This window comes from Pygocentrus nattereri, chromosome 2 (genome assembly GCF_015220715.1).
Source record: "Pygocentrus nattereri isolate fPygNat1 chromosome 2, fPygNat1.pri, whole genome shotgun sequence".
Taxonomy (NCBI): Eukaryota; Metazoa; Chordata; class Actinopteri; order Characiformes; family Serrasalmidae; genus Pygocentrus; species Pygocentrus nattereri.
This window is the reverse complement of record NC_051212.1, coordinates 16,796,814-17,085,171: the sequence shown is the minus strand read 5'-3', so window position 1 is coordinate 17,085,171 and position 288,358 is coordinate 16,796,814. Positions and strand designations below refer to the sequence as shown.

The 288,358-nt window shown below is 39.5% G+C and overlaps 2 protein-coding genes across 6 annotated transcripts; both read left to right on the top strand.

The window, feature by feature from the left end:
- Positions 1-16,209: 16,209 nt before the first annotated feature.
- Positions 16,210-42,097, top strand: LOC108413933. 5 transcript variants are annotated; one of them, XM_037534983.1, is made up of 23 exons: positions 16,213-16,972; positions 19,394-21,053; positions 22,447-22,722; positions 23,076-23,489; positions 23,677-24,132; positions 24,420-24,854; positions 25,763-26,194; positions 27,946-28,215; positions 29,552-29,803; positions 30,661-30,906; positions 32,625-32,882; positions 33,314-33,616; positions 35,735-35,986; positions 36,089-36,163; positions 36,254-36,312; positions 36,411-36,526; positions 36,784-36,848; positions 38,623-38,834; positions 39,048-39,298; positions 39,379-39,495; positions 39,756-39,915; positions 40,492-40,539; positions 41,017-42,097. In XM_037534983.1, the coding sequence occupies exons 1-23, from the start codon at positions 16,471-16,473 to the stop codon at positions 41,340-41,342; spliced, it is 7,185 nt and encodes a 2,394-aa protein (XP_037390880.1). In that variant the 5' UTR covers positions 16,213-16,470; the 3' UTR covers positions 41,343-42,097. The 5 variants fall into 5 exon arrangements, with proteins under 5 accessions (XP_037390892.1, XP_037390891.1, XP_037390880.1 ...); XM_037534986.1 differs by lacking the exon at positions 29,552-29,803; XM_037534988.1 differs by lacking the exons at positions 29,552-29,803; positions 30,661-30,906.
- An 11,352-nt stretch (positions 42,098-53,449) lies between these two features.
- Positions 53,450-281,634, top strand: LOC108414290 (titin-like). The gene is made up of 42 exons (XM_037534976.1): positions 53,450-53,598; positions 67,707-67,796; positions 76,610-76,681; positions 78,462-78,698; positions 80,080-80,148; positions 84,550-84,819; positions 85,808-86,080; positions 92,776-93,045; positions 97,620-97,889; positions 100,045-100,317; positions 100,597-100,866; positions 102,927-103,196; positions 103,649-103,918; positions 105,903-106,175; positions 204,116-204,388; positions 204,918-205,187; positions 205,500-205,772; positions 206,298-206,567; positions 206,877-207,149; positions 215,193-215,465; positions 219,314-219,589; positions 222,568-222,840; positions 223,071-223,358; positions 237,049-237,339; positions 253,729-254,001; positions 257,827-258,102; positions 259,012-259,287; positions 261,074-261,322; positions 261,404-261,505; positions 261,737-261,805; positions 261,889-261,939; positions 262,044-262,118; positions 263,001-263,075; positions 263,204-263,278; positions 264,153-264,227; positions 264,341-264,430; positions 264,510-264,584; positions 266,125-266,211; positions 269,302-269,382; positions 269,573-269,622; positions 277,872-278,112; positions 280,967-281,634. The coding sequence occupies exons 2-42, from the start codon at positions 67,766-67,768 to the stop codon at positions 281,332-281,334; spliced, it is 8,196 nt and encodes a 2,731-aa protein (XP_037390873.1). The 5' UTR covers positions 53,450-53,598; positions 67,707-67,765; the 3' UTR covers positions 281,335-281,634.
- Positions 281,635-288,358: the final 6,724 nt, after the last annotated feature.

The window sequence follows — 288,358 nt, the reverse complement described above, 5'->3', positions numbered from 1 at the left end:
GGTTGTGTGCTTGTGTGTGATTTCAGGTTCCTAGAGGTAGGCGTGAGAAGGGTTGAAGCAGTGCCAGATTCAACAACCTGGTGGTATTATCTCCTTGTTGGAGGAAAAAAGGGGTGCAGCCAGTATACCTGACTTCTTTTCTGTTTCCTTTTTTTAATTTTGTTTTGTTTAAATTGAACATTTACGTGCCCTCTACCTTCTTTTTTTTTATGTGCGCCCACATGCTTATTTAGATTTTAATTGATGTATTAATAAAGTTGCAATTTTTATCTTGAATCAAAGTGCAAGGTTTATTACATGTTTATTACATGTTTATTAAATGTTGAAAATCCTACTCAGTCCACGTCTCTGAATTTCTCTAAGGGTTTCTTATTGAATGATTCCAAATGAACCTGTGTGATGTTTCGAGTAACACTAAATATTTCCTGGGGTGAAATTCCTCAGGTGGCGTAGTAGGCTACCTCATACACTGCAAAGGGCCACATAAGTGCCTTCATGTCAACGAGGCGCCGACACAAAACGGTGGGGTAGAATGTAACCAGTAGAGTTTGCTGCCTGGAAGTACCGTATGGGCGTAGACGGCCACCGTAGTTGAGGTGCTGCTGTGACTTCCGGTATTTTGCTTCTCAGGTGAAACGCATTATTTCCACTAGTATAAAGGTAAGGCAGTGCACGTCAAGCCTGGGTTTCTCATAGTTGCTGTGTCTGTGCTGTGGGGCTTTGCTGCTGGGAGGTGTCGCTTGGAGGGTTGCTAGGCTTTCTGGGGTAGAGCCAATACTGTCCCCTTCCAATGTGTGGCTCTGCACGCCGGAGGGAGCTAGTTTTCCGGTAGTCGGGAACGAGGGGCAGCACGACCCAAATGTGAACTACCCACAGGACGCACTGGCACACGTTCATTATCACATTCCCGAGCATAATGCCCTGATTGTTGGCATCGCCTACAAATTACATTAGATTGACTAGGCCCCACAGGGCGTGAGGGAGCTTGTAGCCTAGCAATACTCTGTGTTAACTGATTAATCTGTTCTTGCTGTTTAAGTAGAATTGCTTTCAGTTCTACCAACTCTGAAGAACTAACAGCAGACTGCTGAGGCCCTGGTAGCTCCCTAGATGTCTGCAATGCACACATGGAGGGGACAGAATAACTCCTACCTCTACTGCTGTCCTCGGGTCTACCCTCCCGTTCCCACCGAATAGCCTCTGCCCACACCTGCAACATGGATAGTCCTGGTGTCTGCCGAACCAACCGCTTTAGTTCTCTGCGAAGAGTAGAATCTAAAACATGTTCCACAAACTGATCACGAACAAGTACATCAGAATTAAGAACAATATTAGGTGCAGACTGCTTAACTTTATCTATCAGGGCTAAAAGGGCATGGGAAAATTCTTGCAAAAATTCTCCTTCCAACTGCTTACGACCAAAGAAACTCTCCTGGAGGGCAACATAAGACTTAGAGCAACCATACAGCTCTTTAAGAACAGATAAAATCTTCTGTGGATCTTCCCTTTCTGCTCTTGACCTGTACCGGATCTCATCTTTTGCCTCCCCCTCTAGGTGATCCAGCATAAAATAAGCCTGGTCTAGAGGCCCTAAATGGCATGCACGTATGCTAGCCTGTACCTCCTCACTCCAGTCATCAATACTAATACCAACTCTGCCTCGAAATACTGGGCACTTGCGCTCACGAGGAATGTACAACAACCTTTCAGCAGGTGTTGAATTACTCACAGACTGTTGTGGGTCGGAGACATTACTCGCAGCTTCTGGTGGCTGGGCTGTGGCTTGTTCATGTAGGAGGCATTCATTATCTGCCTGGAGCTGTCGCACAAGATCTCGCAATTCTTGGAGTTCAGTTGCCATAATGAAGGAGAACACAAATTTACTAACAAAGAAAACCTTTACTAGGGCACCCAGTTAAAGTTCTTGGGACCCTAAAACACCAACTGCTGTTTTGCCAACTGAACACCAATTATTTCTACTAATACATAAACAGAAAGAGAACCAAATTAGAAAAAAAACCCAACTCAAATACACGTCTCTATTCACTTATCCTGCCGACTACGCCACAAATGTGGCCCTTTGCAGTGTATGAGGTAGCCTACTACGCCACCTGAGGAATTTCACCCCAGGAAATATTTAGTGTTACTCGAAACATCACACAGGTTCATTTGGAATCATTCAATAAGAAACCCTTAGAGAAATTCAGAGACGTGGACTGAGTAGGATTTTCAACATTTAATAAACATGTAATAAACCTTGCACTTTGATTCAAGATAAAAATTGCAACTTTATTAATACATCAATTAAAATCTAAATAAGCATGTGGGCGCACATAAAAAAAGAAGGTAGAGGGCACGTAAATGTTCAATTTAAACAAAACAAAATTAAAAAAAGGAAACAGAAAAGAAGTCAGGTATACTGGCTGCACCCCTTTTTTCCTCCAACAAGGAGATAATACCACCAGGTTGTTGAATCTGGCACTGCTTCAACCCTTCTCACGCCTACCTCTAGGAACCTGAAATCACACACAAGCACACAACCACACAAGTACCAGGCTTTAAGAGAAAAGTGCACGTGACCAACACATTAACATTACCACAGCACGCAAAGTGTGAAAAGAGGTGTGCCCAAGAAGAGAGGAAGCCTTCCGAAGGTAACCGACTGCGGAACTGCCGCAGACACAGGTACACTCTAAAAGGAACAAGAGACAGCTGTTAACATCACAGCACTATAAAACAACCTGGGCTATAAACAACCCTCGAAACTGCAGCCAATATACCGAAAAGTAAAAAAAAAAGAGAAAAAAACCAAACAAGACAACCTATTACAATAAACCAAAGACACAACAAATCCAACAATAATTCAGTTGGTCCACTAAAAGTGGATCAACAGAAAAAAATTTAAAATCCACACCAGAACCTTCAGATAAAAGTTACCATTCATACGGGTGTATGTTTACCTAAATCAGTATAGGGCAGTGAGGGCTTCACCAGGACCTGTATTCCGGTACGCCAACGCTCAAACACCCGTATTCTGGCATGCAGACTCAAACCCACCCGTATTCTGGCACGCCCAATTCTGCACACCTTCAGGAGTGTATTCATCTGCCCAAAACACTCTATGCTGGTGCTCATACAGCCCGTGGCTGCAATGAGAGAGAGAGAAGAGGAGGGGTACAGACCGTACCCGTAGCCTAGCAACCCTCCAAGCGACACCTCCCAGCAGCAAAGCCCCACAGCACAGACACAGCAACTATGAGAAACCCAGGCTTGACATGCACTGCCTTACCTTTATACTAGTGGAAATAATGCGTTTCACCTGAGAAGCAAAATACCAGAAGTCACAGCAGCACCTCAACTACGGTGGCCGTCCAGTGTTCTACTTTTGCTTTTCCCTCTTGTAGCTCTACAGAGTTACAGGGCTTGCAAAAAGCTGACCCAAGTATTAATGCTTTGCTGCCTTTTTGGCAGGAGCAGAAGCTGCCTGGTCGGAGTGTGAGGGAAGGTTTCCTGCATCAGTGGGATCGGTTAGTGTTGGACAGAGGGCTGCTGTATCGTAAAATACTAAAGCCAGAAGGTGGGGAGGAAGTTTTGCAACTTTTACTTCCTGAAAGTTTACAAGAGGAAGTGTTGCGGCAGTTGCATGACCTGCATGGTCATCAAGGTATAGAGCGTACAACAGCCCTGGTGAGAGAGAGGTGTTACTGGCCAGGTATGGCCCATGATATTAAGCAGTGGTGCCAGCAATGTGAACGGTGCACTCTTGCTAAGCCTCCACAGATGCGCCCTCGTGCCCCTATGGGACACCTCTTTGCCTCAAGGCTGAATTAAATAGTGGCTATTGACTTCTCCTTCCTTGAGCCTGCTAGAGATGGCACAGAACAAGTTTTAGTCATAACAGATGTTTTTTCAAAATTTACCCAGGTAATACCTACTCGAGACCAGAGGGCACCTACGGTGGCCAATGTACTAATTAAGGACTGGTTTTATCGTTATGGTGTTCCGGCCCGTCTACATTCGGACTGTGGCCGAAGTTTTGAAAGTGCCCTTGTCCGTCAGCTTTGTGATTTGTATGGTGTCCAGAAGACTCGCACCACACCTTACCATCCACAAGGAAATGGTCAATGCAAACGGTTCAATCGTACTATGCATAATCTTTTGCGTACTTTGTCCGAGGAACAGATAGGGCGTTGGCCAGATTATTTGGCACAATTGGTCTTTAATTATAACTCTGCTATCCATCAGTCTACTGGGGAATCTCCCCATTTTCTTATGTTTGGGCAAGAGCCTCAACTTCCAGTTCTTGCTGGGTCGAGTTCAAGAAGGGGAAGGTAGAGCAGTTTGTGACTGGGTTCAGGAGCATCAGCGTCGACTTCAGGTAGCATTTGAAGGGGCAAGGGAAAGGATGCAGGCGGCCGCACAGCGACGGAAGGGGCGTCATGACCAGTTGGTGCAGCTTCCTCAGTTGCAGCTAGGTCAGCTGGTTTACCTTAGGGATTATTCAGTGCGGGGACGTAATAAGATCCAGGATGCCTGGAGTGCTGTGATCCATAAGGTAGTGAGAATACCTGAGTCTGGTGGGGTGGTATACTCTGTGGTCCCCTTTCAAGGTACATCGGGTGATGCTAAAACCAGTTCCCAGAAACCTTTCTTTAGCTACTCCCCAGGTGGAGAATTCTAGTTTTGGAAGTAGTCACGAGGAGGAAGATGTGGGTCAGTGGGTTGTTGTCAGAGCACCTCAGGTTCAGTCTAGGTTGCCTTCTCCTACAGGTTCTAATTCTTTGGAGGGGGGGGGGGTCACAGCAGAAGCCAGTGGTCTGGAGCCACCTGTGTTAGAAACTGAGGTTGTTGGACCCAGTTCTGAGAGCAAGCGCCGCACAGTTCGAGCAACAGCAGGTCAGCATAGCAATCCACACCACTTACCAGTATCTGCAGTAAGCATGGGCAGTGGGACTGCATCCTCCCGGGTACTTGGTTCAAACAATTTGGCAACTGCATACTTTAGACCTTGGCATTAGCTTTTCTCATGCAGAGGTCCGGAAGTGCCTTCATGTCGACGAGGCGCCGACACAAAACGGGGGGGTAGAATGTAACCAGTAGAGTTTGCTGGCTGGAAGTACCGTATGGGCGTAGACGGCCACCGTAGTTGAGGTGCTGCTGTGACTTCCGGTATTTTGCTTCTCAGGTGAAACGCATTATTTCCACTAGTATAAAGGTAAGGCAGTGCACGTCAAGCCTGGGTTTCTCATAGTTGCTGTGTCTGTGCTGTGGGGCTTTGCTGCAGGGAGGTGTCGCTTGGAGGGTTGCTAGGCTACGGGTACGCTCTGTACCCCTCCTCTTCTCTCTCTCTCTCTCTCTCTCTCTCTCTCTCTCTCTCTCTCTCTCTCTCTCTCTCTCTCTCTCATTGCAGCCACGGGCTGTATGAGCACCAGTATAGAGTGTTTTGGGCAGACGAATACACTCCTGAAGGTGTGCGGAATTGGGCGTGCCAGAATACGGGTGTGTTTGAGCATTGGCGTACCGGAATACAGGTCCTGGTGAAGCCCTCACTGCCCTATACTGATTTAGGTAAACATACACCCGTATGAATGGTAACTTTTATCTGAAGGTTCTGGTGTGGATTTTAAATTTTTTTCTGTTGATCCACTTTTAGTGGACCAACTGAATTATTGTTGGATTTGTTGTGTCTTTGGTTTATTGTAATAGGTTGTCTTGTTTGGTTTTTTTCTCTTTTTTTTTTTACTTTTCGGTATATTGGCTGCAGTTTCGAGGGTTGTTTATAGCCCAGGTTGTTTTATAGTGCTGTGATGTTAACAGCTGTCTCTTGTTCCTTTTAGAGCGTACCTGTGTCTGCGGCAGTTCCGCAGTCGGTTACCTTCGGAAGGCTTCCTCTCTTCTTGGGCACACCTCTTTTCACACTTTGCGTGCTGTGGTAATGTTAATGTGTTGGTCACGTGCACTTTTCTCTTAAAGCCTGGTACTTGTGTGGTTGTGTGCTTGTGTGTGATTTCAGGTTCCTAGAGGTAGGCGTGAGAAGGGTTGAAGCAGTGCCAGATTCAACAACCTGGTGGTATTATCTCCTTGTTGGAGGAAAAAAGGGGTGCAGCCAGTATACCTGACTTCTTTTCTGTTTCCTTTTTTTAATTTTGTTTTGTTTAAATTGAACATTTACGTGCCCTCTACCTTCTTTTTTTTATGTGCGCCCACATGCTTATTTAGATTTTAATTGATGTATTAATAAAGTTGCAATTTTTATCTTGAATCAAAGTGCAAGGTTTATTACATGTTTATTACATGTTTATTACATGTTGAAAATCCTACTCAGTCCACGTCTCTGAATTTCTCTAAGGGTTTCTTATTGAATGATTCCAAATGAACCTGTGTGATGTTTCGAGTAACACTAAATATTTCCTGGGGTGAAATTCCTCAGGTGGCGTAGTAGGCTACCTCATACACTGCAAAGGGCCACATTTACTGGGTTTCAGTGCTGACAGCGAGTTTTCCGCGTTCAAACAGTGACTGACACTATCTCAACCACGAGTCAGCGCAGAGGGTCTGTCAGGGGCCAGATGGGTTCAGGAAATGCAGCCCAGTCCAGGTCGAACTTCAATTTACATAGAATTACATTTAAGGTGGAACTGCTATTAACAAAATTTAAGGCAGAACTCTCTTTAAAATAGCGCTAAAATTAAGATTTAAGGTGAAACTTCAATTAACACTGCAATAAAATTAACCTCTTTACGTGCTTTGAAATGTGTCATAATTAATGTTTGCCAGTGTTTATGAATAATTATAGGGTCAATATAGACACCCAATATGTCATATGAAAGCTTAGAACCTCTGCTTGCCAGCTATCTAGCCAGTTTAGCTGTATTTCCTTTCAGAAAATAACCATTGTGGGCGAAATGTACCTTGTTAGCAAAAGTTTTATTAAAAAATAAGCTTAATATTTTTTATATTTGTGGTTTTTATAAATCCATATTTGATCCAATGTGGGCATGTTATACATCATTCAAACCGTCTGGCTCTCCGGATTACGACGCGACGATCCGTTTTACTGTACGACGTAGGGTTTCCGAATTAGAGCCAAAAGAGTGTGGCGTTTCAAACAGGAGATTTTTTTTTTTCCGAAAACTCAGCAGCCGTGCGTAACGACTCCTGGCGGTCGGCGGAACGCATCACACGCAATCCGCTCACAGCTCCGGTTACTTCTCCTTGTTGGCTTCAAAATGACACCACACCCGTGTATTTCCGGTAACGCGTTCGGTAGTAATCCTCTTTTTTGTGCAAAGAGTGCTTGAAAAAAACAGAAGGCAAAAATCTTTTATGTCTAATTTAAACCCAAATTAAAATATGTTCTCCTTGGGCTATCGCTTTCAAACACACGTGCTCGTAAAGCTGAGATTCTCCCCTTTCAACGACACGTCAATCAAACCTGTCGACCAACCAGGTGTCACGTTAGGCGGACGCGCAACAGGGGAGGCGGGATATAACCCGGAAGATTAGCGCCTTGAGCGCAGCAGGCACGGTAAACACAGCTTATTTGGCTTTTATAATACAGTTGAAATTGTTGTTATAACAAAATAATAATTTAAAGAAATACACCATAGGATGTTGCCATCAAGAGTAGGTAATACATAAACACTTTTTTTCCTGCAAAAATTGTTAGAAAATTAGTTTTTTTCAATTTGGAGAGGTTGTGGTCCTTTGGAGATTTCCAAAGGGACACTTGGAGAAATGTACACAGACATGTATGTACACTGTCTACTTTAGACTCAATAACTTCTGATCAGTGAGGGTAATCAGTTTAAAATTATACATGGTAAAAATTTGACCCCAAGGGGCAAAATATGGAGCTGCAAAAACATTTCATGGTCCCTAAAATCTAAAACAAAAAAAGAAATTTTGAAAAGCGCCTTGTTTTTTTTCCTATTTTTACCATATTTTGGCCATTATAGTTTAATTTCAATAATTTCAAGTGTTTTCAATTAATTTAGTAAAGGCTTTTGAGTAATAATACTTCTTAAAATTGCCTCTGGATTATATAATATTTGAGTAAAAAGCATTAATATTTGGGTATGCCATTTCAGGTGAAAATTGGCAAAAATAGGCTTGGAGTTTAAGAGGTTAAAACTGAAATTAAGGTGGAACTGCATTCATGTTAGCGCAGTATATAAACAGAAGTAGTTAAACGGCTGTACCAAATAATATACAATAAACAAGATCTAGAAAGAATAGAAATATGTAGCTATGTTCTCTTGTTAAGGTAGACATAAAAATATGTACCATAACAATTCCATGTCCTGGGCTCCAATTGTTTTGTTTTTCCCCAAAGAATCATACAGTCTGATTTCAGATGTCAGACCATCAAAGACCTAAAAACAATAAAAGTAAAAATTATTTTTGTTATCAGGGCCAAGACTTCTGTTAAAAACACATAATACCACTTCTATTTTTCCAAACAACTATACTCACCCACAAAATAAAGTGGTTTCCAGATTCTGGGGTTTTGTGTCCAACAACACGGGGAATGAGCACTTTTGAGTTTTCCTTTACTTCCTACTATTAAAATGAAGTATGGATTTCTTGGAAAATGCAGTACAGAACTTCACAGGGTATGCAGTCAATATTGACACTTTTAGGTAATCAGAGAATACCTTTAAGCATTTTAAATGCACATCTTGAATGGCTTTGTTCTTTTGCCAGTCTCTCCACCAGAGTATAAAATTAAATCTTGGAATAAGGATGACCTGGAATAAAATCACATTTAGCATCATTTAAAAAATTTTTGAAATTATTAACTTTAGCAGTAATATTTAAATAAGAACAATTTACATTCTCTGTTCCTTCCACCAACTGAGAAAGTCTTGTGTTGTTTTCTGTTGTCATATAATGTGCTTGTGAGATTAATGCTCATTCTATCTGTCAGCCAAGACATTCGGACTTTTCCAGTTGACCATTGCTCAGTGCACATTATTTCAGGGGGGCACAAACTTTTCAGATCATGAAGGTTGGCTGTTGAGTTTGCAATCCTTATTGTGGTCAGTTGCTCCTCTTTTTCTTCAGCAAAAAGGACTGCTCATTTTTCCTAAACATTATAAATATTACAACATTTTAACAGACAGTTACATAGTTATACATTCTGTTTTGCTTACTTTTTAAATTTATTTAACAAAAAGTTAATGTACCTCATTTGATTGGTTAATTGGAAAAAGACCAACTGAAAAAAGCTGCCAGCTCTTGCTGTTTTCTTCTTCTAGGGGCAATCCTTTAATTTCCATACCTTCTTTTACCCCTTCTTTCTTGATTGCTGCCAATTATAATTTAAACAATACTTCAGTATTTCCTCACCTTTTTATTGATTCAAATTATGAAATGCAAATAACAGTTACACAAACCTGTTCCAGAAATACCAAGTCTTCCACTGCTGTCTACTTCTAATGGGTCCAATGCAATTCTCATCATGTCTTCTTTGAATTTCTGATTTACCTTCTGATTATGTAGGTGGAACATGAGTCTCAAGGAAAACATGAAATGCCTGTCCTTCATAATGCAAAGAAAGTACCGACTTGAGGCCAGTTCTCGATTAAGTTGCTCTGCCACTGCTGTGTTTACAGTGGAGCGAAGCTCTGGAACAAGATCTAGACTTCTCAATCTCTCTTCTGGGCGTTTTTGATTTTTCTGGTGAAATCGATCATAGAGGCTGTAGCATTCATTAGTTCCTGTCACTGGATGGGGTCTTGAATGCACAGCAGTACAGTCCATCTCTTTGATGCCTTTAAACTGACTAACAGTAAGCTATGGAAGTGAAATCTGTAATGTTTTCTTTAATGCCTTTTCAATATTCTCTTCTGTAGCTTCACAAAGTTTTCCATCGTATGGCTGAAAAAAAACTTGATCTGTCATGTTATTGAGGTGTCTTGCTACACGGCCTGCTACATCACAAATGTAAACATTTGGGTGGTGCTGAAAGCTCAGGAGGGCATCAGCATGGTCCCTTGCAGACTCTTGCCACCACAAAGGGGAGCAGTAATAAACAATTGAATGTTGACAAGAGACATGTAAAACGCCACCTAAAAAAAAAGACACGGATCCATACAATACTTACTAAAACATTTTGTGTATAAAGACATATTTATTGATTTTATATTACACTTACCCCCAGCTTTCTGCAATTTCACAAACTTTTTTGGATAAATGTCTTTGTAGAGTAGGAGTTCTTGTAGCCGGTTCAGGATGTCCTCTCTTGTTCCCTCTGTTGAAACACCCAGTGCTTCGCAAGCTGAGACAAGTTCTGCTTTCTGTACCTATGGAAAGATGGAGCACACATTTCTTAATCATATACTTTCATTATCATAATCTAGATATTTAAATGAGTATTGTTTAAATATTTATACTCAACCTTTTTTTCAATCAAATCTAGAATGTAATCTTCATTAATCTCTGTGTTGGCCACCTTGCCTTTTTTATCCATATTACTTTTCTGCCATAGTCCCTTCAGTATTTCTGTTTTGGGAACTGTATCTCCAGCTCTAGTATTCTCTCCAATCCAAGGTGCCAACTCAGAATATGTCAATATGCTTGAAAAGGGATTGTGTGTTCTTCCACCTAAATCAAATAAAGAAAACAACAATAAATAAAAGACAGTAAAATATAATGCTCTAACATTAGCATTTCAAGATTTCACATATTCCCTGACCAGACACTCCTGATTTTTCTCATCAACTGATTTTAAAGCCGATAAGGAGCTGAATTGGTGTCCTGAGTCAAGAAATACTTGAAAGAATGCAGTACAGTGGGGTCACCACCAGCAGAATTAAAAAACACTGCCTCATTGCAAACATTATACTGCATTATATTTTAATTACCAGTGCAAAATCCAGAAGCAAACATCTCATTTTCCAAGTTCTGCCACTTTGCTTTCATATTTACACAAAGGTCTTCAGCTCTCACTGTGTCAGGATCAGGTTTCTTCAATGCTAAAACATGGAGTAGGCACATATATCAATGATTCCAAACACTTTAAGGCTCCATGCTCAGTACATTTTAGTTCTCCCTGCTCCTAACACACCTCATCTGACTGCGCAATAAATTACCAAGACTTAGTTGAAGAGGATGTGTTAGAGCAGGGAAAACACTAAAATGTTCAGGGCAGAGGGGCCTCCAGGTCCAAGGTTTATGAGCCACAGACATGGAAGAAAAACACACACACACTTTTCTTAATTTCTTATTCACTAGGATGTATTTTGGTTATTCCATCTGAATTTGCGTTACCGAATCATAAGACAAATAATTCAGTAACTGCATGAAATAAATGCAATTTATTTATTTATTTATTTTGTAAAACCTTTCCTCAAATAAACAGAAAATGTGTTTTATGATCACACATATTGCTATATGCTTACAATTTGCTGCTGAAAGCCAAAAATCTCTCTTTGTATTACTTTATAAAAATAATTTTTGCAGTTTATCACTGAAGAGACCGTTTATAGCCCAGATTTGTAAGATTTTTTCAGTAGAAAAAAACTGAATTCAGCTTCTTTTATTATAAGGGTTTAAAATTACATTGTCTATTAGACTGGAAAGAAGTGTTACAGCCTCATACAACACCCAACTTCTGAATGTAGCTTATGAAATATTTGAATATGAAATACCGTTTAATCATTGCTCTATAAAGAATCATCCAAACGTGTTTTTATCAGCTGTCATCAGTCAAAGAAGCATTTTCAGTGCTACAGAACTCCTTTTGCTTAGAGTGTATATATACCTGGAATGTCAAATGCGACCTTCCAGTTTGCATCAGCAACAGCGATAACAAAAGAACCCATAACTGTAATCCCTCAATGCAGAGAAATGGAAAAAGGCTTTTCTTATTGTATCATGGGGGACTTTGCAGCCACTTAAATCTTCCATGATTGAAAGAGTCTAACCGTTGCTGTGTGGTTCTGTAAATTAAGAGTAAAACTTTCACAATTAGGTCAGTCTAATCACTTTAAAGGACAAACTAACTAGATGCAAAATACAGTCTATTATCTAGTTTCATTAAACTCCTACCTTAAGTGCAGCTGTTAAAGTAAGGCAAAGCTGGGTGGTCAGGAAGACTTGGTTGTTGTAATTGTAAAATCCAGATGTATACTCTTGAAATCTAACTGTTGTTTTGCAGACTGGACAGTCCTTGATGTAGACATGAACTCCTAAAAGGTTACATTTCTTTGTTAGTTTTCATATAATACTAGCAGCACTGTAAATTCTAGCAACTAAAGATAATTAAATCTAATAATACAAACCTTTGGTAAAAGAACAAAGTCCATATACAACTGCTTCTTTGGTAAAGAGTTTTGGAGGTGGGAGCTCAGGTGGTGTAGGTCCAGGGCAGTAAGGACAGATGGATTCTAGTGTTTCAAACTTCTTGGGCACCTCCCTAACCACACAGAAATTGTCAGAAAGTTCTTCAGGAATCCATTTATGCTTCATCAAGTAACTTATCATCTTTATAATGTCTGCTGAGTCTAGATGCCCTTTAGTTTCTTTTGAAGTTGTCTCAGAGTTTTCATCCACTTCCATGTCACTGTCTGTGTCATCAAAGTGCATAAGTAAGTCTTGCCGTTCTTGAAAAATCCACCACATGCATAGGTAACGATGAACACATCGGGTGGCATTACTTCTGCCTTTGCACCGGCAACTCCATTGCCCAGTTTCAGTGTCAAAAGTGACCCGGGTTCTACCAAATTTGCACCAATTGTCACTTTCTCCAGTGTACACAGAAAAGTGCACATACCTTTTCGAAAAATCCGAAGTCACCATAAAATACAGGATAGACACAGCAGGATTTTTCTTTGCAGGCATGATTTTTCAGTTTGGTGCATTCATTGACCCTGGATAAAGACATCAAGCCTTTATCCATCATGTTTTGTTTCACAGCTGGAGGAATATGAAGTGATACTGTCTGTACTCTGCTGAGATGAAGGCATTCTCTCCCTGGTCTTCCACTTCTTTCTGCTATATCCATGTATTGCTTACAATTATCAACTTCACATGCAATTATTAGATTTTTTATGGATTTCATGACATGGATGGGAACATGAATTCCAGTTTTATCCTTGGCAGTGAAGAAAATCCCCCTCTTCTCATCAATGCAAAATATGGGTTCTGTCACACTTGCATGGATTACACTTTGGTGCCTTCTGAAATTGTATTCACTTGAAAATGTGACGTGGCATGTGTGACATTTCACTTCACTGTCAGGTTCTTTTTTTACAGCCTCTTCTTGTAGTTTTGATGTTTGCTCCAATGGCTCTAATAAAGAATGAATCACACATTATGGATTAATTAAAGGTATTTATGTCGCATAGCTTTGAAAGTCACACTTAATTGTAAATGTGGCATAAGAAATAGAGAACATATTACCACTCAAGGAATTATATAGGCTTTCTGGAGCATTATATAGGCTTTTCTTTTGCTTGGTTACAGATATTTTATAATATTCTATAATGTTGCTAGGTAGGCCCTAGGTCAGATTATTGTTTTTTTCTTTGTATATTGTTATATGCAGAGAAGAACACTTACCTGTTTTTTCTACCTTTTTGGTGAAACAGCCTGCAATGTATATGAAAGGTCTAATGTAGCAGTTAATTATTATTAAACATTGAATTATTTTTGCCAGCAGTAAGTAACATGTTTTTATAAGGAATTAGTAACGATCCTTATACGTACCATGAGAATTTAAATGAACTTCAAAGTTTGAACGTTTAAGAGTAATTTTCCCACACTGGGGGCAATGCCAGTGACTTCTTATTGAATACTTAACCTCTGCACACATGCATGGTATTGTGAATCTGTCTGAAAAGAAATTATATTTTAGTAGTTATAGTCTATTAGACTATTATATGAGAGGTCTAATAGGCCAATATTCAAACTTCTCTTATCCTATTCTCTTACACATCTTATCTAGTCTCTTACACATACAACCCAAACCTCCTACACACATAAAATGCTCTTCACAAACTCACGCTTTATTGAGTGTGAGAGAGCTTGGTAGTTTGTGTGACAGTGCATGCTTAGCATGCCAGAGAGTATAGAGCTTGTGAGACTTTGACAATGTGTGTGAGACAGTTTTATAATCATGGTTTCTGATTGACTTACACAGAAAATTTGCAGACAACTTCAAGACCACAGTAGGACTATTCGTCCACCATGAAGCAGTCTAAAGAAGCAAGGGAATGACTAATAGTGTAACTGAAGCATTGGTCATCTTTCTTCTTCAGACTGCAGCATGATGTTAAAATTAAAGAAGTTGACCTTTTTGTGGTCAAAAACGTGGCTGCAACTTCTCTTAAGCTTAAACTAAACACACTATAGCTGTCATAATCCCAATAACAGAGTTAAATATCACTGTCAGAGAGTTTGGCAGTGTGTGTACTAGTTTTGGTGATGTGTGTGAAAGTGTGTTAATGAGTGTAAGAGGTTCTATAGTGTATGTGACAGCTAATTGTGTTTGAATGTTAGTTTAAAGGGCCTCACATATTCTTTTGGAATTTACCTGCTTAGGCAATTGTAATGTAACCTCTGATTTTTTATTTTAATAACACTTTAGTTTGAGTGGCCCCTTGTAGATGATTAATAAACTCTTAAAAGTGTAACAGCAACATATTCACAGAAGCTGTATCCTAATCCTAATCCTAACCTGAAGCTCAAACCAAAACCTAAAAACTCTTTCCCTGGCCCTAATCATAAAATAAACCAAAAGCTAATCCAGTTAAGATTCAGTTACAGAATGGTGTCAGTGGTGTGTCTGTAACTGCTTGTTTAGGATGTTGAGATGGTGTGTATTAGATCTGTTACATGTTCAGTGAGTTTTCAGGTTAACATCTACAAATATAAACTTTGTCACTTAAAGTGAGAAACAACTGAATTTGACAAATTAAAAAAAAACATTATGTAGTTCATTTAAATGTCAATAATCTACTGAAAGTATTGGGATGATTCACTTGTGCTACATCATTGATATCGTGTTGATGTTACGGAGAGTCCGTTTAATAATTAATCTGAAAAACACCGCTCAAAATAAAGTATTAACACATAAACCAATCAAATTTACACAAACGTAAACATGAAATGTAAAACGGTTTACATGTTTGGAGATCCTCTCTAATGTAACTCTCATAGCAAACAACATAAAGGTAAATATTACAAAAAACGTGATTCAATGCTTACCTTCATTTTTATCTGCATAATATATGGCAAATCTCAAATGTTTAGACCAAAGATGTCTTTCCGAGCAGTCGTCTTCTTGCAGTAGGGGCATTGTGAAGTGTTTGCTTTTTTTCAGTTCTGTCACTGATGCAAATTCGGTACTTTTTCCTGTTTCCCTGATAATCAATGTCAGTATAGTCTAATTATACAAACATGACATATACATAAAAATATATTTCCAAATCTTTTATTCTTTCTGCTATCAAGCTGTTAAATGTGGATAATAGTGTTTTTAAATGATAGTTATATAGTGTTTGTGTGTATATGTGTATATGTGTATATATGTATAGTTGTGTGTGTGTGGACGAGAAGGCTGCAAATGAATTGCCCTCTGGGGACTAATAAAGTACTGTGAACTGTGAACTATACATAACAATATAGTCTAACAGGCTAAACAGATTAGTTACGCTGGACTACGCCTTACCTGACATGATCACAAAACTGACATAGCCTGTACAATCATGTGACTCAACTCAGTTTAAACTTCGGTGTAAACCTTTTTATGTTTCATTAAACACTTAATATATATATACATTTACATCCGACATACAGTACAGCGCCTGGTTCATGCTTTACAATGAGAAAAATCACGTGGTGTTTGTTGGTCTTGCAGAGCATCATGACTGTGACGTCAAGGATGGTTTATTAACGACAAGTTATGGCTGTAAAGCAAACATTATCTTTACCAGCAAACGGCGTTCAGCAGAGTCATGCACGGTTTCCCAGAGAGGGATTAAGAGTAGGTTTGGACTGTAATTCCCTTTAAATGGAAAACAGGAGTCTAGAACTAGACTCAATCCCTGTACAGGGAAACTGACCACAACTGTAAGAAAAGCATGCTGTGAGATGAAAAAAGGCACATCTAAGGCTTTTTAATAGATGTGTGGGCAGAACTGTTATATAAATGCATTTAATATACTTTTCATGTGTTAAAACCTTTTAAACTAGCTTAAATCTCCGTTTATATTTGGGGGGAAAACAGAGACAAATACCCACTTCACTTTCTGTAACTGCATTTAAACCCATATTTCACATAGTAAAATGTAAAAATACAACATATACAGTCTAAAATATAACTGGTACAACGTGACATGGCTGGTGAATTGATGTGAATTGACAGCAACATCTCGGCTACAACTCCTACTGCAGTCTCGCCCAGTCTGGCGGCTCTGACGACATGTCTGCACCATCTCCTCTAACGCTGGCTTCGGCACGGCTATGCATTTGTTTCCGCAAGCGAGTTTCGCTTCCTCAGTCGTCGCTGGCCGTAAATCTACTGTGACCCGAGACGTAGAGACTGAGCGAAAGCTCCGGTCTCGTTTTCTTCCGCGGATTTCTTCAGACCTTCTGAAGTCGTGTGGGATGGCCAGCACTGAGCGGTCAGCGGTGGATTATATCAGAAACGGCCGAGCCGCGCTAGTGAGGGGCCTTCGGAACCTGCAGCTGATCGAGCGAACTCTGAGAGAGCGCGCACTTCTCCCAGGCTCGGAGATAGACCTGATCTTCAGCCACGACGCCGCCCCGGCGGACCAGGTCACACAGCTGCTGGATGCCGCAGCCGAGAAAGGCGAGGATGTGTGTTACGAGCTGCTGCGGGTCTTTGACGACACCAGGGACCAAACCTTCCCGATGCCGGGCGGAGAACACCCCGAGCTTCACCAGTGGATCAGCTGCTTCTCCTTCGGACACGACCCCCAGCACCAGAGCGACGACATGGCGGGTAACGTGGTCGCTAACATGCATACATACATACATACATACATGTATACATACATACGGCCATTCACTCTCCCCGCTGCTGTCGGAACAAAACCCGTTATCTCCAAAATGCTGACTTTACAGGAGAAAGAAAAACGTCCTTTACTTAGAAAGTAAGTCAGAGGAACCAGACTTTTTTCCAAGCCATTTTGAGCTGTTTCTTTTAGTCCATTCACCGCGGAATTTATAAACCGTGTAAAGGGTAACAGGCGTTTTCAAATGACGTCAAAAACGGAAAAAATGTCTGTTAGCAGTCTGAGGTTTGAGCGGTGAATGCTTGGCTGCCCTACATGTGTTTGTCCTGCTGTTCATGCGCAGAATTTCGTTAAAGACACCAAAATAACCCCCGTTACTTTCCCAGTTAAACAAATCAAATTAGAAATATTTTATTGTACACGCACAGCACCTTCCTAAAAAGATACTTACAGTTTAAAACTGAAACTCTGATTCTAATTATTAGAGAATGCATTACACTGCTGCATCCTACACACATACATACATTTATGTTTTATATATATATATATATATATAAATATATGTATGTATGTATATATCTCAAATCATTTAATTCAGGTGTTCCAATCACTTCCGTGACCACAGGTGTGTAAGACCAAGCCCCTAGGCCTGCAGACTGCTTCTACAAACATCTGTGAAAGAATGGGTCGCTCTCAGGAGCTCAGTGAATTCCAGCACGCTACCGTGATAGTACCACCTGTGCAACAAGTCCAGGCGTGTAATATTCTTGCTACTAAATATTCCACAGTCAACTGTCAGTGGTATTATAACAAAGTGGAAATGATTGGGAACGACTGCAACTCAGCCACAAAGTGGTCGGCCGTGTAAAATGAGAGAGCGGGATCAGCGAATACTGAAGTGCATAGTGTGTAGAGGTCACCAACGTTCTGTAGAGTCAAACACTACAGACCTCCAAACTTCATATGGCCTTCAGATCAGCTAAAGATCAGTGTAGAGAGCTTCATCCAAGCCCTTACATCACCAAGTGCCAAGTGTAAAGCTTGGTGGAGGGGGATTATATTTCAGGAGATGGGCTCAGCGTTTAGTTGCAGTGAAAGGAACTCTTAATGCTTCAGCAGAGTCCTGACCTCAACCTGATAGAACACCTTTGGGATAAATTAGAGTGGAGACTGTGAGCCAGGCCTTCTCATCCAACATGGTCAAAATATTTCTTTCACGAATAATAAATAGATGGATACTTTATTGATCCTGAAAGCAATTTAGCAGCCAGTTGCAGTCACACCACACAGCAGTTATAACAATAAGGGTGGTACAATATGAAAAGAACAATGTACAGGCTCAGCAAAATCATCAACTATAAATAATACTGTCAACTACAAATAAATCTATCTCACCTATTACAAAAACGCAGCAATATATACAAAAAATCGATTTACCAGCATATATACATCTAGAAATATACAAAAATATGCAGTAATATCTATCTTGAGATAAAAAAGGCAGTGCATTAATAAATGTGCAGGGAGGCACAGGTAACAGCATTTAATGACAATATTGAATAAATATGTGCATATATTGGTGATGAAAAAAGGGTCTAGGTGTGGAGTAGTTTCCAGATGCGTGATAAGGTGTGAAGATGTGCAAGATATACAGTAAGGTGTTCATATGTGCAGATAGATAAAACAAACCTATGATTTAGCATAACTTAGCATATTACTTTACAGTGTTGTATTAAACGCCCGCTCACTGTTAAACCCTAGCCCTTTGATTGTGTGTAGGATAGAAGAAGACAACTCATTTTATGATTACGTAACACTACAGTTACTTGTAACATAGTTTACACTGAAGTTTGAAACCTGCAGCATAAGCATTCCCAGTAACACAGAGTACAAAGATTGCCACATAATATAGAGTAATATAGTGCTTGATTCAAATACATAAATACCCTATTACTTTACATGGCAATGTGTAATAGACAGTACAAAGCAAAAAATATGTGCAATATTGAATGCTTTGTTTTTTTCACATTTTTGAATGTTCCGTCATATATTTAATATTCTAATATTTCATAATTAAAACACATCAGTTTGTAACCTGACATGGGAGAAAAATGCTCAGTTCTCTGATCATTTAGTTTTTAAAAGCTGTTTGTTGCTAACTTTCCTTATGTAACAAACTATGCTATGTCTTTATAATTCGGGAGTAAATGGGGAGTAAAAATGGATTTTCTGCATTTCAGTGCTTATTTAGTTCTTACAGCTTAATAATGATCTGTCCATGTTCTCCGTTGTTTCTTAATCGATGAATTTCTTGTTAATTGCCTTTATTTCAGTTTTGGATTGGTGCAGCTACTTGAAAATGCTTTTAGTGGCCAGATCTGATTCTTTTTCCCCTCCTTCGTTTTCAGATTCAGGACCTTGTGCAAAATATCAGAAACAACTTAAAATAAGAGCCATGCAGATTCTTCGTGAAAAGTGGATGCAAAGCATGACATTTCTAAAATACAAGGCAAAGGAGAAAAGTTTCAGGTATATACCACTTGTTCTGGACACCGATGGAAGTGCAGTACATCATACTAAAACCAAAGTGTACAAGAAAACCAGAACGAAAAAGCTGAAGAAAAGCATCCCTACAGACAAGAGGAAACTGTCACCTTATCAGTTACTTACAAGCAACGAGAAGAAAATCCTCCTTGTTGGAAAACCAGGCATTGGGAAAACGACAGTGGTTCAGGAGATGTTGAGAATGTGGACAGATGGAGAAGACAGTCAAGTGAGCTACATGTTTTATTTTGATGAGCCATTAATGAAGCTTATGTCAAAGTCTGCGGAAAATGAAAGTTTGAGCTCCTTTCTTTTTAACAAGTATCTCATGCCTGTTGAGAGCCCTGACATTGTTTGGAAAGACGTGGAAGACAATTCTGAAAATGTTGTAATCATTTTTGATGGCTTCATGGACATTGTTAGTGACTCTGTAATTGCGAGAATATTGAAGAAAGAGATCTTAAATGATGCAAAGGTTTTGATCACTTGCAGACCAGAAGCGGACGTTGCAGGTGATCTGTCTGACTGGGCCTCTTTCAGAGTGGAGGTCCAGGGCTTCAGTGAGACCTCTATTCGGGAGTACTTTAAGTTGATGCTTGGAATAAATGATGACACTAATATCAGTGTGTTGAACAACCTAGAGCTGTTCAGTCTGTGTCACGTCCCGATGTACGCCTTCATTGTTACTGCCTGCATCTTGTTCAGTCCTTCGGAAGCAGATAATCAACCCTGCACCATCACTGAAATGTATGTACGGATCTTCCGTTATTGCATCGCCCTCCACCATGAAAATATAGACAATTTGGATAAATACATCGAAGAGAAGATGAATAATATCATGTTTTTGGCATCAACGTCCTATCAAGCAATTCTTTCTAAAACAGTCAACTTGGCAGACATCTGTCTAAAAGACACAGTGCAGCATGCTTTTTTGACTCCAGTGACATTTGACAGAACCTCTGTGTTCTGCCAAACGGCCTTTGTGTTTCTACACAACACAATGCAGGAGTTTTGGGCAGCACTTTTTTTGCTCATGACTCCTGATAAGATAGGACACATCCTCAAACAAAGCCAGACAGAGGAGGGGAAATACCTGAAATACGTTATCACATTTCTTTGTGGACTCTTGTCTGAGAAAATGGGAACATATTTGAAGTGCCTGGTCTCACATGACCAGGTAAAATCAATCTCTGCCAAATACTTTAAAGACATCATGAACATGTTCCTCTATTCAGTAGAAGAGGATGAGCCAGAACCATATGTGGAGCCTGAGAATATCCTCTATGTGTGTCAGTGTCTTTATGAATATCAGGCACCCGAAGCATGTTTGTTTATTCTGAAAAAAATAGACAACAGGGTAGACCTGAATGAGCAGTCTCTGGACCCACATCAGTGCTGTGCTGTCTCCTATGTGATAAGTCAATCCACTGCTCAGACTGTCCAGCTTGACCTGACGAACTGTGCCATCTCAGACCCTGGGGTAAAGCTGATCCTTGGTTTGATGACAAATCTCAAGAGTCTCAGGTACAAATCTATATATCTGATCATGAACAAGAAAACCATTGAATAAAATTCATTGCTGAGATGTTGTTTTCTTGCTTAATACTTCTGTAAGAAAGATCACCTTTTTATATCCATTCAACTTTTGGCAGTTCAAGGGATATTCAACCTTTGCTTCTGCCACATTACTTTGGTATTTACTGCCATATTTTCTAAGTAAGCAACAGTTTATTTTGAACAAATACTAATGTCCTTTATCAACAGACTATCCATCATTCTGATTCTGTTTTTACACTGGAGAGTTGAGGTTGGGCTATGAATAAGCAATGGCATGTGGTCTGCAAGATCACAAGCTTTTCTCACATGATGTGAGATTGCAAAGCACCTGTCTTCAGTTCTAAGCTTCAACTGCTAGTGGGGTTCAGTTCTTCCTCTGGCAGCCAGGACATGAGATGTTACAAAGTGACATGTAGCTGGAAGGCACTGAAAGCTTCATATTGCATTCATCCTTAAAGTAGTCAAAGTAGTCACTTGATTTAATGAGTCCCAGGAAATGACTTACAATACCATCATATTTAACAGTTCCCAGTAGACAGTGTGGGATGGAGGCATGTTTACATTATATTCAGATGTAAGCATGACCAAACATAGAGAAAAAAGTAATACAAACATACACATTAATGTTATAGTAGATACAAAATGATTCACTGAGTAAGACCAGTAGTATACGAATATTGCGCATTAGCATTTTGAAGCAATTCAATTAAATTCATGTAAATTCAATTCAGGCTTGACACAGCTTTAAAAAATGAGCATTTTATTACAGACAAACTTTAAATCTGAAGGACAGATATGAAGGGCTGCATGCAGTAAATGCCATACTGTAAATAATGAAGCAAAACAACTTAAAATCAGTTAAAAACAGTTTGTACATATAGCTAGCATACTAGTGAATTCAGCTGATGTTTGGTAAATTTTAGTAGAATATGATCTGTAACTTACTAAAACTTTGGTTGCATTAGCAAACAACAAAATATAAAAGTATATATATATATATATAAGTTCACTAAAAAAACAAGGCACTAACGAGGAAAAAAAACGTCCTAAAGAGGAAATCCAGTATCACTAGAACATAGTAACTACCAACTAGATATAATATTTATGGGTAATTGAACAATTATTATTCACTATAATCATTGCTACAATTTCTAGCAGATACAAGTTTCACTGTGGTTCCCTTTGATGTGGGGAACATCCAGGTTCACTCTGTTAAGCTGAGCAGCTGCAGACAACATGACGTATTTTACTATGTCAGAGCTCCAGTTTGACAACTGTAGAGTAACATTATTTCATAGTTGGACTAAAGCATTGTATTTTCATGAACTGTATTAATTGTCAGATTTGATCTGTTTCATAGTTTATCCTCTGGTCCAATGCAATGTCAGATATGGAGGGTGGCACTACAAGAATCGAGTACTGATTTTGACAACTTGCTGAGACTGTTTGGATTTGAGATGCATCTTTCAGTCCAAGAACAGCAAAACAGCAAAATGTTTCAAAACACAAAAGATGTGTTGACTGCAAAAAGGCAAAACAAGGTCAAACTATACTTGCACCTGGATACACAGCAATTCGCAGCAAAATCACTTTTGGAAAACATCTATGGAAGCTTACACAACATTGCAGACCTCAGGTGAGAACATTCTATAGCACACATCTTTACCATTTGTTTAACTGTAGTGAATTAGAAGGAGTAATCTGTAGAAATATCCCCATATAAAGCCCAATAAGGTGTATGTGATAGTGTAGAGATTTGTGACAGTAGCAGCCTTCAGATTTCAAGTCAGTTTTATCTGCATAGCAGTCATATAATTTGGTTAGTGATGGCCTTATACTCCATGTATGCTTACTTAGCGGATTAAGGTAAAAGAATGTGAACACTAGTCGGGAAATTGTTAATGATGATATTTTATGTGACTTATGTGAGTTTACAATTTGAATTGGCTTTTACAAACACTGTTACAAACACTTTTTGACATTTATTAGGGTTATCTCAACTGGAAGGTCCTCTGAAGTACTTTCATTTCAGATGGATCTCTTCTTGCAAGGAGCCCTCTACGAAATGGAAACAGGCCAAACATGTGTTCCCCAGCTGCTGTCACTGAATAGCCATTTTTCCCTACATTCCCCTTCTGAGCAAAGCAATTTTATATGTACGCTGTACCTTCGTGCCAAACAGATGGGAGTTTTGGCAGTGTTGCAGCCAGTGTTCCAAGCATGGCCTTCTTATTGGGTTGTAGACCTCGCAGAAAGGAAGACCTCTCTTTTTTTCCTTGTGGAGTTACTGAAATTTCATACTAAAATTTCAAAGATGAAAAAGCCAGTTGAAATTTGGGGGTCAGCTGAAGAGCATGAACTCAGGATTTTTCTCCAGTGTCTACCCTATGTATCACAAGTGAGGTAAGAGATAAAGTGCAACAAAGTGATACATAACTACACTGTGATGCTACAAAACTACATAATCTACAAAGAACCCATATATACACACACACACACACACACGTATATAGATAGACATAAACACACTTTTGTGTATGTTCAGGAGTTCATAGTAGCTCTTGCCTAACCATTTTGCCTTTGCTGACAGGTTCAGTGATTACATCCATAACAAGGCAGATGACACAAAGGCAGCTATAAAGGTCCTTGTGGATCTTTTCATTTGTGCATCAGAGATTGACAAAGATAACTACCTAAAAATGCTGTCTTCAGTTTGCTCCTACTCATCATTTCCTTTTGCTGATGACACAGGAGAGAACCAGAGTACCTTCTTGTTGGAGTTATACTCCTATGTTATAGAGTATGAGTCTCGGACAGGAAGAAGTGTCCTGTCTGCATTACTGCCCATTTACCAGTCTGCTCCTACTGTTTGGGTCATAGACCTTTCAAAAAGTGTGACATCTTTGCTTTATCAAACCATGCAACTCCAAGGGACAAAGAGACCAGTGGAGTTAAAAGGCTGGTCAACTGATGAGACTGAACCAAGAAACATGCTTACCTGTATAGGTAACTTTCTGCAGTGCCTACCATTGCTGTCCCAACTCAGGTGACAATTGTGTACTTTGGACTTTTAATTTATTACTTGTGGAATTATTATTGTAATTTCTTCTTCTTCTTCTTCTTCTTCTTCTTCTTCTTCTTGTTATTGTTATTATTATTATTATTATTATTATTATTATTATTAGTAGTAGTAGTAGTAGTAGTAGTAGTAGTATTGAATGGCATTGTTAAGGAATAATCTATCACTTCACTACAATCATCAAAAAAGCACTATGAAGATTTGAGTTGGATAAAAAATGCCTGACTTGTTGCTTTCATTTTTCCCCAATCCAGATTAGAGCTTCTGTCAGGTGATGAAAACAAATCTGTCAGAAAAACAGTCATTGATGTCATTTTGGGACTTTTCATTTCTGCTTCAGACAAAGGAGACGATACACTAAAAATACTGTACTCACTGTGCTCCTACTCATCATTTCCCTTTGCTGATGACACAGGAGAGATTCAGAGTATCTTCTTGGTGGAATTATACTTTTTTGTGAAAGAGTATGAGACTCAAACAGGAAGAAATGTCCTGCCTGCATTGCTGCCAATTTACCAGTCTGCTCCTAGTGTCTGGGTATTAGACCTTTCCAAAGGAGTCACTTCTTTTTTGTATCAAACTATGCAGCTCCAAGCAACAAAGAAACCAGTGGAGCTGAGAGGCTGGACAAATAATGAGAAGGATCTGAAGTGCTTTCTACACTGCCTGAGCTTCGTGTCACAACTCAGGTAAGAGTGTTTGACTGGATGTAATGTTACATTTAGGCCCAATCCCATTTCTTCTTTTTACCTCTACCCCTTGTTTTAAAGTGTCAGCCTAATCCATTGAAACTGAGTTACTTTGCCCTAAATTAAATGGGACAATCCCCCCCCAAAAAAAAAAAAAAAAAAAAAAAATTGCTTCATTAACAGCTACTAGCGGTGCTCTGTAAGTGACTCAGCCCGTCTTCAGTGATGGCAGAGAAGGGAAAAGTTCAGAAACTTCACTGCTGGGTTTTAGTACCATTTAGGGCATCATGTTTTCAAAGAGGGGGATACGACAATTATTTATTATCACCCACTCCTAATTCTTTGGTGATATGAAGCTGAAGTCAGCTCTTCACCAGCTTCTGCTTCAGATTTTCCTGGTCCACCTCAAAAGGTGCAGCATTTACATTCTGGTGCTTTGGGTGTTGATACTGCTGGACTATTTAAGGTGGAACGGAAAAGTTAGCTAGCTAGCTACCGTGACATTAGCATGCTATTAGTGATTTTTATGCGTGTTATTAAGAAAATGACCATAATACATTGAATTGCCATTAAACTAAGATAATACTACTGTTATCTCAACAAAAATCGGGACACCTTACCCCTAGATGTGAATATGCAAAACAGAGGGCTAAAGGCTAAGTGACAGGGGCAAGGGGTGAATTGGGCTTGGGCCTTCATGTAATAACCTACTTGCAACATTACTCTCAGCGATAGATCTTCAAATAAATACAAATATGTATGCCACATCAAAACCGAATGCGACGACACCATTGTTGTGTTGTTGTTTTACTATATTCAGAAATATCATTACTAAATGATAATAATATGAAATTGAACCTGAAACGGAATAAGAATCAGAACTGAAATGTCTTTTTATGATAATGCAGATTCAGTGATTTGGGCCTCATCTTAAATGATGACATAAGCGGAGCAGTAAAACTTGTAGTGCATCTTTTCATTTCTGCATCAGAAAGTGGAGCAGAGACCTTGAACATCCTGTCTTCAGTTTGCTCCTACTCGACCTTTCCCTTTGCTGATGACACAGGGGAGGTTCAGAGTACCTTCTTGTTGGAGTTATACTCCTATGTGAGAGAGTTTGAGTCTCAGACAGGAAGATGTGTTCTTCCTGCATTAAAGCCCATTTATCAGTCGGCTCCTGCTACATGGGTCATACATCTTTCAAAAGGTGTGACACCTTTGCTGTGTGAAACAATGCAAGTCCAGGCAATGAAGAGACCAGTGGAGATAAGGGGCTTGACAACTGATGAAAGTGAACTGAGGACCATTCTTCACTGTGTGCCTTACATGCTGGAGCTCAAGTAAGAATTCTTTCATTACTTTTCAAGCCTAACTATGTATGTAAAATGAACAGCTATCTGTACAGATCTACCATTAGAGCCACTTCTGTGAGCATCCTGGGACCCTGCATGCCAAAGGGCTTTAGAATGTAAAATCATGCATTTTATTCAAAATCACTCAAAGCCTCACTTGCAAAATGATTCCTTGCCTCTCAGGGCTGTTACCATGGATGTACTCAGATTTATGCCTACTCAATCAAATGGAGACCAACATTTTTAGCGGCATAAATGGTATTTGATTTGTTTTCAGTGAGTGTTGTTGTTTTGTTCAAAATCTTGAAGCTCTCTGTCATTCCTGAATTTGCCAGGTAAACCTGTCATATTATTTTCTTAGCCCTTAACACCTGTTGCTATGAGGCAGTAGAAGATGTTGCTTTCTGCCCATTTTCAAATCTAAACATTTTAAAAAACATCAGCTTATGTTAAAAACTGTATTTTTTGCCAGTGGTTTACAGACTTAATACTTTACAGTACTCTTTTACTAAAGTCACTAAGTAGTCAATGTCAAAATGAGAAAGCAAACCTGTCCTTCGCCACAAAAAATCAAAGGTGAGATAAAGGTCCATAAATATTTTTCATACCTATTATAGCAATATGCTTTATTCTAGAGTGAGTAACGGTCTAGGTTTTAAGTTTCTGCTATTCTTTTTCCTAAACATTGTTTTATACATACCTTCTACCCGATGACAGCTGGGATAAGCTCCAGCACCACCCGTGACCCAGAGGGAGGAAGCAGCTTAGTGTGTGTGTGTGTGTGTGTGTGTGTGTGTGCGTGTGTGTCTGTGTCTGTGTGTCTGTGTGTCTGTGCATTTTTATACATTTCAGTTAACTTAAGTTGTTGTGTTAAGTGCTGATAAGAGAAGTAATGTGAGGCCAGCCTTATCTTGGGTCCCCCAGCCTTTTGCAAGGCCACCAGGTCATGCTTCTTGCAGCACTTGCCAGCCCTTGCAGGGCTCCAAACAAAAAAAATTAACTCAAAAAGCCATTGGCTCTTAAAAGAAAAAAAAAATCAGTAAAAACAAAAAAGCTTTTTAATGTGCCTCGGGTCATCTCTGTGATTCCTTCCACAATGCCTGATTCTTGTCATACATAGTATCATACGTCTTCGACACTTCTAGTCGCAGTCAGCCCTGCCTTTGGAGTTCGGCTGCCAGCCTCACACTACTTCCCGTGGCTCTTGTTGCCACCTGGCACAGTCGTAGGAAGGATAAGAAGGGATGTTGTTGGTTTAGCCTGCATTGTCATCAGTGTGTATGTAGTCTTGCTATTGTCTTGTTTATTCTTGTGAAACAAGAATTGCATTGTTTTTTGCAGTACAGTGACAAGGACCAAAAACGTGGAATTTATGTTGTCTGGACAATTTAGCTCCAGCTCTTGTTATGTTATCTGTCAGATCAGATGAAAATTCATGTGTTGTAGATGTGGTGCAGAATTCATCAGTTACATTACTTTTATTATAATACATTCATGAAAAGTTATCAACTTATCAAATTAACCTGATGTTTTAGTAAGGATTTATTTTCGTTTGTCCCCTAGTTTACTTTAATATCAGTGGTTGTTCATAATGAGTGTATGTGTGGCTGGTGGGGGTGACTCTAGTGAGAATAGGCACTTAGAAGAGGCCTTAGTGCACCAACATCCAGGGGCCTATGGCAGTTACAATCCAGCCTTGTTTTAGGTTATGTATTTTCTTTTGGTTCTGTTCTGTCTAGATGCAGTGGCCGTTTTTTTCAGTCTGTGTGTGAGGTCCTCTCCACAGGCCAGAACTGGAACCCTGTAGAGGTCGCCACTCTACTAAGACCTCTAAACTTCACTGTGACATTAATGGAAATGCTACCCAGGCGCATTTGCAGTGCTGTAGGAAGAGTACTCAGCCAGGCTGATCCCAAAGAACACCTCTGTCTGAGTCTATTTCCACAAAGCATCTCATGGCAAGGAATGAATGCTCTATTCTCGGCAATAAGCAGGCTTCAAAAGCTAAGGTATGATACTTGACATAAACATCTTTATTGACTGAGTTTGTGACTGAAGTGAGACTCATGGCTATGTGCTGATTGACTGATAATAACCATCTAATCATGTAAGAAGTTTAGCTATGACTTGTTTGGTTTGTTGGTTAGGGCAAAAAATGGATTTTGCTGAGGAACAGTAAAAAAAAAAAAAAAATTCTGTGCCATGTGCACATCCCCCGGGCCCCGATGATGGCCATAACAGCTGGCAGGAAGGCGAGGCCCGAACACTGAGAAAGGACTGTGTGGAAGAGAAGGAGAACTGTGAGGGAATGTTGGACGGACCAGATCGGTCTAGACCGAAGGTGGTGTGCTTCCTGCAAAGCTGTCATCGGGGACCAGGGTATCAGCACAGGGCGCAGTGTTGTAATTGCAGTTTATTTTTGATTGAACGTTTGTTTTTTTTTCTGTTGGTTGTTTGGACTAGTGTCCTTTTTTGGAGGTACACTTTTTGCAAAGGATGAAAATATTGAAAATAAAATTTTTATTTAAAGCTGTATATATAAACAGGTGAGAAATTAGAAGAAAAAACAACAAAGCTTTTTCATAGATGTTGCAGCCAAAGCAGCTTCAGTGCTTCCTGACAAATTATACCAGTCTCTGCACTGTTTTGATGATAATAGTGGAGATCATCAGATTACAGATTCATACAGATCATCTTACATAAGTGTTCAACTGGCTGAGACCTGTTCAGTGTGAAGGCCGCCACCTTACACCTTAAACAAACCATTCAGTGACTGTCTCGTGCCCTGTGGCAACATCCTTCCAGTAGTGTCCATCATGACAGTAGTGTTTCATCTTAGGATAAAGATGATATTTGGATTGACTGGCATTGAACCTTCCTTCTATGGGAACAAGTAAACAAAAACCAAAAACCACAGTTTGATCACATCCTGCGTCAGCAGTTACCTGAGGAACAGTTTTTCCTTACATATCACACGAATGCATGAGCATCACTCTCAGTAAATGTGTGCTTTCAACCACATATTCCAACCTTATTTACTGACGTCTTTTCTATAGATCTAGGTAGTCACTGTTCCTTTAAAAAACTCTAACCATTTGACTAAATAAAGAAACCTCTTTCAACCAGTCTGAAGCTCCTGATAACTGCGTAGTTGTGTCATGCAGTACATCTGTCTGGTAGTATCTGTACTCGTTCTGTTTCTGGACAGCTTTGTTCAAATATTTCCTTTTATTTGCCACCCATCTATATCTACCTCAGTATACTTTACAGTTTATTTTTAAAAAGTATGGACCATATTCACTCACTTTAATGTGTAAACATGTTGATTATTTGGTTATATTACAGAATGAATGAATATGCAACACTGAAAATTTCAAAGATGGCAAAAGCGATGAGTCAAAGATCAGTAACCATTGAGGAGATCTCTTTGGTGTCAACCATTCCAAATCCCACTGAAAGAACAATGTATAAGCTGATCAGCAATTTGGCATCAATTATGAGAGTTTGGACAGTAAGAAGCTTGGATCTTACTAAATTTCATGTAGAGGGTCATGTCCTCATTTTGCTGTTGTGCTTGGATGGATCTGTCTCTGTCAGGTCAGTCTGCAAATTCATGCTACTCAAAAGACTCAAATAAGTTTAATTCTAACTTTAAATTTTAAACCAGAACAATGGTAACAATGGTGACAGAACAAATGCCCATATCATTTCTGAAGCTCCAGCTGCTGTTAATAAAGGCAGAGTAGCAATGAAACAGTAGAAAAGTGTTTGATTTTTGCTCTTGGATTGCATTTTTGTCAAAACATAAGCAATTTGATTGTTTACATAAACATTGGTAAACCAATCATAAAGAGGCTGATTTCAAGTGAAGTTTATTGCTACTACCGATTGTAGACGATACCCAACTTTTTTTTTTGTGTGCCATTTTTATGGTGGCAAATATGAGAGTAACAGAGCATTTGCTTTCCTGCAACATTGGTGCATTAGACAATTAGACATTAGACAATGAGCTGGATATGTAAACAGCCTGATGTTCTTCAGATTCTTCAGAGATGGTAGCTAGAATTTGCTATCCAAGGCTGCACCCAATCAAGGTTCAGGGTCAAAATAAACACCCTGTTCATCAAACTGATTAATAGAGATAGGTTTTTAGCATGACATTACTGACTAAAACTACCTTTAGTCTGATTGCTTTGTCACTAAACCAGCCGCATTTTCAAATTTCTTTTTGTAATAATAAGTTTGGCCCCACCAAACCTAAAATTATTGTGTAGGTATGGCGCCACCCCTGGTTTAAACCATGGAAACTGTCTCAATACTTGATGTTGCTTTTCAAATTTTGTTACCTGTCTTATATTTCCATCATTGCTTGCAGTATAAAACATAGTATATGACAGTTACATATATTTTGTTTTATACAATTTGTAATAATGTACTTTTCTATATTATTTCAGATTGTCTGATAGAAATGTACAGCAAATAGCTGAGATTGTTTATAAAACCCAGGATGACCATGTAACTCGGTTCTTTCTGGAAAAGATTGGTGGAGACCTTAGCTCTTCCAGCTTGCCCTGGAACATTTTACACTATCTGCTCCAAAAGGCCAATTTGCCTTTGATGGTTGACCCTAAGAAAAACAGATTTGGCACTCTGAACATTCAGCATCTTCTTCCACTTCTGCAAAGTATTTGTTTCAATGGGTATGTACAATTGAAGGAAATTGTGTAAAAGGTTTACCAACTGCCAAGTAAAGTCTATAAAGGACAACCAACAATATTTCTGTAATCACACTTCCTCCTAAATAGAAGTGCACATATTAGTTACGCCATGCTGTGAAATGACAGTTACACTTGCTGGTAGTAGCTGGTGAACACACTTCAAAAGGAGCACTGCTTCATAACTTGGTAACTTCATTATAAACACTCTGTGGTCAATCAGTCCCATCCTATCACAACAATAATTTAACCTATTCTGAGAATGTATTAACATAAACTACTGACCTTTAAGTTTCGGATGAGATTTAGAATGGAGTAAACTTTTGTAATTCATATCTAAAAATCTATTTTGAGAGTTTTGCATGAAAGTACACTTTTTTTTTTCACAGAACTCTATGATTTGAATCCTAAGAGTTCAGATGTTATAACTCTACTGTGCTTATCATGATAATAAGACTTCTTTTCAAGTTGATACGTGAATAGGAATGAGTCGTTCTCCTTTAAGAATTTGAAGAGTTAATTTGCAAAAACGATAAACACCATCATTTAAAAAAATGAGCTGACTGTCATGAGTTATTCATAACATACAGTACATTCTTGTAAGGGGGAGCGAGGAGGCGGACGCATACGCGGAGATAAGCGAGATTTATTAGGGGCAAATCCAGGGTCGTGGTCAGAACAGTCCAGGTTCATATAGCCGATGCGGACGGAACGGGAAGTAGACATGACAAAAACCAGAGCGACCAGCAAACAACCTTAAACAAAGACCGATACAGGGATACAGGGATACAAAGATACAAAAGGTACAAAGACTGGCAAACGGAAGGGGCAAACACAGGGCTTAAATACACGGAACAATGAGGGACAGGTGATAACAATCAGGGGCGGAGTTACAAGACCAAAACATGAGCACATGGACAGGACTGGGAGGAGCCAACCGTGACAATTCTGAACCCTAAATATGTTTAGTCACAAAAGCCATTGTTCATTAATTTTAGCTATTGTTATATTTTAAAGGGCATTAAATATTGCACTTAAAAGAAAATTGTTTACATTTATTTAACTCTGAAATGACCACTGGAGTTGTCTGTTTAAGTTTAGTTTAGTAAGTTATCTATATTTTCTTAAATTATTTTTACTTATTCAAAACAACCCAACAGCAATTTGATATTATTGACGATAAAAAGAAAAAAAGGGGGATTTTTTGAAAATTCATTAACATGAAGATTTTAGAAGTACTCTATAATTGTGGGAAGCAATGAGGCAGACGCATACGCTGAGATAAGCAACTTTTATTGAGGGCAAATCCAGGGTCATGGTCATGACGGTCCAGGTTCAGGTAGCCAGGAGGGACAGACATAACAAACACTGAAATCCAAACTATACAAACAGCATGTCAGAACAGGCTTACAAACAATTCAAACATCAAACAAAGACCAGCAAAGACAAGGGGCAAACACAGGGCTTAAATAAGACAGGGATGATGAGGGACAGGTGGAAACAATCAGGGGCAGATTCACAAAACAAGGGGCCGGACTGGACGAAAAACAAATGCACTTGTACGATCAAAAAGTAAACAGAAAAAACACATGGAGTAGTGGGAGGAGCCAACCATGACCTACTCATACAATAGCACTTTTATGGATGAGAAACAAACACTGTGATTTGTGTACTTGTTATAACTAAGCTGTTTGTATTTACAGAACCGACTCCCAGTTTGTGAGGAATGCTCTAAACGAGATCTATGCAAGCCATGCTGGACACTTGGTGACAAATTTAGTTAGGAGTTCAGATAACTGGATCAACCTGAGCGAGCAAGAGCTGGAAAGTTATGACTGTGCTGCTCTGCGCTTTGCACTCCATTACAGTGATGATGTGAAGCTCAACCTCTTAGGAACAGTTATTCCAAAGGAAGAAGCTGAAAACATCCTCCAACTTCTGCACAGAGTGTCTGAGCTCAGGTTGTTCTTTTATCTGTAATTAAATCAAAATGCTGCTTTTAAAACTGGATCAGAATCCAATATTAAGCACTGTTGAAAGCTAACACATTGGTGAAGCTGTGCCCCTCCCAAGTTTTTTGGAATGTGTTACAGGCCTTATGTTTGTAAAGGGCATATATTTACAAAAAAAAAAGTTGCTAAGGGAAAATATCAAATATGCTGTTTTGTACTTTTTCTGGTATTTTAACATACTGGCCTATTTTTTTTTAACTGAGTTTGTAAAAAAATAATGGTCACATAGTAATTCACTGTTTACAAATGAGCAAATATTTGTTTTGACAGGTGAGCTTTAGTGATCGTGTCTTACCAATGGTATTAGAGAAATGTTTTTTTGTGATCTGCTTGTTTACATGCATTACATTATCTGTCATAATTGTGTTCGTTTGGTGCAGAGTTGACAGACATTTGCTGTTGAATCTTCTCGATGCCTGTTCTCGTTCCCGGGAGCAGAAGAAGGTTACCACAAGTCTCTTGATGGCTCTGCATAACAAACTGGATTTCTCTCAGTCTTCGACAGCCAATCTATTTGGGCAGGAAAGCAGGAAAACACTGAGCCTTAGTGATGTGGACTGTCGTTCCATCTCAACAGCCATTCAGTTATCAGCTTGTGATACAGAGTTGATTATGTTTGATTGTGAGGCCAGTGACGGTACATTGCTTGAACTGTTTCCAGCTTTACGTCACATACATCTCAGGTAAGATCTCCTTCTTTTAAAAGATATTGCTTAATGTTTTCCTACAAGTCACAGCTTTGTGGATACACATCACTCATGAAATACATGAGCATTGTGTTTGTATTTAATTCCAGTAAAAAAAAATAGATTATATAAGTTATGCACACTGTCACTGGTACAAAGCACATACAAATCATATCCACAATCTAGCTAAAGTATCATTACTCTGTAAGCATTACTGAGTCAAGTGAAGAAACATGCTAAAATGTGTGTGCTGCTGCTAGTCGATCTGTAAAGCCTGAAGTAATCATTTAAAAGTCAGAGGTAGTGGGTCAGATTTGGCAGACGTTTCTCTGACCACATCTTACATCTTTAGTGGCACACACACGAGCACAAAAAAAAGGTCTGGCTTGACCTTTAGGCCTCAAACACAAAATCAACATTATACTGATGGAGATATGACAGTAGTAGTCAATTTGCTCACATCCTCAGAAGACTCATCCTTCAACTGAGGTTTTACTAAGTTCTTTACTCTCTCAACACGCAATCAGCAGGTTCATCTGCAGAGGTCCCAAAAAATTGTAATGGAAGTAAATATTTCAAAATTTGAAAGTTTTTTTCCAAGTAATTTTTGACAAATTTTAACACAATCCAAAGGAAACTGGAGTTTTTGCATGGCAGTGCAAGCAAACTATGCAAACTTCATTACACAAAAAAAAAAAAAAAAAAGTTCAGCCTGATTTGCTAACAGGATCTGCTTAGGACTGTGTCCTTTAAATGAACAAAATAACACATTCTATCCATTTTGTGTGTTTGCCATAATGTGCAGTTTGGGCCATTTCTTCTAAAACCTGCAAAAAGCAGATTGGTGTCAATCAGTAGCATAAAGACTTACATTTTTGGATAGGTCTATGAAAAGTATGTAGGCCAACTTGGTAGATACGTCTTCCAAACATGCTAATGTCCCACAATGTAATTACATCAGGCTGTAGCTTATTTGTGACAACCATACAGTCATCATGTATTCAACACAGACTACAGCCTTACATTGAAAGAGAACTGTCGGATGTGCAAACAGGATTCAAGAAAAGCCGAGAAACAAGAGATAGTGTTGTTGTATTGCTGGATCTTTGAAAAAGCCAACATGTGTTTCATTGACTAAAGCAAAGCCTTCAACTGTGTCGACCATGAAAATTACAGAATGCCCACAGGAAAATGGGAATTCCAGCACATCTCATTATTCCAGTAAGGAACCTCAGGACAGAAAATAAATAAACACTAAAAAAAATGGGCAATAGGTCAGTAACATGATTGGGTATAAAATTAGCTTCCCACAGAGTTTTTCAGAAATAAAGATGCACAGCCATTCAAATGGGCATTTATTTTTCAAAAACAATAAAATTTCTCTTTCAAAATTTTATATGATGTGTTTGTAGAATTTTCATTTGAAGATAGGGTTTACATAATTGGCATTTCATTGCATTCTGTTTTTATCTACATTCTGCATAGCATCCCAACCTTTTTGGGAATGGAATTGTAAAAAATACAAAGATAAATCAGATTAAAAATTTAAAAGATGTGGGATTATAGAAATTAAAACCTGGTTAAAACATGATTAAAACAATAGATTACATGAGAAAAAAAAGCTAACATTGAATTAAAATGTTAGAAAAAAGTTTTGTACACAGTCAAACAGAATTTTTTTCTGCTCGGATTTAAAAATGTGCAGTTGGTTCAATTATTCAAAACTGTCAAAACTGACTTCACAGTACTTCCAGCTATGTGAGGTTTGAAGATGGTGGAATGGTGGAAATGTGTAGATGTGTAATTTGATGGGAATGTGTAATTGCATGCAATGTGTGGAAGAACATTTTGTAATGAGGATGAATCTGAAAATCTGACCTGATGACTCTGACTTTTATTATTATTATTACCATGGCACATAATATTATTTATAAATGTTATTTACAGGGTGACGCAGCGTAATTTGCAGCTAAATTAATTTTATTTTAAGATGGTAATTCTTTGGATTAGGTTACAGATCAAACTTTTTACAGGTAATTACTAATCTGTAACACAATACACGTTTAAAATACTGCTCTGTTCAAAACATGGGTTCTGTGTTTGTTTTTCATGCAGCCTTGACAAACCCGAACTCCTTCGGCTCATGTTGCTGACTCAGTATGTTGGGGAAGCAAGAGCTCTCGCCAGATCCCTGGGAAAAGAAATAGATCTCAGTCACACCACTTTGAACTCTTGTGCCTGCGAGGTATTAGGGTTGGTCTTGGAGCATTCTGAACACCTTAGTCACCTCAACCTCAGTCACTGCAAACTCACTGATTCATGCTTGAACTTGTTGCTCCCACATCTTCACAAAGTGCAGGAACTGGAGTAAGTTTATTACAGCAGATACAAGGCAAAAGTGTTCTGGTCACACACAAAATGTAGGTGTATGCTACATTTTCACAACACTTTTTTGATATTTTTAAACAGTCTAAGCAACAATGACATCACTGACACAGGGGCACAGAAACTACAGAAGTTCTTAGTCAGGACGCAGACTGTGCAGTGAGTATCTTCTCCTCCACTGGTGAGTAAATGGTGGTTATGACCTCTCAAACATCAGATACTGAATGCTGGTGCTTTCTTTCTCCACAGCATTTTCAACAACCACATCACAGATATGAGTTTTTTTATGAACAACCAGTACAATCCAGGTAAGCAAAAAAATCACCAATATCACACTTTAACCATAGTGAGAGCATAATGAGAGCATAAACTTGGCCATGCTTACTTTTCTTAATTCTCTCCATAGTTGTCTCCATAGAAATTGACCACAACTGGCCTACAGAAAAAGGAGATCATTCAAAGTTTCTGGTTACAGATGATCCTGTATTTATGATGAAACAAACAATTGGGATCTTGACTAAGGTATAGAAAAAGAAAATGCTAAGACTTCTCCATTTAACAGAGAATATATATCGAAAATGATATTTTCAATAATAAAATTATTGCTTTTAACTGTATTAGCTTCCCCACAACCCAGAAGGATAAGCAGTTTAGAAAATGTGTGTGTGTGTGTGTGTGTGTGTGTGTGTGTGTGTGTGTGTGTGTGTGTGTGTGTGTGTGTGTGTGTGCGTAGTAGCTGATGATTTCACTTCACAAACTCATGGTTTTATCCTTCACAGAAAATAACTACTGTAACCGTTTTTGACCCTGAGATATCTGTTCATGATGATGTAATAGTCTACAGGTAAGAAATTAATGTTTTATCACAGCATACATGTAATATTTTCTAACAACCTATTTTTCTGTTTATTTTACTTTAGAGGAATGCTTTATGTTAAGAATCCTTGACCTAACATTTTTTACTGCATTACCTAACATTACAATCCATGAACCACTGGATAAATAACTATATGTAATGCTAACAAAGAATTATATATTGATGGTACACTGTAGATGCTTTGTTGCCTTGCTTTGACTTACATCGAACTAAGTATCTATCCCTGAACCAAAACACTCACTGTACCTCCATACCCTGTCTTAGCCTTAACCTCAACTCAAAAGCCAACCTTAACCTTTCCCTCAACCCAAAATTTAATCCCTACCAGAACATGAACCTAAAGCCTAGTCTTAAAATAAATCTCAACCTAAAACCTAATTCTACCTTAACCTCAACCCAAAACTTTGTCTTAACTTTTATCTCAACTCAAAGTCAAATCCTGACCCTAACATGAATCCAAAATCTAATCCTAAAATTAACTCAACCCAAAATGTATTCCCAATCTTAACATCAATGCGAAACCTAGTCTTAACCTTAGTTTCAACCCAAGACCTAATCCTAAACACAACCTTAACCCAAAATTTAGTTGTAACCATTATCCCAACCCAAAACCTAATCCTGACCTTAACCTCAATCTAAAACCTACTCCTAACCTTAACCTCAACTCGAAACTTAACCCTAATCTTAAAATCAACCCAAAACTTATTCTCAACCTTAACCTCAACCCAAAACCTAACTATAACCTTAATCTCAACCCAAAGCCAAATCCTGGTCTTAACATCAACCCAAAATCTAATACTAAAATTAACTCAACCCAAAACTTAATCACAATCTCAACATCAACCCAAAACCTAGTCTTAACCCTAGTTTCATCCAAAACCTAACCTTGACTTCAACCCAAAACATGCCTCTAACCTTAACCTCAACCCAAAATTTATTCCCAACCTTAACCACAACCCAAAACACTGTCATGAACCTTAATCTCAACCCTAACTGTAATCTCAACCCTGCACTTTTTCCCAACCTTAATCTCAATTTAAATCATCGTTTTGAAACAATCTCAATCCAAAACCTAATCCTCACCTTAATCTCAACCCAAAATATACCCTTATCTTTAAACTTAACCTTAATTCAAAACCTAGCTCTAACCTCAACCCAAACTTATTCCAAACCTATCTCAACCCATATCTTAACCCTAACTTTAACCTCAACACAAAACCTAGTATTAACCTTTTATCTCAACTCAAAACCAGACCTTAACCTTAACCCAAAACCTAACCCTAACATTAACCTCAACCTACATTGTTCCCCAACACTAATCAGAACCATGTCTTAATCCAGAACCTAGTCCTAACCCCAACCTTAACCCAAAATGGAACCCTGACCTTAACCTCAAGTCAAAACCTAGTCCTAACATTTACCACCCAACCCAAAACCAGCACTAACTCTTATCCTGAACCTAACACCCTAATTCTAACCATTCTATGTTTATTAAACTTGTTGTTTGATACAAAGAATATTACTAACATACATTTTATATTTGTACTTTGTTAATGTAATCTTATGTACCAAATAATATTCATTAAGGTAATCTCTATGTAAATTGTGACAACTGGAGGCAACCCTGAACCTGCTGCTGTTTTTTTTTTTTTTTTTCTTAAATTAATGATGCAATTCAGAATCAAAAATTGATGGCCATATTCATGGCATACAGTAGTTTAATTTTTCCTCTTTTTTTCAGATTTGAATGCGAAATGGGGGGAGAGTTCCAGTGCAGAGCAACAGAACTTGTATTTGGCATGAAGGATAGAGGATGTGTAGAGTACAGAGTGATTCACTGGGACATTGGCTGTTTTTCAAACAACAACTATGAACCTGCTGGACCCCTGTATGATATAAAAACTACTATAGGGGAAATCTACCTACTCCATCTCCCACACTGTGAAGCAGAGGGTGAGAAACCAGACAACACTAGCTGTACATTTAACATGGTCATAGTCTGTAGTATTTAAGCATACATATATGGTGACATAGTAGTGGAAATGAATACCTGGGAAAATGACTTGTTCTGATGCATCTGCTCATCTTGTAGTTACACATATAAAATGCCAAATCCAGTTGATATTGTTTACTTACATTTATGTTCATTTACTCCTTTCATAACAGCTGATGCATTAGGAGATATTTCTGTGGCTCATATGCATGATGGTGTTACGGAGATCCTGACCCCAGTACAGATAACATCCAGTCATGTAACTGTTCGCATCAGTGGTCTTTCTAGTTTTCTGGTAGTTCGCAGAAGAGGATGTATGACCCGTTTTGTCCGGGGCCAAGTTCTGCTTTTCCTTGACCAGATAAACAGAGTTGAGCAGAGACTCTGGGTGTTCCTTCTGGCCCGAAATGTCTCAGCTACTGAGGTGATTTAATTCTGACCCAATATGTGGACATATTTTTTGTTAGTGTGTCTTCAGCTTCACTTCTTTTTATATCTTTACAGATAAAGAAGGAGCATCAAGAGTTCACACCCATCAAAACCAGTTCAGACTGTATTCTGAGACAAAAGGGAAAGTATTGCTTGAGTTCCAGTCTCAAGAAATATAAGGTTCAGCCCAAGGTGAACCTAAAACTTTGATTCAAGTGAAAAATTCAGTAATTTTGTACTAAATTATAATTATATAATGAATGTGTAAGGTATTAGTTTTCTATTTGCATAAACATATGTTGCAAAATTAATATTTTTTAATGAATTTAACACATTTACCTTATCATGACCTTTGCAGCATTGTTAGACTGCACCTGTAAGTCCATTCAAAAAGGGGGTTTTCATAAACTCAAAAGCATATCTGCTGCTGTTTTGACTCTTTGACTTTCTAGACCTATGTTTTCCATAATACAAGGGATCCAGACCATCACTCTGCATTTGAGCTCTTCTTTGGCAGTGAAGTGTCTGAACTCCGAGTGAGGATTCATGAGAAACGGAGCCCTAAAAGAGAAACAACCAAGTGGAACCGCCGAGTGATTCTCAAATGTAACGGTAAGATGTAATGGGGCCTCATTATTAAAGTAGTTACAAATCAGCCTAAGAGTGTCATATATATCATCTCTGTTGGAACAAAACCTTGTATGCCCTGAAAGGTGGATTTGCAGAAGAAGGAATAACATACTCTTAAGTTTTAATGGAGAAATTTTTATAAGTAATTCTAGGCCGTTTCTATCTAAATATGTAGCTTGAACAGTTAACTATATAAGTGAAAGTTTCATTCATTTAACATAGGTGCTCCAGCTATTCTCTAAATATCTTGTAATTTATCATATATATATATATATATAATCTGAATCCTTTATTGATCCCAGAGGGAAATGGCAGTTGTTACAGTTGCAAGAATTTTTGTAAAAGAATAAACACTAATAATTAAAAACAAAAGATAAAGAGAAATTTGCAATATGTACACAAGATTTTAGTTCTTATGAATACAGTAAAGTGCCAGGTTTCTGTGTCTTTTCTGTTAATGTTACTGGGTTAGAAAAATAAATATATGCTATGAAATTACACCAATTTACAATACATGACCAAATGTATTTCATATTCTTCTACTTTGTGTCACTTTAGATAATCGTGCATATAAAATCAAAACTGAGGGTGGAACCAATGGAAAAGGTAAGCAGGAAATGGGTTGTGGTGCGAGATTTAGGGTAAAAGTAGGATAGTCAGTGTTCGCTGTGTTTCATCTTGTGTAATAAAAAGCAATGGTACCCCTATTAATCACGCATACATACAAACATACATACACACTGAAATTTTTGCAACTCATTTAAAATGAATCTTCATAATATATTACAAATTATTACATATAAAAAGTGACAAATAAATTGAACCTGAAGGTTTATGGCCTCAAATGCCTTTCCCTGTCCCTATCTGTAGTGGAATATACAATGCAGCTGCAAATGTGTTTGTGAATGTTGTTATAAACATTACAGGAGTACTGTCAGCACTGTAAGGTAAACAAGATTGAACTGGAAATACACTAACTTGTATATTTGACAACAGTAGAAACAAAAAACATTTTTTGGCTGGAAAATCGATATGTAACCTATACTTTTTTGCATAAGCATAATGCAAATCTTTTATTCCCAGGAAATTGCTTGCTAACAGAGAAGAAATGGAGGTCATCTTTATCTGATTTGCTTGATGAGCTACATGAAGATGAACTGAAGAAAATGAAGGCTTATATGAGGGATTACACAGATTTTGCTCCCATACCTAAAGGTAAACTGGAGAAAAAGGAGAGACATGAACTTGTGGATCTGATCGTAGAAACATGGGGCTTCCAGACATCCGTCCAGGCTGTTGCGTACATTATGAGGAAGCTACCTCGCAATGACTATGCTGTGACCTCAATACTGAAGCCTTACCAGATACAGTTTGGCTTGATCACAGAGCAAGAAAACACAGACTTCTGACAAGCAACTCAGAAACAAGTCAAAAGTCAAGAATGGGTTTATAATTTGTATTTATTGTAAAACACTGTAAAATAGATTTTTTCAGGACAACAGACAAAGCAAAAAAGGCACGGAGTACTGCACCTCAAAGCTGTGTGTAAATGAAATACCACAGACCAGATCAATGTCATTTTTTCAGGTGCCTAAAACTTTAAGAAGGGAATGACTTTCTATATAATATTTATTAGCAGTTTTGATTAGAAATTGAATAAGTTAAGGGTGGTCTCTGACTTTTGCACAGTACTGTACAGTTACTCATAAATACCTTGACTAGAAACACAATAATATAAACTACAGAATGACTGGTGAAGTGACACACACATCTGTGCCCCCTGCCTGATTAGCATTGTCTATATTCATTGCTGGAAAATAACATTAACTCTGTATTTAAGTACTTTTTTTTCCATGTGATAATACTTTGTGAAGTAGATTTAAACCACAGTAGTTTAGTTCATTTTAATTAAGCACTTTTATTTCACTACTAATTTTTAATAATGTTACGAAATAGATATAAACTACGAAAGTAACATCTCATGAAACAAATAGAAAAATGTCTGGTTAAATGTAGAAGATTCAATTCTGAAAGCCAAGCAAAACAGAGAAGCTCCTAAAGGGCCCTGGTGAGTTCGGACTCTGCCTAAATAATTCTAGCTGTACTATATTCTTCTAACATTGTTGTTGTAAAATAAAACATCAGCTATTTATTAACATTAAAAGTTTTGTGTCTTTTCTTACAAGTGTCTACAAGCTGGCTTCTTTAGTTAACATTGGTGTCAACTCATAGGGTTTACCTGTATAAAATACAGTTTTTACAGGCTGTGATACAGTAAATCTAGTATAAAAATATATTTACTCCTCAATCTTACCTTACAGATGATACATCATCATCCAAAACGTTTGATTTGTTCATCACAGAACACAGCCTAATGTTTATTTTTAAATATCTATTAAACTTCATTTTTAAGATAATGTTTGATTGGTTTTCTCTGGACACTGACACTCGAAATCATCACAATCTTCAACTTATTTTCTTACCTCTCCAATCACTGCTTAACAAGTGTTATCTGCTAAGGCCTCAAGCATTAGCAGAAGTTCAAAGTGGAAACAATGATAAAATGACCAATCAGCAGTGACAGGTTCTTAGCTGACCTCAGAACAGTTGTGGTTTGAGCATAGACCTGACTGCCTGCTACGTTTAGGTCTGGACAACATGCTACACTAATGTTACTCTGTGACTCTGACTTTTTGAGATGTATAGGGATGCAACTCACATACTATATGCCAACATACAATGTAGCTATTTTGACCCTAGTTACGGCCTTTTTGAGTTCCAGCTGCTGTGACATGTACCTAGGGACATGTAAAAGTGAGTCCATCTCTGATAGAGTGAAGGGTGTAATTTGGCATTTACCTGGGCTGAGCTCTTGTGTCCCACACTTAAAGAGAGCTGCACAGCTGTTCAACGTTAATACTGCGCACTGCTTAGCATTCTTTTTCGTGTTGGGGTGGGGAAAATAAAGCATAAATATTTGCTGAGATTAAATTTCCCTTTGAAGTTAGTGAACACAGGGCATTGTTAGCTTCTCTGAAAAGAAGAACGCTTCTGCTAGTTGTGTATGTCAGTGTGTTTTTTAAACAATATAACTTTAAATTTAGGTATGAATCCCACATAACATTGTTACGGAAGGTACCTGGGCATAGGTATGGAATATTAAAATATCTGAGCTGAAAATAATCCCATGTCCCTAGAAGGTTTAAGATAACCATTAGTAAAACTTGAGATATGGCACCCTCTAGTTGCAGATGTGGGATTTTTAAAAGACACACGCATATTATTAAATCAGTTGTACTGACAGGGATGTTTAAAGTCTTTGCCAGGGGTCTGTAGCTTTTCCCATTTTAGTGTGATGTAATAAAGTCAACTTTTTGGTTTATAATTTTTATATTTTACGGAGTCAAAAGATATTATGTGTGTAACTGTGGAAGCAAAGTGAGCAACAACATCAAAGTAGCAGAGGGAGCAAGACAGGAAATGAGAAGTTCAACATCTCTGATAAAAATATACACTCTCACTCAGGAAGTGATGCGTGTTGAACACAGAGCATTTTTCAGTCAGTCAGTCATCACAGGGACAGTATGGAGTTCAGGTCACTCTCAGTAATACTGAGTAAATTCTCTTTATGTCCTCAGCAGTGTAAGCTGCTGTATGAAGACACTAATGTTTAATCTGAGTGGCAGTAACCCATGTTTGTGCAGAATATTAAAGTAGATGCTCTATGTTTTAACTTTATACTGTTCAGACTGGTATGCTCTCTCTGAAGCCACAATTCAACAGTAATATTTGCTGTTTCCTATTTGGCTGCTTAGTGGGCGTTCACCTTTTCAAGTGTGAAGCAACATGCATTGTGACTGGAAAGCGCTGCTATTTACTGGAGACCAGACTGTATGTACTGTGCATACTTCATTTGTAATTCATTGTACGTTCAGTATCATTCTTTATACATGATACTACATAATAATACTACATAATACTTTGACCACCAGAGCACCTGTTTCATAAGAGGGAAATTCGGTCATTTTTGGTACGGCTAACTTCAACATATACTGTAAATAACAACATTTTTTTTGCCCTTGCTGATTCTAAAAAGAATTTTTTTCCCAGTATTAACCATGTTCATTGTTTCTCATCTGTTGTTTAGTGTTGATTTCAGTCCACCAAGCTGGACGTACTAATGGTGATTTCTATACTGTGTACATGTTTGTTTTATGTGAGCTGAAATATTGTCTTGCTGAATTTGAGGTCTGTATAGTGACAGATGTGTGTTTTTACAGTGGGGCATAAACCATTTCTAGGCGTGGAGCCTGATTGGTCACAAATATTCATTGGAAAGACCGTCACACTCACACACGTACCATTCCAGAATGGACTCTAACTGACTGGTACAGAGATACCACTCAAATTGACCAAAACTATTACATCATAAGAGACATAAATGTCCATCACAGTTCAAAATACCAGTTGTTGTTGTTTTCAGAAAAGTGGCCAGGAATCGCTTCAATGTACTGATGAAGTAACTGTCAAAGTGATAGTTGTGATGTGATGATTTCTGGTTCATCCATCCATCCATCCATTTTATAAGCTGCTTCTCTGTCAGGGTCGTGGGGGGGTGCTGGAGCCTATCCCAGCAGTCTTCGGGCGGAAGGCAGGATACACCCTGGACAGGTCGCCAGTCTATTGCAGGGCAGACAGACAGACACAGACAGTCACTCACACCTAGGGGCAATTTAGCATGTCCAATTGGCCTGACTGCATGTCTTTGGACTGTGGGAGGAAACTGGAGAACCCGGAGGAAACTTACGCAGACACGGGGAGAACCCCGGTCACAAGGCAGGGGAATCGAACCCAGGCCCTCCTCCTGGTGACTTGAGAGCTGAAGAGAAATTCTTAATGTATTAACTACCAAAATAATAATGGTGTGACAGAGGAATCTATCAATCAGGTTTTGATTTCCAATAGCTATGGCCAATTTCATGAGGAAATATGACACCCAGGCCTTCTGGAACTCGTAGATACATTACTGACTGAATATGAAAGACAGTCTTATCAGTAGGTTGTTAGAAATGTAAATGAACAGCAGCTTTGTTCCAGGCCTCTCTACTGGAAGTCACCTAAAGTACAGCACAAATGTGTGTTTTAGAGGCTTTAGTTTAGTGCTAGCAAGCTGTAACAATCCCACAGGGATGCTACCAGAGATTAGCATTATTGTAGAGATGCGGTTTTCCCTCATACTTTGACAGAGTTTTCAAAATCAAGGCCATAACTCTAATAGTCACAGTGCACCATTAGTACTTAAATTTGTATAGACTGCTCTTTGTTCAGCAAGGCTTATTTGTAACAGACAGTGTGCAAAGTACATTATGAATGTACTTGCACTGCATCTGCACATGAAAAACAAATTTCCTTATGTTTAATTAGCTATGGTACCATGCTTGTTGAAAAAAATCAGTCCATCATATTACACATGTATTTATTCATTACACGAGTATATATTTATGTGATGTAATCGCACAGAGAGACTAAAAGCTTCACTGATCCTGGTGCCTATTGGACAGATGTTTATTGGAGTCACTTATTAAAGTGACTCTCAGATGTGACATACAAGGACACACAGACACTGAGTGGAGCTACAGCTGGTATAAAAGTGGTGACAGTAACCGTCCAGTTCATTCCTCTGATAATAAAACAGAATATTCCTTCAGCGTTGTAGAGTCTAACAGTGGTAAATACACCTGTAGAGGAGAGAGGAGGAGTGACTCTCAGAGGTCAGAGATCAGTGATGCTGTTATACTGAATGTATCAGGTGAGTGTATTAATCTCTTATTCACACAAATATTCAGCAGCATATCATTATATGTAATGAAGCCTTTATTGTCACATAGTCACCAAAGTAACCAGCGAAATTTTGATCAACCCGTCCGAGCACATACAATATGACAAAGGGGAGACAGGACAGGAAGACAGGAATAATGGAAAAACTACAGAGAAACAGAATACATTGGGGGGATAAGTACCTGAAGAAGGCGCCCTGCTCGGCATCCCAGTCCAGGTATCTCAGTTCGCAGGGTGGTATGGCGATAACATAGCAAAATTGCCATGGAGACATCCTTGATCGGGCCCAGCCACAGTCAGCAATCAGCAGATCCAGGGAAGTGGAGGAGGATGAAGAGCGTCTCGCAGCAGTGTTCCTCAGGGGGGGATGTGATTTACCAGCCAAGGTCAAGGCCCGCACTGATACGGGGAGCCGAAAGCAGATAAGAAGGTGTTGCAGGCTTTGAGCGAGTAGCCGTAGTTTTTACGGTAGCTCACCAAGTCCATTATGGTCACTCCAACGATCCATTTTCCTTTGCAAAGCCGCCAACTTCTCCACGATGTTATCCAGGGTACGACTTACAGTCAAAGTCTGAGTGTTGACAGCTCTGCCCACCACGTCAATCATGTCGGGCATGTCGGTTAATGCAGATATTTAAGCTATATAAGGTCACATTGACTCTACATAACTGAAAAATTCACTGTTCTACATCTCTTCTCACAGCTTTACCCAGAGCTACACTGACTGTAGAACCAGAGAGTCCTGTGTTCACTGGAGAGTCTGAGAGAGATAACAGACCCTCATCATCACAGTACAGTAACAGAGTGGATCTCTCTGTTGAAGGTGAGTGATCACTGTGGTAAAGCAGTGTGTCAACCCTGCAAGTAAATTGATCTCATTTAAAGGCAGTGCTTCACAAGGCACTGCGAGTTTTACATTCATTTTCACTCACCTACAAAAGTGAACTTATTTTAAATTATTTTTGCTACAAATCAAGTACAAAATTTCATGATAATTGTGTTGATTGTTATGATATAAAACCAGGGCTTTTTCACTTGTTTCAAGAAGAAGCAGTATTTCTTTGTAGCACTGAATTTAAGTTACGTACAGGGAGAGATGAATTATTCTGGTTTTCTGTTCTGCCTCATTTAGTAAGGAGATTTAGGTCATGTTGGCTTAAGGTGAGTATAACGTAACAATTTGTGTCTCAGATTACTAGAAATATAGTTTTACCAACAGACCTGGATCAGTACAGATCTAATGTATATTAATCTGTATATTATTATTGTGCATGTAAACAAAATTTCTGATGCTCCAAAAAAGGTGGGATGCTGTCAAAAATGTAAAAATGTCTTTTGTAAAATATATGCCCATTTTGAATTTGTTGCCAGCAACACATTACAAAAAAGTTGGGACAAGGGCAACAAGACGGGTAAAGTTATGTAATGCTAAAAACACCTGGTGGTAAATTGACAATAGGTCAGTAATGAGCATCCCAGAGAGGCTGAGCCTTTCAGAAGTAAAGATGGGGAGGGGTTCATCACTCAGTGAAAGACTGCACAAGCAAATAGTGCAACAATTCAAGACTATCATTCTCAACATAAAATAGCGAAGCACTTTTGCTTTTCATCTGTGGTACCTGATATCATTAAAAAGATTCAGAGAATCTGGAGAAATCTCTGTATGCAAGGGAGAAGCCAAAAACCAGTATTTGCTGGCTGTGACCTTTGGGCCTTTAGCACTGCATTAAAACAGACATGATTCTGTAGTGGAAATCAACACTGTCTGGGAAAAGAGTTCTTCACTACATGCACAAATGCTAACTGAAATTCTTTTTGGAAATCATGGACACTGTGTCCTCCGGGCTAAAGACCATTCAGCTTGTTATCATTGCACAGTTCAAATTCCAGTATTCATGATCATTTAGTAGTGCATTAGTGCAAATGGCATGGGTGGTGTACAGGTAGCAATTTACTTTACAGATCAGTAATAAGTGGGTAATATTATGGTAGTATCTTGGTAACGAGTTGTATTTACAAGGAACATGTAATGTCACATTTTCCAGCCCTGATTCTGTGCAATCTCAGTACATTTATCTATCATTACTCATCTATTCCTGTGTAAGTACACTTGTAAAGTAGTAGAACAACCATGAAAGATTATGATGCAGTCAGTTAGTCACTGTTTCGGTGCAGTTACCCAGACTATTGTGGAGAGCTGATGGTATTACATGATGTGAGATGTAGTAAGTGGGAAAAAAGATGTAAAGAAGCAAGCTTACATTTCACAGCTCTGATACCCTTTAGTTTCACTCTAATTATAGTGTGTAACATCATCCTGCCCCTGACCACATAACAGCTGAGAAACAAAGTAGAAACAAGTGAATTAGTATTTTACAGCACTAAAACCAGATAATTTCAGCAAAACTATTGCTTTGTTTTTGAGCTAATAACCCTAATATTATTGCCCTTTTGATTGATGGCCAATTAAAGTTTGTTACCATTATTTTTCCACTTTATTATGAACTAGTCATCACTACAGTTACTGACTTATTATTTGCTAACAACAGGAAAATTTGCTTGAATTTTCTAGGTAACAATCCATGTTCAATCCATTGTTTTACTATTTTATTACTAGTCACCACTACAATGACTAACTTCTTAATTTTTAATCACTAACAAATGTGCATGTAATTTTTAGGTAAATACAACTTGTTACCTTTTTTATCTAATTACAAATTTGTTGTCACTACAAACACCAGTTTATTATACATTATGAACGGGAAAGTATGTAAGTAATATTTTGGTAAGTACAACTTGTTACCTTGATTTTATCATTTTATTACTGACTTGTTACCGCTACAATTATCATTTTATTATTTCAACAACAACGACAGTTGCGTTTGCTCTCAGTAGGTGTAGTGTTAATAAAGTCAGCTGTGATGCTTTTCAGTTCCAGACTGAACCTTCACTTCCAAATAGTTATCAAAATGCTGCCTTTTGTTTGAATAAATTAAATTTCATTTTTTAAAATGTTTTTTCAGTGTCTTCAATTGTTTTTTCAATGTTGTTTTTTAACAATCTTTTTCATTTATTTTAAAGTTAAAAGATTTATCTTATTCATTTTAATGAGTTTAATCATTTTAAATAAAATAACTTTTTATGTATACATTTTTGTCTGGCCACATGGTGAGCATTTAAATCCCATTGTTTTGAAGGAAATGTGTCCCAGAGTCTGAAAATCTGTGTGAAATATTAAAAATTGTCACCACTGAAACAAATATTTTCTGCAATTAACAAAGCTTTTTTGTGTTTTAATGAAAAATATTGTAATATTATGTGCGTGCAACTATTCAGAGCTTTGTTTGCTAATCGAGGACTAGCTAGCATTTTTGAAGTATGCTTAAAATGAGCTAAAATTGTCACTACTGAAACAGTACATACACGTTTCAGAAGTATTTATACTGTTTTTCTAGTGACAATTTTAGCCAATTGTTTGTACAATCAACTATATTTGGTCAATTTTTGGTAGTGTTATGATTGTTTTGGCAGTGACACACTGGAATGTGCAATCATTAATTTTAATAAAATAAACCAAATTAAAGTATAAGGATTTTAGTCTAAAGTCCAGATCAGTCAGTCCAAAATGTGTTTTCAGTGAATGTTCATGTAAATAAATGTAAAAGTTTCTCATTTTATGTGTCTAATTTGAATGCATGACTGATTTACTATAAATAGTTTTAGTGTCATTTTTAGTCTGATTATTAAACTACCATTCAGAACCTGGAGCGGCTTTTCAGCACAACGCACTCTCCAGCAGTGTTGCCAGCTATTTCACCCTCACATGGGAAAACTAGTCTTTAGCATTATCCTAATTTTTAAATTTTAGTTTTAATTTTAATTTAAGTTTTTTTATTTTCAATAATCCAGTTCATGACATATAGCACTTTGTCAGATGTTACTCTGATATATTTGTGATTAGTAGGCCCAGAAACTTAGTTTAGATTCAGATTTCGATGTTTCAGCCTGTTTGTTCATTTCAATTGTTTACTATGTAGGCTATTACTTTTCTTGCAAATTGGAGGTGCTTTTCATATGAATTTGATTGCAAATGAAAATAAAATAAAATGTGTGTGGGATATTTTGATGTGTGAAGATTTAAGATGTATATATGGCTTGAATTGGGCTGCACAAAAAGCAGAGAGATTGGCACTCCTGCCTGGTCTCCTACAAACCTGATACCAAACTCAGGAAACCACAGCTACAGCCTACAATAAATACCGCCGCTACAGAAAGTAGCATGAAGTACATCCACGACTGGAAATAACCACCAAAACTAACTAAAACTAAACATAAGCTGATGAGAGTTGGAGAATACACACATAGAAAAAAACTGGTGGAAGCACAGCATCTGGTTTACAGTGGCTAATACTTTAAATGGATAATAAACACATACTTGTCTATTTGTCTAACCAGGAAAAAGCAAAATACCTGCTTACTTTGGTGAAGTTGATCAATATTTGCTTCACAGCTAAAACAACCTACTAACGAGAGAGTGATGTGTCTGATTTATTTATTCCAGTCTAACACTAAAGTGCCTGATGTAACTTACTGTTAGCGTATTTTTATCTGGAATGTTAGAATAAGATTGCACTTGATCTTGAAAGCTGGATATCATTAGCAGCAGCATGGAAAGCATTTAGGTCAGTCGTTCTCTTAATCGAGCTGCTCATCCAGCATTCCAGACCTGGAACATGTTCAAGCTCAAAGTCAAATAAGCTGACTTTTGTGTTCTTCAGTGAAATTATATATACAGATTGATCATACCTGATTTACACCACTAGGTGTCAGTAGTTCAGATTAACAAGAAGTGGGGATTGTGTTTAAGTTCAGTGGCTGAGTGAGTAAAAGAGTATTTTCTGTGGTTGTGTGTGTTTCTTTCATCCTAATATACTGCATTAATTTTTAAATTATTAACAAAACGTGATTATCTGAAAATAAGAATGCAGGAGGTTACCATAAATCAGAATACTCTGATTTTATTTCTTCTAGCTGAATGTAGCCATAAAGCTAAATGTTATGTGCTTGGTTAGACGCGTGTGGAGTGGAGCTAATTAAGAGTGCAGTCTAATTTGACTGATGTGATACACAGAATACTGTCTATTGATATTTACCTACATAAATGGAAAGGTATATAGAACTTATTTAGGTGTTTTAAATAAAGTGACGAGACAGTGTAATTTGAATTTGTGGTACAAGGATAGTTGATCCAGTCTACTGGGCTGGACTGGTGACAGAATGCTGCTCTAAGTATGGAACTTCAGCAGAGCATGAAAGTAAGACTGAGTAGTTTAAAAATCACAACAGAAGACATTTTTGAATGAATTTCTGAAGGAGACATTTTTCACCTCTATTCAACAATCACATTTATTGAAGTGCTGCCATCACATCACACTGGGGCAGCATCAAGATCAACAGTTATGCTGCTAGAATTTCTCCAGTTCACTGACTGACCGATATCTAGTTCTGAAGGCTGTTTGGGCCTCGTGCTGCATTCACATGTTGCAGTTAGACATGCCATCACTCCATGAGTTTTCCATGACAGATTCAAACATGTCCACATTTAGTGTGTTTAAACTGCATAGTGCCATGACCCTGATTACTGACAAAAACTGGCTGATGGCAGTCATGTCCAATGATTTCCACAATGTGTTTATTTGCATAAAATTATGAGATTGGACTGTGAAAATAAGTGAGAGTTGTGCACACCGTCAGCCTACAAAATAGACAGTGCCTCAAAAAACGACCATAATTGACTATAGTTAACATTTTAGAAGGGCTGTACAATAAATAATGATAAGTAATATTTAATAGTATTTCAGAACAAACAGCCAGATTCTCAAAACCTTAAAGTCTTTTTAGTTGTCTGTCAGACAGAACAGATGTGTTTCTGTTTTAATCAATGTCTCAGTCCACACTGCCTTTACTAGACAGCTTCTACACTGTACTGCACTAGGGTGGATTAAAGCAGTGGCACTTAAGCTATACTTACAAAGTGCTGATGTTTTGTGTCTGACATGAATTTGGGGAAATACCTACTTAGATGTACACACAAGCAGCAAAATACAGGGGGTGATGAGAAGTCCAGGATTCCCTACTTAACCCTTTGGATGCCCTGAAATCCAAAGGGAATTGGTCTCGCTCTTGTTTTTTGCTGTTGTTTCTTGTGTGAACATAAATGTTTCTGCTCTGCACCATTTAGCTCCCCTCCATAATGGAACAAAGCCAAGCAGTGAGAGAGAACAGAGAGAGTTCACAGCAGTGCAGAGTCAAGCTATCTCTATGGGAAGAAGACTTTCCATAAATATCCATAAGTATGTAAAGCCTATACATTCTTCTGTTATCATTTTGGAGATACAGTATATATATATATATATATATATATATATATATATATATATATATATATATATATATATATATATATATATATAGTATCTCACAAAAGTGAGTACACCTCTCACATTTCCACAAATATTTTCTTATATCTTTCCATGGGACAACACTATAGAAATAAATCTTTGACAGAACTTAAAGCAGTCAGTGTGCAGCTTGTATAGCAGTGTAGATTTACTGTCCTCTGAAAATAACTCAACACACAGCCTTTAATGTATAAATTGCCTATAAAAATCATCTCAGCGTTTATTGGACTGAAGACTCTTCCAAACGTACGTTTTGTCCCGCCTGGGAGCTCAGATTATGTACATGATGATTGGTGGAGCTCTCAAAGGGGTGAGAACATGGCACAACTACCAATACAGTGACTGTAAAGCTCCTGACCCACATCAACTCAAAATTTAAAATAGTCTGCCATTTGTAAAATGTTGTGAATAAACTGTAAATTAAGGCCATATTTGAAACAGCATACTGCGCACTGTACACTGCGTACTGCATCAGTACATCACACTGAATACTGCATGCTACTCTTCATCAGTAGTTTACAGTTCAGTATCCAGTGTACAGCACAGGCCATGTACTACAGAAAAGAGGTGCAAGAGGGCTGCATACATCCAGGACTGAGACAATCAGACCATCTCAAGACTCGTCCATTTTCCTCAGCCATCCACTCACAGCTTAGCAATCGTTGCTAACTACTTTTGATTGTGTATGTTAATGTATTGGTCGATTGATGTGATTGTGTGACTTTCCATTAACAAAGCTACATAAATCATTTTAAATGTGATCCTTGAGGTTCATCTATGGTACACACTCCTATAATAGCTGTGTGGTATTTTGGGATGCAGTATATCACCAATAGCTCTAGCAGCACACTGGAAAAAGTTTGCCAGAGCAGTGTGTTATCTGAGTGTTGTTGAGTTCATGTTGGTCACACAGCGCATACTACTCACTACTCACTACTCACTACTCTTGAGCAGAATTAGCACACGAGCAGTTTGTAACAGGGTATTTCAGACACAGCCATAGAGCCCTGAGTTCAGTCATGTTCTTTTACTCGGTCAGGTAGCTGTAACTGTGTTACCTTACAGAGTCTGTGTTCTGTCTCTGGCTGAACACATCAGTGTGCTCAGTTGAATAAGAGAATATTTCTATACCTAGTTATGGGTAACACAATTTTGGGGTTCTTTTAACACAGAACGTGTTAAATCAGAAAACAAAATGCTCCTTCGCTTCTCCCAGATATTGTGTAATGTTTCTTTCTATCTGTCTCGGTTTCGACATCGACCTGTTTCTGCACAGCTTTTCTGGAAAATGCTGCAGCTGTTAAACTCAAGTCCATCATTTTTATCTCGGAGCGTCTGACTAGTGTTACATCAGCAAGTCTCTGAGGTATGTCAGTGTGTAGAGCTGCCATCAGTTCATACATGATGACTGAATGTGTGAAGTTCGGTTAAAATGATGGAAACACACCATTTAAAATCTTGAAGGGTTCTTTAGTAAAGAAAATGGCTCTATATAGAACCACGAACACTCAAAGAACCCCTTTGCATCGTGAAGGGGCTCCTCACATAGAAGGAGAATATGCTGTGTAGAGCTGAGACGGTATGGATTCTATCTTAACCGCAACCCCCCCGCCCCGAGTCCGTCTTCATGTTTCTTGGTTTGTCTGGCAACATGTTCACTTCGTCCGGTTTAAGGGAGGATCTAAACGGAGTGACAGTGTTGCCTGCCGCGCTGAATACAGGAGGGAGTGCTCGTGGCGCATAGGGTCATACATTTTCTGGCAACCTTCGACAGAAGAGGGAATCCAGCTTGATTTTCCCGCCACCACGCAAGCGGGTCCAAGTGCGAATCAAGGACTTCCTCCCGCACGGATTCTCCTGGGGACTGGAGTGAAGGTCTTTTCTTTTCTTTTTCCAAGCAGGTCTGCGAGATTCATTTTTTAGGAGCTGGAGCTGGTGCTTAACCTGAGGAGGCTGGAGGAGGAGTCCACACATAGGACAACCATTAACCCAAACTAGAGGAAGGAAAACCACATTATATGAGCATTCAGAGAGTGAGAGACTGCAGTATGGAAGCAAATCAGTATGAAAGTAAAATGGAAATGGAAATATGTAAATTGGTAATATATTTGAATGTTTACAGTTAAATTTTGCACTCATTTATGCAACGTTGAGCTCAAAATGAAGTATAAAGTTCACTACTGTGATTTTAATTTGGCTTTTGGTGTAACGGTATTGACTTTTCATTTACACAAAGATTTAGAGGATTTATGAGATGCTTTATTTAAGCTGTATGTGTGTGACACAGTGAGCTGGGTCATTTAGCCAGGTCAGCGAATGCTTTGAGATTATAGCGTTAGCCAGCGTTAACATTGGCTTTTCCAGCTTAATTCTGCACTCCTACACAAAATGAATGTGGTGTATTAGCAGGTGAGGAGATGACAGAGCAACACATCCACCTCTGAAGCTCACTCTGTAGAAGTTATCTCTGGCATCGACTGAAATCTGTATGATATGACGTTCACCTGGTTATAAAGGCTTTCAGCCACTGTTTATGAAGCTAGGCTGAAATTAGTTTCAATTCCACCTTAAACTGTATTTCTGTAACATCTGGGTGCATTGAGGCACCACAATGTGATTGCTGCTCTATTTAAGGTAGACCAAAATTAGAAAAAGGAGCTGTTCAACTGGACACAAGTAGATCAACCAAACTGATAAACCAGAAAACTTGGCCACATGTTCAGTTAAACTGGTGTCATCAGTAAAAAGTAAGCATCAAAAGTGGATATATTACTCTGCTTCACCACATCTGCTAACATCAGCATAGCTGTAAACCTTTTGCGCGTCATGTTTTCAAGCCTTTTCGCTTTACTTTAGGTGTTACATGAGGTTAGATACACAATTACAATAAAGCTAAACCGCCTCATCTGTAAAACAGTCCCCCAATAAGCCAGTATACCCTGTAAAGTGATGTGTTGAATGACAACGCATCATATTTTTTTATTTAACACATTCTGTGAAAATAACAAAATGTTATCACAAGTGGGCACAAAAATATTTCAGTGCATTGTGTTAAAACTAACTCAGTGTGTGTCTCCAACTGAATTGTCTGATGAATCTTACTGTTAGATGCCTGGTGGGCAAGCCAGGGGCGACAGTGGCAGGGAAAACTCCCTCAGATCTGAAGAAGAAACCTTGGGAGGAACCGGGCTCACCAGGGGTGACCCATCCTCCTCTGGTCAAACTACCTACAAGTGATTATACTACCAATATTAATAGCAGTAGTATTGTTATTAGGAATAGCTAGGAGTCTATGAGAACATCAGCGTAGGGTGGGCAGCTAGTCCAAGGCAGGTGGTGGCAACAGGGGCGTGGGCAGGTGGTCTGAAGTGGGTAGCAGGAGGGCTCGGCAGTCAGTCGTCCTTCAGTGTCCGGCCGGATATGTGGACGGTCATACACTCTGAAAAAAGGCAGGGAGAGGGAATTAGTTTTATTCTGTCTGTTTGTACATAAAACAGGAAATGTGAACATTTCCAGAGTGTGGCTAACGACTCCAGCAGGTCTGACTATAACAGCTAAACTAAAAGGAGAGAACCAGAAGGACACACAGACACGGCAGCACTCTGAAACAGTTCGGCATCCCTCCAATCCATTGGCCACAAACCTGAGTGACCGCGTGCGAGCAGCAGGACGACAGCACCAGCGTCTCAGTTTACTATAATTCCCTGTGTCCATGGACCCCTGGATCTGCTGCCTTTATCTAGGGGGGAACATTAGCTACCAAAAGCTAAACTGAACAAGTGAGTTTTCAGCCTAGTTTTAAAGATTGAGACTGTGTCTGAGTCCCGAACCTTTTCTGGAAGATCATTCCAGAGTTTGGGGGCTTTATAAGAAAAGCTCTTCCCTGCGCTGCGGCGTTTTGGACTAGTTGAAGTTTGCTTAGATTCCTGCTCGTACATCCTGACAGTGTATTACAGTAGTCTAGCCTGGAAGTGATAAAGGCATGTACTAGTGTTTCTGCATCACGCAGGGACAGGGCATTTCTGATCTTGGCAATGTTGCGAAGATGTAAAGCTGTCCTAGTGATGCTGCCTGTGTGTTGATCAAATGATAAATCTGAATCAATTATGACACCAAGATTTTTTGCTGCTGGACCAGGTGTAACTGGAAAGTCGGCGAGATTTAAAATTAAATCTGTTCATTTATTTCTTGCAAATTTTGGACCCAGAAGGAGAACCTCTGTTTTGTTACTGTTTAGTAGCAGGAAGTTACGTGACATCCAGCCTTTCACGTCTTTTACACAGTCCTCTATTTTCTTTAATCTGTATTGGTCATCAGGCTTGGCTGATATGTACAATTGCGTATCATCTGCGTAATAATGAACAATGGTTACTTATAACTGTGCCTAACGGTAACATGTATAGTGTAAATAATAACGGTCCTAAAATAGGACCAAATCTTACCTTTGAATAATTGGAATATAAATTGTTTACCCTAACGAACTGATAACGTCCTGATAGGTAAGATCTGAACCATGATAGGGCCGTCCCTGTGACTCCAACCGTGTTTTCTAACCTTTCTAGGAGACTATTGTGATCTATTGTATCAAAAGCCGCGCTGAGGTCAAGTAGCACTAAGAGAGATATGTAGCCTTGATCAGAGGCAAGAAGAAGATCATCAGTTATCTTAACTAGAGCCGTCTCAGTGCTGTGATGTGGCTTGAATCCAGATTGTAATTTTTCATATATATGGTTCTTATGCAGATATGAACTAAGTTGTTGGGCCACAGCTTTTTCTAAGATCTTTGATATAAACGGTAAGTTAGAAACAGGCCTGTAATTTGACAAAAACGCTAACATCAAGATTTGGTTTCTTTTATCGTTGTACCACAGGGCTTTTTTTTGCCTTATTCTTTTTATTTGTGAAGTGAAAGTGTCACATTGTTTCTGACTAATATCGAGAGTATTTTGATTGCACATACTCCGCCACTCATGCCTGATAATCTTGGCCTATGTACATAATTATAGCCTAAAGGCGTGGCTTCATTTAAAGCTGTATATTCATCTGGTCTAATCCACGTTTCAGTAAGACAGAAAACGTCAAATTTATGATCACTTATAATTTCATTTACGATGACTGCGTTTGAGTTTAGTGATCTTATATTGAGTAGTCCAAATTTTAGAACTAAGGTGTTAGTGCTGTCATCTGAATACAGATGTATGTTGATTAGGCTGTTTAGTTTTAATTTGGGGTAAAGACACAGTCTCTATAAAGCAGATCTTGGGTGACGCCTCAAGGCGGATCGGTTTAGCCTGTCTGTCTGCGGCCTGGTCCCGGCTCTGGATTGTCAGCAGCTGTTTACACTACTCTGCCGACTAACTAAAAGACTAAGAGCTATGCTGCAAGAAAGTAAGGCAGCACCCTCCCACGTGGGGTGGACACCATCCCTACCTATAAGACCAGGCTTGCCCACGAAACGCAACCAGTTGTCTACAAAGCCCACTTGATTTTCGGAACACCACTTGGACATCTGTCTTAAACATTAACAGTAACTTAGAAAACACTTCAGTCAGTTATTATGTGTATAACCATTAATCCAGCATTCTAGAACAGAAAACTGTGCAGTTAGATATTTGAAACTGAGAAACTGTGTAGCTCACAGTCAAATCAGCTGACCTTTGTGCTCTTTAGTGTAATTATGCATCCCGAGTGGTCATACCAGATTTCTACCACTAGGCGTCAGTAGTCATTTTGGTGTGAAAATGTCAGAGTTCTGTCTGTACCTCTTAGCAGTTCGCAACTGATGGTGGCATATTCGCTTGGTAAGATGTGATGTATCAGCATTACGTCCAGGTCCAAGCCTCTATTGTGTTGGCTCAACTAGCTAACATCAGCATCCACTGGCAAAAGCAAAACCGGACCTTTGTGGACACCCTTAATATAAGCTATTTCTGTGAATCCACATCTTTTTTGTTTTGGTCAGAGGTGGACGAAGTACACAAATCATGTACTTGAGTTAAAGTAGAGACACCCAAGGTAAAATATTTCTCCAGTAAAAGTAGAAGTCCTTACTTTAGACCTCAACTTGAGTAAAAGTACAAAAGTATTTGCCTTCAAATGTACTTAAGTATCAAAAGTAAAAGTACTAAAAGATTAATTATGCCTCTGATGTCCTGTTATCATTTTTAAGACTTTAAGACTCGCTTCATGAACTCATTTCAGGTGAAAATCCTCCAGTGTCCCTCTTGGTAAACCAGTCTTTTAATAGAATGTCATTAATTAGTGGCGCTGACGTCTATTAAAATGATCATAAGCACAAAACACTGAAGGTAAACATCAGGGAGAACTGAGTGGCTCTGAAATCACTTTTACACACAAGCAAAGTTTCAGTTTAAGATTACTTTGTAAATAAGTTGAATAAAAACTGGTTTCCTTTACTATGTTGATCTGTGGGTCTCTGTTCATAACCATAAACTGACCATAACTAATTTACTATAAAATGAAAGTGTTTGTATGAATTCAGAAAAAAAGAAACACACCAGTCACGACTGCATATGTGTACATATTTCTATATTGTGGTCTATTTACCCAAAGTTAGGTTAGTTCATCATTTAGGTGACGCATGTGCTCCCAAATTTTTACGCTGCTGCACAGATGTTGAGCCGTGTGCTGCACTGGGTCGGTATGACCAACAGATCAAAACAAGCTCAGAACAAAGTGACCGCTGTGCCCTGATTGGTGGTCTGGTTTTGCACTTCTTTTGTTTTGATATATTTTTATACCCACAAAAACCAAAAGGAACGACAGATTTCTCAAAATGTAGTGGAGTAAAAAGTCAGATAATTGACTTTGAAATGTAGTGGAGTGGAAGTAGAAAGTCGCCCAAATACTTAAGTAAAGTACAGATACACGAAAAACTACTTAAGTACAGTAACGAATTACATTTACTTAGTTACTGTCCGCCACTGGTTTTTGTTGATGGGCTTGTTGGTCAGACAAGGCCTGATGAAAATAGCCAGCTAGATAAGGCAAAGATAGGTAGCCAAGGCCTTAACTGGGTGGCACAGATAAAGAACTATTAACTGAAACATAAAGATGTGGATTCATAACAATAAACAACCTGCAAAGCCCATCTGGTGTCCACAGAGGGCCAGTTTGGCTTCTGCCAGTGGGTGCTTACGTTAGCTAGACCAGCTTGCCCACTGGCGGCAGACTTTGCTTTTCTTAGTTTGTTTATGAATTTTAACTTATCAACTGCAGCCATTTCCTCCTTCTTATTGCAAGGAAAGCTGTAGAATTACTATTGAGTAGTTTTAGTTCAAACAATAAGGGACACAGTATGGCAGCATATTGAAAAGGAGAGCCTCAGCCAGTGCAGTAGAGGATTGGACCCAGACATCTTAACAAGATTGGGGTTGGAAGAATTTGTATTTTTTTTTAACCCTCGCTGGTGCCTCATTGATCACGAAAAGGCTCAGAAGTTCCATCATTGTTTTTACTTTGGGATCTGAAGGTGAGGTTGGAAATGGCTATCATGTCATGTGTGGTGTCAGACTTAATAAGCAGATAGAGCTGGAAATGGTGACAGCATTATCAGTGAGTTCAACACCAGCCCTTATTGGGCCCCCCAGTTCTACAGCAGTCACTTGTTTTGTTATTCTCAGAGTGCACCATGATGCTTTGGAGATATTTTGAAATAATTATGAAGCTCTTTGACATTGAAGCCATTCATTTGCCTCATTTGAACAGGAACTGTGGCCCCATTGTAGCTCCCTAAAAAAAATTAATGAATGAATGTGGAGAATCATGAATCAGAAGAGATACCAGAAAAAATCTCCTGTTTTCTTTTTATTGATAAGAGCATCTTGGTAGCACCAATCTACAAGCCTTTTAACACCCTGTTTAAATGGATTAATGTCATAATCATCTGTCAAAAGAAATAATAATGTAGAGTCTGTATATTTAAAAATAGAGTTATTTAGTTCCTGTGCTTTACAATTATTCATCTGCAGTGTAAACAGAAGTGGAGAAATGACACATTCTTGTGGTGCTCCAACATTAGAGATGATGGGCAATGATAGTGTTTACTTTCACTTGCTGTGTTCTCTTAGTAAGGAAATCCTTAGAATATGTTAAGGATTAAAATCTAATTAAACCATTTATTGACTGTAAATGTCAGGTAGAATAGTGTTAAGTTTATGAAAAATCCCTAAAAGTGCTTTGGCATATATGCATGGTTTGTCCAGATCAGGGGTGTCCAAACTACGGCCCATTTTTAATTGGCCCGCAAGACATTTTATAAATAGATAGAATATGTTCTGCACTTTGGAGTTACAGAGGAGCTGCTCGATCTTAAGAGTCTAAAAGGCACAATGACGGGTATGGATATTTTTGAAGCTGTGTCAGACACAATGGGACTTAAATGGGACAAGCTGTGTGGAGTTACAACAGACGGGGCTCCAGCTATGGCTGGTGCACACAAAGGAATGGCCTCTATGATGTGCTCTAAGGTGAAAGAGACTGGAGGTGAGGCTTTTAAAATGCACTGCATTGTTCACCAAGAAGCCCTTTGTGCCAAGACAGTCAATCTTGGAGATGTAATGAACAAAGTTGTGAAAACTGTCAACATAATTCGAACAAGGGGACTGTACCACAGAGAATGTTTAATGTTCTTAATGTACGTCTTCTTATCTGGATAAGCCTTCATATTTTTGTAGGAATGATGGTCTGTACTCAAAAGCTTATGTAATGACTTGTAACTGTGGTAATTTCATCTAATGTACCCTAATGGAGTGCGCTCCAATCTGTACATTCAAGGCAAGCCTTCAGCTCATGCGTACTGTCCGGGGTCCTAACCTTGACCTCTTTTTCCCGAGCCTTACTGCTTTTTATTTCTGGCTTCTATTTTGGAATTAAGTACACCACAACATGACCAGGCTTTGAAGCTGTCTCAGCGTTATGCTCAAGAATAGAGAAAGTTCTTTATTGCGGATTTGAAGGGATCCAGTAAAACACACTCCCACGTTCTCTGGAGTTCTAACGTAGATTTAAACTAGACATTTACTAAAATGTAATGAGCTTGTTGGGGTGCTATTTGCAGAGCAGCTCCTGCACTGTGCTAATGGTGTGTGGAGGAGGCACTGATACCAACAGGGGTAAAAAAAAAACAAAACAAAACTCTGATCTTCCTGTTTGAGCTGTCAGTGTTTTAACCAGTTTAATTACAAAAGAGAGGGAAGCTGATGTCTAGCTGATGTCTGGAGCTGTTATATGAGAGAGATGGAGGCAGTGTAGACTGAAGGAATGGCCCTTACAGTTACGATGTGCTGATGTATTGCGTGAATTTGGGAATTGCCTACTGAGTGGTACTTGTATAATACATATTCACTACATATTTGAGATGACTTATCAGTCTAATCTTATCAGTCTGCAAAATTTGCACAGAACATTTAATTTCTAAAGCCAAGTTCTAATCGGTGCAGTTTGTTGCACTTTTAGGTGAGGTTACATGGGTACATTTATGATGCACTCCACTAAACCTGCTTTAATATATTTTTAACACATATTCCATATATTAAATGACACTGTTGTGTCTAAAGGTATTTACTGCTGAAATGCGTTACGGGTAAGACTACAATTTTTGTGGCTTAAAACATACAAAGTCTCACACACACACACACACACACATCCTCTAAGTCGCTTCTCCCTCAGGGGGGGTGCTGGAGCCCATCCCAGCGGTCATTGGGCGGAAGGCAGGATACACCCTGGACAGGTCACCAGTCCATACAAAGTCTCTCAATACGAAATAGAGAAATAAATTCCAAAATAACGAAGTCCTTAAGTATTTATATTATTTGGGTCAGACCTACATTATAGCAAACATCTTCAGTTTTTCCTTTCTGTCAGACAGTTAGTTGTGTCCGTGTCAGTGGAAACGACCTAGAATGGCTGCTTAAATGGTCATTGTCGTTCTGCCTCTGGCCTTCAGCTTGTGGCTTTAACAAGTGGGGGAGGGGATGAGGTGCTATAAAGCTTTATGCTCTGTTTGTCACTTTAGATTGTCAGATAAGAGCAAGAAGTACAGTTGTGCACACATTCAAATCAAGCCTTCTGTGGCATATCAGTGAGAATACAGCACTCAGTGGAGCCAAACAGCTGAAATGACAGTAAAGCCTGATTTTAGTTTTATGCAGATTGTAGACTGAGATGTGTGTACAGCTCGGCTACCCTTTACTTTCAATGAGGCTATAAGTGTACAAAGGAAAGTTGAAGGGCACTGTGGGAAACATTGTGTCTGGATTTAGTTCATATGGTCATCATGTTTGTGTGACAGTTTAAAACTGATAGGTTTAAATAAAAAACTTTATAGCTTACGTATTTACATATTTCCCCCTATGATTATAGTGGCCATGGCAATGTGCTGGTGGCTGTAAAGCTTAAAATAAAGGATGTTATAAGTGTAACTTTTCTCAGTACAGACTGAACCAGTTCCACTGACAGCAGTTCATATGAATGTTCCACTTGGTCTAATTTTATCACTAAAGACGCAAGTGATAAAGTGCGGCAGCAGCCAGAGTTTAGCTCTGTGCTCAGTGGTCCAAGGTGGTTGCTATGGTGTTGCTAGGTGGTTGCTAAGGTAGCGCAGGTGTTTGCTACAGTGTTGCTAGGGGTTTGGCATTGTGTTCCAGGTGGTTGCTAGGCGGTTGCTGTGGTATCCAAGGTGGTTGCCAGTGTTGCTAGGTGGTTGTTATGGTGTCCCTTGTGGTTGGTAATGTGTTGCTAGGTGATTGCTGTGGTGTTCCAGGTGGTTGCTAAGATGTTGCAAGACAGTCGTTATGGTATCTGATGTGGCTGCTACATTGTTGCTAGGCAATTGCCGTGATGTATGAGGTGTTTAAGTCATTCATAGGTAGTTGCTAAGTGGTAGCTACGTGTTGTTTAAAATGAATGGGAGTCTATGTGAAGAACAAGTAATGAAAAAACAACACATGCAACCTTAATAATAATGTTTGATACTGTCATCAACAATATATTGTGCCTTATTACAACAGTGAGTTAAAACTGTGGCAGTGGGGGCATCAGTGGCTTTTATTGGTGTGTTGTTTTAGTAGGAAAGGAGACCAGAGAGAGTCCACAGCAGTGCAGAGCCAAGATGCTAGAACGGGCAGAAGACTTTCTAAAAGAAATAGGCTGAATGCCTATAGAGGCTGAATACATGCGTCTGTGTGCAGGAAGCATGGTTGACTCTTGAGTTAAATAATAAAGAAAGAGTCCTGCACTTATTTGCCTAATATTTTGAATCAGCATCAAATTCTCTGTTTGTTAGAACATCAGCTAAAGCTGACCGTACACTAGACAACTTTTAAAATCAACAGATACCCAAAAGATTTCTGAAATGGAGAGCATTACAAACTTAACATTGGTTTTTCACAAAGTTTCTTGTCTGTTTGTTATGAAGATGTAGACTAGACAATAAGGCAAAGGGCGAGTTGTTGTATGTTTTCAGCTAAACCCTTACACATACCTAACATCTGAGGTCTGAGAGCTGAGAATAGCTTCTCTTAGTGGTTTACTGGTCTGACTTCTATTCTAGTCCAATAGTTCCAGTGATTAGGAACGGAAACCTTCATGCAAAGATTACTGCTGAACCCACAAAGTCACACTATACAGTAAATCACACCTATGCATCGTTCAGCTTGTGGTGAGTATATATACACTCAAAATGGGTTTTGGCTACAAAAAGTAACTCAAAATTCCAGATCTCCAGCGTTATCATGTGACACAAACAAAGCCAAAAAAGCTGACTTGAAATTGTAAAGAGTACATTCAAGGCAAGCCTTCAGCTCATGCGTACTGTCCGGGGTCACTGAATGTGAAATGCGTTACGGGTAAGACTACAATTTTTGTGGCTTAAAACATACAAAGTCTCACACACACACACACACACACACATCCTCTAAGTCGCTTCTCCCTCAGGGGGGGTGCTGGAGCCCATCCCAGCGGTCATTGGGCGGAAGGCAGGATACACCCTGGACAGGTCACCAGTCCATACAAAGTCTCTCAATACGAAATAGAGAAATAAATTCCAAAATAACGAAGTCCTTAAGTATTTATATTATTTGGGTCAGACCTACATTATAGCAAACATCTTCAGTTTTTCCTTTCTGTCAGACAGTTAGTTGTGTCTGTGTCAGTGGAAACGACCTAGAATGGCTGCTAACATGGTCATTGTCGTTCTGCCTCTGGCCTTCAGCTTGTGGCTTTAACAAGTGGGGGAGGGGATGAGGTGCTATAAAGCTTTATGCTCTGTTTGTCACTTTAGATTGTCAGATAAGAGCAAGAAGTACAGTTGTGCACACATTCAAATCAAGCCTTCTGTGGCATATCAGTGAGAATACAGCACTCAGTGGAGCCAAACAGCTGAAATGACAGTAAAGCCTGACTTGAAGAGTCATTTTAGTTTTATGCAGATTGTAGACTGAGATGTGTGTACAGCTCGGCTTTACTTTCAATGAGGCTATAAGTGTACAAAGGAAAGTTGAAGGGGCACTGTGGGAAACATTGTGTCTGGATTTAGTTCATATGGTCATCATGTTTGTGTGACAGTTTAAAACTGATAGGTTTAAATAAAAAACTTTATAGCTTACGTATTTACATATTTCCCCCTATGATTATAGTGGCCATGGCAATGTGCTGGTGGCTGTAAAGCTTAAAATAAAGGATGTTATAAGTGTAACTTTTCTCAGTACAGACTGAACCAGTTCCACTGACAGCAGTTCATATGAATGTTCCACTTGGTCTAATTTTATCACTAAAGACGCAAGTGATAAAGTGCGGCAGCAGCCAGAGTTTAGCTCTGTGCTCAGTGGTCCAGATCATTACAGTACAAATTCTGCACTCTCAAGGACTTGCGCCATATCACACAGTAAAAGAACCAGCAGCAGCCCAGCACAGACTGTATGAACAACACAAATTATACAATAAGTAGTCAGTTAGCACAAAACTAAGCAACACAGCAGCTAGAGCAGAGAATAAAGCCCAGAAGGAAACACAATGTTTGCGCAGGTTAAATGGTTTCCACTTCCTGCTAGGTTGCAATGTGGTTGCTTTGATATCCAAGGTGGTTTCTATGGTGTTGCTAGGTGGTTGCTAAGGTAACGCAGGTGTTTGCTATGGTGTTGCTAGGGGTTTGGCATTGTGTTCCAGGTGGTTAATAGGCGGTTGCTGTGGTGTACCAGGTGGTTGCTGTGGTATCCAAGGTGGTTGCCAGTGTTGCTAGGTGGTTGTTATGGTGTCCCTTGTGGTTGGTAATGTGTTGCTAGGTGATTGCTGTGGTGTTCCAGGTGGTTGCTAAGATGTTGCAAGACAGTCGTTATGGTATCTGATGTGGCTGCTACATTGTTGCTAGGCAATTGCCGTGATGTATGAGGTAGTTGCTAAGTGGTAGCTACATGTTGTTTAAAATGAATGGGAGTCTAAGTGAAGAATAAGGAATGAAAAAACAAAAATCAAATAAAGAGAGCACCTTAATGTCTGGATCCAAACGCTGTAAACATAATAAAGGCTCTTTATTTGATGTTTTACAAGCATCTCCTCTGTCTTCACCATCTGCAGCGCAATGGCTGTTACTTAAATCTCTGGTTGAGTCACATCTTTGACCATCTCACACTACAGAACTTGAGGTTTTTGAGTTGTAAAAATCAAATGTCTGAAAATATCAGAAGGCCTCCAGTCCCTCTGGAGCTCAACTGGAAGGATAAAGATTGACTCAGTTCTCTTCTCACACTACCTGATCGTCTGCTCTGTCAGTCTCTTCTGACCTGGAAAATCACTGAAGATTGTGAAATTTTTTAGAAAGGGGCATATCAGGCTAGTGCAGGCCCAAATTAAAGAGAAATTCCAGTGATTTTTCAAAATTTCTGTGATTCAATCGATGAGATGTAAACAAAGTCATTCGGCGTAGTTTGATGTGAAGAGGTCAATTGTAGGGTCACTATACCTACAACACAAACATAACCATTTTATTGCTTTCTAAAATGAGCGGTGAACCTGTCTTTGGAGTTTGTACACAGTGCCCTCCACAAAAATAAATTAATTAATTAAATTAATTTAAATAATATTCTTTAATGTTAATCCTTTTGATCTTTTATTTAAAAAATGAAAAAAATCGAATGTTTTATAATAATAATAATAATAATAATAATAATAATAATAATAAAAATAATAATAAAATGAGTAGAAAATAAAATAGCATGACGGCACGGTGGCGTGGTGGGTAGCGCTGTCGCCTCACAACAAGGAGGGCCTGGGTTTGATTCCCCGTCCGGGTGACCAGTGTCCTCTCTGTGTGGAGTTTGCATGTTCTCCCCGTGTCTGTGTGGGTTTCCTTCGGGTTCTCCGGTTTCCTCCCACAGTCCAAAGACATGCAGTCAGGCAGATTGGACATGCTAAACTGCCCCTAGGTGTGAGTGACTGTCTGTCTGTCTGCCCTGCGATGGACTGGCGACCTGTCCAGGGTGTATCCTGCCTTCCGCCTGAAGACTGCTGGGATAGGCTCCAGCACCCCCCCACGACCCTGACAGAGAAGCGGCTTAGAAAATGGATGGATGGATGGATAGAAAATAACATTTCAGAAAATAAATATTTTTGTAAAGTCTGTGTGTGCCACAATTGTTTGCACCCCTTCATTTAATACTGTGGGCGGCCTCACTTCAACTCATCCAACAGGTTTTCTATGGGTTTAGGTCAGGGGACTTGGGTGGCCATGGAAAAACCTTAATCCTATGGTCAGTGCTGTGTTAATTTTGAGACGTGCTTTGGATCATTGTTCTGTTAAAATATCCAAGATATGGTTTTGTTCAAGCTTCCTGGCTGGTGCAGTCAGGTTTTGATCTGCCAGCAATTGTTTGAATCTGTGATACTATGTATCAGAACAAGTTGTCCCGGGCCTTTGGGGAAAAACAAATAGAAGCCTCACAGTATCACAGATCCACCACCATACTTCACACTGGGGATGAGATACTTTTCTACATGGCTATCTTTTGTGTCCATGCCAAACTCAACTCTGGTGTTTTTTGCCAAAAACCTCTATTTTGGTCTCATCTGACCATAGAATATAGTCCCACTGAAAGTTCAAGGTCTGGCAAACTGTACGTGCTTGAGCTACTTCAGTTTCAGGATTCTAGATCTGCTGCACAAGAAGACCTTCATTAAACAACTGCTGTTTAATGCAAAATATCTGTGTCAGTGCAGATTATGAAGAGTCTATGATATGTTGCACAGCATGTGATGACACTCTAATGTGAAGGTCCAGTTTCTTTCAGTGGTCATACTGTGGTAGTTAAGTAGTAATCATTCAGTGCTTTCTTTTATTTAAATGACTAATTCAGTAATTAATAATTTATTAATACAAATGCAGTGCAGGGCACAGGAGCTAATCTTTTTGTCCTGAACAGTGTAAATTATTCTCTCTCTCTCTCTCTCTCTCTCTCTCAGGAAGTGATGGGTGTTGAACACAGAGCGTTGTTCAGTCAGTCAGTCATTACAGGGACAGTATGGAGTTTGGGTCGCTCTCTGTGATACTCTGTGAGTAAATGTTCTCTGTATGTCTTCATTAGAGTGAGAGCTGGAGTTGTATGAAGTTGTTAATATTCAGTCTGAGGGTTCTGAGTGATCAGCTGCTGATTTAGTAACTGATTTTAGTTCAGTTAGATAACAATCTTTCTTTTCATGCTGATGTCCATCTACAGAGTGAAGAGGGTTATAAGCGTAAACTCTATTTTGCTATGAAGTGTTAACTACAAACTACAAGAACTACAGACCGAGTGCGTCTGCCCTCTAGTTGGTCCTCATTCCACCAGATTTATCATGAGTAGTATTTTAAGTGTTCTGTATTGCTGTACAATATGCACTAATTCTAGACCAGTGACTGCATTTTCGTGTTGACAGTGCATTGATTGTGGGGTTTTTTCCAGTTGTTCTGTGATGTGTTATGTGCTGTAGTTGTACATTAGTGACAGTGCTGGTGGTGACTGTGATCTGCGCTGGTATAAACGTGCTGTGAAAGTCTGTAGTGTTTCAGGAACTGCTCTGTAATAAGCAGACAGGAAGTAAAGCCACTGAGTGAATGAATGAATGAGACAGACACAGAATATAATATGTAAAACAATGAAAACTGAACAGGTGTTGCTTTGTAGAATCATCTAGAATGGTTTTGAAATGAGTTTCATGTGTTCAGCTGATTATATTTCTGTGATAAATATATCTGCACAACACATCAATACGTGCTGATGTTTTATTGAGTGCATTTACATGCACCCCATTAATACAGTCTTTATCAAATTTTGGCAGTTGTCTGATTATTGAAGTGGTCATGTAAACAACATTCTCCGGTTCCTTAGATTGGATGAAAACCTGAAGCTCAGTAATCTGGTATTCTTAATATGAGCATGTGCACAAACAGAATGCACAGCTAATCTAAAACGAGCGAGCAGGATTTAACACAGTCCCCCAAAATGGCAATAGAACAAAGCTGAAATCAACTGCATGCTTGATGACATGAAGAACTTGAATAATCTTTATCTTTTAGATGACACATATTCAAATTTGTCTGTGAAGTGACACCAAATTCTGGAAAAATCTGCAGCATTAAGTTTGAATTTAATGCAGGCCCAGATCATCAGATTATAGGCCCCAGGGTACTAATGTTTGGTGGGCCCTTACCTAGCTGTCTTTTCTAGGTGATTCTTTCTTTCTTTCTTTCTTTCTTTCTTTCTTTCTTTCTTTCTTTCTTTCTTTCTTTATTTCTTTCTTGCTCTCACAGCAGTATCTTACAACAATAAAAAAACCTTAAATCCTTATGGAAATAATGACAGTGGAATGGCTGTTAAGCAGTGATTGAAAAAGGAAAAAAAAGCAGCTGTTAAGGAATGATGTGGAAAGCATCCAGAATATCATCAGCCATGAGGCAATGACCAGTTTGAAAATAGTTATATTTTGTTGCTGCGCTGATTGTAAAGTTCAAGAGTCAAACGGAATGTTTAGGTCTTAGAATTGCCCACAGGGGCTCCCTAGTGACTCGGTTCCCTTAGATAAAACACCCAGGTGATCCAGGCCTGACTTTTCATCTCATCTTTCTTCTTGTGTCGGTTTATTGGAAGGTTGCAAAGTAGAAATCCAAATATTGCCTGATTTATTGGGCTCAGAGTTCTCCTTTTATCAGATTACTTGAGTGCATGTAAATGCTGGTTGGATTACTGACAAAATCTGATTTCGTGCAATTATCAACTTCTTAAGTAACCACACACATTGTTTTAGAGCAGGCTTTTTGAGTACATATAGTGGTCTGCTTGAAGAGCTACAGCTAATTGAGATCTTGTGCAGGTTTTGTATTGTTCTTTACTTACTCTTATCGCTTGATTGCCCCATGATGTCTGAGCGACAAGGGGGGATTAGGGTTAGGGTTAGGGTTATGTGATATGTGTAGTTATCATGTAAATGTCATTGAAATTACGAAGATGCAATGTTGTTACTTGGGTGTACTGTGGCAAGCAACCCTTAGCATTATAAACTTCTTACCTGGGCTAGGTTTCCCAAAAACAATCAACTCCAGCCATGGGCATTGCTAGGATCGATAGACATTAGGGGCATAGCTCAGGCCTATTCTATAGATCGGGGGGTGGGGGGGGTGTTGTTGGGGATTATTTTGTGTGAGAGAGATTTTATTCATTTATCTCTTCATTTATTGTCAGTTAAACAACATTTTTAGCCAGTTGAACACAAAAATGAGGAAACTTGACCAGTGCTCATCCATCTTCCTCTTGGAGGTCTACCTTCCTGCGCAGTTTAGTTCCAACATGCATCTAACATGCATCTGATGCAGCCAATAAAGAACTTCTGAAGAAACTGATGAACTGGAGCAGGTGTGGCAGATTATGGCAGGAACTCGACTCCACAGGAAGGTAGATCTCCAGGGCCAGGATTGCTTTTTAGAGTCTACATGTGCTATAATTAAACTACTTCATCTGTATTTTTAAACAAGACAAATTAAAACAATGTAAAAGTCTGTACTCACTTTACTCTCTCCCTTCTCTCCATCGTCATCATCATCATCATCATCCCTGAAGAGTAATCTATCTCTCCTCTGCTCAGTGACATGCACAGAATTTGGCAGGGGCTGACATTTTCATGATAATACCATCCATCCATCCATTTTCTAAGCTGCTTCTCCGTCAGGGTCGCGGGGCATGATAATACCATTATAGACAAATTTATTTTAACACCCTGATATCCTGTATGCAAATTTCATTTTAAGTATTTTTTTTGTTACACTAAACAGCCCTAATTCTAACAAATGCCCTAATAAGTAAACACAGTCACTACGTAATATTTGAACACTTTACTCAAACAGTGATTGCATTTAGTTCATGAGTAACATATATTATTATTATTATTATTATTATTATTATTATTATTTTATTCAGTTTGAATATTACAAGCTTTCCCATTTCAAGCAGTGACTAATCTCCTCCTCCAGGACATCTCTGTTGTTGTTGTTAGCTGTACAGGTGCTTATAATGTAACTTATTATGTAATATTCAGATAAGAAACTTGTGATTAGGAAGTCAACTTCAGCCTTTAGTCTTGATATTGATATCATATTACATGTTTCTGTATTGTGAACATTCATTATGACATATTTATTGCCAAATAAGAGCAACATACCTCACAGTCTGGGCTCCCTGTGAAATTCAGTGTGAAACGGCAGTCAGAAAGCATTTTTCTTCTTTAGCGTGACATTTGTCAAGTGAAACTCAGGAAGGCAGGAAAAAGTGAGTATTCCAGAATGAACAGTGTCAGACTCTGATGATCAGGAGAATGTGTTTTACTCCTCTGTTTTACAGGAGAACCAGAAGAAAACAATATATTTAAATTTATTTATTTAAAATGTAAATGTTCTAATTTATTCGCTTATATTGTTGGTCAGTGTAGTTTTTCTCCCCTGCGGCCCTCATTGTCTTTCTGTGTTTTTCCTCTGCTCTCATCTTCATAGATAGATAGATATAGATAGATTCAACTTTATTGTCATTACTCAGTAGAAGTACATGGCAATGAAATGCAGTTAGCATCTACCAGAAGTGCACATAGTAGCAAATAGTGCACAAAGAGACTGTGCAAGTGTGCAATAAAGAGACATAGTGCAACATTACAGTATATAGAATAAATTACTATTATAGATATGCAAAAAAATAGATTATAGGTGTGTATATATATATACATGAACATGTTGGAGATGTACACTGTATTGAATAACTGTTGCGATGTGTTATTTACATGGTAGTAGAATGTTAAATTTGTGCGATGGTAATAATAATGAATAAAACAACAGCTCTGATTGGTGAGTGTAGTATGAAAGGCAGTGTTCATAGTCCGCTGTGTGCAGTATGAGTGGTAGTGTTATCAGTGAGGTGTGGAGTTCAGCAGAGTGATTGTGGAGGGAAAGAAGCTGGACCTGAGCCGACTGGTTCTGGCCCGGATGCTCTTGTATCTCCTCCCGGATGGAAGTAGGTTGAACAGTTTGTGGTTGGGGTGGGAGGGGTCCTTAATGATGCTGTGTGCTCTGCGCACACAGCGCTGGTGGTGAATGTCTTTGATGGCAGGGAGCTGCATGCCTGTGATGCGCTGAGCAGTCCTTACTATCCTCTGCAGGGATTTCCTCTCCGCCACAGTGGAGCTACTGTACCACACGGTCACACAGTTGGTCAGTATGCTCTCGATGGTGCATCTGTAAAAATTTGTGAGGATCTGAGGAGACAGCCGGTCTTGTTTTAGTCTCCTCAGGAAGTAAAGACGCTGCTGTGCCTTCTTGATGAGATGGGAGGTGTTGAAGGACCATGAAAGGTCTGCTGAGATGTGGATTCCCAGGAACCTAAAGCTGGACACACGTTCTACCTCTGCTCCGTTGATGTAGACAGGAGAGTGTGTGCAGCCCTTGGTTTTCCGATAGTCCATGATGAGTTCTTTGGTTTTGCCTGTGTTCAGGATGAGGTTGTTGGTGGTGCACCAGGTCAGGTGCTGGATCTCCTCCCTGTAGGCCGATTCATCGTTTTTCCTGATGTGGCCAACCACAGTGGTGTCGTCTGCAAACTTGATGAAGATGTTAGATGTGTGCAGAGGAACACAATCGTGGGTGAACAGGGAGAAGAGCAGAGGGCTCAGCACACAGCCTTGCAGCACACCAGTGTTCAGGGTGATGGTGGTAGACATATGACTGCCCAATCTCACAGACTGGGGTCGGTCTGTCAGGAATTCCAAAACCCAGTTACACATGGGGGTGCTGATTCCCAGGTCGCTGAGCTTGGTGACCAGCCTAGTCGGGATGACCGTGTTAAAAGCAGAGCTGAGGTCGATGAACAGCATGCGGATGTAGGTGTTCCTTTCATCCAGATGGGTGAGGGCAGAGTGAAGAGCAGTGGAAATTGCATCCTCAGTCGACCATGCATTCATGGTCTTCATCTCCGTTATCTCTCATAATAAAAAGGGTTAATTACAGTCATAATAAATCTAACTAGAGCAATTTAACTAGCATTTTTCTAGTTTGCTTTAACTAACAGTTAGTTTATATTAAAGTACTTTAACTGGCAAATGAATAGCAACCTAGCAGGCTTAGCTGAATGTTCCTACTTTAAATTATATTAACAGTCCTGGCTTACCCCATCTTTGCTTCGCTAACCCAAAATATGTAAAATTGGAGACTTTTCTACAAACTCAGCCTCTTTTTATTTAGAAGAAATGATACATAACGTCTCTCTTCACTGCATTCATGCTTAGTTTGGAGGGGTGTCAGGGGAGGGACCTGATGGATTAAGTTAAGTCCCTCTAAGTTTACAAAATTAGAATTCAGGTTCTTGTTTGGGAGCTTGATTAGATCTGAATGACAACATGGATGATTTTGTGGTGCAAAAGGAGTCTTTAGCTCTCTTCCTGATATTCTCAAACATTTGACTTTTAGGACCGAATATGATCACAAGTCATGTCTTGTAAGATGGACATAAACAAAGAAGTGACACCAAATATTTTTAAAATTTGTATTGCCTGCCAGTTTGCAGAAAAATGCTTCTATCTCTTGCTACAAAATGAGTTCTGAGTTTTCACAACCAGTGGCCAGACTTAAAAAATGCTAGATTTTCCATGATGACAAGGCGTAACATCATGATAATGGATGTTCTCCCTCAAAGATGAAAAATGCTATGTTATATGTGGTACTACCACACCTTTCTCACATTTGCTTTGGTGTTTATTTCCAGTTTTTTAGATTATTGAACTTTATCCTACAGCATATCAGCACTGGACCTGACCTAACCTTTGTTGTAGTTAATAAGAAATTTCACAGATTTTAAACATTTCTGCAGAATCCAAAGAAATGTAAGCAAAGCAATTCAGAGTGGATTGATGTAAAATTATTTATTGTAGAGAAACCTTAACAACTCAGATTTCACTGTTAAAAATGAAAGTCATCTTAACATAAATTATAAGGTAACTGAGTACTTATGAGTTAACTTGAGGACACCAGATTTCCCCCAACTCAAACTTTCTAGTTTAGTCAAAAGTTCTCCTAACTCTCATTTTTTTGTTCTGCATCTCAGATTAAAATAGAACACGTTTTTACTTCTCCACCAGCTGGGACTCTTTCCATCACACATTCCCACCAGGCATTTTCCCCTTTTGTGCTTCCAGATATGCACAGCTATGGGATCTCTGGAGTTCAAACTCCTAATGAGGAGGTGAATGTTTCTGTTTGACTGAATGCGATCCTTAAATGTTTAATATATACATGGGACAGCGTTCTGTTACAGTGATGCGAAGACATCAATCCAAGTGAACTCTGGAGAGTCTGTTCCTGGCTTTTGATAAGGTTTTTTCGAGGAAGTGATGATTCACTGGCCTACATGCTCCAGATGTCAGGATGGAACTGCGTTCCATTTCAAATTGAAAAATCAAAACATTTTATGCTGTTTTATAAATTTTGCACAAGTCAAAAGTATCATTTTCTTAGCTAAATCCTAAGTCAAGTCCTGTGTACAGGAGCGCACTCTGCAGCAATCAGTTGCTGTGTGGTGTGTTTGTAATGTGTGATGAAAGAAGGCAAGTAACTCCCAATAATAGAAATAATTGTTCAGTCTCTAATTCCCTTAAAAATGTGTGGGTTCATACGTCTGTACTCAGTCTAATTAATACTTTTTGATGACTCGTGTTACTTTCAGTGAGTTCATTTTAACCAGTGCATACTGGATGTAATGTAAGAAATAATACCTGTAGCCTGCTAATGCCAGAAATTCACTGTGAGCTTGTGAGATGTCTAAAAAAAACAGAATTGATTGTGTTTCAGTAACTAATTCATCCTGTGATGTTATAATTAATAGATATTTGGTTACTGCAGTCTTTGTAGTCTTAATGATGGTATCAGTGCAGTAACTGCTGTAATGTGATGGGCAGATCACGGTGTGATGGAATAACAGCTCTACGCTGCTGTGAACAATAATCTGATTGCTCTTTTTTTTACTATGTAATAATATGTGAGAACATTTAAGCTTTTGCTATCAGAAGCTCCCTAGATAGATTTGTTGTATTTGTCTATTTCTTTGCATGTTTTACTACATAATGTAGTAAAGCTAAGAGCCTTCCGACTGCTGTAGATTCACTATGGAGTACGTTTTGTTTATTACAGTGATCGACTTTTCCATTAAGGGACAACAGGAAAATACTTATTGGATATAAAAAATATTGTAATTATTGTTATTAACTTATTCCAAGTTAATAAATAAAAGGAAATAAATAAATAAATAAATACATTGCTATTATTTAGTATTCAGGGTGATATTTTGCATGACAGCATTATACTGATACATGATGTCAAGTGTCAATATTTCATTATATAAATTGCAAATATGAATGAATCTTTTTGGTAATAGAATAACAGTCATTTTCTTTTTTAGTCCACTAGATGGTGCTGAGTCTTTTTGCTGTTGAGGTCAGCAGAAGTGACAGTCAGTACAGACACAAAGGACATAAATGACATGTGATTTGTCAGGAGTGTCTCAGAATAAACCTAAAGTGTTTTGGGAATACTACAAACATGAGGGCTCCCACACATGCCACCCTTCAGAGATCATGGCCTATTCGTCAGCTTCTTGTTCACATTTTACTTTTCCACCTTAAATGGTTTTTACTTCACTGAGCATTCAGTGTTGTGCCTTTGGAGTGATTGTGGCAGAGTAGACACAGTGCTGAATCGTCATTATTTATAGATAATTTGTCTAACTGTTGACTGATGAATACCTTAAAGTCTTTACAATGCTTTGTAGCTTTAGGCAGATCAGCAGTTATTAATCATACGTTATCTAAGATCTTCTTTTTGTGAAGTGTGATTCACATCAGCAGATGCTTCTAGTGAACAGAAAACCCAAAATGTTTGAGGGTTTTTTATAAGCCAAAGTAGCTCTGACCCTCACCTTCCATCTCATTTAATTTATGGGTTTGCTAACTTTCTGATTCCAGTTAGATTTTGTTGAACTGTAAGGGTTAATCTAAGGGTTCACATACGTTTTCCAACCTTCCCTGGGAATATTTGAATCATGTATTCAGTTTGGTCAAAAACTGAAAAATAGTCTTCCATTGGAAAGTATTGGAAAGTCAGGAGTGCTGACAGTCTGTGAGATAAATATCTAAGTATCATTGCTTTGTCCAGTCACTGAGGTTCACAGTGGAGTTAAACACAATTCACATGTCAAACAGGACTGAGAAACAGCAGTTATATGAAACTTTGTAATCATGTTTGTATATAATGTTTTTAATTAACACTCATTATTTAACATTTGTTAAATTCATGTGCACCCTCAACCCTAGTTATATCTTAATTAGGGTTAATTATATCGTATCAACTAACTAATGTGTACATGCTGACAATAACCAGTTCAGAACCAGTCAAGAAACATGCATTATAACAGAACAGTGTGTACCGGTTCGTGTTTTTAAAAATTAACTGAATAAAACAGAATTTCTGTGACGTTTTTATTCTTTTCTGGTCAAGAACATTATCCTCATGTGTGGTTCTGTGGTTCTCAACTCTTAGTCTCAGTGTTTGCCACCATTGTAGTGTGTTTCTGCTACCAACACACTTGATCCAGCTCATAAAGGGCTTGATAAATACCTGAACAGCTGGGTCTGGTGTGTTGGGGCAGAACATAGTTGGAACTGCAAGTCACCTGGAGTTGAAAAGCACAGTTGTATCTGACTTGAACTGATTTCACAACTTCAGCTGTTTATGACTTTTTCAGGCTCATTAATTCTACCTGTGATACCAGCTGATATCATATCCTCTGTTTCTGTCCTTATTGTAGTGCAGATTGTCTTCCTCCACTGTGGACAAACTCAGGATGAACCAGGAAGTGATAGTGATGCACCTGGGTCAGGTGAGTTTGTTTGTTTTTATCTTTACGTTCAACAGAAGTGAGTCCTTGGATTATTTTTAGAGAAAGAATTCATGTTATATTACTACTACTACTACTACTACTACTACTACATTTATATAGCACCTTACATACATTTAAAATACAAAGTAAAAACAAGAGAGGAAGAAAATAAATGAATAATAAAAATGCAACAAATTAAATCAATAGCAGGAACAATAATTAAAAAGCACAAAATAAAAGTATAAATAAAAACATAACAATACAACTAACAAGAAAGTAAAAGTAATATTCCAGTAAAAAAAACGATTAAATGCTAAACTAAAGAAATGTGTTATTAACTGTTTTTTTTTTTTTTTTTTTAAAAGGGGGGAGCATCATGGATGTTTATTGATAATGTGTTCCAGATCTATGGGGCATAAAAACAATGCTGTCTCTTCTCTTGTTTTAAGTTTCAAGTGTTAGATATGGAGAAGGCTTGCACTCGAAGATCAGCTCTCAGACATGTATAAAGATGCTAAACCATTAAGAGATTTAAAAACTAGCAGGAAAATTCTTCTAGTCTGTTGTAAAGGAATCAGGCAGCCAGTGGAGTGATACTAAAACTGGGCTGATATGACCTTGTTTTCTAGTCCATGTTAGCAATGTAAAGATTGCAACTGCATCTTCTGTTCATTACAGCAAATCCAGTAGCACTGGCAGACCATTAAAGTAAGTATATTCTTACTTGTGAACAGAGGTAACAGAATACACAAAAGACAGGGACGATGTAAACAAACCCTCTTCAATGCATAACCAGCATGTTTCTGTGATGGATATCACTGCATGGCCTTGAGAAACTATTGTCAATAAACACTGTTCATCACTGCATTCACATTTACAAGTTTAGACTGTACTTTGCACAGTGGAAGTCATATGTAAACAATGTGCAGAAACACTGCCAACTTCAAGCTCGTCTGAAGTAGACCAATTCACAGTGGAGTATTGTGGTTTAAAGAGTCAGCCCTTCATGTTGTTTATGGAAATAATAGACATTTTCTTCTCTGGGGCAAAGAAGTTAAAGATCACAAATTGTGTCCAGCGTAAAGATCAAAAGCCGTTGTCACTACTGGACTGAGAATAGTCCACCAACCAAAAATATAGAGCCAACAATGTCCTGTGACCACTGATGAAGAACTAGAGAATTAACAACACAAACTGTGGAACAGTAGAGTGGACAGTAACTGGACACAGTATTTAAATCTCCAGCAGCACTGCTATATCTGCTCCGCTTTACCAGCACAACACACACTACCACACCACCACCACATCAGTGTTATAAGTTTATGGACATTGACACTTTTTTTTTAATTTCGCCTGTGTAAACGACCACAATGGATTTGAAAACTTTGTAGACTTTTCACCTTTAATTCAAGGGGTTTAACAAATGAATGATTAAAGCCATTTTTTACATACTGCCTCCATTTTTACAGGCTCAAAATTAATTGGACAAACTAACCTTACTTGACCGTGAATGTTTTTTAAGTAAATGACTGCCTGATGGCTGGAAACCATGGACATCACCAAATGCTGAGTTTCTTCTCTTGAGATGCTTTTCTTGGCCTTTACTGCAGCCACCTTCAGTTGCTACTTGTTTGTAGGTCTTTCTGCCTTTAGTTTGGCTTCAGTAAGTTAAAAATAATAAAATTAAAAAAATAAAGTAAGGAAAAAAAAGCAATCTTAGTTGCACTGAGGTCACTTGAAACTCTGCCATTTAAGAACATTCATTATGTCATATCAACAGAAAACAACAGCTCTGTCTACACTGGAGACACAGTTACTCTGATCTGTGAGGAAAGGTCTACTGGATGGAAGTTTCTCTGGCACAAAAGCTCTTTACAGCCTCAGAGTCCTACAGATGAAGACTCCAGCACATTCAGAGTAACAGTGTCTGATGAAGAAACAGCAGAGTTTATATGTGCAGCACGCAGAAGAGACTACAGCACACAGACCAGTGATCCAGTCGAGACAACAGTTAAAGGTACGTCTGAGTTTTCGGTTTTCTTAATATTACTGATTTGACTTCGGGGGGGGGGGGGGGGGGGGGGGGGGGGTTGGGCACAAGGGGGTAACATGCATCTTTTGAAAAAAGGTTAAGTCTTAAAAGTTTCAATATTATTTGCCATTTTTGGACAGTGAGACCAACAGCTGTTAAGTACAGCCAGCTGATCATGTGTTCATTGGAGAGACAGTCGCTCTCACATGTAATATAGAAAGTGGAGATGGCTCATGTCATAATATAATGACAGACATTTAATCTATATATAAATTGTTAGTTATTTATTTAGTTTTCAGTATCATACACTTTTTAATTACATTTCTAAGTGAAATTAATGTAACACATCCTCTACAGACAACACACATGACTGTGGCATTTCTCTGCAAATTTTAGTGCACAAATTATATTTTAAATAAAATACTAAATATGACATAAGTTTTGCTGAGGTCACATTTTTTAGTTTTTATTTAATGCCCCTTTATGTTAATTTCTAGGTATTTGCTGAATTTTTCTATTACTATTTGCCAATGTGGGATTAGCCAGGAAAGAAAATCATTATAGAAGAGTGAATCTGAACTTCAACAGCAAACAGAGCAATTCAGGGCATTGCAGGCATTAGTCTAATAATTTTTCCACATCTAACAAATCTTCTGTTGACTCTAATTATTCATGTAGAATGGTCCTGATTGATCAGTACTAAGTTGCGTGTGGTCGAATCTGATCATAAAAGGAGTGTAAACAAATTTCTCCAATGGTTTGTTCTTTAGCAGTTGGTGTATCTGTATGATAAAACTCCTTTCTGATAGAGTATCTTTATGGTTAAAAGCAATAGTTTATCAACCTAAAAAAATGTTTGACTTGCACTTAACTAACCAAATGTATAACACAAATAATAATAAGAATAAAAACATTTTAAAAAGTAAGTTTGAGCATATGGCATTCAAATATGTTATTTTCCAAAAACACAACACAATTGCATCAACTAAACTAATACATTGTAGATTTCACCCAAACCTACTTTAGATGTTACAGTAATTCTGTCAAAACATGCTTTTCTAATAATGTTATTCCTGCCACATTCTATTTGTCTATTTTTTTTCTCATTTGAGATTGTTGTAAAAATAAGATTATATAATTATTTTCTACTTTTACTTAAATATTTTCATTAAGTAAAATTATCTCACTACATTGGCAGATAATCTTGCTTCATTTCAGAAATAATACTTCACTTGAGTTGAAACCCTCAGTTCTACCTGGCTTGAACTGATTCCACAAATTCAGCTGCATATGGTCTTTTCAGGCTCATTAATTCTACCTGTGATGCCACCTGATATCATATCCTCTGTTTCTTTCCCTACTGTAGTGCTGATTGTACTCGGCCACTGTGGACAAACTCAAAAGAAATCAAAAGGCAAAGAAACCAGGGAAACTGGTGAGTTTGTTTACCTTTATCTTTACAATAAACACAACTCAGTCCTTGGATTACTTTTACAGATAGTGTATATATGTAATATACACCTTCTGTTCATTAGGTTTCTATATGTATATATATATATATATATATATATATATATATATATATATATATATAATATTCATAAACAAAGGCAACAGAATAAACAAAGAAACAAAAAACAACAGCTCAATGTTAACAATATAAACATTTCAAAATGTTTGGGACTGTTGGTAAAATGCAAATAAAACCAGTAAATCCACTTTGACCAATATTTAAACAAAAACAGTACAAAGACAGGATAGTTAAAGTTATACTTCATTAACTTCATTGTTTTTGGAAATACAGTGAAGCCTGAAATTATTCATACCCCTGGCAAATTTTGACTTAAAGTTACTTTTATTCAACCAGCAATTTTTTTAAATGACGGAAATGACACAGGCATCTCCCAAAAGAGAATAGGATGATGTACAAGTGGGCACCATTGTGGAAAAAAAATATTTCTTTAAATTTACATTTGAACAAAAAGTGGCATGTCCAAAATTATTCATACCCTTTGCAATCTGTCACAGTCTATGGGAAAATCAAAAGTTCTGTACCATTCCAAATAGTCCAAGCTGTTCTAAAGCATCTTAATTACCCTGATGCATTGGGAACAGCTGTTTTAATCAACTCAGCAGGTGAAAAACAGCAGCTCTCTGCAGTTGTTTTGTGGACAATCATGGCTAAGACAAAGGAGCTCACTAAGGACCTGCAGCTGCGCATTGTGGCTGCTCACAAGTCAGGAAAGGGCTATAAGGCCATATCTAAATGTTTTCAAGTTCCAGTGGCTACAGTGAAGTATTATTCAATAATACAAGACGTTCCGCACTGTGGAAAATCTCAGAGGACGTAGTCCGAAGCCAAAAGTGACACCTGTGCTGGCCAGGAGGATAGTGAGAGAGGTGAAAAAGAATCCAAGGATCACCACCAAGGCCATCCTGGTGAATCTGGGCTCTGCTGGTGGCATCATCTCAAGGCAGACAGTCCAACGGACACTGCACACTGCTGGGTTCTACAGATGCAGACCACGGAGGACGCCACTTCTCCAGAAAAGGCACACAAAAGCTTGGCCTTTGCAAATGCTCATCTGGAAAAAGAAGAAGACTTCTTGTGTTCTGTTTTATGGTCAGATGAAACAAAAATTTAATGTTTAAATTTAAAATTTAACCACAATGATGTGTCCTTCATTTGGTGTAAAAAAGGAGAAGCCTTCAACCCTAAGAACACCATCCCCACTGTCAAACATGGTGGTGGGAACCTAATGATTTGGGGGTGTTTTTCAGCCAATGGACCAGGGAACCTAATCACAGTAAATGGCACCATGAATAAAGAGCAATACATCAAGATTCTCAACAACAACATCAGGCAGTCTGCAGCGAAACTTGGCCTTGGGCACCAGTGTACATTTCAGCATGACAACGACCCAAAACACACAGCAGAAGTGGTGAAGAAATGGTGAGCGAAGAAAATGTTAACTTTTTGTGGTGGCCCAGCCAGAGTCCTGACTTGAAGAATCTGTGGAGGGAGCTAAAGATCAGGGTGATGGCAAGGAGACCCTCCAACCTGAGAGTTGGAACCCTTCATTCATTGTTTATAGCAGAAAAATAGTCTTTTTATCTGGGGCAAAGAAGTTAAAGACCACAAATTTTGTCCAGTGTAAAGATCAAAAGTCAGGGTCTGTGCTGATATTTTAACGTGTTAGTGCCAGTGACATGGATTACTTAGACATTTATGAAAGCACCATCAGCACTGAAAGATATATAGACATATTGGAGCATCATATGCGGCCTTTTGTATGGCGATTATTTCAGGGATGTCCATGTTTATCTTAAAATGACAATGCCAAGAAGCATTCTGTGGATGTTACAACAGCATGGCTTCATAATCAAAGAGTGTAGGTGCTAGAGTAAAATACTACAACAAAGGCCCCATATGGTGGCACAACTGAAGACAGTTCCAGAAAGTTCCAGTTCCTTTGTTAGCCCCCTTATATGCTGTTCTTCAGCTGGTCAGGATCCTGACAGGACCACCACAGAGCAGGTACTATTCAGGTGGTGGCTCATTCCCAGCACTGCAGTAACACTGCACAGTACAACATCTGTTTGACTGAAGTGCTGAGGTGATCCACCACCCACATAATACCTGCTCTAAGGTGGTCCTGTTGGGATCCCAACCAGCTGTAGAACAGCTTAAAAGGTAGCTAACAAAGTCCCCCAGGGTCTTCTGAATGATTTTCTCTGAACTGATGAGTCAAAGGTGGAATTTTTTGGAAGACATGGGTCCTGCTACATCTGGCATAAAGCTAACAGCGCATTCCAGTATAAGAACATCATACCAACAGTCAAACATGGTGATGGTAGTTTGATGGTCTGGGGCTGTTTTGCTTCTGCAGGACCTGAAAGCCTGAAAGCCTTGTCATAATTGATGGAACAATAAATTCTGCTCTTTATCAGAGAATGATCACCCATCATTTTGTGACCTAAAGTTCAAGCACAGTTGGGTTATGCAACAGGGCAATGAAGCGCACAAACAAGTCCACCAATGTTAATGACATTTCATGTTTGACATGCCTCCAATTCTGCAAAGAAGAGTGGGTCAAAACACCTCTACAGCAATTTAAAAGAGAAATTGCAAGTTTTTGCAATTTTTACTAGCAAGGTTGACACAACCAGTTATTAGCCAGAAATGATGTTTTCACATGTGTGTATTTTTAAGATAAGATAGCAAAGTGCACAAATGTTATCTGACCAGTCCAGTCTATTGTTAAGGTGAAAACCCAGGTAGGCTCTCTCCCTGGATATTCACTGGTGGAGGAAGGTGACTGCGCCTGCAGCACCACCATCTCTAGGGTCTTTCAAACGTTATTCAGGAGATGTTTGCTCAGACACCAGTCCACAAAGTCCTGGGTCAATTCTCTGTACTCTCTGTCATCCTCATCTGTAATGAGTCTGATGATTGCTGAGTCATCAGAGAACTTCTGTTGTTGGCAGTTTGGTGAGCTGTGCATGAAGTCCACAGAGCACAGGATGAAAAGGAATAGTACCAGGACTGTTTCCTGCAGGACCCCTGTGCTACTGCTACCATTTATCTTCAATAAATGGAATAATCATTTAAAAGTTGCATTTTGTATTCATGCATGTTGTCTTCATCTTGTTTTATAATTAGTTGGATGATCTGAAACATTTAAATGTGACAAATTAGAAAAAAAATCTAACAAACTATTAACACAGCTTAAGTTTTAATACTTTATAAAGTTACAGGCATATATGTTCCTAGGCACACACGTAAAAGGGAGAATGTGGTTGTTTGTGCGCATCTCATCTTGCCTGAACTATGACTGCAAACAAACCAGAGGAAGACTCATACAAATTGAATGCCTGCAGTACCCATGAATTACCATGTGCAGGTGCTAAAATGAGCCTGATTGAGGAACAGAATATTTTGCCAGGCCTTTACAGGCCTTTACTGCAGCTGCCTTCAGTTGCTGATTGTTTGTGGGTGTTTCTGCCTTTAGTTTTATCTTTATTAAGTGAAAATCATGCTCAGCTGGGTTGAGATCAGGTGAGACTCCATTTAAGAACATTCCATTTCTTTGTCATAAGAAGCTCTTGGGTTGCTTTCACAGTATGTTTTGGGTCATTATCCATCTACTCTGAGGTGTCATCCTCTCAGTTTCTTGCAGCATTTCACTGAATCTGAGCAGAAAGTAAATTTCTATACACTTCAGAATTCATCCTGCTGCTTCTATCATCAGTAAACCCCAGTGATGCAGTTTCCTTTCGCTGCTGTGCATGCACGTGCTGTAACACTGCCTCCACCATGTTTGACAAATGATGTGATGTGCTTCAGACTATGTGCCCTTTCTTTCCCTCTCCACTCATAAAGTTTCTGCTGTCTCTCTGACAGGTTTGTTTTGTTTTCTTCAGCCTAATGACAGCCCCCTTCACTCATCGCCACCCCTTTGGATTGTATATTGAGAGCTTCCCATGAACAGCTACCAAATGCATATAGAACAATTGGAATCTGCTCCAGACCTTTTATTGCCATAATTTGTCATAAAATCACGAAACTACTTTTGATTAAACTACCCAATTACTTTCATGCCTGTAGAAATGGAGGGACTATGTAAAATTGTCTGTAATTCCTAAACAGTTAATGCAGTATTTTTGAAGGTCCACACTTTAATTGTATCTTGACTGCTCAATTTCAAATCCATTGTGGTGGTGTAGAGAGGCAAAATTACAAAACAAAAAAGACTCACAGTCCAAATACTTTTGGACCTGACTGTGTTAGTAAATGAGAAGAAGCTCTGATAGTTTCATTATTTAATTTCAACAGAGAACCACAGAGAACCTGAGGGGGAGGAACATCAAAGCTCTGTCTGCACTGGAGACACAGTTACTCTGATCTGTGAGGTGGAGTCTACTGGATGGGAGTTTCTCTGGCGCAAAAGCTCTCCGCAATTACAGCCTCAGAGTACTGAAGATAAAGGCACCAACACAGTGGATGTAACAGTGTCTGACGAAGAAACAACAAAGACTAAATGTGCAGCACTCAGAGGAGACTACAGTACACAGCTCAGTGATTCAGCCAAGATTACAATTAAAGGTAAGTCCTGTTTTCTGTTTTATTGTTTTTACTGGCAGGGGGCTTAGGTGCGGCTTTTGACAGAATATTTAAGTTTCAGAATGTTTTTGTACAGTGAGACCAAAACTGTGAAAGTACAACCAGCTGATCATGTGTTCATTAGAGAGACAGTCACTCTCACATGTAGTTTAAAAAGTAGCGTTGACACATGATCGTAATACAATGACATTTAATCTGGGCGAGGGACTTTTGAGTAAATATAAAACAAGCAACTCGTCTGCCGATATAGTGAGATAGTTTGATAGAGAGTAATGCAGATGTAAAATAATCTGTGATGGCTTTACTTTTTCTACACTGAAAAGAGGTTTCTTAAAAAGATTGCTTTAAATTGATTTGATTCACATGTATGTTAGCTCTTCGTGAATGGACTATTGTTTGAAAGTACTTAATTAACTCACGTTAAGTTGATGTAAAATTTATATCTTGTGCTGAAATAATGTACACATTTGAATCATATAAATTTAACATGTTTTTTCAGAGTAGGAGGTAAAAGTAATGTCATTAAATGTAGAGAGAAATAATTAGTAACTTGAATGGATTCATTTTTTAAATAATTGCCCAACACTGGAGCTACACTGTAAAGAACTGATACAAATTTACAGCTAAAGGTATACAGTAATCCAGCTCCTTAAATATAACAACTTGCTGTAAAAATGGTGCATTCTGGGAGGAGCAGGTCCAGTTTCTTGTCAAAGAAGTTAAAATGTTGGTATTTTTACATTACAATTATAATTGTATAATTATATATATATATATATATATATATATATATATATATATATATATATATATATTTCAAGTAAACTCATAATGCACCTTTTAATAGTGCTTTACAGGGAGAAAAACAAATTAGAAAGATTTATTACTACAATCCAGCACTTTAGATGACTGAATTACTGCTTGTGTTATAAGAAGTAACTCTCATAGTGTCATCATTTCATATCAACAGAAAAACCCAATCTGACTGTCAGCGTGGGTCCTCAGAGCTCTGTCTACACTGGAGACACAATTACTCTGACCTGTAAGGTAAAGCAGTCTATTGGATGGGAGTTTCTCTGGTATAATGGCTCTCAGCAATTACAGCCTCTGAATACTGCAGATAAAGACACCAACACAGTCAGTGTAACAGTGTCTGATGGAGGAACAGCAGAGTTCAGATGTGAAGCACACAGAGGAATCTATTACACACAGCTCAGTGATCAAGTCATTATTACAGTTAAAGGTATGTCTTGTTTTTTGTTTTATTTTTGCTACAAAATTGACTTTAGAATGACTTGGGGGCACTTACCATAAATACTCAAAATTCCAGATTTTTCCATGATTTTCAAAATTCACATATACGTTTTGACAAAATGTTTGTCTCAAAAGTTTCTAATGTATTTGTCATGTTTGTACAGTGAAACCAAAAGTGACAGTGAAAATAGGACCAGCTGATCATGTGTTCATCAGAGAGACAGTCACTCTCACATGTGATATAGAAAGTGGAGATGGCTAGCAGCACGAGTGGTTTAAGGCTCTTAAACTTCACAGTGATACAGGGGCAAAAAAATCTGATGCTGATTGGTCTTACATATGGAAGTTTATACCTGTAAAGGAACACAGTCATTAGACCGACATTACTCACAGACCAGTGATGCTGTTACACTGACTGCACCATTTGGTGCCAATTAAGTAACGCCACGGTCACAGATTCTGGTATTGTACTTTAAAATACTGAAGTGCATTTTAATGTTCTGCTGCAAAATGTTTATACTGTGCATGCACATAGGAAGCAATGAAGATCTTTAAACATCTTTTAAAAGCACAAGCCCTAATGGCATCAATACATCATTCTGTAGACACGGACCACATGAACTAAAGCTAAATAGTCCTGTTTAAACAACGTTTAAACATTGTTAAAAGTTTATCACTCTTAACCAGGACCACAAATTATCTACAGTTCATCTACGTGTTCACCTGTGGGTTTTTAGTATCAGAAAAGGACAGGTACAATTTTAAAATGACAATTTCTTTTCTTTTATGTCTGGTCAGATAAGGTCACTATATGATTCATAATCAAAAAGCAGTTGCACAGCAAGTTTCAATAACGTACTTGTAACTGGTCTGACTACCTCTGCTATAACTGTATCATCTGTGTTGTGGGTTTCAAGAAAGCTTGAGAAGATCAGTTTCAGTCTGTATTTTTATCCTGGTTTAAGCAATGCAGACAGACAAAAGCATCAACAGACAGAACATGCTGCTATGAGTGCAGCGTTTTACTGGCATAATTGACTTTTATTTGTGATGTTCATGTTTCTTTTAAATGATTGATGTTAATATTGATGTTATGCACGTTTATAGGTCCTGTGCTGACCTGGGTTAATATATCAATATAACTTAATAGTGGAAGTGGCAACATTAACTATAAGACATTTCATATAGAGAGGCCATAGAATTATTCATTTACACTATACTTGCTACAGAGTATACATGAGTCTAATGAACAGAAACTAGGCAGACTGTATAAATAACCTACAACATAGGCATGTATTCAACTGTACAAAGAAATTATTATAAATTATTATAGTCAACAAATTTTTGATAGTTAACTCATCTTAGCATCTCATAGTCTACATCATAATGTAGCTCATGGAGCAGCACTGCTGAAGGGACCCAGTGTACATTCAATTGCCTGCTTGCTAAGTAAATTAGCCTATCACAGCATCCATCCATCCATCCATCCATCCATCCATTATCTTCCGCTTCTCCGGGGTTCGGGTCGCGGGGGCAGCATCCTAAGCAATGAAGCCCAGACCTCCCTTTCCCCAGCCACTTCCACAAGCTCTCCAAGGGGGATTCCGAGGCGCTCCCAGGCCAGCTGGGCGATATAGTCGCGCCAGCGTGTCCTGGGTCTTCCCCGGGGTCTCCTCCCAGGTGGACTCGCCTGTGACACCTCCCGAGGGAGGCGTCCAGGAGGCATCCTAACCAGATGCCCGAACCACCTCAGCTGGCTCCTCTCGACGTGAAGAAGCAGCGGCTCTACTCCGAGTCCCTCCCGGATGACTGAACTTCTCACCCTATCTCTCAGGGAGAGTCCAGACACCCTGCGGAGGAAACTCATTTCGGCCGCTTGTATTCGCGATCTTATTCTTTCGGTCATTACCCAAAGCTCATGACCATAGGTGAGGGTGGGAACGTAGATCGACCGGTAAATCGAGAGCCTTGCCTTATGGCTCAGCTCTTTCTTTACCACAACAGACCGGTAAAGAGCCCGCATCACTGCTGACCCAGCACCAATCCGCCTGTCAATCTCCCGCTCCCTTGTACCATCACTCGTGAACAAGACCCCGAGATACTTGAACTCCTCCACTTGAGGCAAGAGCCTATCCCCGACCCAGAGAGGGCTCTCCACCCTTTTCCGCCTGAGAACCATGGTCTCGGATTTAGAGGTACTGATTCTCATCCCAGCCGCTTCACACTCGGCTGCAAACCGATCCAGCGAAAGCTGAAGTTCGCGGCCTGATGTCCCCAATAGGACCACATCATCTGCAAACAGCAGCGATGTGACCCTGAGGTCACCAAACCGGACACCCTCCATCCCTTGACTGCGCCTAGAAATTCTATCCATAAAAATTATGAATAGAATCGGTGACAAAGGGCAGCCCTGACGGAGTCCAACTCTCACTGGGAACGAGTCTGACTTACTGCCGGCCATGCGAACCAAACTCCTGCTTTGTTTGTACAGGGCCTGAATGGCTCGTAGCAAAGAGCCATGTACCCCGTACTCCCGAAGCACCTCCCACAGAATACCCCGGGGAACACAGTCGAATGCCTTCTCCAGATCCACAAAGCACATGTGGACTGGTTGGGCAAACTCCCATGAACCCTCCAGAATCCTGGAGAGGGTGAAGAGTTGGTCCAGTGTTCCACGACCAGGGCGGAACCCGCACTGTTCCTCCTGGATCCGAGGTTCGACTATAAGCCGGACTCTCTTCTCCAGTACCCCTGCATAGACCTTGCCAGGGAGGCTGAGGAGTGTGATTCCCCTGTAGTTGGAACACACCCTCCGGTCCCCTTTTTTAAAAAGAGGCACCACCACCCCAGTCTGCCAATCCAGTGGCACCGCCCCCGATGTCCACGCAATGTTGAAAAGGCGGGTCAGCCAAGACAGCCCCACAACATCCAGAGCCTTGAGGAACTCAGGGCGGATCTCATCCACCCCTGGAGCCTTGCCACCAAGGAGCTTCTTAACTACCTTAGCGACTTCGGCCTCAGTAATGGACAAGCCTATTCCCATGTCCCCAGACTCAGCCTCCTCACTGGAGAACGTGTCGGTGGGATTGAGAAGGTCCTCAAAGTACTCCTTCCACCGCCCAATGACGTCTTCAGTCGAAGTCAGCAGCACACCATCTCCACTATATACAGTGCTAGTGGCACACTGCTTTCCCCTTCTGAGTCGCCTGACGGTTTGCCAGAATCTTTTCGGAGCCGACTTAAAGTCACTTTCCAAGGCCTCACCAAACTCCTCCCATACACGGGTTTTTGCCTTGGCGACAACTGAAGCCGCAGATCGCTTGGCCTGTCGATACCTGCCAGCTGCCTCTGGTGTCCCACAGGCCAACCATGCCCGGTAGGACTCCTTCTTCAGCTTGATGGCATCTCTCACCTGGGGTGTCCACCACCGGGTTCGAGGATTACCGCCCCGACAGGCACCAACTACCTTACGGCCACAGCTACAGTCAGCCGCTTCAGCAATGGAGGAACGGAACATGGCCTATTCTGAGTCAATGTCCCCCACCTCCCCCGATATCTGGTCAAAGTTCTGACGGAGGTGTGAGTTGAAGATCAATCTGACAGGTTCTTCTGCTAGACGTTCCCAGCAAACCCTCACTATACGTTTGGGCTTGCCTGGTCTGACCGGCATCTTCCCCCACCACCTGATCCAACTCACCACCAGGTGGTGATCAGTTGACAGCTCAGCTCCTCTCTTTACCCGAGTGTCCAAAACACATGGCCGCAAGTCCGATGACACGACTACAAAGTCATTCATTGAACTGCGGCCTAGGGTGTCCTGGTGCCATTTGCACTTATGGACATCCTTGTGTTCAAACATGGTGTTCGTGATGGACAAACTGTGGTTTGCGCAGAAGTCCAAAAACTGAACACCACTCGGGTTCAGATCAGAGAGGCCATTCCTCCCAATCAAACCCCTCCAGGTCTCACTGTCATTGCCCACGTGAGCATTGAAGTCCCCCAGTAGGACAATAGAGTCTCCAGGAGGAGCACCTTCAAGCACCCTTCCCAAGGACTCTAAGAAGGCTGGGTACTCTGAACTGCTGTTCGGTGCATAAGCACAGACAACAGTCAGGACCCGTTCCCCAACCCGAAGGCGTAGGGAAGCTACCCTCTCGTCCACCGGAGAAAACCCCAACATACAGGCACCGAGTCGAGGGGCTATGAGAAAGCCCACACCTGCCCGCCGCCTCTCACCATGGGCAACTCCAGAAAAGAATAAAGTCCAGCCCCTCTCAAGGAGATTGGACCCAGATCCCAAGCTGTGTGTTGAGGTGAGCCCGACTATATCTAGCCGGTATCTCTCAACCTCGCGCACCAACTCAGGCTCTTTCCCCGCCAGTGAGGTAACGTTCCAAGTTCCAAAAGCCAATTTCAGCAACCGAGGATCAGAACGCCAAGGCCCACGCCTTTGGACACTGCCCGATCCACAACGCACCGAACCCCTACTACTGCCCCTCCCATTGGTGGTGGGTCGATGGGAGGGGGGACTCATGTAACTCCTTCGGGCTGGGCCCGGCCGGGCACCATGAGTAAATGCCCGGCCACCAGACGCTCGCTGGCGAGCCCCTCCCCCAGGCCTGGCTCCAGGGTGGGGCCCCGGTAACCCTGTTCTGGGCAGGGTACACAAGTCCTGCTTTTGTGTCTTCATAGGGGTTATTATGGATCACACTTTGTCTGACCTGTCACCTAGGACCAGTTTGCCATGGGAGACCCTACCAGGAGCTTTTGCTCCAGACAACATAGCTCCTAAGATCATTCAAGCACGCAAACCCCTCCACCACGATAAGGTGGTGATCCAAGGAGAGGCCTATCACAGCAAGATACACTAATTATTAAATGCAGCATCATCACACTCTGATTACTAATTAGTAACTTCCTCAATGGCAGATTTTCACCATAAGCATAATCAATGCTTTATTGATGATGGCTAACTTTTCTACTTTCACTAACTGGGGTGTCCAGAAGGGTGGCCATGCTTCACATGCGCCCCCCAAAAGTCCCTCATGATTAGATTGATTAGCTAAGCCACGATAAAAGAGAGAAATCAAAGAAATATTTGTACAGTGCAGTCTTTATTGGTTTAAAAAAATGCGCATTTAGGAGAGAGTTTGAAAAGCTTTCTGTGAACTGTTCTTCCCACAGTATACAGCTCATCACACACACACACACACACACACACACACACACACACACACACACACACACACACACACATAAAGGTGTTCAATGTTGAAGTCAGGTCTCTGTGTGGGCCAGTCAAGTTCCTCCACACCAAACTCATCCTGTCAGGCTTTTATGGACCTTACTTTATGTGCGGGACCACAGTCATGGTGGAACATACAAGGGCCTTCCTCTTGTGTTCCCACAAAGTTGAAAGCACACAGTTGTCTGAAATGTCTTGGTTTGCTGAAGCATTAAGATTTTCCTTCACTGGAACTAAGAGGCCTAGCCCAACCCCTGAAAAACAGCACCATAGCATTATCCCTCCTCCACCAAACTTTAATGCAGGTAATGCAATGTATGAAGTAAGAATCATGGCGAACGGAAAATAGTGAAGATGAAAATGGATCATCTACACATCAACACCCTAGAGATTAATGAGCTAAAATGGATCAGATTAGGACATTATAATTCAGGGGGAACATACTACCTACTACTTGGGTTACATAAAAGAAGAAACTGAGTGGTTTTCATTGTCAATAAGGATGTCAGCAATTCTAATACTGGATGTAATGCCATGAATGATCAGCTGATGTCAGTCTGATTTCATGCACAACCATTCAAAATGGCAGTAATCCAAGTTTATGCCCCAGTAATGGATGCAAATAATCAAGGAATTGGAATGTTATATGATCAAGCTTAAATTGACAAAACTTGCAAACAAGTTTTCTGTGAGATCGGAATGTGAAGGTATGAAAAGTGAATGAGGAAAATACTGTTGGACAAAATGACTTTGGAAACAGTGGTAAAGCAAGAGAACGGCTAATGAGCTTCTGTGATTACAGTGACTTTTTCATTCCTAATACATTTTTCAAGCAACCAAAATGAGAACCGTACACCTGGACATCAGCACACTGAGTTATTGTGGATGGCACAGTGGTGATGAAAAAAGAGAAAAGTTACCAAAATCAAGAAGCACAAAGATTTTTTGAGAGAGATAATCTGTAAATTCCAGAGAGCTGTCAGGAAAGATATGGATACTACAACTAATACTACAACAATATCTGTAAAGATGAGTGAAAAAGAGGAACAAACAAGGAAAAACAAGGATTGATATTCCAAAGATACAAGAGACTTAGTCAGTACTCCAAGAGATGCCAAGAGACAAAGCATAACAGATTAAATAAAAAACATGTTGATAAAGCGCTATATAAAAATAAAGAATTATTATTATTATTATTATTATTTAGCTGTTTGCTTTGAAAGTAACATTACTAGTAATAAATTAAGCAGTTCATTTTAAAAATGCTGTGTTCCACATTTCTCTTATTATTATACTCAATTGTAGTGCTACTCACAGGGACAGAGAGGATGTGTGTTCTGTGTGCTAATATCTAAAAATATTATTCTTTATATTGTGCATGGACATAAAAAAATTCTTAATCAGAAGTATTTGGTCTGAGGATTTCTTTTTCTCCACAGAGAGACCAAGAGCTGTGGTGTCCATACAGCCTGGTGATCAGGTGTTTATAGGAGAGACTGTCACTCTCACATGTGACATACAGGGAGGAGGAGTCTCTAACTGGCAGTACAGCTGGTTTAAAGATGATCCAAACAGACCTGTCAGTAATGAACAGCAGTACAGTATCAGCCCTGTTACAGAGTCTCACAGAGGAAAATACACCTGTAGAGGAACAGTGAGAGGAACATCACGCTCCTCACACACCAGTGATGTTACACTGACTGTATCAGGTGAGTGAGATCAACTCTTCAGTTCATTAATCTCAGTATCACAGCAACACAGATGAGACCAGATATGTTTTTTTGATAACACGGTGGTGCTTAATCCTGTTCTTGGAGACCTCCTTTTACAGTGTGCAGAGCAGTGAGTTAAATCTCCAATAGCAGCAGATCAGGATCAGGATCAGTACTGGTGTAGAGTAGAGAGAGATAACAGACCCAAATCAACACAACACAGCAACACTGTTACTCTCACAGTGAAAGGTTACATTTAAGAGATTCATTTTATTTATGTGGTTATTTATAGGAAAGTGTACACACACATGTACACACACACACACACACAAAGACACACACATCATCTAAACTGCTTATCCTTTTGGGTTGCGGGGACAGAAAAAAAAGGAAATGAAAATAAAGATTCCACATTAATAATATTGCGCTAAAATGTCTTTAAATACTAATTCTTTATTGATTAAAAATTGGGTCATAATCTACAGATCGGAAATGACTGGATAATGTGATGGCATTATGGCAGCAAGTTGTACTAACATAAAAATGATACACTGATTCTCTAGTTATTATTAAATAGAAGTTAATAACTGTAACCAGTCAGAATTAAACTGATAAAATAATGATACCATGTTGTGCTAACCTAAAAATCACAATCTAATCATCTAGTTCTTAACAAATAAAGATGAGTTAAGATCAGTTCAGACAGCCGTGTTGTATAAAGAAGTGCGTGGTGTGGTGTGAGTCTTTTTTTCTTTCTGAGTCTGTTACCAGATCTCAGCTTCACAGCAGAGGAACAGTGTTTTGTTACCAGGTGACACAAGAGGAACATGTGATGTGTTTCAGCCCTGATTCTCAGTATTTTTACCTCATGTGTTCATGAGTAACTCCACTTGTCTGAAAGTGGGCCAGTACGTAAAAGCAGGAAGGAGGAAAATACTGTTGGGCAAAATGGCCTTGGAAACAAGCAAGAGAACGGCTAATGAGCTTCTGTGATTACAGTAACTTTTTCATCTCTAACATATTTTTCAAGCATCCTAAATGACATCTGTACTCCTGGACATCAGCACATGGAGTTCACCAAAATCAAATAGACTAAATTTTTTTCCATCTCATTTCTTTGCTTTGCCATAATTGTGCTTGCTGACTTCAATATCCATGTTGATACTGAATGCTCTTTCACATCTGAGTTCCTTTCAGCTTTAGAGTGTTTAACTTCATGCAGCATGTTGATTTTCCTACTCACACTCATGGACATGCTCTTGATTTACTCTGCTCTACTGGTTTGAATGACATCTCTGTCTCTGGTTCAGTTTCTGGTATCTGTGACCATAAGCTCATTGAATGTAGTTTTCATTTTTCTACTCCTCCCCCCTGTGAAAAAATATGTTGTCTATCGTGATATTAGGTCTGTCAATCTCAATCTGTTTGCTGCTTCTCTTCAGTCTTCAGCCCTGTCTGACCTACATAACCTATCATCCCCTGAGAGCATGGTTTCTCTTTATAATGACACTATCTCTGGACTGCTTAATGATTTTGCCCCTTTTAAGAATAGACTTCTTCCTGCCACCCACTCCTGTCCTTGGTTCACCCCTGAACTAAGGGTACTGAAGGCCATTGGTCGGCGTCTTGAGTGCCTTTATAAATAAACAAGCCTTACTGTCCACTTTCTACTTTACAGTCAACACACCCACAAATATAGGGATGCCCTTAATACTGCCCGCTCCAACTACTACTTCTTTGAATACAAAGCTAACTTGTTTCACACCTGTTGACTCCTTTTCTGTCTCTGAGCTCATCACTAAGTCTAATGCTTCCTCCTGTCAGCTTGACCCTGCCCCCACCCCTCTACTCAAGGTCTGTCCATCTGTAATCAACAGCCCAATTGCTATAGTGATAAATTCATGTCTCTCTTCTGATTCTGTTCCTACTGCCCTTAAAACCGCTGCAGTTACACCGATACTTAAGAAACCTGAATTGGACCCGACTTCTCTTTCTAATTACAGACGCATCTCACACCTTCCGTTTTTAGCTAAAGTAATGGAAAGAGTGGTTGCTTCCCAACTCCAGACATTTCTGAGTGATAATGCCCTCTATGAGCCATTCCAGTCTGGTTTCCGTACTCACCACAGCACTGAGACCGCTCTTCTGCGAGTTGTTAATGATGTTCTCCAGTCTGTTGACAGTGGTTCTTGGACCCCTACTTTTCTTAATTTATATTTCACCCCTTGGGCAGATTATTCGTAGCCATGGCCTAAACATTCATCGTTATGTTGATATTCAGTTATATCTCAGTACACACACACCCTCGGATTCCCCTCCCACTACACTAATTGATTTTATTTCTGATTTAAAGCTTTGGATGCATAATAACTTTCTCATACTAAACACTGATAAAACAGATGTCTTACTGGTTGGCCCTAAACATTTACTATCAAAGTCATACAGTTTTTCAGTTAGTATTGATTGCCTGCTCGGTAAGTCTGCACCTGTTGTTAGAAACCTTGGTGTTTTGCTTGACTCATCACTTAATTTTGATCTGCATATCAAGTTCCTCACTAAGACTACATTCTTTCACTTACGTAACGTTGTTCATCTCCAACCGTTCCTGACCGATAAAGATGCCAAAACTCTGGTTCATGCCTTCATTATGTCCCCTATTGACTACTGTAACTCCCTCTTTGTTGGTCTCCCTGTAAAGTCTATCCATACGTTACAGTACATTCAGAACTCTGCGGCTAGAGTGCTCACCCATACTAAGCGTTCAGATCATATCACCCCTGTTCTCTCTCAGCTACACTGGCAATCGGTCCTGTGCCATATAACATTTAAAATTTTACTACTCACTTTCAAAGCCTTGCATAACCTTGCTCCCCCCCAACTCAGAGAGCTGCTGACCTCTTACACTCCCTCTCGCTCTCTCAGGTCTTCTTGCAATAACTTACTTGCTCTTCCACGCACCAGACTCTCCACTTTGGGAGGGTGGCCCTTCAGTGCCATGGCCCCCAAACTCTGGAACTCTCTTCCTCAGTCCCTCAAGGGCTGCTCTTCTCTTTCCTCTTTTAAATCAGACTTGAATACTTTTCTGTTTAATGCACATTTTTCTGACTCCTCCTCTGCATAGTTTTTTTTGTTGTTGTTGTTGTTGTTGTTTTGTTTGTTTCCTGCCAATGCTATGTGAAGTGACCTTGGGTTTGTGAAAGGCGCTATATGACATGATTTATTATTATTATTATTATTATTATTATTATTATTATAATACAGCTCACATGCAGTTATAGTCCTCTCAGCCATCTGTAATGCTTCCTTTAAAGGCTTAGGTATGGAGTGAGATGACTGTCTTTAATGTGAGAGCGCAGAAATAAGGTCAAATTGAAGTTAGAAAAACAAGCGCAATGACACTAAGAGCAGAGAAACAAGAACTGGGTGCTTCAGAAGCAGCACACGGGAATTGTGCTCGCTTATTGCAGCTCTGCGCTGGCTTCACTGATTTAATTCTGATTAAACTGATTAATATATATATATATATATATATATATATATATATATATATATATATATATATATATATATATATAATATAATATATATATAATATATATAGCCGCTGGTGTGTGGCTGACACACACCAGCCACATGAGGTCTAGCATTGTCCTGCATTAGGAGGAACCCAGGGCCAACCGCACCAGCATATGGTCTCACAAGGGGTCTGAGGATCTCATCTCGGTACCTAATGGCAGTCAGGCTACCTCTGGCGAGCACATGGAGGGCTGTGCGGCCCTCCAAAGAAGTGCCACCCCACACCATTACTGACCCACTGCCAAACCGGTCATGCTGAAGGATGTTGCAGGCAGCAGATCGCTCTCCACGGCGTCTCCAGGCTCTGTCACGTCTGTCACGTGCTCAGTGTGAACCTGCTTTCATCTGTGAAGTGCACAGGGCGCCAGTGGCGAATTTGCCAATCCTGGTGTTCTCTGGCAAATGCCAAGCATCCTGCATGGTGTTGGGCTGTGAGCACAACCCCCATCTGCGGACGTCGGGCCCTCATACCATCCTCATGGAGTCGGTTTCTAACCGTTTGTGCAGACACATGCACATTTGTGGCCTGCTGGAGGTCATTTTGCAGGGCTCTGGCAGTGCTCCTCCTGTTTCTCCTTGCACAAAGGCGGAGGTAGCGGTCCTGCTGCTGGGTTGTTGCCCTCCTACGGCCTCCTCCATGTCTCCTGGTGTACTGGCCTATCTCCTGGTAGTGCCTCCAGCCTCTGGACACTACACTGACAGACACAGCAAACCTTCTTGCCAAAGCTCGCATTGATGTGCCATCCTGGATGAGCTGCACTACCTGAGCCACTTGTGTGGGTTGTAGAGTCCGTGTCATGCTACCACATACCAACTGACTCTAAATACTCTGAATACTGCAGTAGTCAACATTGCATTAGTCAATATGGTTTTCATAGATTATCCATTTTCAGCATTTATTTTAGAAATTAAAAGGTTTCTGGGACGTCAGAAATGCTTAATTCCAGACTGCAATTTTGAAAAAACTTTCACTGTCCTTTCATCTGTTCTCACAGCTTTACCCACAGCTACACTGACCGTAGAACCCAGATGGAGTCCTGTGTTCATTGGAGAGTCAGTGACTCTGAAGTGTGAGATACAATCTCAGAGTAACTGGAGATATCAGTGGTATAAAGGCAGCAGTGGAACTGCAGTCAGTCAGTCTCAGACAAACACCTTCACCATCAGATCAGCAGCAGATCAGGATCAGTACTGGTGTAGAGGAGAGAGAGATAACAGACCCACATCATCACAAGACAGCAACACTGTTACTCTCAGAGTGAAAGGTAAGATTTATAGTTTATTCATTTATTTATTTATTATTTATTCATAGGAACGTGTACACACACACACACACACACACACACACACACACACACACACACACGTCTAAACCGCTTATCCTTCTGGGTTGCGGGGACAGAAAAAAAAGGAAATGAAAATAAAGATTCCACATTAAATTACCATCTATAATTTATATCTGAAATCAGTGACAAAACAATTTCCAACATTTTACATTAAAGATTATAAACTAGTTCTATTCTGATTGAGCTGTTATTCGGATTATTAACTGATTATGAAGCTGCATGTAAACGTGGCTAGTGAGCCATATTTATATGCTGTTTTCAATGCTGTAGCACTGTGGTATGACACTATATGTCTTTAATGAAGTCCAACTTTGTGTAATTTATTTTTGTTAGTGCAGTACTGTGAAGTCCTATAGGCTGTGACTGAATACAACTTCAGCACAATTGAAGTTTTATTTAGTTTTTATTTTATTTTGTTACACATGTCTGAACTGAGACACAGCAGTATGTGACTACATGTCTTCTATTTGAGACCACAGCTCCCTAATCTATTACAAATCCAGTTGTTTTGTAGGTTCTGTATTACTGCCTAGTATGTGAGAGAATAAAACTCAGTTTTCTCTTGTCCCAGCAGTTTTTAACATAAGTACATTTAGCATAAAATGTGTTCACCATTTTAATTGTAACATTTCACTTAAAAATCCTCATTTTCTATAATATTTACACAAATATTTAAAAATGCAATTAATCACGATTAACTATATGAAATTCTGAGATTAATCATTTGACAGCCCTATATATAAAACAACACAACTATATTCTGTAGCAACACTATCAAAATGGTGGTAGTAGTAGTAATAATAGTAATGATATTAATAATAATGATAAAAACTATAATAATAATAATAATGATTAAAAACTATAAATATGAAATTATACAATAATAATAATAATAATAATAATAATAATGATTAAAACTAAAATAACTATGAAATTATACAATAATAATAATAATGATGATATGGTGATGATAAAACTATAATAAAAACAATGAAAGTATATAATAATAATAATCATAATCATAATAATGTTCCAATTTATGGATCCAGGAGTGGGTTTTCTATAGCATTCCTTTAAAAAGAACCACTTTGGTGCTTTCAAATGGAAGATATTAAGAAAACAGTGTACAAATACTGTCAATAGGTGTAGATTTCATGCTTTCCAATATTGTCTCTTTACTTTTAGAGATCCATAAAGTAGTAATTAGTATGTGTGTAATACTGAGTAACTAGTATTGTATGTTCCACACAACATTGCCCAGTGGAGGAAAAACAGTTAAATCAGTAAATCATCTGACAGACAATGAACAGAACTAACACAGAAGTACTAGTTAGTTTTATTGTTCCTTACTTAAACACACTTATCAGCTCATTAACTGTGTAATGAGCAGCAGCTACTGCAGAGTCAGTACACAGTTCATGAGTCAGTAAGCTATGAACAAACGACATGATCAGTTAACAGTGCAGTCAGTTACTAATTACTGAGAACATAATTAATAAGTAATAACTAATGCTTAATAAATATATAATGACTTTTTTCAAATATAATTCATCTTTCATTTTTAACACTTAATATCTTTGATTACTTTGTAAATAATAGTATTGATTAATGGAGATAAAAATCACTGAAGATAAACATTCCTGTTCATTCTGTGTTGATTCTCAGATCATTTATTTCAATTACAGCTTAAATACACAGTGTGTTGTGCTGCTGTTTCAGTAACATCTGTGAACACATGGATATGAATTCATGAATAGCATCTACAGTAAATCTGAAAGCAGTGTTCTCAGACAGACACTGTAGGAGTCTAACGCTGCAGTGCACTGGGTCTCGTGCACTTTAGGTGTTTGTTTTGAAAGTAACATTACTAGTAAGAAATGAACAAGTTTATCTAAGCAAATGCTGTGTTCCACACTTATCTTGTTATTATGATGATTAACTGTAGTGCTGTTCACTGGGAAGGAGTGGAGGTGTTCTGTATGCTGCTATTTAACAAGAAAACTTTTATGTTCTGCATGGACATAAAAAGATCTTCATTACAATGATTTCTCCTGAGGATTTTTTCTTTCCACAGAGAGACCAAGAGCTGTGGTGTCCATACAGCCTTACGATCAGGTGTTCAGTGGAGAGACTGTCACTCTCAGATGTGACATACAGGGAGGAGGAGTCTCTAACTGGCAGTACAGCTGGTTTAAAGGTGATTCATACACTCCTGTCAGTAATGAACAGCAGTACAGTATCAGCTCTGTTACAGAGTCTGACGGAGGAACATACACCTGTAGAGGAACAGAGAGAGGAACATCACGCTCCTCACACACCAGTGATGCTGTTACACTGACTGTATCAGGTGAGTGAGATCAACTCTTTAGTGGTCATTAATCTCAGTAAATACTCTGAATACTGCAGTAATCAACATGGTTTTCATAGATTATCCATTTTCAGCGTTTATTTTTAGGTATTAAATGGTTTCTGGGACATCAGAAATGTTTTATTCTTGACTGTAATTTTGAAAAATCTTTAGAAATCTCCAAAAATAAATTCTCTAAATTAGAATATGTAAATGTTTAAAATGGAGTGTTAAATCTCTGATAGACTGTTTTTAATGTCCTTTCTTCTGTTCTCTCAGCTTTACCCACAGCTACACTGACTGTAGAGCCCACATGGAGTCCTGTGTTCACTGGAGAGTCAGTGACTCTGAAGTGTGAGATACAGTCTCACAGTAACTGGAGATATCAGTGGTATAAAAGCAGCAGTAGAACTGCAGTCAGTCAGTCTCTGACAAACACCTTCACCATCAGATCAGCAGCAGATCAGGATCAGTACTGGTGTAGAGGAGAGAGATATTACAGACCCAAATCATCACAACCCAGCAACACTGTTACTCTCACAGTGACAGGTAAGATTTATAGTTTATTCATTTATTTATTTATTATTTATTCATAGGAACGTGTACACACACACACACACACACACATCTAAACCGCTTATCCTTCTGGGTTGTAGGGACAGAAAAAAAGGAAATGAAAATAAAGATTCCACATTAAATTGCCATCTATAATTTATATCTGAAATCAGTGACAAAACAATTTCTAACGTTTATGATCTTTAATGTAAAACTAGTTCTATTCTGATTGAGCTGTTATTCGGATTATTAACTGATTATGAAGCTGCATGTAAACGAGGCTAGTGAGCCATGTTTATATGCTGTTTTCAATGCTGTAGCACTGTGGTATGACACTATATGTCTTTAATGAAGTCCAACTTTGTGTAATTTATTTTTGTTAGTGCAGTACTGTGAAGTCCTATAGGCTGTGACTGAATACAACTTCAGCACAATTGAAGTTTTATTTAGTTTTTATTTTATTTTGTTACACATGTCTGAACTGAGACACAGCAGTATGTGACTACATGTCTTCTATTTGAGACCACAGCTCCCTAATCTATTACAAATCCAGTTGTTTTGTAGGTTCAGTATTACTGCCTAGTATGTGAGAGAATAAAACTCAGTTTTCTCTTGTCCCAGCAGTTTTTAACATAAGTACATTTAGCATAAAATGTGTTCACCATTTTAATTGTGACATTTCACTTAAAAATCCTCATTTTCTATAACATTTACACAGATTTTAAAAAATGCAATTAATCACGATTAACTATATGAAATTCTGAGATTAATCGTTTGACAGTCCTATATATAAAACACAACTATATTCAGTAGCAGCACTATCAAAATGGTGGTAGTAGTAATAATAGTAATAATACTAATAATAATGATTAAAAACTATAACTATTAAATTATACAATAATAATAATATTGATGATATGGCGAATAAAACTATAATAATAACAATGAAAGTGTATAATAATAATAATAATAATAATAATAATAATTAATAATAATAATGTTCCAATCCATAATCAATTTATGGATCCAGGAGTGGGTTTTCTATGGCATTCCTTTAAAAAGAACCACTTTGGTGCTTTCAAATGGAAGATATTAAGAAAACAGTGTACAAATACTGTCAATAGGTGTAGATTTCATGCTTTCCAATATTGTCTCTTTACTTTTAGAGGTCCATAAAGTAGTAATTAGTATGTGTGTAATACTGAGTAACTAGTATTGTATGTTCCACACAACATTGCCCAGTGGAGGAAAAACAGTTAAATCAGTAAATCATCTGACAGACAATGAACAGAACTAACACAGAAGTACTAGTTAGTTTTATTGTTCCTTACTTAAACACACTTATCAGCTCATTAACTGTGTAATGAGCAGCAGCTACTGCAGAGTCAGTACACAGTTCATGAGTCAGTAAGCTATGAACAAACAACATGATCAGTTAACAGTGCAGTCAGTTACTAATTACTGAGAACATAATTAATAAGTAATAACTAATGCTTAATAAATATATAATGACTTTTTTCAAATATAATTCATCTTTCATTTTTAACACTTAATATCTTTGATTACTTTGTAAATAATAGTATTGATTAATGAAGATAAAAATCACTGAAGATAAACATTCCTGTTCATTCTGTGTTGATTCTCAGATCATTTATTCCAATTACAGCTTAAATACTCAGTGTGTTGTGCTGCTGTTTCAGTAACATCTGTGAACACATGAATATGAATTCATGAATAGCATCTACAGTAAATCTGAAAGGAGTGTTCTCAGACAGACACTGTAGGAGTCTAACGCTGCAGTGCACTGGGTCTCGTGCGCTTTAGGTGTTTGTTTTCAAAGTAACATTACTAGTAAGAAATGAACAAGTTTATCTAAGCAATGCTGTGTTCCTCACTTATCTTGTTATTATGATGATTAACTGTAGTGCTGTTCACTGGGAAGGAGTGGAGGTGTTCTGTATGCTGCTATTTAACAAGAAAACTTTTATGTTCTGCATGGACATAAAAAGATCTTCATTACAATGATTTCTCCTGAGGATTTTTTCTTTCCACAGAGAGACCAAGAGCTGTGGTGTCCATACAGCCTGATTGGGTGTTCAGAGGAGAGATTGTCACTCTCAGATGTGACATACAGGGAGGAGGAGTCTCTAACTGGCAGTACAGCTGGTTTAAAGATGGTTCATCCACTCCTGTCAGTAATGAACAGCAGTACAGTATCAGCTCTGTTACAGAGTCTCACAGAGGAAAATACACCTGTAGAGGAACAGTGAGAGGAACATCACGCTACTCACACGCCAGTGATGCTGTTACACTGACTGTATCAGGTGAGTGAGATCAACTCTTCAGTGGTCATTAATCTCAGTATCACAGCAACACAGATGAGACCAGATATGTTTTTGCTACCACGGTGGTTCTTAATCTTGTTCTTGGAGACCTCCTTTTCTGCACATTTCCATGCTATGCGTACACCAACTGATCCATCCAGTCAGCTAAAGAACAAGCCCTTACTGAGTTGAAGATCATGTGAACAGGAGAACATACAGTGTGCAGAGCAGTGGGCCTCCAGGACCAGACTGGAAACATGCATTAATGAAACCGACTCTAAATACTCTGAATACTGCAATAGTCAACATTGTATTAGTCAATATGGTGTTCATAGATTATCCATTTTCAGCACTTATTTTAGAAATTAAAAGGTTTCTGGGACGTCAGAAATGTTTCATTCCAGACTGCAATTTTGAAAAATCTTTTACTGTCCTTTCATCTGTCCTCACAGCTTTACCCACAGCTACACTGACCGTAGAACCCAGATGGAGTCCTGTGTTCACTGGAGAGTCAGTGACTCTGAAGTGTGAGATAGACTATTACAGTGACTGGGGATATCAGTGGTATAAAGGCAGCAGTAGAACTGCAGTCAGTCAGTCTCAGACAAATACCTTCACCATCGGATCAGCAGCAGATCAGGATCAGTACTGGTGTAGAGGAGAGAGAGATAACAGACCCACATCATCACAAGACAGCAACACTGTTACTCTCAGAGTGACAGGTAAGATTTATAGTTTATTCATTTATTTATTTATTATTTATTCAGAGGAACGTGTACACACACACACACACACATCTAAACCGCTTATCCTTCTGGGTTGCAGGGACAGAAAAAAAGGAAATGAAAATAAAGATTCCACATTAAATTACCATCTATAATTTATATCTGAAATCAGTGATAAAACAATTTCTAACATTTTACATTAAAGATCATAAACTAGTTCTATTCTGATTGAGCTGTTATTCGGATTATTAACGGATTATGAAGCTGCATGTAAACGTGGCTAGTGAGCCATGTTTATATGCTGTTTACAATGCTGTAGCACTGTGGTATGACACTATATGTCTTTAATGAAGTCCAACTTTGTGTAATTTATTTTTGTTAGTGCAGTACTGTGAAGTCCTATAGGCTGTGACTGAATACAACTTCAGCACAATTGAAGTTTTATTTAGTTTTTATTTTATTTTGTTACACATGTCTGAACTGAGACACAGCAGTATGTGACTACATGTCTTCTATCTGAGACCACAGCTCCCTAATCTATTACAAATCCAGTTGTTTTGTAGGTTCAGTATTACTGCCTAGTATGTGAGAGAATAAAACTCAGTTTTCTCTTGTCCCAGCAGTTTTTAACATAAGTACATTTAGCATAAAATGTGTTCACCATTTTAATTGTAACATTTCACTTAAACATCCTCATTTTCTATAATATTTACACAAATATTTAAAAATGCAATTAATCACGATTAACTATATGAAATTCTGAGATTAATCGTTTGACAGCCCTATATATAAAACACAACTATATTCAGTAGCAGCACTATCAAAATAGGATTAGTAGTAATAATAGTAATAATACTAATAATAATGATAAAAAAAACTATTATAATAATAATAATAATAATAATAATAATAATCATAATAATAATGTTCCAATCCATAATCAATTTATGGATCCAGGAGTGGGTTTTCTATGGCATTCCTTTAAAAGAACCACTTTGGTGCTTTCAAATGGAAGATATTAAGAAAACAGTGTACAAATACTGTCAATAGGTGTAGATTTCATGCTTTCCAATATTGTCTCTTTACTTTTAGAGGTCCATAAAGTAGTAATTAGTATGTGTGTAATACTGAGTAACTAGTATTGTATGTTCCACACAACATTGCCCAGTGGAGGAAAAACAGTTAAATCAGTAAATCATCTGACAGACAATGAACAGAACTAACACAGAAGTACTAGTTAGTTTTATTGTTCCTTACTTAAACACACTTATCAGCTCATTAACTGTGTAATGAGCAGCAGCTACTGCAGAGTCAGTACACAGTTCATGAGTCAGTAAGCTATGAACAAACAACATGATCAGTTAACAGTGCAGTCAGTTACTAATTACTGAGAACATAATTAATAAGTAATAACTAATGCTTAATAAATATATAATGACTTTTTTCAAATATAATTCATCTTTCATTTTTAACACTTAATATCTTTGATTACTTTGTAAATAATAGTATTGATTAATGAAGATAAAAATCACTGAAGATAAACATTCCTGTTCATTCTGTGTTGATTCTCAGATCATTTATTTCAATTACAGCTTAAATACTCAGTGTGTTGTGCTGCTGTTTCAGTAACATCTGTGAACACATGAATATGAATTCATGAATAGCATCTACAGTAAATCTGAAAGGAGTGTTCTCAGACAGACACTGTAGGAGTCTAACGCTGCAGTGCACTGGGTCTCGTGCACTTTAGGTGTTTGTTTTGAAAGTAACATTACTAGTAAGAAATGAACAAGTTTATCTAAGCAAATGCTGTGTTCCACACTTATCTTGTTATTATGATGATTAACTGTAGTGCTGTTCACTGGGAAGGAGTGGAGGTGTTCTGTATGCTGCTATTTAACAAGAAAACTTTTATGTTCTGCATGGACATAAAAAGATCTTCATTACAATGATTTCTCCTGAGGATTTTTTCTTTCCACAGAGAGACCAAGAGCTGTGGTGTCCATACAGCCTTACGATCAGGTGTTCAGAGGAGAGACTGTCACTCTCAGATGTGACATACGGGGAGGAGGAGTCTCTAACTGGCAGTACAGCTGGTTTAAAGATGATCCATACACACCTTTCAGTAATGAACAGCAGTACAGTATCAGCTCTGTTAGAAAGTCTGACATTGGAAAATACACCTGTAGTGGAACAGAGACAGGAACATCACGCTACTCACACACCAGTGATGCTGTTACACTGACTGTATCAGGTGAGTGAGATCAACTCTTCAGTGTTCATTAATCTCAGTAAATACTCTGAATACTGCAGTAATCAACATGGTTTTCATAGATTATCCATTTTCAGCGTTTATTTTTAGGTATTAAATGGTTTCTGGGACATCAGAAATGTTTTATTCTTGACTGTAATTTTGAAAAATCTTTAGAAATCTCCAAAAATAAATTCTCTAAATTAGAATATGTAAATGTTTAAAATGGAGTGTTAAATCTCTGATAGACTGTTTTTAATGTCCTTTCTTCTGTTCTCTCAGCTTTACCCACAGCTACACTGACTGTAGAGCCCAAATGGAGTCCTGTGTTCACTGGAGAGTCAGTGACTCTGAAGTGTGAGATACAATCTCAGAGTAACTGGAGATATCAGTTGTATAAAGGCAGCAGTAGAACTTCAGTCAGTCAGTCTCAGACAAACACCTTCACCATCAGATCAGCAGCAGATCAGGATCAGGATCAGTACTGGTGTAGAGGACAGAGAGCTAACAGACCCTCATCATCACAACGCAGCAACAATGTTACTCTCACAGTGAAAGGTAAGATTAGTAGTTTTATTTATTTATTATTTATTCATAGGAACGTGTACACACACACACACACGCACATCATCTAAACCACTTATCCTTCTGGGTTGCGGGGACAGAAAATAAAGGAAATGAAAATAAAGATTCCACATTAAATTACCATCTATAATTTATATCTGAAATCGGTGACAAAACAATTTCTAACATTTTACATTAAAGATCATAAATTAGTTAATAATATTGTACAAAAGAAATGACTGGATAATGATGTGATGGCATTATGTAACAGATTGTACTAACATAAAAATGATGCACTAATTCTCTAGTTATTATTAAGTAGAAGTTAATAACTGTAACCAGTCAGAATTAAAATGATAAAATAATGATACCATGTTGTGCTAACCTAAAAATCACAATCTAATCATCTAGTTCTTAACAAATAAAGATGAGTTAAGATCAGTTCAGACAGCCGTGTTGTATAAAGAAGTGTGTGGTGTGGTGTGAGTCTTTTTTTCTTTCTGAGTCTGTTGCCAGATCTCAGCTTCACAGCAGAGGAACAGTGTTTTGTTACCAGGTGACACAAGAGGAACATGTGATGTGTTTCAGCCCTGATTCTCAGTATTTTTACCTTATGTGTTCATGAGTAACTCCACTTGTCTGAAAGTGGGCCAGTATGTAAAAGCAGTAGAACAAGCAGCAGTGATTATAATGCAGTAATTCAGTCCTAATATCAGTGCAGTTATCCACACTATTCTGAAGAACTGATGTTCTCACCTGGTGTGAGATGCAGTAACTGAGAAACAATATAGAAAGAAATAAATCAGCATTTTACAGCTTCAACACATTGAGTTTCACTGTAATTACAGACTGTAACTGTGTCTGTTTATTATGCTGCACTTCACCATTTAAATAAATAACACTTTAAGAATAAGTTCATTATTATTTTCACAGCAGTGGAACCACATCATTTCAGCAGAACCTCTTTACTGTTTTTGCAGTAAAACTATAATATTATGAAAGAATAAAGATATACAAGAATGGGGTGATATGCTCATTATCCATATATTATGCTATAAGACCTAGTGACTATTAATAGAAATAATAAAATAAATATATAGATAATGAATACAGTGCTAGACAGGAGGCTACAATGAGGGATGTTTTTAGTATTACACACTTTTATTGTAATAGTTATTATGTTAGATTTTTAGATTTTAATTAATTTTAATTAGATTTTGTTACCATGTTTTTCCATTTTATTATCCACTATTTACCACTACAATTTCTTCTAATAATAATTAATTAATAACTTTAACAATAATTAACTTATTATTTAATATCCAGTTATAAATAGCGGAATGTTTAGTTTAGTAAAACTTTTTACAACTATCTCATCATTTCATCACCAACTTGTTACCACTATAATTAATAACTTATTGTATAGTAATAACAAAAATTATAATGTCATTTTAAGCATAGTACATTTTTCCCTCAAAATTTAGTCAAGTCAAGTCAAGAGGCTTTTATTGTCATTCCATCTATGTACAAGTACACAGTGGAGTGAAATTTCTTTCCCTCAGGAACAAAACGGTGCAACAAGGAACAAAAAGTACAAAGTGCAAACATGCAGACATCGTGTGCCAACAAAAAATTAAGAAACAATAAATACGCTAAATTAAACAGACATTAGACACAGTAAACAGACAGGACAGTGCAGCACCGATACAGCACAAATTCTTGACATGAGGTAGTGGAATAAGGTGCAGAGATATTTAACATGCTGTGATCTGTGAGTCACGCAGTCAGATGACAGACATAAACACAGCAGTTACTGGACTTCCGGTTTAATGGCGGCGTAGTCAGACGCATTTATACCGACTCCCTGGGGCACGGCTATCCTGGTAATAATCAGACGACTTTTTTGCCTTTTCGGTGTCTAAAAAGCACATTTTGGGGCCATGGAAACACTTTACATTGGTCATGTCGAGAAATTTGAGAGACAGGGCTGGTTCTAAGCCCAATTCATCTGACTCCGCTACTATGCTAACTTCCCGACGTAATGACGCGGCTACACCGGCAGCAGCTACTGTTCCAACGCTGCCGGAAAGCTCCTCCTCCGGCCTCGCACCACGCGAAGGCCCGGGCACGGGAGAGCGTCCGATCTTATTGGAAAATAGCTCATCTCCCGCTCCCACTGCAGGTTCATCTTTTGACGACAACACCCCTCCAAGAAGGTTTACGGCGTTTAGCGAACAGCTAGACCAAAAAACAGAGAAAACTATCAGAATACTGAATGAATCACTTCAACTTATTCGCAAACGACTCGAGTCACTGGAGCGGACATTTGACTCTCGCATGAACAATGTCACTGAATTGGAGTCAACACTGACTGTCCATGACACCCGACTGGAGCGGCTCGAGCGGGAGTGCTGTTTGCTCAAGCACTCAAACGCTTCACTAGTGGAGAAGCTAGACGACTTGGAGAACCGCTCGAGACGATGCAACCTGCGAATCGTTGGGATTCCAGAGGGGCTGGAATCAACTGATCCGATCGGGTTTGTGACGGGGCTCCTCACGGAGCTGTTCGGCTCCAGTCAGAGCCAGCCGGTTATTGAAAGAGCCCATCGACTCGGCCGTTCGACCATTGCGGGGGGAAATACTGGTGGAAAACCCCAGGTTATGATTGTCCTTTTCCATAGCTTTCAAGACAAGGAGCGGGTGATGAGGAAAAGCAGGGACGAACTCGTGTATAAAGGAAATAGACTGCGGTTCTTCCCTGATTACAGCACAGAGCTCTCCCGCAGGCGAGCTGTGTTCCAACCAGTCAAGGCAACTTTGTTTCAGAGAGGAGTCCGCTTCACACTCCTTTACCCCGCTAGACTTCGAGTGATGGTGAATGGAGTGGCCAGGTTCTTTGATACTCCAGAAGCTGCACAGAAGTTTTGCGACGAACAGACACCTTAAAGGGCAGGTCGGCAATGATTAGAGAAGGCCATCTTTGAGGGTACTGACTATGATAAAGGCCAAATTCTTTTGACATGTTAACTGTTTGGGTATTACTTGAAGTGGATACCGCAGAACTGGACATAGATCGAACCTAGGGCCCGTGAAGCAGTGTTCTTGCTTTAAATTTGCTTAAATATATTGACCCACTTGAAGAAGAAGTTTGAGCCTTCTTAATTTGATAAGGTTGATCTCTGACGAAGTCACTTATGGTGTAGTTGTATATAAGCAGCTATACTTGTTAATTCTCTGCCTTAGCACATTTAAACCGGGTCATTATTTGGGTCTTTGCTTTGGCTCATAACTTGTCTGTTATATAATGTTCTCTTTTGCAGTTGTTTCACTCCAGTGTCCTGGGGAGTGGGTATTTGGGATCGGGATTTTGTTGTAAATTTCGGCTTAGGGTACCGTTACTGGAAGTAGAAGTCTGAAGTCTATTGTAGTTCGGGGAATGTTTTATGGGATTGGGTCTCTCTTTGTGTTCTTTTTTCTGTCCTCTTTTTTTGTTGTTGTTGTTGTTGTTGTTGTTGTTGTTGTTTTTTTGCCACTTTGCTATGTTGCCACTTATTCTATCATTGTCCCTGGCATTGCTTCTTAGTCTTACCCTCTTTCTATGTACATGTTAAGGACAGCCGACCGACAACATAACCCAGTAAGATTTATTTCTTGGAATGTTAAAGGCTTACAATCCCAGACCAACAGTTAGTTTTCTCCCATCTCAAAACTTTGAGTACAGATATTGTTTTCCTCCAGGAGACCCACTTAGTCAAATTGGAAAACAATAAGTTGCGTAAATCTTGGACAAATCAAGTGTTCCACTCTAATTATAACACAAAGGCGAGGGGAGTTGCTATTTTAATTAATAAAAGGGTTCAGTTTATACCAAGTGAAATTATTTCAGATCGGGAGGGAAGATATGTCATTGTAGCTGGCCAACTGTTCCAAGTACAGGTGATACTGGTCAATGTTTATGCCGATGGACGATGAGAACTTTGTGAAAATGCTTTTATCTATTCTCCCAAACCTTGACTCCCACAAACTTATCTTCGGTGGTGACTTAAATTGCGTTATGAATCCAGTTTTAGATCGATCTAGCTTTCTAAGATGGTTCAGTATTTGTCCCTCTTTATGGAGGATAATAGCTGTGTGGACCCCTGGCGCACATTGCACCCCTCCAACAAATCATTCTCTTTTTTTTCACCAGTTCATCAATCTTATTCACGTATTGATTATTTTTTTATTAACAGTGAGCTCCTTGATTCTGTTACCTTTGTCGACTATTTGGCTATAGTCATATTTGATCATGCTCCTCTTCAAATTGACATGAAGTTTGGCCTGTATTATAAAAATCCTCCTCAGTGGCGTTTAAATCCTCAGTTTCTTACAAAGGAATTTTTTTGTTCCAAGATCTCAGCCCCCATTGACTTCTTTTTGGCTACTAATATGTCAGAATCGATTTCTAAGGCAACATTATGGGAATCACTGAAGGCTGTACTTCGGGGAGAAATAATTTCATCCTCATCATATGAAAACAAAATTAGACAGGTACGAATGGAGAACATTTCTAAATCACTAATTGAATTGGACAGAACAGACCTTCAGGCGGAATTCAATGTCCTCGCTACAGAGAAAGCGGAGGCTTATATTTGGCGCCTGCGGGGTCGGATATATGAGTTTATCGACTATTGGCCCATCAACTGATTAATACCCCAAATTAGAGATTCATCAGACAATATAGTAACTCATCCCAAAGAAATTAACAACATTTTTGTCAAATACTATACTACACTCTATTCTAGTGAATGCTGCCTCAACCCAGATACTATACACACTTTTTTGAATAAATTAAAACTGCCTAGTTTAGACCCTGACACTGTACAGAATCTAGAGGACCCCATTACACTAGAGGAAATTACAGATGCAATCTGAAAAAAGACAAAGATCCTACCTTATCGACCTTCTTATCGACCCATCAGCCTGCTTTATAACAAGCACAAAATTCTTGCGAAAGTACTGGCCAAACGTTTAGAATCAGTCCTTCCATCAGTTATTTCAGATGACCAAACTGGTTTTGTTAAAGGGTGTCATTTTTTCTCTAACATCTGTAGGCTTTTAAATATTGTACTCTCCTCCAGCTCTTCTGAAGTTCCTGAGGCGGTTGTTTCATTGGACGCTGAAAAAGTATTTGACCGTTTAGAATGGTCTTTTTTCAGTCCTAGGCAAGTTTGGCTTCGGGAACAATTTTATTTCATGAGTCAAACTTCTGTACACTTCCCCTTCAGCTAGAATTTGTACTAATTCTGTTCTTTATTCTTTACAACGGGGCACTCGTCAAGGTTGCCCTTTAAGCCCAGCTTTTTTTGTTTTAGCTTTGGAACCTCTGTCTACTGCCCTTAAAGAATCGTCAGACATACAGGGTATTATACGCTATAATATAGAAAACAAAGTTTCATTGTATGCAGACGACCTCTTGCTTTATATTAGTCACCCCTCACTTTCAATTCCGGCTACTCAAGCCATTTTAAAAGAGTTTGGCTCCTTTTCGGGATATAAGTTAAATTTTGATAAGAGCGAATACTTTCCTCTTCATTTTCTTACAGTCCAATTATCTCAAACCAATATTCCCTTCCGATTAGCTCAAAATGGTTTTAGGTACCTTGGTATTCATATTACACGCTTACACGCATATTACGTACATTGGCCTCCATTCAAGAATCGAATTACTCCCCTCTTATGTCATCCATGAAGGAGGACTTTCAGAGGTGGAGTACTCTTCCCCTATCACTTGCTGGTAGAATTCAAAGTGTCAAAATGAACATTCTTCCCAAATTCCTGTTCCTGTTTCAGTGTCTTCCGGTATTTTTACCTAAACCTTTTTTTAGGACCCTTGATAAAGCAATTATAAATTTTGTTTGGGGTGGTAAAATTCCTTGAGTTGGTAAGTTAACTCTACAGAGGCCCAAGGACCAGGGGGGTCTAGCCCTACCAAACTTTTTATTTTACTACTTCGCAGCCAACATACACAAGATTGGTTTCTGGGTTAAATCAGATGTTAACTGGTGTGTACTGGAATCACTATCATGCCACTCTTCATCTCTGAAAGCACTAATATTCTCTTCCCTCCCGTTGTCTCCTTCCCGATATTCTTCTAATCTTTTAGTTTAAGCCACGCTTAAGATTTGGATACAGTTCCGCCGACAGTTTAATTTCCTTTCAGCTTCAATCTTAAGCCTGATAGATAACAACCATCTATTTACTCCCTCTACACTAGATCACACATTTGTCACCTGGAAAAGATTGGGAATTACTACCTTTAGGGACCTATATGATGATGATACCTTGCACAGCTTCTCCGGATTGTGTTCCAAATTCAACCTTTTGCACACCAATATGTTTCAATACTTTCAAATTCACCACTGTGCCCAGACACTTTTTGTCCCGTTTCCAGGACGACCACCTGAATTACCTTGGGAACGCTTGTTTGCAGTTCCTGTTCACTCAAAAGGGCTGATATCACAGTTTTATAATATTCTAATGTCATTCACTGATTTCCCCTCAACAGTTAGGCCTAAGTGGGAGCAAGAACTTGGGTTTGAGATTGAGGAGGAGCTTTGGAACAAAGTTTTAAAACAGATACATTCGTCCTCTTCTTGTCCTCGATTGAATTTAATCCAGTTCAGACTTGTTCATAGGGCATACCTAGGCAAGGCCAGACTGGCTAGTATATACCCTGGGGTAAATCCCTTATGTCCCCGATGTGATAAAGAGCCAGCTACCCTATTGCACATGTTTTGGACCTGCTCGAAGCTTGAGAAATATTGGAAAGCTGTCTTTAGTTCTTTAAACGAAGCTTTTGGAAGTAATGTTAGCCCCAACCCATTATTCGTCGTGTTTGGAGTACAACTGGAGTCTTCTCTAAAGTCTAGCGTGTCTGAGGCACTAAATTTTGCACTCCTCTTAGCTAAGAGAAGAATTGTTCTTGGGTGGAAAGCTTCCACAACACCCTCACATGCTCTGTGGTTAACAGATGTTAGGTTCTTCCTTAACTTAGAAAAGATTAAATTTCGTTTGAGAGGTGTGGCAGACAGGTTTGATTTGGTCTGGGATCCCTTTATCACATACTTTAAAAAGTTGTCCAATTTAAGTGAATAGAAGCAGAATACTAAATAGAATTGAACAGGGGTGTTTGTTTTTTGTTTTTTTTTTTATAACTTATTTTTTTATTGTTTAATTTATTTAATTAAATTTATTTACTTTATTTTTTGACATTGTATTTTATATCTTTTTGTTAGTCAGCAATGCTGTCAGTATCATTATTAATGCTTGTTTTTTTTACGCTAATCTACTACTCATCAAAATGTCTACATGTTTACTTGTACATTTATAGGAGAGAGGGGGTGGCATAGGGAGGGGGGTTAGATGGCTTGGGAAGTAGGGGTTAAAGAATGTATGTTACTGTAACATTGAAAATGATCAATAAAAAAAAAAAAAACACAGCAGTTACTGAGGTAGAAAAAAGACCTGAGTAAAACAGTGAAAACACAGTGTAGCAGCAATGTTCCAGATAGTGCAAGTAGAGAATCAAAAGAGTTGTGTGTGTGGAGTATGTGTGTGAGGGGGTATGTGGGTTAGCTCAATCCTTGTGAGTTTAAGAACCTGATTGCTTGAGGAATAAAGCTGTTGCAGAGTTTGGCAGTGGTGCCACGGATGCTCCGGTACCTTCTGCCAGAAGGCAGCAGTGAAAAAAGTCCATGTGAGGGATGGATGCGATTGTCCACAATGCTAGTGGCTTTCTGGATACAGCGTGTGGTGTAGATGTTCATGACGGAGGGGAGAGAGACCCCGATGATCTTCTCATCTGTCCTCACTATACGCTGCTGTAGGGTCTTGCTGTCTGAGGCGGTGCAATTCCCAAACCAGGCGATGATGCAGCTGCTCAGGATGCTCTCCACAGTCCCCCTGTAGAACATGGTGAGGATGGGAGGGGGGAAATGAGCATTCTTCTGTCTCTGCAGGAAGTAGAGGCACTGCTGGGCTTTCTTGGTTATGGAGTTGGTGTTCATGGACCAGGTGAGGTTCTCTGTGATGTGGACACTGAGGAATTTGGTGCTCCTGATGATTTCCACAGCAGAGCCAGTGTTATTCAGTGGGGGGTGGTCACCTCGCACTCTTCGGAAGTCAACAACCATCTCCTTAGTTTTATCTACTTTCAGAGACAAGTTGTTGGCTCCGCACCAGTCCGCTGCACCTCCTCTCTGTATGCTGATTCATGGTTCTTGCTGATCAGACCCACCACAGTTGTGTTATCAGCGAACTTGATGCTGTCGTTTGAGCTGTACACCTGTACTTTGCAGTACAGTCGTGAGTCAGTAGAGTGGACAGCAGTGGACTGAGCATACAGCCCTGAGGGGAATCGGTGCTCAGTGTGGTGGTACTGGAGATGTTATTTCCTATCCTGACTAACTGAGGTCTCTCAGATAGGAAATCCAGGATCCAGTTACAGAGGGAGGTGTTCAGGCCCAGCAGGCTCAGTTTTTCAGTCAGCTACTGAGGAATGATGATGTTGAATGCTGAACTGAAGTCTATGAACAGCATTCTGACATAGGTTTCTTTATTGTATAGATGGGAGAGAGCCAGGTGGAGTGGGGTGGAGATGGCGTCGTCCGTTGAGCGGTTGGGGCGATATGCAAATTGCTGTGGGTCCAGTGAAGGAGGAAACTGGTCTTTAATGTGCCTCATGACAAGCCTCTCGAAGCACTTCATGATGATGGGAGTAAGTGCAACGGGACGATAGTCATTGAGGCAGGACACTGGAGACTTCTTTGGCACAGGGATGATGATGGTGGACTTGCTGCTGAGCTGTGTGGCGCATTCTCTGAGCACTCTGCCTGGTATGCTGTCGGATCCTGGTGCTTTTTGTGGGTTAACTCTGTGTAGAGTTCTCTGCACATCAACATTGGACAGACACAGTACCTGTTCACTTGGAGTGGGTGTGGTTTTCCTCGCCATCGTGCCATTCTGTGCCTCAAACCGAGCAAAGAAGTTGTTAAGCACCATCATTACCCACTTATAATTGATCTCTGAAGAAAAGGGCTTCTATAAACTCTTCTATAAGCATTAATTATTACTTTTGTAAATAATTGCTGATGCAGTAGCTACTAATTAATTATTCACAGCTCTGTAAACTGGTAATTTAGTTGTTAGTATTTCAGAGCTTGTTCACTCTTTATTTGTGTGCTAACTTCCGCTTATTACACTGATAATAAACTGTTAATGGTCTTTACTCAAATAAAAAAATATCATAATGATTGACTAGTTGTTATGATGATGAACCTTTATTGTCACTAGTCACAAGTACCAGCGAAATTGGCCATCAACCCGTCTGAGCACATACAATATGACAAACGGGGGAGACAGGACGGGAAGACAGGAATGAGGAAAAATACAGAATACCGAATACATGGGGAAAGGGAGGAGATAAAAAAACACCCCCCAGATTATGTTCCTAAGGGAATACAATCTGGGAACAGAAAAAAACACCTCAGCATCATAAGCACATAAGTACACAAGACTTGCAACGAGGGGGGGTGAGGGGTGAAGACAAACCCAGCACAGCAAGCAGCCATCTGGTTCTGCAGCCATATTCGGTGCTGATCACAGACCTTCAGGCCAGTAGTCGCATTTTCACGAGTACTCACCTAGTTCGTTTTGTCCATCAGTCTTGATTTAGTCTTTTTAATTATCTATTAATTAATCACATGCCATACAGAAGAAGGCAATGTTAAACCACTTCTGTTCTTTACCCAGAAAACCACATGGATAGACAGAACAGAATAACTGTCAACATTGTTATTACTACTCAATAAACTCATAGTTAAGACTTGACAAATTACAGTGGAGCCGAAAAGAGAAAAGATTCCAAAATCAAGAAGAACAAAGATCTTTTAAGTGAACTTACCTGTGAATTCCATAGAGCTGTCAGAAAGGACAAGCACCAATACTACTACAGCATCTGTAAAGACACTGAAAAGAGGAACAAACATGGAAAAACAAGTATTGATTTTTAGAAGATAAGAGGAATTAAAAATTCATTTCAGTCACTAGTCAGTATGGACAGATCATAACAGATGAAATTAAAATCTAAATACACTGAAGATCTCTACAAAAACATGACATTTGCCATGACAGTTGTTGATGTTTACTCCAGACTCTATCATTGCCAAAAAAAGAAAGCCACATGACATTGCAGTAGAAATATTTCAATATATATTATAGAGTTAGAGAGTGTGCTGATACATCTTTCAACTAAAGCACAGCCCAAACACCACAGACACAGTAAACAGTTAGAGAGTGTACTGATACATCTTTCAACTAAAGCACAGCCCAAACACCACAGACACAGTAAACAGTTAGAGTGTGCTGATACATCTTTCAACTAAAGCACAGCCCAAACACCACAGACACAGTAATCAGTTAGAGAGTGTGCTGATACATCTTTCAACTAAAGCACAGCCCAAACACCACAGACACAGTAAACAGTTAGAGAGTGTGCTGATACATCTTTCAACTAAAGCACAGCCCAAACACCACAGACACAGTAAACAGTTAGAGAGTGTGCTGATACATCTTTCAACTAAAGCACAGCCCAAACACCACAGACACAGTAATCAGTTAGAGAGTGTGCTGATACATCTTTCACCTAAAGCACAGCCCAAACACCACAGACACAGTAAACAGTTAGAGAGTGTGCTGATACATCTTTCACCTAAAGCACTTCCCAAACACCACAGACACAGTAAACAGTTAGAGAGTATGCTGATACATCTTTCAACTAAAGCACTTCCCAAACACCACAGACACAGTAAACAGTTAGAGAGTGTACTGATACATCTTTCAACTAAAGCACAGCCCAAACACCACAGACACAGTAAACAGTTAGAGAGTGTGCTGATACATCTTTCAACTAAAGCACAGCCCAAACAGCACAGACACAGTAAACAGTTAGAGAGTGTGCTGATACATCTTTCAACTAAAGCACAGCCCAAACACCACAGACACAGTAAACAGTTAGAGTGTGCTGATACATCTTTCAACTAAAGCACAGCCCAAACACCACAGACACAGTAAACAGTTAGAGAGTGTGCTGATACATCTTTCTACTAAAGCACAGCCCAAACACCACAGACACAGTAAACAGTTAGAGAGTGTGCTGATACATCTTTCTACTAAAGCACAGCCCAAACACCACAGACACAGTAAACAGTTAGAGAGTGTGCTGATACATCTTTCAACTAAAGCACAGCCCAAACACCACAGACACAGTAATCAGTTAGAGAGTGTGCTGATACATCTTTCAACTAAAGCACTTCCCAAACACCACAGACACAGTAAACAGTTAGAGAGTGTGCTGATACATCTTTCAACTAAAGCACAGCCCAAACACCACAGACACAGTAAACAGTTAGAGAGTGTGCTGATACATCTTTCAACTAAAGCACAGCCCAAACACCACAGACACAGTAAACAGTTAGAGAGTGTGCTGATACATCTTTCAACTAAAGCACAGCCCAAACACCACAGACACAGTAAACAGTTAGAGAGTGTGCTGATACATCTTTCTACTAAAGCACAGCCCAAACACCACAGCCACAGTAAACAGTTAGAGAGTGTGCTGATACATCTTTCAACTAAAGCACTTCCCAAACACCACAGACACAGTAATCAGTTAGAGAGTGTGCTGATACATCTTTCAACTAAAGCACTTCCCAAACACCACAGACACAGTAAACAGTTAGAGAGTGTGCTGATACATCTTTCAACTAAAGCACAGTCCAAACACTACAGACACAGTAAACAGTTAGAGAGTGTGCTGATACATCTTTCAACTAAAGCACTTCCCAAACACCACAGACACAGTAAACAGTTAGAGAGTGTGCTGATACATCTTTCACCTAAAGCACTTCCCAAACACCACAGACACAGTAAACAGTTAGAGTGTGCTGATACATCTTTCACCTAAAGCACTTCCCAAACACCACAGACACAGTAAACAGTTACAGAGTGTGCTGATACATCTTTCAACTAAAGCACAGCCCAAACACCACAGACACAGTAAACAGTTAGAGAGTGTGCTGATACATCTTTCAACTAAAGCACTTCCCAAACACCACAGACACAGTAAACAGTTAGAGAGTGTGCTGATACATCTTTCAACTAAAGCACAGCCCAAACACTACAGACACAGTAAACAGTTAGAGAGTGTGCTGATACATCTTTCACCTAAAGCACAGTCCAAACACCACAGACACAGTAAACAGTTAGAGAGTGTGCTGATACATCTTTCAACTAAAGCACAGCCCAAACACCACAGGCACAGTAAACAGTTAGAGAGTGTGCTGATACATCTTTCAACTAAAGCACTTCCCAAACACCACAGACACAGTAAACAGTTAGAGAGTGTGCTGATACATCTTTCAACTAAAGCACAGCCCAAACACTACAGACACAGTAAACAGTTAGAGAGTGTGCTGATACATCTTTCAACTAAAGCACAGCCCAAACACTACAGACACAGTAAACAGTTAGAGAGTGTGCTGATACATCTTTCACCTAAAGCACTTCCCAAACACCACAGACACAGTAAACAGTTAGAGAGTGTGCTGATACATCTTTCAACTAAAGCACAGCCCAAACACCACAGACACAGTAAACAGTTAGAGAGTGTGCTGATACATCTTTCACCTAAAGCACAGTCCAAACACCACAGACACAGTAAACAGTTAGAGAGTGTGCTGATACATCTTTCAACTAAAGCACAGCCCAAACAGCACAGACACAGTAAACAGTTAGAGAGTGTGCTGATACATCTTTCAACTAAAGCACAGCCCAAACACAAGAGCCTCCCAGTTGGAACATCAGTCTGGAAGGTCGGTGTCGAACAAACAGCAGAGTGAAAGGGGCAATTCTAAACCCATCACAAGTACCAGTAACATTACAGAATACAACCTAGGATGTAACACTAATTACATAATCAGTCAACAAGCTTAATTAACAATTAGTGAATATGTATTTACGTATTTACTCTTTTAAGAGAATTACTCTATTTAATGTAATGTGTTTTTGAACTGTCTATCAGAGCTACACTGACTGTAGAATGTTTTTCACAACAGCCACAATCTTAAGAGCTCTATTGCTTTCATGCAACAGTTTTGTAATGTAAAGAAAAAAGCAAACCATGTGAGCCCTGGTGTCAAACGCATCTTATAAATCTAAATGTTGGTAATATTTTGTGCTTCAACAACTGAAGCAGATACAGGCATATTTCTGTTGACTGACTAAACTTTTACAAGCATTTAAGTCTCTCAAATTCAGTAAATATATTGTTTCCATATCTGAAAAATACTTTTTTGTTCCTGACCTCTTCTGAGCTGGTTAGTGAGGAGCAGGGTGGACAAATTACACAACTTCTTAATTGCTGTGTACGATGTGTTCCAAACATGAGTAAAAGCGGAAATCCTCCTGTTTTTTTTTACTTGTATCGAGGTATTCAGTCAACGTTTGTGCTTGAGCACAACGGAGACTTTTAGGAGACGTTGCTACAGACATGAACAGTTAACTCTGATGTCTGCAGCCACCAAGCCCTCCCCAGCTGAAAGTATGTAATTACAGTAGTAATGTAACTACAACTGTTAGTTAATGTCAGTGATTCTATTAAACACAAGTGATTATGCATAAATCACTAAATTCATGTTTTAGTATTGTCTTCCATTTTCAACTGCAAAGAAAATGGTAACTGGTAACTGATTAACACTGACTTTAAACCCAACTTTTTAGGTAAAATTGTAAATATAACACTTATACCTGAACTAAATGCATACTTTATAAAGATAATTTGTACTTTTAGTCAAGCTCAGAAGTTTTGTACTTTCTCACTCCTGGCGAGAAGCTCCTGTAGGTGCAAAGTGGTGGGTGGGAGCGACTTAGTAGTGGAGGAAAAAGAGTCACTGAAACAGGACTTTACATTCTAAACTTTGGTTGTATAAGATGGGGAGACACCACATAAGTAGATATGAGTCATGAAAACTCGAGAGGAGTGAAAAAGGTGACCAATTGAGAAAAAACATAATCTTCTGTAGGGAAATTCAAAGCCATCCTCACCAGTTCAAATTTTAGTGATTTTAAAATGCAAATGAAAAATTCTGGTGCACATTTGATTAAACTACAGAAATAATACAAATGATTTTGCCCAGCAAAAAAAGTTTTATTACGTAGAAACAAAGCATGGGAAAAATCTTTATGGGCACCTCCCCACCGGAGTGTTTTCCAGTAAAATTCCCCATGCCGAAAAGTGGGCAGACTGTGGTCCACATTGTACTGAAGAAAGTTAGCTACAAATTCTGAAAAAAGCAGCAGGCCATAGTTCTCTTTTTGTTCAAAATTTCTGTTCCACATAAAATCTCAGTGTTTTCATTCCACATTTCCAGGTGGCACAGAAATAAGAATAAAAGCGAACTTTAGCTTTTAAAAAGATTTAAAAACGCTCATTGAATATGTACAATTCATATGGATGGCCTATTAACCATTCAGAACAGTGAATTTTGTCGAAAGCTGACAAGTTTTCATGTATAACCATGAACCTCCAAAATAAGCATGCACCTCCAAAACATTTTAAAATGTTATAAAACTTCTTTCCCAGTGATCATTACAGTCAGTCAATAGTCAATCGTGAGAGAGGGAAACAAAGACATGCCCGTGGTGACGTTTTGTTATACTTTAAAATACTGAAGTCAGTCAAAGGCAGACGTATTTATTTTGGGTGATTACAATTACACTGGTAGAAAAAATGGACAAAATCAAACCAGCAAAATGCTAGAAAAAGAAATGTAAATAAAAGCAGTTTCCATACCTGAGAAATGCTGGTGGTAGATGTAGGACAACATTAGTCTAAAGCTGCAGTGTATGTGTTTGTTTTGAAAGTGATCTCACTAGTCATAAAAGAAGTTTATCTCAGGAAACCATCTGTCCCATGCTTATCCTGAAAGGTGTGGAGGTGTGTTCTGTGCTACTATTTAAGAATGTAATTATTTATTGTGCACAGACATGAAGAAATAAATAAGAAATAATTGTTCTGATTATTTTTATTGTTTCCACAGAGAGACCAACAGCTGTGGTGTCCATACAGCCTGATAAAAACGTGTTCAGAGGAGAGACTGTCACTCTCAGATGTGACATACAGGGAGGAGGATTCTCTAACTGGCAGTACAGCTGGTTTAAAGATGATCCATACAGACCTGTCAGTAATGAACAGCAGTACAATATCAGCTCTGTTACAGAGTCGGATAGAGGAACATACACCTGTAGTGGAACAGAGAGAGGAACATCACGCTCCTCACACACCAGTGATGCTGTTACACTGACTGTATCAGGTGAGTGAGATCAACTCTTCACCTTAATCCCTGCATCACAGCAACACAGATGAGACCAGATGTTTAGTTTTTTAACATGGTGGTTCTTAATCCTGCAGACACCCGGCTCTGCATGTTTTAATATTTACTAATTAAATAGTAATTCTAAAACAGTGTCAATGTTTTAGCTATTAATAAATTATGAAATTGAGTTAAATTAATATAAACTCTATATAACTCATAAGTCATAATATCAGTATATTTACTTCATCTATTCCTGAGTAAGAACGCTTCTCTGTAGGTGAGCCAACATGTAAAAGTAACAGAACAACCACAGCTGATTATAATACAGTACTTTAATCATAATGTCAGTGCAGTTATTCACATTATTCTGACAAACTGGTGTGAGATGCAGTAACTGATAAGTAAGATGAAACGAAGTAAGTTTGTATTTACTGCTGTAGTATTTAGGTGTTTAGTTTAACTGGAATTTCAGACTGTTAATGTGTCTGTGCATCAAACTGCAGCTAATTTACACAGTAACAATAATAAAATCATAATAATGCAATAGTCAAATAAAACAGATTAAATATTTTTTATATAATTTTCCAGATCTGTTCTATTATATTATATTATATTATATTATATTATATTATATTATATTATATTATATTATATTATATTATACACTGCTCAAAAACATAAAGGGAACACTCAAATAACACATCCTAGATCTGAATGAATGAAATATTCTCATTGAATACTTTGTTCTGTACAAAGTTGAATGCGCTGACAACAAAATCACACAAAAATCATCAATGGAAATCAAATTTATTAACCAATGGAGGCCTGGATTTGGAGTCACACACAAAATTAAAGTGGAAAAACACACGACAGGCTGATCCAACTTTGATATAATGTCCTTAAAACAAGTCAAAATGAGGCTCAGTATTGTGTGTGGCCTCCATGTGCCTGTATGACCTCCCTACAACGCCTGGGCATGCTCCTGATGAGGTGGCTCCTGGACAGTCTGTAGTGCAACGTGGTGTTGGTGGATGGAGCGAGACACGATGTCCCAGATGTGCTCAATCAGATTCAGGTCTGGGGAACGGGCGGGCCCGTCCATAGCTTCAATGCCTTCATCTTGCAGGAACTGCTGACACACTCCAGCCACATGAGGTCTAGCATTGTCCTGCATTAGGAGGAACCCAGGGCCAACCGCACCATCATATGGTCTGACAAGGGGTCTGAGGATCTCATCTCGGTGCCTAGTGTCAGTCAGGCTACCTCTGGCGAGCACACGGAGGGCTGTGCGGCCCTCCAAAGAAATGCCACCCCACACCATTACTGACCCACTGCCAAACCGGTCATGCTGAAGGATGTTGCAGGCAGCAGATCGCTCTCCACGGCGTCTCCAGACTCTGTCACGTCTGTCACATGTGCTCAGTGTGAACCTGCTTTCATCTGTGAAGAGCACAGGGTGCCAGTGGCAAATGCCAAGCGTCCTGCACGGTGTTGGGCTGTGAGCACAACCCCCATCTGTGGACGTCGGGCCCTCATACCATCCTCATGGAAGTAGTGGTCCTGCTGCTGGGTTGTTGCCCTCCTACAGCCTCCTCCACGTCTCCTGGTGTACTGGCCTGTCTCCTGGTAGCGCCTCCAGCCTCTGGACACTACGCTGACAGACACAGCAAACCTTCTTGCCACAGCTCACATTGATGTGCCATCCTAGATGAGCTGCACTACCTGAGCCACTTGTGTGGGTTGTAGAGTCCGTCTCATGCTACCACGAGTGTGAAAGCACCACCAACATTCCAAAGTGACCAAAACATCAGCCAGAAAGCAGAAAGGTACTGAGAAGTGGTCTGTGGTCCCCACCTGCAGAACCACTCCTTTATTGAGTGTGTCTTGCTAATTGCCAATAATTCCCACCTGTTGTCTATTCCATTTACACAACAGCTGTGAAATTGATTGTCAATCAGTGTCGCTTCCTAAGTGGACAGTTTGATTTCACAGAAGTTTGATTTACTTGGAGTTATATTGTGTTGTTTAAGTGTTCCCTTAATTTTTTTGAGCAGTGTATTATATTGTATTATATTATATTATATTGTCAGACACTCTTTGTAGTCTTAATGTTGTCATTTTCAAATACAGTATTATTTTTACAATAATAATAATAATAATAATAATACAAAAATCAACTAATGTAGTAACTAAAATAAAATATATAAATGTAAAATATATTAGGTACAGTGAGCTAATATAGTAGAAACTAGGAAGAGATCATGAAGAAACATATTAGTCATGTTACAAATCATGGCCAATCATGATAAATATAAAGAACAAATTATGGGTTTTGTTATTCTGTTAATGAATAAGGAAAATGAATTCTTTCACACAAAAAAATGTTAAAACAATCCTGTCTGTGTCATATTCATAATCCTGTACTGGGTCATTCTATATCAGTACACACACTGGGTTAGTCTCACAAAAATTGCTGGGTCATATGACAAACTGAACAGACTGGGTGATTAGAGTGGACTTTTGTTTTCAACTGAGTTTAATTTCCTTTTTTTATACTATATATTATTTTACTTATATACATAACATTTCAGTTTGTTGCAGATATGCATGTTTGTTCTAACCTATGAAAGGAAAAGATGATACAAATTTAGAATAAAAGACACAAACACGATAAGCATTTTGTTTTAGTAATGTACTGTAGATTTAGAGAAGAGTGATATACAGTCTAGTCCAGGGTGGCCAACCTTTCAGACGCCAAGAGCCAAAAATAAATGCTCATTTCTACTAGGAGCCACAGGCTATATTTACACAAACATTTATAGTTTTTAAACCCATTTTCCTACCTGTCAAGTAGATGATTTTAGTGGGACTTCCGGCATTTGTTGTCTTCCACAATCTGTTTCAAATCTGGCTTGTATTCAGTTGGTGCTACTCGAAGCAGTTCTTTCACATGTGTATCAGTAAGAACAGAGCGATGCTTTGATTTCACATGTTTCAGGGTGGAAAATACTGATTCACAAACACAGGTTGAGCCGAACATTGACAGGAGCTTCAGTGCAGCTTATTTTACATTGGGATACTTCTCCACAGGCACGATTTTGCAAAATTCCTGGGTTTCATCATTCAGAACAGACCTGAGTCTGTCATCTTCAAAAAGTTCAATCATCTCCATTTGAGATGTAGCTTCATCTGTCACCAATGGAGCTTTCAAACTGTCTGAATCAGCAGCAAAAGGGTTAACAAGGAATGTAATTTGTGGCCTAACCCTAACCCTAACCCTAACCCTTCAGCTGTAGATCATGGAATCTGTCCTCAAAATTCTGTTGCGGATTTTCAAGAAGTGTTGCATAGTGTGCAGTTCTCCCTTTTAGGACCTCAGCTGCTTGGGCACTTGCATTTGACACAGACTGGAAATGTGTTAGTTCTCCCTTTTTAAGATGAGTTTTAAACAGCTTGAGTTTGCTAACAAATGCAAATACTGACTGCACTAGATCAGGTAGCATCTTTAATTTCCCCTGGAGATCAAGGTTCAGTCTGTCCAAGTGGTGCAGCATGTCCACCAGAAAAGCCAGATCTAAAATCCACTGGGGATCAGAAAGCTCAGCATAGTCTTTGTGGTTTTCTTTCAGGAACAACTTCATTTGGTTCAAGAGTTAAAAAAAAAAAAAAACCCTTACCTCTTGAAAGCCACCTTATGTTGCAGTGAAGTGGCAAAGGTTTTGTGGCAAGGTTTTCATCCAGGTTTGAAATGAAATTTGAGATGTAGGGTCTGATATTCTGTGTTCTGTGGGAAAACTGGAGCTCTGATACCATTCGTTTCAAATGTTCGTTTTCTGGAGATAAGATTGAAATGGCGTCACTGAGTAGTAGAAATTAGCTAATCTTATCAGTCTCACACCAGAACTAGAAAAATACAGTTTATAATAGAGTTCTCTCGAAATAAAACATCTACTGCTATTGATTTGTCTGAGGAGTAGAAGTCTACATCTATAAAATTCTATAGATATATAGTAAAGGTATAGTATCTATAGTAAAAGTAAAAGTCTATATATTATGGATTTTACTTACAGATTCCTGTAAGCAGAGACTATGCTGTGCTGCTGACTCATGAGCAGCATTTTAATGAACACTCCTTTAACCAGCACTGTTATGATTTGAAAATGAAGGCTTGGGAGCCTTAGTTACTGTCTAATAAGTTTAAAGGACAAAATGGTAGATTAGCTGAATAAATACATAGGTATTAGTAATATGATTCATGTGTGGCATAATATGCCAAAATGTATTGAAATCAGTACAGAATAGACTAGTCTTTTCAAGTTTCAAGTGTATTTGTCATTTGCACAACATGTCAGGACATTCATGCATTGAAATGTTTGTGATGAGGCTCAGGTAATCACTCTACAGCAGGGCAGCATTATATACATATTAAATACAGTGCAGACAAAAAGTATAAATACAAAAAGAAATGACTAAAACTGAAATATATTAAATGTACACAAAATATGGAGACTGGAGGGATTTATGTAGAAGAATTCTCTGCTATGTACAAATATATTAAACAAGGGATAAACTGAAAAGAATCTATATACTTTTTCAAGTGACTTAGTGTTAATGACCATAGCAGTGATATGATATAACTAGTACTAACATAGTGTGTGAAATGGTAACTGGGACCCACAGCATCACAGCTTGTTCAGAAGCCTGACAGCTGAAGACACTGTACAAACTGTTAATTAACCAGGTTGTTCTAGCCTGGATGCTGCAGAATCTCCTGCCTGATGGCAGGATGGTGAACTGGCAATGTGCTAGGTGATGCTGTCCAACAGGATCTTTTGATTTTCCTCAGGCAGCAGGACTGGTAGATGTCCTGTAAGGTGGGTAGTTTATTGCCTATGATGGCTTCTGCCATCCTCACCACTCCCTTAAGTGCCTCATGGGCAGTGCAGCTGCTATACCAGACAGTGATGCAGCCTGTGAGGATGCTCTCTATAGTGCATCTGTAGAAGTTGGTGAGGATCTGAGGAGGCAGACCAAACATTCTGAGCCTACACAGGAAGAAGAGACATGGATGGGCAGATCTCACAATAGTGTTGGTGTGGAGGGACCAGGTGAGGTCATCAGTGAGGTATATGCTGAGAAACTTTACACTGCTGACACTCTCCACTTCGGCTCCCTTGATGTATAGTGGAAAGTAACCACTCATTTGCAGCTTCCTGTAGTAAACAATCATCTCATTTGTTTTGCTGATGTTGAGACAGAGATTGCTGTCATGGCACCACTCTGACAGAGCGCTGACCTCGTCTCTGTAGGCTGTTTCATCTCCATCAGTGATGAGGCCTAGGGTGGTGGCGTCATCAGCAAACTTGAAGATGATGTTAGACGTGTGTTTGGCTACACAGACATGCGTATACAGGTAGTACAAAAGGGGGGCTCAATACACATCCCGTGGGGAGCCGCTGAGCTCATAGTCTGTGTGGAAGTTACCAACTTTCTCATCAGGAAGTCCAGTATCCAGTTGCAGAGAAGAGAGATCAAACACAAGTCTGTGAGCTTAGGAATGAGCTTGGCAGGGAGGATTGTCTTGAGTGCTGAGCTGTAATCTATGAACAGCATTCTCCACAGCTGTGACTTTTGACCAGCTGCTCAAAGCACTTCATAATAGTTGGTGTCAGGGTGGTAGTCATTCAGGCAGGTATTAGCCGGTTTCTTTGGAAATGTCAGTAAAAACCTCAACCAGCTGGTTGGCACATGCTTTAAGTACATGACCAAGGATGCCATCAGGACCAAGTGCCTTGTGTAGGTTAACTGCCCTGAAGGATCTCACCACCTCAGACAAGGAAATGGTTAGAGTGCAGCTCTCCTCATCTACTGGGAGTTTCTCAGTAGGTGAAGTGTTATTTACCTCAAACAAGCATAATGTGCATTTAGCTCATCTGCAAGTGAAGAGGACAAGCCCCTATCACAGATCATACCTCCTTTGCAGTCAGTGATAGTGCGCAGGACACTTCACATACGTATGAGATCTGAGCCAAAATAGTTCGATTCCACTCTATCCCTGTAGCTCCTTTTGGTCAGCCTCATGAGGTCTTATCTGGCCTTCTTGTAGCAAGCCAGGTCGCCAGAGTTGAAGACAACAGCCCGAGCTCTTAGTTTGGCTTGAACTTCAGCATTGTTCAGTGGGCTGCCCACCACTCTGGGCAAGTGTGCTCACCTGCCCCCCCAATTAGCAGTGATCAAGAGTGATCAGGAGGGAAATTTAATGTGCTGATAGTATTTGGGCAGAAATTTCTTCAAGTTTCATTGATGGTCTTGTACAAAACCTTCAAAGCAAGTGACTTCTCTGCTTGATGTTGGATGTAGACTATAATGAGACTGACTGAGCTGAAGTCTCTGGGCAGAAAAAAGATCAAACTTTGACCGTTATAAGTTCAGTGTCTGGAGAGCAGTGACTGGCTAGAACCGCTACATCTGTTCCCCATAAAACATACCCCAATTTCTTTATTGCTGTTGTGTTAATGATGTAATCATTGAGGAAAATGATCTTTTTTTTATTTTAAATATGAAGTATCTTTATACAGTTTTTTAAATGTCAGCTATTCAGAAGAAATAAATACATACTTATACCTGATATTAAAATGTTTTAAATGCACATACTGCTTAGTAAACACACAACAGCAAAGTTGCAAATATGCAAGCTAGAACAGACATTCTTGATACAGTAGAAATAAACAGTGCCTTCAAAATGTGGCTTATGTTGATGTTTTTAAAAGATTATTAGATATTTTAGGATGGTTTTACTTGATCTATTCAGGCAGGTTTCTTAGCAGCAAATAAACACTGACATGTAATGAAATAAAAAAAACACAAATAAATAAAAACAGGAAATTTAAACTTGTCTAGCTTCACTGTCTGACAGAGAAGGGAAAACTGTTTTGAATAAATAGAAATAAATGACATAGTAGTGAAAGTTCTTTGGTAGTTAAGTTGTGAGAGTGCTGTATGGGTATATCATAAAAGATCATCACAAAGGCCTTTAATTCTACACAATTAAGTAAAATGTAACATTTTCAGTCATAAAGAAACCCAAGATCTTTTTTTATTTAAAAAATAAATCTGAACAATTTAAGACAGTATTCAACTCAATAATCAATCAAAATTAAACTGAATACCACTGTTAGAAATAAAGGTTCTGTGCAGGTAGATTTTCCGTTCATCAAGATATAAACAATGTAAATGTTCCCTCAAAGGTACAGAAGTGGTTTTAAGGTCCAATTGTGAACATTAAATATTTTTTTTCCCCAATATGAATAAAATCAATCAAGTGTAAAGACACAACAGTGACACAGTTCTTGAAAAGAGTTTTTTTCTGTGCTGCTCTGATGTTTTATAGAAACAGTTGTTGCCTGTAATTTACTTTTACCAGTCATATGGAATATAATGCTGGGTAACATTAGTAGACAGCAGTGATACTAACAGCTGACAGTAAAGATTTAGTTAACCTAATTTAGTTCAATCAATAAAAATAGACTATTGTACCTCTCTTAAAACAGTCTGTCTAATCAAGGAATATAAACAAATCATTAAATTATAATCTACACTTACACTTACCTCAAGGATCCTGTGAGTAGGAGGAGGGAGTGTGTCTAACGAAGTGACACACTGGACATGAACGTCCAGCTTCGCCCTCCAGTCTGTAGTCAGAGGACTTTTGACACTGCAGTCCCAGGCTAACCTGTTAGCTGTGACCTAAATGGCTAGTCACAACTTCACCTGCTAACAGCGAGCTAAAGCACTAGCCACGCTAACCCACTGATAACGCGGTACACTAACTAACCAAAGAATTTGTAGAAAGGAGAATCACCACTGTGTGATGTCTTCTAGGTTTATCTGACAGTGGAGGGTGCACAGTACACAGAACAGCATTAAACATTTTAACACCACTGTTATATTTTAAATGTTTTTTTGAACTCAAATTATGAAAGTAGAAATTGATGTAGCTAAAAACTTTGCTCATATTGACTGTACTAGATTGATTACAGCTGTATAACTGGCTTTTTAATGATATTCCTATTCAAATAATTTAACAAACTAATTTACAAAGGACAATGAAAGGAAGAAATGAAGCACTAATAAGTAAAGTGGACTGTAAGTGGAAAATGGGTTATAAAAAGTGGCATTTTGTGTAATATTCTGCCTAACCACCAGTGGGCTGCCTGAAAAAGCTGAGCAAAAAGCCAGTGGGCTGTCAGCTTTGCCATGAGCGGGCCAAGCATTAATGAGACATACTTACTTTATTAATATTCATAATGACTCATGATGTGTTAGATGTATGAATTAATGATTGCTTACCCAGGAAATAATGCATGAATTCAATTAATGCATTTCCATGTATATTTATTGTAAAGTGTTACTGATAAACCTTGATTTAATCCAAGCTTAAGTTTAGTCCCTGTTTGTGCAGCACACCCTGGAAATAATAAAGTCTGTTTATAATACATTCTTTTAACACGAGTTACACAAAGTGGTTTAGAGGGAAATTAAACACAAAACAGAAAGATTTATTACATATTGTTTTCTGTTTTCTTATTGCTGCTGTTTTGACTTCAGAATGACTTGGAGGGGAACATCATTTGTGATAATTATACTCTATATTACTCTTTAATTATGCTCACAGCTCAGTGTCAAAGCCTTTGACAGACTTATGATGGCTCTAAGTAAGTCGTGTAAAATTGTTGTATCGATGTATGAACTACTCAGCATCTGATCCATGAAATCTTAGCACAAATGATGAATCAGCTTTAGTTTATGAACTCAAACATCAGCATACCAGCACGTTCATTACATAAAGTTCATGCAGATGTTTTGGTTGGGAGTCAAAAAAACAACAGCACATGAGCCAATGGCTGTGCTTGTAGACAGAGTTTGAGGTCCAGCAGTCAGTGCACTACTCCCCCTACTGGCCAACCTTTATAGTGTTACAACAACTGGAAAGAATTAAAAAAGACTTCTTTTAAAGACAGAATGATATGATTGCATAGTATGATTATTTTACTAAAATAAAATATTTAAATATTATTGCCTCTGTTATCATTTTTTGGGTGCTGGCAGTAGTATAAAACAAAAGCACAGTGTAATTTGTCTTAAATGGAACATGGAATAATTACAGCATTTGTTTACACCAGTATGCATGAAAATGAACTGCATCCTCTTTGGTCCTGGGTTACCATGTGCACAAATTATTAGTATTGTTGTTATTTTCTATTTTTAATTATAGATGATATTGCTAATAGTTTTTAGTTATCAAGGATTATCAGGCTGATAAACTTCTGCACACAATCCCACCACAACATGAGTTTGATCATACAGATACGCCAAAGATGAAACTGATGACTAACAAAACTGCTGTTGAAGTTTGTGTGCGCTCAGTTTCAGTTACGAATCTGACTGTACAACTCTGATGAATAAGGGCCAGTGTGTGTAAAGGTGCCATTGTTTGTATTGATTCATTAAAGAGAGCTGAAAGGCCTCATGTAGAAGATAACATGTCCTCCTTGACATCTGACGTTGCACTGATTAGTGCCTGTGTTAGCTTTAGCATTAGCACGTCTCAAGGGGTAGCATCCAGCGCTCAACACTTCTCCATATTAGGCATTTATCCTAGTGTGAATGAACAGTTTCCCTGGTTTGATTCATGTAAACAGTTTCCAGAAACTACATGCATCACAGTAAACATCTTATTAAATGTTTGTTATTGTCTTTTCCTTTTTACAAACCCAGACAGTTAGGCTTGATTAAAGTCCTGATCAGTTGATGCTGCTTAAAAACAGAGAAATGAGCCAACAGAAACCATTCCAAATCAGCTGCATCTAAATAAAATCTTTATGAATTAAATGTAAAGCTTACAGAGCTGTTCCTGAATGAAAATTGAGTCTGGCCTGTTTTAGCGAGATTGGGGTTCTCTGTTATTCAGTGTTCAACACTGTGATTTTAACAATCAGTTTCACGTTAGTGTGGTTAGATGAATTGACAGACTGTTTGTAGAGGTTACGACACCTATGGATACCACCAGGTGGCCTGTAGTGAAAGATTTATGGATATAGCAATAATGAACAAGAAGGTGGGAATTTCTCAGAATTTTGCAAACAATTCTCTTTCTCATCTGGGACCATTTGAAATTATGTAGTAATTCAGCATTAGGAGAGAAATTTAAGTTTTTATACATTTTCATTAAGTTTTTACAGTTGGAGATCATGTCAAATAATTGATTTCATTATCATTTGTGCACAGACAGCAGTTGCATTTACAGTAAATTATATCTCATCATGAGCTTGTGGTTATTGAGTACTCTGTTTCCTTATACCAGTGGCTGAAACAAGGGTGTGAAGATGTAATGTGTGAGTTAGATTATATGAAAATAAGATTTCAGTCTTGTAGGAGAGGTTACTCGCACATGTAGGCCAGTGTGATTTTTGCCGAATGTTTAGCTGGGGCCCCTGTCATATAGTATGTGTCCCTCTGTTAAAGGTGAGTAATTACTGTAGTAAAGACTCTGAGATCAGTGTTCACATGATTTTGATGCAAATACTTACTATTTACGCACTTATGGATTTGGCATTGACCAGGTAATAGCACATGCATCTTACATTACTTATATTAGAGAAAAAAAACTGATTGAACATGGCTGTGGAAGTGCTCCCCTGTGCCTATGTGTTGATAAATTGATCAATAGCTTCTCACAAAATGCATAAAAAATATTAACATTAGAAAAGCTAAATAACAGCCTCAGTGTCAGAAGGAGCTGTTTAGACAGCCCTGCTGAGAAGAATAAATTATCATGTTAAACAACATAACATAACAAAATTATGTTACACAACATTATATACATTTAAACACTGTATGTTACTCTAAGTTGCAGTCTTGCAGTTAAAGCTCCACCATTACTCAAATCTAAAACATAAACCTGAATATTATTAGAGCAGCCTGTTAGCTCTCTGCCATGCTGTTCATCCCTGAGCATCTAGTTCAGCTATCTTACCTGGAGTATATTCAGTCTGTCTTCCTCTGTTTCCGTCATATAGATACAATTTTTAACTGCAGATGTACATGAGATCCTGTGTTCTCTTACTTTGGGCAAATGTGTGGGGTAAACAAAGTTTAAAGTGATGGAATATGTTTACTGTAAAACTTTCCTGGATTAAAATAAAATTAATATGATATAAAAATAAAAAGTCTAACTGATTATTTTCAACTAGGTTTAAAGTTTGATGCTTTAATCCAGGTTTACGCTTAATCTTTGCTGGCGCAACTCAACCTGGGAATAGTTCATTCTGATTAAAATACATCTGTTTAACACAAACTCTGAGTTTAAATAGAGATTAAAAACAGAATAAAAAAGTCTTATTAAAAAAATACAGTTGTAGCACAGCCTGTGCTTCCTTGGGAGGAGGAAGGGCATTGGAGGCAGAAGTGAGTGTTGCAGCAAGCATTTTCTTTTATTTTCACATAAAATAAGAACAAAAACCTCACAAACCAAAACTCAAAGTTATCCACTTCTCAGTTGCTTTAAGCTAGATTTATGTTCTTTAATGGTAATGACCCCTACAGGACCACCACAGAGCAGTATTATGTCAATGGTGGATCACTCTTAGCACTACAGTGGCACTGACATGGTGTTGGTGTGTTAGTGTGTGCTGTCTTGGTACAATCAGATACAGCAAGGCTGCTGGAGTTTTTAAACACTGTGTCCATTCATGTTCACTCTGGTAGACACTCCTCCCTTGTCAATCCACCTTGTAGATGTAGAGTCAGAGAGAATAGCTCATCTTTAGCTGCACAGATTGTGTTCATCTTCTAGTCCTTCATCATTGGTCACATGGTGCTGCCCACAGGACACTGATGGCTGGAGATTTTCAGTTGGTGGACAATTCTCAGTCCAGCGGTGACACTGAGGTGTTTAAAGAATGTAGTTTGAATTAAGTGGCTCATCAGTGTTTGTGTGTACTGTGTTAAAATCCCTATTCTTATATGAGTTAAAGGTTATTTTATGTAGCATTGCTTATGCCTGTGAAAGGACCGGCCGTTTTTGGTCCGTTCATGAAGAGGAACCAGAGAGTGGATCACCTGTCCTGTGGAAAGTCTCAGTTGCAGCGGGAGCGCTCGGTGCAGGAAGACAGAACGACTCTCTTAATCAATCAAAGAGTTTATTAAGTCTTCTGCACAAAGAAAGAAGGGCACTCCTTCTTTTATACAAACACGTCCTGCCCTGTTGCGTACAAGCAAACAGGGTGGACCCAAAAAAGTTGTCTAACAGTCATGAAATGCTAAGCTGACACTCACGGACCACCGGAACTGCCCAAAGGAGGGGGGCTTCTGCTCTGTGTACGATAATCTTACCTACGAAAGAGAACAAATGGTTCTGGACAGAATGTTGTCCCGATAAGAGGAGCAAGTTGTTTGTGCAAAACTGCCAAGGACAGTAGCTATGCTTGCTGCAAAGTCTGCTTAGAGCAGAGTTAGAGCAGAGTTAACCCTTTCATTCCCCTCTTTTATGCCTCACCAACTGGTGAGGCATAACAGGGCGAGTCACAGTGGTGCGTGAGAACACACATACATATGGTTGGTGCTGGAGATGAGAGGCTGGTATACGGGCCGCGGGGGTCACATCGCAGAGGCCAGCGCGTAGACCCTTTCCATGAGGCATCTGAAAAAACAAGGACCCAAACACAACAACAGCAAAACCATACAGATAATGGGGACAGCCATGGCAAAATAAGGAGTAAGTAGTTAATAAGGAGTTAGTAAGGAGTTAGTAAGGACATATTTAAGAATGTACTGCAAACATGTAGCAAGATCTGTAGTGTTGCGAGTTTTAGAACAAAAATCCTGTGATAAAGAAAGAGAATAATTAATGTGAGGGTAATCATAATGAGTAACATTCAAACAGTCAGGAGACAGACAGGTGTGTGCTACAGCCTGCAGAGTAGCAGAGAGATCCTGAGGGGCCGTGACCATGGAGTGCTTGTTCACACTGGAGGGCATCAGGTGACACACGTAGCAGGAGTCATTGGTGTACTGCTTGGCAGTCCAGTTAGCATACTGCCAGAAAACGTTATCCATGGGGGATCCGCCAGCACGTTCCACCAGGCACAAGATTAATATTAGCTGCAACATACTTCTGTAACACAGGACAGGTTAGAGATAGGAAACAAAAATAGTTAGACGTCTAACATGTATATACATCACTGCGGGGCTGACTGACATCTGGAGGCATGAATCCACTGTGGAAAAAGATCAGTTAATACCCCCGTGCGTGTGACAGCGAGTACAGTAGTGGGTTCAGAGAAAGGGGAGTCTGAAAAACCCTTTCTCTCAAATTTCTTGACCAATACCTGATCGCCTGGCTTAAAAGCATGGGTTGAGACCCTGGGAGGGTCTGTGATAGTTTGGTTGACCCTCTCCCAGTATTCATTCAGAACAGTTAACAACCCTGCGGTGTACTCGCTGCGACGCACATCCAAGTCCGCCGTTCCCCCCAGAGCCGATTTCTGACGCCATGGGAGGGGGAACGGACGTCCCATGACAATTTCATACGGCGACAGACCACCCAGAGTGTCTGTGCGCGCCATCCGCAGTTTGGCCAAAACTACAGGTAAAACCTTCACCCAATTGGTAGTGTTCTGCGTCTGCATGGCCTTTCATAACCGCCCTTTTATAGTCCGATTAACCCTTTCGACCATACCCGAGGATTGAGGGTGATAGGGGATGTGGAAAGCCCAGTCTATGCTCAGGTGCTTCGCGAGCATCTGTGTGACTTTGGAGGTGAACGGTGTGCCTTTGTCGGAGTCTATTCCTAAGGGGACACCGTAACGCGGTATGATTTCTTGGCATAGTTTTGTCACAACTGTATTTGCATTTTCTTTATTGCATGGGAACGCCTCTGTCCAACCAAAAATTTATCTACTAAGACCAGTAAATATTTGTACGGCCCTACAGTCGTCATGTGTGTGAAATCGATTTGCCATTCTTGGAAAGGTGTCTCCGGTTTAGGAAGAACTTGGTGCGGTCCGGCCGGTTTTGGGTTATTCTGTGCACATATAAATCAAATCAAATCAAATCAAATTTATTTATATAGCGCTTTTTACAACTGATGTTGTCACAAAGCAGCTTTACAAAAATGGGAATCACAGCACAGAGAATCAGACAAAACACTGAACATAATATACAGAATATACAGAATATACAGAACCCCCGTGAGCGCTGAGGCAAGGAAAAACTCCCTCAGAGCTGGAGGAGGAAGAAACCTCGGGAGGACCAAGACTCACATCTAAAGACAACGGTCTAATATGCGATCAACGGCAGAGTTCAAATTGTGAATGCAAAACAATTCGGACATGTCACGCTTTACCCCTCTTCGTTCCCGATGCGAAATACCATGAAAATCGGGAACGAGGAACAGAACACAATGTGCGGGCGGGCACAGCCTGCCCCGGGCGTCGCGCAGCGGTTTGACGGCTGGATTGTAGCCCGATGACATATCAGAGTCCGAGCTGGTGGCCTGAATACAGTCAAGATCAAGACGAGGAAGTAAGTCAACCGTGAGTGCAGCACAGGAGAAGGAAGCCGAATTCATAAAAGGGCAAGTGGGGCCATGAAGAGCTCCGCGTTTCGCGGCAGAGTCGGCGGTATTGTTACCAACAGAGTCGGGGTCGCTACTACGCTGGTGAGCGCGAACTTTAACAACGGCCAGTCGGGAGGGCAGGAAGCTAGCCCTGATCAGGTCCTCGATAAGCGAAGCATGGGAAATGGGTTTGTTATCAGTAGTAACGAAACCGCGTTGATGCCAGATTCCCCCAAAATCATGAACTACGGCGAAAGCGTAACGGCTGTCCGTGTATATAGTGACATCTTGGTCTTGAGCCATCCGATGATGGCTCGGAACATGATCCATCAACATAAAATGCTAGGCCAGAAGGCAACGGGGTGGAAGACACGAATAGAAGTTTCACCGGCCAGACGGGTCTCGCAGTCATGCACGTCTAGAGTGGGACTGGAGGCGTCGTGTGGTAACAGAAGTAAACGCATTAAAGCGGAAGAGACAGTATCTAGTGAGGAGTGCGGACGCACAGTGAGGTTTTCGGTGTTCAACAAAATGTTCTCATAGCCTGCACGCCGCTGAGCAGACAAGTGCTGTGTAGAACAGTTATTTAGGAGCTGACAGACCTGATGAGAGGTGTGTAAGGTCAAGTCATGACCTAAAACGATTTTTTCAGCATCCTGTACCATCAGTGCGCACGCCGCGACCGCTCGGAGACAGGACGGAAGGCCTCGGGCCGTAACGTCCAATGTTTTAGAATAATATGCGCAAGGGCGCAAACCTCCCCCGTGGGGCTGAGCCAGAACCGCAGCAGCAGTGCCCCCCGACTCCGACACCCACAGGTGAAATGGCAGAGCGTAGTTGGGCAGGCCCAAGGCTGGTGCTGACTGCAGTGAGGACAGTAGAGCAGAATATGCACAGTTCATGGCTGTAGTCCATGTGAGGCGATGAGTCATGGCCTGTTCGTGAGTGAAGGAGGCACGCAGTGTTTTGTCATGCGCGGAGCAGTCAGGAATCCACTGTCTGCAGTAATTGATGAGGCCGAGGAAAGACATCATAGCCTGCTTGGTGGCGGGCTTGGGAAGCTGCGTGATGCATGACACTCGGTCAGCGGAGAGGAGGCGTTGACCTTGAGATAGTTCATGACCCAGATATTGGACCCGGGGTAGGCAGAACTGCAGTTTCTTTAGTGAAACCTTGAAGCCCAGGGTAGCCAAGCGCATGAGGACCAGTTTAGATGCCTCAGTGCACGTGGAGCTGTCAGGGGCCGAAATCAGAAGGTCATCTGCATACTGCAGGAGCACAGCACCCCCGGGGAGGGAAAGGTCAGAAATGAGGTCTCGGAGCGACGCGGCGAACGCCGCAGGCGAGTCGCAGAAACCTTGCGGCAAACGAGACCACGTGTATTGGCGTTGGCGATGAGTGAAAGCGAAAATCGGCTGGGTGTCAGGTTCAACAGGAATGCTGAAAAAAGCAGAACTAACGTCTAAGACAGTAAAAAATGCGTGTTGACACGGAATGGAGGTCAATATCGAAGAGACATCAGGCACAATTGGGGCGATGTGCACGATGGCGTCATTAAGGCGTCGAAAATCTTGAGTGAATCGCCAAGAACCGTCTGGCTTGGGGACTGAGTTAATCGGTGTGTTATACGCACTTTGACATGGGACGACCACACCTAGAGAAAGAAGTTTCTGTAGAATAGAGTCTATACCACACAGTTTGTGCTCGGGCAAAGGGTATTGTATAACATAAACAGGAGTGGGGCTTTTTAGAGTAGCCTCATATGGTTTACAATCAACCCTACCAACATCATCCTTATGTGCAGCCCAAACAGTGTGTGGTATAGAACGCAGAGGCTCAGGAACCTCTGTGGCGTGTGAGACAGACAGCAGAGCAGACACAGGTGATTTAAAGGATTTATTGGCGATGTTGAGATTGCGATTGAAATCTCCCGTGGACACGGTCATGCGGCTGAAATGTTAAGACCCTTTGAGATAACCACATCCAAAGTGTGACCATGGCAATGTGTGCTTCCAGTCACATGCTGAGAAAGTTCAAAAGATTCAAGTACATCATAGAGTACTTTGGCGTAATTATCCTTGTGATTATCAATATGAATGTTAAAATCACCAGCAATAACAAAATGATCAAATTCAGTAGAAATAAAAGATAACATATCTGTGAAGTCATCGATAAAATTAGCATTGTACCTTGGAGGTCTGTAGACAGTTACTAATAATATTCTTTGTGCCCCCTTTAAAATCGCACCTAAATATTCAAAAGATGTGAAATCACCAAGTGGTATCTGCTTGCATTGGAAAGTATCATTAAACAGCATTGCTACACTTCCGCCTTTCTTGCCGGTGCGTGAAACATTTAAAAAGTTAAAGTTTGGTGGAGCCGTCTCAGTTAACACAATATCAGCACTATATGAGTTTAATGTCTCTGTTAAAAGCATGAAATCAAGCCTGTGAGTTGTAATTAAATCATTAATTATATGAGACTTATTTGTAAGAGATCTGATATTCAGTAGAACTAACTTAATAACCTGTGCATTTTGTTTCAAAGACTGTGAGTTACCTCCAACATACTGCAGGTTGGATGTATTCACAGTATCTGACCTAAACTCCTTGTTCTTTCTGCTTCTGATACGAACTGGAATGGGAAAGATAATTTGGACACAGGGTCCATGCTTGTTTTGAAAACATGTACCGCTGATATCATCACTGTAGCAGCACAGACCCAAAAGAGAGAATGCAGAAAGGCTGAGCGCAGATGGCGTAAAACCAAACTTCACACACATAAAGAGAGTTAATTCGGTTCACCCCACACCTTTTTCACGTCATACCACGATTTATAGCTTTCATTCATGTAAGATAGGTCTCATCCAGGATCCCCTATGCCCTCATTAATCATGCGATGTGCGGAACCCAAATAGCCCGCATCGAAAGTGCCCTCCCTGGGGTATGCGGGTATTTGCGGATTACCTTCGGTCCAACCAGCTAGGTTGGACAAACCCAAATTACATCTACGCATCCATGCAGCCGGTGTCTCTTCCGGCTCTGGTTGGAACGACGTGCCCAGTATGGAAAAATACAGTGAGAGCTGTACTGAGAGTTTCCACTATAGGACGCTCCCTGTCTCCCACTAAGCGCTTAGGTTTAAATGTACCCTCTCTACTCTCACTCTCGTACTCCCGCCCACCCGACAGGGCTGGGTCGGTTCGCTCTGAACACCCAGGTGATCTCGACAACCAGGTAGAGGTCCAAAAACGATTAATTGGACTTACCTGGGTGAAGAGAACACGTCGGAGGTCACCATTTGAAAGAGAACAAATGGTTCTGGACAGAATGTTGTCCCGATAAGAGGAGCAAGTTGTTTGTGCAAAACTGCCAAGGACAGTAGCTATGCTTGCTGCAAAGTCTGCTTAGAGCAGAGTTAGAGCAGAGTTAACCCTTTCAGCCTGTCTTAAGCAACATATTACAGAACACGGTGTGTCTTCTCTGTATTTTTCAGGCGCAATCCCCCCAGTCTCTCTGGTGGTCAATCCCAATAGAACTCAACACTTTATTACTGACTCTGTCTCACTGAGCTGTGAGGGACAGAGTGACTCTACTGGATGGAGAGTGAGACGATACACACACAGTGAGAAGGTGTCAAATTGTTCATCAGGCTGGGGATCAGTAACAGGATCTACATGCAACATCAGCTCCCTCAACACATCCCACACTGGAGTGTACTGGTGTGAGTCTGAATCTGGAGAGAGCAGCAATCCTGTCAACATCACAGTGACCAGTGAGTCTGTATTATTCTAGTCCTGGATTGCATAAGTATGTACTTGCGTTTGTACTCTCTTACTAAATTCGGTTGCACGACCAATCAGTAAGTCATGTCTTAACTTGTAACATCTAGCTAATATGTACACAGCACCAAACACCAAACACTAAACACTGTTGACAACAAGCTCAGAACCTGTCAATAAACACACTGCCATAGAAACAGATTATGCTGACTTTTTACATACCATTGAAAAGAATATGCAGTGTTGAAGACAATGTGAATATGTTATGATATATGAACTTAATAAAATTGCCTAAGTATAGCTAGATTATTTCTTTGTTATTTATTCCCTCTACATGCCCGAATGTGCAGCTTTTCAAACAACAGTTTTGTCAAACTAGCCATAATCTCTCTGAACTGGAGCTGTGGATATTAGCTATAATCTCTCTGAACTGGAGCTGTGGATGTTAGCTATAATCTCTCTGAACTGGAGCTGTGGAAGTTAGCTATAATCTCTCTGAACTGGAGCTGTGGAGGTTAGCTATAATCTTTCTGAACTGGAGCTGTGGATGTTAGCTATAATCTCTCTGAACTGGAGCTGTGGATGTTAGCTACAATCTCTCTGAACTGGAGCTGTGGATGTTAGCTATAATCTCTCTGAACTGGAGCTGTGGAGGTTAGCTATAATCACTCTGAACTGGAGCTGTGGATGTTAGCTATAATCTCTCTGAACTGGAGCTGTGGATGTTAGCTATAATCTCTCTGAACTGGAGCTGTGGAAGTTAGCTATAATCTCTCTGAACTGGAGCTGTGGAGGTTAGCTATAATCTCTCTGAACTGGAGCTGTGGATGTTAGCTATAATCTCTCTGAACTGGAGCTGTGAATGTTAGATATAATCTCTCTGAACTGGAGCTGTGAATGTTAGCTATAATCTCTCTGAACTGGAGCTGTGAATGTTAGCTATAATCTCTCTGAACTGGAGCTGTGGAGGTTAGCTATAATCTCTCTGAACTGGAGCTGTGAATGTTAGCTATAATCTCTCTGAACTGGAGCTGTGGAGGTTGGCTATAATCTCTCTGAACTGGAGCTGTGGATGTTGGCTATAATCTCTCTGAACTGGAGCTGTGGATGTTAGCTATAATCTCTCTGAACTGGAGCTGGGAATGTTAGCTATAATCTGTCTGAACTGGAGCTGTGGAGGTTGGCTATAATCTCTCTGAACTGGAGCTGTGGATGTTGGCTATAATCTCTCTGAACTGGAGCTGTGAATGTTAGCTATAATCTCTCTGAACTGGAGCTGTGGATGTTGGCTATAATCTCTCTGAACTGGAGCTGTGGATGTTAGCTATAATCTCTCTGAACTGGAGCTGTGGATGTTAGCTATAATCTCTCTGAACTGGAGCTGTGAATGTTAGCTATAATCTCTCTGAACTGGAGCTGTGGAGGTTGGCTATAATCTCTCTGAACTGGAGCTGTGGATGTTGGCTATAATCTCTCTGAACTGGAGCTGTGAATGTTAGCTATAATCTCTCTGAACTGGAGCTGTGGAGGTTGGCTATAATCTCTCTGAACTGGAGCTGTGGATGTTAGCTATAATCTCTCTGAACTGGAGCTGTGGATGTTAGCTATAATCTCTCTGAACTGGAGCTGTGGATGTTAGCTATAATCTCTCTGAACTGGAGCTGTGGATGTTAGCTATAATCTCTCTGAACTGGAGCTGTGGACGTTAGTTATGGTCTGACTGAACTGAAGCTGTGGATGTTAGTTATGATCTCACTGAACTGGAGCTGTGGATGTTAGTTATGTTCTCACTGAACTGGAGCTGTGGATGTTAGTTATGTTCTCACTGAACTGGAGCTGTGGATGTTAGTTATGATCTCACTGAACTGGAGCTGTGGATGTTAGTTATGTTCTCACTGAACTGAAGCTGTGAATGTTAGCTATAATCTCTCTGAACTGGAGCTGTGGATGTTAGCTATAATCTCTCTGAACTAGAGCTGTGGATATTAGCTATAATCTCTCTGAACTGGAGCTGTGAATGTTAGCTATAATCTCTCTGAACTGGAGCTGTGGATGTTAGCTATAATCTCTCTGAACTGGAGCTGTGAATGTTAGCTATAATCTCTCTGAACTGGAGCTGTGGATGTTAGCTATAATCTCTCTGAACTGGAGCTGTGGATATTAGCTATAATCTCTCTGAACTGAAGCTGTGAATGTTAGCTATAATCTCTCTGAACTGGAGCTGTGGATGTTAGCTATAATCTCTCTGAACTGGAGCTGTGAATGTTAGCTATAATCTCTCTGAACTGGAGCTGTGGAGGTTGGCTATAATCTCTCTGAACTGGAGCTGTGGATGTTAGCTATAATCTCTCTGAACTGGAGCTGTGGACGTTAGTTATGGTCTGACTGAACTGAAGCTGTGGATGTTAGTTATGATCTCACTGAACTGGAGCTGTGGATGTTAGCTATAATCTCTCTGAACTGGAGCTGTGAATGTTAGCTATAATCTCTCTGAACTGGAGCTGTGGAGGTTGGCTATAATCTCTCTGAACTGGAGCTGTGGATGTTGGCTATAATCTCTCTGAACTGGAGCTGTTAATGTTAGCTATAATCTCTCTGAACTGGAGCTGTGGAGGTTGGCTATAATCTCTCTGAACTGGAGCTGTGGATGTTAGCTATAATCTCTCTGAACTGGAGCTGTGGATGTTAGTTATGGTCTGACTGAACTGAAGCTGTGGATGTTAGTTATGATCTCACTGAACTGGAGCTGTGGATGTTACTTATGATCTCACTGAACTGGAGCTGTGGATGTTAGTTATGTTCTCACTGAACTGAAGCTGTGGATGTTAGTTATGTTCTCACTGAACTGGAGCTGTGGATGTTAGTTATGTTCTCACTGAACTGGAGCTGTGGATGTTAGTTATGATCTCACTGAACTGGAGCTGTGGATGTTAGTTATGATCTCACTGAACTGGAGCTGTGGATGTTAGTTATGTTCTCACTGAACTGGAGCTGTGGATGTTAGCTATAATCTCTCTGAACTGGAGCTGTGGATGTTAGTTATGTTCTCACTGAACTGGAGCTGTGGATGTTAGTTATGATCTCACTGAACTGGAGCTGTGGATGTTAGTCATGGTCTCAGTGAACTGGAGCTGTGGATGTTAGTCATGGTCGCACTGAACTGGAGCTGTGCGTGTTAGTTATGATCTCACTCAGTTATGAACTTAGTGAGATTGCATAAGTATAGCTAGATTGTTTCTGTGCTATTTATTTCCTCTAAACACCCAAATATCTTAGCACAAATGATGAATCAGCTTTAGTTTATGAACTCAAACATCAGCATACCAGCACGTTCATTACATAAAGTTCATGCAGATGTTTTGTTTGGGAGTCAAAAAAACAACAGCACATGAGCCAATGGCTGTGCTTGTAGACAAGAGTTTGAGGTCCAGCATTCAGTGCACGGCTCCCCCTACTGGCCAACCTTTATAGTGTTACAACAACTGGAAAGAATTAAAAAAGACTTCTTTTAAAGACAGAATGATATGATTGCATAGTATGATTATTTTACTAAAATAAAATATTTAAATATTATTGCCTCTGTTATCATTTTTTGGGTGCTGGCAGTAGTATAAAACAAAAGCACAGTGTAATTTGTCTTAAATGGAACATGGAATAATTACAGCATTTGTTTACACCAGTATGCATGAAAATGAACTGCATCCTCTTTGGTCCTGGGTTACCATGTGCACAAATTATTAGTATTGTTGTTATTTTCTATTTTTAATTATAGATGATATTGCTAATAGTTTTTAGTTAATCACAAATCAAGGATTATCAGGCTGATAAACTACTGCACACAATCCCACCACAACATGAGTTTGATCATACAGATACGCCAAAGATGAAACTGATGACTAACAAAACTGCTGTTGAAGTTTGTGTGCGCTCAGTTTCAGTTACGAATCTGACTGTACAACTCTGATGAATAAGGGCCAGTGTGTGTAAAGGTGCCATTGTTTGTATTGATTCATTAAAGAGAGCTGAAAGGCCTCATGTACAAGACAACATGTCCTCCTTGACATCTGACGTTGCACTGATTAGTGCCTGTGTTAGCTTTAGCATTAGCACGTCTCAAGGGGTAGCATCCAGCGCTCAACACTTCTCCATATTAGGCATTTATCCTAGTGTGAATGAACAGTTTCCCTGGTTTGATTCATGTAAACAGTTTCCAGAATCTACATGCATCACAGTAAACATCTTATTAAATGTTTGTTACTGTCTTTTTACACACCCAGACAGTTAGGCTTGATTAAAGTCCTGATCAGTTGATGCTGCTTAAAAACAGAGAAATGAGCCAACAGAAACCATTCCAAATCAGCTGCATCTAAATAAAATCTTTATGAATTAAATGTAAAGCTTACAGAGCTGTTCCTGAATGAAAATTGAGTCTGGCCTGTTTTAGCGAGATTGGGGTTCTCTGTTATTCAGTGTTCAACACTGTGATTTTAACAATCAGTTTCACGTTAGTGTGGTTAGATGAATTGACAGACTGTTTGTAGAGGTTACAACACCTCCTGCACTGACAGTGTACTGCTAATATTTACAGTCAAAGTCAACCAGTCAGCTGATGCATCTAGCATGCATGTAAATTGCAGACAAAGACAGACACATATAATGAATACAGAGACAATGGATGATTTAAAAGCTTCAAGCACAGCGTATTTTGTACACTTAAAGATGTATGGGTGACGTATGGACTAAGTCAGTAACTGTAATGTGATTAGAAGGATTTAAACTGCAGTATGTTACACTACTTTGTTACAGGAAAAAGTAATCGCATTATTACAGTGTGTTGCTTTGTAATACAGTAGCTGTAACATTGGCTAAGGATACCACCAGGTGGCCTGTAGTGAAAGATTTATGGATATAGCAATAATGAACAAGAAGGTGGGAATTTCTCAGAATTTTGCAAACAATTCTCTTTCTCATCTGGGACCATTTGAAATTATGTAGTAATTCAGCATTAGGAGAGAAATTTAAGTTTTTATACATTTTCATTAAGTTTTTACAGTTGGAGATCATGTCAAATAATTGATTTCATTATCATTTGTGCACAGACAGCAGTTGCATTTACAGTAAATTATATCTCATCATGAGCTTGTGGTTATTGAGTACTCTGTTTCCTTATACCAGTGGCTGAAACAAGGGTGTGAAGATGTAATGTGTGAGTTAGATTATATGAAAATAAGATTTCAGTCTTGTAGGAGAGGTTACTCGCACATGTAGGCCAGTGTGATTTTTGCCGAATGTTTAGCTGGGGCCCCTGTCATATAGTATGTGTCCCTCTGTTAAAGGTGACTAATTACTGTAGTAAAGACTCTGAGATCAGTGTGTGAACTCTTCATGGTCTGAACTGTGTGCTTCATCTCCAACTGCAGAAAAACCTAAACCTGAACTCACATCAAGCCATAAAGGAGCTGCACTGATAGGAAATCCAGTGGTTCTGTACTGTAAGCTGGATCAGTCTGCTGGATGGAGGTTTTATTGGTCCAAACACACACAGAGCCCTGAGAATGAGACCAAGACTGAAACACACTCCTACACCATCAGCTCAGTCAGTGTCTCTGATGGAGGACAGTACTGGTGCAGAGCTGGGAGAGGAACCCCAGTCTACTACACTCACTACAGTGATGCTCTCTGGATAAACATGACTAGTGAGTGAAACAGCACACATTCACTTGAAACTTTGCCTCACCATATCCTGTTTATTTCATTGGAGAGCTCTGTACGTTGCATGAAGTGCTCATTACATTGTGCATAATGGTTTGTACTGTGGCAATCTGTCTTGCCACAAAGCATTCAGCAGATTTCAAATAGCAAATGAATTCGGCTGCCTCATTGCGTTTAACCAGTCAAACAAAAAAGACCTTCCTGACAACCCTTTAAATTAAGCCCTGATTCATAACCATGATGTTTCCCCTTCTGCAAATAGTGTTTCTAAACCATACAAAGGACTTAATTTACCACATAGTGGAAAAGACCATTTCACTAATTCACTGACCCATTTTTGGTGTTTTGAATTTTGAATAGTTTTTAGAATCTCTCTTCTAACAGTGCACTATGGGTGACTTGTGTGGAAATATATATATAAATGTTTGAATATATACATTGACCAGACACATCATCAAACCAACCTCTATGTTTCTACTATCTTTTATCAGCTTCACTGACCATTTGTAGACTCAGGTCTTACAATTACAGGCTGCAGTCCATCTGTTTTTCTGTGTACTTTGTTAGCCCTCCTTTTGCCCTGTTCTTCAATGGTCAAGACCCCACAGGACCGCCACAGATGTATTATGTGTGTATGTATTATGTGGGTGATGGATCATCCTCAATACTGCAGTGACACTGATGTGGTGGTTGTGTGTTAGTATGTGTTGCACTAGTGTAAGTGGATCAGACACAGCAGTGCTGCTGCAGTTTTTAAACACTCTGTCCACTCACTGTCCACTATATTAGACACTCCTACATTGTTGGTCTATGTTGTAGATGCAATGTTTGTAGCTACACTGTATCCTCTAGTCCAGGGGTCTTTAATTAAAATTCAATTAGGTCCAGTCCAGAAAATGTCCTCAAGCAAAGGTCTGGAACATCATAATGTCTAACTTGCATCATGATTCAGTGCAATATACTTTACTGTTATGTCAACATCTTATGTAGTCAACAACTGAATGTCAAATCAAATAAAGTACAGTTCAGTCATATTTCAAGAATATTTATTGTTAGTTTTAAATTAAATAATTCTCCACAGTTTTTCAGTTATAGGTCCAGGTCTACATAGGACAGCGTCAGGGTCTGGACTCGGACCGCGATCTACTTATTAGTGACCTCTGCTCTAGTCCTCCATTAGTGGTCATAGGATGCTGATGGCTGGAAACTTTTGTTTGGTGGACTATTCTCAGTCCAACTGTGAAACTGAGGTGTTGGATTTGGTTTTCATGAATGATGTGGTTTTAATGAAGTGGCTGGTCTGTTTGTGGACCATGTTGAATAAATAAATAAATAAACTATTTTAATATGAATGAAATTTTACTTTGTGTAGCATTACTTATGTCAGTCTTAAGCAGTATACTACATATCCGTGTGTTTTCACTGTATTTTTCAGATGTTTCTCCTCCAGTCTCTCTGATGGTCAGTCCCAGTAGAGCTCAACACTTTATTACTGACTCTCTCTCACTGAGCTGTGAGGGACAGAGTGACTCTACTGGATGGAGAGTGAGACGATACACACACAGTGAGAAGGTGTCAGATTGTTCATCAGGCTGGGGATCAGTTACAGGATATACATGCAACATCAGCTCCCTTAGCACATCCCACACTGGAGTGTACTGGTGTGAGTCTGAATCTGGAGAGAGCAGCATTTCTATCAACATTAAAGTGCACAGTGAGTCTACATTATTCTAGCCCTGGATTGGGTATTGCACAAATTTTGCATAAGTTTGTACTTACATTTATGAGTAAGGTTTACTCAAAGTTTACTAAGTCCTTAGTTCATTTCAGACTATCCTTTTAGGTCACTAAACTCTGCTGCACCACCAATCAGTAAGTCATGTCTTAACTAGTAACAACCAGCTAATGCATACAAGGTGCCAAAATGCTAAACACGGTCACTAACAAGCTCAGAACCCGTCAATAAACACGCTACAATGGAAAGAAATTATGCTGGCTGTTTTAAATTTCCTAGAAAAAAATATCCTGTGTAGAAGAGACAATGAACATCTTTCTTTGTTATTTATTTCCTCTACAGACTCGAATGTGCGGCTTTTTAAACAAAAGGATTTTGGTGAACTGACACAGTATCATATAGATACTGCTGTATCTATAATATATTATAATGCTATTAGGTTTTGCCAAGTGATAGTCTGAGCTGTGGATGTTAACAGTCTCACTGAATTGAAGGCAAAATTAAAGGTAAAACATCCCAAGAACAAACAGGAACTGAAGAGAGCTGCAGTAAAAGACTGGCAGTGCATCACGAGGGAGGAAACCCAGCATCTAGTGAGGTCTGTGGGTTCCAGACTTCAGTTAATCATTGATTGCCATGTATTTTGAACCTAATATTAAAAATTGCAATTTAATTTGATTATTTTAGTTGAATTAATTTTAAGTCTTTAATTCCTACACACTGTTCACATGATTTTGATGCAAATACTTACTATTTACGCACTTATGGATTTGGCATTGACCAGGTAATAGCACATGCATCTTACATTACTTATATTAGAGAAAAAAACTGATTGAACATGGCTGTGGAAGTGCTCCCCTGTGCCTATGTGTTGATAAATTGATCAATAGCTTCTCACAAAATGCATAAAAAATATTAACATTAGAAAAGCTAAATAACAGCCTCAGTGTCAGAAGGAGCTGTTTAGTCAGCCCTACTGAGAAGAATAAATTATCATGTTAAACAACATAACATAACAAAATTATGTTACACAACATTATATACATTTAAACACTGTATGTTACTCTAAGTTGCAGTCTTGCAGTTAAAGCTCCACCATTACTCAAATCTAAAACATAAACCTGAATATTATTAGAGCAGCCTGTTAGCTCTCTGCCATGCTGTTCATCCCTGAGCATCTAGTTCAGCTATCTTATCTGGAGTATATTCAGTCTGTCTTCCTCTGTTTCCGTCATATAGATACAATTTTTAACTGCAGATGTACATGAGATCCTGTGTGGAGGGTATTCTCTTACTTTGGGCAAATGTGTGGGGTAAACAAAGTTTAAAGTGATGGAATATGTTTACTGTAAAACTTTCCTGGATTAAAATAAAATTAATATAATATAAAAATAAAAAGTCTAACTGATTATTTTCAACTAGGTTTAAAGTTTGATGCTTTAATCCAGGTTTACGCTTAATCTTTGCTGGCGCAACTCAACTTGGGAATAGTAAATTCTGATTAAAATACATCTGTTTAACACAAACTCTGAGTTTAAATAGAGATTAAAAACAGAATAAAAAAAGTCTTATTAATAAAATACAGTTGTAGCACAGCCTGTGCTTCCTTGGGAGGAGGAAGGGCATTGGAGGCAGAAGTGAGTGTTGCAGCAAGCATTTTCTTTTATTTTCAGATAAAATAAGAACAAAATCCAAATCACAAACCAAAACTCAAAGTTATCCACTTCAGTTGCTTTAAGCTACATTTATGTTCTTTAATGGTAATGACCCCTACAGGACCACCACAGAGCGGTATTATGTCAATGGTGGATCATTCTTAGCACTACAGTGGCACTGATGTGGTGTTGGTGTGTTAGTGTGTGCTGTCTTGGTACAATCAGATACAGCAAGGCTGCTGGAGTTTTTAAACACTGTGTCCATTCATGTTCACTCTGGTAGACACTCCTCCCTTGTCAATCCACCTTGTAGATGTAGAGTCAGAGAGAATAGCTCATCTTTAGCTGCACAGATTGTGTTCATCTTCTAGTCCTTCATCATTGGTCACATGGTGCTGCCCACAGGACACTGATGGCTGGAGATTTTCAGTTGGTGGACAATTCTCAGTCGAGCGGTGACACTGAGGTGTTTAAAGAATGTAGTTTGAATTAAGTGGCTCATCAGTGTTTGTGTGTACTGTGTTAAAATCCCTATTCTTATATGAGTTAAAGGTTATTTTATGTAGCATTGCTTAAGGCTGTCTTAAGCAACATATTACAGAACACGGTGTGTCTTCTCTGTATTTTTCAGACACAATCCCCCCAGTCTCTCTGATGGTCAATCCCAATAGAACTCAACACTTTATTACTGACTCTGTCTCACTGAGCTGTGAGGGACAGAGTGACTCTACTGGATGGAGAGTGAGACGATACACACAAAGTGAGAAGGTGTCAAATTGTTCATCAGGCTGGGGATCAGTAACAGGATCTACATGCAACATCAGCTCCCTCAGCACATCCCACACTGGAGTGTACTGGTGTGAGTCTGAATCTGGAGAGAGCAGCAATCCTGTCAACATCACAGTGACCAGTGAGTCTGTATTATTCTAGTCCTGGATTGCATAAGTATGTACTTGCGTTTGTACTCTCTTACTAAATTCGGTTGCACGACCAATCAGTAAGTCATGTCTTAACTAGTAACATCTAGCTAATGTGTACACAGCACCAAACACTAAACACTGTTGACAACAAGCTCAGAACCTGTCAATAAACACACTGCCATAGAAACAGATTATGCTGACTTTTTACATACCATTGAAAAGAATATGCAGTGTCGAAGACAATGTGAATATGTTATGATATATGAACTTAATAAAATTGCCTAAGTATAGCTAGATTATTTCTTTGTTATTTATTCCCTCTACATGCCTGAATGTGCAGCTTTTCAAACAACAGTTTTGTCAAACTAGCTATAATCTCTCTGAACTGGAGCTGTGGATATTAGCTATAATCTCTCTGAACTGGAGCTGTGGATGTTAGCTATAATCTCTCTGAACTGGAGCTGTGGATGTTAGCTATAATCTCTCTGAACTGGAGCTGTGAATGTTAGCTATAATCTCTCTGAACTGGAGCTGTGGATGTTAGCTATAATCTCTCTGAACTGGAGCTGTGGATGTTAGCTATAATCTCTCTGAACTGGAGCTGTGGATGTTAGCTATAATCTCTCTGAACTGGAGCTGTGGATGTTAGCTATAATCTCTCTGAACTGGAGCTGTGGATGTTAGTCATGATCTCACTGAACTGGAGCTGTGGATGTTAGTCATGGTCTCACTGGAGTGGAGCTGTGGATGTCAGTTATGATCTCACTGGACTGGAGCTGTGGATGTTAGTCATGATCTCACTGAACTGGAGCTGTGGATGTTATTTATGATCTCACTGAACTGGAGCTGTGGATGTTAGTCATGATCTCACTGAACTGGAGCTGTGGATGTTAGTCATGGTCTCACTGGAGTGGAGCTGTGGATGTCAGTTATGATCTCACTGGACTGGAGCTGTGGATGTTAGTCATGATCTCACTGAACTGGAGCTGTGGATGTTATTTATGATCTCACTGAACTGGAGCTGTGGATGTTAGTCATGATCTCACTGAACTGGAGCTGTGGATGTTAGCTATAATCTCTCTGAACTGGAGCTGTGGATGTTAGCTATAATCTCTCTGAACTGGAGCTGTGGATGTTAGCTATAATCTCTCTGAACTGGAGCTGTGGATGTTAGCTATAATCTCTCTGAACTGGAGCTGTGGATGTTAGCTATAATCTCTCTGAACTGGAGCTGTGGATGTTAGCTATAATCTCTCTGAACTGGAGCTGTGGATGTTAGCTATAATCTCTCTGAACTGGAGCTGTGGATGTTAGTCATGATCTCACTGAACTGGAGCTGTGGATGTTAGTCATGGTCTCACTGGAGTGGAGCTGTGGATGTCAGTTATGATCTCACTGGACTGGAGCTGTGGATGTTAGTCATGATCTCACTGAACTGGAGCTGTGGATGTTATTTATGATCTCACTGAACTGGAGTTGTGGATGTTATTTATGATCTCACTGAACTGAAGCTGTGGATGTCAGTTATGATCTCACTGGACTGGAGCTGTGGATGTTATTTATGATCTCACTGAACTGAAGCTGTGGATGTTAGTTATAATCTCTCTGAACTGAAGCTGTGGATGTTAGCTATAATCTCTCTGAACTGGAGCTGTGGATGTTAGCTATAATCTCTCTGAACTGGAGCTGTGGATGTTAGCTATAATCTCTCTGAACTGGAGCTGTGGATGTTAGTCATGATCTCACTGAACTGAAGCTGTGGTTGTTAGTTATGATCTCACTGGACTGGAGCTGTGGATGTTAGTCATGATCTCACTGAACTGGAGCTGTGGTTGTTAGTTATGATCTCACTGGACTGGAGCTGTGGATGTTAGTCATGATCTCATTGAACTGGAGCTGTGGATGTTAGTCATGATCTCACTGAACTGGACCTGTGGATGTTAGTCATGATCTCACTGAACTGGAGCTGTGGATGTTATTTATGATCTCACTGAACTGGAGCTGTGGATGTTAGTTATGATCTCACTGGAGTGGAGCTGTGGATGTTAGTCATGATCTCACTGAACTGGAGCTGTGGATGTTAGTCATGATCTCACTGAACTGGAGCTGTGGATGTTATTTATGAACTCACTGAACTGGAGCTGTGGATGTTATTTATGATCTCACTGAACTGGAGCTGTGGATGTTAGTCATGATCTCACTGAACTGAAGCTGTGGATGTTAGTCATGATCTCACTGAACTGAAGCTGTGGATGTTAGTCATGATCTCACTGAACTGGAGCTGTGGATGTTAGTCATGATCTCACTGAACTGAAGCTGTGGATGTTAGTCATGATCTCACTGGACTGGAGCTGTGGATGTTAGTCATGATCTCATTGAACTGGAGCTGTGGATGTTAGTCATGATCTCACTGGACTGGAGCTGTGGATGTTAGTCATGATCTCACTGAACTGAAGCTGTGGATGTTAGTTATGATCTCACTGAACTGGACCTGTGGATGTTAGTCATGATCTCACTGAACTGGAGCTGTGGATGTTATTTATGATCTCACTGAACTGGAGCTGTGGATGTTATTTATGATCTCACTGAACTGGAGCTGTGGATGTTAGTTATGGTCTGACTGAACTGGAGCTGTGGATGTTAGTCATGGTCTCACTGGAGTGGAGCTGTGGATGTCAGTTATGATCTCACTGGACTGGAGCTGTGGATGTTAGTCATGATCTCACTGAACTGAAGCTGTGGATGTTATTTATGATCTCACTGGACTGGAGCTGTGGATGTTAGTTATGATCTCACTGAACTGGAGCTGTGGATGTTAGTTATGGTCTGACTGAACTGGAGCTGTGGATGTTAGTTATGGTCTCACTGAACTGGAGCTGTGGATGTTAGTCATGGTCTCACTGAACTGGAGCTGTGGATGTTAGTCATGATCTCACTGAACTGGAGCTGTGGATGTTATTTATGATCTCACTGAACTGGAGCTGTGGATGTTAGTTATGGTTTGACTGAACTGGAGCTGTGGGTGTTAGTCATGGTCTGACTGAACTGGAGCTGTGGATGTTAGTCATGGTCTGACTGAACTGGAGCTGTGGATGTTAGTCATGGTCTCACTGAACTGGAGCTGTGGATGTTAGTCATGGTCTCACTGAACTGGAGCTGTGGATGTTAGTCATGGTCTTACTGAACTGGAGCTGTGGATGTTAGTCATGGTCTCACTGAACTGGAGCTGTGGATGTTAGTCATGGTCTCACTGAACTGGAGCTGTGGATGTTAGTCATGGTCTTACTGAACTGGAGCTGTGGATGTTAGTCATGGTCGCACTGAACTGGAGCTGTGGATGTTAGTCATGGTCTCAGGGAACTGGAGCTGTGCGTGTTAGTTATGATCTCACTCAGTTATGAACTTATTGAGATTGCATAAGTATAGCTAGATTGTTTCTGTGCTATGTATTTCCTCTAACCACCCAAATATCCAGCTTTTTAAACAACAGTTTTTCAAACTGACAAAACAGCAGCATCAATCTAGCCGTATTGCTATTAGTATTTGCGCTTTGAGCTGTGGATGTTAGCTATGTTCTTAATCTGTGATAAACAGCAACTACATTTCTCTCCACACTGATCATTGTCTGTACATTGTTATTCCATTTTGAGTAAAACCAGCATAGAGCTACATCAAAAACAGCTCTCCCAAGCACAGAGGGAATATAGACATTTAATAAACTGTCCATTATTAGATCCACAGTCTCAGTGTCAGGAGGGGACGTTTCTCCATAATGGTCTCCATAATTTCTATTATTAATATATAAAGGTGAAGGTTTTTGTAAATCCACTATGTTATATAAAAGATACAAAATCTAATTATTAACATGTATGTATAGATTTTTATATGATTATTACATTAATATAGTATTATTATTAGTGTTGTATGCTGTTTTGTTGTCTTATTGAAACCTTTCAATATTCATGAGAAATTCAGGAACAATGTATATGCATCCTACTGTGAGGAATCATAGAATACTTTCTTAAACTTAAAAAAACTACATATATATATATATGTGTGTGTGTGTGTGTGTGTGTGTGTGTGTGTGTGTGTGTGGGTGTGGTGTGTTTTCATAGATGCACCTGTTTCAGGAGCTTCATTCTCAGTGTTCAGTCTGCTCAGTAGTTTGATGGCAGCATCTCCATATCTGCTGGTGACCATTCTGGTGGTCAAATTCTATAGAACTCGAGGTAAGAACTCTTTCACTGAATGTTTTTTGTGACTCACATCTATGCAATATTAATAATATTAATATTATTATATTATAAAAATATTAATATTTTTCACACTAAGCACAATTCCACTTACTATCACTCTAGTAGTCATTTTTACATTTTACATTTTTATGGTCATTTGTTTATGTTATTTATTTATTAATTTATTTAGCTTCATACATAGAGATGGCTGTGAGATTAGCATAGCATAAATACTTGTAGGGTATTCTTCACATCGGCCTGTAAATTTTATTTACACTTGGCTTTGAAAATGATTTTGTAAAAATTGTGTAATTCCAACTACTAAGGTTGTTGCAAGGCCAGTTTTTGGGGAGTGGCACGGTAGTAATATATACTATTAAATCAGGGTGCATCCTACGTGAGGCGCTGCTGCTGCAGTAAATGCTGTGCTGCAAGTTTCAAGTTTCAATCCTTTGTCATATTAGCTGGTACTTGTATAAGTGTCATTTTTTTCAGTGCTGCTGAAACACACAGACAACATACACTCATAAACAAAATATACATAATGTCAATAAAATAACAACCATTGACATAAAATAAATAAGGTTAATATTGTGGAGTTTAAAAGTAGCAGAAGGGTAGGTACTGTTACTAAACTGAGATGTTCTACATAAGATGCTTTTAAAACATTTGCCAGAAGGGAGCTTTTTAAAAAGGCACTGCACTGGGTGTGAGCTGTCGGCATAGATTTGAAATGCGTGCTACTCTATCTAGCTACTCTGTCTCATATGCAGTTATACTACCATACCAGACACATATGGAGAAGATCAACACACTTTCCACAATAGCTCTATAAAAGTATCATACAGTCTACCTACCAGAGATTTACTAACATAACATAAAAAGTCAAAGCCCTGACTCAGCTAATCATATGAGACCTTGTAAGCCAATAATATCAGATATAGGGGAGGGTCTCTGGTTTTACTCGCTGTGCAAAGTAGCATAAGTTGACAACCCCTGAAGCTGAAGGCAGGATTTTGGCTAAAAGCTCACTAAGATAATCAATAGAGCTTACTTGAAATGTAGAATATACAGAGTGCTACAGTACCTAGTTTCAGAGTGACGAAACCCAGATACAATGTGGATTTGTGGCAAGTTATGGTCAGTTTAGTTGGCTAAAATACAGACTGAGGCCCCCTATCCATGAACTTCTAGTCATAATCATTTAATGAGGTGTAGTATAGACTGTCCGTCAACACAGAAACTTTACAGGAGGAAAAGAAAAATATAGAAGGGGACTTGTTACTTCAGAGAAGCGTAGCATTGTGAGGAAAATTTAAATGCATCTATCAAATGATAGTAAATCCAAATTTGAAATCTTTTTAAACGAATAATAATTCAATATATTTGTCATATTATCTGAATTACTCAACATTTTTCAGATCTACTGAGAAGAGTCTGACTGCAGAGCCACAGATTTACACCCATAGTTTCAGTCCAGCAGTTTCAGGCCAGTGGAAATCATGCTCAGTTGGACAGCGTGATTGTGCCATGTACACAGAGTTATAAAGTTGAGCGTTATGAACGATCCCATTCATTTTTCAACCAGTGGCCGATCTGCTCATTTGTACCATCTTTGATGTAAACAGGGACTGTTTGTGTTGCTTGTTTGTGTCATCAGGAATATTACTATTCAGGGAGAAATAAGTCACCATATGAAGCAACCACTGCTGACTGGTTAAACCATAAGATAAAACACATTACAAAGCCATCAAAAACCACAAGAAACACCAAATGGTTTCTTTCATTAAGGATACATTCAAAAACTAGTTTGTTTTAGTCCAAAGCTTAAAATTACACTCAGTTTAAGCTGCTTAAGTTAAAGTTCTATTCCTGCACATGTAACTTAACTGTACACATAAAGCCCTGGTATTATGGGTATGTTAATTGAGCTATATGTCTAAAAACCCATTAGTTTACCCAGGCCACATCAGCTGTAGTGTGTGTAATATTTACAAAGTGATTCTCTATATGCGTTCAAACCAAAGTTTGTTTTAGCCTAAAACTTAAATTATAATGTTAGCCGAACGCAAATTTATCACAAATTTATTGGAAACCCGCATAAAATGACTGAAATGTTGATTACCCTAAAACCCGCTAAGAAACATCAAAACAAGTGTTGGCAGGTGTGAATGTGTTGAATGTCACTGGCTTGAACCTGCTGAACAAACTGTCTAACTTAACACTTAAACTTAATCATTTCTCAGTTGCATCAAGCTCATCTGTTAAAAATCTTGGTCTCGTGATAGATGCTGATCTGTCCTTCGACGCACATATAACTAATATCACTAGAACAGCCTTCCTGCATCTTCACAACATCGCTAAATTAAGAAATGCATTATCCCTACAGGATACAGAAAAGCTGGTTCATGCTTTTATCACTTCGAGGCTAGATTACTGTAAAAAGTGCTATATAAATAAACTTTGTTTGCTTGCTGCTGGAGTGAAACTGCGGTTCTGCCGCTCTGTAGACTGATACTAGGCACGTATTTATTTTTTATGGTGCTTTGGTCTCATTTTCCATTAAATTTTGATCAAAATGTTGGTGGTGTATCAGGCGTAGCTGTGGAATTATTCAGTCAACCTAGGCTATGGGTTTAATTAGCCAACTGTAGTTTGCTGATCAGACAGAGTTTACTTGGTTAACAATGTAAGCTGCACATTTCAGAGAACTATATCAAACTATTGGGTTGGATTGAATGTGTCTCAAGTGAACACTTGAATTTGGATTTCATAGCAAAGTGTAAGGAGTTGTAAAAGGTGTTTTGCTGAATAGAAGCTAATATTCTATTCACAGGTCTGAATGTATATGGACGGTCGGAGAAAGTGTACAGGTTGAAGACTTTAGTGAGAGAAATCTCCTGGTGTTTTTTTTTGTTTGGTTTTTTTTCCACTGCAATGTAGTTTAATTGGGCAGGATGGCAGGTGTACAAACGCACAACACAATTTCAGGAGCTTTAACCACATTGTGGGTGATTTTAGGAAAATATGTATAGTGTACATGATTTCAGGAACATCAACATAGAACACCATGCGCATTATTTCAGGAGCGCCTATGTAGAACACAATCTCTTTAAAGCTTATGACACTGTTAGTCTCAGTGAGACATTTACATTTTTGTCCGAAATTGAATCATAATATTTGATTAAAGGCTGATTAACATTTTTTTCAATGTGTTTTTACAGCTTAACCTGATGAGCTGAATTAATCATAAACAGTCGTAGAAGCTGGAGCATGTACCCGTGAGCTGAAGAGCCATTTTTCTTTGTGTGTGTTTTTTTTTCCACCTGGAAATAAGGTTGTTTCTGTTTGCTTTCAGTATGTGTGGTGTTAAGAATGCTGTCTTTTATTTTGAATAAATTCAATTTCCTTATCAGACATATTCATATTTACATATGGTGTGTGCAACATAAATATATATGGACTTTTCTACTGAATTAGTTCAAAGTGTACTGTCCAAGCCTTGGACTGATTCTCTGGTTTGATCCTTTTTGTGTGGAGTGTGCATGTTCTCCCTGTGTCTATGTGGGTTTCCTCTGGCTGCACTGGTGTCCTCCCACAGTCCAAAGACATGCAGTGAGGCCAGTTGGAGATACTAAGTTGTCACTAGGTGTGAGTGTGATAGTACGTGTCTGCGTGTTCCCTGCGCCTGCCCCCATGACAAGGAGGAAAAACAGCTTATATGAAAAATGAATGAATGAATAAATTAACTGTCCCACAGAAAAAATGAAATATTCAAACCTTAAATATTTGCCAGGTTTATGTTATGATCTATTTAAAACCATTCATTCAGATAGTAATAAATGAAATATACAAAATCATCATTATAGGGTACTTTTTATTGGTAGGTGTTGTGCCTAAACAGCTAAATTTGCTCATCTAAAGTTAATACTTAGACTTTTTTCAGTGCTTTTTTTCAATGCCTTAAATTGTTTTATTAAACAGTATTTTTATGTGTTTAAAAGTGAAGTTGAAAGATTTAGAGTCTAATTTTAGCCACACCCCAGCATCCTTATCCCTCATGGTCACATGGAAAACAGTTATAGATCCCATTGTTTTGAAGTAAATTTGCCTCGAAGTCTGAAAACAATTGTGTCACTGCCAAAACACATCACTACTGAAGGACATATTTTTGCCTTAATACTTTTGTGTTTTAATGAAAATATTATGATTTTATTATGATGTTATGATATATTGATGTGTACAAACTTAGTAAATTGTTACTACTAAAACAGTGTGTACCCTGTTTCTGTAGTATTTATGCTGTTTTAGCTGTGACCATTTTTGCCAGTTGTTTATATAATAAACCATATTTGGTAGTGTTTCTTGGTAGTGTTATGATTTGGGTAGTGACAAACTTGAATGGGCAATAATTTATTTTGGTACAATAAATCTATTTAAAGTATAAGGTTTCTCAGAGCAAAAGGATTTTTGTCTAAAGTCCAGGTCCAATTCGGTAGAGTGGTTCATATATATAATCTGATTCCTTCCTGTCTTCATTTTAGTTGACATTAGTTTTGCTTTATTGTGTTTTATTTATGTTTTAATATATTTTGTTTATTTTTCACCTATATTTTGAAGTAGTGCAATGTATTTTAATAGAATTGAAACTGGAGCAGTTTGTAATATTTTATGAAGTGAAAAATGCACATGTTAATTTTTTTAAAGATGAGTGCCTACATTACTGTAATTTTCTTTTTTAATTCCCAGTTTTACTCTCATTGTTTACACATATGCAGATTTTGTTGAATGTTAAAAATGTACTGAAGTCATATTCTGTCCTGTTTGCTTTTGTATTCAATAAATGTTCAGATAAATAAATGTAAAGGTTTCTCTTTTTATGTGTCTAATTTGAATGTATGATGGATTTACAGTAATTATCTTTAGTGTCCTGATTATTAAGCTACCATTCAGTACCTGGAGGGGCTTTTCAGCACCATACACTCTCTAACAGTGTTGCCAGGGTGGGCCTTTTCCCCCTCATGAGGGGAAAAAAGGTTTTAGCATAATCCTATTTTTTAAGCTGTTTTTCTATTTCTAATAATTCAATTCATGACATGTACAACTTTGTGAGATGTTACTCAGATATACTTTGTGGTTAGTAGGCCCAGAAAATGAACAATCAAAATACAGGATGGTGACATCTCAACATTTGTTCATACAATTCAGAAATAAGTATTAATTCAGTGTTCAGTGTTTGAGTCTGACTAATTTGTTGATTTCAGTTATATACTATACAGGTTGTTTATTGTTTTGACTGGATACCTGCTGTAATGAAACAGAACAACTGCCTTATTTTATTCTCAGAAAGGAATGTTTATGTGGGAGTGTTTTGAGTCTTTTGTTTTGCAATTTCTGTTTTTGTGACTTTTCTTGTGAGATGGAGTTTGTGTTTATATGAATTTTTACTGCAAATGAAAATGAAATTTGTAAAGGATATTGTGGAAAATCCATCCATCCATTTTCTAAGCCGCTTCTCCGTCAGGGTCGCGGGGGTGCTGGAGCCTATCCCAGCAGTCTTTGGGTGGAAGGCAGCATGCACCCTGGACAGGTTGCCAGTCCATTGCAGGGCAGACAGACAGACACAGACTCTTTGGACTGTGGGAGGAAACCAGAGAACCCAGAGGAAACCCACACTACTGCCTGGTCTCCTACAAACCTGATGCCAAACCTCAGAAAACCACAGCTACAGTCTATAATAAATCATGTTTGCTACAGAAAGTAGCATGTAGTACATCCACAACTGGAAAAAAGACCAAACCTAAATAACAAAAATCCCCACAATAATTGAACATCGAGAGCGAAAGACTGCAGCAGCCTAAATGGTGAAAGCACAGCATCTGGTTTACAGTGGCTAATACTTTAAATGGATAATAAACACATACTTGTCTATTTGTCTAACCAGGAACCAAGAAAATACCTGCTTACTTTGGTGAAGTTGATCAATATTTGCTTCACAGCTAAAACAACCTACTAACCAGAGAGTGATGTGTCTGATTTATTTATTCCAGTCTAACAATAAAGTGCCTGATGTAACTTACTGTTAGCGTATTTTTATCTGGAATGTTAGAATAAAGTTGCACTTGATCTTGAAAGCTGGATACCATTAGCAGCAGCATGGAAAGCATTTAGGTCAGTCATTCTCTTAACTGAGCTGCTCATCCAGCATTCCAGACCCGGAACATGTTCATGATCTTACAGCTTTGAAAGTGAGCAGAGGTGGATGAAGTACACGAATCATGTACTTGAGTTAGAGACACCCAAGGTTAAATATTACTCCAGTAATAGTAGAAGTCCTCACTCTAGACCTCAACTTGAGGAAAAGTACAAAAGTATTTGCCTTCAAATGTACTTAAGTATCAAAAGTAAAAGTACTAAAAGATTAATTGTGGCTCTGATGTCCTGGTATCATTTTTATAACAAGACTCGCTTCATGAACTCATTTCAGGTGAAAATCCTCCAGCGTCTCTCTTGGTAAACCAGTCTTTTAATAGAACGTCATTAATTAGTGATGCTGACGTCTATTAAAATGATCATAAGCACAAAACACTGAAGGTAAACAGTTTCCATCAGGGAGAACCGAGTGGCACTGAAATCACTTTTACAAACAAGCAAACTGTTTGTAAAACTGTTCATAAAAAAATGTTCATAAACATAAACTAACCATAATTAATTTACTATAAAATGAAAGTGTTTGTATGAATTCAGAAAAAAAGAAACAGGCCAGTCACGACTGCATATGTGGACATATTTCTATATTGTGGTCTATTTACACAAAGTTAGGTTAGTTCATCATTTAGGTGACGCATGTGCTCCCAAATTTTTATGCTGCTGCACAGACGTTGAACCGTGTGCTGCACTGGGTCGGTATGACCAACAGGTCAAAACAAGCTCAGAACAAAGTGACCACTGTGCCCTGATTGGTGTTCTTGCTTTACACTTCTTTTGTTTTGACATGTTACATTTTTATACACACAAAAACCAAAAGGAACGACAGATTTCTCAAATGTAGTGGAGGAAAAAGTCAGACATTTGACTTTGAAATGTAGTGGAGTGGAAGTAGAAAGTCGCCCAAAATGGAAATACTTCAGTAAAGTACAGATACACGAAAAAACTACTTAAGTACAGTAACGAATTACATTTACTTAGTTACTGTCCGCCCCTGAAAGTGAGAAGCTGTGGAGATCAAAGTCAAGTAAGCAAATTTTTGTCTCCTTCAGTGTAATTGTGTATATAGACTGATCATACCTAATTTACACCACTAGGTGTCAGTAGTTCAGTTTAACAAGAAGTGGGCATGCAATAAAAAAAAGAAAAAACTAAAAAAAGACGCAGAAAAATGCATGAAACTGGGTGAATTGTTCAGCTGTCAGACTGAGGACAAGCAAAATACCGAGGTAATGTCCAGAGAGCCTTTGCTTCGTCAGCTAGCTTGCTAACTATGTTTGCACGTTCGTGCAGCCACGCATGAGAAGGTCGTCTCTCAAATGACGCCTATACCCTACCTAGGGCACTAGATAGAAATGAAAAACGTCTCAATAAACCGTCATTAACTGTTAAATAAGGGGTTATATAAACTACTCCTGAATATAAGTGGCGTATCATCAGATGTATTTTGCACTGTTTTGGTGGAGATTCTGCTGTTTCATGTCCAACATTGTTCACTTCATAGGGCAAAGGAAGTCTTTTGAGACGGTACCATTAGTTTCTGATCCTCAAGGTGGACACGGAGAGTTTAATTTAGGAGATTAATCCATCCATCCATCGTCATCTGCTTATCCTAGTTCGGGTCGTGGGGGGCAGCAGCCTAAGCAAAGATGCCCAGGCCTCCCTCTCCCCTGCCACCTCCTCCAGCTCTTCTGGAGGGATACCGATGTGTTCCTAAGGCAGTCGAGAGATATAATCCCTCCAACGTTTCCTGGTCTTCCCCGGGGTCTCCTCCACGTCGGACATGTCTGGAACACCTCCCTAGGGAGGCGCCCAGAAACCATCCTTACCAGATGCCTGAACCACCTCAACTGGTTTCTCTCAGCGTGGAGGAGCAGCGGCTTTACTCCGAGCCTCTCCTGAATCGCCAAACTTCTCACCCTATCTCTAAGGGAGAGCCCGGTGACCCTGCGGAGAAAGCTCATTTAGGAAATTAAGCAGTGCTTATTGTCGTTCAGAAATATTTGTCCATAGTAACTGATGGCAGGCTTATTTATTTAAGACAGTTATGAAAGTTCAGGCTTTATTCCAGCAGTGTTTAGAAGTTTACTGAGACAAGAACCCAATTAAATAATAAAAAAAACAGATTTTTAAAAATGCAATAGATTGATATATAGAACTTCATTGATTCCAAAGTGCAAAAAAGATGTTTTCCTTGTAATAGGATGGTTATTCTAATTAACTTCAGTAATAAGTTACATGGAAACTATCGATAGAAAAAAATATTTACATATAATGTGTTGACATCTACATTGTTCCTTAGGTTCAGGACAGTTCAGAGGAATCAGCTCTCACAATCAGGCAAAGTGAAGAGAGAACTGCAGGAGAGGAGCCAGTTAGTGAGGTTGAGGAGAGAAATACACAAGAGGAGAGAGCAACAGAAGAGCCAGTCAGTGAGAAGAGAAAAGCTGATACACATAACAGTGTACAAGAGGGTGAAAAAGAGATTAACTACTGGATAATTTGAAGTTGTTCCTTAGGTATCATCCTCAACAAAAAGCAGCTTGCCCACTGGCAAAGAAAGTGTTTTGGTGCAAAGACGGCACCAGGAGAAAGTGGCTTACATATTGCCAGGAGAAGCATGTGCTGTACTGCTTTGTTTGCATGGCATTTGGAAAGTCCACTGACAACAGCTCATTTCATTATTGGCATGACAGATTGGAAACGTCACTGTTGTCGGAAGAAAACCTTAAATCTCCATTTTTGACATTTTTCAGTTTTGGAGATATTTTGAAAGTACCTGTTGTTCTTTATATTGTCTGTAAAGTTCATGATGAATAGACTGAAAGAAACAGCCCAAAATGACTTGGAAAATATTCTGGTTCCATTTACTTACATTAAAAGTAAAGTATGTTTTTTCCTTCTCCTGTAAAGTTACAGTTTTGGAGATACACGGTTTTCTTCCGACAACAGCGATGTACATCAGCGCATAGAAGAGCCTGAAAAAAGCTTCTTACATAAAAACCGTGCTGAAGCATTTTTTTACAGACTACCAAATCAGACATCTCCCATTGGAGAGACATGCGGGTGGGCTAAACATGATGCTCTTAAGAAGGTCTATGGATCATTCGGCCTGAAAAGGGTCTGTATGTTGATCTTCTTCTTGCATTGTCTGTCATCTAAGATCGGGCCAGCATGAAGACCAGAGTTCGAGTAAGAGCAAGATCATTCATAGAGGCATTGCTGAGGTGTATGGCCAGAGATTTTGCTCCTTTCAAAGCAGCTACAGACAGATTTGTCCAGTGCACAAAAGATAAGATACAACAGGAGGACAACGAGACTGATGTTGTAGCAGAAATTGCACTGCCACAGAAGAGAGCAAGAAAGAGAACAAAAATGTCTGGAGAAATGACTGACGATGAGAGAGTGAGAGATCCACACAAAGAGTATGAGGTTATGGTGCATAATCAAATCATAGACACCGTAGTTGAAACAATCCAGAGAAGTTTTACAGTTTCAACCTATCCCACTGAACAGCCAGAGTTTTCAGTTCACTCTGCAGGTTTTTCAACAGTTGCTTGTGTGTTAAATGGGAGGAAACACTTGCTGAGTTCCTGTAGGGCTGATTCCGGAAGAGGAGTGGAAGTGACCTGGGAAACATTCCCAGGGTGTAGGAGAGAGAGGTCAACATAAAACGTTCCATGTGTGAGAAATCTTCTCTGGATTGTTTCAACTACAGAACTCCAGAACAGTGGAGGAAGTTGAAGGAATTAAAGAAGGGGATGCTGAAATTGTGAACAAGAGCTGTTCCTCCTGCAAAAACTGTCCACTTTGTTGTTATCAGGTCCCGAGAAGGTTTAGCTTGCTGACAGATGCCTACCATATTCTTGGCCTGGCATATAAGTTTCTGCTCACACTTTCTGTATCTCTAGTGGCATGTGAACAATCATCGATGAGGTTGCAGAGAAAAGTGGCCTGCTCAGAAAATTGCTCCTCTAGTAAGGTATGTATATCATTATTTGTTGTTTCTTGTGTTCTACTTGTTCTAGAGAGTCATTGTGAAGTGAAACGTGATGGGTTTTTTTTTTTCAATTTTGGTGTTGATGTGATTGCAGTGGGCTTGTCTAGAAAAAGGTCCAGGGCTGAATTTGGGTCCCAGTCCAGCCCTGCACTGTACTGTACTAGGGTGGGTTGAAGCAGTGGCACTTGAACTATACTTACAAGTACTATACTTTGGGGAAATGCCTACTGAGCTGTACCCGCTGTAAACTCTTACCTCTTATACACTGATTAATACATAAATGTTCCTGTTCTGCACCATTTAGCTCCCCTCCGAAATGGAACAAAGCAATGTAAATGTTTTTCTTTTTTTTAACATAATTTACAAATGCAGGGCGGCACGGTGGCGTGGTGGGTAGCGCTGTCGCCTCACAGCGAGGAGGGCCTGAGTTCGATTCCCTGGCCGGGCGACCGGGGTCATCTCTGTGTGGAGTTTGCATGTTCTCCCCGTGTCTGCGTGGGTTTCCTCCGGGTTCTCCGGTTTCCTCCCACGGTCCAAAGACATGCAGTCAGGCCAATTGGACGTGCTAAATTGCCCCTAGGTGTGAGTGTGTGGGTGTCTGTCTGTCTGCCCTGCGATGGACTGGCGACCCATCCAGGGTGTATCCTGCCTTCCGCCCGAAGACTGCTGGGATAGGCTCCAGCACCCCCCCGCGACCCTGACGGAGAAGCGGCTTAGAAAATGGATGGATGGATGGATGGAATTTACAAATGCCTGTTGCCCTTTATGTGCTGTTTCAGGATGACTGGACCAAAAGAAATGACCTAAAATTTTCTGCTATTATTTTGTCATCATTTTGGAGCTGTACACGTCTACAGACGTGTTTAGAAACCATAATCGCATGGAAAATAGGATTAAATATTAATTGGAAATGAAGATGCACGCTACATGTGAATAGCATCTTTTACTCAATTATCAACTGCTGCGATGACCAAACTGCATTTCTCTGATGTATAGACACTTCTTCTGAGTGCATGTCAGTGTTAAGCAAGCTTAATGCCTGCAAAGCACTTCTCTAACACTATGAATTTGCACACATCAGAGAACCTGAGTAGCATATCTTTCCTCCTCCTCCACATGTTCTCAGTTCTCATCAGAGCTGGGTCAAAATCACATAGCACAATGTTTCTGAAATAGTAGAGTGAGCTGCTCCTAAGCAGCTAACTGTCTAGATGTAAGAGATCAGGGGTTCAATTCCTGGTTCAGTGCTACAGCCATCCACCACTGTCTGGGTGGGTAGGATCACTGTGGTGAATGTGATCTTATTAATTCTATAGTCATAACATTAATTTTTTAGAGTTTATTAGAGTTCATTCTGTGGGCCTCTGACTAAAATGGTAGTAGGACAATAGGGTATCAGTGGAGCAGATAAAGGAGGCATCTGGCCAAGGGCCCCCTGAATGATAAACAATGCAAGCAGATGACCAAGACGACCAAGAGTCATTTTAAGAACGCATGTTTATACCTAATATGGCTTGAGAGGATCCATACATTGAACTAGGGGCTATCTTAACAGATATGGGCTACACGACCACCGCAGGTATAAATTCTGGAGCAGGAATTAATGTAGGAGAGAGACTTTTGGCTGTCCTCTCCAAGCTGTCTCGCGAAGGCTTGTCTGTGACTTCGACCTCTCAATGCTAATAAACATCTTTATATGCAAGAGACGAGTGTCACCGAAGAGTTTGTTCCTACACCTTCACAGCATCGCTACTAAAGAAACCACATCACCCTACTTACATTTACATTTACAGCATTTAGCAGATGCTCTTACCCAAAGCGACTTACAAGAAGTGTTTTGTCTATCTAGAGAAAGTGTCTTTGCAGGTTACCAACAGTTTAGAGAGAAAGACAGTCCTGAGCTCAGATACTGCTTAGAAACAAAAGGTCACTGTTGTTACTGAGAGAAAAGGAACAGAGCTGAACACAGAACTCTGTGCAATACAATACAATACAGTACAGTAGACTACAATACACAGTGCAATACAATAAAGAAGCGCAGCATGATGAATTGCAATTAATACTTAATTCAGTGCTCATTTAAGTGCTGTGTAAAGAGATGAGTCTTCAGTCTGTGTGTGAAGACAGCGAGAGACTCTGCTGTTCGGACAGCCAGTGGGAGTTAATTCCATCACTTGGGTGTCAGTACAGAGAACATTCTCGATGCTTGTCTTCCACACGCCTTGAAGGATGGCGGGCCAGGCGGAGCTGTACACGAAGCTCAAAGGGCTCATGGTGCAGTTCGAGATTTCACCTACTTCTCCCCTCATCACTCGTGTGTGTTAGCTGACATGACAGAGCTGCCAGTTAGCGTTCTCCTGCAAGCATGTTCAGCTGCCCAGTGATGTGTGGCTGGCTTCACATGAGGAAGCTTGTGTTTGCCTTCATCCTCCTAGCGTATCACATGATGCAGAGAGACCTAAAAAGTGGGTGGACTAAACAGGGGAAATATAAACCAGTAGGCTAACATCACACTGAACATTCTCTCTACCGGTTAAGATGATTTTAACACTAAGATGCTTTTGTGAAACTGGACCCTGTTAAGTAAATTAGATGAATCACCAGTGTAACCACAGCTAGCCATTCTGTCATACTAAGAGAAAGCTAATCCAGCTAACTAGCTTATTGCAAATGTTCATTTTATTGATCACTCTCTTGCTGTCTCCTTCTCTTTTATAGCCAATGTCTTTGGAGAAGCACAGCCCATAGAACTATACTGAGGCCAGGCTTCAAAGCCAGTTAATGGCAGATTTAAATACATGCTGTTTCAGTGGAGCAAAATGAATGTTTACTGGACAACAGACTTTCACAACTTTTGAGTCCTGGGCTTCATTGGAAGTCTAGGAGAGTATACTTTTATACTAGGAGGAATACTTTTGCCTATAAAAATCATCTCAGCATTTGTTGGACTGAAGGCTCTTCCAAACGTACGTTTTGTCCCGCCTGGGAGCTCAGATTCTGTACATGATGATTGGTGGAGCTCTCAAAGGGGTGAGAACATGGCACAAACTACCAATACAGTCACTGTAAAGCTCCTGACTGACATCAACTCAAAATTTAAAATAGTCTGCCATTTGTAAAATGTTGTGAATAAACTGTAAATTAAGGCCATATTTGAAATTTGAAAGTATTGTTGGCATACTGGAGAAGTTCATGTTGGTCACACAGTGCATACTACTCACTACTCACTACTCACTACCCTTGAGCAGAATTAGCACACGAGCAGTTTGTAACAGGGTATTTCAGACACAGCCATAGAGCCCTGAGTTCAGTCAGTCACACAGCGCGTCCTGGCCCTTTAAGAGCTCTCTGACAGGCTGAGTCGTGCACGCGCATCAGCTGCGAGTGTTTTCTCCACAGTTCAGCTTCAGATCCAGTGAAGTTTCCTTCCTCAGGATTTCTGCCACCCAGCCTCTCACATTGTTTAACGTCTCTGAATTTTCTCTTTGTTTTCATACTTTCGGTTTTATTTGCTGGTTTTTGGATTTACTGCTTTGGCTGTTTGACCCGGACTTGCTTTTAAACTGCTCCTTCGCTTCTCCCAGATATTGTGTAATGTTTCTTTCTCTCTCCGTCTCGGTTTCGACATCGACCTGTTTCTGCACAGCTTTTCTGGAAAATGCTGCAGCTGTTAAACTCAAGTCCATCATTTTTTTATCTCGGAGCGTCTGACTAGCGTTACATCAGCAAGTCTCTGAGGTATGTCAGTGTGTAGAGCTGCCATCAGTTCAAACATGATGACTGAATGTGTGAAGTTCGGTTAAAATGATGGAAACACACACCATTTAAAATCTTGAAGGGTTCTTTAGTAAAGAAAACGGCTCTATATAGAACCACGAACACTCAAAGAACCCCTTTGCATGATTTAATAGTTCTCCGTGGTGCATCGTGAAGGGGCTCCTCACATAGAGGGAGAATATGCTCTGTAGGACCTTTTTGAAAAGGGTTCTATTTCTGTTGTAACAAGTTTAGTATTGTAAACATAGATGGACCATTTTCTTGCTATATAGAACATTTTTCAAAAAGGTTCTATGTAGAACCATCTACAGTACATCCTGAATCAATTTGAAGAACCCCTTCAATGCAAAGAACCCTTTAATCATGCACAGGGCTCTTTGAGTGTTCACGGTTCAACATAGAACCATTTTCTTTAATAAGAACCCTTAAAGAACCATCATTTTTAAGTGTGCAGTGATTCTGGTGTTTGATATAAATATATGTTTGCAATAAATAAAAGTTGAGCAGTACATCTACAGCTGGAATTGACCACCAAAACAAAATATAAGCATAAGAACGCTTAACCTGAGGAGGCTGGAGGAGGAGTCCACACATAGGACAACCATTAACCCAAACTAGAGGAAGGAAAACCACGTTATATGAGCAGTCAGAGAGTGAGAGACTGCAGTATGGAAGCAAATCAGTATGAAAAGTGAAATGGAAATGGAAATATGTAAATTGCCAATATATTTGAATGTTTACAGTTAAATTTTGCACTCATTTATGCAACGTTGAGCTCAAAATGAAGTATAAAGTTCACTACTGTGATTTTAATTTGGCTTTTGGTGTAACGGTATTGACTTTTCATTTACACAAAGATTTAGAGGATTTATGAGATGCTTTATTTAAGCTGTATGTATATGTGTGTGACACAGTGAGCTGGGTCATTTAGCCAGGTCAGCGAATGCTTTGAGATTATAGCGTTAGCCAGCGTTAACATTGGCTTTTCCAGCTTAATTCTGCACTCCTACACAAAATGAATGTGGTGTATTAGCAGGTGAGGAGATGACAGAGCAACACATCCACCTCTGAAGCTCACTCTGTAGAAGTTATCTCTGGCATCGACTGAAATCTGTGTGATCTGACGTTCACCTGGTTATAAAGGCTTTCAGCCACTGTTTATGAAGCTAGGCTGAAATTAGTTTCAATTCCACCTTAAACTGTATTTCTGTAACACCTGGGTGCATTGAGGCACCACAATGTGATTGCTGCTCTATTTAAGGTAGACCAAAATGAGAAAAAGGAGCTGTTCAACTGGACACAAGTAGATCAACCAAACTGATAAACCAGAAAACTTGGCCACATGTTCAGTTAAACTGGTGTCGTCTGTAAAAAGTAAGCATCAAAAGTGGATATATTACTCTGCTTCACCACATCTGCTAACATCAGCATAGCTGTAAACCTTTTGCGCGTCATGTTTTCAAGCCTTTTCGCTTTACTTTAGGTGTTACATGAGGTTAGATACACAATTACAATAAAGCTAAACCGCCTCATCTGTAAAACAGTCCCCCAATAAGCCAGTATACCCTGTAAAGTGATGTGTTGAATGACAACGCATCATATTTTTTTATTTAACACATTCTGTGAAAATAAAATGTTATCACAAGTGGGCACAAAAATATTTCAGTGCATTGTGTTAAAACTAACTCAGTGTGTGTCTCCAACTGAATTGTCTGATGAATCTTACTGTTAGATTTAGCTGGAATACCAGTGATGCTGCTCTTGGTCTTCAAATCAAATCAAATTTATTTGTAGTGATTTTTACAACAGATGATGTCACAAAGCAGCTTCACAGAATTTCAGTAAAGACAAAGTTTTAACACAACAACCCCCCCCCCCCCCCCCGTTGGGCAAGCCGGGGGCGACAGTGGCAGGGAAAACTCCCTCAGATCTGAAGAAGAAACCTTGGGAGGAACCGGGCTCACCAGGGGGGACCCATCCTCCTCTGGACAAACTACCTACAAGTGATTATACTACTAATATTAATAGCAGTAATATTGGTATTAGGAATAGCTAGGAGTCTATGATAACATCAGCGTAGGGTGGGCAGCTAGTCCAAGGCAGGTGGTGGCAACAGGGGCGTGGGCAGGTGGTCTGAAGTGGGTAGCAGGACAGCTCGACAGTCAGTCGTCCTTCAGTGTCCGGCCGGATATGTGGACGGTCATATACTCTGAAAAAAGGCAGGGAGAGGGAATTAGTTTTATTCTGTCTGTTTGTACGTAAAACAGGGAATTTCCAGAGTGTGGCTAACGACTCCGGCAGATCTGACTATAACAGCTAAACTAAAAGGAGAGAACCAGAAGGACACACAGACACGGCAGCACTCTGAAACAGTTTGGCATCCCTCCAATCCATTGGCCACAAACCTGAGTGACCGTGTGTGAGCAGCAGGACGACAGCACCAGCGTCTCAGTTTACTATAATTCCCTGTGTCCATGGACCCCTGGATCTGCCGTGTTTATCTAGGGGGGAACATTAGCTACCAAAAGCTAAACTGAACAAGTGAGTTTTCAGCCTAGTTTTAAAGATTGAGTCTGTGTCTGAGTCCCTAACCTTTTCTGGAAGATCATTCCAGAGTTTGGGGGCTTTATAAGAAAAGCTCTTCCCCCAGCTGAAACCTTCTGAATACTAGGAACTATTAATAAGCCAGCACTCTGTGATCTGAGTGGTCGTGATGGCTCGTAATGGGAAATAAGGTGTTGCAGGTACTCAGGAGCAAGACCATGTAGGGCTTTATAAGTCAATAAGAGAATTTTATAATTAATACAGAATTTAACAGGCAGCCAGTGAAGTGATGATAGCACTGGACTGATATGATCAAATTTTCTAGTTTTAGTGAGGACCCTGGCTGCGGCGTTTTGGACTAGTTGAAGTTTGCTTAGATTCCTGCTCGTACATCCTGACAGTAGCGCGTTACAGTAGTCGAGCCTAGAAGTGATAAAGGCATGTACTAGTGTTTCTGCATCACGCAGGGACAGGGCATTTCTGATCTTGGCAATGTTGTGAAGATGTAAAGTTGTTCTAGTGATGCTGCCTGTGTGTTGATCAAATGATAAATCTGAATCAATTATGACGCCAAGATTTTTTGCTGCTGATCCAGGTGTAACTGGAAAGTTGGCGAGATTTAAAATTAAATCTGATTATTTATTTCTTGCAAATTTTGGACCCAGAAGGAGAACCTCTGTTTTGTTACTGTTTAGTAGGAGGAAGTTACGTGACATCCAGCCTTTCACATCTTTTACACAGTCCTCCATTTTCTTTAATCTGTATTTGTCATCAGATTTGGCTGATATGTACAGTTGCATATCGTCTGCGTAACAATGAACAATGGTTACTTATAACTGTGCCTAACGGTAACATGTATAGTGTAAATAATAACGGTCCTAAAATAGGACCAAATCTTACTTTTGAATAATTGGAAGATAAATTGTTTACCCTAACAAACTGATAACGTTCTGATAGGTAAGATCTGAACCATGACAGCGCTGTCCCTGTGACTCCAACCGTGTTTTCTAACACAGCTTTTTCTAAGATCTTAGATATAAACGGTAAGTTAGAAACAGGCCTGTAATTTGACAAAAACGCTAACATCAAGATTTGGTTTCTTTTATCGTTGTACCACAGGGCTTTTTCTGCCTTATTCTTTTTATTTTAAGTGGCGCCACATTTTCTAAAGTAGATCAGAAGGTATTTTCTAAATAATCAGTTAGTAAATCTAGTTCCATTGGGTCTGATGCAGTGGAGACTGGGGTTGATAGTTCTAGGAGATTTTCTATAAATTGTAGGGCGGTAGAAGGTTTTATTGAGCGCTTTGTTGAATAACGAGGGGACGTATATATATTATGGCTAAATCGTAGCTCATATGAAATTAGGTAATGGTCGGAGATCGCTGTGGTTTGTAGTGGGATATTAAGCTTGTCTATGTTAAAACCTAGTGTCAAAACTAAATCTAATGTGTAGGCCCTGTTACATTTTGGGTAAAACCAACAGAGTCTAGAATTGAGGTAAATGGGTCATCTACCTTCTCAAAGTGAATATTAAATCTCCTACAATTATTACTTTATCGTTGCACACAGCCAGGTTTGCAGCAAAATCCCTAAATTCTTTTAAAAATTCAGAGTTTTTGTGACCGGATTTGTAACATGAATGGAAAGGACCTCAGAGGAAGTGAAAGTGTCACATTGTTTCTGACTAATATCGAGAGTATTTTGGTAGATTGCACAAACTCCGCCACCCATGCCTGATAATCTTGGCCTATGTACATAATTATAGCCTCCAGGCGTGGCTTCATTTAATGCTGTATATTCATCTGGTCTAATCCATGTTTCAGTGAGACAGAAAACGTCAAATTTATGATCACTTATAATTTCATTTACGATTTGCTTTTGAGTTTAGTGATCTTATATTGAGTAGTCCACATTTTAGATCTAAGGTGTTGGTGCTGTCATCTGAATACAGATGTATGTTGATTAGGCTGTTTAGTTTTAATTCAGGGTAAAGACACAGTCTCTATAAAGCAGATCTTGGGTGACGCCTCAAGGCGGATCGCAGACGGTCAGTTTAGCCTGTCTGTCTGCGGCCTGGTCCCGGCTCTGGACTGTCAGCAGCTGTTTACACTATTCTGCCGACTAACTAAAAGACTAAGAGTTATGCTGCAAGAAAGTAAGGCAGCATCCTCCCACGTGGGGTGGACACCATCCCTACCTATAAGACCAGGCTTGCCCACAAAACGCAACCAGTTGTCTACAAAGCCCACTTGATTTTCGGAACACCACTTGGACATCTGTCTTAAACATTAACAGTAACTTAGAAAACACTTCAGTCAGTTATTATGTGTATAACCATTAATCCAGCATTCTAGAACAGAAAACTGTGCAGTTAGATATTTGAAACTGAGAAACTGTGTAGCTCACAATCAAATCAGCTGACCTTTGTGCTCTTTAGTGTAATTATGCATCCAGAGTGGTCATACCAGATTTCTACCACTAGGTTTCAGTAGTCATGTTGGTGTGAAAATGTCATAGTTCTGTCTGTACCTCTTAGCAGTTCGCAACTGATGGTGGCATATTCGCTTGGTAAGATGTGATGTATCAGCATTACGTCCAGGTCCAAGCCTCTATTGTGTTGGCTCAACTAGCTAACATCAGCATCCACTGGCAAAAGCAAAACCAGACCTTTGTGGACACCCTTAATATAAGCTATTTCTGTGAATCCACATCTTTTTTGTTTTGGTCAGAGGTGGACGAAGTACACAAATCATGTACTTGAGTTAAAGTAGAGACACCCAAGGTTAAATATTACTCCAGTAATAGTAGAAGTCCTCACTCTAGACCTCAACTTGAGGAAAAGTACAAAAGTATTTGCCTTCAAATGTACTTAAGTATCAAAAGTAAAAGTACTAAAAGATTAATTGTGGCTCTGATGTCCTGTTATCATTTTTATAACAAGACTCGCTTCATGAACTCATTTCAGGTGAAAGTCCTCCAGTGTCTCTCAGTGGTAAACCAGTCTTTTAATAGAACGTCATTAATTAGTGACGCTGACGTCTATTAAAATGATCATAAGCACAAAACACTGAAGGTAAACAGTTTCCATCAGGGAGAACCGAGTGGCTCTGAAATCACTTTTACAAACAAGCAAAGTTTCAGTTTAAGATTACTTTGTAAATTAGTTACAAGTTGAATAAAAACTGGCTTTAAACTCAGGTTCACAAATAAGTTTTCCTTTACTGTGTTGATCTGTAGGTCTCTGTTCATAAACATAAACTAACCATAATTAATTTACTATAAAATGAAAGTGTTTGTATGAATTCAGAAAAAAAGAAACAGGCCAGTCACGACTGCATATGTGTACATATTTCTATATTGTGGTCTATTTACACAAAGTTAGGTTAGTTCATCATTTAGGTGACGTATGTGCTCCCAAACATTTACGCTGCTGCACAGACGTTGAACCGTGTGCTGCACTGGGTCGGTATGACCAACAGATCAAAACAAGTTCAGAACAAAATGACCGCTGTGCCCTGATTGGTGTTCTTGCTTTGCACTTCTTTTGTTTTGATATATTTTTATACCCACAAAAACCAAAAGGAATGACAGATTTCTCAAAATGTAGTGGAGTAAAAAGTCAGATAATTGACTTTGAAATGTAGTGGAGTGGAAGTAGAAAGTCGCCCAAATACTTAAGTAAAGTACAGATACACGAAAAAACTACTTAAGTACAGTAGCGAATTACATTTACTTAGTTACTGTCCGCCACTGGTTTTTGTTGATGGGCTCGTTGGTCAGACAAGGCCTGATGAAAATAGCCAGCTAGATAAGGCAAAGATAGGTAGCCAAGGCCTTAACTGGGTGGCACAGATAAAAAAACTATTAACTGAAACATAAAGATGTGGATTCATAACAATAAACAACCTGCAAAGCCCATCTGGTGTCCACAGAGGGCCAGTTTGGCTTCTGCCAGTGGGTGCTTACGTTAGCTAGACCAGCTGACCACTGGCGGCAGACTTTGCTTTTCTTAGTTTGTTTACGAATTTTAACTTATCAACTGCAGTCATTTCCTCCTTCTCATTGCAAGGAAAGCTGTAGAATTACTATTGAGTAGTTTTAGTTCAAACAATAAGGGACACAGTATGGCAGCATATTGAAAAGGAGAGCCTCAGCCAGTGCAGTAGAGGATTGGACCCAGACATCTTAACAAGATTGGGGTTGGAAGAATTTAGATCGTTTTTTAACCCTCGCTGGTGCCTCACTGATCACGAAAAGGCTCAGAAGTTCCATCATTGTTATTTAATTTTGGGATCTGAAGGTGAGGTTGGAAATGGCTATCATGTCATGTGTGGTGTCAGACTTAATAAGCAGATAGAGCTGGAAATGGTGACAGCATTATCAGTGAGTTCAACACCAGCCCTTATTGGGCACCCCAGTTCTACAGCAGTCACTTGTTTTGTTATTCTCAGAGTGCACCATGATGCTTAATTTCCATTTAAATCACTTTTTTTCAGGAGGATCAATCCTGTGGACCCTGTACAAGGGGTTGGTTTCTGAACTCTGAGCTCATTTTCACTGCTTTTCAGTTTACATATCTTTATTTGGTAGTTGTGAAATTAGGTATTTTACCATAACTGCTGCTGAATGTAAAGTTCACTGAATAATATCTATAGTGTGAAATATATATACAAATGTGTTTGGAGATATTTTGAAATAATTATGAAGCTCTTTGACATTGAAGCCATTCATTTGCCTCATTTGAACAGGAACTGTGGCCCCATTGTAGCTCCCTATAAAAAATTCATGAATGAATGAGGAGAATCATGAATCAGGAGAGATACCAGAAAAAATCTCGTTTTCTTTTTATTGATAAGAGCATCTTGGTAGCACCAATCTACCAGCCTTTTAATACCCTGTTTAAATGGATTAATGTCATAATCATCTGTCAAAAGAAATAATAACGTAGAGTCTGTATATTTAAAAATAGAGTTATTTAGTTCCTGTGCTTTACAATTATTCATCTGCAGTGTAAACAGAAGTGGAGAAATGACACATTCTTGTGGTGCTCCAACATTAGAGATGATGGGAAATGATAGTGTTTACTTTCACTTGCTGTGTTCTCTTAGTAAGGAAATCCTTAGAATATGTTAAGGATTAAAATCTAATTAAACCATTTTTTGACTGTAAAAAGTCAGGTAGAATAGTGTTAAGTTTATTTTAATTGGCCCGCAAGACATTTTATAAATAGAATAGAATATGGTCCGCACTTCAACTTTTGCTTGAGTGTATTGCACTTCTTAGTTTTAACACTGTTGATCAAAGCAGTTGCTCGATGCTTAATATGGGGATCTACTCTATCACTCGGATGTGCTGCTACGCCGCGGCGCCGTGCTGATGATATAGAATGGATCCGTGTGACCACTGCATCTGCTGGAATTGGCTTATATCATGCTTGCCTTGCACCTACAGTCATTTCCTCTATGCTATATTTGCCACTTTCAACTTCCTTCTCATTTTTTCCCAGCAGTTTAGCAGCACTTCAGTCCCAATCTCTAAAGGTCTTTCTCTTTTGATAGATTATATGTTTAATGTTCTTAATGTACGTCTTCTTATTTTGATAAGCCTTCATATTTTTGTAGGAATGATGGTCTGTACTCAAAAACGTATGTAATGACTTGTAACTGTGGTAATTTCATCTAATGTACCCTAATGGAGTGCGCGCCAATCTGTACATTCAAGGCAAGCCTTCAGCTCATGCGTACTGTCCGGGGTCCTAACCTTGGCCTCTTTTTCCCAAGCCTTACTGCTTTTTATTTCTGGCTTCTATTTTGGAATTAAGTACACCACAACATGACCAGGCTTTGCTATATCTGGTCTAATTCTGGACTCAGAAGCTCTTTCTGTATACACAGACCATTTGTTCAACACCTTCTCCTTTCTTGGCTGATCCCCAACATATTGGTAGAACCCAGGAATCATCTTGTCAAATTTGGACTGATTTAAAGCTCCTAGCACTATAGTCAACGTCCAGATATTTTGTTGCTGTTGGTGTACATAGCCATGAGTGGCTGCTTCCGTTCCATTGACCACAAGGAGGAACATAAACGGCAAACAACATAATGGCAGCCAAATCACACAGCAAATGAAGCTGTCTCAGCGTTATGCTCAAGAATTTAAGTTCTCTATTGCGGATTTGAAGAGATCCAGTCAAACACACTCCCACGTTCTCTGGAGTTCTAACATAGATTTAAAGTAGATATTTACTAAAATGTAATGAGCTTGTTGGGGTGCTATTTGCAGAGCAGCTCCTGCACTGTGCTAATGGTGTGTGGAGGAGGCACTGATAACAACAGGGGTAAAAAAAAAAAAAACTCCTACACCCTGGACAGGTCACCAGTCCATACAAAGTCTCTCAATAGAAAATAGAGAAACAAATTCCAAAATAACTAAGTTCTTAAGTATTTATATTATTTGGGTCAGACCTACATTATAGCAAACATCTTCAGTTTTTCCTTTCTGTCAGGCAGTTAGCTGTGTCTGTGTCAGTGGAAACGACCTAGAATGGCTGCTTAAATGGTCATTGTGGTTCTGCCTCTGGCCTTCAGTTTGTGGCTTTAACAAGTGGGGGAGGGGATGAGGTGCTATAAAACTTTATGCTCTGTTTGTCACTTTAGATTGTCAGATAAGAGTAAGAAGTACAGTTGAGCACACATTCAAATCAAGCCTTCTGTGGCATATCAGTGAGAATACAGCACTCAGTGGAGCCAAACAGCTGAAATGACAGTAAAGCCTGACTTGAAGAGTTATTTTAGTTTTATGCAGATTGTAGACTGAGATGTGTGTACAGCTAGGCTACCGTTTACTTTCAATGAGGCTATAAGTGTACAAAGGAAAGTTGAAGGGCACTGTGGGAAACATTGTGTCTGGATTTAGTTCATATGGTCATCATGTTTGTGTGACAGTTTAAAACTGATAGGTTTAAATAAAAAACTTTATAGCTTACGTATTTACATATTTCCCCTTATGATTATAGTGGCCATGGCAATGTGCTGGTGGGTGTAAAGCTTAAAATAAAGGATGTTATAAGTGTAACTTTTCTCAGTACAGACTGAACCAGTTCCACTGACAGCAGTTCATATGAATGTTCCACTTGGTCTAATTTTATCACTAAAGACGCAAGTGATAAAGTGCGGCAGCAGCCAGAGTTTAGCTCTGTGCTCAGTGGTCCAGATCATTACAGTACAAATTCTGCACTCTAAAGGACTTGCGCCATATCACACAGTAAAAGAACCAGCAGCAGCCCAGCACAGACTGTATGAACAACACAAATTATACAATAAGTAGTCAGTTAGCACAAAACTAAGCAACACAGCAGCTAGAGCAGAGAATAAAGCCCAGAAGGAAATACACAATGTTTGTGCAGGTTAAATGGTTTCTACTTCCTGCTAGGTTGCAATGTGGTTGCTTTGATATCCAAGGTGGTTGCTATGGTGTTGCTAGGTGGTTGCTAAGGTAGCGCAGGTGTTTGCTATGGTGTTGCTAGGGGTTTGGCATTGTGTTCCAGGTGGTTAATAGGCGGTTGCTGTGGTGTACCAGGTGGTTGCTGTGGTATCCAAGGTGGTTGCCAGTGTTGCTAGGTGGTTGTTATGGTGTCCCTTGTGGTTGGTAATGTGTTGCTAGGTGATTGCTGTGGTGTTCCAGGTGGTTGCTAAGATGTTGCAAGACAGTCGTTATGGTATCTGATGTGGCTGCTACATTGTTGCTAGGCAATTGCTGTGAAGTATGAGGTGTTTGTCATTCATAGGTAGTTGCTAAGTGGTAGCTACATGTTGTTTAAAATGAATGGGAGTCTATGTGAAGAACAAGTAATGAAAAAACAACACATGCAACCTTAATAATAATGTTTGATACTGTGATCAACAATATATTGTGCCTTATTACAACAGTGAGTTAAAAACTGTGGCAGTGGGGGCGTCAGTGGATAATCAGTCAGTGGCTTTTATTGGTGTGTTGTTTTAGTAGGAAAGGAGACCAGAGAGTCCACAGCAATGCAGAGCCAAGATGCCACACCGGGAAGAAGACTTTCTAAAAGAAATAGGCTGAATGCCTATAGAGGCTGAATACATGAGTCTGTGTGCAGGAAACATGGTTGACTCTTGAGTTAAATAATAAAGAAAGAGTCCTGCACTTATTTGCCTAATATTTTGAATCAGCATCAAATTCTCTGTTTGTTAGAACATCAGCTAAAGCTGACCGTACACTAGACAACTTTTAAAATCAACAGATACCCAAAAGATTTCGGAAATGGAGAGCATTACAAACTTAACATTGGTTTTTCACAAAGTTTCTTGTCTTTTTGTTATGAAGATGTACACTAGACAATAAGGCAAAGGGTGAGTTGTTGTATGTTTTCAGCTAAACCCTTACACATACCTAACATCTGAGGTCTGAGAGCTGAGAATAGCTTCTCTTAGTGGTTTACTGGTCTGACTTCTATTCTAGTCCAACAGTTCCAGTGATTAGGAACGGAAACCTTCATGCAAAGAGGACTGCTGAACCCACAAAGTCACACTATACAGTAAATCACACCTATGCATCGTTCAGCTTGTGGTGAGTATGTATACACCCAAAATGGGTTTTGGCTACAAAAAGTAACTCAAAATTCCAGATCTCCAGCGTTATCATGTGACACAAACAAAGCCAAAAAAGCTGACTTGAAATTGTAAAGAGAGCACCTTAATGTCTGGATCCACACGCTGTAAACATAATAAAGGCTCTTTATTTGATGGTGTTTTACAAGCAGCTCCTCTGTCTTCACCATCTGCAGCGCAATGGCTGTTACTTAAATCTCTGGTTGAGTCACATCTTTGACCATCTCACACTACAGAACTTGAGGTTTTTGAGTTATAAAAATCAAATGTCTGAAAATATCAGAAGGCCTCCAGTCCCTCTGGAGCTCAACTGGAAGGATAAAGATTGACTCAGTTCTCTTCTCACACTACCTGATCGTCTGCTCTGTCAGTCTCTTCTGACCTGGAAAATCACTGAAGATTGTGAAATTTTTTAGAAAGGGCCATATCAGGCTAGTGCAGGCCCAAATTAAAGAGAAATTCCAGTGATTTTTCAAAATTTCTGTGATTCAATCGATGAGATGTAAACAAAGTCATTTGGCGTAGTTTGATGTGAAGAGGTCAATTGTAGGGTCACTATACCTACAACACAAACATAACCATTTTACTTGCTTTCTAAAATGAGCGGTGAACCTGTCTTTGGAGTTTGTACACAGTGCCCTCCACAAATACTAGCAGCCCTAGTAAACATGAGGAAAACCGACTTTAAATAATTCTTTAATGTTAATCCTTTTGATCTTTTATTTTAAAAATGAAGAAAAATCTAATGTTTTTCATAATAATAATAATAAAATGAGTAGAAAATAAAATTGCATGGCGGCACGGTGGCGTGGTGGGTAGTGCTGTCACCTCACAGCAAGGAGGGCCTGGGTTTGATTCCCCGTCCGGGCGACCAGGGTCCTTTCTGTGTGGAGTTTGCATGTTCTCCCCGTGTCTGTGTGGGTTTCCTCCGGGTTCAATTGGACATGCTAAATTGCCCCTAGGTGTGAGTGACTGTCTGTGTCTGTCTGTCTGCCCTGCGATGGACTGGCGATCTGTCCAGGGTGTATCCTGCCTTCCGCCCGAAGACTGCTGGGATAGGCTCCAGCACCACCACGGAGAAGCGGCTTAGAAAATGGATGGATGAATGGATGGATAGAAAATAACATTTCAGAAAATAAATATTTTTGTAAAGTCTGTGTGTGCCACAATTGTTGGCACCCCTTCATTTAATTCTGTGGGCGGCCTCCCTTTTCAAAGATAATAGCTCTGAGTCTACTTCTCTAACGCTTAATGAGACTGGAGAACACGTGGCAAATGATCTGAGACCATTCCTCCATATAGAATCTCTCCTGATCCTTAAGATTCTGAAGTCAACACTGTGGACTCTCCTTTTCAACTCATCCCACAGGTTTTCTATGGGTTTAGGTCAGGGGACTTGGGTGGCCATGGAAGGACCTTAATTCTATGGTCAGTGCTCCATTTTGTGTTAATTTTGAGACGTGCTTTGGATCATTGTTCTGTTAAAATATCCAAGATATGGTGCTGTTCAAGCTTCCTGGCTGGTGCAGTCAGGTTTTGATCTGCCAGCAATTGTTTGAATCTGTGATACTATGTATCAGAACAAGTTGTCCCGGGCCTTTGGGGAAAAACAAATAGAAGCCTCACAGTATCACAGATCCACCACCATACTTCACACTGGGGATGAGATACTTTTCTACATGGCTATCTTTTGTGTCCATGCCAAAATCAACTCTGGTGTTTTTTGCCAAAAACCTCTATTTTGGTCTCATCTGACTATAGAATATAGTCCCACTGAAAGTTCAAGGTCTGGCAAACTGTACGTGCTTGAGCTACTGGTGTTTGACAGCAGAGGCCTTGTTCTGGCAACCCCCCCAAACAACTTGTGGTTATATAGGTGGTGTTTGATTGCATTTTGGGAGACATTGTGACCCTAAGACCTAACTAATGTCTGCAGTTCCAGCACTTTATGTAGTGTTGATGATGGTAAAAGTGTGATAAATGCTTTCTTGTAGGATTATTTTACCTTGCAACACCCTGCATGTACCTCTCCACGAGGAATATATTAATAATAAATAAATAAGCCAAAAAAGCTTCAGGTCTATCATAAAACAATGTCTCAGACGTCAGGCAACTTGTTTCTAACCATTTTATGTGATAACTTTCTGTGAGTTTTTGAAGGCAGTATTAGAATTAACGTAGTTCCCTAATATTTGTGATACGCATGGTGTAGTTACACTGGGCTAGATTTATGGGGTCGACAAAAAAGTCTAGACCAGGGAAGAATGGCGAGGTCAGTCCACCTGTCTGTACACTAAGGCCAATTCCATTTCACCCTTGTCCCTACCATTTAGCCCTATTCTTCTGTTTTGCACATTAACCCCTAGGGGTAGGACGTCCCAAATCTTGTTAGGATAGAAGGGTGAAGTGTTTGGGTTATGTGGCCCATCAAACAGGTTTTTCAGAGGCACATTCCAAACTGAGTGTTATTATATATAAACACACAAATCAAGAAGATTTAGTGTGTATCAGAAACAGGTTCATCAAAGGTCAACAGAATCTAAAGTCACTTATGTTATACATGCTAGCCACATGCTGTGTAGGTAGGGTAACTACAACAAAGCTTGTTTGCAGTCTGTCCTACATACCACAAACCAGGCTGCCAGCATTCGTAGACAGGCCTGCAGACAGCAAAAGGATGACTATTGGCATATTGGAAATGTCCTGCAAAACTCCTCCAAAGCCATCCAAACTCCTCCAAAAGCCGTTGGTGACTGCTAATGATGTGTCATTTTTTTGTAGGGAAAGGTTTCAAACACTTCCCCTTGTATCCTAGTCCCAAGTGGGCAAGATGACACTCAAAAACAAGGAATAGGGGTAAAATAAGAAATGGGATTGGGCCTAACTAGAGTTTTTGTACACATTATCAGCTAAACCCTTACACATACCCAACATCTGAGGTGTGAGAGCTGAGAATAAAGGTTTTAGTGGTCTAGTGGTCTAGTGGTGTGACTTCTGTTCTAGTGCAATAGTACCAACAAAACCCTCATCTCATTAGGAACTGAAACCTAGTAATGGCACAGAAAGAAAGAAAGAAAAGAAAAGAAAGCTTCATGTAAAGAGTAATGCTGAACTAAGCTGGATTTTTAAAAATTATAAATAGATGGTATAGAAAGTAAACCAGAAGAGGAAAAAGGAAAGCAGCCCTTATTGTGGCCAATGGAAAATCACTTCCACATTGACCCTCAACAGAAAGCAACAGAGCTCTGGGGAACAGGCTGTTAACACATACAGCCCTGAAGCAGACACACCATGCAATAAATCACACATATGCATCATTCAGCTTGTGGTGAAGTGACAGGGATAAGACAGAAGGAGCTAAAGGACAGGATAGATCAGCCTCATGTCATAGTATCTTCATGTACAAGCAGTTCTAGGAGGTGACACTGGCTGTTTGCAGACTGATCCCTTCGCACTTTAGTGAACATTAACAGCATCAGCAACACCAAGAACTTTTTGAGAGCTTGTGCAGAAACTGCAGCAGCTCTCTTTGCACTTCCTCTTTCAAACTTTCAAACTATATAAAGACTCTTCACCACCATGTATGGACATGCAGTTTCAGGATTCTAGATCTGCTGTACAAGAAGACCTTCATTAAACAACTGCTGTTTAATGCAAAATATCTGTGTCAGTGCAGATTATGAAGAGTCTATGATATGTTGCACAGCATGTGATGACACTCTAATGTGAAGGTCCAGTTTCTTTCAGTGGTCATACTGTGGTAGTTAAGTAGTAATTATTCAGTGCTTTCTTTTATTTAAATGACTAATTCAGTAATTAATAATTTATTAATACAAATGCAGTGCAGGGCACAGGAGCTAATCTTTTTGTCCTGAACAGTGTAAATTATTCTCTCTCTCTCTCTCTCTCTCTCTCTCTCTCAGGAAGTGATGGGTGTTGAACACAGAGCGTTGTTCAGTCAGTCAGTCATTACGGGCACAGTATGGAGTTTGGGTCGCTCTCTGTGATACTCTGTGAGTAAATGTTCTCTGTATGTCTTCATTAGAGTGAGAGCTGGAGTTCAGTTAGATAACAATCTTTCTTTTCATGCTGATGTCCATCTACAGAGTGAAGAGGGTTATAAGCGTAAACTCTACTTTGCTATGAAGTGTTAACTACAAACTACAAGAACTACAGACCGAGTGCGTCTGCCCTCTAGTTGGTCCTCATTCCACCAGATTTATCATGAGTAGTATTTTAAGTGTTCTGTATTGCTGTACAATATGCACTCATTCTAGACCAGTGACTGCGTGTTCGTGTTGACAGTGCATTGATTGTGGGGTTTTTTCCAGTTGTTCTGTGATGTGTTATGTGCTGTAGTTGTGCATTAGTGACAGTGCTGGTGGTGACTGTGATCTACGCTGGTATAAACGTGCTGTGAAAGTCTGTAGTGTTTCAGGAACTGCTCTGTAATAAGCAGACAGGAAGTAAAGCCACTGAGTGAATGATTGAATGAGACAGACACAGAATATAATATGTAAAACAATGAAAACTGAACAGGTGTTGCTTTGTAGAATCATCTAGAATGGTTTTGAAATGAGTTTCATGTGTTCAGCTGATTATATTTCTGTGATAAATATATCTGCACAACACATTAATACGTGCTGATGTTTTATTGAGTGCATTTACATGCACCCCATTAATACAGTCTTTATCAAATTTTGGCAGTTGTCTGATTATTGAAGTGGTCATGTAAACAACATTCTCCGGTTCCTTAGATTGGATGAAAACCTGAAGCTCAGTAATCTGGTATTCTTAAAATGAGCATGTGCACAAACAGAATGCACAGCTAATCTGAAACGAGCGAGCAGGATTTAACACAGTCCCCCAAAATGGCAATAGAACAAAGCTGAAATCAACTGCATGCTTGATGACATGAAGAACTTGAATAATCTTTATCTTTTAGATGACACATATTCAAATTTGTCTGTGAAGTGACACCAAATTCTGTTAAAATCTGCAGCATTAAGTTTGAATTTAATGCAGGCCCAGATCATCAGATTATAGGCCCCAGGGTACTAATGTTTGGTGGGCCCTTACCTAGCTGTCTTTTCTAGGTGATTCTTTCTTTCTTTCTTTCTTGCTCTCACAGCAGTAGCTTACAACAATAAAAAAAAAACTTAAAGCATGATGTAAATAACGACAGTGGAATGGCTGCTAAGCAGTGATTGAAAAAGGAAAAAAAGCAGCTGTTAAGGAATGATGTGGAAAGCATCCAGAATATCATCAGCCATGAGGCAATGACCAGTTTGAAAATAGTTATATTTTGTTGCTGCGCTGATTATAAAGTTCAAGAGTCAAACGAAATGTTTAGGTTTTTCTTAGAATTGCCCACAGGGGCTCCCTAGTGACTCGGTTCCCTTAGATAAAACACCCAGGTGATCCAGGCCTGACTTTTCATCTCATCTTTCTTCTTGTGTCGGTTTATTGGAAGGTTGCAAAGTAGAAATCCAAATATTGCCTGATTTATTGGGCTCAGAGTTCTCCTTTTATCAGATTACTTGAGTGCATGTAAATGCTGGTTGGATTACTGACAAAATCTGATTTCGTGCAATTATCAACTTCTTAAGTAACCTCACACATTGTTTTAGAGCAGGCTTTTTGAGTAGATATAGTGGTCTGCTTGAAGAGCTACAGCTAATTGAGATCTTGTGCAGGTTTTGTATTGTTCTTTACTTACTCTTATCGCTTGATTGCCCCATGATGTCTGAGCGACAAGGGGGGATTAGGGTTAGGGTTAGGGTTATGTGATATGTGTAGTTATCATGTAAATGTCATTGAAATTACGAAGATGCAATGTTGTTACTTGGGTGTACTGTGGCAAGCAACCCTTAGCATTATAAACTTCTTACCTGGGCTAGGTTTCCCAAAAACAATCATTCCAGCTATGGGCATTGCTAGGATCGATAGACATTAGGGGCATAGCTCAGGCCTATTCTATAGATCGGGGGGTGGGGGGGGTGTTGTTGGGGATTATTTTGTGTGAGAGAGATTTTATTCATTTATCTCTTCATTTATTGTCAGTTAAACAACATTTTTAGCCAGTTGAACACAAAAATGAGGAAACTTGACCAGTGCTCATCCATCTTCCTCTTGAAGGTCTACCTTCCTGCGCAGTTTAGTTCCAACATGCATCTAACATGCATCTGATGCAGCCAATAAAGAACTTCTGAAGATACTGATGAACTGGAGCAGGTGTGGCAGATTATGGCAGGAACTCGACTCCACAGGAAGGTAGATCTCCAGGGCCAGGATTGCTTTTTAGAGTCTACATGTGCTATAATTAAACTACTTCATCTGTATTTTTAAACAAGACAAATTAAAACAATGTAAAAGTCTGTACTCACTTTACTTTCTCCCTTCTCTCCATCGTCATCATCATCATCATCATCATCCCTGAGGAGTAATCTATCTCTCCTCTGCTCAGTGGCATGCACAGAATTTGGCAGGGGCTGACATTTTCATGATAATACCATCCATCCATCCATTTTCTAAGCCGCTTCTCCGTCAGGGTCGCGGGGCATGATAATACCATTGTAGACAAATTTATTTTAACACCCTGATATCCTGTATGCAAATTTCATTTTAAGTATTTTTTTTGTTACACTAAACAGCCCTAATTCTAACAAATGCCCTAATAAGTAAACACAGTCACTGCGTTATATTTGAACACTTTATTCAAACAGTGATTGCATTTAGCTCATGAGTAACATATATTATTATTATTATTATTATTATTATTATTATTATTATTATTATTTTATTCAGTTTGAATATTACAAGCTTTCCCATTTCAAGCAGTGACTAATCTCCTCCTCCAGGACATCTCTGTTGTTGTTGTTAGCTGTACAGGTGCTTATAATGTAACTTATTATGTAATATTCAGATAAGAAACTTGTGATTAGGAAGTCAACTTCAGCCTTTAGTCTTGATATTGATATCCTATTACATGTTTCTGTATTGTGAACAATTCATTATGACATATTTATTGCCAAATAAGAGCAACATACCTCACAGTCTGGGCTCCCTGTGAAATTCAGTGTGAAACGGCAGCCAGAAAGCATTTTTCTTCTTTAGCGTGACATTTGTCAAGTGAAACTCAGGAAGGCAGGAAAAAAGTGAGTATTCCAGAATGAACAGTGTCAGACTCTGATGATCAGGAGAATGTGTTTTACTCCTCTGTTTTACAGGAGAACCAGAAGAAAACAATATATTTAAATGTATTTATTTAAAATTTAAATTTTCTAATTTATTCTCTTATATTGTTGGTCAGTGTAGTTTTTCTCCCCTGCGGCCCTCATTGTCTTTCTGTGTTTTTCCTCTGCTCTCATCTTCATAGATAGATAGATATAGATAGATTCAACTTTATTGTCATTACTCAGTAGAAGTACATGGCAATGAAATGCAGTTAGCATCTACCAGAAGTGCACATAGTAGCAAATAGTGCAAAAAGAGACAATAGTGCAAGTGTGCAATAAAGAGACATAGTGCAACATTACAGTATATAGAATAAATTACTATTATAGATATGCAAAAAAATAGATTATAGGTGTGTATATATATATATATATACATGAACATGTTGGAGATGTACACTGTATTGAATAACTGTTGCGATGTGTTATTTACATGGCAGTAGAATGTTAAATTTGTGCGATGGTAATAATGATGAATAAAACAACAGCTCTGATTGGTGAGTGTAGTATGAGAGGCAGTGTTCATAGTCCGCTGTGTGCAGTATGAGTGGTAGTGTTATCAGTGAGGTGTGGAGTTCAGCAGAGTGATTGTGGAGGGAAAGAAGCTGGACCTGAGCCGACTGGTTCTGGCCCGGATGCTCTTGTATCTCCTCCCGGATGGAAGTACGTTGAACAGTTTGTGGTTGGGGTGGGAGGGTCCTTAATGATGCTGTGTGCTCTGCGCACACAGCGCTGGTGGTGAATGTCTTTGATGGCAGGGAGCTGCATGCCTGTGATGCGCTGAGCAGTCCTTACTATCCTCTGCAGGGATTTCCTCTCCGCCACAGTGGAGCTACTGTACCACACGGTCACACAGTTGGTCAGTATGCTCTCGATGGTGCATCTGTAAAAATTTGTGAGGATCTGAGGAGACAGCCGGTCTTGTTTTAGTCTCCTCAGGAAGTAAAGACGCTGCTGTGCCTTCTTGATGAGATGGGAGGTGTTGAAGGACCATGAAAGGTCTGCTGAGATGTGGATTCCCAGGAACCTAAAGCTGGACACACGTTCTACCTCTGCTCCGTTGATGTAGACAGGAGAGTGTGTGCAGCCCTTGGTTTTCCGATAGTCCATGATGAGTTCTTTGGTTTTGCCTGTGTTCAGGATGAGGTTGTTGGTGGTGCACCAGGTCAGGTGCTGGATCTCCTCCCTGTAGGCCGATTCATCGTTTTTCCTGATGTGGCCAACCACAGTGGTGTCGTCTGCAAACTTGATGAAGATGTTAGATGTGTGCAGAGGAACACAATCGTGGGTGAACAGGGAGAAGAGCAGAGGGCTCAGCACACAGCCTTGCAGCACACCAGTGTTCAGGGTGATGGTGGTAGACATATGACTGCCCAATCTCACAGACTGGGGTCGGTCTGTCAGGAATTCCAAAACCCAGTTACACATGGGGGTGCTGATTCCCAGGTCGCTGAGCTTGGTGACCAGCCTAGTCGGGATGATCGTGTTAAAAGCAGAGCTGAGGTCGATGAACAGCATGCGGATGTAGGTGTTCCTTTCATCCAGATGGGTGAGGGCAGAGTGAAGAGCAGTGGAAATTGCATCCTCAGTCGACCATGCATTCATGGTCTTCATCTCCGTTATCTCTCATAATAAAAAGGGTTAATTACAGTCATAATAAATCTAACTAGAGCAATTTAACTAGCATTTTGCTAGTTTGCTTTAACTAACAGTTAGTTTATATTAAAGTACTTTAACTGGCAAATGAATAGCAACCTAGCAGGCTTAGCTGAATGTTCCTACTTTAAATTATATTAACAGTCCTGGCTTACCCCATCTTTGCTTCGCTAACCCAAAATATGTCAAATTGGAGACTTTTCTACAAACTCAGCCTCTTTTTATTTAGAAGAAATGATACATAACGTCTCTCTTCACTGCATTCATGCTTAGTTTGGAGGGGTGTCAGGGGAGGGACCTGATGGATTAAGTTCCCTCTAAGTTTACAAAATTAGAATTCAGGTTCTTGTTTGGGAGCTTGATTAGATCTGAATGACAACATGGATGATTTTGTGGTGCAAAAGGAGTCTTTAGCTCTCTTCCTGATATTCTCAAACATTTGACTTTTAGGACCGAATATGATCACAAGTCATGTCTTGTAAGATGGACATAAACAAAGAAGTGACACCAAATATTTTTAAAATTTGTATTGCCTGCCAGTTTGCAGAAAAATGCTTCTATCTCTTGCTACAGAATGAGTTCTGAGTTTTCACAACCAGTGGCCAGACTTAAAAAATGCTAGATTTTCCATGATGACAAGGCGTAACCCTCAAAGATGAAAAATGCTGTTATATGTGGTACTACCACACCTTTCTCACATTTGCTTTGGTGTTTATTTCCAGTTTTTTAGATTATTGAACTTTATCCTACAGCATATCAGCACTGGACCTGACCTAACCTTTGTTGTAGTTAATAAGAAATTTCACAGATTTTAAACATTTCTGCAGAATCCAATGAAATGTAAGCAAAGCAATTCAGAGTGGATTGATGTAAAATTATTTATTGTAGAGAAACCTTAACAACTCAGATTTCACTGTTAAAAATGAAAGTCATCTTAACATAAATTATAAGGTAACTGAGTACTTATGAGTTAACTTGAGGACACCAGATTTCCCCCAACTCAAACTTTCTAGTTTAGTCAAAAGTTCTCCTAACTCTCATTTTTTTGTTCTGCATCTCAGATTAAAATAGAACACGTTTTTACTTCTCCACCAGCTGGGACTCTTTCCATCACACATTCCCACCAGGCATTTTCCCCTTTTGTGCTTCCAGATATGCACAGCTATGGGATCTCTGGAGTTCAAACTCCTAATGAGGAGGTGAATGTTTCTGTTTGACTGTATGCGATCCTTAAATGTTTAATATATACATGGGACAGCGTTCTGTTATAGTGATGCGAAGACATCAATCCAAGTGAACTCTGGAGAGTCTGTTCCTGGCTTTTGATAAGGTTTTTTCGAGGAAGTGATGATTCACTGGCCTACATGCTCCAGATGTCAGGATGGAACTGCGTTCCATTTCAAATTGAAAAATCAAAACATTTTATGCTGTTTTATAAATTTTGCACAAGTCAAAAGTATCATTTTCTTAGCTAAATCCTAAGTCAAGTCCTGTGTACAGGAGCGCACTCTGCAGCAATCAGTTGCTGTGTGGTGTGTTTGTAATGTGTGATGAAAGAAGGCAAGTAACTCCCAATGATAGAAATAATTGTTCAGTCTCTAATTCCCTTAAAAATGTGTGGCTTCATACGTCTGTACTCAGTCTAATTAATACTTTTTGATGACTCGTGTTACTTTCAGTGAGTTCATTTTAACCAGTGCATACTGGATGTAATGTAAGAAATAATACCTGTAGCCTGCTAATGCCAGAAATTCCCTGTGAGCTTGTGAGATGTCTAAAAAAAACAGAATTGATTGTGTTTCAGTAACTAATTCATCCTGTGATGTTATAATTAATAGATATTTGGTTACTGCAGTCTTTGTAGTCTTAATGATGGTATCAGTGCAGTAACTGCTGTAATGTGATGGGCAGATCACGGTGTGATGGAATAACAGCTCTACGCTGCTGTGAACAATAATCTGATTGCTCTTTTTTTTACTATGTAATAATATGTGAGAACATTTAAGCTTTTGCTATCAGAAGCTCCCTAGATAGATTTGTTGTATTTGTCTATTTCTTTGCATGTTTTACTACATAATGTAGTAAAGCTAAGAGCCTTCCGACTGCTGTAGATTCACTATGGAGTACGTTTTGTTTATTACAGTGATCGACTTTTCCATTAAGGGACAACAGGAAAATACTTATTGGATATAAAAAATATTGTAATTATTGTTATTAACTTATTCCAAGTTAATAAATAAAAGGAAATAAATAAATAAATAAATACATTGCTATTATTTAGTATTCAGGGTGATATTTTGCATGACAGCATTATACTGATACATGATGTCAAGTGTCAATATTTCATTATATAAATTGCAAATATGAATGAATCTTTTTGGTAATAGAATAACAGTCATTTTCTTTTTTAGTCCACTAGATGGTGCTGAGTCTTTTTGCTGTTGAGGTCAGCAGAAGTGACAGTCAGTACAGACACAAAGGACATAAATGACATGTGATTTGTCAGGAGTGTCTCAGAATAAACCTAAAGTGTTTTGGGAATACTACAAACATGAGGGCTCACCACACCTGCCACCCTTCAGAGATCATGGCCTATTCGTCAGCTTCTTGTTCACATTTTACTGTTCCACCTTAAATGGTTTTTACTTCACTGAGCATTCAGTGTTGTGCCTTTGGAGTGATTGTGGCAGAGTAGACACAGTGCTGAATCGTCATTATTTATAGATAATTTGTCTAACTGTTGACTGATGAATACCTTAAAGTCTTTACAATGCTTTGTAGCTTTAGGCAGATCAACAGTTATTAATCATACGTCATCTAAGATCTTCTTTTTGTGAAGTGTGATTCACATCAGCAGATGCTTATACTGTACAGAAAACCCAAAATGTTTGAGGGTTTTTTATAAGCCAAAGTAGCTCTGACCCTCACCTTCCATCTCATTTAATTGATGGGTTTGCTAACTTTCTGATTCCAGTTCGATTTTGTTGAACTGTAAGGGTTAATCTAAGGGTTCACATACGTTTTCCAACCTTCCCTGGGAATATTTGAATCATGTATTCAGTTTGGTCAAAAACTGAAAAATAATCTTCCATTGGAAAGTATTGGAAAGTCAGGAGTGCTGACAGTCTGTGAGATAAATATCTAAGTATCATTGCTTTGTCCAGTCACTGAGGTTCACAGTGGAGTTAAACACAATTCACATGTCAAACAGGACTGAGATACACCAGTTATATGAAACTTTGTAATTATGTTTGTATATAATGTTTTTAATTAACACTCATTATTTAACATTTGTTAAATTCATGTGCACCCTCAACCCTAGTTATATCTTAATTAGGGTTAATTATATCGTATCAACTAACTAATGTGTACATGCTGACAATAACCAGTTCAGAACCAGTCAAGAAACATGCATTATCTAACAGAACAGTGTGTACCGGTTCGTGTTTTTAAAAATTAACTGAATAAAACAGAATTTCTATGACGTTTTTATTCTTTTCTGGTCAAGAACATTATCCTCATGTGTGGTTCTGTGGTTCTCAACTCTTAGTCTCAGTGTTTGCCACCATTGTAGTGTGTTTCTGCTACCAACACACTTGATCCAGCTCATAAAGGGCTTGATAAATACCTGAACAGCTGGGTCTGGTGTGTTGGGGCAGAACATAGTTGGAACTGCAAGTCACCTGGAGTTGAAAAGCACAGTTGTATCTGACTTGAACTGATTTCACAACTTCAGCTGTTTATGACTTTTTCAGGCTCATTAATTCTACCTGTGATACCAGCTGATATCATATCCTCTGTTTCTGTCCTTATTGTAGTGCAGATTGTCTTCCTCCACTGTGGACAAACTCAGGATGAACCAGGAAGTGATAGTGATGCACCTGGGTCAGGTGAGTTTGTTTGTTTTTATCTTTACGTTCAACAGAAGTGAGTCCTTGGATTATTTTTAGAGAAAGAATTCATGTTATATTACTACTACTACTACTACTACTACTACTACATTTATATAGCACCTTACATACATTTAAAATACAAAGTAAAAACAAGAGAGGAAGAAAATAAATGAATAATAAAAATGCAACAAATTAAATCAATAGCAGGAACAATAATTAAAAAGCACAAAATAAAAGTATAAATAAAAACATAACAATACAACTAACAAGAAAGTAAAAGTAATATTCCAGTAAAAAAACGATTAAATGCTAAACTAAAGAAATGTGTTATTAACTGTTTTTTTTTTTTTTTTTTAAAAGGGGGGAGCATCATGGATGTTTATTGATAATGTGTTCCAGATCTATGGGGCATAAAAACAATGCTGTCTCTTCTCTTGTTTTAAGTTTCAAGTGTTAGATATGGAGAAGGCTTGCACTCGAAGATCAGCTCTCAGACATGTATAAAGATGCTAAACCATTAAGAGATTTAAAAACTAGCAGGAAAATTCTTCTAGTCTGTTGTAAAGGAATCAGGCAGCCAGTGGAGTGATACTAAAACTGGGCTGATATGACCTTGTTTTCTAGTCCATGTTAGCAATGTAAAGATTGCAACTGCATCTTCTGTTCATTACAGCAAATCCAGTAGCACTGGCAGACCATTAAAGTAAGTATATTCTTACTTGTGAACAGAGGTAACAGAATACACAAAAGACAGGGACGATGTAAACAAACTTTCTCCCTCTTCAGTGCATAACCAGCATGTTTCTGTGATGGATATCACTGCTTGGCCTTGAGAATACATTGTGAAACTATTGTCAATAAACACTGTTCATCACTGCATTCACATTTTCAAGTTTAGACTGTACTTTGCACAGTGGAAGTCATATGTAAACAATGTGCAGAAACACTGCCAACGTCAAGCTCGTCTGAAGTAGACCAATTCACAGTGGAGTATTGTGGTTTAAAGAGTCAGCCCTTCATGTTGTTTATGGAAATAATAGACATTTTCTTCTCTGGGGCAAAGAAGTTAAAGATCACAAATTGTGTCCAGCGTAAAGATCAAAAGCCGTTGTCACTACTGGACTGAGAATAGTCCACCAACCAAAAATATAGAGCCAACAATGTCCTGTGACCACTGATGAAGAACTAGAGAATGAACAACACAAACTGTGGAACAGTAGAGTGGACAGTAACTGGACACAGTATTTAAATCTCCAGCAGCACTGCTATATCTGCTCCGCTTTACCAGCACAACACACACTACCACACCACCACCACATCAGTGTTATAAGTTTATGGACATTGACACTTTTTTTTTTAATTTCGCCTGTGTAAACGACCACAATGGATTTGAAAACTTTGTAGACTTTTCACCTTTAATTCAAGGGGTTTAACAAATGAATGATTAAAGCCATTTTTTACATACTGCCTCCATTTATACAGGCTCAAAATTAATTGGACAAACTAACCCTTACTTGACCGTGAATGTTTTTTAAGTAAATGACTGCCTGATGGCTGGAAACCATGGACATCACCAAATGCTGAGTTTCTTCTCTTGAGATGCTTTTCTTGGCCTTTACTGCAGCCACCTTCAGTTGCTACTTGTTTGTAGGTCTTTCTGCCTTTAGTTTGGCTTCAGTAAGTTAAAAATAATAAAATAAAAAAAATAAAGTAAGGAAAAAAAAGCAATCTTAGTTGCACTGAGGTCACTTGAAACTCATTTAAGAACATTCATTATGTCATATCAACAGAAAATAACAGCTCTGTCTACACTGGATCTGTTACTCTGATCTGTGAGGAAAGGTCTACTGGATGGAAGTTTCTCTGGCACAAAAGCTCTTTACAGCCTCAGAGTCCTACAGATGAAGACTCCAGCACATTCAGAGTAACAGTGTCTGATGAAGAAACAGCAGAGTTTACATGTGCAGCACGCAAAAGAGACTACAGCACACAGACCAGTGATCCAGTCGAGACAACAGTTAAAGGTACGTCTGAGTTTTCGGTTTTCTTAATATTACTGATTTGACTTCAGAAGGGGGGGGGGGGGGGGGGGGGGGTTGGGCACAAGGGGGTAACATGCATCTTTTGAAAAAAGGTTAAGTCTTAAATGTTTCAATGTTATTTGCCATTTTTGGACAGTGAGACCGACAGCTGTTAAGTACAGCCAGCTGATCATGTGTTCATTGGAGAGACAGTCGCTCTCACATGTAATATAGAAAGTGGAGATGGCTCATGTCATAATATAATGACAGACATTTAATCTATATATAAATTGTTAGTTATTTATTTAGTTTTCAGTATCATACACTTTTTAATTACATTTCTAAGTGAAATTAATGTAACACATCCTCTACAGACAACACACATGACTGTGGCTCTGTAAATTTTAGTGCACAATTTATATTTTAAATAAAATACAAAATATGACACAAGTTTTGCTGAGGTCACATTTTTTAGTTTTTATTTAATGCCCCTTTATGTTAATTTCTAGGTATTTGCTGAATTTTTCTATTACTATTTGCCAATGTGGGATCAGCCAGGAAAGAAAATCATTATAGAAGAGTGAATCAGAACTTCAACAGCAAACAGAGCAATTCAGGGCTTTGCAGGCATTAGTCTAATAATTTCTCCACATCTAACAAATCTTCTGTTGACTCTAATTATTCATGTAGAATGGTCCTGATTGATCAGTACTAAGTTGCGTGTGGTCGAATCTGATCATAAAAGGAGTGTAAACAAATTTCTCCAATGGTTTGTTCTTTAGCAGTTGGTGTATCTGTATGATAAAACTCCTTTCTGATAGAGTATCTTTATGGTTAAAAGCAATAGTTTATCAACCTAAAAAAATGTTTGACTTGCACTTAACTAACCAAATGTATAACACAAATAATAATAAGAATAAAAACATTTTAAAAAGTAAGTTTGAGCATATGGCATTCAAATATGTTATTTTCCAAAAACACAACACAATTGCATCAACTAAACTAATACATTGTAGATTTCACCCAAACCTACTTTAGATGTTACAGTAATTCTGTCAAAACATGCTTTTCTAATAATGTTATTCCTGCCACATTCTATTTGTCTATTTTTTTCTCATTTGAGATTGTTGTAAAAATAAGATTATATAATTATTTTCTACTTTTACTTAAATATTTTCATTAAGTAAAATTATCTCACTACATTGGCAGATAATCTTGCTTCATTTCAGAAATAATACTTCACTTGAGTTGAAACCCTCAGTTCTACCTGGCTTGAACTGATTCCACAAATTCAGCTGCATATGGTCTTTTCAGGCTCATTAATTCTACCTGTGATGCCACCTGATATCATATCCTCTATTTCTTTCCCTACTGTAGTGCTGATTGTACTTGGCCACTGTGGACAAACTCAAAAGAAATCAAAAGGCAAAGAAACCAGGGAAACTGGTGAGTTTGTTTACCTTTATCTTTACAATAAACACAACTCAGTCCTTGGATTACTTTTACAGATAAAGTATATATGTAATATACACCTTCTGTTCATTAGGTTTCTATATATATATATATATATATATAATATTCATAAACAAAGGCAACAGAATACACAAAGAAACAAAAAACAACAGCTCAATGTTAACAATATAAACATTTCAAAATGTTTGGGACTGTTGGTAAAATGCAAATAAAACCAGTAAATCCACTTTGACCAATATTTAAACAAAAACAGTACAAAGACAGGATAGTTAAAGTTATACTTCATTAACTTCATTCTTTTTGGAAATACAGTGAAGCCTGAAATTATTCATACCCCTGGCAAATTTTGACTTAAAGTTACTTTTATTCAACCAGCAATTTTTTTAAATGACGGAAATGACACAGGCATCTCCCAGAAGATAATAGGACGATGTACAAGTGGGCACCATTGTGGAAAAAAAATATTTCTTTAAATTTACATTTGAACAAAAAGTGGCATGTCCAAAATTATTCATACCCTTTTCAATCTGTCACAGTCTATGGGAAAATCAAAAGTTCTGTACCATTCCAAATAGTCCAAGCTGTTCTAAAGCATCTTAATTACCCTGATTCATTGGGAACAGCTGTTTTAATCAACTCAGCAGGTGAAAAACAGCAGCTCTCTGCAGTTGTTTTGTGGACAATCATGGCTAAGACAAAGGAGCTCACTAAGGACCTGCAGCTGCGCATTGTGGCTGCTCACAAGTCAGGAAAGGGCTATAAGGCCATATCTAAATGTTTTCAAGTTCCAGTGGCTACAGTGAAGTATTATTCAATAATACAAGACGTTCCGCACTGTGGAAAATCTCAGAGGACGTAGTCCGAAGCCAAAAGTGACACCTGTGCTGGCCAGGAGGATAGTGAGAGAGGTGAAAAAGAATCCAAGGATCACCACCAAGGCCATCCTGGTGAATCTGGGCTCTGCTGGTGGCATCATCTCAAGGCAGACAGTCCAACGGACACTGCACACTGCTGGGTTCTACAGATGCAGACCACGGAGGACGCCACTTCTCCAGAAAAGGCACACAAAAGCTTGGCCTTTGCAAATGCTCATCTGGAAAAAGAAGAAGACTTCTTGTCTTCTGTTTTATGGTCAGATGAAACAAAAATTTAATTGTTTGGCCACAATGATGTGTCCTTCATTTGGTGTAAAAAAGGAGAAGCCTTCAACCCTAAGAACACCATCCCCACTGTCAAACATGGTGGTGGGAACCTAATGATTTGGGGGTGTTTTTCAGCCAATGGACCAGGGAACCTAATCACAGTAAATGGCACCATGAATAAAGAGCAATACATCAAGATTCTCAACAACAACATCAGGCAGTCTGCAGCGAAACTTGGCCTTGGGCACCAGTGTACATTTCAGCATGACAACGACCCAAAACACACAGCAGAAGTGGTGAAGAAATGGTGAGCGAAGAAAATGTTAACTTTTTGTGGTGGCCCAGCCAGAGTCCTGACTTGAAGAATCTGTGGAGGGAGCTAAAGATCAGGGTGATGGCAAGGAGACCCTCCAACCTGAGAGTTGGAACCCTTCATTCATTGTTTATAGCAGAAAAATAGTCTTTTTATCTGGGGCAAAGAAGTTAAAGACCACAAATTTTGTCCAGTGTAAAGATCAAAAGTCAGGGTCTGTGCTGATATTTTAACGTGTTAGTGCCAGTGACATGGATAACTTAGACATTTATGAAAGCACCATCAACACTGAAAGATATATAGACATATTGGAGCATCATATGCGGCCTTTTGTATGGCGATTATTTCAGGGATGTCCATGTTTATCTTAAAATGACAATGCCAAGAAGCATTCTGTGGATGTTACAACAGCATGGCTTCATAATCAAAGAGTGTAGGTGCTAGAGTAAAATACTACAACAAAGGCCCCATATGGTGGCACAACTGAAGACAGTTCCAGAAAGTTCCAGTTCCTTTGTTAGCCCCCTTATATGCTGTTCTTCAGCTGGTCAGGATCCTGACAGGACCACCACAGAGCAGGTACTATTCAGGTGGTGGCTCATTCCCAGCACTGCAGTAACACTGCACAGTACAACATCTGTTTGACTGATGTGCTGAGGTGATCCACCACCCACATAATACCTGCTCTAAGGTGGTCCTGTTGGGATCCCAACCAGCTGTAGAACAGCTTAAAAGGTAGCTAACAAAGTGTGCAGAGAAACAGCTGGGCTGACATCGGTGGGAGAGTTGCAAAGCACAAATCACTGCTGACCAAAAAGAACATAAAGCCTTGCCTTAAGCAACTAGATGACCCCCAGGGTCTTCTGAATGATTTTCTCTGAACTGATGAGTCAAAGGTGGAATTTTTTGGAAGACATGGGTCCTGCTACATCTGGCATAAAGCTAACAGCGCATTCCAGCATAAGAACATCATACCAACAGTCAAACATGGTGATGGTAGTTTGATGGTCTGGGGCTGTTTTGCTTCTGCAGGACCTGAAAGCCTGAAAGCCTTGTCATAATTGATGGAACAATAAATTCTGCTCTTTATCAGAGAATGATCACCCATCATTTTGTGACCTAAAGTTCAAGCACAGTTGGGTTATGCAACAGGGCAATGAAGCGCACAAACAAGTCCACCAATGTTAATGACATTTCATGTTTGACATGCCTCCAATTCTGCAAAGAAGAGTGGGTCAAAACACCTCTACAGCAATTTAAAAGAGAAATTGCAAGTTTTTGCAATTTTTACTAGCAAGAGTGACACAACCAGTTATTAGCCAGAAATGATGTTTTCACATGTGTGTATTTTTAAGATAAGATAGCAAAGTGCACAAATGTTATCTGACCAGTCCAGTCTATTGTTAAGGTGAAAACCCAGGTAGGCTCTCTCCCTGGATATTCACTGGTGGAGGAAGGTGACTGCGCCTGCAGCACCACCATCTCTAGGGTCTTTCAAACGTTATTCAGGAGATGTTTGCTCAGACACCAGTCCACAAAGTCCTGGGTCAATTCTCTGTACTCTCTGTCGTCCTCATCTGTAATGAGTCTGATGATTGCTGAGTCATCAGAGAACTTCTGTTGTTGGCAGTTTGGTGAGCTGTGCATGAAGTCCACAGAGCACAGGATGAAAAGGAATAGTACCAGGACTGTTTCCTGCAGGACCCCTGTGCTACTGCTACCATTTATCTTCAATAAATGGAATAATCATTTAAAAGTTGCATTTTGTATTCATGCATGTTGTCTTCATCTTGTTTTATAATTAGTTGGATGATCTGAAACATTTAAATGTGACAAATTAGCAAAAATCTAACAAACTATTAACACAGCTTAAGTTTTAATACTTTATAAAGTTACAGGCATATATTTTCCTAGGCACACACGTAAAAGGGAGAATGTGGTTGTTTGTGCGCATCTCATCTTGCCTGAACTATAACTGCAAACAAACCAGAGGAAGACTCATACAAATTGAATGCCTGCAGTACCCATGAATTACCATGTGCAGGTGCTAAAATGAGCCTGATTGAGGAACAGAATATTTTGCCAGGCCTTTACAGGCCTTTACTGCAGCTGCCTTCAGTTGCTGATTGTTTGTGGGTGTTTCTGCCTTTAGTTTTATCTTTATTACGTGAAAATCATGCTCAGCTGGGTTGAGATCAGGTGAGACTCCATTTAAGAACATTCCATTTCTTTGTCATAAGAAGCTCTTGGGTTGCTTTCACAGTATGTTTTGGGTCATTATCCATCTACTCTGAGGTGTCATCCTCTCAGTTTCTTGCAGCATTTCACTGAATCTGAGCAGAAAGTAAATTTCTATACACTTCAGAATTCATCCTGCTGCTTCTATCATCAGTAAACCCCAGTGATGCAGTTTCCTTTCGCTGCTGTGCATGCACATGCTGTAACACTGCCTCCACCATGTTTGACAAATGATGTGATGTGCTTCAGACTATGTGCCCTTTCTTTCCCTCTCCACTCATAAAGTTTCTCCTGTCTCTCTGACAGGTTTGTTTTGTTTTCTTCAGCCTAATGACAGCCCCCTTCACTCATCGCCACCCCTTTGGATTGTATATTGAGAGCTTCCCATGAACAGCTACCAAATGCATATAGAACAATTGGAATCTGCTCCAGACCTTTTATTGCCATAATTTGTCATAAAATCACGAAACTACTTTTGATTAAACTACCCAATTACTTTCATGCCTGTAGAAATGGAGGGACTATGTAAAATTGTCTGTAATTCCTAAACAGTTAATGCAGTATTTTTGAAGGTCCACACTTTAATTGTATCTTGACTGCTCAATTTCAAATCCATTGTGGTGGTGTAGAGAGGCAAAATTACAAAACAAAAAAGACTCACAGTCCAAATACTTTTGGACCTGACTGTGTTAGTAAATGAGAAGAAGCTCTGATAGTTTCATTATTTAATTTCAACAGAGAACCACAGAGAACCTGAGGGGGAGGAACATCAAAGCTCTGTCTGCACTGGAGACACAGTTACTCTGATCTGTGAGGTGGAGTCTACTGGATGGGAGTTTCTCTGGCGCAAAGGCTCTCCGCAATTACAGCCTCAGAGTACTGAAGATAAAGGCACCAACACAGTGGATGTAACAGTGTCTGACGAAGAAACAACAAAGACTAAATGTGCAGCACTCAGAGGAGACTACAGTACACAGCTCAGTGATCCAGCCAAGATTACAATTAAAGGTAAGTCCTGTTTTCTGTTTTATTGTTTTTACTGGCAGGGGGCTTAGGTGCGGCTTTTGACAGAATATTTAAGTTTCAGAATGTTTTTGTACAGTGAGACCAAAACTGTGAAAGTACAACCAGCTGATCATGTGTTCATTAGAGAGACAGTCACTCTCACATGTAGTTTAAAAAGTAGCGTTGACACATGATCGTAATACAATGACATTTAATCTGGGCGAGGGACTTTTGAGTAAATATAAAACAAGCAACTCGTCTGCCGATATAGTGAGATAGTTTGATAGAGAGTAATGCAGATGTAAAATAATCTATGATGGCTTTACTTTTTCTACACTGAAAAGAGGTTTCTTAAAAAGATTGCTTTAAATTGATTTGATTCACATGTGTATGTTAGCTCTTCATGAATGGAATGTTGTTACATCATTATAATTATTGTTTGAAACTACTTAATTAACTCACTTTAAGTTGATGTAAAGTTTAATTTGTGCTGAAATAATGTACGCATTTGAATCATATAAATGTAACATGTTTTTTTCAGACGAGGAGGTAAAAGTAATGTCATTAAATTTAGAGAGAAATAATTAGTAACTTGGATGGATTCATTTTTTAAATAATTGCCCAACACTGGAGCTACACTGTAAAGAACTGATACAAATTTACAGCTAAAGGTATGCAGTAATCCAGCTCCTTAAATATAACAATTTGCTGTAAAAATGGTGCATTCTGGGAGGAGCAGGTCCAGTTTCTTGTCAAAGAAGTTAAAATGTTGGTATTTTTACATTATAATTGTGTGTGTGTGTGTGTGTATATATATATATGTGTGTGTGTGTGTGTGTGTATTCAAGCAAACTCATAATGCACCTTTTAATAGTGCTTTACAGGGAGAAAAACAAATTAGAAAGATTTATTACTAAAATCCAGCACTTTAGATGACTGAATTACTGCTTGTGTTATAAGAAGTAACTCTCATAGTGTCATCATTTCATATCAACAGAAAAACCCAATCTGACTGTCAGCGTGGGTCCTCAGAGCTCTGTCTACACTGGAGACACAATTACTCTGACCTGTAAGGTAAAGCAGTCTACTGGATGGGAGTTTCTCTGGTATAATGGCTCTCAGCAATTACAGCCTCTGAATACTGCAGATAAAGACACCAACACAGTCAGTGTAACAGTGTCTGATGAAGGAACAGCAGAGTTCAGATGTGAAGCACACAGAGGAATCTATTACACACAGCTCAGTGATCAAGTCATGATTACAGTTAAAGGTATGTCTTGTTTTTTGTTTTATTTTTACTACAAAATTGACTTTAGAATGACTTGGGGACACTTACCATAAATACTCAAAATTCCAGATTTTTCCATGATTTTCAAAATTCACATATACGTTTTGACAAAATGTTTGTCTCAAAAGTTTCTAATGTATTTGTCATGTTTGTACAGTGAAACCAAAAGTGACAGTGAAAATAGGACCAGCTGATCATGTGTTCATCAGAGAGACAGTCACTCTCACATGTGATATAGAAAGTGGAGATGGCTAGCAGCACGAGTGGTTTAAGGCTCTTAAACTTCACAGTGAAAAATCTGATGCTGATTGGTCTTACATATGGAAGTTTATACCTGTAAAGTAACACAGTCATTAGACCGACATTACTCACAGACCAGTGATGCTGTTACACTGACTGCACCATTTGGTGCCAATTAAGTAACGCCACGGTCACTGATTGTTTCTGGTATTGTACTTTAAAATACTGAAGTGCATTTTAATGTTCTGCTGCAAAATGTTTATACTGTGCATGCACATAGGAAGCAATGAAGAACTTTAAGCATCTTTTAAAAGCACACTTACAAGCCCTAATGGCATCAATACATCATTCTATAGAAACGGACCACATGAACTAAAGCTAAATAGTCCTGTTTAAACAAAGTTTAAACGTTGTTAAATGTTTATCACCCTTAACCAGGACCACAAATTATCTACAGTTTATCTACGTGTTCACCTGTGGGTTTTTAGTATCAAAAAAAGAACAGGTACAATTTTAAAATGAGAATTTTTTTTTTCTTTTCTTTTATGTATGGTCAGATAAGGTCACTATATGATTCATAATCAGAGTTTAAAAAGCAGTTGCACAGCAAGTTTCAATAACGTACTTGTAACTGGTCTGACTACCTCTGCTATAACTGTATCATCTGTGTTGTGGGTTTCAAGAAAGCTTGAGAAGATCAGTTTCAGTCTGTATTTTTATCCTGGTTTAAGCAATGCAGACAGACAAAAGCATCAACAGACAGAACATGCTGCTATGAGTGCAGCGTTTTACTGGCATAATTGACTTTTATTTGTGATGTTCATCATGTTTCTTTTAAATGATTGATGTTAATATTGATGTTATGCACGTTTATAGGTCCTGTGCTGACCTGGGTTAATATATCAATATAACGTAATAGTGGAAGTGGCAACATTAACTATGAGACATTTCATATAGACAGGCCATAGAATTATTCATTTACACTATACTTGCTATACTATACTAATGAGCTTCTTTGATTACAGTGACTTTTTCATTCCTAATACATTTTTCACCTGGACATCAGCACAATGAGTTATTGTGGATGGCACAGTGGTGATGGAAAAAAGAGAAAAGTTACCAAAATCAAGAAGCACAAAGATTTTTTTGAGAGGGATAATCTGTAAATTCCAGAGAGCTGTCAGGAAAAAAATGGATACTACAACTAATACTACAACAATATCTGTAAAGATGAGTGAAAAAGAGGAACAAACAAGGAAAAACAAGGATTGATATTCCAAAGATACAAGAGACTTAGTCAGTACTCCAAGAGATGCCAAGAGACAAAGCATAACAGATTAAATAAAAAACATGTTGATAAAGCGCTATATAAAAATAAAGAATTATTATTATTATTATTATTATTACTTAGCTGTTTGCTTTGAAAGTAACATTACTAGTAATAAATTGAGAAGTTCATTTTAAAAATGCTGTGTTCCACATTTCTCTTATTATTATACTCAATTGTAGTGCTACTCACAGGGACAGAGAGGATGTGTGTTCTGTGTGCTAATATCTAAAAATATTATTCTTTATATTGTGCATGGACATAAAAAAAATTCTTAATCAGAATTATTTGTCCTGAGGCTTTCTTTCTCTCCATAGAGAGACCAAGAGCTGTGGTGTCCATAAAGCCTGATGATCAGGTGTTCAGAGGAGAGACTGTCACTCTCAGATGTGACATACAGGGAGGAGGAGTCTCTAACTGGCAGTACAGCTGGTTTAAAGATAGTTCATCCATTCCTGTCAGTAATGAACAGCAGTACAGAATCAGCTCTGTTAGAAAGTCTGACATTGGAACATACACCTGTAGAGGAACAGAGAGTGGAACATCACGCTCCTCACACACCAGTGATGCTGTTACACTGACTGTAACAGGTGAGTGAAATCAACTCTTTAGTGGTCATTAATTTCTGTATCACAGCAACACAGATGAGACCAGATATTTTTTTTTGCTACCACGGTGGTTCTTAAGCTTGTTCTTGGAGACCCCCTTTTCTGCACATTTTCATGTTTTCCATACACCAACTGATCCATCCAGTCAGCTAAAGAACAAGTTGCTGAGTTGAAGATCATGTGAACAGGAGAACATACAGTGTGCAGAGCAGTGGGCCTCCAGGACCAGACTGGAAACATGTGTTAATGAAACTGACTCTAAATACTCTGAATACTGCAATAGTCAACATTGCATTAGTCAGGTTTTCATAGATTATCCATTTTCAGTATTTATATTTAGGTATTAAAAGGTTTCTGGGACGTCAGAGATGTTTTATTCTTGACTGTAATTTTGAAAATTCTTTAGAAATCTCCAAGAATAAATTCTCTAAATTAGAATATGAATATGTTTAAAATGGAGTGTTAAATCTCTCATAGACTGTTTTTACTGTCCTTTCATCTGTTCTCACAGCTTTACTCACAGCTACACTGACTGTAGAGCCCAAACGGAGTCCTGTGTTCACTGGAGAGTCAGTGACTCTGAAGTGTGAGATACAGTCTCACAGTGACTGGAGATATCAGTGGTATAAAGGCAGCAGTAGAACTGCAGTCAGTCAGTCTCAGACAAACACCTTCACCATCAGATCAGCAGCAGATCAGGGTCAGTACTGGTGTAGAGGAGAGAGAGATAACAGACCCTCATCATCACAACGCAGCAACAATGTTACTCTCACAGTGACAGGTAAGATTTGTAGTTTCATTTTATTTATTAGTTCAATTATATGAAAGTGTACACACACACACACACACATAATCTTGCAGAGACACTAAAAAAAGAAACAAAAATTCCCCACAATAAAGATTCCACATTAAATTAACATCTATAATTTATATCTGAAATCTGTGACAAAACAATTTGTACATTTTACATTAAAGAGAGGAAGTGTGTTCTGTGTGCTAATATCTAAAAATATTATTCTTTATGTTGTGCATGAACATAAAAAAAAATTCGTAATCAGAATTATTTGTTCTGAGGATTTCTTTCTCTCCATAGAGAGACCAAAAGCTGCGGTGTCCATACAGCCTGATAATCAGGTGTTCAGAGGAGAGACTGTCACTCTCAGATGTGACATACAGGGAGGAGGAGTCTCTAACTGGCAGTACAGCTGGTTTAAAGATGGTTCATCCATTCCTGTCAGTAATGAACAGCAGTACAGTATCAGCTCTGTTACAGAGTCTCACAGAGGAAAATACACCTGTAGTGGAACAGAGAGAGGAACATCACGCTCCTCACACACCAGTGATGCTGTTACACTGACTGTATCAGGTGAGTGAGATCATCTCTTCAGTGGTCATTAATTTCTGTATCACAGCAACACAGATGAGACCAGATGTTTTTTTGCTACCACGGTGGTTCTTAAGCTTGTTCTTGGAGACTTCCTTTTCTGCACATTTTCATGTTTTCCATACACCAACTGATCCATCCAGTCAGCTAAAGAACAAGTTGCTGAGTTGAAGATCATGTGAACAGGAGAACATACAGTGTGCAGAGCAGTGGGCCTCCAGGACTAGACTGGAAACGTGTTAATGAAACTGACTCTAAATACTCTGAATACTGCAGTAGTCAACATTGCATTAGTCAGGTTTTCATAGATTATCCATTTTCAGCGTTTATTTTTAGGTATTAAATGGTTTCTGGGACGTCAGAGATGTTTTATTCTTGACTGTAATTTTGAAAATTCTTTAGAAATCTCCCAAAATAAATTCTCTAAATTAGAATATGAATATGTTTAAAATGGAGTGTTAAATCTCTGATAGACTGTTTTTAATGTCCTTTCATCTGTTCTCTCAGCTTTACTCACAGCTACAGTGACTGTAGAGCCCAAATGGAGTCCTGTGTTCACTGGAGAGTCAGTGACTCTGAAGTGTGAGATACAGTCTCACAGTGACTGGAGATATCAGTGGTATAAAGGCAGCAGTAGAACTGCAGTCAGTCAGTCTCAGACAAACACCTTCACCATCAGATCAGCAGCAGATCAGGGTCAGTACTGGTGTAGAGGAGAGAGAGATTACAGACCCTCATCATCACAACGCAGCAACAATGTTACTCTCACAGTGACAGGTAAGATTTGTAGTTTCATTTTATTTATTAGTTCAATTATATGAAAGTGTACACACACACACACACACATAATCTTGCAGGGACACTAAAAAAAGAAACGAAAATTCCCCACAATAAAGATTCCACATTAAATTAACATCTATAATTTATATCTGAAATCTGTGACAAAACAATTTGTACATTTTACATTAAAGAGAGGAAGTGTGTTCTGTGTGCTAATATCTAAAAATATTATTCTTTGTTGTGCATGAACATAAAAAAAATTCGTAATCAGAATTATTTGTTCTGAGGATTTCTTTCTCTCCATAGAGAGACCAAAAGCTGCGGTGTCCATACAGCCTGATAATCAGGTGTTCAGAGGAGAGACTGTCACTCTCAGATGTGACATACAGGGAGAAGGAGTCTCTAACTGGCAGTACAGCTGGTTTAAAGGTGATCCATACAGACGTGTCAGTAATGAACAGCAGTACAGAATCAGCTCTGTTACAGTGTCTCACAGTGGAACATACACCTGTAGTGGAACAGAGAGAGGAACATCACGCTACTCACACACCAGTGAAGCTGTTACACTGACTGTATCAGGTGAGTGAGATCATCTCTTCAGTGGTCATTAATCTCAGTATCACAGCAACACAGATGAGACCAGATGTTTTTTTGATAACACGGTGGTGCTTAATCCTGTTCTTGGAGACCCCCTTTTACAGTGTGCAGAGCAGTAAGTTAAATCTCCAAAAGCAGCAGATCAGGATCAGTACTGGTGTAGAGGAGAGAGAGATAACAGACCCACATCATCACAACACAGCAGCACTGTTACTCTCACAGTGAAAGGTTACATTTAAGAGATTCATTTTATTTATGTGGTTATTTATAGGAAAGTGTACAGACACATGTAAACACATGTACACACACACACACACACACACACACACACACACACACACACACACACACACACAAAGACACACACATCATCTAAACCGCTTATCCTTTTGGGTTGCGGGGACAGAAAAAAAAGGAAATGAAAATAAAGATTCCACATTAATAATATTGCACTAAAATGTCTTTATGTACTAATTCTTTATTTATTAAAAAAAATGGGTCATACTCTTCAGATCAGAAATGACTGGATAATGATGTGATGGCATTATGGCAGCAAATTGTACTAACATAAAAATTATACACTGATTCTCTAGTTATTATTAAATAGAAGTTAAAAATTGTAACCAGTCAGAATTAAAATGATAAAATAATGATATCATGTCATACTAACCTAAAAATCACAAGCTACTTTTCTAGTTCTTAATAAATAAAGATGAGTTAAGATCAGTTCAGACAGCCGTGTTGTATAAAGAAGTGTGTGGTGTGGTGTGAGTCTTTTTTCTTTCTGAGTCTGTTACCAGATCTCAGCTTCACAGCAGAGGAACAGTGTTTTGTTACCAGGTGACACAAGAGGAACATGTGATGTGTTTCAGCCCTGATTCTCAGTATTTTTACCTTATGTGTGCATGAGTAACTCCACTTGTCTGAAAGTGGGCCAGTATGTAAAAGCAGTAGAACAAGCAGCAGTGATTATAATGCAGTAATTTAGTCCTAATATCAGTGCAGTTATCCACACTATTCTAAAGAACTAATGTTCTCACTTGATGTGACATACAGTAAATGAGAAACAAAATAGAAAGAAATAAATCAGCATTTTACAGCATTACTTGTTGAGGCCTCAAGTGGAGGGGTTTAAGTATCTCGGGGTCTTGTTCACGAGTGATGGTACAAGGGAGCGGGAGATTGACAGGCGGATTGGTGCTGGGTCAGCAGTGATGCGGGCTCTTTACCGGACTGTTGTGGTAAAGAAAGAGCTGAGCCATAAGGCAAGGCTCTCGATTTACTGGTCGATCTACGTTCCCACCCTCACCTATGGTCATGAGCTTTGGGTAATGACCAAAAGAATAAGATCGCGAATACAAGCGGCTGAAATGAGTTTCCCCTGTAGGGTGTCTGGACTCTCCCTTAGAGATAGGGTGAGAAGTTCGGTCATCCGGGAGGGACTCGGAGTAGAGCCGCTGCTTCTCTACATCGAGAGGAGCCAGTTGAGGTGGTTCGGGCATCTGGTTTACGATGCCTCCTGGACGCCTCCCTCGGGAGGTGTCACAGGCAAGTCAACCCTGGAGGAGGTCTGGGCCTCATTGCTTAGGATGCTGCCCTCGCGACCCAAATCCCGGAAAAGTGGAAGATGGATGGATGGATGGATGGATGGATGGATGGATGGATGGATGGACTTGTTGAGGCCAGGAGGCTTGCCTGCATGAGAGAAGCTGAGAGCTGTGCTGCCCAGAGCTTTAACTCCTTTCAGGGTCTTCCATGGGAGAAGGGTCTTTGATTTCTCTCTATCAGTTTTTGTGTCCACTCAAGAAAAGTGCACGTGGCTTTCATTGTCAACAAGATTGTCAGCAATACTGTTACTGGATATAATGCTATGAATGATCGGCTGATGTCAGTACGATTTCATGCACAACCATTCAAAATGACAGTAATCCAGGTTTATGCCCCAGTAATGGATGCAAATAATCAAGAAATTGGAATGTTATATGATCAAGCTTAAATTGACAAAACTTGCAAACAAGTGCCCCAGTAATGGGCACAAATAATGAAGAATACTGAATGCTCTTTCACATCTGAGTTCCTTTCAGCTTTAGAGTGTTTTAACTTCATACAGCATGTTGATTTTCCTACTCACACTCATGGTCATGCTCTTGATTTACTCTGCTCTACTGGTTTGAATGACATCTCTGTCTCTGGTTCAGTTTCTGGTATCTCTGACCATAAGCTCATTGAATGTAGTTTTCATTTTTCTACTCCTCCCCCCTGCAAAAAAATCTGTTGTTTATCGTGATATTAGGTCTGTCAATCTCAATCTGTTTGCTGCTTCTCTTCAGTCTTCAGCCCTGTCTGACCTACATAACCTATCATCCCCTGAGAGCATGGTTTCTCTCTATAATGACACTATCTCTGGACTGCTTAATGATTTTGCCCCTTTTAAGAATAGACTTCTCCCTGCCACCCGCTCCTGTCCTTGGTTCACCCCTGAACTAAGGGTACTGAAGGCCATTGGTCGGCGTCTTGAGTGCCTTTATAAATAAACGAGCCTTACTGTCCACTTTCTACTTTACAGTCAACACACCCACAAATATAGGGATGCCCTTAATACTGCCCGCTCCAACTACTACTCCTCCATCATAAATAATACCCTTTTGAACTGTTAACAAACTCCTCCATCCTCCTGTATCAGCGTGCCCCCATTCAGCTGAGCAATGTCAGGTTTTCTTCATTTTTTTGACAAGAAAAATAGATCTATAGCCTCTTTTCTTCTGCTTCCCAGCCGTTCTCCTTTACAGATTCTCCTTCTTTGAACACAAAGCTAAGTTGTTTCACACCTGTTGACTCCTTTTCTGTCTCTGAGCTCATCACTAAGTGTAATGCTTCCTCCTGTCAGCTTGACCCTGCCCCCATCCCTCTACTCAAGGCCTGTCCATCTGTAATCAACACCCCAATTGCTATAGTGATAAATTCATGTCTCTCTTCTGGTTCTGTTCCTACTGCCCTTAAAACTGCTGCAGTTACTCCGATACTTAAGAAACCTGAATTGGACCCGACGTCTCTTTCTAATTACAGACCCATCTCACACCTTCCATTTTTAGCTAAAGTAATGGAAAGAGTGGTTGCTTCCCAACTCCAGACATTTCTGAGTGATAATGCCCTCTATGAGCCATTCCAGTCTGGTTTCCGTACTCACCACAGCACTGAGACCGCTCTTCTGCGAGTTGTTAATGATGTTCTCCAGTCTGTAGATAGTGGTTCTCTCAATATTCTCTTTCTCCTCGACTTAATTGCAGCATTTGATACTGTTAATCATGATGTTCTCATTTCTCGTCTTTTCTCTATTGGCATCACTGACACAGCCCTACAGCGGTTCAGGTCATATCTTACAGACAGACACCGTTTATTACACTAGGCCCACAGAAGTCCTCCTCCTCTCCTGTTAGATGTGGTGTCCCGCAGGGCTCAGTTCTTGGACCCCTACTTTTCTTAATTTACATTTCACCCCTTGGGCAGATTATTTGTAGCCATGGCCTAAAAATTCATTGTTATGTTGATATTCAGTTATATCTCAGCACACACACACCCTCGGATTCCCCTCCCAGTACACTAATTGATTGTATTTCTGATTTAAAGCTTTGGATGCATAATAACTTTTTCATGCTAAACACTGAAAAAACGTAGAATAATAAAGTCTTACACATAAACATAAACAAAAGTCATTCAATTATTCAGTTAGTATTGATTGCCTGCTCGGTAAGTCTGCACCTGTTGTTAGAAATCTTGGTGTTTTGCTTGACTCATCACTTAATTTTGATCTGCATATCAAGTTCCTCACTAAGACTACATTCTTTCACTTACGTAACATTGTTCATCTCCAACTGTTCCTGACCGATAAAAATGCCAAAACTCTGGTTCATGCCTTCATTATGTCCCTTATTGACTACTGTAACTCCCTCTTCATTGGTCTCCCTGTAAAGTCTATCCAAAAGCTACAGTACATTCAGAACTCTGCAGCTAGAGTGCTCACCCATACTAAGCGTTCAGCTTATATCACCCCCGTTCTCTCTCAGCTACACTGGCTACCGGTCCTGTCCCATATAACATTAAAAATTTTACTACTCACTTTCAAAGCCTTGCATAATCTTGCTCCCCCCACCTCAGAGAGCTGCTGAACTTTTACACTCCGTCTCGCTCTCTCAGGTCTTCTTGCAATAACTTACTTGCTGTTCCACGCACCAGACTCTCCACTTTGGGAGGGTGGCCCTTCATTGCCATGGCCCCCAAATTCTGGAATTCTCTTCCTCAGTCCCTCAAGGGCTGCTCTTCTCTTTCCTCTTTTAAATCGGACTTGAATACTTTTCTGTTTAATGCACATTTTTCTGACTCCTCCTCTGCATAGTTTTTTTGTTGTTGTTGTTGTTTTGTTTTGTTTTTTTTTTTGTTTGTTTGTTTCCTGCCAATGCTATGTGAAGTGACCTTGGGTTTGTGAAAGGCGCTATATGACATGATTTATTATTATTATTATTATTATTATTATTATTATTATTATTATACAGCTCACATGCGGGTATAGTCTTCTCAGCCATCTGTAATGCTTCCTTTAAAGGCTTAGGTATGGAGTAAGATGACTGTCTTTAATGCGAGAGCGCAGAAATAAGGTCAAATTGAAGTTAGAAAAACAAGCGCAATGACACTAAGAGCAGAGAAACAAGAACTGGGTGCTTCAGAAGCAGCACACGGGAATTGTGCTCGCTTATTGCAGCTCTGCGCTGGCTTCACTGATTTAAGCTAGCATTTCACATCTTGCTTGACTCTGAAATTACAACAGGAAATACTTCAGCGGAAATCTATCTATCTATCTATCTATCTATCTATCTATCTATCTATCTAGTGTGTGTATATATATATATATATATATATATATATATATATATATATATATATATATATATATATACTGCTCAAAAAGATAAAGGGAACACTCCAATAACACATCTTAGTCCTGAATGAATGAAATATTCTCACTGAATACTTTGTTCTGTACAAAGTTGAATGTGCTGACAACAAAATCACACAAAAATCATCAATGGAAATCAAATTTATTAACCAATGGAGGCCTGGATTTGGAGTCACACACAAAATTAAAGTGGAAAAACACACGACAGGCTGATCCAACTTTGATGTAATGTCCTTAAAACAAGTCAAAATGAGGCTCAGTATTGTGTGTGGCCTCCACGTGCCTGTATGACCTCCCTACAACGCCTGGGCATGCTCCTGATGAGGTGGTGGATGGTCTCCTGAGGGATCTCCTCCCAGACCTGGACTAAAGCATCCGCCAACTCCTGGACAGTCTGTGGTGCACGTTGGTGGATGGAACGAGATATGATGTCCCAGATGTGCTCAATCGGATTCAGGTCTGGGGAACGGGCGGGCCAGTCCATAGCTTCAATGCCTTCATCTTGCAGGAACTGCTGACACACACCAGCCACATGAGGTCTAGCAAGGTCCTGCATTAGGAGGAACCCAGGGCCAACCGCACCAGCATATGGTCTCACAAGGGGTCTGAGGATCTTATCTCGGTACCTAATGGCAGTCAGGCTACCTCTGGCGAGCACATGGAGGGCTGTGCGGCCCTCCAAAGAAATGCCACCCCACACCATTACTGACCCACTGCCAAATCAGTCATGCTGAAGGATGTTGCAGGCAGCAGATCGCTCTCCACGGCGTCTCCAGACTCTGTCATGTCTGTCACATGTGCTCAGTGTGAACCTTCTTTCATCTGTGAAGAGCACAGGGCACCAGTGGTGAATTTGCCAATCCTGGTGTTCTCTGGCAAATGCCAAGCGTCCTGAACGGTGTTGGGCTGTGAGCACAACCCCCATCTGTGGACGTGGGCCCTCATACCATCCTCATGGAGTCGGTTTCTAACCGTTTGTGCAGATTCATGCACATTTGTGGCCTGCTGGAGGTCATTTTGCAGGGCTCTGGCAGTGCTCCTCCTGTTCCTCCTTGCACAAAAGCGGAGGTAGCAGTCCTGCTGCTGGGTTGTTGCCCTCCTACGGCCTCCTCCACATCTCCTGGTGTACTGGCCTGTCTCCTGCTAGCGCCTCCAGCCTCTGGACACTACGCTGACAGACACAGCAAACCTTCTTGCCATCCTGGATGAGCTGCACTACCTGAGCCACTTGTGTGGGTTGTAGAGTCCGCCTCATGCTACCACGAGTGTGAAAGAACCACCAACATTCAAAAGTGACCAAAACATCAGCCAGAAAGCAGAAAGGTACTGAGAAGTGGTCTGTGGTCCCCACCTGCAGAACCACTCCTTTATTGAGTGTGTCTTGCTAATCGCCAGTGATTTCCACCTGTTATCTATTCCATTTGCACAACAGCTGTGAAATTGATTGTCAATCAGTGTTGCTTCCTAAGTGGACAGTTTGATTTCACAGAAGTTTAATTTACTTGGAGTTATATTGTGTTGTTTAAGTGTTTCCTTTATTTTTTTAGCAGTGTGTGTGTGTGTGTGTGTGTGTGTGTGTGTGTGTGTGTGTGTGTATATATATATATATATATATATATATATATATATATATATATATATATATATATATGTGTGTGTGTGTGTGTGTGTGTGTATATATATATATATATAAAACGATGTGTTCACGATTTTAATTGTAACATTTCACTTAAAAATCCTCATTTTCTATAACATTTACACAGATTTAAAAAAAAATGCAATTAATCACAATTAACTATATGAAATTCTGAGATTAATCGTTTGACAGCCCTATATATAAAACAACACAACTATATTCTGTAGCAACACTATCAAAATGGGAGTAGTAGTAATAATACTAATAATAATGATAAACTATAATAATAATAATAATAATGATTAAAAACTATAATAACTATGAAATTATATAATAATAATAATAATAATATGATGATAAAAGTCTAATAATAACAATGAAAGTATATAATAATAATAATAATAATAATAATAATAATAATGTTCCAATCCATAATCAATTTATGGATCCAGGAGTGGGTTTTCTATGGCATTCCTTTAAAAAGAACCACTTTGGTGCTTTCAAATGGAAGATATTAAGAAAACAGTGTACAAATACTGTCAATAGGTGTAGATTTCATGCTTTCCAATATTGTCTCTTTACTTTTAGACATCCATAAAGTAGTAATTAGTATGTGTGTAATACTGAGTAACTAGTATTGTATGTTCCACACAACATTGCCCAGTGGAGGAAAAACAGTTAAATCAGTAAATCATCTGACAGACAATGAACAGAACTAACACAGAAGTACTAGATAGTTTTATTGTTCCTTACTTAAACACACTTATCAGCTCATTAACTGTGTAATGAGCAGCAGCTACTGCAGAGTCAGTACACAGTTCATGAGTCAGTAAGCTATGAACAAACGACATGATCAGTTAACAGTGCAGTCAGTTACTAATTACTGAGAACATAATAAGTGATAACTAATGCTTAATAAATATATAATGACTTTTTTTTTAAAATAATTCATCTTTAATTTTTAACACTTAATATCTTTGATTACTTTGTAAATAATAGTATTGATTAATGAAGATAAAAATCACTGAAGATAAACATTCCTGTTCATTCTGTGTTGATTCTCAGATCATTTATTTCAATTACAGCTTAAATACTCAGTGTGTTGTGCTGCTGTTTCAGTAACATCTGTGAACACATGAATATGAATTCATGAATAGCATCTACTGTAAGTCTGAAAGCAGCGTTCTCAGACAGACACTGTAGGAGTCTAACGCTGCAGTGCACTGGGTCTCGTGCACTTTAGGTGTTTGTTTTCAAAGTAACATTACTAGTAAGAAATGAACAAGTTTATCTAAGCAAATGCTGTTTTCCACACTTATCTTGTTATTATGATGATTAACTGTAGTGCTGTTCACTGGGAAGGAGTGGAGGTGTTCTGTATGCTGCTGAAAAAATCTTCATTACAATGATTTCTCCTGATGATTTTTTCTTTCCACAGAGAGACCAAAAGCTGCGGTGTCCATACAGCCTGATGAACAGGTGTTCAGAGGAGAGACTATCACTCTCAGATGTGACATACAGGGAGGAGGAGTCTCTAACTGGCAGTACAGCTGGTTTAAAGATGGTTCATCCACTCCTGTCAGTAATGAACAGCAGTACACTATCAGCTCTGTTACAGCGTCTCACGGAGGAACATACACCTGTAGAGGAACAGTGAGAGGAACATCACGCTACTCACACACCAGTCAAGCCGTTACACTGACTGTATCAGGTGAGTGAGATCATCTCTTCAGTGGTCATTAATTTCAGTATCACAGCAACACAGATGAGACCAGATATTTTTTGCTACCACGGTGGTTCTTAATCTTGTTCTTGGAGACCCCCTTTTCTGCACATTTTCATGCTATGCGTACACCAACTGATCCATCCAGTTAGCTAAAGAACAAGCCCTTACTGAGTTGAAGATCATGTGAACAGTGGTTGCTTTTTCTTTCCTTTTTTCTTTGGTTGCTTTTTCTTTCCCTTTGCGATACTTTTTGGTGCATATTCTCACCAGTATCGGTGGACTCGTCTCTCTATGTCCAACAAAGTTTGGGAATTTAGTGTCGTCTCATCAACACGTTATCTATCTGGTGCTCTACAATGTGGGCGAGCCAGTTGTTTACCTGGTTTGCGATTGTTTGGATTGTCCTGTCGCTCTTCTTTGAACCTGCGACAGGTCTGTTCCAATAAACCGCTGCTGAACTTCTCCGGTATGAGCCTCCGTCAGCAGTGCTGCATTTTCACCCGGACATTGCTTTTCTGCCTCGCAGAATAGCTCTACTGAAATTCCATCATTCTGGTCCACCACCCGTCGCCCTCGCAGGAATACCGGCCGGCGTGTTAACCACAGCGTGCTTGCTAGCTTAGCCAGATCAGCTAATGCTACGGCCAAACACCACTACACTACCGTCAACTTCGGTCTTCTCAACATCCGCTCACTCACGAACAAGGGACATCTCATTCAAGATCTCCTCGCTGAGCGCAAGTTTCACTTTCTCTGTCTAACTGAAACCTGGCAACAACCTAACGACTTTTCACAACTCAACGACTCTGCTCCTCCTGGGTTTGTTTATGTTTGTCAACCATGTGGAGTAGGTCACGGAGGAGGTCTCGCGATACTTCACCGCGAGAATGGGAAAGTCCTCCCTGTATTTGTGCCTGCTCTCAGTTCTCTGGAATGTTTAGCATGTGAAGTGCCTGGACCCTCTCCTACCATCATCGCTACAGTCTACCGTCCTCCTAAGCCACATAATGACTTTCTAACTGATTTTGCCTCTCTACTCACTCATTTATCTACTCTCTCACCTAATGTAATATTGCTGGGGGATTTCAATATCCACATGGACTGCAGTAATCTCCCTCTCACCAAAGACTTCTCACCCTGCCTGGAGAATTTTGGATTTAATCAATTCATCGATTTTCCTACCCACATAAAAGGACATACACTGGACTTAATCTGTTGTTCTGGTCTCACTCTGTCTAATTGTCCAAGCTCATGTTACTGATCATTTCCTCCTCTCATTTAACATTACACTATGTCTCTCCATAACCAAGCCATCACGTCTCATCTCATTTAGGAACATCAAAGACATTGATAAGGATGTCCTCACCTCCAGCCTGGACAATAATCTGAAACTGTACAGTTCATCTTTGCTTGATGAACTTGTTGACCACTATAACAATAATTTAACCTATATTCTCAACTCTCTTGCTCCTGTGAAAACTTGCCCTGTTTCCTTCACTCATTCTGCCCCCTGGTATACCCCTAAACTACGGCTAATGAAAGCTAAAGCTCGTCAGCTCGAGCGACTCTATAGAAAATCTGGTCTTACCATCCACAAAGAAATGCACAAAACACACATATTGCAGTATAAAGATGTAATTGTTCAAACTAAATCCTCCTATTACTCTGGTCTAATTAACTCTAGTGAAGGGAACACCAAAACACTGTTCTATCTAGTCAACAAACTCTTCCAACCCAAATCCTTCCTACCTTCCCACTTTTACTCAACTGATACTTGTAACGCTTTAATGTCGTTTTTTAGTGAGAAAATTTATAAAATCCACCAGAACATCTGTCCTGATCCACAGCCTCTCTCCTTCTCTCTACCTCTTTCACATAGTCAGTCTCTCTCCTGTTTTCAGCTTCCAGATGCATCTGTCATTTCTGATCTCATGAGCAAATCAAAACCTTCTACATGTCAGCTTGATCCTTTCCCTACAGTCTTAGTTAAATATGGTCTTTCCTCTCTGCTCCCCCTCATAACTGCCATTATTCATACCTCACTCAGTAGTGGAATTGTTCCTACGCCCTTCAAAACGGCTGCTATCACTCCTATTCTGAAAAAACCTGGCTCAGACCCCAACAACTTTAATAACCTTCGCCCGATTTCTAACCTCCCTTTCATTTCCAAAATACTTGAAAAAGTTATTGCTACTCAAATTCATTCCTACCTATCCGAAAATTGTCTCTATGAACAATTCCAGTCTGGTTTTCGCCCCCTCCATAGCACAGAAACGGCTCTTCTTAAGATCACTAATGACCTTCTCATGGCAGCTGATTCTGGTTTATTTTCCATTCTCATTCTTCTAGATCTGAGCGCAGCCTTCGACACTATTTCTCATACTATCCTCCTTAACAGACTATCTTCCATTGGCATTAATCATATCGCACTCGACTGGTTTCATTCCTATCTCTCAGGCCGCACTCAGTTCATTCAACTCAAATCTTTCAGGTCTCAGTCTTCCCCTGTTTCTTCTGGTGTACCCCAGGGCTCTGTCCTGGGGCCCCTACTTTTCATCATTTACCTTCTGCCCCTTGGCAATATTTTTCGCTCTTTCAACATCCATTTCCACTGCTATGCAGATGACACCCAGCTCTATCTATCTAGTAAACTAAGTACTTTGTTCCCGCCCTCTTCCCTTTCCAACTGTTTATCTGAAATAAAATCCTGGTTCACCTCTAATTTCCTAAAACTTAACAGTGATAAAACTGAAATTTTGCTTTGCGGTTCCAAATCCACATTATCAAAAGTGGATATTTCCTCTATCCAAATTGACAGTACATTAGTCTCCCCCTCACCTCAGGTTAAGAGCTTGGGTGTCATCTTAGATAACAGTTTATCTTTCCGCTCTCACATTAGTAATGTAACCCGGTCTCCGTATTTCCATCTGCATAACATCAATCGTCTACGCCCTTCCCTCACCCCCCATACTGCATCTATTCTAGTTCATAGTCTTGTTACATCCCGCATTGACTACTGTAATTCTCTTCTCTTTGGCCTTCCTCATAAATCCCTCCATAAGCTTCAGCTGGTTCAGAATGCAGCTGCCCGTATTATCACTAAAACTCATTTTACACATTACACCTGTCCTTCAACAGCTCCACTGGCTCCCTGTTAAATATAGGATCAAATACAAAATTCTCCTCCACACATTTAAGGCCATACATAATCTTGCCCCCCCTTATCTGTCAAATCTTCTCCAAATCGCAACTTCTACCCGCTCGCTCAGATCCTCCTCTTCCATTCATCTCTCTGTACCTTCTGCTCGTCTGACTACCATGGGGTGCAGAGCTTTCAGCCGCTCTGCTCCTAAACTCTGGAACTCCTTCCCACCTGACATCCGTAACATTGACTCTTTTCCTCTTTTCAAATCAAGTCTTAAAACTCACCTGTTCAAATTAGCCTACTCTCTCTGTTGATGTTTTTTTTTTTTTCCCCTTATAACCCTACATTTTGTACAGTGTCCTTGAGTGTCGAGAAAGGCGCTTTTAAATTAAATTTATTATTATTATTATTATTATGAACAGGAGAACATACAGTGTGCAGAGCAGTGGGCCTCCAGGACCAGACTGGAAACATGCGTTAATGAAACTGACTCTAAATACTCTGAATACTGCAATAGTCAACATTGCATTAGTTAATATGGTTTTAATAGATTATCCATTTTCAGTGTTTATTTTAGAAATTAAAAGGTTTCTGGGACGTCAGACGTCAGACGTGCAGTCTGGAAAATGTTTTATTCCAGACTGCAATTTTGAAAAATCTTTTACTGTCCTTTCTTCTGTTCTCACAGCTTTACCCACAGCTACACTGACCGTAGAACCCAGATGGAGTCCTGTGTTCACTGGAGAGTCAGTGACTCTGAAGTGTGAGATACAGTCTCACAGTAACTGGAGATATCAGTGGTATAAAGGCAGCAGGAGAACTGCAGTCAGTCAGTCTCTGACAAACACCTTCACCATCAGATCAGCAGCATATCAGGATCAGGATCAGTACTGGTGTAGAGGAGAGAGAGATAACAGACCCACATCATCACAACCCAGCAACACTGTTACTCTCAGAGTGAAAGGTAAGATTTATAGTTTATTCATTCATTTATTTATTATTTATTCATAGGAATGTGTACAAACACACACACATCTAAACCGCTTATCCTTCTGGGTTGCGGGGGCAGAAAAAAAGGAAATGAAAATAAAGATTCCACATTAAATTACCATCTATAATTTATATCTGAAATCAGTGACAAAACAATTTCTAACATTTTACATTAAAGATCATAAATTAGTTCTATTCTGATTGAGCTGTTATTCGGATTATTAACGGATTATGAGGCTGCATGTAAACGAGGCTAGTGAGCCATGTTTATATGCTGTTTACAATGCTGTAGCACTGTGGTATGACACTATATGTCTTTAATGAAGTCCAACTTTGTGTAACTTATTTTTGTTAGCGCAGTACTGTGAAGTCCTATAGGCTGTGACTGAATACAACTTCAGCACAATTGAAGTTTTATTTAGTTTTTATTTTATTTTGTAACACATCTCTGAACTGAGACACAGCAGTATGTGACTACATGTCTTATATTTGAGACTACAGCTCCCTAATCTATTACAAATCCAATTGTGTTTTGTAGGTTCAGTATTACTGCCTAGTATGTGAGAGAATAAATCTCAGTTTTCTCTTGTCCCAGCAGTTTTTAACATAAGTGCATTTAGCATAAAATGTGTTCACCATTTTAATTGTAATATTTCACTTAAAAATCCTCATTTTCTATAACATTTACACAGATATTTAAAAAATGCAATTAATCACAATTAACTATATGAAATTCTGAGATTAATCGTTTGACAGCCCTATATATAAAACAACACAACTATATTCTGTAGCAGCACTATCAAAATGGAAGTAGTAGTAGTAATAATAGTAATAATAATAATAATAATGATAAAACTATAATAATAATAATAATAATGATTAAAAACTATAATAACTATGAAATTATACAATAATAATAATAATGATGATGATGATAAAACTATGATAATAACAATGAAAGTATATAATAATAATAATCATAATAATGTTCCAATCCATAATCAATTTATGGATCCAGGAGTGGGTTTTCTATGGCATTCCTTTTAAAAGAACCACTTTGGTGCTTTCAAATGGAAGATATTAAGAAAGCAGTGTAGAAATACTGTCAATAGGTGTAGATTTCATGCTTTCCAGTATTGTCTCTTTACTTTTAGAGATCCATAAAGTAGTAATTAGTATGTGTGTAATTGTTACGACCCCATGGTTAAGCCTAGGGGAAAAGGGGCCAGTAACATATGGTTTCGATGTGATGTTTGTAGCACGAACCGGGAAGGAACAAGACACAACAAGTTCAGCGTCTTCTGTGCTGTTTATTTCACACGGCACCGGGGACGAGTGAGTGAGACCCTCCCCTCATAACAACAACCACCACTATTTACAATATTTATATCTGTCAAAACAAAAAATAAATGGACTTCTGGACCCGGACGGCACCAAAGGAAAGAAATAATCAAAACCAACGAAAAATAAAACTACCCTAGTTCGTTGAGTCAGTTACCTAGTGAAAAACAAAACACTGACTGCACTAGTCTCCCCAACACAAAACCGAAATACACGGGTTGGCGCCGCCCCTTACCTAGGGTGTCTATACATTGGGCCGCTACGTGATGTAATATGTATGAGCGCGCCCCTCTACCCTGTCCAGAACCCCAAGAAATCACAGGAGCAGCGAGAGAGAGAGAGAGTGAGAGTTGTAATAAAGGAAAACCAACAGACTATCAGTGCCAGGGACTTAAACTTGCACTAGGCCACATCAATAACCCGACACACACACACAACACAGTCCTGTGAAAACAGCGGAGCAGTAAGGAAAGCACAGAATCAGCTTAGAGCCCAGGGGTAACGCCAGCTTCCTCACGAGCTTCGCCGGTCTTCTTTTAAAATCCAAGTCCCTCCTCCAGGGTCTGAACTCTGGATGATGATTGGCCGCAGTGGGGTACGGGTCCTCTGACGATGACTGACACTGCAGCCAACCTGTAATGGAGATAGGGAACAAACGAGGGAGGAGACATACCAGGGAGCAAGCAAGAAAGGGAGAGAGAATAGAAAAGAGAAAGAAAATAACACCAGCCAGAAAAGCCCCCCCCTTCCAGGCCCGACACGTAACAGTAATACTGAGTAACTAGTATTGTATGTTCCACACAACATTGCCCAGTGGAGGAAAAACAGTTAAATCAGTAAATCATCTGACAGACAATGAACAGAACTAACACAGAAGTACTAGTTAGTTTTATTGTTCCTTACTTAAACACACTTATCAGCTCATTAACTGTGTAATGAGCAGCAGCTACTGCAGAGTCAGTACACAGTTCATGAGTCAGTAAGCTATGAACAAACGACATGATCAGTTAACAGTGCAGTCAGTTACTAATTACTGAGAACATAATTAATAAGTAATAACTAATGCTTAATAAATATATAATGACTTTTTTCAAATATAATTCATCTTTCATTTTTAACACTTAATATCTTTGATTACTTTGTAAATAATAGTATTGATTAATGAAGATAAAAATCACTGAAGATAAACATTCCTGTTCATTCTGTGTTGATTCTCAGATCATTTATTTCAATTACAGCTTAAATACACAGTTTGTTGTGCTGCTGTTTCAGTAACATCTGTGAACACATGAATATGAATTCATGAATAGCATCTACAGTAAGTCTGAAAGCAGCGTTCTCAGACAGACACTGTAGGAGTCTAACGCTGCAGTGCACTGGGTCTCGTGCACTTTAGGTGTTTGTTTTGAAAGTAACATTACTAGTAAGAAATGAACAAGTTTATCTAAGCAAATGCTGTGTTCCACACTTATCTTGTTATTATGATGATTAACTGTAGTGTTGTTCACTGGGAAGGAGTGGAGGTGTTCTGTATGCTGCTATTTAACAAGAAAACTTTTATGTTCTGCATGAACATACAAGAAAAATCCTGAGGATTTTTTCTTTCCACAGAGAGACCAAGAGCTGTGGTGTCCATACAGCCTGATGATCAGGTGTTCAGTGGAGAGACTGTCACTCTCAGATGTGACATACAGGGAGGAGGAGTCTCTAACTGGCAGTACAGCTGGATTAAAGATGGTTCATCCACTCCTATCAGTAATGAACAGCAGTACAGTATCACCTCTGTTACAGAGTCTGACGGAGGAACATACAACTGTAGAGGAACAGAGAGAGGAACATCACGCTACTCACACACCAGTGATGCTGTTACACTGACTGTATCAGGTGAGTGAGATCATCTCTTCATTGTTCATTAATCTCAGTAAATACTCTGAATACTGCAGTAGTCAACATGGTTTTCATAGATTGTCCATTTTCAGCGTTTATTTTTAGGTATTAAATGGTTTCTGGGACATCAGAAATGGTTTATTCTTGACTGTAATTTTGAAAAATCTTTAGAAATCTCCAAAAATAAATTCTCTAAATTAGAATGTGTAATCTATCTGTTCTCACAGCTTTACCCACAGCTACACTGACTGTAGAGCCCAGATGGAGTCCTGTGTTCACTGGAGAGTCAGTGACTCTGAAGTGTGAGATAAACTCTTACAGTTACTGGAGATATCACTATGACTGGAGATATCAGTGGTATAAAGGCAGTAGTAGAACTGCAGTCAATCAGTCTCAGACAAACACCTTCACCATCAGATCAGCAGCAGATCAGGATCAGTACTGGTGTAGAGGAGAGAGAGATTACAGACCCACATCATCACAAGACAGCAACACTGTTACTCTCACAGTGAAAGGTAAGATTAGTAGTTTTATTTATTTATTATTTATTCATAGGAAACTGTACACACACACACACACACACACACACACACACATCATCTAAACCACCTATCCTTCTGGGTTGTGGGGACAGAAAATAAAGGAAATGAAAATAAAGATTCCACATTAAATTACCATCTATAATTTATTTCTGAAATCGGTGATGAAACAATTTCTAACATTTTACATTAAAGATCATAAATTAGTTAATAATATTGTACAAAAGAAATGACTGGATAATGATGCGATGGCATTATGGCAGCAAATTGTACTAACATAAAAATGATACACTAATTCTCTAGTTATTATTATTGAATAGAAGTTAATAACTGTAACCAGTCAGAATTAAAATGATAAAATAATGATACCCTGTCATACTAACCTAAAAATCACAAGCTACTTTTCTAGTTCTTAATAAATAAAGATGAGTTAAGATCAGTTCAGACAGTCGTGTTGCATAAAGAAGTGTGTGGTGTGGTGTGAGTCTTTTTTTCTTTCTGAGTCTGTTACCAGATCTCAGCTTCACAGCAGAGGAACAATGTTTTGTGGTGCTTAATCCTGTTCTTGGAGTCCCCCTTTTACAGTGTGCAGAGCAGTGAGTTAAATCTCCAATAGCAGCAGATCAGGATCAGTACTGGTGTAGAGGAGAGAGAGATAACAGACCCACATCATCAAAACACAGCAACACAGTTACTCTCACAGTGAAAGGTTACATTTAAGAGATTCATTTTATTTATGTGGTTTTTTTATAGGAAAGTGTACACACACATGTACACACACACACACACACACACACAAAGACACACACATCATCTAAACCGCTTATCCTTTTGGGTTGCGGGGACAGAAAAAAAGGAAATGAAAATAAAGATTCCACATTAATAATATTGCGCTAAAATGTCTTTATGTACTAATTCTTTATTTATTAAAAAAATGGGTCATACTCTTCAGATCAGAAATGACTGGATAATAATGTGATGGCATTATGGCAGCAAGTTGTACTAACATAAAAATGATGCACTAATTCTCTAGTTATTATTAAATAGAAGTTAATAACTGTAACCAGTCAGAATTAAAATGATAAAATAATGATATCATGTCATACCCACCTAAAAATCACAAGCTACTTTTCTAGTTCTTAATAAATAAAGATGAGCTAAGATCAGTTCAGACAGCCGTGTTGTATAAAGAAGTGTGTGGTGTGGTGTGAGTCTTTCTTTCTGAGTCTGTTACCAGATCTCAGCTTCACAGCAGAGGAACAGTGTTTTGTTACCAGGTGACACAAGAGGAACATGTGATGTGTTTCAGCCCTGATTCTCAGTATTTTTACCTTATGTGTTCATGAGTAACTCCACTTGTCTGAAAGTGGGCCAGTATGTAAAAGCAGTAGAACAAGCAGCAGTAATTTAGTCCTAATATCAGTGCAGTTATTCACATTATTCTGATGTTCTCACCTGATGTGAGATACAGTAACTGAGAAACAGTATAGAAAGAAATAAATCAGCATTTTAAAGCTTCAACACATTGATTTTCACTGTAATTACAGACTGTAACTGTGTCTGTTCATCATGCTGCACTTCACCATATAAATAAATAACAGGTTAAAATCTAGTTGTGCATTTTCTGAAGGAACTGCAGTAATGCTTGAAAAGTGCTGCAAGTGTGTGTGTTTGTGTGTGTTTCTGTGTGGTGTGTGTGTCTGTGTGGTCTGTGTGTCTGTGTGTATGTGTTTGAGGGGGAAGGGGGAGTCATTCAAATTAACACTCTGTTATTATGCAGCTCTTAGTGGAGAAGCCTTTGAGTCCAATTTGCTCCCTCTGAACAAACAGTCATAACTCAGGAAATGTTTGCTCTGTCGTTTAATCTCATAGATGGTGCAAGATAAGACACCTTGAGGATTATTTTGGTATAATGTTATGTGTATTGAGAGGAAAATATCTGAGTTATGACAACTTAAATACAGAGAAAATCTTGAAATAAGCAGATTCTGATTTTGAGAAATTTACATGGGAGTGAATGGGGCAGTTTTCTGTGCCTAGTGCCAAACAAACGCTCATAACTCTAGAGCTAATTGATAAAATTATGAGATATTTTGAGGTTTCAGAAAGGACAAATTTATCGACCTTTTAAAACTGAAATAGACTTTCTATGTAAAAGGTTAAGGATTTTAAAACAGATTCCCTGCATGACAGCTGTGTATATGAGACTGAGTGGCCTGCTGTCACATCATTGATTTGAAGTTCTGAACATTCCACCATTCATTCTTATGGGAGGTTTTTAATTTTTAAACTTACAACCCCAATTCCAATGAAGTTGGGACGTTGTGTAAAACATAACTAAAAATAGAATGCGATGATTTGCAAATCCTTTTTAATCTATATTCAATTGAATACACTATAAAGACAAGATATATAATGTTCAAATGGATAAACCTTATTGTTTTTTGCAAATATTCACTCATTTTGAATTTGATGCCTGTAACACGTTCCAAAGAAGTTGGGACAGGGGCAACAAAAGACTGGGAAAGTTGAGGAATGCTCAAAAAACACCTGTTTGGAACATTCCACAGGTGAACAGGTTAATTGGAAACAGGTGAGTGTCATGATTGAGTATAAAGAGAGCATCCCTGAAAGGCTCAGTCGTTCACAAGCAAGGATGGGGCGAGGTTCACCACTTTGTGAACAACATTGTTGAGAACAATGTTTCTCAACGTACAATTGCAAGGAATTTAGGGATTTCATCATCAACAGTCCATAATATCATCAAAAGAGTCAGAGAATCTGGAGAAATCTCTGCAAGTAAGCCACAAGGCAGAAAACCAACATTGAATTCCCGTGACCTTCGATGCTTCAGGCAGCACTGCATTAAAAACCAACATCATTCTGTAATGGATATTACCACATGGGCTCAGGAACATTTCAGAAAACCATTGTCAGTGAACACAGTTCGTCGCTCCATCTACAAGTGCAAGTTAAACTGCCTTGCAAAGTGAAAGCCATGTATCAACAACACCCAGAAACGCCGCCGGCTTCTCTGGGCCCGAGCTCATCTGAGATGGACTGACGCAAAGTGGAAAAGTGTCCTGTGGTCTGACGAGTCCACATTTCAAATTGTTTTTGGAAATCATGGATGTCGTGTCCTCCGGGCCAAAGAGGAAAAGGACTGTCCGGATTGTTATCAGCTCAGAGTTCAAAAGCCAGCATCTCTGATGATATGGGGGTGTGTTAGTGCCCATGGCATGGGTAACTGACACATCTGTGAAGGCACCATTAATGCTGAAAGGTACATACAGGTTTTGGAGCAACATATGCTGCCATCCAAGCAACGTCTTTTTCAGGGACGTCCCTGCTTATTTCAGCAAGACAATGCCAAGCCATATTCTGCACATGTTACAACAGCGTGGCTTCGTAGTAAAAGAGTGCGGGTACTAGACTGGCCTGCCTGCAGTCCAGACCTGTCTCCCATTGAAAATGTGTGGCGCATTATGAAGCACAAAATACGACAACGGAGACCCCAGACTGTTGAGCAACTGAAGTTGTACATCAAGCAAGAATGAGAAAGAATTCCACCGACAAAGCTTCAACAATTATTGTCCTCAGTTCGCAAACACAAGCAAAGGTGATGTAACACAGTGGTAAACGTGCCCCTGTCCCAACTTCCTTGGAACGTGTTGCAGGCATCAAATTCAAAATGAGTGAATATTTGCAAAAAACAATAAAGTTTATATGTTTGAACATTAAATATCTTTTCTTTGTAGTGTATTCAATTGAATATAGGTTGAAAAGGATTTGCAAATCATAGTATTCTGTTTTTATTTATGTTTTACACAACATCCCAGCTTCATTGGAATTGGGGTTGTAAATACGATGATTTCTTTGCATCATTTTTTGTGTCCCCTCGAGAAAAGTGGAAGTGGCTTTCATTGTCAACAGGGATTTCAGAAATACTGTTACTGGTTATAATGCTATGAATGATCAGCTGATGTCAGTCTGATTTCATGCACATCCATTCAAAATGACAGTAATCCAGGTTTATGCCCAAGTAATGGATGCAATTAGTCAAGAAATTGAAATGTTATATGATCAAACTCAGGCTAAAATTGACAAGACTTGCAAGACCTACTACTGTTTCTGGGAGAGTGGAATGCAAAGGAAGAAAAGTGAAGGAGGAAAATACTGCTGGCAAAATGGCCCTGGAAACAAGCAAGAGATCGGCTAATGAGCTTCTGTGATTACAGTGACTTTTTCATTTCTAATAAATTTTTTAAGCATCCTAAATGACAACCGTACACATGAACATCAGCACATGGAGTTCTCCAAAACAAAAAACAAGCACAAACATCTACACTAAGAGCAGAGAAATAAGAACTGTGCACTTCAGATGCAGCACACGGGAATTTAGTGTGCTTGCTTATTGCATCTCTGCGCTAGTTTAACTGATTTCATGTGGCATTTCACTTCTTGCTTGATTCTGAAATTTCACCAGGAAATACATCAGCGGCAATATATCCATCTATAGATAGATAGATAGATAGATAGATAGATAGATAGATAGATAGATAGACCTTCAGATTAGCTGAAGAACAGCAGAGAGAGCTTCATGTTATGGGTTTCCATGGTTGAGCATCTGCATCCAAGCCTTACATCACCAAGCAAAGCAAAGCATGAAATGCAGTGGCAGCACTGGCAGCAGAGCAGCGGAGACGTGTTCTCTGGAGTGACCAACCATGCTTCTCCGTTTGGCAGTCCGATAGATGAGTCTGGATTTGACAATTGTGAGGAGAACGGTACTTGTCTGACTGCATTGTGCCAAGTGTAAAGTTTGGTAGAGGGGAGATTATGGTGTGGGGTTTTTTGTCAGGAGTTGGGCTAAGTCTCTTTGTTCCAGTGAAAGGAACTCTTAATGCTTCAGCACCAAGAGATATTGGATAATTTCATGCTCCCAAATCTGTGTAGGATGACCAACACAGACTGTGCATCAGCAGAGCGATTGTCTTTGGTTTTACATCTGCAAGGTGGCTTTACAAGATGGAAGTGTCTAATAGAGTGGACAGTGAGTGGACACAGTGCTTAAAAACTCCAGCAGCACTGTTGTGTCTGATCCACTCGTAGTGACTTACTCATAGTAAGTGGAGCTGATAAAATGGACAATGAGCATAGAAACAAACCCTCAGCCCCACATGATACAGGGAAATTAGGCAATATAAATATGGTGGGCGCTGTCCTGCCTCAATCATGTTGAGGGGTTTAATATCTTAACACTAACATCCCACCCTAAGCGTAGTCAAGAATTTATAGTGCAAAGCCAACTCCTATAAAAAAAAGTTTCAAATATCGGCATAAACCCAACTACAGTTTCAAAACCCACCATGAGCATAAAGACTCAGTACAGTTTATTTGGTAAACATTTAACCTGAAGTGTAACGCCAGACCATCCAAAGATAAAACACATAAGAACATCTTAATCTTGAATATTTCTGTTTAGCTTGTCCATCCAAATTCATCAAGATCATCTGGACAAACTTGAATGTGTATATCAAGTTGTCAGAAAGCTGAAAACATAAGCATAAGGAGCCCAAATACCATGATGAATGCATTTCCTAGGTTGTTGACCTCTATCACAATGACACTGTCCCAAAGCTCAGTATCATCCTCATTAAAATCTCTTCAAATTGTGTAAATCCCCTTGTTCACTCACACGTCCTTCTCCACATCACCAATGACTGACCTGAACATCAATACAAACACAAAATCACTGACATGTCAGAAAAGTGGACAAGCAGAAGTCTATCGTTTCAAGGCTTGTGAAAAACAAAACAGTAACTTAGCTCTTCATCATCATCAGCTCAAATTCAGTCAAAATCAGATGGTAGTTGCTGTTCATTTTGTACCAATACTATTAGGAATAAAGTTAATTCACTGATGGAATTGCCAAAAATAATCATAAAATTATCCGTTTTTAGATTTACATTCTGAATCAACTGCAGGTAGAATGCACACTGCTGATTTTGAAGTAGCATGTCAAATTTCACTGGAACTCAGATAACGATTTCATAACGTACTGGCTGTAAGTCCCTCTGAAAACCCACAGAGCTTCATTAAGCTACATATTTATGGCTCTAGGCATCAGTTTTCTTTCAAGGATGAACTTTGAGATGCTATTTCAGCATCAGCACTATGTATTCTACCTGCAGTGATCAGAGTCTAATCAAATCAATCAATCAAAGACTCGTCTTGGTGATATCTGATCATGGCAGTTAGACTTTAGTTTCTACAGCACCACCCTCATAAAATAATATTATAAATAAAGTAAAAATAAAAAATATTGCTTTCACTGTTATTGCACAGATTTAGTGAAAGTGCATATCGCTGCTGTTGGGACAAAACCTTGTATCGCTATTTTTGTAATTTTTCAGTTTTTGACATAATTGTTACCCATCACATTATATGTGATGATGAATGGACCAAAGGAAACGGCCCAAAATTACTTTCCATTGTTTCCATTGACTTACATTATACGTAAAGTATGTTTTTTTCTTCTCCTGCTAAGTTCTCATTTTGGAGATAGGAGGTTTTGTTCCGACATGGCGATATTTTGGTAAATGATTATTCTCTCCAGTTACATGACATGCAGCAACTGTACCCCTAATTCATAAATAACACATGGTGTAATTTTCACTGATATCTTGAGATATCCTGAATATTTATCCATCCATCTGTCCTCAACCGGTTATCCGGGTCACGGGGCCAGCAACCTAAGCAAAGTGGCCCAGGCCTCCCTCTTCCCCGCCACCTCCTCCAGCTCTTCCGGAGGGATGCCGAGGCGTTCCCAAGACATATAAGAGAGAGATATAATTCCTCCAACGTGTCCTGGGTCTTCCCCGGGGTCTCCTCTCCATCGGACATGTCTCCTAGGGAGGTGTCCACAGGATGCCCGATGCCCGAACCACCTCAACTGGCTTCTCTCAATGTGGAGGAGCAGCTCTACTCCAAGCCTCTCCTGCATCGCTGATCTTCTCACATTATCTCTAAGGGAGAGCCCGGCGACCCTGTGGAGAATTTCGGCCGCTTGTATCTGCGATCTCGTTCTTTTAGTCACTAACCATAACTCGTGACCATAGGTGAGAGTCGGAACGTAGATTGACCGGTAAATTGACAGCTCACCTCTTCACCATGATGGACCGGTATAGGGTCTGCATTACTGCAGATGCTGTACCAATCCGCCCGTCAACCTCTCGCTCCATCCTTCCTTCACTCGTGAACAAAATCCCAAGATATTTAAACTTCTCCACTTGTGTTAAGAATTCACTCCCGACCTGGACAGAGCATTCCACCCTTTTCCGATTGAGGACCATGGTCTCAGATTTAGAGGTGCTGATTTTCATCCCAGCCACTTCACTCTCGGCTGCAAACCGGTCCAGAGAGAGCTGGAGGTCCTGGCCTGACGACACCAACAGGACCACATCATCCGAAAATCGCAGACGTGAAATCCTGAGGCCACCATACTGGACACCCTCCGTCGCTTGGCTGTTCCGAGAAATTCTGTCCATAAAAGTTGCGAACAGAATCGGTCGCAACGGACAGCCCTGGCTGGAAACAAATCCGATTTACTGCCGGCTATACGAACCAAGCTCCTGCTCCGTGTGTACAGGGACTGAATGGCCCGTAACAATGAGCCCCTCATCCCGTACTCCTGGAACACACATGTAGACTGGTTGGGCGAACTCCCAGGCAGCCTCCAGGACCTTGGTGAGGATAAAAATTTGGTCCAGTGTTCCACGACCTGGGCGAAACCCGCATTGTTCCTCTTATAGCTGAAATTCAACTCTCGGTCGAACTCTCTTCTCCAGTACCCCTGCATAGACCTTACCAGGTAGGCTGAGAAGTGTGATCCCTCAGTAGTTGGAACACACACTCTGGTCCCCTTTCTTAAAAAGCGGGACCACCACCCCGGTATGCCATTCCAGGGGGACCACCCCAGATGTCCACGTGATGTTGCAGAGGCATGTCAGCAAAGACAGCCCTACAACATGCAGAGCCCTCAGGAATTCCGGGCGGATCTCATCCACCCCTGGTGCTCTGCCACCAAGAAGTTTTCCAACACCTTGGCTACCTCAGCCCGAGTGATGGAGGACCCTCGCTCAGATCTCCAAGCTCTGCCTCCTCTGGGGAAGGATTGTTGGTGGGATTGAGAAGATCCTTGAAGTATTCCTTCCACCATCCAATGACATCCCCAGGCGAAGTCAGCAACCCCCCAGCCCCACTGTATACAGTGTTGGCCGGGAACCAACACTGTTTCCTCTCCTGAGGCGCCTGACGGTTTGCAAGAACCTTCTCGGTGCCTGTCAATAGTCTTTCTCCATGGCCTCACCAAACTCATCCCACACCCGAGTTTTTGCCTCAGCAACCGCCAAAGCTGCGACCCGCTTGGCCCTTTGATACCCATCTTTTGCCTCCAGAGTCCCACAAGCCAACCAGGCTCGATAGGACTCTGTCTTCAACTTGACGGCTTCCTACGACCTTGCGGCCACAGCTCAGATCCTCTGCATTGACAATGGAGGCACGGAACAGGGCCCACTCAGACTCGATGTCATCGGCCTCCCTCGGTATGCAGTCGAAGCTTTGTCGGATGTGGGAGTTGAAGATCTTTCTGGTAGGTTCCTCTGCCAGACGTTACCAACAAACCCTCACAACTCGTTTAGGTCTGGTATTTTCACCTGCCATCTGATCCAACTGACCACTAAGTGGTGATTGGTTGACAGCTCCACCCCTCTCTTCACTTGGGTGTCCAAAACACATGGTTGCAAATCCGATGACACAACTACGAAGTTGATCAACGAACTGCAGCCTAAGGTGTCCTGATGCCATGTGTACTTATGCACACCTTTGTGTTTGAACATGGTGTTTGTTATGAATAGACTGTGGCGAGCACAGAACTCCAATAACAAAACACCCCTCGGGTTCAGAGTGGGAAGGCCGTTCCTCCCAATCATGCCCTTCCAGGTCTCACTGTCATTGTCCACATGAGTGTTGAAGTCACCCAGCAAGACAATGGAGTCCCCACAGGGGGCACTTTAAAGTACGCCTTCCAGGATCTCCAAGAAGGCCAGGTACTCTGAACTGCCATTTGGTGCATAAGCACAGACAACAGTCAGAGCCCGTTCCCCGACCCAAAGGTGCAGGGAAATAACCCTCTCGTCCACCGGAGAAAACCCCAACGTACAGGCGCTGAGCCGAGGAGCTATGAGTAAACCCACTCCTGCCTGACACCTCTCACCCTGGACAACTCCAGAGTGGAATAAAGTCCAACCCCTCTCGAGAGTCTGTTCCAGAGCTCCTGCCATGTGTTGAGGTGAGCCCAACTATATGTAGTTGGTATCTCTCAGCCTCATACACTAGCTTGGGCTCCTTCCCTGCCAGAGAGGTCACGTTCCATGTTCCGAGAGCCAGTTTCAGTAGCCAAGGATCGGAACACCAAGGCCCCTGCCTTCGGCCGTCACCCGATCCATACCAGACCCCTATAAGCACCTCTCCCACGGGTGGTGGGTCCATGGGAGAATGATCCCATGTAGCTCTTTCGGGCTGAGCCCGGCCAGGACCCATGGGTAAAGGCCTGGCCACCAAGCGCTCGCCGAGGAGGCCCTCCCCCAGGCCTGTCTCCAGGGTGAGGCCCTGATAACCCTAATCTGGGCGAGGGAAACTGGGTCCTGGTCTTTTTCATCATATGGGGTTTTTGGATCACCCTTTGTCTGGCCCATCACCTAAGACCTGTTTGCCTTGGGAGACCCTACCAGGAGCTTTCGCCCCTGACAACATAGCTCCTAGGATCATGTAGGCATGTAAACCTCTCCACCACGGTAAGGTGGTGATCCAAGGTGAGGTATCCTGAATATCTAGTTACACCTAATATCTTGATACACTATACATGTAATTTGTATTATAAAAAACAAAATACCAAATATTGCTTGAAAAAAGACTTTGGTCTTTGTTAAAATAGATGACCAGGCATTTTAAGCTGCAATCCCTAATAAATTAGTCCATACTTTTAATCAGTTATTTCTTCAATAAACTAAGGCTGAAAAGCAGTTGTTGAATATGTGTATAATTCAGATAATTCAAGGTTCAAACTGGAAAAAGAACAGTGGCAATAAATTCAGGGAGTCAGACAGTGAATGTTTGGCATGGACAGTTCAGTTCATTGGCTGCTGACATATTTCCTGCTTTAATAGGTGTTTTCACACGGAGGAGGGGTCAAGTTCCGGGGAGGTTATGTGTAAACTTATTTCTGGTTTCTGCTCCGCTATGAATATGGCTGCATTTCATTATTCATCACCTTTGGCTGAACTCTGTGCTTTAGGCAGCACGATGTGGTCAGAACTGTGGAAGAGCTATCGAGCACCAAATGTGCAAAACTCGATAAGGGATATGAATTCTTTTTGAGCAGTTTATTTTTACTTAGGAAGGTAAATCATTAGCTGGTTTCCAGTGTTGTAGTTACTTAACCTTACTTAATGTCTCAGACAGGATGAGTAATGTTAGGTAGTTTCAGCATTCCTCAGATTTAGAGATCTTCAGGTATGTGTCTGTTTAAGAAGTAAATAAACGGTGTCTAACATTATTTAATGTGTTAAATGATATCCTTCTCAGTGTCCACTGCTACAGATAGGGAGATCCATGTAAGGGCTCAGATTTCCCTGTCGAGAAAAGTGAGGAACCACAGACTAGTGGTCCAAAACCTCAAAGATGTTTGAAGGAGTTGAACCAGTTACAACACTGCAGTTCACAAACCCATTTTATGAATTCATTTAAGCTAATTCACTGTTAGGTTTATACTGTATGTATCACATATAGCCAGACATCTTTCCAGTAATTACCTGGGTCACAGGCGTTCTTTGATGCCAGTCTCGAGGGTCTCATACACACGCCATGATTTTGGTCCATAACAAAAAGCCCTCGCAGACATGGGGAGAACATGAAAACTCAACACATATGACTGATCAAATGTAGTACAGAGCTAAATGAAAATAAATACAAGTGTAGAAATGAAAATGGGAGCTGACTACAGTGGTTGTTTTTGAAATCTTCTGAGTATAATTTAATAACAGCATTTCACACACAATGTAAGTAATGGTTGCCTCATATAGGTTTTTTGTGTGTGTGTGTGTATGTATGTATGTATGTATGTATGTGTATATATATATACGCACACAAACACACACATATATGCAAGCGTCCTTGTTCTTCCTCCTCTATCCCTTATTCTTCCTCCTCTATGTCCTGCTCCACCTCCTCCTCCTAAACTAAACTCCCAGTGTGCTGCAATTAGCAAGCACACTAAACTCCCGGTGTGCTGCGATTAGTGAGCACACTAAACTCCCAGTGTGCTGCAATTAGCAGCACACTAAACTCCTGGTGTGCTGCAATTAGCAAGCACACTAAACTCCCGGTGTGCTGCGATTAGTGAGCACACTAAACTCCCAGTGTGCTGCAATTAGCAGCACACTAAACTCCTGGTGTGCTGCAATTAGCAAGCACACTAAACTCCCAGTGTGCTGCGATTAGTGAGCACACTAAACTCCCGGTGTGCTGCAATTAGCAAGCACACTAAACTCCCAGTGTGCTGCGATTAGTGAGCACACTAAACTCCCAGTGTGCTGCAATTAGCAAGCGCACTAAACTCCCAGTGTGCTGCGATTAGTGAGCACACTAAACTCCCGGTGTACTGAGATTAGAAAGCACACTAAACTCCCGGTGTGCTGTGATTAGAGAGCACACTAAACTCCTGGTGTGCTGCAATTAGTGAGCACACTAAACTCCTGGTGTGCTGCGATTAGAGAGCACACTAATCTCCTGGTGTGCTGCGATTAGTGAGGACACTCAATTCCTGGTGTGCTGCGATTAGTGAGCACACTAAACTCCCGGTGTGCTGTGATTAGAGAACACACTAAACTCCCGGTGTGCTGTGATTAGAGAGCACACTAAACTCCCGGTGTGCTGCGATTAGCGAGCACATTAAACTCCCGGTGTGCTGCGATTAGAGAGCACACTCAACTCCTGGTGTGCTGCGATTAGTGAGCACACTCAACTCCCTGTGTGCTGCGATTAGTGAGCACACTAAACTCCCGGTGTGCTGCAATTAGTGAGCACACTCAACTCCTGGTGTGCTGCGATTAGTGAGCACACTCAACTCCCTGTGTGCTGCGATTAGTGAGCACACTCAACTCCCTGTGTGCTGCGATTAGTGAGGACACTCATCTCCCTGTGTGCTGCGATTAGTGAGCACACTAAACTCCTGGTGTGCTGCGATTAGTGAGGACACTCAACTCCCTGTGTGCTGCGATTAGTGAGCACACTAAACTCCTGGTGTGCTGCGATTAGTGAGGACACTCAACTCCCGGTGTGCTGCTTCTGAAGAGCACAGTTCTTGTTTCTCTGCTCTAGGTGTCGCTGTTTAATTGATTCTGCTTGCTCAGTTTTCTGACTTACTCCACTTAACCTTGCCTTTGCGCACTCACATTAAAGACGGTCATCTCACTCCATACTGAAGCTCCTCCCCTGATAACACCAGCCTATAGGGCAAGGTTATGCAAGGCTTTGAAAGTGAGTAGTAAAATTTTAAATGTTATATGGGACAGGACCGGTAGCCAGTGTAGCTGAGAAAGAACAGGTGGTGATATGAGCTGAATGCTTAGTATGGGTGAGCACTCTAGCTGCAGTGTTCTGAATGTACAATAGCTTTAGGATAGACTTTACAGGGAGACCAATGAAGAGGGAGTTACAGTTGTCAATAAGGGACATAATGAAGGCAAGGAACAAAGTTTTTGCATCTTTTTCGGTCAGGAACGGTCGAAGACGAGCAATGAAAGAATGCAGTCTTAGTGAGGAACCTGATATGCAGATCAAAATTAAGTGATTGGTTGAGTAAAACACCAATATTTTTAACAACAGGTGCAGACTTAATGAGCAGGCCATCAATACTAACTGAAAAATTGGAAGATTTTGATAGTAAAGGTTTAGGGTCAACCAACTACTAGTATTACTGGTAATTACTATTTATTATTAGTAACACATGAACAAGTTTATCTAAGCAAATGCTGTGTTCCACACTTGTTATTATTATGATTAACTGTAGTGCTATTCACAGGAAAAGAGTGGAGGTGTTCTGTATGCTGCTATTTAACAAGAACAAAAAAAACTTTTCATTAGAATTTTTATTCTGAGGATTTTTTTTGTTTCACAGCTACTCACACACCAGTGATGCTGTTACACTGACTGTATCAGGTGAATGAGATCAACTCTTTAGTGGTCATTAATTCTTGGAGACCTCCTTTTCTGCACATTTTCATGCTATGCGTACACCAACTGATCCATCCAGTCAGCTAAAGAACAAGCCCTTACTGAGTTGAAGATCATGTGAGCAGGAGAACATACAGTGTGCAGAGCAGTGGGCCCCCAGGACCAGACTGGAAACATGCATTAATGAAACTGACTCTAAATACTCTGAATACTGCAATAGTCATCATTGCATTAGTCAATATGGTTTTCATAGATTATCCATTTTCAGCATTTATTTTAGAAATTAAATGGTTTCTGGGACGTCAGAAATGTTTAATTCCAGACTGCAATTTTGAAAAATCTTTTACTGTCCTTTTATCTGTTCTCACAGCTTTACCCACAGCTACACTGACTGTAGAACCCAGATGGAGTCCTGCGTTCACTGGAGAGTCAGTGACTCTGAAGTGTGAGATAGACTCTTACAGTGACTGGAGATATCAGTGGTATAACTGGAGATATAAGTGGTATAAAGGCAGCAGTAGAACTGCAGTCTATCAGTCTCATACAAACATCATCACCATCGGATTAGCAGCAGATCAGGATCAGTACTGGTGTAGAGGAGAGAGAGATTACAGACCCACATCATCACAAGACAGCAACACTGTTATTCTCACAGTGACAGGTAAGATTTATAGTTTATTCATTTATTTATTTATTTATTATTTATTCATAGGAACGTGTACACACACACACACACATGCACAAACACACACACACACAAACACACACCTAATCTAAATCGCTTATCCTTCTGGGTTGTGGAGACAGAAAAAAAGGAAATGAAAATAAAGATTCCACATTAAATTACCATCTATAATTTATATCTGAAATCAGTGACAAAACATTTTCTAAAATGTTCCATTAAAGATCATAAACTAGTTAGTAATATTGCACTACACTGTCTATAAGTACTAATTCTTAATTTATTAATAAATTGGGTCATAATTTACAGATCAGAAATGACTGGGTAATGATGTGTTGGCATTATGGCATCAAATTGTACTAACATAAAAATGATACACTAGTTCTCTAGTTATTATTAAATAAAAGTTAATAACTGTAACCAGTCAGAATTCCATCCATCCATCCATTCATCATCGTTGACCGCTAGTCCAGATAGGGTCGCAGTAGCAGTGGGGAGAGCAGAGAATCCCAGATGACCCTGTCCCCCGCAACTTCCTCCAGCTCATTCCCGTGGACCCCAAGCCACTCCCAGGCCAACTTGGAGACATAATCCCTCCAGCGGGTCCTAGGACGACCCCAGGGTCTTGTCCCGGTAGGCCGTGCCTGGAACGCCCCCACTGGGAGGCGTCCAGGGGGCATCCAGATCAGATGCCCAAACCACCTGAGCTGGCTCCTCTCAATGCGGAGGATTATCGGCTCTACTCTGAGCTCCTCCCAGATGACTGAGCTCCTCACTCTATCACATAGCATGTAGCCCACCACCCCACGGAGAAAGCTCATTTCCGCCACTTGTATTCGCAATCTCGTTCTTTCGGTCATTACCCACAGCTCATATACCATAGGTGAGGTTTGGGATGTAGATCGACCGGTAAACAGAGAGCTTCGCCTTTTGGATTAACTCCCTCTTCACCACTACAGTCCGGTACAGTGACCGCATTACTTCTGCCGCTGGAGCCATCCATGTGATTCCGCCAAAAGAACAACATCATCTGCAAATAGCAGATACGCCACTCTCCGGCCTCCACACATAATGCCCTCCTGATCCCGGCTACGCCCTGACACTCTGTCCATGAATATCACAAACAAGAGTGGAGATAGGGCACAACCCTGGCGGAGTCCAACGCCAATACTGAAAGAGTCTGACTTAATGCAGAGTATACGGACACAGCTCTCACTCCAGGAGTACAGAGATTGGATGGCCCAGAGTAGTAGCCCCGGCACCCCATACTCCCGGAGGACCTCCCACAAGATATCTCGAGGAACACGGTCATAAGCCTTCTCCAAGTCCACAAAACACATGTAGACTGGGTTGGCAAATTCCCATGCCCCCTCAACAATCTGTGAGAGGGTGAAAGCTGGTCCATTGTTCCATGGCCGGGCCGGAATCCACATTGTTCCTCCTCAATCTGAGGTTCAACTATCGGTCGGAGTCTTTTTTCCAGCACCTTTGCATAGACTTTCCCAGGGAGGCTGAGCAGTGTGATACCCCAATAATTGGCACACACCCTCCAGTCCCCCTTTTTAAAAATAGGGACAACCACCTCGGTCTGCCAGTCCAAGGGTACTGTTCCTGAGGTCCATGCCATATTGCAGAGGCATGTTAGCTATGACAGCCCCACAATATCCAGAGCCTTAAGCATTTCTGGACGAATCTCATCCACCCCCGGTGCCTTGCCACTGAGGAGCTTACCAACTACCTCAGTGACCTCCACCAGGGAAATGGAACTTGACACCCCAGGAGCCTCTGGCCCTGACTCCCATGAGGGAGGCACGTCTCCCGGATTAAGAAGTTCCTCAAAGTGCTCTTTCCACCGACCGACAATATCCTCATTCAGAGTCAGAGTTTCTCCACCCTTGCTGAATACAGTTTGGGCGCAGCCACCCCGACCACTGCTGAGTTGCTGGACAGTTGTCCAGAACCTCTTTGAGGCCGAACGAAAGTCTTTTTCCATGGCCTGACCAAACTCCTCCCATGCCCTGGATTTTGCTTCTGCCACCGTTGCAGCTGCCATCTTTTTAGCCTGTCGGTACCTATCTTCTGAATCGGGAGTCCTTCAGGCCAACCAGTCCCTAAAGACTTCTTTCTTCAGCTTGCTGGCATCCCTCACCACTGGTGTCCACCAGGAGGTGCTTGGGTTACCACCCCGACAGGCACCCACAAGCTTTTGGCCACAGCAACTCCTGGCAGCTTGCACAATGGAGGATTTGAACAGGGTCCAATCAGAATCCATGTCTCCTACCTCCTCTGGGACATGAGAAAAGCTCTCCCGGAGGTGGGAGTTGAAATCATTCTGAACAGGGGCCTCCAACAGTCGTTCCCAGCACACCCTCACTATTCGCTTGGGCCTACCAGATCTGACCACCAGTCTTCCCTGCCATCTGATCCAACTCACCACCAGATTGTGATCAGTTGACAGCTCAGCACCTCTCTTCACCCTAGTGTCCAGAACATAGGGTCCCAAGTCAGATGAAATGACAACAAAGTCGATCATTGACCTTTGACCCAAGGAGCTCTGGTACCATGTACACTTATGAACATCCTTGTGTTCGAACTTGGTGTTCTTTATGGACAATCCATGCCTGGCACAGAAGTCCAATAACAATTCACCATTTGGGTTTAGATCGGGCAGGCCGTTCTCCCCAAATGCCTTTCCAGGTCTCCCAGTCATTGCCAACGTGAGCATTGAAGTCTCCCAGTAGGACTATGGAGTCTGTAGGTGGGACCCTTTCCAGAACCCCGCCCACTCGCTCCAAGAAGGCCGAATACTCTGACCTGTTGTTTGGTGCATAAGCACAGACAACAGGCAAAGTTTTCCTCTCTGCGATTTTAATTCGCATTGAGGTGACCCTCTCATCCACCGGGACAAACTCCAACTGCATGGTCACCAGCCGGGGACTCGTGAGTATCCTCACACCCATCCGGCGCCTCTCACCCTGTGCAACCCCTGAGTAGGAGAGAGACCAACCCCTATCCAGGAGTTTGGTTCCAGAGCCGACACTGTGGGTGGAGGTGAGCCCGCTATATCTAGTTGGTACCTCTCAACCTCCTGCACAAGTTCTGGCTCCTACCCCCCAGTGAGGTTACATTCCATGTACCAAGAGCTAGTTTCTGCTGCAGGGGCCTAGGCCACCTAGGGCCTCCCCGCAATCTCCCACTGCCAATACGGCACTGCACCACTCCCCCATGCTGGACCTTGTGGGTGGTGGGCCCACATGGCCTCCCCATGTTGCCTTTTCGGGCTGAGCCCGGCCGGGTTACGTGGGCTGCCTGGCCATCAGGTGCTCGCCGTGGAACACTACTCCCAGGCCTGGCTCTAGGGGTAGGTCCCGGTGACCCTTTCCCGGGCAGGGTACACGATTTTTTGTGCACGATATGCATGGAGAAGTTTGGATCGCGTTAGTCTGGGTCTTCACTCCAGACCTGTTCACCCTGGGAGACCCTACCAGGAGCATATTGCTCCCAGCGACTTAGCTCTGAAGATCCCTAGACCACACAAGCTCTTCCGCCACGACAGGGCCCCGATCCAGGAAGGGCCAGTCAGAATTAAAATGATAAAATAATGATATCATGTTGTGCTAACCTAAAAATCACAAGCTAATTGTCTAGTTCTTAATAAATAAAGATGAGTTAAGATCAGTTCAGATAGCCGTTTTGTATAAAGAAGTGTGGGGTGTGGTGTGAGTCTTTTTTTCTTTCTGAGTCTGTTGCCGGATCTCAGCTTCACAGCAGAGGAACAGTGTTTTGTTACCAGGTGACACAAGAGGAACATGTGATGTGTTCATGAGTAACTCCACTTGTCTGAAAGTGGGCCAGTATGTAAAAGCAGTAGAACAAGCAGCAGTGATTATAATGCAATAATTTAGTCCTAATATCAGTGCAGTTATTCACATTATTCTGATGTTCTCACCTGATGTGAGATGCAGTAACTGAGAAACAGTATAGAAAGAAAGAAATCAGCATTTTACAGCTTCAACACATTGAGTTTCACTGTAATTACAGACTGTAACTGTGTCTGTTCATCATGCTGCACTTCACCATATAAATAAATAACAGGTAAAAAATAAGTTCATTATTATTTTCACAGCAGTGGAACCTCATAATTTCAGCAGAACGTCTTCACTGTTTTTGCAGTAAAACTCTAATATTATGAAAGAATAAATACACAACATATACAAGAATGGGGCGATATGCTCATTATCCAGATATTACGCTATAAGAGCTAGTGACTATTAATAGAAATAATAAAATAAATATATAGATAAATAAATACAATGCTAGACAGGAGGCTACAATGAGGGCTGTTATTAGTATTACACACTTTTATTGTAATAGTTATTATGTTATTGTTTGTGTGGATAATTAGATTTTGTTACCATGTTTTTCCATTTTATTATAATAATAATAATAATAATAATACATTTTATTTCATGGCGCCTTTCAAAAACCCAAGGTCACCTTACAAAACAGGAAAAAGCAACAATAATAATACATGTGAGTCAACAATCATTTGAATACGTCAAAATAAAACAACACTAAAAGAGTCACGGTAAAACAACAAACCAGTTTAAAGAGAATATGCTTGCTTAAACAGGTATGTTTTCAATAGAGATTTAAAAGAGAGAAGAGATTCTGCATTCCTAATAACTGGGGGGAGGGAATTCCAAAGCTGAGGGGCACAGCGACTAAAGGCTCTGTTGCCCATAGTAACAAGACGGGCAGAAGGAACAAAAAGATGGGTGGAGGATGAGGATCTGAGGGAACGGGACGGAGTAGAGATGTGTAACAGTTCAGACAGGTAAGGAGGAGCAAGGTTATGAATGGATTTGAATGTGAGAGTTAAAATTTTAAAATTAATTCTAGCTTCAATGGGTAACCAGTGGAGCTGTTGCAGAACCGGGGTGATGTGTTTTCTGGGTGGAGTACGAGTAATGACCCGGGCAGCAGAGTTCTGGAGAAGTTTCAGTTTGTGGAGAGTCTTATTCGGGAGACCAAACAGAAGAGAGTTGCAGTAATCTAACTTGGATGTGATAAGGCTATGGACAAGGACAGCAGCAGCATGAGAAGTAAGAAAGGGACGAAGTCGGTTAATGTTACGCAAGTGAAAGTAGGCAGAACGGGTGATAGAATTAATATGAGATGAAAAAGAAAGCGTACTATCAAGTATGACACCCAGACTCTTTACCTTATTATCCACTATTTACCACTACAATTTCTTCTAATAATAATAACTTTAACAATAATTAACTTATTATTTAATATCCAATTATAAATGGCGGAATGTTTAGTTTAGTAAAACTTTTTACAACTATCTCATCATTTCATCACCAATTTGTTACCACTATAATTAATAACTTATTGTCTAGTAGTAACTTTAAAATTATAATGTCATTTTAAGCATAGTACATTTTTTCCTCAAAATTTAGTCAAGTCAAGTCAAGAGTTTATTGTCATTCCATCTATGTACAAGTACACAGTGGAGTGAAATTACATTCCTCCAGGAACAACACGGTGCAACAAGGAACAAAAAGTACAAAGTGCAAACATGCAGACATCGTGTGCCAACAAAAAATTAAGAAACAATAAATACAATAAATTAAACAGACATTAGACACAGCACGGCTATCCTGGTAATAAACAGATGACTTTTTTGCCTTTTCGGTGTCTAAAAAGCACATTTTGGGGCCACGGAAACACTTTACATTGGTCATGTCGAGAAATTTGAGAGACAGGGCTGTTTCTAAGCCCAATTCATCTGACTCCGCTACTATGCTAACTTCCCGACGTAATGACGTGGCTACACCGGCAGCAGCTACTGTTCCAACGCTGCCGGAAAGCTCCTCCTCCGGCCTCGCACCACGAGAAGGCCCGGGCACGGGAGAGCGTCCGATCTTATTGGAAAATAGCTCATCTCCCGCTCCCACTGCAGGCTCATATTTCGACGACAACACCCCTCCAAGATGGTTTACGGCGTTTAGCAAACAGCTAGACCAAAAAAGGGAGAAAACTATCAGAATACTGAATTAATCACTTCAACCGATTCGCGAACGACTCGAGTCACTGGAGCGGACATTTGACTCTCGCATGAACAATGTCTCTGAATTGGAGTCAACACTGACTGCCCATGACACCCGACTGGAGCGGCTCGAGCGGGAGTGCTGTTTGCTCAAGCACTCAAACGCTTCACTAGTGGAGAAGCTAGACGACTTGGAGAACCGCTCGAGACGATGCAACCTGTGAATCGTTGGGATTCCAGAGGGGCTGGAATCAACTGACCCGATCGGGTTTGTGACGGGGCTCCTCACGGAGCTGTTTGGCTCCAGTCTGTGTCAGAGCCAGCCGATTATTGAAAGAGCCCATCGACTCGGCCGTTCGACCGTTGCGGGGGGAAATACTGGTGGAAAACCCCGGGTTATGATTGTCCTTTTCCATAGCTTTCAAGACAAGGAGCGGGTGATGAGGAAAAGCATGGACGAACTCGTGTATAAAGGAAATAGCCTGCGGTTCTTCCCTGATTACAGCACAGAGCTCTCCCGCAGACGAGCTGTGTTCCAACCAGTCAAGGCAACTTTGTTTCAGAGAGGAGTCCGCTTCACACTCCTTTACCCCGCTAGACTTCGAGTGATGGTGAATGGAGTGGCCAGGTTCTTTGATACTCCAGAAGCTGCACAGAAGTTTTATAGATCGAACCTAGGGCCCGTGAAGCAGTGTTCTTGCTTTAAATTTGCTTAAATATATTGACCCACTTGAAGAAGAAGTTTGAGCCTTCTTAATTTGATAAGGTTGATCTCTGATGAAGTCACTTATGGTGTAGTTGTATATAAGCAGCTATACTTGTTAATTCTCTGCCTTAGCACATTTAAACCGGGTCATTATTTGGGTCTTTGCTTTGGCTCATAACTTGTCTGTTATATAATGTTCTCTTTTGCAGTTGTTTCACTCCAGTGTCCTGGGGAGTGGGTAGTTGGGATCGGGATTTTGTTGTAAATTTCGGCTAAGGGTACCGTTACCGGAAGTAGAAGTCTGAAGTCTATTGTAGTTCGGGGAATGTTTTATGGGATTGGGGTGGGTCTCTCTTTGTGTTCTTTTTTTCTGTCCTCTTTTTTTTTGTTGTTGTTGTTTTTTTTTTGCCACATTGCTATGTTGCCACTTCTTCTATCCTTGTCCCTGGCATTGCTTTTTAGTCTTACCCTCTTTCTATTTACATGTTAAGGACAGCCGACCGACAACATAACCCAGTAAGATTTATTTCTTGGAATGTTAAAGGCTTACAATCCCAGACCAAAACAGTTAAAGTTTTCTCCCATCTCAAAACTTTGAGTGCAGATATTGTTTTCCTCCAGGAGACCCACTTAGTAAATTGGAACACAATAAGTTGCGTAAATCTTGGATAAATCAAGTGTTCCACTCTAATTATAACACAAAGGCGAGGGGAGTTGCTATTTTAATTAATAAAAGGGATCAGTTTATACCAAGTGAAATTATTTCAGATCGGGAGCGAAGATATGTCATTGTAGCTGGCCAACTGTTCCAAGTACAGGTGCTACTGGTAAATGTTTATGCCCCGAATTGGGACGATGAGAACTTTGTGAAAAGGCTTTTATCTATTCTCCCAAACCTTGACTCCCACAAACTTATCTTCGGTGGTGACTTAAATTGCGTTATGAATCCATTTTTAGATCGATCTAGCTCAAAAACGGCTTCACTTTCTAAGATGGCTCGGTATTTGTCCCTTTTTATGGAGGATAATAGCTGTGTGGACCCCTGGCGCACATTGCACCCCTCCACCAAATCATTCTTTTTTTTTCACCAGTTCATCAATCTTATTCACGTATTGATTATTTTTTTTATTAACAGTGAGCTCCTTGATTCTGTTACCTTTGTCGACTATTTGGCTATAGTCATATCTGATCATGCTCCTCTTCAAATTGACATGAAGTTTGGCGTATATTATAAAGATCCTCCTCAGTGGTGTTTAAATCCTCAGTTTCTTACAAAGGAATTTTTTTGTTCCAAGATCTCAGCCCCCATTGACTTCTTTTTGGCTACTAATAGGTCAGAATCGATTTCTAAGGCAACATTATGGGAATCACTGAAGGCTGTACTTCGGGGAGAAATAATTTCATCCTCATCATATGAAAACAAAATTAGACAGGTACGAATGGAGAACATTTCTAAATCACTAATTGAATTGGACAGAACGATTTCTGACAAACCTTCCCCTGACTTGTTGAAATCACGCACAGACCTTCAGGCGGAATTCAATCTCCTCGCTACAGAGAAAGCGGAGGCTTATATTTGGCACCTGCGGGGTCGGATATATGAGTTTATTGACTATTGGCCCATCAACTGAGGAGGCTTACTGCCTCCAGATTAATACCCCAAATTAGAGATTCATCAGAGAATATAGTAACTCATCCCAAAGAAATTAACATTTTTGTCAGATACTATACTACACTCTATTCTAGTGAATGCTGCCTCAACCTAGATACTATACACACTTTTTTGAATAAAATAAAACGGCCTAGTTTAGACCCTGACACTGTACAGAATCTAGAGGACCCCATTACACTAGAGGAGATTACAGATGCAATCTGCTCTATGAGTAGCGGAAAAACACCAGGCCCAGATGGCTTTGGTATAGAGTTTTATAAAAAGTTTAAAGAAAAATTATCGCCTCTTCTCCTGGAAATGTTTGAGGAATCACTTGAAAATGGTTATCTTCCCCCAACTCTTACTCAGGCAACAATCTCTCTTATACTGATAAAAGACAAAGATCCTACCTTATGCGGTTCTTATCGACCCATCAGACTGCTTTATAACGAGCACAAAATTCTTGCGAAAGTACTGGTCAAACATTTAGAATCAGTCCTTCCATCAGTTATTTCAGATGACCAAACTGGTTTTGTTAAAGGGTGTCATATTTTCTCTAACATCCGTAGGCTTTTAAATATTGTACTCTCCTCCAGCTCTTCTAAAGTTCCTGAGGCGGTTGTTTCATTGGACGCTGAAAAAGCATTTGACCGTTTAGAAAGGGAATACCTTTTTTCAGTCCTAGGCAAGTTTGGCTTCGGGAACAATTTTATTTCATCGGTCAAACTTCTGTAGACTTCCCCTTCAGCTAGAATTTGTACTAATTCTGTTCTTTTTTCTTTGCAACGGGGCACTCGTCAAGGTTGCCCTTTAAGCCTGGCTTTGTTTGTTTTAGCTTTGGAACCTCTGTCTACTGCCCTTAAAGAATCGTCAGACATACAGCGTATTATACGCTATAACATAGAAAACAAAGTTTCATTGTATGCAGACGACCTCTTGCTTTATATTAGTCACCCCTCACTTTCAATTCCGGCTACTCAAGCCATTTTAAAAGAGTTTGGCTCCTTTTCGGGATATAAGTTAAATTTTGATAAGAGCGAATACTTTCCTCTTAATTTTCTTACAGTCCAATTATCTCAAACCAATATTCCCTTCCGATTAGCTCAAAATGGTTTTAGGTACCTTGGTATTCATATAGCCCATACATTGGCCTCCATTCAAGAATCTAATTATTCCCCTCTTATGTCATCCATGAAGGAGGACTTTCAGAGGTGGAGTACTCTTCCCCTATCACTTGCTGGTAGAATTCAAAGTGTCAAAATGAACATTCTTCCCAAATTCCTGTTCCTGCTTCAGTGTCTTCTGGTATTACCTAAATCTTTTTTTAGGACCCTTGATAAAGCAATTATAAATTTTGTTTGGGGTGGTAAAATTCCTCGAGTTGGCAAGTTAACTCTACAGAGGCCCAAAGACCAGGGGGGTCTAGCCCTACCAAACTTTTTATTTTACTACTTCGCAGCCAACATACACAAGATTGGTTTTTGGGTTAATGCATCAGATGTTAACTGGTGTGTACTGGAATCGCTATCATGCCACTCTTCATCTCTGAAAGCACTAATATTCTCTTCCCTCCCGTTGTCTCCTTCCCGATATTCTTCTAATCTTTTAGTTAAAGCCACGCTTAAGATTTGGATACAGTTCCGCCGACAGTTTAATTTCCTTTCAGCTTCAACCTTAAGCCCGATAGATAACAACCATCTATTTACTCCCTCTAGACTAGATCACACATTTGGCACCTGGAAAAGATTGGGAATTACTACCTTTAGGGACCTATATGATGATGATGATACCTTTCACAGCTTCTCCGGATTGTGTTCCAAATTCAACCTTTTGCACACCAATATGTTTCGATACTTTCAAATTCACCACTGTGCCCAGACACTTTTTGTCCCGTTTCCAGGACGACCACCTGAATTACCTTGGGAACGCTTGTTTGCAGTTCCTGTTCACTCAAAAGGGCTGATATCACAGTTTTATAATTTTCTAATGTCATTGATTTCCCCTCAACAGTTAGGCCTAAGTGGGAGCAAGAAATTGGGTTTGAGATTGAGGAGGAACTTTGGAACAAAGTTTTAAAACAGGTACATTCGTCCTCTTCTTGTCCTTGATTGAATTTAATCCAGTTCAGACTTGTTCATAGGGCATACCTAGGCAAGGCTAGACTGGCTAGTATATACCCTGGGGTAAATCCCTTATGCTCCCGATGTGATAAAGAGCCAGCTACTCTATTGCACATGTTTTGGACCTGCTTGAAGCTTGAGAAATATTGGAAAGCTGTCTTTAGTTCTTTAAACGAAGCTTTTGGAAGTAATGTTAGCCCCAACCCATTATTCGTAGTGTTTGGAGTACAACTGGAGTCTTCTCTGAAGTCTAGCGTGTCTGAGGCACTAAATTTTGCACTCCTCTTAGCTAAAAGAAGAATTCTTCTTGGGTGGAAAGCTTCCACCACACCCTCACATGCTCTGTGGTTAACAGATGTTAGGTTCTTCCTTAACTTAGAAAAGATTAAATTTAATTTGAGAGGTGTGGCAGACAGGTTTGATTTGGTCTGGGATCCCTTTGTCACATACTTTAAAAAGTTGTCCAATTTAAGTGAATAGAAGCAGAATGCTAAATAGATTTGAACAGTGGTGTTTTTTTTTTGTTTGTTTTGTTTTTATAACTTATTTATTTATTGTTTTATTTATTTAATTAAATTTATTTACTTTATTTTTTGACATTGTATTTTATATCTTTTTGTTAGTCAGCAATACTGTCAGTATCATTATTAATGCTTGCTTTTTTTTACACTAATCTTCTACTGATCAAAATGTCTACATGTTCACTTGTACATTTATAGGAGAGAGGGGGTGGCATAGGGAGGGGGTAGATGGCTTGGGAAGTAGGGGTTAAAGAATGTATGTTACTGTAACATTGTAAATGATCAATAAAAAAAAAAAAAAAAAAAAAAAAAAAACACAGCGGTGACTGAGGTAGAAAAAAGACCTGAGTAAAACAGTGAAAACACAGTGTAGCAGCAATGTTCCAGATAGTGCAAGTAGAGCATCAAAAGAGTTGTGTGTGTGGAGTATGTGTGTGAGGGGGTATGTGGGTTAGCTCAATCCTTGTGAGTTTAAGAACCTGATTGCTTGAGGAATAAAGCTGTTGCAGAGTCTGGCAGTGGTGCCACGGATGCTCCGGTACCTTCTGCCAGAAGGCAGCAGTGAAAAAAGTCCATGTGAGGGATGGATGCGATCGTCCACAATGCTAGTGGCTTTCTGGATACAGCGTGTGGTGTAGATGTTCATGACGGAGGGGAGAGAGACCCCGATGATCTTCTCATCTGTCCTCACTATACGCTGCTGTAGGGTCTTGCTGTCTGAGGCGGTGCAATTCCCAAACAAGGCGATGATGCAGCTGCTCAGGATGCTCTCCAGAGTCCCCCTGTAGAACATGGTGAGGATGGTAGGGGGGAAATGAGCGTTCTTCTGTCTCTGCAGGAAGTAGAGGCGCTGTTGGGCTTTCTTGGCTATGGAGTTGGTGTTGAGGAACCAGGTGAGGTTCTCTGTGATGTGGACACCGAGGAACCTGGTGCTCCTGATGATGTCCACAGCAGAGCCAATGATATTCAGTGGAGGGGTGGTCACCTTGCACTCTTCGGAAGTCAACAACCATTAGTTTTATCTACATTCAGAGACAGGTTGTTGGCTCCGCACCAGTCCGTTAGCCGCTGCACCTTCTCTCTGTTTGCTGATTCATGGTTCTTGCTGATCAGACCCACCACAGTCGTGTTATCAGTGAACTTGATGCTGTGGTTTGAGCTGTACTTTGCAGTACAGTCGTGAGTCAGTAGAGTGGACAGCAGTGGACTGAGCACACAGCCCTGAGGGGCATCGGTGCTCAGTGTGGTGGTACTGGAGATGTTATTTCCTATCCTGACTAACTGAGGTCTCTCAGATAGGAAATCCAGGATCCAGTTACAGAGGGTTCAGGCCCAGCAGGCTCAGTTTTCCAGTCAGCTACTGAGGAATGATGGTGTTGAATGCTGAACTGAAGTCTATGAACAGCATTCTGACATAGGTGTCTTTATTGTATAGGTGGGAGAGAGCCAGGCGGAGTGGGGTGGAGATGGCGTCGTCCGTTGAGCGGTTGGGGCGATATGCAAATTGCAGTGGGTCCAGTGAAGGAGGAAGCTGGTCTTTAATGTGCCTCATGACAAGCCTCTCGAAGCACTTCATGATGATGGGAGTAAGTGCAACGGGACGATAGTCATTGAGGCAGGACACTGGAGACTTCTTTGGCACAGGGATGATGATGGTGGACTTGCTGCTGAGCTGTGTGGCACATTCTCTGAGCACTCTGCCTGGTATGCTGTCGGATCCTGGTGCTTTTTGTGGGTTGACTCAGTGTAGAGTTCTCTGCACATCAGCATTGGACAGACACAGTACCTGTTCACTTGGAGAGGGTGTGGTTTTCCTCGCCATCGTGCCATTCTGTGCCTCAATCCGAGCATAGAAGTTGTTAAGCACCATCATTACCCACTTATAATTGATCTCTGAAGAAAAGGGCTTCTATAAGCATTATTACTTTTGTAAATAATTGCTGATGCAGTAGCTACTAATTAATTATTCACAGCTCTGTAAACTGATAATTTAGTTGTTAGTATTTCAGAGCTTGTTCACTCTTTATTTGTGTGCTAACTTCCACTTATTACACTGATAATAAACTGTTAATGGTCTTTACTCAAATAAAGAAATATCATAATGACTGACTAGTTGTTATGATGATGAACCTTTATTGTCACTAGTCACAAGTACCAGCGAAATTGGCCATCAACCCGTCTGAGCACATACAATATGACAAACGGTGGGGGGGGACAGGACAGGAAGACAGGAATGAGGAAAAATACAGAATACCGAATACATGGGGAAAGGGAGGAGATAAAAAACACCCCCCAGACTATGTTTCTAAGGGAATACAATCTGGGAACAGAAAAAAACACCTCAGCATCATAAGTCCACACATTTGTCCATCAGTCTTGATTTAGTCTTTTTAATTATCTATTAATTAATCTTTTGATTCATTTGGATTTTGCATCCCTCTCAGTAAAGCCATCATTTTTTACTGACTATTCTATGAACTCACAGTTAAGACTTGATTAATTATTGATGAGTTAATTTATCTCTATTTGTTTTTGTGAGGCCTTTCACCCAGTGACATCTGGTATAGGCTTCAACACCCCACGTGACCCAGAAGGAGAAGTGGCTTAGAAGACACAGTAAACAGTTAGAGAGTGTGCTGATACATCTTTCAACTAAAGCACAGCCCAAACACCACAGGCACAGTAAACAGTTAGAGAGTGTGCTGATACATCTTTCAACTAAAGCACAGCCCAAACACCACAGACACAGTAAACAGTTAGAGAGTGTGCTGATACATCTTTCAACTAAAGCACAGCCCAAACACCACAGACACAGTAAACAGTTAGAGAGTGTGCTGATACATTTTTCAATTAAAGCACTTCCCAAACACCACAGACACAGTAAACAGTTAGAGAGTGTGCTGATACATCTTTCAACTAAAGCACAGCCCAAACACAAGAGCCTCCCAGTTGGAACATCAGTCAAGAAGGTCGGTGTCGAACAAACAGCAGAGTGAAAGGGGCGGTTCTAAACCCATCACAAGTACCAGTAACATTACAGAATACAACCTAGGATGTAACACTAATTACATAATCAGTCAACAAGCTTAATTAACAATTAGTGAATATGTATTTACGTATTTACTCTTTTAAGAGAATTACTCTATTTAATGTAATGTGTTTTTGAACAATGTCTATTGTAGGATTTTTTTCACTATCAGTTTCATTGATAAATGTGTAGACATACATACAGATACAAATTTGATTAATGAATATTTTATACAGTACGCTATTTCCTTTCTTTCTCACAGCTTTGCCCAGATCTACACTGACTGTAGAATGTTTTTCACAACAGCCACAATCTTAAGAGCTCTATTGCTTTCATGCAACAGTTTTGTAATGTAAAGAAAAAAGCAAACCATGTGAGCCCTGGTGTCAAACGCATCTTAAAAATCTAAATGTTGGTAATATTTTGTGCTTCAACAACTGAAGCAGATACAAGCATATTTCTGTTGACTGACTAAACTTTTACAAGCATTTAAGCCTCTCAAATTCAGTAAATATATTGTTTCCATATCTGAAAAATACAAATACTTTTTTGTTCCTGACCTCTTCTGAGCTGGTTAGTGAGGAGCAGGGTGGACAAATTACACAACTTCTTAATTGCTGTGTACGATGTGTTCCAAACATGAGTAAAAGCGGAAATCCTCCTGTTAAAATTTTACTTGTATCGAGGTATTCAGTCAACGTTTGTGCTTGAGCACAACGGAGACTTTTAGGAGACGTTGCTACAGACATGAACAGTTAACTCTGATGTCTGCAGCCACCAAGCCCTCCCCAGCTGAAAGTATGTAATTACAGTAGTAATGTAACTACAACTGTTAGTTAATGTCAGTGATTCTATTAAACACAAGTGATTATGCATAAACCACTAAATTCATGTTTTACTATTGTCTTCCATTTTCAACTGCAAAGAAAATGGTAACTTGTAACTGGTAACTGATTAACACTGACTTTAAACCCAACTTTTTTAGGTTAAATTGTAAATATAACACTTATACCTGAACTAAATGCATACTTTATAAAGATAATTTGTATGTTATAAAGATAATTTCGTTTTGTACTTTCTCACTCCTGGCGAGAAGCTCCTGTAGGTGCAAAGTGGTGGGTGGGAGCGACTTAGTAGTGGAGGAAAAAGAGTCACTGAAACAGGACTTTACATTCTAAACTTTGGTTGTATAAGATGGTGAGACACCACATAAGTGGATATGAGTCATGAAAACTCGAGAGGAGTGAAAAAGGTGACCAATTGTGAAGAAACACAATCTTCTGTAGGGAAATTCAAAGCCATCCTCACCAGTTCAAATTTTAGTGATTTTAAAATGAAAATAAAAAATTCTGGTGCACATTAGATTAAACTACAGAAATAATACAAATGATTTTGCCCAGCAAAAAAAAGTTTTATTACATAGAAACAAAGCATAGGAAAAATCTTTATGGGCACCTCCCCATCTTGGAATGTTTTCCAGTAAAATTCCCCATGCCGAAAAGTGGGCAGACTGTGGTCCACATTGTACTGAAGAAAGTTAGCTACAAATTCTGAAAAAAGCAGCAGGCCATAGTTCTCTTTTTGTTTAAAATTTCTGTTCCACATAAACCATCAGTGTTTTCATTCCACATTTCCAGGTGGCACAGAAATAAGAATAAAAGCGAACTTTAGCTTTTAAAAGTTTTAAAAATGCTCATTGAATATGTACAATTCATATGGATGGCCTATTAACCATTCAGAACAGTGAATTTTGTCAAAAGCTGACAAGTTTTCATGTATAACCATGCACCTCCAAACATTTTCAAATGTTATAAAACTGTTCTTTCCCAGTGATCATTACAGTCAGTCAATAGTCAGTCGTGAGAGAGGGAAACAAAGACATGCTCATGGTGACGTTTTGTTAAACTTTAAAATACTGAAGTCAATCAAAGGCAGACGTATTTATTTTGGGTGATTACAATTACACTGGTAGAAAAAATGGGCAAAATCAAACCAGCAAAATGCTAGAAAAAGAAATGTAAATAAAAGCTGTTTCCATACCTGAGAAATGCTGGTGGTAGATGTAGGACAACATTAGTCTAAAGCTGCAGTGTATGTGTTTGTTTTGAAAGTGATCTCACTAGTCATAAAAGAAGTTTATCTCAGGAAACCATCTGTCCCATGCTTATCCTGAAAGGTGTGGAGGTGTGTTCTATGCTACTATTTAAGAATGTAATTATTTATTGTGCACAGACATGAAGAAATAAATAAGAAATAATTGTTCTGATTATTTTTATTGTTTCCACAGAGAGACCAAGAGCTGTGGTGTCCATAGAGCCTGATGATCAGGTGTTCAGTGGAGAGAATGTCACTCTCAGATGTGACATACAGGGAGGAGGAGTCTCTAACTGGCAGTACAGCTGGTATATAGATGGTTCATCCACTCCTGTCAGTAATGAACAGCAGTACAATATCAGCTCTGTTACAGCGTCTCACAGAGGAACATACACCTGTAGAGGAACAGAGAGAGGAACATCACGCTACTCACACACCAGTGAAGCCGTTACACTGACTGTATCAGGTGAGTGAGATCATCTCTTCACCTTAATCCCTGCATCACAGCAACACAGATGAGACCAGATGTTTAGTTTTTTAACATGGTGGTTCTTAATCCTGCAGACACCCGGCTCTGCATGTTTTAATATTTACTAATTAAATAGTAATTCTAAAACAGTGTCAATGTTTTAGCTATTAAAAAATTATGAAATTGAGTTACATTAATATAAACTCTATATAACTCATAAGTCATAATATCAGTATATTTACTTCATCTATTCCTGAGTAAGAATGCTTCTCTGTAGGTGAGCCAACATGTAAAAGTAACAGAACAACCACAGCTGATTATAATACAGTACTTTAATCATAATGTCAGTGCCGTTATTCACATTATTCTGACAAACTGGTGTGAGATGCAGTAACTGAAGATGCAGTAACTAAGATGAAACGAAGTAAGTTTGTATTTACTGCTGTAGTATTTAGGTGTTTAGTTTAACTGGAATTTCAGACTGTTAATGTGTCTGTGCATCAAACTGCAGCTAATTTACACAGTAACAATAATAAAATCATAATAATGCAATAGTCAAATAAAACAGATTAAATATTTTTTATATAATTTTCCAGATCTATTATATTATATTATATTATATTATATTATATTATATTATATTATATTATACACTGCTCAAAAACATAAAGGGAACACTCAAATAACACATCCTAGATCTGAATGAATGAAATATTCTCATTGAATACTTTGTTCTGTACAAAGTTGAATGTGCTGACAACAAAATCACACAAAAATCATCAATGGAAATCAAATGTATTCACCAATGGAGGCCTGGATTTGGAGTCACACACAAAATTAAAGTGGAAAAACACACTACAGGCTCATCCAACTTTGATGTGATGTCCTTAAAACAAGTCAAAATGAGGCTCAGTATTGTGTGTGGCCTCCACGTGCCTGTATGACCTCCCTACAGCGCCTGGGCATGCTCCTGATGAGGTGGCGGATGGTCTCCTGAGGGATCTCCTCCCAGACCTGGACTAAAGCATTTGCCAACTCCTGGACAGTCTGTGGTGCAACGTGGCATTGGTGGATAGAGCGAGACATGATGTCCCAGATGTGCTCAATCGGATTCAGGTCTGGGGAACAGGCGGGCCAGTCCATAGCTTCAATGCTTCATCTTGCACGAACTGTTGACACACTCCACCCACATGAGGTCTAGCATTGTCCTGCATTAGGAGGAACCCAGGGCCAACCGCACCAGAATATGGTCTCACAAGGGGTCTGAGGATCTCATCTCGGTACCTAATGGCAGTCAGGCTACCTCTGACGAGCACATGGAAGGCTGTGCGGCCCGCCAAAGAAATGCCACCCCACACCATTACTGACCCACTGCCAAACCTGTCATGCTGAAGGATGTTGCAAGCAGCAGATCGCTCTCCACAGCGTCTCCAGACTCTGTCATGTCTGTCACATGTGCTCAGTGTGAACCTGCTTTCATCTGTGAAGATGGCACAGGGCGCCAGTGGCGAATTTGCCAATCCTGGTGTTCTCTGGCAAATGCCAAACGTCCTGCACGGTGTTGGGCTGTGAGCACAACTCCCATCTGTGGACGTCGGGCCCTCATACCATCCTCATGGAGTCGGTTTCTAACTGTTTGTGCAGACACATGCACATTTGTGGCCTGCTGGAGGTCATTTTGCAGGGCTCTGGCAGTGCTCCTCCTGTTCCTCCTTGTACAAATGCGGAGGTAGCGGTCCTGCTGCTGGGTTGTTGCCCTCCTACGGCCTGCTGCATGTCTCCTAGGTGTACTGGCCTGTCTCCTGGTAGCTCCTCCAGCCTCTGGACACTACGCTGACAGACACAGCAAACCTTCTTGCCACAGCTCGCATTGAGGTGCCATTCTGGATGAGCTGCACTACCTGAGCCACTTGTGTGGGTTGTAGAGTCCGTGTCATGCTACCACGAGTGTGAAAGCACCACCAATATTCAAAAGTGACCAAAACATCAGCCAGAAAGCAGAAAGGTACTGAGAAGTGGTCTGTGGTCCCCACCTGCAGAACCACTCCTTTATTGAGTGTGTCTTGCTAATCGCCAATAATTCCCACCTGTTGTCTATTCCATTTGCACAACAGCTGTGAAACTGATTGTCAATCAGTGTTGCTTCCTAAATGGACAGTTTGATTTCACAGAAGTTTGATTTACTTGGAGTTATATTGTGTTGTATAAGTGTTTCCTTTATTTTTTTGAGCAGTGTAGCTCGCGTAAAGTGGTTCAGTTAAATGATATGAGGCAGGGTGGTTCTCAGGAAGATGCAGGAAACTTAAACTTGAAAGAGTCTCTGTAGAGAATTAACCTGAGTCTGGACAGGAGTAACTATATATGGCTGAGTTAGATGTACCTATTAAACATTCTCTTATTAAACAAATTGGCGTCAGAGCCTGACTGCAAATTGATGGAACCAGCTTACATGGGAGTCTGGCTATCTTCAAGGTTGGCTTGATCGAGGCCGGAGTGCACGCGTTGGTTTGTCCCTTCGCTGGTTGCAGATGCTGCATCACTGTGCAGTGCAATGCATTAAGGAATAAAACTGACAAAGTAGGGAAAGGACCAAAGGAAATAAAAGAAAACCACATTCAGGATACATATTGATCACTGGTCTAACTCATTGCAATTAACTGATTGTATCTGTCGGTCATTAAAGTCAGACATTAGTATTTCTAACACTTCACAGTAGAAAGGGATACAGGTACTATTTAGGTAATACACATAACAATATTAATAAACAAGTAGTATCACTTACAGATTATATAAATGTTGATACTCAAGCAGACACGCCCAAGTCCTTTGGATTCTTTTATAAGCACACAGCGGTGGTGTGGTGTGCCTCATTCTCACCACTTGGGGATGTTGTGGCTCCATATCTGAACTGTCAATAAAATCTAAAAAGGCTAGCATATAATAATAACAATAACAATAATAAATTACATTTATATAGCGCATTTCACAAACCCAAGGTCGCTTTGTAACATTGTTATAGATTCTTGTTCTTGATATCTCCATACTTCTTGAAATGAACCCCATTGAATTGTGGCAATTCTGTATTGGTGCAGTCTATAGAACTTGATTTCTGGTAATTCACAAGTTTAGTTAAGGGTTGGGGAAATCTGGCAGGCCAGGCAGGAATTTATGGCCTACGTGCCAGATGGCCCAAAAGGGGGGTTGCAAGACTCCCTCTTGCCCATATTCCCAAGATAACATCCTTTTAAGTTGTAAAACTTGTTGGCAGCCTTATCCTGTTTTTAGGAAAGCCTGAAATTCAAAAACCCTGAGATTTCAAGTTCTCCTAAACATACATGATTCTGGGTCACCCAGGTGTTGGTGTTGCTACAACAGAACAAGAAAATAAAAAGCCTGGAGAAAAGACAGGGTGTGGAGTCAATACAGCTTTTATAATTTTAATGGGTTATGGTACAATTATGTATATGGTAAGTATATGAGACTTACCCTTATGAGTACCACCCCAGTGACAAGAGGGGTCCTGCCCCAGTGACAGTTTTGTGCCTGCATTTCTCAGAATGTATTCATCCACTTTTATTCACACACTAAATTATCTGGATTGCTGAGTGAGCTTAATATGAAATTAAGATTTCAGTCTTGTAGGAGAGGTTACACGCACATGTAGGCCAGTGTGATTTTTGCTGAATGTTTATCTGGGGCTGCTGTCATCGCAGTATAGCAGGGGTCCCTCTGTTAAAGATGAGTATTTACTGTGATAAAGACCCTGAGATCAGTGTGTGAACTCTTCATGGTCTGAACTGTGTGCTTCATCTCCAACAACAGAAAAACCTAAACCTGAACTCACATCAAGCCACAAAGTAGCTGGATTGATAGGAAATCCAATGGTTCTGTACTGCAAACTGGATCAGTCTGCTGGATGGAGGTTTTACTGGTCCAAACACACACAGAGCCCTGAGAATGAGACCAAGACTGAAACACACTCCTACACCATCAGCTCAGTCAGTGTCTCTGATGGAGGACAGTACTGGTGCAGAGCTGGGAGAGGAACCCCAGTCTACTACACTCACTACAGTGATGCTCTCTGGATAAACGTCACTGGTGAGTAAAAAAAAAAACTTTGCCCATTGTGCGGTGTATGATGTTTGGCAGTGTGCAAAATTCAGCAGAATTTAACTTGCGCAAATGAATGTGGCTGCCGCGTTGCATTTAGCTGACTGGTAAAGAAAGACTTTCCTGACTCCACTCCACCCGACTGTACTCTATCTGTTTCTCTGCATACTTTGTTAGCCCCCTTTCTGTTCTTCAGTGGTCAGGACCCCCATGGACTCCCACAGAGCAGGCATTATTTGGGAGGTGGATCATTCTCAGCACTGCAGTGACACTGATATGGTGGTGGCATATTAGTGTGTCAGACACACCTACATTGTTGGTTCACCTTGTAGATGTATAGTCAGAGACAATAGCTCATCTGCTGCACAGTTTGTGTTGGTCATCCTCTAATCCTTCATTAGTGGTCACAGGATGCTGCTTACAGGATGCTGTTAGCTGGATATTTTTAGTTGGTGGACTATTCTCAGTCCAGCAGCAACAATGAGGTGATTAAAAACTTCAGCAGTACTGCTGTGTCTGATCTACTCACACCACCAAGTCAGTGTCACTGCAGTGCTGAGAATGATCCACCACCCAAATAATACCTGCTCTGTGGGGATCTTGGTCGCTGAAGAACAGGGTAAAAGGGGGCTAACAAAGTATGCAGAGAAACAGATGGACTACAGCCTGTAATTGCAGAACTACAAAGTGCACCTACATAGTAAATGGAGCTGATCAAATGGACAATGAGCATAGTGACAAGGATGTGGTTGTAATGAATTGGCTAGTTTACTGTATGTGTGTACTGTGTTACAATAAATATTCTATATGAGTGAAAGCTTACTTTTTGTAGCATTGCTTATGCCAGTCTTCAGGAGCATGCTACAGAACACTGTGTGTCTTCTCTGTATTTTTCAGGTGTGTCTCCTGAAGTCTCTCTGATGGTCAGTCCCAGCAGAACTCAACACTTTATTACTGACTCTCTCTCACTGAGCTGTGAGGGACAGAGCAACTCTACTGGATGGAGAGTGAGACAATACACACACAGTGAGGTGTCAGATTGTTTATCAGGCTGGGGATCAATTACAGGATCTACATGCAACATCAGCTCCCTCAGCACATCCCACACTGGAGTGTACTGGTGTGATTCTGAATCTGGAGAGAGCAGCAATTTTGTCAACATCACAGTGACCAGTGAGTCTATATGATTCTAATTGTATACTGGGTTGCACCAGTAAGTAATGAAGTTGGTAGCAAGTTCATTTCAGATTATCCTTTTGCTAATTTTGGTTGCACCACCAATCAGTAAGTAATTTTATTTGAGTGTGCCACGAGTATAATTCTTTTTAAACTAAAAGAATTGAGTATTCTTTCAGTTTACTTTTTCTATTCTTATCAGATATATACTAAATAAAATTATACTTAAGTATACTTGGTTTATACTGACAAGTATATTTGGCCTATACTTGTACATTATCTTTAAAAGTATAATTAAGTATTCTTGTCTTATACGTAAAGTTTAAGTATACTTGTAACTTGTAGTTTGGGATGGACTAGCTTAGAGGAAATAGTACAGAGTGGAACTGAACCTGATCCTTTATGTACACAGTGTTAACAATTCACACAGAAACAGAAAAACATTTGGCTGATTTGATAGACAATTTTTCCCAGATGTGAGTTTGGTGTATTTTAAACTGGAATGTCTGGAATTTGATTTGGTATGTTCTTATATTTTGACATCCAATATAATATTTGTTCGAAGATTTTGATTTATTGTTCGAACGGTTAACTTCAAGTCCACTTACAGTATAATTAAAGGTATATTTTAAGTATATAAAATAATACCTAATTAGAAACCTATGACAACCTGTTGTTTTGGTGCCCACAACATTGTCACAAAGTTGAAATGTAATTGTGGTGACAACATTATCTGACAACAATGGCAAAGTTGTCACAACCTCCTAACAACCTTGTTGAGACAACGTAAACAGCACCATGTAGCAGTGTTGTAAGAGAGTAGACAACATTGTGATATTGTGTGTTTGCTGGGTGTGGCAGAGTCCTGAATGGCTCCTTACTCCATACATAGTGTACTGTTTGAGTTATGAAGTCTGGAATGTATAAAACTGTGCACTGTCCTGTAGGGGATTCTGCACATGTGGCTGAATCTGGCTCTTTGTTATATTAGACATATTATGCACTGTTTTGGTGTCAGAGTCCTTATTTTAGGGTCTTTGTAGTTCACTACCTAGGGAGTAGGGAGTCGTTTGCAATTCTGCCTAAGTGAATAAATGTCGGTTTGTAGTGTGATCGAGCCGGAGAGATTAGCTGTGTGAACGAGTAGCTAATCATTAGTGATTTACACCTGTGCATAGTGTGGCTCTGAAGATGGATGCTAATAATAGGAGGACGCCACACTGCTTCCCGTTCAATGGTCAGCCATCTTGGCAACCCTCAAAAGAAAAATCAATCAACCACACTGCCCACGCCATCACTAGAGGTCCATAAATAGTACCCATAAGTTCACTTTTAGTATAATTGTAACCTTATAAATAAAATGAAAAAAAGGTTTACTACTCTTACACCTATAGTGTACTTGAAAGTTAACTATTATAAAAAAGGCCAATTTAGTCCAAAGAAGAATGAAATAGTACCCTTACAAGTATACTCCAAGTATATTAATATTAATAGATTTACTACAAAAATATACTTGGGTAATGAACTTCAATTACGTTTATGTAATAAAATAACTTTAAGTATACCTTATTGTAGGGGTTAACTAGTAACAACTAGCTATTGCATGCAGAGCACTAAAATTGAAAAAGAAAAAAACTGGTAAAGAACAGACTATGAACTTAATATATAAAATTAATAAAAAAACTTTTTTTTTTTTTTTATGTGGGTGATAGCTGTGGTCCCACTGTATTGGTTATTGTTACCGAAGTCTCCACATTATTCAGGGTCTGACTTTTTCCTACAGATGGTGCTGTGATTCTGGACAGTCCTGTTCATCCTGTGACTGAGGGAGATCCTCTGACTCTGCGCTGTTTATATCGTGACCCAAAGCCCTCAAACCTCCCAGCTGAGTTCTATAAGAATGGATCACTCCTCCAGACTCAGACTACAGGAGAGATGACCATCCGTACTGTCTCAAAGTCAGATGAAGGTCTCTACCACTGTAAACACCCAGAGAAAGGAGAGTCACCGCAGAGCTGGATCTCAGTCAGAGGTAAGAAAACAATGTCATCATATTACTTCTGTAGCTCCAATAAAATGTTCTTGTATAAATTAACGTTCCTTTCTTTCTTAGGTTCTAATCGTGTAACAGTAATATTGGCAGCAGTGGCATTAAGTTTAATCCTGTTCCTCATTGTTATGCTATGCCTGATTTGTTGCTACAAGAAGAAGAAAGGTATGATAATCAGCACTCTATCTTTACCATATGGCAGTGTACACAGGCTCCCTAAAGAGAGGTCATTTCTGTCTGTGGTGTGTTTTCTATGGCTGACAGTAGCTGTCATTTTATAGGACAGTCAAGTCAACTGATCTTTTTAATACAACATATTCATGCTTTAACAAGTGCAAATGGTTTTTATCTTTAAAAACAACTGTGATGGTACAGAATTTATGTCTCTCCCTGCAGGAAATAAGAAGAACACCAGTCAGACATCAGGCCAGAGCCAGAATACAGGATCCACACTGCTGCAGCCAGGTCAGTTTTCATCAACAATAAACCAGCATTTAGTTTTTTTCTCAAGTTAACCCTTCTCACTAAAAAGATCTTCCTTTTAAAAGGTAATGATCACATTTATGGCAATGTTGGGGTCATGGCCAACACAACCACAGGTACAGCTCATTTCAGTGTTTTGAATATTTTTTTGCTTTAAAAGTTGGATATTTTGATAATGAAAGAACACAGTGGTCTCTCTAAATAGACACTTCTATTGTAGATGATTCTGCAGCTGGCTCCAGTGATACCACTTATGCACAAGTTTTGTCTACTAAAAAGAAACCAAATAGAAAAGGTAAGAATTTTGCTTCTGCAATGATGGATATATGTGCTCATTTTAAAGTGTTTGGAATTCTTTAATAACATACAAGATATTTAAGCAATAGAACACGAGAGGGAGTGTGTTATCACAAAATAACATCATGCCTGTTATTAGGTCGCAGGCACTAGCCGAAGGCTGAAATAAATTGGGCTGTGAACATGTCATTTAATATGTTGTAATTCTAGCAATTCCTTCCACCAAATTATAGTTCCTTAACAAGCAGCGTGTTGCTACGTCAGAGTAATGAGCTCCGCCCACTTGCTAAACTCCGAAACGGTCATCACCACTGAGCAGCTTTTTGTTTTTTTATTGTGGCAGTTTTATGGCTCAGTCCAATTTGGTCAGACTATAAAGATCAGACTACATGTTTGGTGAGTGGTATTTGGTTCATTTCTGGCTTATTCCAGGTTATTTAGCTGTTCTTCTGTCACAGCTGCCGACTGAAAAGTTGCTCAGTGCTGATGACAGTTTGTGAATTTAGAGTAGCCTCATCTTCAGAGTCTGACCAAATCAGCTGTCGGTCAAATGTGATCTTAAAAGTATCCATTTTCTCTTTGTGCGCAAAAAGCAAGAAGTAAAACTTTCAAATGGCTTTAGCGTCTCCTAGAGCTGTCAAACTCATTGTTTAGTAATGCCATCTCAGCAGAGTGATACAGTGTTTGTGAAAATCTTGTGATGTTATGGCGAAATATCAGCACAGTTAGAACACTTCTCAACCCATCAGCTTGCGAGGCCGGAACGAACTGTTGTATAAATAATAATATAATATTTTTAATGCTTTTTTGTTATAATATGGAATATCTCTGATAATGAATGAAAACAGTGGCCTTTCTAAATAGAGACTTTCTGTTGTAGGTGGTTCTGCAGCTGGCTGTAGTGATGCCACTTATGTACAAGTCATGTCTACTGAAAAGAAACTGAAAGCAAATGGTAAGAATTCAGTTTTTGCAATAATGAAAATATGTGCTCATTTCAATATTTTGAATACTTTTTTTAACTGAATATCTTTAATAATGAAAGAACACAGTGGTCTCTCTAAATAGACACTTCTATTGTAGATGATTCTGCAGCTGGCTCCAGTGATACCACTTATGCACATGTTTTGTCTACTAAAAAGAAACCAAATAGAAAAGGTAAGAATTTTGCTTCTGCAATGATGGATATATGTGCTCATTTTAAAGTATTTGGAATTCTTTAATAACATACAAGATATTTAAGCAATAGAACATGAGAGGCAGTGTGTTATCACAAAATAACATCATGGCTGTGATTTGGTCGCAGGCACTAGCCGAAGGCTGAAATAAATTGGGCTGTGAACATGTTATGTAATATGTTGTAATTCTAGCAATTCCTTCCACCAAATTATAGTTCCTTAACAAGCAGCGTGTTGCTACGTCAGAGTAATGAGCTCCGCCCACTTGCTAAACTCCGAAACGGTCATCACCACTGAGCAGCTTTTTGTTTTTTTATTGTGGCAGTTTTATGGCTCAGTCCAATTTGGTCAGACTATAAAGATCAGACTACATGTTTGGTGCGTGTTATTTGGTTCATTTCTGGCCAATTCCAGGTTATTTAGCTGTTCTTCTGTCACAGCTGCCGACTGAAAAGCTGCTCAGTGCTGATGACAGTTTGGGAATTTAGAGTAGCCTCATCTTCAGAGTCTGACCAAATCAGCTGTCGGTCAAATGTGATCTTAAAAGTATCCATTTTCTCTTTGTGCGCAAAAAGTAAGAAGTAAAACTTTCAAATGGCTTTAGCGTCTCCTAGAGCTGTCAAACTCATTGTTTAGCAACGCCGTCTCAGCAGAGTGATACAGTGTTTGTGAAAATCTTGTGATGTTATGGTGAAATATCAGCACAGTTAGAACACTTCCCAACCCATCAGCTTGCGAGGCCGGAACGAACTGTTGTATAAATAATAATATAATATTTTTAATGCTTTTTTGTTTTAATATGGAATATCTCTGATAAAACAGTGGCCTTTCTAAATAGAGACTTTCTGTTGTAGGTGGTTCTGCAGCTGGCTGTAGTGATGCCACTTGTGTACAAGTCATGTCTACTGAAAAGAAACTGAAAGCAAATGGTAAGAATTCAGTTTTTGCAATAATGAAAATATGTGCTCATTTCAATATTTTGAATACTTTTTTTAACTGAATATCTTTAATAATGAAAGAACACAGTGGTCTCTCTAAATAGACACTTCTATTGTAGATGATTCTGCAGCTGGCTCCAGTGATACCACTTATGCACAAGTTTTGTCTACTAAAAAGAAACCAAAGAGAACAGGTAAGAAGATTGTTTCTGCAATAATGGAAACCTGCTTCTCTTTAATTGCTGTCAGTGTCTAAACTGATTTCTGTATTAGATGTTGCAGTGACAACACCAAATGATCTGACATATTCCCAAATTCAGATGAAACACTTGAAAAGCCACAGTGAAGGTAAGTGCTACACAGGTATGCACACAGGGGGGAGATTGAGCCCCTGCCCCTTTTTGCCATCACATTATAAAATTGTTCTTTTGGTCCACAGGCATAAATATTAGGGTATATTTTATATGGATTGACCCATTCTTCAGCACTCATTTCAATGAGGTGCTCTTGCTTGCCCCCTCTGGTGCAGTACAAGCTGACTATGATGATTTTGCCTTAGTAATCCTGATCTGTTAAGGGTGCACACATCAGCACAGCATCTGTTTAATTTTAATTTAATAATTTCTCTAAGAAAGTGTCTCATTGCATGAAGTAATTTTTTTGAACAACAACCAAACAAAGAGCAGTAAGGGCCGCTTACTAAACTACATGTTTGTTTGAAAACAACAGTGATTATGCGAGGCTCTGAGGAGCCCTTAATTAGAGTTGAACTTCAGTTTACAGCAGTTAACATAGTGAGTAGCATTACTGTCTTGTACACTGGAGACTGGTGTCTAGATCTTTAAATTGCTAGTAGTAGTTCTCTGAAATATTCTGACACGCTGATAGTTTCTTTTACATTTGAGTGGTTGCACTGTACTCTAAATTAAGTGTAATTCATGCATTTTTTTCTCTTGAGCCCATAGCCCTGAAAAATGTCTGCGCATGACCCTGCTTGCATATGCAGCTGAGCAATGGCGCAAGTAAAGCATGTGCACTCCCACTTTAATTGGGGAGGGAGCAAACATACATGTGAGCTTCTGCACTTTTTACCACAGGTCTGCGCGGGACTGATTTCTTAGTCCCCCTTATGCAAGATTTCATCCCACAGCAAATCTGTGCTGTTTGTCCTGCTCACATGCGCAGGCTAAACATTTTGTCCCACTCCCGCCTGCTTCCACCCATAGTTTTATCCTGCTGGTTTCCATCTGCGCAAGTCAAGACTGAAAAAGACTGCTATATGACAGACCTGACCTTAGTCCACTTTATTGTTGTGTATTTACCTTTCTTAAGAACCCTTTACACAGCTCGAAAACAAAACTGTCACTTGAAAACAACACAGAAGAGTAGATTAATTAGGAATCCCATTCCCTTCAGCTAGAGGAGAAAGACATCACCTGTTTTTTTCCTCTCTGTTTCTGGTAGTTCATATAATTTTAGCTTATTATAAATATTCACTTATTTTCTTGAGATTGTTACTGATTTTAAAATAATAAATATTTTTTTAGAGATTATTACTGATTATGTTGAATTCATGTGTTTTTTTACAACAGAACTTCCACAATGTTAAAAACAATAGATGTAGCACTGGCCTTCATCATTACATCCCTATATCATTTAAAACACATGTTCAATGACTTTAGCTTGCTAATGTTAGATAGTCAACACGTTTTAACAACAGATAACCAAAAATTGTTTTTTTACTCAAAATCACGTGCCTGTGCCTCCTGCTAGTACACTGTTTTAAAAGAACACAACACTGCATGTGAGAACGCCTAATATTATTTAGAATGTTTTTGTTTGTTTGTCTGTTAATAATTACTTGTTTTTATTTCATTTTTAAATATAGATGATGTCATGCCTGAGCCAAGTGATACCATTTACTCACAGATTCAGGAGAAAAACAAGAAGCTCAAAGGCAAAGGTGCCTCGAAATGTATGTATGCATGTATGTATGTATGCATGCATGTACAGTGCCCTCCATAATTATTGGCACCCCTGGTTAAGATGTGTTCTTTAGCTTCTAATAAATTGAGGGTTTTTTTAAATAATATAGGACCACGATGGAAAAAAGAGCAAAATCCAACCTTTATCTCAAGTGCATTTATTCAGTAGGAAAAAAATCCCACATTAAGAAATAATTGTTTAACATCAAATAATGTGTGCCACAATTATTAGCACCCCTGATGTTAATACTTTGTACAACCCCCCTTTGCCAACAAAACAGCACCTAATCTTCTCCTATAATGTTTCACAAGATGGGAGAACACAGAAAGAGGTATCTTCGACCATTCCTCTTTGCACAATCTCTCTAAATCATCCAGCGACCTGGGTCCTCTCCTCTGCACTCTCCTCTTCAGCTCACCCCACAGGTTTTCAATGGGGTTAAGGTCTGGGGACTGAGATGGCCATGGGAGGAGCTTGATTCTGTGTGTGGTCAACCATTTCTGTGTAGATCTTGCCATATGTTTAGGGTCATTATCTTGCTGAAAGACCCAGTGACGACCCATCTTCAGCTTTCGGGCAGAAGCCACCAGATTTTGTTTTAAAATGTCCTGGTATTTCAAAGCATTCATGATGCCATGCACCCTAACAAGGTTCCCTGGGCCTTTGGAAGAAAAGCAGGCCCACAGCATCACTGATCCTCCCCCGTATTTCACAGTGGGCATGAGGTGCTTTTCTGCATACTCAGCTCTTGTGTTACGCCAGACCCACTTACAGCATTTGTTGCCAAAAAGCTCTATCTTTGTTTCATCTGACCAAAGCACACGGTCCCAGTTGAAGTCCCAGTACTGCTTAGCAAACTCCAAACGTTTACGTTTATGATTGTGAGTGAGAAAAGGTTTTTTCTGTGCATGCCTCCCAAACAGCTTGTTGGCGTGTAGATAGCGTCTGATGGTTGTTTTGGAGACTTCGTGACCCCAAGATGCTACCATTTGTTGCAGTTCCGTAACAGTGAGCTTTGGAGAACTTTTTATTTCTCTTATCATCCTCCTCACTGTGCGTGGTGGCAAAATAAACTTGCGTCCTCGTCCAGACTTGTTTACCACTGTTCCAGTTGTTTTAAACTTCTTAATAATTCCTCTGACAGTAGATACGGACAGGTGTAGGTGAGTGGCTATTTTCTTGTAGCCATTGCCTGACCTGTGAAGGTCAACACACATCTGCCTTACTTGAATGCTATGTTCCTTTGTCTTTCCCATGTTGAAGAGAAATGGCCTCTGTGTCACGTCATAATTATACCCCAGGGAAACAGGAAGTTGTGAATTGCTAATTAAATGTTCCTACATACTTTGATTAACTTCGTAAACTACTGTAGAAGTGACAGAAATTCTTTAATTACATTTATTTCCTAAGAATTGTTAGGGGTGCCAATAATTGTGGAACAGGTGATTTTATGAAGAAAAATTATTTCTTAGTCAGGGATTTTATTTTCCCCCTAAAACTCTACTTGAGTTAAAGGTTACATTTTTCTACAATTTTCAGTGTGACAGTATGTTTCCACAATAAAAACTGAATTTATTTTAAGGCTTTTGACACATCTTAACCAGGGGTGCCAATAATTATGGAGGGCACTGTATGTATGTATATATGTATTATGTATGTATGCATGTATGTATGTATATATGTATACATGTATGTATGTATATATGTATACATGTATGTATGTATATATGTATGCATGTATGTAAGTATATATGTATGTATGTATGTATGTATGTATATATGTATGCATGTATGTATGTATGTATGTATGTATTTATGTATTTACTCAAATGTCTCACTGTTTTAGAAACACAATGTACTCTGTGGGAATCCAAATAATGGCACATTTTTCTTGAAAGTACTGTAAGCCTGCAAGAGCAGGAAAGATACCTTGAGGTATAATCTTGATAATCTTGAGGGCAGTTCACTGCCATTTAAGGTCATATATGTAATGATTTTATTTAAGCTTTTATTATTTTGTCTAATTGCTCTGTGCTGATTCCTATATTGTTCACTCAGCTTAGTCATAAATGCCCTCAATTTAAAGTCAACATTTGCACTTAACCTGCATAGTCGTAGCTTCCAGACAAATTCAGAGTGTTAGAGTGGAGTACAGAACTACATCAGATTCATGGTGTGTTCTTAAACCGTAGATTTGTTCACACCTTCGTGCTCTTGAGTGTGTGTAGATTCTATTTTTACCTAAGAACAAAGCCCAAATAAGAAACTGTGTAAGTTTTAAGTAGGATTTTTTTTAAGAACGAGGACCATTCTTCTTAAAGGGCCATATTCTGCATTTTTCATGTATTATATTTTTCCCTGAAGATTTGTGTGGTTTTATGTACCAAAAACCTTTATCATTCATTTTTACATGAACACTTTCCAACTTTTTGCTTTGTAAATTGGCTCTGCTTTGATTGGTTGCACTGTATTGTGCCTAATTTAAAAAGCGGATTGAAGCACTTCTATTTCAACATGAATGGGTGGAGCTAAACTGCTGTAGGTGGATACATGTAAATGCCTTGAGTTTTGTGGCATCACAGAATTAAGTAATTCAAAATAGGCAATTTTTGCAGCTTAGTTTCCACATTCGGTCTGGAGAGTGAACAGTATGCCTTGAACCTCCAACAGTGTAAATGTGTTAATATAAAAAAGTGTATCATATAAATAACCTATAAATACGTTTATAAATATCTCTGTTTTCCATGGTCTGAGCACTTTAGGGACTGCAGCAGTGTTTAGCACTGTATCTGTATTAATATTCATTATTTTGAACACAAGCCAGTATGAGAGTTTGCTATAATATGTAATGAAAGCTACTTCTCACTCTACCACAGAATATGTTCCTTAATATGTTGGTGTTGCTCATCATATATGGATACATTTTCCATTCAGCTTTTACAATATTGAAATCTATGGTGCCATAACATTCTATAGTATTTCTGTAGTATGTGATTGGTTGAAGATTAGATTTTCAGAAAAGGACTGCAATAGCAAAAGGAAATGGAGTAAAAATATATATATTTTTGTTTTCTTTTAGATTCTGAAGCTGAACCCAGTGATGTGACTTATGCTGAACTTGATCTGAAAGACAAGAAGCCAATGAAAAATCAGGTTAAAGGTAAGTTTAATAGAAAAGGTCTGAATTAGTTGGTCTATGAATTATGTCATATAGAATGACAGTCTGTGTTTTAATAGATCAAATGCTCTCAGTTTTTGTGAGGCAAAACAAGAATTGCAGCAGCTGTTGCCTAAAAGAATAATTTCTTGTCCTTGGTTGATGCTAATTCAGTGTCACTGCTTACCGCTAGGGAAGAGCAGAGAGGAAGCTGATACTGTCTACTCACAACTAAAGACAAAGGTAAGATCAGCTCTAACAGGCCATCAAAGGTCAGTGTCATACGTGTGATGTTGGGTGAATGAACCAAAACAAAATAGCTTTAAGGGCAGCAGTATGATTCCCACTGAGAGCTGCACTGACTGAGCTGATTATTTGATCTCCGAGCTTGTGCAGTAGACTTGAGAGCACAGTGTGCTTTGCAGTGTTTTGTTTTTGGTGATGTATTCTTACAGAAGATTTGGGCTATATTTGGGATATATATTTTTGGCCATTTGTTTAATGTCAAATGAGATTATCAGTAATACTTCTTCAATGGCTTCATTTCTGTCATTCTTCTCTCGTAGGTCCATAAAAAAGCTTCTATGCCCTAATCCATCAATAAGGAATTACTGAAACAGTGTTATGGCTACCAATAACATCTTGAGTTTACCAGCAGTGAGAATGGTAAATGTGTTTATTAGAGAGAGCCTTGCTATTGTTGGAAAGCGTGTGTTGTTGTGATTCTCAAAACAAAACAAAAAAATTAGTGACGTATGATCTTCTATTATTAATTTGGTAAGTATCTTTTGCCTGAACATAATCCAAAATTGAAGATGATGCACGATATGCATTCTTTGATTTGTTTTATACTGATGAGGTTTCATTTTAATGCTTTGGTGTAATTATTGTTTTGAACCCTATTTCCTCATTTGTTGACTGTAACTGGACTGAGCCAGAGTTTGTGTGTAAGAATAATCAGATATTGTTTGGTACAGACAATGAGACTGTAATGATGTTCTGGAGTTTTGGCTGCATTAGAGCACTTGTAATTCACCAAGTGCTTTCTTTTGTCACTATATATATATACACACGTGTGTATGATATATATGTATGATTAAATGTTTTTGTATGATGTTGAGGCTTAATGCAACATTTAATTTATTTTATGTTTATGTAACTTGCATTACTCTTCATTTGTTTTCTAAAAATGTACATGGGTAAAGTTATAAGTTTTATATAAATTCTTATTTTATTGTAGCCTTTTTGTTTAGTTTTTCCCTTTCTAATCATATTTACAGCATTTTATATCTATCATTGATGAATTATACATGTTTATTTTTATCATTTCACAGTCAATGCAGTGTAATAAAAGTTATATATTATGCAGTATTGAATTAACACATTTTTTCTAATTATAACACCTCTCATGTTCTCCATGTTCAAAGACAGTATTCAGTTTTGAGTCGACAGACTTTGACAGAAAGTCTGGTTTAGTACCGAGTGTAAACTTTGTTGAAAAGCTATTACAAGACACTAAATTGTAAAACTATGAGGCAGCAAGTTCACCATTTCATGTCATTTCTGTTATATAGCTTTTAGAGGCATTTAACAATTCAAACGTCTGGTTCCTATCACCACCACAGTGGACAATTCTGTCCATAGTAAGTGATTTGTAGTGTCTGCGTGGGTTTCCTCCGGGCGAAACCTGGCGATCTGTCCAGGGGGTATCCTGCCTTATGCCCGATGACTGCTGGGATAGGCTCCAGCACGACCCTAATGGAGAGGCGGCTTAGAAAATGGATGGATGGACTTAGAGAGCCATATGGCCTAATCCCTGAGGGGATGTGTTGCCTCCTGGGTAGACAGAGATTGTTCTGGTCCTTACTTCAGTAGTAAATTTGAGTGAGTTCAGGGTTGGGAGTGTTAAGTCAACAGATTTACACTCTTTAACTCCAGAATCACTGGAGCCAAAGGGCCCCTAACTTCGGGTTGTTGAAAAGTTAAGTAAAGACTCTGCTTGAAGTAAAGTTTCAGCCAGTGTTTGCTACAAGATGTTGACAAACATTTGAATACTTCACTAACATCAAACCAGGATGCAAGATATGTCATCATAATCATACTTGAACACTGTAAAAACACTGTAATACATTGTACTGGGTCACTCGAACAAATGACTTGGTGGTAAGAAGTTTGCATACTGTGCCTTCGATAGTATTGTTACACCGCAGCACCTGTTAGTCTCTTATTTTACTGGACTACCATTCACTGTCTAGCATTGTGTGAGTGGGGTCCACTCTGCATTGAATCAGCTAAAATGTTCATTGTGAAAGCCTCCCGTCTTGGTCTTTGTCTTGCATATAATTACACTTTGTGCTTTCCTCCCTGACATGTTACTTCTCACCTGTGCACAGTTATGCCACTGCAAACAGTCTTTTGCTACATGTTTCTTTCCTCCACATCAGTACCATGTCCATGTTATACTTTTTGTTCCTGTGTCCACCTTGTACACAGCTCCACCTGCTGGCTTCAGCCATTTCTCTGTCCCTGAGCTATTTAAGCATGTTCTTATTAGCTGCCTCCTCAGCCAGAACTTTCTTTAATGCTTTTTATATTAATTTAAAACTTACTTGTCAGTCCAAACTGAATACTTTCATCAGTAACACTTTCATCATTTTCTTAGTTCTGGGGTTGAATTTCCATCTCAGTGATTTTTTGATGATACTATTGCGTTACACAAGGCCAATGCAGCATCATGATAACTGCACTCTATATATACATAATTAATCATATATATATATATATATATATATATATATATATATATATATATATATAATGAACATTGGTATATATTGAATGAAAGTCACTGTTGAAGGGTTGAGGATGGCCAACAAAAAGTGTGCATCAATAAATGGGCATTAACAAACTCCAGGTGGAGCTTAAAGGAAGGGAATTCTGATAAAGTGACCAGTATGTATACACTGTGATCCCTTGGACAGAGTGATCTGATATATGAGGTGGAATATGTTCATGATTTGACATAGCATAGAAGAAGAGTCAGATGACGCCATAATTTCTGATTGAAAAATGCTCTTCTGTTGAGAGCAAGGGAAAACAATGGCACTTTAGAAGCAACTGAAAATTGATGTCGGACATTCCTAGCCCTACTCTTTCTTCTGATGGTCACCAAACACAAACACACTCTCACTAACTCTGAGCTGGACACAAAATAACACAGTAAACACAGACACACACACTGCAACTATTATTTCTGCAAAAGGAGGATCTACTAAATATTGAAGTCATTTTTCTGTTGGGGTGCCCAAACTTATGCACCTGCCTAATTTTGTTTAAATAATTATTGGACACTTTCTGTAAATCCTATGAACTTCAGTTCACTTGTCAAATATCACTGTGTTCGTCTGCTATATGATATATTTAACTGAAATTGCTGATCCGAACAACCAATGATTTATAAAGGCAAATCATGAAAATGATCAGGGGTGCCCAAACTTTTGCATACCACTGTATATCACAGTTCACTTAATAAATATCAATGTTCATTCCATATATATCACTGTTCATGATGATGCAACTATTTTCTTGGGTGTCTTTATTTTAAATTATTGTTTATTTGCTGGACATATTTGTGAGAAACTCTGCTGTTCGGGCAGCCAGTGGGACTTCATTCCACCACTTGGGTGCCAGGACAGAGAAAAGTCTCAATACTTTCCTCCACATGTCTTAAAGGATGTTGGGTACTTGAAGCTGGATGGGCTCGAGGTACAGTTCTAGTTCTGACCATTGCCGTAAGGTGATGAGGGGCTGGTCCATTTTTGGCATTGTAGGCAAACACCAGGGTTTTAGATCTGATGTGTGCAGCTACAGAAAGCCAGTGAAGGGAGTGCAGCAGTGGAGGGACGTGACTGAACTTAAGAAGCTACTGCAATCTGGATGAGTTGCAGGGGCTTGATGGCCTGCATAGGAAGACCTGCCAAGAGTGAGCTGCAATACTCAAGCCTTGAGATGACAAGAGAACTGTCATCTGGGTGGCCTGTTGAGTGAGAAAGGGTTGAATCATCTGGATGTTGTACAGGAGAAACCTGCATGACAGAGTCAGGTTTGCAATATGAGCTGAGAACGATGAATTATTTGGGATAAAACAGCTCAGAGTCTAAGATCACAACAGGTTTCCTACTTCAGGTTTGGTATATGAAGCTAAAGAACCGAGCTTCTCATAGAGCAGCTCTGTTAGGCACTGAAGCTGGTGGAGAGCTGAGGGCTTCAAAGTCCAGCAGAGGAGGAGTCGGTGAAGAACTCCTTCCATGGCCATGTTGGTGTTCCCAGCTCTGCTCCAGTGCAAGCGTGAAGTTGGGGATTCCCGGTGTTAGCCATGGATGTAAAGCTCCATCTGGAGGAGTAGAAGTCGTCACTGGAGTTGCTAGACCTGAAACTGCCATATACGAAGCGTCCTGGCTGCCTCCAAATGCATTTTCCACTTGTGGAGCTCAGTCTGTCACTCCAGGAGAACCCTGATCTGCTGATCCAGCTGCTGCAGTTCTCTCCTCAGCATCTAGAGCTCGCGTTTAGATGGATGCCATTTTCATTTTTTACATTTCTGAGAAAACTGTTATAAAGAGTAAAGTTATTAATGAATAAAGGTAAAAATATATCCAGGGATAAAAGGTCATTTGAAAGATTGAGAACAAAATTTTAAAACATTAAATATAACAAATATTCAACGAGTAAATACACAAACATGTGAAACGGGCAACCTCAGAAATGGCATCATTACAACATTCTCACCACAATTAAATTTACTTCATATTTAAAAGGCCTGTAATGACCCAGCATATTGTTCTATTATGTGTTATATACTTTTTTTTATAAATGCTTAATTTGAGAAATCAAATATGCCAAAACTGTGTTACAGTGCATTACAACATTTAGTATTTACAATTTTCTAATGCAGAGATATCATAATGCTTTATGAAACCTTGTCACACACTCTTACTTTACAAAGTGTTATGTCTATAACTATAACTACTTATGAGTAATTGTACAGGCTTATGACAGTCATTATATGGTATTATATATGCCCCATTATGCAGTATAAACGCTTTGATTAGGCATTACGAATATGAGATGAATATCAGAAATGTTACCTTATGAATGTCTCAAATATATAATTTTCACTTCAGTACACAATTTCTTATAAAGCATAAGTGCATTTTACAGGCTTTGTGTGAAGCGATTTAAATTGAACAGGTAATACAGGACATATAATGTAATCTGTGTATTCAGTAGTACATATTTTATTGTAATAAACAAGCAGTGTCTCACATCCTGTTTTCTACTGAGGGCCACTGAGGGCTACATCTTACACACTGAGAGTCAGACATGGATACACTGCTCTGCTCCATCTGCCAGTGCAATACTTGTTTAAGTCTTGAATTAGCACAGCAACCTAAATGCCATTCCTAGCCGTAGCTGTATTCCTAAACAGGTCAGCTGTTATTTACTGTAGTTTTCTCCTGGCTAACAAAGTTCAAACAAATTCTGCTTTAAGATACTTTGAATCAGTACCAGGTCCACACGCACTGACAGCAGATCAGCTCAAAGAACGTCACTCTGACTCACAGCATAGTTCCTCATTTACAGATATGCAGACATACCAAGTCTCCCGGAAGTCGCGGGAGTCTCCTGCATATCAATAGTGTCTCCCTGATGCTGGGAAGTCAGATAAAATCTCCCGGAATCCAGAAGTAGTGGCCCGAGAGGGAACACAAACGCGCGCGCAGGCGACACAGACCTTTCCCCCTAATCGCGTGTGGGACAGAGGGAGAGAGAGAGAGCGGCGCTCCCCTCGTGTGCATATTCATGAAGCGCATGCAAAACAGAGGGTTCTGATTGGCCTGTTCTCTCCAAAGAGTCTGTGAGTCAGCCAATCGGTTTTTAGTGTGGGCGTGTCTCCCTGAAATTAATTTTTGCAAGGTGGGATGTCTGGATATGATATCACTCTGTGTTCACTTGCTGATCTAAGGCTGGGCGTTGGGGAGGAAGGCCAGCAGAGTGCCTGAAATTCTAACTCAACCAATCAAGAGTGACAGGAAAAGTGAAGCAGTATCCATAATGGAGTATGTTTTCTACATGGATGTCATAAGTAAAGAGCGAACATGTTCCTCTGGGTTGCCACAGTTTTGGTTTATCAAGTTTATTAAGCTGTATATAGTTGCTATACGCTCTTCACTGCAGTGCAGAGAGGTGCTTACTTCTTTTCAGCCACCATACAGTGAATATTTTTGTATTAGCAGATGAAAGATCTGCAAACAAAAGTGCTGCAATTACTTTAATTGATTAAATATGCAGGTCTTAGTTTTACCTTTTACTTTATTGTGGAAGTGATGTGCACATTATCAAGTCAAATGAGCACATCATGTTTTTCAGTGCAGTATAAGAGGAAGTGTTTCTCTAGTGTTGAGTGAACACACTCAGACAGGCTGCTACAGGAGAAATCATCCAGTTATAAGCAGCAATGAGAACCTGTTACGGATACCATGTTCTATATTCTGGAACAGTGCTGCTTGTTCTCTGATATGGGACGTACAGAAATAAGTACAGATTTAGCATTTCAAATGCTTTAATGATAGAGATAAATTATTATTAGCTTTGAACAAATTCTACAACCATATCAGACATTATTTTTTCTCTCAATAATCAAAGTAAAAACTTGAGCTGAATATGTAGGCTACAACAATAAAACGTCTTAATAAGTGAGTCGTTCCTTAAATGGGGTTGTTGTACGGTTCAATGCTGTGCTATGAGCTGTTCAACAAATGTGTTATAGCATTCAGTCAGCTTTAAAAAGCATCTGTCAGATAACAAGTATCTAGAATTCTAATAGTTGAAAGCATGTATGACTGTAATAGTAACAGTCTGCTTTTTCAAGAAGCTTCTGCCTCTGCCTTTGGCAACAAAACATGATAATGTAAATGTGAGAGAAAAATCAAAGAAATACTTTGCAGATATTTGAATTGATGCCTCCTTCTATACTGTTTCACGACTATTCTTACTTCCAAACAGAACCTGTTGTTGTGTATCATAAATACACTCTCTGCTGCAGGTCTGTGTGTTTGGGCTGATGAGAACACAGTGACATGAGAACACAGTTCCCTCATTTTACCACTCGGACATCCAAAAGAATCTGTCACACACGCAGAGTGGAGATATGAAGAAAACATATTTGCAGTATATACACAGGGACAAGTTCACATTGAGGAATCAGTGTTTCAGTTCAGTGGAAGGTTAAAGGTGGGCAGTGATCATCTGAGTGTAGAAGTCACAGATCTTCAGCTCCAGGATTCTGGAGGTTACTCCATTGTTGCAGATAAAAGTGAAGTGCAGCCACCAACAAAGATAATCAGTCTGACAGTCTATGGTGAGTGCTTTCATTCTGATTCACCTCCCTTCTCAGTTTGTTGTTAAAGCAGATTCAGAAAGGTGTAGAATCATTTTTGTATGTCCGAGATTCAAAAAAGTGAAATTTGAAAGTTTTGGCCAATGAGATTTTGTTCTGAATGTGTCTTTACATTAGTTCTATATTAAGTATGTTAATTATGCTATTGAGTGTTTGGTACGGCGCATATCCAGTCCAGTGGGCAGCCAAATTGGTCTATTTTTAAAAAGAAAGTTTCAGATTCTGGTAGAGGCTTTTACGCAAAATATTAGGCTGGAGATTTTTGCTATACTTCGCAACCCTTGTCTTAGATACATCAAGACCTGTGGAATATCTCAAATTTTAGTCTCTAAACTAAAGTTTTAGGTAACAACTGTTAGTAAAATCTTATTCAGTTGGGTTTTATCAGGGATTACAGTGAGGTTTCTTTCTTTTTTCATACATAGCTGGCATGACTAGCCTATTTTTAAACATTTTCAAGAAAAAGGAAGGAAGACCAAATAGATTACATTTGTAACAGGGCCAGGTGAGTGAAATGCACTGGATGAGCAGTTCTTTCTTTCTCCACACTTTTGTCTTTCCATCACTCTAGTTCAAGTTCTCAAGGTGTCCTTTGTAATACACTTAATGCTTAGATAGGTTTTTCTATATACACATGATACTTCAGTCTTAATGTCTTATATGTCTTGGCATTTCTTTAGTATAATTTTGGTCTTTGGAAATCAGATACAAATGTAAGATCTAGAATCTTCTGCCTTTGTTAGCTCTCTAATGATGAGAGATGGATGGCCAAGAAATAACCAAAGCATCCAAGTACTTCCCAAATGGGAGTGTTATTCATATATGGTAAATATACTGTAAATACCATAAAAACAAACTGGCATTTTAAACTTTAATTTTACAATCCATGTTTTGTTTCAAATCTAGTGTTCTGGATAGAGTACAGTGCCAAAGCAACAACAAATATATATTCTCATTAAAATACTTGTGGACAACACTGTGCACCATCCTGTATCAACAAAAGATTACACTGCATTACCTTCTTCTTTTACAGACGCACTTAAGATTGAGATCGAGAGCAATCACTCCTGGGTGGAGTCTAAAAACAGCTGTGAAGTTCTTGCTCTTTGCAAAGCGCGAGAAGGTGTCCTACACATGGAGCGGCTATAAGACTGGAAGTGGAGCTGAACTACGCCTCACTCCCTCACCAGCAGAGGGAGATGTTACACTGACCTGCACTGCAGCCAACAGTTACAGTAACAATACTAAAACAACGAAAGTGACCTGCAATCCCAGTAAGACCCCAACAGGGCTTTACAGTACTCATACTGCATTATGCAATTACAATGTGGTACGACATGTAAAGACATAGACAAACACCAAAAATCTATCTAGCAAGCTTCAGGCAGCAAATGCTTAAACATGAATGCTTATTGTTAAATGAACAATCATGCTATTTCACAACAGCATAGAACTGGACATCAAGCACACAATGAACTGATCATCACATTAAAGTTACAGTTACTACACTGATATCATCATTAAGACTATAAAGACTGCAGTAACCAAATATCTATTGATTTTAACATTACATGATCAACTAGTGACTGAAATACCACAAATGTTGGACTAACAAATATAAAATGCGCTCAAATGAATAATCAAGTTAGAAAATGCATATTTACATGTTGAAACATTAAGCTCTGCCCCATCACTACAATATTCACTGTTCCAGCATGATTTGCAATTAAGAGCTAATTATTGTAAAATTCAACATTTAACTTCTTTGACAAGAAGCTTAACCTGTATCTCCCAGAATGCATCACTCTTTACAACAATCTGCTGCATTTACTGAATGCTGTTTATTTCAGTTCTTTACAGTGTAATTGGTAGTAAGAGCTCCTTATTATTTATAAATCCAAGTTTTTGTTATTGTGAAAATACACAGGGATTCTCTGTTTCTGTGAAGGTCTTAAACATAATCATCACTCATAGGGGTGGTTCTTAGTCATTGGCAGTGGGTAATGTTACAGCCTTGTATACAAGAGATGAAGACTAAAATCACACCTGCTTTTTTTCACATACATATTATTTTACTGTTATTATTTTTATAGTTTTTTTCATTTATTTAAGTCAGTGAAATCTTTCATTCAGGCTCCTTTAGTTCAGACTTAGTGTCATTCTGTTCTGCCTATTTTGCATTAAAGAAAGAAAGAATGATGCACTTTAACAATAAAATAACAACATAATAACAATAACATGACACTGTTCTGTTCATTTGTCTGCTCTGAATGGTTGAGTCCTGAGGGTAGATACCTTTATTGTACTGAATCTTTTATGTACTGTTCAGAACCTGAAGGAGCGTTTCAGCACTATATGCTCTCTAACAGGGTTGCCAGTGTGGGCTTTATTAACAAAGTTGCCAGTGTGAACTTTACCGCTGCATGATTTATTGACCCCTCTCCACCCCATCCATCAATGAAAAGGGGCCACAATAGGACCACTGCTTGGACAAATAACTAGATACATCCTTTCCATACCTGGACAAATACAGGATACGTTTTTCCCACAACATGTCAACATGCCTTGCCCCCCAGGTCCCCTTGGAGGTCTCTAGGTAATTTAAGTCTAAGACCCCTCCTCCACGTGTTTAAATAAAGTCTGTTGGCTGCGGTTTGAAGATCTAATAGATTCTTTTCATGATGGCTTTACAGGGCAGATCAGAATAATTTAATAAAATGGATTTATTTTTGTTTTGGTTATATTCCCTGACCTAAGGTGGTGTTTGTGTGAAGAGCGAAGAGACAGAGAAGAACCTCACGACCATTTACTTAGAAATGTTACGATGCAAAGTTGGACTAAAACTATAAAACAACAAAAATAATTAATCATATTTTAGGCTACAGTATTTAATTATACACATAAAATATGATATTATTTATTAATACATATAAAGTTTAATGATTGGTAATTAATTAACAAGAACTACAAATGAATTTCAGGTTTTCCTCCTTTCTCTTCAACCATAATCTGGCCTTGGGCTTTAACTCCACGCATACAAAGTCTTCGTCTTGACTTGATGTGTCCAGTTCTCAGTGTTGACTCAGACTGAGCTCTAATGGTGTAATGGTCCCACTCCACGCCACTCTACATGCTTCTCTCTCTCTCTCTCTCTCTCTGTTCATTATTTCTTTCTTTCTTTCTCTCTTAATCTCACTGCACTCTTTCTTTCTTGCTTGTTTGTGTTTCTTTATCTCTATCTATCATGCCACACTCGCTTTCATTCTTTCTTTCTCTTCCTGTATTGCACTGCTCTTTTTTCTCTCTAGCATTAGACGTTTCAGTGCTGGTTAAAAGTATTAGGGACGTAAATCGCAGAAGGCCAGGCCAGGCGCCGCCCCGTGAGGAAGTGTTTTTCTCTCTAGAGTTGAGTGAACACTCTCAGACTGGCTGCTGCAGGTCGGCTATAATCATTAATAGAGATGAGAACCTGTTACAGATATCATGCTTTATCCTCTGGAGCAGTGCTGCTTGTTCTCTGTTATGGTACGTACTTAAAGAAATACAGTACTTTACTTTTCCTATTGGACCTCAGAAAATCATTAAATCACTAATACAATAATTGAGATGAAAAGAGGACTTCCTTATTCTTAGCTTTGAAAGACAAAGGTAAGTAGCATCAGACAATGTTCCAAAACTATGGTAGGATACTTAGTACTTTACTTGAATATTCAAAATACAAATTTGAACTATTTAGTGCAATAAATCTCTTATTTTATGTTTGGTTTTACTTTTCAGTGATGTACTATGAGCTCACAGCACTCCAGTTTTCATCAGATCATGTTTTGTGATATTAGTTAAAAGCATGTATGACAATGGTAATAATGCTGCTTTGGGACAAAACCACTGTCATGCAACAACGTGCTCTCAGTGACTGTCTGAAAAAGGCTCAGTAAACCACAGGTCTTACATGTGGTAGCAAAACATGCTAATGTAGACATCAGAGAAAAGTTGAAAAAACAATTCTAACTTTTTGATGTATGTATTTAACAGCATTTTTTACTAATACGCTTTCATGCCTGCTCTTCTCTCTAAACAAGAATTGTGGATTTACTGTATTTAATATGATAAATACACTCTCTGCTGCAGGTCTGTGTGTTAGGGCTGATGAGAACACAGTGACGGAGCACAGAGATGCTGGGAGTTCCCTCACTTTACCACTCGGACATCCAAAAGAAAACGTCTCATATGCACAGTGGAGATATGAAGGGAAGACATTTGCAGTATATATACAAGGACAAGTTCGCATAACTGATGAACTGCAGTTCAGTGGAAGACTGAAGGTGGACAGTGATCATCTGAGTGTAGAAGTCACAGATCTTCAGCTCCAGGATTCTGGAAGTTACTCCATTAGTGCAGATAAAAGTGGAGCGCAGCTACCAACAAAGATAATCAGTCTGACAGTCTATGCTGAGTGCTTTCATACAGCTTCATCTTCCTTCTCAGTCTGTTTTTAAAGCCACGTTCAGGAAAGTGTAGAGCCAGTTTGTGCTTGTATGCCTCAGACTCTAGAGGAAGAATCACATGTGCATGTTCACTGGGATTTTCTTCTGTATGTGTATTGAAAATCTTTTATAGTTTTTGACTGTTTACAAATATTTCACAGTACAGGGTCTCTGATCTCCAACGTTCGCACACATTGTCAAAACACTAATACACATAACAAGTTCTCCCATATTGAGAGCAAAATAAACCTCTGACTTCAGAACCATGAACATTCTCTTAAAATAAAATATTCACAAAATACCAAACACGTCTATCATATGAATTTATGCAACAGAGCTGGTTTTTCATGCTGTAGAGATAAATTGAAATAAATTAAAGTTGCCATAGTGAATTTGCTGCTGATAGGACTAAAGGAAATGTCACAGCTTTGTACACAGGACATGAAGGTTCAAATCTCCGTTCAGGGAGTAACACTAAAGTTCCTTTAGCTGCTTTGGGACAAAACTCTGAGCTCTCTTTAATTATGTTTCCTCTGAACATCATAAAAAAGTCTGTTGATTAGAAAATGTGCTGTCTGGCACCAGTTTCCTCACAGTTTTCCTAACAGTCATTTTTATTTTTGGTTGCACCTCACCTGGAGTTGGTTGAAGATACTTGGTGAATGTTTCAGTTTATAATGTCTGTACTGTATTTAACAGCCCTGTCATATTAGTGAACAGCTGGTTATGACAGACATGTTAATGATCAAACATCTCAACTATTACATTACAGTCATTTTACCCTGTGTGTGTTTTAGGTGTGTCTAACTCAGGAGCTTCGTTCTTCGTGTTCAGTCTGCTCAGTAGTTTAATGGCAGTGTCTCCGTATCTGCTGGTGACCATCGTGCTGGGGGTCAAATGCTACAGAGCTCGAGGTGAGAACTCACAGTTTTATAACAAACACACTCTCAGCCTCACGGAGACATTTTTATTAGCCTTAAATAAAATCACGTCATTTGGTTAATTTAATATTCATCATTGTGTATTTCGCAGCTAAACCAGATGAGGAGAAAACAGCAGATGCAGTGATAGAAGATGAAGCACGTTGACGAGAGCTTTGACAAGATTTTACATTTCACTTATAATCTTGTGTGCTTTAAATCCTCAGCTATAGAGGTTGCTTGGTAAGATCAGTTTTAACATAGTTTTAATGGAGTTATTAAACAACATCTCCTGCACTAAAACATCCCGCAGTTTTGCTTATACTCTCTCAGTAAGTGCAGGTCTAGTGATGCACAGCTGTGTTGCTGTTTCAGTCATTCTAGACTGTGTTTAAACTGAAATCAAACCAAAATGATTTCTGCTCATATCAAATTGTGATGCATATTTCTGGAACATATTGCATTTATACATTTGCTCACCATATTTAAGATTTTACTATTAATCCATTTTCTCTGCATAGCTGTCAATACCTTTAATAACTGCTTTGCTTTATTTTTATATTTTATATATTTTATTTTTATACTGTATCAGAATTGCATATTGTTACAAAGGTTTAACATACTGGCTGCAAAACGAAGCAGCAAAATCGATTTCCTAAATATTTCATTTGGAACGTTGACGGAATGCAAAAGGTGGAACTTGGAAGTGGGTGAGTGCAGTGCCGGACAGTCTGTGGCAGTACATAACAAAAACACAGCTGGATGAGCGAGACAGAGTTAAAGCCAGGTTAGCCCAGGAGTCACAACCCAAATGTTAAGAAGAGCCATTTTGTCCTTTCAACAAAAATCAAACCACCTCCGGAGCCACAACATTTAACTAATGTCCAGTATGTCTCAGTATGTGATAAAGTCCTAGTGCAGACTAAAAAATATAAATGAAAATGAGGATTTACTTTGCTCTGCTTTAAGCTCTAGTCGCTTAGCTGCAGCCCTCTGAATCGTAATCGAATCGAATTGTGAGGTGCCTAAAGATTCCCAATCTTTTTATATATATATATATATATATATATATATATATATATATATATATATATAATTTTACTATTGTTGTTTTTGTAGATTTTTTTCTTATTTACTTAACTGTCAGCAAAATTCCTCATTCAGTTTTTTGTTCACAGATTAAACTCAACTGAAACTTGATTCTGTTCTATTTTTTACTAAATAAAGAAAGAGAGAGAGAAAGAAAGAATGATGCATTGAAACAACAATAAATGGACCTTTTTCTGTTTATGAGTCTGCTCTGAATGTTTGAGTCATGAGTGTGAAAATCTCTAACACTTTCCAGACGTCCAGCATCATTTCAGTTTGCCCTGGCCTCCCACCTATGTAGAGGTCCACCTGGCTAGTGGTCTCTAGATGTTGAAATAAAATCTGTTGGCTGCCATTTCAGGATCTAATTGATTCTTTTCATGATGGCTCAACTGGGCAGCTCAGAATAATTTATACTGTTTCACGACTATTCTTACTTCCAAACAGACCCACTGTTGTGTATGATAAATACACTCTCTGCTGCAGGTCTGTGTGTTTGGGCTGATGAGATACGCAGAGTGGAGATATGAAGAGAAGATATTTGCAGTATATACACAGGGACAAGTTCACATTGAGGAATCAGTGTTTCAGTTCAGTGGAAGGTTAAAGGTGGGCAGTGATCATCTGAGTGTAGAAGTCACAGATCTTCAGCTCCAGGATTCTGGAAGTTTCTCCATTGTTACAGATAAACCTGGAGTGCAGCCACCAACAAAGATAATCAATCTGACAGTCTATGGTGAGTGCTTTCATTCTGATTCACCTCCCTTCTCAGTTTGTTGTTAAAGCAGATTCAGAAAGGTGTAGAATCATTTTTGCATGTCCGAGATTCAAAAAAGTGAAATTTGAAAGTTTTGGCCAATGAGATTTTGTTCTGAATGTGTCTTTACATTAGTTCTATATTAAGTATGGTAATTATGCTATTGAGTGTTTGGTACGGCGCATATCCAGTCCAGTGGGCAGCCAAATTGGTCTATTTTTAAAAAGAAAGTTTCAGATTCTGGTAGAGGCTTTTACACAAAATATTAGGCTGGAGATTTTTGCTATACTTCTCAACCCTTGTCTTAGATACATCAGGACCTGTGCAATATCTCAAATTTTAGTCTCTAAACTAAAGTTTTAGGTAACAACTGTTAGTAAAATCTTATTCAGTTGGGTTTTATCAGGGATTACAGTGAGGCTACTTTCTTTTTTCATACATAGCTGGCATGACTAGCCTATTTTTAAACATTTTCAAGAAAAAAAGAAGGAAGACCAAATAGATTACATTTGTAACAGGGCCAGGTGAGTGAAATGCACTGGATGAGCAGTTCTTTCTTTCTCCACACTTTCGTCTTTCCATCACTCTAGTTCAAGTTCTCAAGGTGTCCTTTGTAATACACTTAATGCTTAGATAGGTTTTCCTATATACACATGATACTTCAGTCTTAATGTCTTATATGTCTTGGCATTTCTTTAGTCCATTTTGGTCTTTGGAAATCAGATACAAATATAAGATCTAGAATCTTCTGCCTTTGTTAGCTCTCTAATGATGAGACATGGATGGCCAAGAAATAACCAAAGCATCCAAGTACTTCCCAAATGGGAGTGTTATTCATATATGGTAAATATACTGTGAATACCATAAAAACAAACTGGCATTTTAAACTTTAATCTTACAATCCATGTTTTGTTTCAAATCTAGTGTTCTGGATAGAGTACAGTGCCAAAGCAACAACAAAAATATATTCTCATTAAAATACTTGTGGACAACACTGTGCACCATCCTGTATCAACAAAAGATTACACTGCATTACCTTCTTCTTTTACAGACGTACTTAAGATTGAGATCGAGAGCAATCACTCCTGGGTGGAGTCTAAAAACAGCTGTGAAGTTCTTGCTCTTTGCAAAGCGCGAGAAGGTGTCCTACACATGGAGCGGCTATAAGACTGGAAGTGGAGCTGAACTACGCCTCACTCCCTCACCAGCAGAGGGAGATGTTACACTGACCTGCACTGCAGCCAACAGTTACAGTAACGGTGCTAAAACAACGAAAGTGACCTGCAATCCCAGTAAGACCCCAACAGGGATTTACAGTACTCATACTGCATTATGCAATTACAATGTGGTATGACATGTAAAGACATAGACAAACACCAAAAATCTATCTAGCAAGCTTCAGGCAGCAAATGCTTAAACATTAAAGCTTATTGTTAAATGAACAATCATGCTATTTCACAACAGCGTAGAACTGGACATCAAGCACACAATGAACTGATCATCACATTAAAGTTACAGTTACTACACTGATATCATCATTAAGACAATAAAGACTGCAGTAACCAAATATCTATTGATTTTAACATTACATGATCAACTAGTGACTGAAATACCACAAATGTTGGACTAACAAATATAAAATGCGCTCAAATGAATAATCAAGTTAGAAAATGCATATTTACATGTTGAAACATTAAGCTCTGCCCCATCACTACAATATTCACTGTTCCAGCATGATTTGCAATTAAGAGCTAATTATTGTAAAATTCAACATTTTAACTTCTTTGACAAGAAACTTAACCTGTATCTCCCAGAATGCATCACTCTTTACAACAATCTGCTGCATTTACTGAATGCTGTTTATTTCAGTTCTTTACAGTGTAATTGGTAGTAAGAGCTCCTTATTATTTATAAATCCAAGTTTTTGTTATTGTGAAAATACACAGGGATTCTCTGTTTCTGTGAAGGTCTTAAACATAATCATCACTCATAGGGGTGGTTCTTAGTCATTGGCAGTGGGTAATGTTACAGCCTTGTATACAAGAGATGAAGACTAAAATCACACCTGCTTTTTTTCACATACATATTATTTTACTGTTATTATTTTTATAGTTTTTTTCATTTATTTAAGTCAGTGAAATCTTTCATTCAGGCTCCTTTAGTTCAGACTTAGTGTCATTCTGTTCTGCCTATTTTGCATTAAAGAAAGAAAGAATGATGCACTTTAACAATAAAATAACAACATAATAACAATAACATGACACTGTTCTGTTCATTTGTCTGCTCTGAATGGTTGAGTCCTGAGGGTAGATACCTTTATTGTACTGAATCTTTTATTTACTGTTCAGAACCTGAAGGAGCATTTCAGCACTATATGCTCTCTAATAGGGTTGCCAGTGTGGGCTTTATTAACAAAGTTGCCAGTGTGAACTTTACCGCTGCATGATATATTGACCCCCCTCCACCCCATCCATCAATGAAAAGGGGCCACCATAGGACCACTGCTTGGACAAATAACTAGATACATCCTTTCCATACCTGGACAAATACAGGATACGTTTTTCCCACAACATGTCAACATGCCTTGCCCCCCAGGTCCCCTTGGAGGTCTCAAGGTAATTTAAGCCTAAGACCCCTCCTCCACGTGTTTAAATAAAGTCTGTTGGCTGCGGTTTGAAGATCTAATAGATTCTTTTCATGATGGCTTTACAGGGCAGATCAGAATAATTTAATAAAATGGATTTATTTTTGTTTTGGTTATATTCACTGACCTACGGTGGTGTTTGTGTGAAGAGCGAAGAGACAGAGAAGAACCTCACGACCATTTACTTCCAAATGTTACGATGCAAAGTTGGACTAAAACTATAAAACAACAAAACTAATTAATCATATTTTAGGCTACAGTATTTAATTATACACATAAAATATGATATTATTTATTAATACATATAAAGTTTAATGATTGGTAATTAATTAACAAGAACTACAAATGAATTTCAGGTTTTCCTCCTTTCTCTTCAACCATAATCTGGCCTTGGGCTTTAACTCCACGCCTACAAAGTCTTCGTCTTGACTTGATGTGTCCAGTTCTCAGTGTTGACTCAGACTGAGCTCTAATGGTGTAATGGTCCCACTCCACGCCACTCTACATGCTTCTCTCTCTCTCTCTCTCTCTCTCTCTCTGTTCAGTATTTCTTTCTTTCTTTCTCTCTTAATCTCACTGCACTCTTTCTTTTTTGCTTGTTTGTGTTTCTTTCTCTCTATCTATCATGCCACACTCGCTTTCATTCTTTCTTTCTCTTCCTGTATTGCACTGCTCTTTTTTCTCTCTAGCATTAGACGTTTCAGTGCTGGTTAAAAGTATTAGGGACGTAAATCGCAGAAGGCCAGGCCAGGTGCCGCCCCGTGAGGAAGTGTTTTTCTCTCTAGAGTTGAGTGAACACTCTCAGACTGGCTGCTGCAGGTCGGCTATAATCATTAATAGAGATGAGAACCTGTTACAGATATCATGCTTTATCCTCTGGAGCAGTGCTGCTTGTTCTCTGTTATGGTACGTACTTAAAGAAATACAGTCCTTTACTTTTCCTATTGGACCTCAGAAAATCATTAATTCACTAATACAATAATTGAGATGAAAAGAGGACTTCCTTATTCTTAGCTTTGAAAGACAAAGGTAAGTAGCATCAGACAATGTTCCAAAACTATGGTAGGATACTTAGTACTTTACTTGAATATTCAAAATACAAATTTGAACTATTTAGTGCAATAAATCTCTTATTTTATGTTTGGTTTTACTTTTCAGTGATGTACTATGAGCTCACAGCACTCCATAGTTTTCATCAGATCATGTTTTGTGATATTAGTTAAAAGCATGTATGACAATGGTAATAATGCTGCTTTGGGACAAAAACATTGTCATGCAACAACGTGCTCTCAGTGACTGTCTGAAAAAGGCTCAGTAAACCACAGGTCTTAAATGGGGTAGCAAAACATGCTAATGTAGACATCAGAGAAAAGTTGAAAAAACAATTCTAACTTTTTGATGTATGTATTTAACAGCATTTTTTACTAATACGCTTTCATGCCTGCTCTTCTCTCTAAACAAGAATTGTGGTTTTACTGTATTTAATATGATAAATACACTCTCTGCTGCAGGTCTGTGTGTTAGGGCTGGTGAGAACACCGTGACGGAGCACAGAGTTGCTGGGAGTTCCCTCACTTTACCACTTGGACATATAAAAGAATCTGTCTCATTTGCACAGTGGAAATA

Bases quoted from the DNA above. Each gene is read 5' to 3' on its own strand.
- LOC108413933 (XM_037534983.1), top strand. From the start codon at position 16,471: ATGCATTTGTTTCCGCAAGCGAGTTTCGCTTCCTCAGTCGTCGCTGGC. The intron at 16,973-19,393 runs GTAACGTGGTCG...CTTCGTTTTCAG, and splicing joins CCAGAGCGACGACATGGCGG to ATTCAGGACCTTGTGCAAAA. The intron at 36,849-38,622 runs GTAAGAAATTAA...TCTTTTTTTCAG, and splicing joins GATGATGTAATAGTCTACAG to ATTTGAATGCGAAATGGGGG.
- LOC108414290 (XM_037534976.1), top strand. From the start codon at position 67,766: ATGGAGTTTGGGTCGCTCTCTGTGATACTCT. The intron at 78,699-80,079 runs GTACGTCTGAGT...TCCCTACTGTAG, and splicing joins AGTCGAGACAACAGTTAAAG to TGCTGATTGTACTCGGCCAC. The intron at 84,820-85,807 runs GTAAGTCCTGTT...TCATATCAACAG, and splicing joins AGCCAAGATTACAATTAAAG to AAAAACCCAATCTGACTGTC.